The sequence below is a fragment of the Microchirus variegatus genome (assembly GCF_963457635.1).
Source record: "Microchirus variegatus genome assembly, chromosome: 1".
NCBI classification, from domain to species: Eukaryota; Metazoa; Chordata; class Actinopteri; order Pleuronectiformes; family Soleidae; genus Microchirus; species Microchirus variegatus.
Window position 1 is genome coordinate 22,468,112 of NC_139802.1, and position 288,358 is coordinate 22,756,469.

At 40.2% G+C, this 288,358-nt stretch overlaps 4 protein-coding genes across 4 annotated transcripts; 2 read left to right on the forward strand and 2 right to left on the reverse strand.

Annotated features, from left to right (window-relative positions):
* Nucleotides 1-36,341: 36,341 nt before the first annotated feature.
* efhb (EF-hand domain family, member B) lies at nt 36,342-44,021 on the reverse strand (the record flags this gene model as incomplete). Its single annotated transcript, XM_083894399.1, has 11 exons — nt 36,342-36,488; nt 37,555-37,736; nt 38,631-38,852; nt 39,594-39,801; nt 40,887-41,041; nt 41,114-41,175; nt 41,392-41,515; nt 41,603-41,713; nt 41,824-41,986; nt 42,924-43,061; nt 43,980-44,021. 11 exons carry the CDS (start codon nt 44,019-44,021, stop codon nt 36,342-36,344), a joined length of 1,554 nt encoding a protein of 517 aa, XP_083750525.1.
* Nucleotides 44,022-45,135: 1,114 nt separating this feature from the next.
* rab5ab (RAB5A, member RAS oncogene family, b) lies at nt 45,136-54,852 on the forward strand. The gene is made up of 6 exons (XM_083899698.1): nt 45,136-45,346; nt 47,355-47,589; nt 51,053-51,204; nt 51,579-51,701; nt 51,892-51,985; nt 52,767-54,852. Exons 2-6 carry the CDS (start codon nt 47,424-47,426, stop codon nt 52,880-52,882), a joined length of 651 nt encoding a protein of 216 aa, XP_083755824.1. The 5' UTR covers nt 45,136-45,346; nt 47,355-47,423; the 3' UTR covers nt 52,883-54,852.
* A 27,214-nt stretch (nt 54,853-82,066) lies between these two features.
* znf385d (zinc finger protein 385D) lies at nt 82,067-209,980 on the reverse strand (the record flags this gene model as incomplete). Its single annotated transcript, XM_083894509.1, has 8 exons — nt 82,067-82,553; nt 87,884-87,985; nt 92,543-92,724; nt 98,906-99,244; nt 120,453-120,621; nt 133,087-133,194; nt 174,368-174,510; nt 209,833-209,980. The coding sequence occupies 8 exons, from the start codon at nt 209,978-209,980 to the stop codon at nt 82,308-82,310; spliced, it is 1,437 nt and encodes a 478-aa protein (XP_083750635.1). The 3' UTR covers nt 82,067-82,307.
* LOC310930723 (tetraspanin-8-like) lies at nt 126,234-126,929 on the forward strand (the record flags this gene model as incomplete). The annotated part of the gene is made up of 1 exon (XM_083893765.1): nt 126,234-126,929. The coding sequence occupies one exon, from the start codon at nt 126,234-126,236 to the stop codon at nt 126,927-126,929; it is 696 nt and encodes a 231-aa protein (XP_083749891.1).
* Nucleotides 209,981-288,358: the final 78,378 nt, after the last annotated feature.

A 288,358-nucleotide genomic window follows, 5' to 3' on the forward strand; every position in this document is an offset into this window, starting at 1 on the left:
CTAACCCTAACCCTAACCCTAAAAGGGTCATATGTTCCCCTGTCACATACAAAGTGGACCTTTTTGGGAAAAACGGGGAACATAGGACCCGGGGAACATAGGTACGACCCCCACATGGATGTTCTTAGCTAACCGTTAAAATAACAGCTTTTTACAACTTGGCATAAAGCGCAATATATTTTATACTTACTTACTTTACTTACTTATCTTACACTTACTCAATTTTATTGGCGACTAAAAATTAGGCCGGGAGTAAAAGATAGAATATAGTAATGACTGTAGCTTTAGCTTTGTTTTTGTTATGTGACGTCACATTAAGTGAGTGCGTTCACCGAGGTTCAAAATTCACGGGTATCATTTTAAATTTTAGTGCGATACAAGCTTTAAGTGCACATCATTTAAAGACACCAATAACGTGTTTTACTAAATTACCCAGAATTCCTCAGGGGGGAGCGACAGGAGATCATGACTGGAGCTTTAAATTTGCGTGAAAAATGTTTTTGTTCAGTATTGAAATTTTTGAAAATTGTCAAGATATACAAGATATTATACAAGAAATGTGCTTTACATAGTAACAACAGAATCACCCCCAGCTGCCGCCCCCCAGGAGATCAGCTGCTCACCAAGGAGCTGCAATCCAACCTCAGGTTGGGCAAAGAGCCAAACACGGACCGCACGTCATGCAGCCACCATTTTAGATTTTTAGAAAATCTAGAATACAAAAACAAGATAAAAAATGTGATATTATAAAGCCAAGTTAAAAAGGTGGGTCTCCAGGAGACTGTTCCATAAACATGGGACATGATGCTAGAGGGCGGCCTCAACGTGGCTCTAGTCTTAGCAATGGGAGTGGTTAAAAGGCCGGTGACGGAGGACTTCAGGGTTCAAGTTTATGAAATAAGAAGGCGTAAGATCATTAAGACATTTAAGGCATTTCTCATCCAAACAACGTAAATGTTCTGGACTGCCCACACTGGTGCCGCTCCAGGTTTGAAGCCTTTAACGCGAAACGTTGGGACAGTTTTGCGATCGACAGACAGGCAGACAAACAGACAGACGGGCCTTTCCATTTATAGACAGAAGTGCGTTGAAGTGTCATGGGATCATCCATCAATCCGGAGACATCTCCATACGCTGCGATGCATCACTTCATTCCCAACAATCACTCACGTACTGTAAGGCTCTAATCCAGCTCGCGCTCTCGAGTCGTCTTTGACAGCAGCTTAGCCACGCTGCCATCCAGCGCAACACAGCGGGTGTGGAGAAGCCCTCGGGGGTGAGATCGCCTCCTCCTCCTCCTCCACCACCACCTCCCCGGTTGCCCCTGGTGACAGTGACAGAAGTCTGTAATTGCCACCTCGTCAGACGGCTTCATTAAGACAAGCATTGTCTGCACAGCTGAACGGCGGTGGATGGTGAAGAGCAGGAGAGAGAGAGAGGAACCGGCAATGCAATTACTGCGTGGCTGTGACAGGTGGGGCCTCCGATCCTCTGCGTCAGTGAGGCCCTGATGCATGCTGGGGAGCCGCGGCGGGCTCGCATCATTTTTCAACCCCCCCTGTCATTAGTTGGTAATGATTGGATTATTTCGCAGATGAATCGCAGTATATGTCTTGCTCACAAACATTTCCTGGCCATATTAATCAAAACCATCAAGGCAGAGCAGTCAGAGCGAATTAAGAAAACAACACGTCTCGATTAAAAATTACCGTAATCCTTCATCAGCGAGCCTTTAACCCTTTGATTGTGTCGGTGTGCCGTCTTTAATCAATGTCTTTGACACCGTGGCAGCCTTTAGAAAATGGAAAACTTGGATTATCGGCGATGTTTGAGGAGAAGCCACAAAGAATCTGTGCAACTCAAATGACTTGACACCAGCACAACAAAGTTTGGTTTCATGGATCTGCTTCAAAGTTTCTAACGGCATCTTCAACTCTTTGGACGTATAAAGTTCTCTATAAAGGAAGACACCTGATGGATCAGAGGAGAAACATCTTCAATGAACCTTGACCAAGATATCAACACTCTTGAAGGTACAATGACCCAGATGACTGAGGACCTTCTCACATTGAGGATTGAGTTTTTGGAGTATGGCTTTTCACTGGACAACACGGTAGTCCGATGGCTAGAACATAGCGGGTTAGGGTTACCCAAACCCAGAAGGTCGCTGGTTTGTATCAGGGTTTGGCTGAAGGCCTTCCTGTGTGGAGTTCTTGTTCCATGTTCTCGCTGGGATCTCCTGCCTACTCCCACAGTTCAAAAACATGCAGATTATGCTAAATGGACAATGAACTTTGACCTTAGCTGTGCCTTTGATGACCCGTCCGACGTCAGCTGGGATTGAACTCCACAAAGATCCTTTAGTAGAGCATAAAGCAGCAGAACATGGATGTCTTTCTAGTACTGTGGTCGGCTGGTCTGATATCATTCGTATTATAATCTTTATGATTCATTATTTTTACTGCCTTTATATTCCGAATACGTCGTTTCTACATTTAATGTTTAACAGCTTAAAACTATCGCATTTTCACGACGGGTGCCTTGTTTCTGTGACGAGGGCTCAGGCTTGATTTGTGAAATCAGCAGCAGCAGCTTGACTCCACATCTCCCAGCTCGGTCCACTCCAGCTCCAACCCCCCCCCCCCCGGTGAAAACGAATTCCTTTCATCCATCAAAAATTCCACACAGTTGAAATTGCCCTCGGTGGGAACATATCATAGCCATCCACGGCTCTTGGACCGCTCCCATCGGGGCGGTTCGGCCCATGCCAGGCGTTCTGAGTTTTGGCCCGGAGCCTCCAGGGAGGCCGCGGCTTATGTCTCTGTGGGCCAGTAAGCCTAGAGGCCGCATCGCCTCTGGGAGATGCAGCAAATCAGGGGCGCACCTTGGCACGGCTACGTACACACATACCTCCCCTCCTCCCCTTAGCCTTAGGACTGTCAAAGCTAAAAAGACGGCTAATGGTGGCCAACTGTGCAGTGAGTGGGTCTGGGGTGTTGGGGAAGCGTGTCTGTAGGTTCATCTGGATTGGCGTCGATAAGGATGTTCGCTCTTCGTCCTCTGCCTATCACTGCCATGCACAGGACAGGGAGCCGAGTGTGTGACACGTTTATGTTTCTGTGTGTGTGTGTGTGTGTGTGTGTGTGTGTGTGTGGCAGTGACACAATGATGAGAGACTGGCAGAGCCATCTTCAGAATGCCAGCAGTGACTGATGCCACACCAGACATTCCTTTCACAGGGAACGGTGGTGGTGGTCAGCGGCATGTGCCAACTTCCACAGGCCCACAGGACACACACACACACACACACACACACACACACACACACACACACACACAGACAGAGAGAGGTTTGTGCAGCTATTCTACTTGTATCGACTTCCCATTCGTTTGGACCTTCCAACCAAAGCGATATCCCCAACATTAACCAATAACCACAATTCAAATCTTAACCCTGAACTTAACCAGTTCCTCAAAGAAAACTACGTTATACCAGGTTTTACGACCAGGTTTTGGTCTCCATGACGACTACAGGTCCTGACCAGGTCAGTGTTTATGAAAATCGTCTAAAGAGGCAACAAATGCAACAAATACAAGAACACACACACACCCCTGCCTTGCTTTAAGCAAAGGCCATGGCAGTGATGGCACCAGGTTCACAAACGGGAAAACAAACAAAGTGAGAGGAACGTTTTTTGCCTTTTATTTATCTACACTTCCGTTCAAAAGTTTGGGGTCACTTAGAAATGTCCTTATTTTTTAAGAATAATCCCTTTGTTCCAATGTATATAACATTAAATGAATCATAAATACACTCTATACATTGTTAATGTGGGAAACCACTATTCTAGCTGCAATCGCTGGTTTTTAATGGAATAGGTGTATAGAGGCCCATTTCCAGTGTTCTAATGGTACATTGTGTTTGTTAATGGTGTTAGAAGACTATTGGATGATTAGAAACCCTTGTGCAATGATGTTAGCACAGCTGAAAAAAGTTTTGCTGGTTCAAAGTTTCTTATTTTGAATAAAAATCATTATTTCTAATCTTGTCAATGTCTTGACTATATGTTCTATTCATTTTGCAACTCTTTTGATGAATAAAAGTGTAATTTTTAATGACTTTTGAACGGTAATATATTTTTATGTATTAAATGAGGGGTCACATGGTTGGCGCTGTTGCCTTGCAGCAAAAACACCCAACAAGTGCATGTTCTTGCCGTGTCTGCGTGGGGTTCCTCCAGGTTCTGGCTTCTCTCCATGTTCCTCCAGATTTTGGTTCCTCCAGGTTCCTCCAGGTTCTGGTTCCTCAAGGTTCTGGGTTCACCAGGTTCCTCCAGGCCCTGGGTTCTCTGGTTTTCCTCCCATAGTCCAAAAAACATGCCGAGGTCAATTTAAACCTGCGTTTGTTTCTGTGCATTTGTCTGCATTGGCAAACCTATCCAGGTTTGTGACCCCTGCCTTTGACCCTGTGTCAGCTTGGATCATCTCCAGGGACCCTCGTTTGCAAGGTAAATGCTAAACAGAGTGTATTTATATAGCACTTGTCTCGTCTGGACGGCCTCTCAAAGTCTTCTTCATATTATTCCTTATTTTTTCCTGTTCCTAGTTGTTCTTTTATCTCTGAAGGAGCAAAAGCTCTCAGGGGATTTTTTTTTCCCCCTTCGCTTCTGTCAGACGAGCCTCTCCTCCGTCTCGTCTCTCACACTTCTCTTTCCTTTTTTTTTCTCCCACCTTCTTTTTCCAGGAGGTGAGGAGGGTATTCAATCGCCAGAGCCCCTCATGCTCCACCAAGGCTTAAGTGATGACACCGAATGATTATAGCAGCGGTTAAATACCTGGTCTAATGAGCCAATTAGCCCTATTGACATCCGTGGCCGTCTCGGAGGTGGAGTGAGTGCCACGTACATGCTCCTTAATCAGGGCCGATAACACCGTTTAGCCTTCAAACGCTAATCCTGACTGTGGGGCTCTCCACGGAATCCACTGTGATTTTACTCTGAGGAAACTTCACGCCTGATTCACTCTCAATTCCTCTGCTCTGCCACAGATGTAACGTCGTTGTGGTTTTCACAGCCGTTATGACTCGTTAGTACTGATATGATTCTGTTTTTGGTTTTTGTTAATATAAAATGTGACGATAGAGAAAAAAACAGACAATGGAAAACGTTTACTGTCGTTTGATTTCCGTTTGATTGTCTACAAAGAGTGAAACTGAAAAAAAAGGGTGTTGGTGATGAATACTTCAGGTAAATTTGGGGCATTTCATTAAAAACACACGCCACAACAAAGACACCGAAACTGAAAAGTATTTGCCGCGGGCACTCGTTGAGTCACAACGGTGTGTTTGGATATTATTCAAGTTACTGTAAAGAAATTACGCAGCCAGCGTGAGAATAATCTCACGTCCTTCATTTCAAATGTGAGACAGAGACGACGCACACACACACATACACACACACAAAAAAAAAATCCTGCATTTCCTTCCAACTCTTTTACCAAAAAGAGAGTTAAATGTCATGTTCGAGGAAACGCTCTGGTGACACAGGATGCACCGACTCTACAGAGATTGACAGAAGTGAATAAAGTCAGCATCGTCTTCTGTCAGAGTGTTTGTGGTTAAAGTGAAGCGAGGAGCGTGAAGCCTATCTGTTCATCTGCATGTTCTCTGAAACACACACAATAAGGTCAGTTACACAAATGTCCTTTCACACACGAGTACACACACACACAGGTTGGTGCAGCTATTCTTCTCAGGACTCTGCATTGACTTCCATTCATTTACACAGGCTAACCCTAACCTTAACCTGAGGTTCTGCCTCATTACAGTCTCCAGGAGGACTTCTGGTCCTGATAAGGTCAATGATTAACCCTTAACCATCACAACTAGGTGCATAGCCCTGACCCTTAACCTCAGCCAACTTTAAATTTCACAATAGCACCAAGTCTTAACCGATAAACAGGCCATTAAAGGTCATTACGTGTCCTTTCTTTCACAAAATGTCCTCACTTCCTGTGGGAATCCATTGAGACAGCATAAACTTCAACAAAACCAGTTCATGTCCAACCTTAACCTCAGGTTCTGCCTCATTACGACCAGGTTTTAGTCTCCATGAGGACTTCTGGTCCTGACAAGGTCGATGTTTTTGCCAAAACTGAAACCCAACTTTAAAACCAAGTCTTAATTGTTAAATAGGCCATTAAAGATGTGACAGAACGTGAGGACCTGCCATATCGTCCTCAATTTCACAAAATGTCCTCACTTCCTGTCGTATATCCCTGACTTTAACAATTACAAGCTAATGTCTAACCCTACATTTAACCTTATCCACAATTAAAATCTTAACCCTAACCCTAAACTTAACCAGTTCTTCAGCAACAAGGAAGTTCTGCCTCGTTAGGAAACAGATTTTGGTCTCCATGAGGACTTATGGTCCTGATAAGGTCAGTGTTTAACCCTTAACCATCACAACTAGACGCATAATCCTGACCCTTGACCTCAGCCTAACTTTAAACAGGCCATTAAAGGTGTAACAGAACGTGAGGACCTGCCATATTGTCCTCATTTTCATAAAATGTCCTCACTTCCTGTGGTTTAACAAAACCTTAACCAATACCAGCTAATGACTAACCCTTAATGTAACCTTATCCACAATTAAAATGTTAAAACCTAACCCTAAACTTAACCAGTTCCTCATAAATCAGCTTCAGCCTTGTTAGGACCCTAGTTTTTTGGTCTCCATGAGGAATTCTGGTCCTGACAAGGTCGGTGTCCTAAAGAGGTGACAAAAACAAGAACACACACACAGATTCTTGTAGTGTCTTTTTTAGTGAGGACACTTGAGGACACAAGTCTAAAAACCAAGGATTAAGCCAAATTGTCCTCTCTTTCACAAAATGTCCTCACTCTCTATGGTTTTCTTTGGTCCTCACAAAGATAAATGGACAAGTATTTACACACACACACACAGGTTTGTGCAGCTACTCTTTTTAGAACTCCATTCATTGAGACAGCTTAAACATAACCAGTTAATATCCAAGCTTAACCTACATCTTAACCCTAACCTAAACCAGAAAATACTTTAAACTAACCCTTAACTTAAACCAAGTCTTAACCTTCAGAGGGTTAGGGTGAGGACCAGACACAAATGTCCTCACTATTGGTTTAAATGGCATTTCTCACACACTCTTGTACTTCTAAACATTAAACCTAACCCTAACCTTCACCCAATTCTAACCCTGAAGCCTAAAACCACGTCTTAAAGGGATCTCTCTGGTCTTGATTGGTTCGTCAGTGAAAACCATGTCCAGATGGTATGAGAAGGAGACGTCAGACTGTCGTCTCTGAAGATATATAGAAAAAAACAAACCCAGGGATCCTCAGAGAAGCAGAGTCGGCATGAATGTCTCCTCCAGCGTTGTCCCTGAGGACCAACACGAGTGTCTACGGGGCGACGTCTGCCTGCTTCTCCAAGTGGCCACAGGGGAAGACCAATTAGCAGTTCCCATGGAGAGACGCTGCGGCCTTAATAAGAGATGGAGGGAGAAGGAGAATCAATTAAACCTGCGCTGACCCCCCACAAACAACATGGTAGCATCCGTCTATACACGGAAAATACAGGAAGCAGAATTTCACATTTAGCCTGAAACCTTCACCGTCTGCCGGTCCAATATTTATCTTTAGCACTCATTTACTCATAAATAAAGGAATTTTATTGGCTTTTATCTTTTCTGACAGTCTGATGCACTTCTATTCTTTATATTTTCAACGTTGCCCCCTAAGAATGTGCTTCCAAGAAGAAGAACAGCCAATTTAAACTCAAACATTAGTAAAAATCAAAAGCATATTCATTATTTATTAACAGAAATGTTATTTTCAGGCACTAAAATGCAAATATTTTCCAAAACTTTTCCTCTAAATCCAACGTTATTGTATCAATGTGTTTGTTTCTCAGGCAAAATCTCAATTTGTAGTGAAGTTTTTTTCATTTTTTCATGATTTAAGTACAAAAAGGAGTATAAGTGTATAATATTCTTTAAAAAGAGCCTTTTGTCCAGTTTCTACAGTAGCCCGAATGGACAAACCAGTGGAATGTTGGCGAAGAAATTTTTCAAAGAGTGATCTTTCTTGTCTGTGGAGGCCACCGTTCCCTGATACACTAGGGAAAAGGGGAGGAGTCCTGAATTTGTTGCTATCTGCAGCCTCGCCAGTAGATGTCACTAATTCTGACACTGTGAACTTTAAACATGTGTTTTTCGTTGGCCACTGTTACCATTTTTCTTAACATTGATCTAAGATATACGGTGAATTCTCATTGCTCCGAAGTTTATATTTTATATGACGTTGTTTTCTGTGCACTAAAATTTGAATTGTCCTTGGCATCTCTGACCTCCATGACTTATATCAGGTCACATGATTAACTATGGGATGAATACATGTTGCTACCAGAGATAAAATAGTGTATTTTGGTGTCTGTTTACCTGTAAACTTCATTAACTCTCGAGGAAAATAAAAATTACCTTAAAGTTGATTCTCAAAACAACTTTCCCCGCGCGTTATCAGCTGCAGACGTGACGGCAAAACTCAAAGCCTTTGGTTTGTCACAAAAAGAGAGGAGGAAGTCGATCTGTGAGAGAAAACCCATAGATACGCAGTGCATCCTCTCATTGATATTTGTAGGAGTCGTCGACAAAGACTCGGTGGCGGATCAGCGGGGAGGAGAGGATAATGTTGAAATGTTTGATTGTCTGAGTTTTGTTCTCTGTTTTTTCTTCCCCCACAATAATTCACGGCAGAAATTAAATTCTGCATACAGTTCTCTTAATTCAACTTTAATTAAACAATACTCGATAAAAAAACGCTAACTAAAATGACCAAATGTTCCCCGTGTGGAGCCACGCTGACACTCCCAAGCCGCCGCCGCCGGTGTGCCGTTTCCCAAACTCCCGCGGGAGCCGGACTGGAGTCTGATTTGTGAGACTGACAGCTGATGACTTGAAAAACTTAATTAACTTTTCAATTAGGGCTGTGTCTGACACTGCAGTTGTGTCTGCTGCTCGGGGAGAAAAAAGACTCGAGTAATAGACCGATGCACTTCAGTGTCTTTGAGTGCTTGAATAATGGCTTGTAACATGAGCGCGAGGCATCGGCGACTCTGCCGTGGGTTTGTTAGATGTTAGAATATGTGAAAACTGGTACTGCAGTCATCGTTTAAAAACACTGGAGAGTAGATCTGAAACAATTAATCGATTAGCTTTTTTCATGATGAAAACCAGATTTCTGATTGTTTTAGCTTCTTAAATGTGAATATTTTCTTCGTTTCTTTGCTCCATGTAAGAAAGAAATCATTCAAAGTGAATCATTTTGGTTTGTGGACAAAACAAAAACATTGGAGAACATCGGTTTGACAAACACTGATCAACGTTTTTGAACATTTTCTGACATTTTATGGACCATCATCGATTCATCGAGAAAATAGTCCATAATTGCAGCTCTACTGGAGAGCTTCTTTTTTATTTGGCCAGGAAGTTTTCGTAGCACGGAATCAAGGAGCGGCTTCCACAAACACACATTTAGCATTTAACCCTTTAACAGTAATAATGAAAAAGTCTCACAGAACCACCAGCCAATTTAGTGTTTTTCATTGATTAGGGTTCGAGAACGACTGTACAGAACCCTCTTGAAACTGTAGGGATTCTTATTCTTCCGCCAAATTAATCGCATTTTTCATGCCTTTCCCATGCCCCAAAACTCACACATTTTTGTGACCACGTCAGGCCTGGTGAAATTGTACGTATTTAAAAGGTTCGGTGAAAAAACGGGGAAAATTGGAAGCGGGAGGGGCTAAAGAGTGATGCAAAAAAGTGTGGAAGAGTTAGAGTGGAAGGATGTGGTCTTAGCTCGAGCATGTGCGGTATTTTCATAACTGACTAATTTGAAAATTAATCATTTTCACGATTAATCCAGGAGTTGGTTTGGTCCAGAAAATGTGGAAAAAAATGTTGAAAAGTGCTGTCAATAATGATGTTCTAAAATGTCTTGTTTTGTCCACAAACAAAAATCATCAGTCAATTTATCAATTTATCAGTTTTAAAGGATTTTCGTTAAGTGTAGCACAGAAACCAAAAAAAGTGTCAAAAATAGACATTTAAGGAGCTGAAAACTTAAAACAACACTCACTAACGCTTCATCGCTTCTTAAATATTGAATATTTCTGTCACAGTTTCAACTTAATTCAGTACATTTGTCATTATCTGTTGATCACTAACATTATCTCATGATCACTAACTCTCCTGTCACTCACCACCCCTGCCACACTCCTGTTCCATAGTATCTGCTATCATTCATCTTAAAGGTGCATTATGTAATAAATCTAAAGCAACTGACCATAAAATCCTCCTAATATGTCACAGAGACTCAGGAATAATGTTCATATAACAAACTGAACTCACCAACAACAACAGTACAGACAAAATATTTGCATTAAAAAAAATATTTTGCAGACTGCAAATCATGTTTATGTTTTGAAATCCTGTTTTGGCATGTGGCGCCACCTACCGCCGTCTACCAATCATTGCAGTCAGTAGAGTCTCAGCTGCCGAGCAACCACGGGTTGCCAGTTACGTCAGAAAACAAAACTTAAAAGACCTCTGTATTTTGAATTTGAATGTAGTCACCGTTTTTGGCCACATTCTTACATATGGCACCTTTAAATGTCTTTCTTGTACACGAGAGCTTATAATGACCTTATTTATTGTCAGCAAAGAGGTTCAATCAAGGGCTTCTTTTAAAAATGATGACTGTATCTCATGTGAACAGACATTTAATGTTGTCCTACTCCTTTTTTTGTTCATTGCTAATGTAAAAAAAAACACTTAAAGTAGTTTTAAAGAGACAAAACAAAGACTTTTAAATGGCAGTAACAGCTGTTTGTGTCTCCTTCCACGACATTAGATCGAATAGCCTCCTCCAGTGTGTTTGTCGTCCTCTCCTTGAATGCAATGTTTTCAATTAGCGAACCATTCCTCAATTTTCCAGGCTAATATTAAGGCATGTGCCTGCTGCTAATTGATGTGTGTGTGTGTGTGTGTGTGTGTGTGTGTGTGTGTGTGTGTGTGTGTGTGTGTGTGTGTGTGTGTGTGTGTGTGTGTGTGTGTGTGTGTGTGTGCTGACGTGAGGACAATGTGCTAGCGCGGGAGCTACTCATTAGCCCGACACTGGCATACACCTGGGGTTCATTCTGAGCGCGGGTCACAGGGCACGGGAATTTGTACGATAATTATTGACAAGCAGATGTTATAAAATCATTTATGCTAATGAGAAAAAGCTAATAGATGGGCTTTGTGTCGCCGGGCAGACGTTTTCATGGAAAAAAAAAGGAAGGAGAGACTCAGGAAACCACTGAGGAAATGGTAAAGAATAGGCCTTGGTGGCTTCCATGAACGACAAGGCCTAAAGAACATAGAAAAGTCTGATTCTAAGGCTATGAAAGACAAACTATATTCCTTTTACAGTCCTTTTACACAGAGTTTAAGGCAGAATTATACATTTTAAATATAAATCTTTGTTTTGTTATCCACACAGGACTGGCATTTTGGAAAATGCATCCTAAATTAAAAGAAAAAGAACTACCATCTTTGTGGGTTTTTTGGGTATACAATCAATACATAACTGTGGGGAAATGATTACGTCATAGCTCTACAGTTAGCATGTTTGTTATCGCTGTCTTCTTCCAGTGTTTGGAGTTTGTACAACTATTTATGCTATCGCTCCAAATCATCTTCACTGCCTTTATATATGTACGTATATACATACAAATATACATATACACACACGTATATACATATATATTACAGTGTTTAGAGCAGTTGTGAAGGGTTTCGTGTGAAGGACGACGATGCCATGTTCCTTATCGCTGTATTTTTCTCGAGTTTGTACACCGTTTTTTGCTCACGCTCAACATCTTCCTCTCCGATTTTGTATATTGTCGCGTTACAGCGCCACACACAGGCTTGCCGTACATACTACAGCGTTTAGAGTCGTCCTGAGGGGTTTCGCGCGTACGGAGACGACAACGCCGTGTTTACAGAACACATTTTAAGAATGAAAAAAGATTGTGTTATTTTTCACCGGATTTCTGGTTTGGCAACCGCTGCGGTCAGTATTTGTGTAGCTTTACACATGAAGGAAGTACAAAACCCGGTAATCTGATCTTACTTCTGAATTCGAAAATCAAGTCTTTAAGGAAAGTTCTGGTTCAGCGTGGACAAGGCCTACATGTGACGCACTGGACCTTTCACCAGGCAGTGAGGTTCTGCCTCATTTAGGATCAGGATTTGGTTCTCTCTGCTGGTCTACAACAAGGTCAGTGTTTACACCAAGGTCCTAAATAAGCAACACCATTACACACACAGACACACACACACACACTATAAAGCTGCTTTGACAATTTGTCGCCTGCAAATTCAGCAAACACAAAGTTAACAACCATTAAGCTCCGCCGCCGTGTTTGGATTTAGATTTATTCTGAACAGCGAGCAGGTGAGAGCTTATGTTGTAAAAATAAAAAATCCGCCTCATGCCCACAGATTTTCTCTCTTTTAGAAAAAAAAACATTATAATAATAATAACAATATTAATAAAAATAGCCTCCACGAAAAAAAATATACGAGGGAGGGGCCAGGGAGACACTAGGTGTCTTTACATATATTGTCATTTGTTATAAGACACCGTATCTGTCTCTCGAAATGTGTCAGGAATTACCGCCAATTCCAAAAACACGCATTAGCCCCCACCTCAGGTGCAGCGGTTCTTTATACGGCAAGGAGGCGGTGGCGGCGGCGTGGGGGTGCAGTGTTGGAGGTGGTGTTGGTGTTGTGGGGGTTTTTGGTGTGGAATATCGCAGCAGAACACGGCTTGTTTGTGAGGCAGCTAACCTGGCAGCTGCCGCAGAATCACCCAGCGCGGGGAAGAAAGCAGCCGTGTTATCATGCACACACATGTGGCCCGGGTAAAGATTAAGCCGTATTCATCCCTGGCGCTGCTTCCCTCTCTTTCCTCTCCTCTCTCTCTCTCTCTCTCTCCTGCCTCAGTCCATCAGCAGATATGGCAGCCGTTCAGCCAGGAGGAGCAGGAGAGGAGAGAGTGCCACGGATTTCACAGCGTTTTTTCTCCCCCCCCCCCACAAAATCGAGCGCCTTAGCGGAGGTGCTACGCACACCTCGGCTTTTCCCACACATTGTAAGCTCCGCTTTGGAATTTTTTGGAATCACAAACACACAAACTCACACACACACACACCGATACAGCAACAATCCTCTGCTGATTCATGCTTTCCTTACGACGACTTCAAAATATCAGACGATACCGTGCTAATATTTTCGGCGGGAGTTTCTTTTATTTTGAAAATGATCGCCGAGCATTAAAAAAAAAAAAAAGTGTGCAGATCAGCGTTAGTTCCCCTGCTGACGCGTGTTCTTTTCCCCTTAAATAGGGGGCGCCGGGGAGACGACAGCAGCAGTGTTTGGCCTTCACTCGGGGGAGAGGCTTACACCCCGAGAGCTACTTAGCGGCCTGTCGCTGCTAAGCTGCTAATAATTCCTGCTGTTGCCTTTTAAAAAAAAAAACACACACACAAAAGAGAGGGAAACAAAGTGATGAATGCAGCGTGTAGTGAACCTGAGTGTGTGTGTGTGTGTGTGTGTGTGTGTGTGTGGGTGTGTGTGTGTGTGTGTGTGTGTAGCAACATTAATAATAATGGAAACGGCAGGAGTTTGTTAAACAAGCTGCAAAAAACCAAGACAAATAAATCAGTATTAAAGGTTATCTGACGACTCTCTTCAAAGTAAATAAATACAGTTCATCAAAGCTTTACATTACGTCTTTAAATGACAACAAAATAGTGATTTTACCATCGTATAAATGTGAAGAAAAAGCATTTAATGTGTCACATTTGAGCCGCGGGAATCATTGAATAAGTTTTAAGAAAGTCTGTTGTTTCATTTCCTTTCTTTTTAAAAATGTATTATTATTATGTTTTATTATTAATTCTCAATTAAGAGAGCAGAGCTGCACTGTTTAAATGTTTAAGCACGTTTATAAAAGGGCAATAATAATAAATTACAAACATAGATACACTTATTTGTCCTCTGAGCTAAGAAGTCGTTATCATCAATATTATTTTATATATTTTTATTTAACCTTTACTTAACTACAAAAAGTCACCTTGAGATTAGCCTGTTATGTGACCATGTCAGCGTCAAGTGGGCGTTTGTTTTCTTTAATGGCCGTGGTTTCCTAACACCTAACAACGACTTCCCGAACAATTTCCGAAAGGGCCGTCTGTGGTTGCAGTCGGACATACTTTTAAAACCGTACCGAAACCCTGACTTTGTTCTACATTGTGGCTACTTCCTGTCTAAAAGGGGATACTTCCTTTCTAAAAGGGATACTTCCTGTCTAAAAGGGATACTTCCTTTCTAAAAGGGATACTTCCTTTCTAAAAGGGATACTTCCTGTCTAAAAGGGGATACTTCCTTTCTAAAAGGGATACTTCCTTTCTAAAACGGATATTTCCTGTCTAAAAGGACTACTTCCTGTCTAAAAGGGACTACTTCCTGTCTAAAGGGATACTTCCTGTCTAAAGGGATACTTCCTGTCCAAACAGTTTACAGCTGTTGTGGAGATTGTCAATAAAAATAATGCTATACTTGGTTTTAGTTATTCTTATAAAATAAATCCAAGTTTTTAAGTTATCTTTCATTTTCGTAGAAATAGAGCTCAGAGGTGTCAAACTGGAGGCCCGCGGACCACATGTGGCGCTTCATTCAGATCACATGTGGCCCACCACTTAATAATAATATCATGTTATAATGAAAACACGATATATTAGGGCTGCAACTAACTATTATTTTCATAATCTTGAGTAATTGAGGACTTTGTTTGTTTGTTCCGTAATATGGTCAGAAATTGTTATTTCGGTCTGTTTTTGATATTCATAGATTTATTTTTGCTTCATTGTGAAGAATACATCATTCCTTTGAAATTCATCATGAATATCTTGATATTGAGAGAATAATTGCCCACTGACTACTTCCCCCACTCTTTTACTATAGACACGCCCCCTCTTGAACAGCCTAGATGCTCATTGGCCTTTCTTTTTTGTTTGAAACCGCTGTCATTGGTTTTTAAAAAAGCGGGAGAAATAACAATGTGGTTGCTGAGTTTGACCACAGACTCTTTCTCAACTTTATTTTTTTTAATGGCGGCAAATAAAAACAAAAGAGAGAGAGCGATGCCAAAGGAGCAAGGTAATCACACTGGTGTATCCAGGCATAAACGATTAGCTTACCCATCTGAATATTCAAGGTGATGCCCGAGCCATGTGTTGTACTTCCGACATCTTTGCTTCACTACACACAGATGAGGGGGAGGCGGTGGGCGGTGGGAGGGGGGGAGTTAGGTGTCGCTGCGCTGCTGTGGTGAATCCAAAGTGTTTCTCCTGTGTCAGTAGTTTTTTATTTTATATAAAAAAAAAAAATAAATAAAAAACCCAGTGGTGCAGCGTATTAGTCATAATTTATGTTTATCATCCCTTGTACCCTGACTGACTTCAACAAACCGTTTAACGCCGCGAGCATATGGCTGCTTTAATAGCTATTCTGCATGGAGGAGCACTTTAAAGACTCTAAATCATTTCTTTGGACAAACACTAATGAATTATGTCACGGCGAGTGCTATTCAAAAGTGCAGAGGAACCCGCGGTAATTATTGGCGAGGCTCGGAGATTTTAATTATCAGGAGTGGGCTCCTTTAAGTGTAACTAACAGGACTCGCATGGGGGGGGGGGGGGGGTGTCGGTATGCATCAGAGAAGTTTCTCCTTCTCAATAATAATCAATAATAACAATGATGTTGTTTTGTCTCACCCTCAAAAGTGCCTTCAGATGCCGTATGTGGTGATTTGGCGCCTTCAAAATAAAATTTAATTCACTTGCTTTGATGATTTCATAAAGGATTGTGTGGAAAATAAAACATTTGACTAAGAAATCAAAAAAGTTAGAAAGAAACTTTTAAAAAAGGACATATATTAAAAGTCAAGTATGACATTTTAACAAATGATTTAGGGAAATACGGTGGCCTTCATATGACAAAAAAGTCCTTCACGTCGTTGACAACAAGCTCTCAGAGTTCACAAAGTTGACATAAAGTTGGTATAAGTGTTTGGTTCGTTCTTCTACATTGGTGTAGTAAGCTTAAAAAATGCAACACACCTGTTTTTATGTTTGTCCCTCTGAGGCAGCTGTAGAAACAAGATGGCACATATTTATTTTGCATAGGCTTGCTACTACTTTGCTGCTAACTTGGCGAACCTGTTTCCAAAGGTAAGCTAGCGATGCTACAATTAGCATTAGCGTAGGGCTAACATAATACAAACACAGCCTCATTAGGCACAAAGCAAAGGTTTTAATTTTCAATTGGCATTATGTTTGAAATGTTCCATGATGATGATCAGGGTTTCCTCTACATGTAATCGATTGTGACACTTTCTTCTCAAAAACAAAAAGTATTTCGGAACAAAATTTACAATCATAATAGTCGGCATCACCCTGAACTCAGATCCGTTGAAAATATTTGCAAACCTCTTAAGGAATTATTTTAATGAATTTTTGAAATTCAGGAAATTATCTATTTGCCCTGATGCACTTTGACAGTGAGCTGAATTTCTTCTCAAAAACAAAAAGTATTTCGGAATGACTTGAAATTAACCATCATAATAGTCGGCATCGCCCTGAACATGGATCTGTTGAAAATATTTGCAAACCTCTTAAGGAAAACCTTCTTATCATATATTCAAAAAGTATTTCAGAATGACTTGAAATTTACCATCATAATAGTCGGCATCACCGTGAACAAGGATCAGCTGAAAATATTTGCAAATCTCTTAAGGAATAGTTTTAATGAATCTTTGAAATTCAGGAAATTATTCATTTGCTCTGATGCACTTTGACAGTGAGCTGACTTTCTTCAAAAAAAACATTTGTGTTGTACTCTCTAAAATGTATTTTTCGCCATTTCCTGACACTTTATGACCAACTAACTAATGGATGAATTAAGGATATTGTGGACAGATTAATCTGTGATGCAGCCTCTCTCTTGTAGCCTAATCACAACCTTTAGATTCACCTGTTAATGAGAAAGATCCTCTAACTCTGTGCGATTGCTGATTTGAAGTGTCTCTTCTGAGTCGTCTATAAATAGTAACTTGTTTGTCAAGAGCAGCTCCTGATTTCTGTTTAATGCATTAAATTCTGATGTATTTTTTTTACTCTCTCATTTTAAATGTGTGTCACATAATATAGTGACATTTAAAGTTTGCTTGAGAAGCCTGTGTCACTTCTGAAGCATGTATTCACCACACACACATGGTGAGTAAGTTTACGTGAGCAGGACTGTAATGAATGTCCTGCAATCAAATTTATTCTCGTGAAGAAAAAAGGGAAAAGCATCCTTTCCAAATCATTTAAAAAAATGGAAACAAGCTGTGGCAGCGGTGGTGTTGTTGTTCGCCGCTCAGAGAAAATAGCTGAAATATGGTGTGTGAGAAACGCACAAGGTGGCCGTCTTACAGAAGGTGTAGAGGTGGGATAAATTTAATTACGGCTTCAAATATTCATTTGGCAAATATATCAAGGTTGGAAACACGGGCCCAGAAATGGCAAGCCAGTCTGGCAGGCGCTCACAACAGTGGATGGCAAATGACAGTAATCCATGAAAAGAGACCAGACATTTATAGAATTTATAGAGAAGGAGTCGGCCATTCCAGATCTCTGATGTCTGTGGGATTTGCTTTTTGGGCACATTAACTGCAGGGGGAAAATATAAAATAATCCCAAACTGTTTTTTCTTTTTCCCTTCCCTACATTTGTGGCTGAATTTTCCCAAATTAATTTGGGTTTATAACTGAGCCACGTTTGTGCATTAAACTAAGTTACTCAAACACTGTACACGGTTTTTGAAAAATCACTGGTTCAGATATTCGAAAAAGAGAAAGATTAAATCTGACTAAAGCCATTAGTTAGCTAATAGTTTGGCTCAAAACTGTCAACAGATTAGCAGTGTAAACTACAATATGTCAGGAGGGTTATCTCAAACTCTGTCCTCAAGAAGATTCATTAAATCAAGAAAACACACATTATATAAATAACTGGGGTCGTACCTATGTTCCCCGGTCACATACAAATCGGGGAACATAGGACCCGGGGAACATAGGTACGGTCCCTAAATAACTACAATAGCTATTTAAGCTAAGCTAACAATGGACAGAGGAAAATCCTTCAAATATAAAAAGATACATCTCACACTCACGCGAGGATTCATGAAGTCACAAAAACACACATTATATGAGGAAGCTAACACTTTGGCTAACTGGAAAGCTAAAAGTTGTTCACCATTGTAGAGGACAATGGACTGACTGAAATAATTCAAAAAGTAGTGCAGAACTGTCTTATAACTATACCCTCAAGATTAACTATTAAACTAATATTGTGGCTAACTGGGTTGCTAAAATACTTAAACGTAAGCTAATGATTTGTCTAAGTTGATAGCTAAAAACTGTCACCAACTTAGCATTGTAGAAGAATAATGGACAAGAGGAAAATCCTTCAAACATCAAAAGACTCCTCTCAAATTCACGGGAGGATTCATGGAGTCACAAAAACACAAATAAAATGAGGAAGCTAACACTTTGGCTAACCGGCTAGCTAAAAGTTGTTGCCAAAGTAGCGTGGTAGAGGATAATGGACATGAGAGAAATCATCCAAAAAACATCTTACACTCTAACCTCAAGAGGAACTGTTATACGAAAACCCACAATAAATGAAGAAGCAAATACTTTGGGGGACCGTACCTATGTTCCCTGGGTCCTATGTTCCCCGGCTAACCAAAGTCTGTTGCTATATTAGCATCACAGCGGACAGTGGACTGAGAGATTTAACTGAAAAAGCATCAGGAGACACTCATTTAAATCCATATTATGAAGAAGTGAATCCTTGTTATGTTATTTTTATGTTAATTGTTGTGTCACAAATTCACACATGCTAACACTTTGGCTAATTGGAGAGCGAAACACTGCATCACAGAGGACAGTGGACAGAAATGTAATTTAAAGAGCAGCAGGAGACACTTCTTACACCCTAAACCTCGAGAGGAAGTATATATGACATACATATTATGTATGTCAGGTTTGTCGCTCTAATAGGACTGGACTTCTGTGAAGTAATGACAACAAGAAACCACAATCATTTACAAAAACGGTGAATAAAAGAGAAGTTTGTAAGTTAATAAAAAGTTAATAAAAAGTAACACTAAATATCACTGTGTTATAATCACGGGAGTAACATTTGGACAATTGTTTGAATACATTGTGAATTTATCTGGTAACTGATAAATAAAGAGCATTGATCTACACGTTTTGATTGTTTAACTATGTTGTAAATGATTTTTATTGTATTTTACTTATATTTTATATTCATTTGTTAATTTATTCACATTTATTTGCTCGATCACAGGAGATAATCCATGTCTAGAATTAAAAATGCTATAAAATAAAAGAATCTTCAAATGTGCTTAATTTGTACAATAAGTGTGTGATTTAACATCCATATATAAATTGTTGCAGCTTACAGCTTAAGATTAATCCCAGCAAACTTTGGTGAATCGGTCATGTTAGTTAGCCCAAGTCATACAGGTGCAGACTAAAGAGGACAGATAGTAAATTCAGTTGAAGTGAATGCAGAAATGAGCCGTGCGTCTCTCTCTGCAGGCCTCAGACGGTCACTCAAGACAATCGCAGGAAATGCAACACGTGAGGCCTCGCGGCGCTCTGTGATCTGAACACGCTCGCGGTCGTGTCTCCAGCTGTGCACCGGGGGTTGTAGCGTCAGCGAGGTACGAAGACGAAGAAGAAGAACAAGAGAACATACACCAGGGCACTTCCTCTTCCTGTGACAGCGAGGTGATGGTGGCCTACTTTTACCTTTTTTTTGTGTGTGTGTTGTCTCGCCCTGACGCCGCGCTGGGGTTGATTTAATCAGCGGGGTTTGAGCGGGAGCGCCTGCCTCAACCTTCCAGAGTCTGGAGCTGCAGGAGATGCTTGCAGGCGGTAAACGTGGTTCTCTGAAGACCACAGAGAGAGAGAGAGAGAGTCCCAGCGCTGGTGCCAAACAACCTCCTCCTCCCTCTGACAACCTGATTAGAGCAGATCAAACCTCGCTCACCTCACCTCGGCCTCCAGGGGGCTCCTTCTCTGGCGCGGCGAAAGGCTCCGGGCAGGAGCTGCTCCCAGTGCCGGGGCGGGGGGTGCAGGGGGCGCAGGGGGGAGGGCATCAACTGCTTCGGTCGAGCTCTAATAACAAACGGATGCCAAACAGTTTTGTCAAAGGTGGAAACTGACACTGACCTACATTAGAAAAACCACAAGACAACATTTTTCAGTACACGACTGATCTCACGTGCGAGCATCATTCAGTTAGAAGAGTTAGAAGCACCTGCTCCATCACGGAACACATTGTTCTGTTACGTCTAATAAAGCAAACATTTGGTGTTTGTTATTAGGATAAAATTTATCCTAATAACAAACACCAAATGTTAAGAAAACAGGATTACACTGTTAAAAAAAGACGTTGATGCTTATTTTTTAACCACAAGTGTTACCTATGATCAATCTGAAACATCAAAGTTAGGGTTAGTAATATTTGTCGGAAACACTTGTTATTGTATTTGATTAAAAAAAATTATTTCTCTTCACATCCTGATAGCAATAAAAAAAAAGCTACAGCTCTCGCAGTACTGGAATAGTTCATTCAGGTCACATGGGATGACTGTGCATAACCGCATTGCCCGTAATCTCACAGCTCGCAATGTTGTCGTGAGAGGAAGGACTGAATCGGAAACAGTTCCTCATTGATCAGGACCAAAAACAAGAAGCATCTGGACAAACAGTGTTACCATCAATATGTATGTTGTTTCTTCCAAATAGAGCCAGAATATTGAAAGTACCTGTCCCGAAACCGATACACATTCTGTATTTTTGTCAAACCTAAACCTGACACTCTCACAGTTGACTCCAGCCATGATGGCGGACAAGTGCTCAAAATTTAGGCTCAGTTTTACGCTCCAATTTTAATAAAATGCAGTATCCTGTGTCTTACTTTACGTAAAAATTGTCGCAACTGCTAGCTAGCATTTTTAAAATGTCTTGAGGTTTGCACAAAGACCACAGAGAAGGTTCGTGGATGTGGTACAAGTATCCCGCATTTGAGTTGCTGTCAAACCAAAGCCAGCATTTCCACCGAGAGGACCAGTTCAGTTTGGTACAGAACTTAATTTTTTTTGGCATTTCTATTAGGAGCAGTAGCAAAATAATACATTTTTGGTACCCTTCCTTTGGGATACCAGAGTAAAATGGTATGGGGTATGGTCCAGGTGTTGCTAATTACCCACGAGACGCAGCTGATTGGGCAACAGAAAGAACGTGAATCCCTTGCTCAAACAACGTCTAGAGCTGCTGGATGTCCTCCTTTGTTGTCTCTTGTGTTGCGTTTCGATGCCATTGTTCGTTGTCTTTGCACCGAAATGAGGCTATGCTACGCATCTCGCTGATGCAGCCATTGGGGCACAGCCTACACCCCTACCAAGAAAATATACTTTTCTCAGTCCAGACACAAGTCTTTACCATTCCAAACCAAACTGTACTATAATGTAAACACGGCATAATGTGCTTTTCTTGCTAACATCAACGGACACATCTTCAATCCACAGAAAATTGGCAAGCTGGCAACTGAACGACGCGTCACTTCACGACAAGAGAAAGTGCAGAAGGATCGACCAGATTCAAGACTTCTTGCAAACTTTGCAGCTAAAACACTGCAACATCTGCACTTCACCTCGGCACACGAAAGACTAAGAAGAACTAAGAAGTGAGAAAACATTTGTCCACAAACAGAACAGAAGCCAAATCTTCAAACGGCCTTCTCTGCCCTCCGGAAACCAGGAGAGTGGTCCATGCCATGTGGAGGTATGGAGAGAAGCTGGCGGCGGCAGCAGCAGCTGGTGGCGGTGCTGGTGGAGGTAGGGTACTAATCGGGGGGGAGGATGGATGGATGGATGGATGGATGGATAGAGGGTGGGAGGGAGGGATGATAAAGCCTGATCTGTGCCACGGGGCATTCATGGCTGTCGGGGATGCAGGGCGGGGAGGGAGAACGGGGATATTTGGGGGCTGAACGGGTGGGAGGAGGCATTGTCTGCTGTGTCCGCGCGTTTATAGGATTGAGCTCAAGTTTCCTTTGTGTTTCCATTTTGTTGAGGGATTATGTTCTTTGAGAGAGTTGTGCAAGCAGGCAGCACACGGAGTGGAGGCGGAGAGAGAGGGAGGGAGGATGTCTTTGTTCAGAGCATTGATCATGAACAAGACAGATAGCAGAGGGTGTGTGTGTGTGTACAAGTTAGTGTATCTGTGTGTATGGCATTAATACCCGTGTGTGTGTGTGTGTAAGAGAGAGAGAGTGAGCAAAGCATGTCAGGACATGTAACCAGCCATGTAACAATTTAAAATCAATTTGCCTCCCAAGAAGGAATTGCTCTGCGAGAGAGGTTTTTTTTTTTTTCTTCGCAGGACTTTTTCCTTCCGTCTAAATAGATATAAATTACATAATCGCTTCTCTTTCTCCGCAGCCAGAGACTGCAAAAGTTTGTCATGCTGAGCGGCGCCGTAATAATCGTCCACCCAACCCCCCCCCCCGCGCCCGGCACATAATGTTTTCTGATTGCTCGTGACATTTGCAAGTGTCGTTTGATCAAACGAGGGCGAGGACGTCCGGCGGTCTGACACTTCCTGTGATCGTTGTTGTCGACTGATGTTAGAATCACACACACACAGGTTGTTGTGTGTCAGTGTGTAATGGCCAAAACTATGCGACCCAAATTACTTTACATAGATGTTTTTGTAAATTACTTACCACTTCATTTTATGTATGTTTTTTTGAGGGGCCCAAAAACAATCTCCCGTGACCCCTCTGTGGGTCCCGACCCAGTATTTGGGTGCTTTTCCCATCAGCCTGTTTTTTTAATGCATAAAAATACCAGAAATACAATAAAATAGAGGTGCAAAACTTCAGACATTCTGAGCACTTCTAGGCTGTGTAAGTTTGAACGTTTCCCACAAGTTCCAACAAATATCTGAATTTCGTATAAAACGTGATGTCCCTAGTGTGCCCTCAACAACAACAAGCCAACTTAAAATTGTGCTGCGTTCCATTCCAACATTGGAACTTCGAAGTTGGAACTGGGGGAGGCATCATCATCCGCAGTTCACCGTGTTCCAGTTGAGAAGTCGACAACGCAAACAAATCTCAGGCTAGGAGAACTGTTGCACCAAGTTTCTGAGTTGAAAATCCGAATTCGGGATTTCGGAAATTCCATGTTCCAACGACAAATGTAACGTGCAAATAGCCCAGTGATTTCCCGAACTTTTTGCGGCGCATGGACCAATTTTTAAAGAAGGAAAACTATCGTGACCCAAATCACGATATCAACTCTTGACAAACTGGCAAATTTGAGCATAATTTACAGCCATATCTTTGAATTAGTAAAAGCACAATTTAGTAAATAAAAAACTAATTGAAAACATATATACATATATATATATATACTAAAAAGTTGTGAATTTCTTTGCCCGGCAGCACAACTCTGTGAACGCAACAAAAACACTTTTCTTTCTCACTCGAAAAAATCGATTGGTGAACGGATGAAAGTTTTCCCGCCTCGTCACAACTCAATGAAAACAAATTCATAAAAGAATTTTTTTTTAAAGTCTTGAAGTGGTGAAAAATGTGAGCGCTGAAACTTTTCCAACTCCGCTCATTTAAATAAAAAAAATAAAAAAACACACCTTGTTCCAGCCCCACTGGGTCCTTACGTCGCCATTATTGTTGTTGTTTTTTTCTCCTCATCTTGTTAAAACACCACATGGTATATTTGCATAGGATAAAGCGACACACACACACACACACATATATATATATAAAATCATTTGCATGCCTGGAAAGTGCACTTGAGTAACCGTAATTACACGTGACACCAATTACTCTGTTACTTTGTATTAAATTATAATGGAAAATTCCACTAGAGAATTGGAGCCTAATTGCATCTTAATTTGCATAATTTTGCATATTAATCGCATCTCCAATGAATAATAAATTTCGGCAGATTTTTTTAATTTATGCGCAAATACAACAAAAAAAACAAGTTGAAAAATAATTTGAGAGTTAAAACTTAAATACTTTAATTGCTCTCATGTTTAAGTTAAGAGATAAGTCGACACTTAAATACTGAAGGGGAAATATTCAATTTTACATGAAACTTTGAGGCTGTTTGAAGTCGCTGCAGTGAAGCCAAATCTTTTCTACAACCATGATAATTCACGTTTCTTTCACTCTTTCCCTTCACTCTCTTTCATTCTTTCTTTTTCTTTTTTTCCCCCTGCTCGACACCTGTGCCTGCAATTGTGTGTGGCGCCCTGCCAGCACACACACACACACACACACACACACACACACACACAATCCAACACCAGTGGCCCAGATTAAATTCTAATTTACAAAAACAACATTATTTTCACATTTCACACGTACAATCCACTTCCAGCAGGAGTTAAAAAAAAAAAAGAAGAAAAGCTGACCGGAAAAATAACGGGTAATAATAAAAACAGAGAAATTCAGCTAGAGTTACAGAAAAAGTCATAAAACACGAGAATTATTTCATAAAAAGGCTGAAAATGTGCTGTTTTTTAAGGTAAAAATCATAATTTTTCCAACTGCAGCATCAATTTCAATTTTTTTTATTCTATGCCTAAAAGAATACTGAAATGTTTGACATCTTTTGTACATTATATAAAAGTTTCAATATAATTGTGCTTCATAATTGTTGCTGGTAAATCTCCATTAAATATTTTAATCTACAGCTTGAATTAATAAAAATCTATCACAAAAATTCAAATTTGTATCGATATTTGACCCCAAATTGTTTCAATTCTATATTATTTTATTATGTTAGAACATTATGCTTTTCCACACATAATTGACCTTTAAATTCAAAAAGAAACATCTGTTGTCATATTAGTGAAAGATTTAATGATTAAAAATGACATTACAAATGGCCCTTTATTCACTGTTTAGTATAAAACATACATATTTTAATTCAATGACATTTCACACACTATCAATATTAATCATAATTGTGTATTTTTCTCCTCATACACCTTCATTCATGCACTTTACTGATGGATAAATTAGACATTTCTTACACTAAAAATGGTCATTATATCATAATTGTTTTGCTATTTCTCTCTCTTTGCGCTGCTTTTATTGTGGGGTTTGTTTGTTTAAGAAGAAATGCTATTTTATTTTCATGTGTGACAGCTCATAAAAGATGATAAATAAAGAAAATTTGGAATAACAGTGAGGTTAAAAGCTTAAAGACGTTCAGTTCAGTAAATACAGTAAATATCAGAGAGTGAGTTTAGACTCAGTCTGACATGATTCTGCTTCTGAACTCTCTTTTTTAAATCTCTCACACCAACATCAAACATCTACGCCGTCTACAATTCTGATTCACATAATCCTGATTTAATCCAGAATATATATGTTCTTTAATCTTCCACATCGTGGTGAGTTCATCATCACTAACGAGGCGTATTTAACCTGCGCTCCACTCGTGACCCGACTCACACTCCAGAGACTTTCACTGAAAACACACGCACACACACGTCTTCATCCCCGTCAGTGGCTGTCCCACAGCAGCTCAAAGTGCAGACAACAGCGCCCTCCAGTGGCTCCAAGTGCAACACTACAGCTCCGACAGCCTGATCAGAGTTATTAACGTGAAGAAAATTAATCAGAAAATGCTTTTTTATTACTTTCCCCACATTATTCATAATTTCAACTGTTATTTCCTAATCTATGTACTAAAAAAAATATTAAAAATAATGTAAAATGCATAGATGCAAAAATGCACGTTTATTAGATAATTTATGTCTTTACAGACTAATAAAGTACTATCTTGTGTTTATATCAAGATGTAATCGTATATATACATAATTTCTTTGATTGTTTTACCGATTTTTCCGTCCTTAAATGTGTTTAAAACCACAATTTACAGGTTTAACAGTCTTTAATTATCCATCTATAACAAATTTATCATGATAATTATTGACAATATTCATCATGTGCTGTGGCGCCCCCTAGAGAAGGACAAGTGTAACCTTTAAGGCTACTTTAGTGGTTTTTGTCTTGGAAGAAAAGACGTCAACTTTTCAAATATATTATTCTTTTAATGTATTAATTATGCTGAAAAAGTGAATATCTAAATTGGGTTTGCAACAATTCATTTTTAAATAATCAAAACAAGTTAAAACAAGACATTTATTAAATGGAGTTTTGTTGAATGAAACTCACACTGAATATTCCTCTCTCTCTTGTAACGTCTTTCTCTTTCCTTTCTTTCTGTCCTCACTACTTCTTAAACTCCTCGTCTCCGTGACCGCGTGAACTCGCTTAAACGTCTTGATTGTGGCGTAATGAACAGCAGCCTGGACTCAGACTCTTCTTCCTCTCTCTTCCTCTCCATCCTCTCTTCACTTGTTCATCTGCACATTCTCCAACAATTAATTCCTAGCCGGCGTAGACTCGTTAATATTCTGCTCCACTCCACTCGCAGATGTAAAAAGCATTCTCAGCTGACACGCGTAATTACTATGATGCATCCCGGAAAGGTTTCCCTGTCTGAGCCCAATCTCAAATAACCCAGCTCTGTGTGTGTGTGTGTGTGCGTGCAGCTAATTATTGATAAATAAAATTAGTTGGGAGAACTTCAGGTGGGCGGGGCCGCTCGCAGGTGTCTGCCACGAGGGAGGGTGTGGAGGGGACGGGAAAATGGCTCTGACCTGTAATCACCGGGAACAGCGGGGACTTAATGATGTTTTGGTCTGATGATCAAATTTTACATTTTCCCACAATCACTTTAGACACCTGCTCTGTAAACAAAGATTTAGATATTCTCTTTGATTGTGTTAATAATACAGCACACACACACACGGACTATGTTCAAGTTTGTTTTGATGGTTTTAACACACACACGCGTTCACACAGCATTCAAAGTGAGGACCCTCATAGACATAATCCCTTACTTTAGCCTTAACCATCACAACTAAGTGCCTTATCTTAACCCTAATCCTAACCTAAACCTATTTCCAACACTAACCCTAAAACCAGGTCTTAACCCCCCAAAAAAGTGGGGTGTGGACCAGACAAAATGTCCCCACTTTGCTAAAATGTCCTCACTTGTTAGGGTTGATTCAACTTTTGGTCCTCACAAACCGATAGATACAAGAACACATATACACATTTATGTCCAACAGCCTTATCCCTTACCTTAACCTAACCACAATTCAAAATGTGAGCTCTAAACTTAACCAGTTCCTCAGAAATTCAGGTTCTGCCTCATTAGGACCAGGTTTTTGGTCTCCTTGAGGACTACACTGGTCTGTGTTTGTGACAGAAAAAGGTCCTAAAGAGGTGACAAATACAAGAATAATCATAATATTTCTACTACATTCATGTAGAGGAAACGGATAGTATATATTTATAATACAGTATAATTTGACAATTTACCCTACAAAAACTACAATAATTTGAGTTTTCTGCAGCATTTTCAACATAGGGTGTACTGCATGTTATATTTTCTTACATTAGCTCACAGATCACTTTTTGTTATATTTTGAATACATTTTGTTATATATCTAGCATTCAAGAAATTAATTTCTGCCTCATTAGGACCAGGTTTTGGTCTCTGTGAGGTCTACTGGTCTTGACCAGGACACTGTTTATGACAGAAACGAAAACAAGAACCTCACACATTCTCACGCAGCTTTCTTACTCAGGCCCTTAACCAAACCCTTAATCTAAACCCAATGATAACACTTACAATTAATCCAGGTCTTAACCCCCAATAAAGTCCTTTAAAGTTCTGAGGACCAGAAAACAAGTTTACAAGTTTTGTTTGGTCCTCACAAACATACACATACAAGAACACATACACACTCCCAGGACATGACGCAGATAAATGGGCATTTGTCTCCCTCTACTGGATTGTGTTTGTAATTACACTGTGTTGCCTTCAGGTACAGTGCTGATTGAATATTTTGGATGTGCATAAAAATCAACCAAAGAATAAAGTTTATAAATACAGTAAGTACACATGCATTTTCAAGTATATGAACAACTACCGACAAATATGAAATACTATAAATAATAAAAACTTGTATACATGAAGTGTTTAACTTGAATATTAACAACATGGAAACATACATAAATGTAACGTATGTTAAGTGTACAGTAATACGATTTAAATGTATAAATTGTAACATTTAAATATTAAATTATGTAATAGTATTTGGCTACTGTATTTATAAGCAGCAGTGTGTGTGTGTGTGTGTGGATTGTGGCTAAATCATGGAGTGAATTGCGTAAGTTTTACCTCTGGATGATGATGATGAAGGTGATGATGGTGGTTCTCCTGCTCGCCCGGAGTTCGTAGGCGGTCTGGAGGCGTGCAGCAGGCCCGGGCTCAGCGCCAGGAAGAAGGGCCAGGCCAGTGTCGGGCAGCCGGCGGCTCAACGGCGGGTGTGTGTTGGTGTCCCGCGCGTAGAAGCCCGCCGGAAGTTAGCGTTCGCCGGGCGGAAACATCAGCCCGGAGCCGACGGGGCCGCCGGCGGGCTAGCTACGGAGGTCGGCGTCCCGAACTCAATCACGTTTGTCATGGCTGTGTACTTTGATGAGTTTGACAGAGGAGTGCCAATTTATTAGGTACACATGTTACACATCAGCCAATCAGACGACAGAAGCTCCGTGCTAACGTGTTGACAAAAGACACTAGCATATCTACAACCATTTATTGTATTATTATTTTAAGTTTATGGTGTAAACGCTTATGTGGTATCATGTGGAAAGCAGGTATACCGGGCGTGACGTCACCCAGAAGAACCCGAACTCCCGTTTTGAAGCCCGGTCGCAGACGAAACCCTACTACTTCCGGTCGAAACGGGCCACTTCCTGTCAAATCAATTGACAGCAGTTTCCGGGACTTTTAGGGTGCTTTCACACCACTAGTTTGATTATTTGATCCGCACCAGGCAATACAATTGTTATTATGTAACCTATGACTCCAGTGTGGTCCGCTTTCACACCAGCAAACGAACCAAAATTGGCACGATTGACGTTTCATCAATTTGTTTATATCTTCTGGTAGAAAAGTGCCACTTTTGACTCACTATGGAGCAACACGTTCGCACATTGCTACTTGTTCTGATCTTCGTTTATTACCTTCTCTGTATTGGCCATTTTTGGCAAAATATCCAATTTGAGAATGAGTCGCGGCTGCATCTGGAGAACAATCTGCTGATGCGCTGGAGTCGGCGAAGACGTATATCACGTCATTTCAGGCAGAGGAGACGCGCTATTTTCATGAATGTGACGAAGATTGCTCCAAAGACCTACAAGGTAGGCTATGTCCATGGCATTTACTGCAGAATATGGTTTGGACCAGAGTTCGCGTTCTCACCAGATGGAGCGCACCAGAGTCTGACATTTGGTGCGGAGTCAAGCGGACCGAGACCACCTCTTTTTAGCGGTCTCGGTCCGCTTGATTTGGTGCGGACCCGAGTGCGATCGATGCTTTCACACCAACGGAAACGAAACGAACTAGAGTTTTTGGTTCGAATGGATCGTTTGGTGCGCACCAACTGCTGTTGGTGTGAAAGTAAATAAAATACTGTACAGCTACAAAGATGGATTGATCATTCATCAATAATTCAGTTGATTGCAAACTATTTTGATCACTGATTAATCGTTTGAGTATTTATTTGAATCATCAAAACAAGTAAGTCTTCAGTTGTGAATATTTTCTTTGCCTTCACACAACAAAGAAATCATTAAAACCAAATCTATTTGTGGACAAAACAAAACGTTTGAGAACATCAATATTTCCTGCTTTGATCGACATTTTATTACATTTTATGAACCAAACAAGTGCCTCAGCACCTACCTCATACATTTGGACTGGATTTGTATTCAAATGAAACACTGATGAATTAGACTACTGTGTTTTGGGACATCCTAAAGTCTTCCAGAAAACAAATAATCTTATTCAATTAAAAGTCCAACTGTCTAATAAAGCCTTTACAACTTACCAAAGATCACACACGAGTCAGAGGAACATGTGGAGAAGAGATGCAGGTCCCTCACTGAAGCTCAGAGACAGAAGCTTGCTGTCTCAATGCATGACAATATATTTGTCTTTGAATTTTCATAGAAAGTAAGGTTGCTATCCACCAAATCCTTGATCCATTCTCTTCTTCCCCTGAAGGTAGAACGTTCTGAATCATAGTCAAGAGGTTCTGGATCCTCTCAATGCACAAAGCACCCCCCCCCCCCAGAAGACCCAGAAGGCACAAACCTCTTCAAAGTTGCATCTTGGTGAAGACGGCGGCCCCGCAGAAAAAATTAGCAACTGCTGTCTACGAATAAGCGCTCGCTGTGTGTCCAAAAAGTATGGATTACAGTCCAATCTCTTTAGACTTTAAATCTATTTCATGGTACGTGTGCTGCCCTCTTTTTCCTGAACATTCAAGTTTTGATAAGTGCTCGATGTTCTGTGTCTAATTCACAGTTTTCCTTATCCCTACAAATGATGACTTTAACAAAAACAATCTAATTTAAGGCCAATCTGAGTCATAATGTTCATTAATTAGGTTTAAAAATACATTATCTCCAGTATCAAGAACTCTGTGTGAATAACAACAGATTAAGTTGTTAATGTAATGTTTTTAATGCCAGAATGTTGTTCTGATGATGTGAAATTCTGATCATTCCTCACTTTTTTGATTTTTGTTGAGAGAAAAACAACGTGATTTGCTGCTGTAAGGAAAACAAAAAACAAAAAAAAAAACAGAATAATTCCGCTCCCTGTGCATGTAACAGTTAAAGCCTCTTTGCTTCTCCAATCTGTAATCCGGTTAGTTGTTGGACCACACGGTGGGAGTCGACTCTACCTAATGCCCACCTATCGAGTTGGCCAGATTTGGCCTCCTATTGTTTCAGCTCTTAGAATCCGTCTCCTGAGGAAAGCCTGTTAAACTTCAAATGTTATCCCAGAGGCAAGCAAACACAGGCAGTTTGGCAGAACAAGGAAACGCCATTTTTAGAATCCTCACATCATTACTTTCAAGGTTCAAGGACGAGGAGAAAAACTTAGTTTGAAGTTTTGAGAGGAGTCGGTCAGGCACTGATGGCACCGTCTCCAAACAACGTGGTTTGAGAGCTGTGTGTTGTATTCATCTGGAGGGAAAAAACTTCAGCAAAACAGACCCGACAAATCATCTCATTAATTCAGAAAAAATGGAGCCAATTTGGTTTTTCAAGTGTCTGGAAGTGGAAGTGGCTCTTGAAGGAATTTCTACCAGTATCTCATGTATCTTATTCAAATGACGTCAAAGTGTCCACACACAACAAAAGCAAATAGAAAATCAACTTTGTTATAAAACCAATAATGTGTAAGTAATCATTTCATTAGTTTATACTCTAACCGCTACATTCACACATCTGTCCTTCCTCCCTTCACACGTCTCTGTTCAAGCTAGGGCTACATGTCCATTCGCACAATTTCATGATTCCAGACTCAACCGGTCTATAACCAAGTATTTGTGTGAATGTGAGTTTGTTTAATAATGATAAGTTGAAGCCACAAAAACAAAAGTATTTTCCAATATCTGCAAAACATCCCCCAACTTAGCATCAAAATGCTAATATGACAACTGACTGCATTAGCATTAAATGTAAAGTCCCTGTTTTCCATAACTGTGATACATGAAACATAAATGGAGCAAAATATATAAGTATTCTTGACAAGAAGTAAATTAAAACAAACTAATCCATAGCAGGCATGAATTGAAGTTGTTTTACACAGTTTTAAGCTAGGACTACAGTATATGCCCATTTGCACAATTTCAGGATATTGCCCAGATTCAACCTGTCTATCTTATATAACCAAGTATTTGTGTGAATGTGAGTTTGTTTAATAATGACAAGTTTAAGCCACAAAAACAAAAGTATTTCCCAATATTTAGGTCTGCAAAGCATCCCCTAACTTAGCATCAAAATAATATGACAACTGACTGCATTAGCATTAAATGTAAAGTCCCTGTTTTCCATAAATGTGATACATGAAACGCATATGGAGCAAAATACATTTGTAATCTTGACGAGAAGTAAAGCATAAAAAACTAATTCATAGCAGACAGGAGTTGAAGTTGTGTTACACGGTTGTCATATAGTCGACTGTTTTAAGCTAGGACTATATGCCCATTCGCTCAATTTCAGGATATTGTCCAGATTCAACCAGATATAACCAAATATTTGCATGAATGTGAGTTTAAGTTTAATAATGACAAGTTTAAGTCACAAAAAGTATTTTCCAATATTTAGGTCTGCAAAACAACTTAGAATCAACATGCTAATATGACAACTGACTGCATTAGCATTAAAAGTAAAGTCCCTGTTTTCCATAAGTGTGATACATGAACACACATCAGGGACAAGATATATTAGTATTCTGTTTTTTTATGATAAGCAAAGTCAAACAAGATAATCCAGTTTCCATAGCAGGCAGGAGGGGGCGTAATTTCTGGTACATGGTTGTCTTGGTTGGTTGGCGACGCGGTTCGACTTGTTCAAGCAAGTTATGTATGCGTGTATGTATACGCGTGGCTCTTCAAGAGTCTTAACACCCAGAGAAAATAGTTGTATAGCGTCGCCGCGAGCCAGAACCACTCATTCCACCTGTTAAATAAAGACGCAGCTGAATCCACGACCGCTGCCAGAAACGTGTCACTCTTCAAAGACGTCAAAATACTGCGTGTCATCCCATTCTGTTAATGATTATTAATATTGACACGATACGTGGGGGGAAAACAGAGAGGATCCGTCATTAAGCGGCCGCTAATTAATGCAGATTATTATAATTTTTCCTGCATTTGTAATAATCTGTGGAAGTTTGTGTGGGAGGTTTTATTTATTTTTTTTGGTTCCAGTTGAGCGTCTCGCAGAGTGATAACGGGATTAAATAATGAGTGCGTTTAGCTTAGCACATGTCAATATGCTCACAGACACGGTGAGAGCACATTAAACAATTTAGCACGCCTGTGCTTCACTCAATTTTATGAATATAGAACACGGAAATTATTTTTCCTTTATTATTAGTTATTTTTACCGTTTTGTTCTGCCGTGTGGACGAGTCAACGCACGCGTGCCAACATGTGTCATTAATCTGATTAGCGAAACCGATTGCACACAATTCCTTATATCATGTGTCACGGCTATAAATTAATTGTACCATCGTCTCTCTCTGACTCTCATTCTCGGGCCGATTAATAGAATTACAAACCTAATAAGCTGTCACAACAAATGATAAGGTACACAAAAAACAACACGCAAATAACTATTTTACAGGCTGTTATTATCAATTCCAAAGCAATCAATTACAGATGTAACAGGTTCAAAACAGCCAACAAAAGGCTTTCTTTCAATGGTAAAAAGCTGCAATGTTGACACAACAAATCAGCTGTTTCTAGCATGAAATCATGTTTCTCATGGGCCCCATTTGTTTACTGACGTGTTAATTTCTAGTTAATTTGTAGTAAAACTAACTAAGCCTTTTTAATTATGTTGTTTTTATAAAACTTTTTTGGGGATTCAAGAAAACTGAATTTGAGTGCAAATAAAAGCTATGAAGCTAGGATTTATACAATAGACTCAATATTAAGGCTACAAAAACAACTAAGTCAAAATAAGACCTAAAAAGTATGCTAATCTTAAGAGAATAAGGACGTCATAGAAAATAATCATGCAAATTAGCCAGACCTTCACAATTTATGCCGATTAAAGTATAAATACTTCCCAGGACCATATTCATATTTGTACATTGTTAAAATGTGAGTAAAAAAGTGAGAATAAAACTTTTACCACTAATTTTTTTATATTATGATATAAATGTTTCCGTTAAGCAAATATACTGAACGTATTTATTAATGAATTTAATACATTTAATGATTTTTATGTCTCTGTTCCTCCTTTAAAACACCTTTGGAAGCACTTTACACCACTGGAATCTTAATTTCTGTCCTATCATATAAGAATTGAACCCCATGTGTATTCAAAATTCAATATACGTACATTGTGGTGTGATTAAATTCATCTCAAGACTTCAAAAGTTTCAAGAGATTTGTCGCTCGCTCACTTTTCAATACATTGCCATGTGATGGTGTTTTCCCATATAAGCTCTTTAAAAAAAAAAAAATCCATAACAGGTGCGATTTGTCTCTTCACATTAATGGCTGCTCTGCCACAAACTGCGACGTAGCTTCCAGCTAATTTGTGAAATAAAAAGAAAATCAGGCAGCAATCCAGAAAAAGAAAAAAAATGAAAGCCTAATCCAGAAAATAGGTCAAAGCTCTTGTATGACAAAACACATTAGTTTGATGTTTGCCATTAAAATCGGTTTCATTATTTATTTATTTTAAATAAGTTCTGTGTAGTAATGCTTTCCTGTTTTTAAAGTTTCAGTGGATTCATGAGTAGAATCATGACTATTTTTCTACTTTTTTGGCCGTTAATCCAGAGTTGGACAGAATAAATTGACTAAATGACAAAGAAAAAATAAATAAATATAAAAAATATTTATATATAAATAGATAAACATCAATTCAAGTCTACTCCACTGCCAGGAAAAAAGGGATTAAAATGTAACATGTCGTGTTTCAGGTGTTAATGGATTAATGTCACTTCTTAAAACCAAACTATTCTGAAATAAAATAAGGTTAAAACTTTTTTATACTTTAAATCGGACCTAGACCGGAAGTTCCAATAAACGCTGTTTTTTAGTGTGTATCTGCATCATTACCTTGTTTAAGAATCCCTGAAGGTTCAGAACAAACAGTTCAGCCACTGCTGAAAACGCTGTGTTTTATTGTAATCTCGGGCTCAGCGAGATCTCTGAAAAAACCTGGTCTGGTTACGTAAACAGCGGTTCTCCAGAACAGCAGATCCTCCTGCTCCGGGCACTAGTCCAGGCACATCCGGTTGCGTACATTGAACCACAGAAGAAGAATAACGTCCGTTGTGGAGGTGTTTCACGAGCGACAGTGTCTTCTGACTCTAGGTCTGACTCCGGGTCAAAGTCATAAAAGGGACTGTAGTAGACCACCATAACTAACATATATGTGCAACAGGACCACTCTATGTGAGCTTTAAATATTTAAATATTTAAATGTCATATGCTGTTGTGGAGGTGTTTCACGAGCGACAGTGTCTTCTGACTCTGGGTCAAAGTCATAAAAGGGACTGCGACGGAGAGTCGTGACGAAGCTATTTTTAAACATTGTTAAAACAATGTTTTGATAATGAGTAGCAGTGCATCCACCGTTCCAGAGGGGGGAGCTGCGCTTCTGAGATCGGGTGTGCTGAATATGTCACTTCCGGGTATTGGCCAATCACAAGACAGTTGGGAAGGCTCTACGCTGGCTGGCCAATCACAACACACTCTGTCTTCTGGGTGTGAGAGTTCAGTCTGAAATATCGCGGCTGAGGAGAGCGTCAGAAAAGACAGATTTCTATCGGCTCGTTTACAGCAACTAGGAGGTTTTTGACCATAAAGTTAATGTATGTAAGTAGACCACCATAACTAACACATGTGGAACAGGACCACTCTATGTGAGCTTTAAAATGTTGAATCTGACAATAAAAGTCTTAAACTATGTTCAATTGTGCTTGATTTGTTTGTTTATTGGGAATTTTGTGAAACAACTGTTACACAATTTTTAAAAATGACATTCAAGATGGATTACCATTAAACTAAAACAATTAAGCTACACAGTTTTTAATTGTTTTTCATTACCATGGAATGAGTATTTATATCAGGAAACAGCCCTACAGAGGCGGCCATTTTGGCCCACCATGTTTTTGTTTTTACAGTAGCCCACAATGGACAAACGAAACATCTTTTTTTGAGTTTTGATGTTTGTTTGTTTTTATAGAATAAAAAACAGTTCTGTGGTTCCAGCTTGTAAAATTTGCTATTCTATGACAGTAAAGTGTTGCGTTGCTCAAAACAAGACACTAGAGGGCGTCGTCATTTAGAGGTTTGGAGGGAAACGTCCCCCAGTGTTTTCAGTGTGTCACAGTATTTTCATTTCCTTGAGTATGTTCTGGAAAGCCTCGACACAAACCTCCCCGTCTGGATGCTTCATGGACGCCAGCTGCCAGACCTCCTCGAAGGTTTCCTCAGAAACGTTCACGCCCACATTCCTGAAGATCTCTGCGATCTGGGAAGGAGACGATGAGAAGTTACGGTCAGTACATCAGAAAAACTACAGTTTGTAACAAACCTGGTGTGAATCTGGTCTGCCCAACGTGAAACAATCAAGGCGTTTTCATTGGTTTTCCTACTTCATACCGTCAGATAGGTTCACCGGCGACCGGCAAATGACAGCTAATATAGCCAATGAAAGTTAGCCTCTACAATAGCCAATGAAAATGCTACATGAAAATTTGGCTTTAACAGAACAATTGCGATTCATCTTCTGCTGTTTAAAACCGGCGCATGCTAATGACGTTACCAAACTGATGACATACTTGATGACGTGGCTAAGCTGTGTCGCAGCTAATTATGTAGCTGATGATGTCATAGCTGATTACCAAGCTGAAGACATTGCTAACTTGCAATGTAGCTGAAGACGTTGCTAATTTGCATCGTAGCTGATGGCGTTGCTAACGTTCATCGCAGCTGATTACATAGCTGCCAACCTAGCAAACTTGCATCGTAGCTGGCGACGTTGTTAACTTGCGTCACAGCTGATGATGTCGCAAAAATGCATCACAGCTGATTACATAGCGGACAATGAAGCTAACTTGTCGTCCCAGCTGACAACGTTGCTAACTTGGCACATGTGGCAAAACTCATCACTTAAATGTGAATTTTATTAATTTAATCGACTTTCACAGGGTCATTTTCTAAATAATTAACTTGATTTGATTACTCTTTTTGTTATTATTGTTGTTATTCGAAATATAGTTCATTGTTTTTTCTCGTATTGTTTTGTATGGTATTGTTGGTATTTCGTCAATAAAGTAATTTTTAAAAAGAACCTGGGTTGTTTTTCATCTGAGTCGAGATTATTCGATCCGATCGCTTAAATCTCAACAGTCTGCAGGAGGCATAAGACAAGATTATATTATTGTGTTTTTATTTGAATGCAACTCCACTGCAGCCACACTGCGCCATCGGGAGATTTCTACCTTTCACTCTGTAAAAATAAACTGAACACATATGGGAGAGGCTGATGACGGAGAGCTTTTCCTGGACCACTGATCTGATTCATTGAAGTGTACCTCCTGCTTGCTGCGAGGGTAGAAATAGTATTCCTCCAGGACACCCCGCAGGGTACGAGGTGGTGGATTCACAAGGTTCCCAGCTGTGGATGAATCGCCGTAGTTAGTTGCGTCGCCGAGGCTCTTGAGGCGTGGAGCTGGGATGTCTGTTCGCACAGTCGGGGTCCCATATGAGCGAATGCCTAGAGAGAGCGAGAGAAATCATGTGAGTATGGATACGCATCTTCATTAGAAATTAGAGATCGAGTAAATGTAAAGTGTAAGTGTGTAAGTAAAATTGAATTAGTACAATAATGCAGTAAATAAATGTCCTCAAATCGGTGAGGAAACATTAAATTTCAACTTTTAAAATATTGTCAATTGCCCAGCAACATTCCCAACAACAACATTGAGCTGGTAAAGCAAGACGACTGCATACAGTTTAGAGTTTGACTGAAAACAAAAAGAATTGTCCACAAAAAGTTTCAGAAAAACCTGACGGGATAAACTCCTCTTGCTCCCCTCATTCAGGTCTGATAGTTTTGCCAGTTTTCAGATGAAGGACGCGAACAAATAATGTGACAATTCCTGAATTGATTTGATTCAAAGGGATGAAATTAAATTACCTTTTCAATTTGATATCAATTCATTTACAGATATATTTTTGTTTCCATGCCAATTTAACTCGGTTATGAAGGAGATTTTCACAGAACTAAGGCTGCAAAATAAAGAAATTTGACCTCAAAGACATTGCATTAACGCACTTATTATTCAATACGACCACAGTGTAACTCTACGGTAAAGCTGAACCTGTTCAAGCTCAAAATGTCCATCCTATAATCACCAGCAGATATTTTAAAGTTTAGCATATGGTGCTACAGTGATGTGTCATGGTGTTTCGATGTGTGATGTATGTGGAAGTGTATCTGCTCCTACACCATAGATGGTAAATAAATAGACAAATCTGCAGACTTGGATGTTAGCTCCACTGTCACGCGAGACTATCCTACTCACACAAGACTATCGTGGTGAAGTGCCGACCAGAAACAGTAATCTAAAGATTTTATGATTCCTAAATAAAAATATATTTTCCTCACCTGCCAGTTGACAATTCGGGAGCGTCACAAAGTTGGAGGAGGAGGTGACAAACTGGTCTGGGTCCGTCTTCTTCTGCCTCAGGGTCCTGACAGTTTTCAGACAGCTGAACGGCTCCACGGGCTGCAGATCCTCAGGTTTAACTAAAGCCTGTGGAGCAGGAAGCTCCTGTGATTCTGTCTCCATCTCTACGTCGGCTGGAGCCGAGCTGGATTTCTGGATCTCTGCAGAGTTACACAAGATCTGCCCCTGAAAATGACACTTAAGGTACAGCCTCTACATCCTACCAATGTACACGACAGTTAAATTGTAGACTGTTGTGTAGAATAATAATTAATACATAACTCCCTTTTGGTCGTTCCCAAAGAGTTAAGCCAAAGAGTAAAGGTTTTGCCAAACAATTTACCAAACAACGATTGGTTTACCAGTTTCAAAATAATTACTTGGGTGTTACAGATCTGGCTGTAAATCAGTCGCTCAAATTTGATCGTGTCACAGTGAATATAGTGTTTTGGGTCAGTTTGGGGTAGTTTGCCATTTTTAAAAAGTGGGTTTCCCCCCCATGGGGAACTTTGGGGAATCAATGGTTTAAACAAATTCTATTTCCATACATGACCTGAAGCATTGAGTACATACAAGTGAAAATGAACAGCCACTGCAGGCCCCCAGTGCTAAGAACCAGCATAAGATATGCTACCAACATGGATACCAACGTGGCAGCCAACGTGGCCACCAACATGGCCGCCAACAGAAAAACCAGACTCCATCGTGCAGGCACAATAAAAATCCATGCTTGCTCAAGTCTACAGTATCTTAAGAATGAGGTTTCTACTATACCACTCACTGTTAAATAAATTTTAACGACTGAAATTTGACGTGTCTAAACCCCGTAACTCTCCTGAACCAAAGTCCATAGAGAAAAATCAATCAATTCTTAATTGATGACTAAGAAAAAGTAAACTGACCATTTGTGATGATTTGTTCCTCCTCCGGTTTGATGGGCATCATGTCTTTCCAGTTGAGGAAGTTGGCAAACTCCACAAAGCTGATCTTGCCGTCTTTGTCCATGTCGCAGTAATCCATGAGGTCATCGAGGACCTGCTCGCTGACCTGCAGCTGGAACTGTTTGACCGCGGACCCTAGATCCTCCCTGTCAATCATTCCCATGCCTTTCTACAGATTTTCAAATGAAGAGATTGATGTGAAGTGTGCAATGAAAGAAAAATAGACCGTATAAGCACTGTCACTTCATCACATTTTGTCTCACAGCAGATATTCTGACCTTTCACACACACACGCACACACACGTGCACACACACACACACACACACGCACACGCACACACGCACACACGCGCACACACACACACACACACACACACACGTAGTCAATTACGGCAATAATGGCTGCCAGGGACAAAATGGAAGCAGGATTTTTCGATGGAATGAGTTAAACCTTTAAACTAAAAAATCACAGCAAAAATGATCATGGTCTAATTTATTTGATGTACTATCAATAAAATATCTAAAAATATAAACATAATTGATGTTTAGGAAATTATGCTACGCTAACTTGGGACCAAAATCTCAGAGAAATGATAGTGAAGCCAATGTAGAAGTTCTTTTTCTAACCTTTATCACAGTGTGACAAATTGACCTTTAAACCTTAAAAAGCTGAGGGCGCTGTGAGCACAGCTACCTATTTCTTCAAATATCTTCTAGAGCGGCACATAATATCAGCACATAATATTCACTCACGTAGTTAAGGATGTTAATGTACGCGGTAAGATTTAAAAAACATGGCTATCACTTGATTCCGACAACGTTAGCCCTAGCATTAGCCTCAGGTGAGTTGTCATCAGTTGTGTTAAAAAGAAAAAGAAATAAATCACTTTTTGTTTGTCGTGAACCCATTTGTTCACATTCTTAAAAATGTTGGATTGTTGCCGAAAGTTTTCTTTTCTTTGATTGAGCCAACTGCTAAATTTGTGTCATTTATATGTTAACAGTTACGAGATGAACGCTAAAAGACAGAAAATTTAAATATTTGAACTTGAGTGAAGTTTGTGTGACCCTGTGTTGCCAGAGCGAGGAAGTTACCAAACATGGTAAGATTTTAAAGTATGGACATCCTTGGATTTAAGCTGTTGGTCACAATTTTCTAATACACAAAGTTTGCTCTAGCATTAGCTGCAGGTGAGAAGTCATCGGTTGTGTAAATCATAGTCACACGAAGCTGATTGATGAGTTAGGTCGTACCTTGTCATAATACTTGAAGGCCTCCACTAAGGAGGGGAAGTTATGAAAATTGAGCCTTTTGAGGTGATTCTGTAAGGCGTTGACCATGCTGCGCCGCTGGTCTGGACCTCTGACGAACTCCCACGGTTCTGTGTTGTGAATTATTTCTCCGACACCTGTGCGAGAAGCAAACGACATACAAATGTTGTCTCGAACAAGAAAAATCACTCACATACCGCGAGACGTACCAAATGCATCCCATGGCAAAACCTTTCCAAAGTTATGATCCGGTGACAGGTTCAAGGCATATCTTTGAAAAACACAAACAGTTTAATACAAGTATTTGTTGGTTAAATACAATCGGATCACAGGATTGGTTTAGAACTAAGTATGATTTGAACTTACAGCTTAGCCATTGCTTCAGTTTCTGAATCGATCTCTTCCCTTTTTCCAAAAAATAGATAATATGTAGGTCAGTTACAGTTAGTAATGTAAATTAAAAAACTTGAGATTTGTTCCCACTCACGTATCCTCGAGCCAGCTGAGAGTTTTCCTGATGCTACTGCCGTCCTTACAGTGAGGCGTGAAGATCCCAAACGTGCTGTCTTTGATGAAGTGACTCGTGTCGTATTTCCTATCGATCTGCTCCCCTGCAGCAAAAAATGAGACGGTTTAATGCGGCGAGAAGAACACGTAAATGTAAAAAGCTTTTTCAAGTGTCCCATTCTTCTTCTCACCGACAAAAAAGGAATTGTGGCTAAAGAGATAAAGCTTGTGTCCCTCTAGTGCCTCCTTCTCCAAGTCCTCCACTGTTTTAGCAGGGTAAACAATCTCGCGGACTTCGTAATCTGGGAAAACAAGGTCATTTGAGAAACTCAAATTAGAACCCTAGTTTCTCAAAATAGAAACTAGGGTTGTGTATTGTTCACTCCCAAACACATGCCCGTACATACATTACCTTTCTTTGTTTTAACGCCGTGTATGGTGGTGTCACCGTCGTAGGTCCGATTGCCCGTTCTGCCCAGAGGTGCACAGCGGGTGGAGTGGTACACAGCTTCATTGATTTCTTGCAACCTCTTTTGGAACACGGTCTTTTTGGGTGGATTTACCAAGCTTTGGGCCTGTTGGGGGTGGGGGGTAACATAAAAGTGAAGACTTTTACCTGGAGCATGTTCTAGTGCCCAACAGCTAAATTACTTTGGGTCTTAAACTAATATCCCAGTAAGTACCACAAGTAATGGTGCATTCCAGTTCCCTCGGAGGTTGGCAATTAAACCAATTCTACTTCCATACATGACCTGAAGCAATGAGTACATACAAGTGAAAATGAACAGCCACTGCAGGCCCCCAATGCTAAGAAGACAGGCTGCCAAAATGGCAGCAAACATGGCTGCCAACATGGCTGCCACAGCGGGTGGAGTGGTACACCGCTTCATTAATTTCTTGCAACCTCTTTTGGAACATGGTCTTTTTAGGTGGATTTACCAAGCTTTGGGCCTGTTGTTACATAAAAGTCAAGAATTTTACCAAGAGCATGTTCTAGTGCCCAACGGCTAAATTACTTTAGGTCTTAAACTAAAATCCCAGGAAGTACCACAAGTAATGGAACGTTCCAGTTCCCTTGGAGGTTGGAATTTCCATGTAGCTCCTTGAACACACCTCAGATTTCCAACGTGGAATGTCGGAGCAACCACACACAAACCCTGACGTAGATTCCGAGATGATAATAAAACATGCAGTCATACTCAAAGTATCCTAACTCAGGGTTTGGTTGTGAGGTTGCTTTGAGTCTCCGAGTTGGAAATCTGAGTTTGGGGGGTATTCCCTGGATGGAACCTGGTGCACCCCGTGACCTCCAAGTTCCGAATACAAATGGAACACAGCATCAAACACATAAATCCAATTTGTTGCTAGATTAATCTATACTGAGATCTATACTGTCATCATCCCCTAGCACAGTAATACGTCATGGCACTGATCTAAAAGAGAACATATACCTTATTATGATTGTTTTAAGACCAATAATTAATTGTGAGTGAGTGAGTGTGGGATACTGACTGAAAAATTTGTCATGGTGTTGACGCCATGAACAAGACTACTGGCAACGTCTGGATCATCTGCTTTGCCCGGGTGAATTTTGATGGCTCCCGGTTCGGGTCGGTTGCGGTATTTCTTTATCAACGGTGGTGTGGCGGACTGAAAGGGTAAAAATGTCAACACATCTTGTTAGAGAGAGTTACCATTTTCTCAAGTGTTGTACTTACATCCGCTTATATTTAAGTACTTAAGTGGTGCTTAAATGGGGGTCTGGGGACCCCTGGGGCTCAATAGTAAGCTGTTAGTGGTTCCGTAAGAAGATTTAGCCATCAAAATAATCATGGAATAAACTCTTTCAAGTAATTGTGGTCAAAACAATGCAGAACAAAACCAAAAACTCACAAATTAAGGGACTGGGAAGGGTAAGCTAAAATCTTTAAATAAATACCTACAGCTTCAGTTAAATTTTGAAAGTGTAAAACATTTAAGTTATTATTTATACACTGCATTTTTCCAAGTAGAATGGAACAATTAAAAAAAAACAGAACAGCCTTTGTGGTTTGCCAATTGTGTTGTTTTTCTTTTAATTTCAAATGATTGATTGTCCAGCCCTTTGTAACAGCGGTGAAGTAAATCAGGAAATATTGCAGAAAATGTTAAATAAGGAATACAAAGAGTATATTTCTAATAAAAAGTCCTTTATCCCCAGTGACCCATGCCCAAATCAAATAATGTGGTTGAAAAGATTCTGATAAATCGTTTTGGGACCAAAAACAAATCTCCCATGACCCACCTGTGGGTCCCCAACCCAGTCTTTGAGAACCACATTTATCTTATTTTGTGATATACTCATACAACTGCTCTAGTGAGAGTGAATACTTGGCATCTAGTGGACTGAAATGTTAATTGTTTTTTTTAATGCTAATCCACAAAAAGTATAATGTAACATATTATCACCACGCAAAATATCGCAATATTTCACTTTATCAAATGTTTCCCCCCGCTCCCTAGTGTAAAGGGATTGGAAAAATTCTGCTAAATCATTTGGGGACCAAAAACAAATCCCGCTAGACCCACCTGTCGGTCCCCGGACCCCGACCCAGTCTTTGAGAACCACATGTAGCTAATTTTACTCACCCTTGCCTCTTTCCATATCAAGCAGGTCTCAACTCCTTCTCTCACTGGTTTTCTTTTTCCGGTTTGCTATCAAAACATAAAATAACATAAATACGTGACATACTAGATAGCTAACATAGCGTTAGCCAGCTAATGTTGTGTTAAAGTTGTCTCACCATTGTTGAAGTTGTCTGTCTCACTCCTGTGTGTGTGGACGTTATTTTCTCACTACTCTGTTTTGGGGGGAAACTAACTGTTATTGCAAGCTTACTATTAGCCTATGTCGTTAGCTCGTCTATTAGCCCTGCTGTCGGCTAGGTATGCTACTTAGCTTACTTTTTGGAATGTTAGAATGCTAAATTGATGACATCACGACAAATGTATCCTTTCATCATTCCACATGCGGTGACTGACTGTTGTTGTTCTACGTGTACAATAAGTGTGTGTGTGTGTATATATATATATATATATACATACATATAAAATATATTTTGTTTTGATAATTAAAACAAAACTTGTCTTACTCGGTATGACGTAACATGAGAGTCTCACCGTCAATCGCGCTAATTCTTCAATTAACGCACAGAAGCAGCAGCAGAATAGGGAAAAGTAAGTCCAAACTTTGTTTATATGAGGAGGGGGGATATTCATAAAAAAGAATAAAAGGTTATTGCAGTTTAAAGGTTAAACTAACTGAGTAGTCCGGGGACAGGAGGACGCTGGAACTGGTCCTACTGTTGCCTCTCCGTTGCTGTGCAACAGCAGTCAAGCGGTCCAGCTGTAAACACACAAAACAAAGATGGCGCCTGAAAATGTGTATCGTCAATACATTGATAGGTTTAAAATTAAGTGATTTCGAGTAAGGGGTCCTATTGTTGTTCCAAGACAATGAGAAAATTATGTTTAAAAAAACTGTTTCTGAAATACAAATCTTTATACAGTACTCAATGTGTACTATCAGTACTCCGTTGTAGGTGGCACTAACTAACACTACCAAAAGATGGCAGTAGTGGGACTGCATGATGTGCACGTTGCCGTTGAGCTCCCGACAGAAGAAGAAGACGCGACGTCGTCGTCGGCCGATTGTCAGTTCCAGTCATACGATCTGTCATCATCGTTCGTACGATGCGAAAAGGGAAGTTGAAAGAAGTGGCAGACTGAGGGATACCGCGGAATCTTAGGAGATCCTACGTTTACAGCTGCTGACTGGGACACACACACACGTCGCAACTGTGCACACATACACACATACACGACTGGGGTGTCACCGTTATTATTGTCCCGGAGACAACACTTCTCACGGCTCGCTAGCTTCCTCCCGCTGCCCGGTAAGTCGTGATATTAGCGTTAGCTCGCTGGCTAACGGCTACAGCCAAGGGGCTCCTCCCGATGCGGCTACGGCTAAAGCGGCCGAAACTGAAAGGTGTGGGGGGGCGAACTCGCTAGCATGTAGCATGTAGCAACACAGCTTGCCCGATTCGTCACGTATAACCAGATATCACAGATTACGCGTAAAATGTCCCCGTCTAAGCCACACCGATCGATCAACCAGGTCACTGAATTAACGTCATCATGAAGCTAATGTTAGCCGTAGCTGTCAGTAGCTGTACACACCCAAACCTGTGTCATCTTGTGTTGTTGTTGGGATTTTCCTTAAAAGCGTCATATAAATAAATACAATGTCACGTCCACGTATTTGAGAATGAGTCTGAGTACATTTTTGTCTACATTGGAAGTAAAAAAAAGAGGCGCTGGTTAGGGTTTCGTGTGTTAATGCGGACAAGAGATTTGTTTTTGCTGCTAGCTGTTGCTAAGCTAACAGTGCTAATTCGAAGCCAGTCAGCAACAACAACAACATAACGCGTTATTTGTTATTCGTGGGTAAATGTGTGTCGCAACGCAACATCGACCGAGTTGTAAGCAAATAGTTGTGGCTGATTAAGACGTTTTATTGTTTTGTCCTTAATAGGAAATGACAAAAAATTTTTTATATATATTTATATATAAATATGTGTGTGTGTATGTCTAATTGAAACTTTAAATGAGTTATTACGATGATACGTACAAGCTTTAAAATAAGCTGTTACTATGATAAACACAAGGTTTATTATAAATATACACATAGGTTATTTATTGCCATGGTTCTCAAACTGTGGTGCGTGTAGCACCAGTGGTACACAAGGTTCCTCGGCTGGTACTCGTATACTGGTTAACCTGGTGTAACCATGGTGAAATTCCTGGCGTATTAGTTTAAATTACCATGGAAACCACAGTCGATAATCACAGTTGGGAAAACTCTTGAGAAACACTTCAAAATAAACTGCATTTTATGTTGATTTTGCAGTGTTTCGTTTGGTTTTTGATTCTATTTTAATACAAAAATCTACCACCTGTGAATAATCTATTTACTACTACTATATACACATAATATATAATGATAATGCTCAGTGTTCAAGCTGAAGAACTACTGGTTAGATAATTATTATCAATCATATCAGATGATTTATTTAGCAGTTGGTTAGTAGTCAATTACTTGCTGAAGCCCTTGCTTCCTTGTACCGTATGGGTACTTGAACCAGCAACCATTTGGGTACAAATCAAGTTCCCTTTCCACTTGGCCATGAGCTGGCTGTTGTTTAATATTGCATATTTTCATGCTCTTTTCTTTGTAATGTTTAATCAGACTTTATATTAACAACAGAGTTTCCAGGGCTTTTGTTCCAGTAGATCTGAAAGATTCCACAGTGTTTTTGGTGACTTTTCACCATCCGCCAAACTCCAGTGTGTGTTTGTGTCATACCTGTTCCACTTATTTGCTCAGCTTCTTTATTATGGCAAACAAACCAAGGAAACACTAAATGGAGCTCGTATTTTGTGAAACTCTTGATGACTTGACTCTGCGTTTCGTTATCTGTGCGATTTCAGAGGAAAATATTGGGATAGCAATAACTGCAGGACAACGCTACAGTGTAATTCCTCGAAATCAAACTTTTTATTACTTTTTTTGTGATTTCCTGACAAATATCTTTAATATTAAGTGTTTAAATATGGTTTGTTGTACATGTTGTATTCTCACTGTGCCACAGAGAACATACTTATCTTATTTAACTGAAGTCACATGATACGTGTTTCAGTCTCTGTGTAGCCAGAAGCTAAGCTAACTAATTGAATCTAATTAATATACTGTAACTGTAGGTAATTTAATGCTTTGTTTCTTGTAATCATAGTGATTCATACTTTGAGAGAAGTAAATGTCAAAATATGTTTAAAACATTTCTATTTTTGAACCGAAATCATCTCACTGACAGTTTTGCTTTTCTGTTTGTGTCCTTACAGGTATTTTTCTGAAGTTTTCCCGCAGCATTGCAGTCAGTGTCCCAAGAGGAAGAGAGTGGACCGCGTGACATGGCAAGTAGAGGCGGAGCCACACGGCCCAATGGGCCAAACACGGGCAACAAGATCTGTCAGTTCAAACTGGTGCTTTTAGGAGAGTCGGCGGTGGGGAAGTCCAGTCTCGTACTTCGCTTCGTCAAGGGACAGTTTCACGAATTCCAGGAGAGCACAATCGGAGGTACGTATTGTCGCACGTTCATGACCCTTTAAAGCTCACATAGAGTGGTCCTGTTGCACATATATGTTAGTTATGGAGGTCTACTTACATACACTAACTTGTTTTATGGTCAAAAACCTCCTAGTTGCTGTAAACGAGCCAATAGAAATCCTCTTTTCTGACGCTGTTCCCCAGCCGCGATATTTCAGGCTCAACTCTCACCCTGGCTTCCCAACTGTCTTGTGATTGGCCAGTACCCGGAAGTGACATATTCAGCACACCTGCTCTCAGAAGCGCAGCTCCCCCCTCTGGAATGGTGGATGCACTGCTACTCATTATCAAAAGATTGTTTTAACAATGTTTAAAAATAGCTTCTTCACGACTCCCAGCCGCAGTCCCTTTTATGACTTTGACCCGGAGTCAGACCCAGAGTCAGAAGACATTGTCGCTCGTGAAACACCTCCACAACGGACGTTATTCTTCTTCTGCGGTTCAATGTACGCACCCGGATGTGCCTGGACTAGTGCCCGGAGCAGGACGATCTGCTGTTCCGGAGAACCGTTGTTTACGTAACCAGGTTTTTTCAGAGATCTTGCTGAGCTCGAGATTACAATAAAACACAGCGTTCTCAGCAATGGCTGAACTGTTTGTTTAGAACCTTCAGGGCTTCTTTAACAAGGTAATGATGCAGATACACACTAAAATACAGCGTTAATTGGAACTTCCGGTCTAGGTCCGCTTTAATGATTCCCCACAAGCGCGGTGGGAAGGAGTGAATACTTTGTCAGGAAAATGAGGAAATACGCATTTTACTGACTGAAAAGAAAAGAAAAAAGTGGACATACTGAAGAAGAGAGGAGAGTCAGGCCTGATTACAGAGCATATTTGGCCATGTGATTTATCACTCACACAAGCAGAATTTTTTTAAGATCATTATCACAGAGCTCCAAAGAAATGACTGTAACTGAAGTCAGAATTAAATGAAATAAAAGCAGCAGGGAAATGTTAAAGACTGCAAAAACAGCACGGTGGCAAATTCAGTAGTTGTGTAATGTGTGCGTTAACACGTCTGACTTTAATTATCCCTGCAGTTCTCGAAAGTAATTTCCCAGAAAATGTCCTGGTATGAGTCGTAGCGTCATTGGCGGTCACAGCGTCAGTTCGCATCTGCCCTAATTTTAGGTTCTTTGGTAGCGTAAGCAGACAAGAAAAACGCATGATTCAATCGAATTCCAAACATCCCACTCTTTTTTCTCACCTCAGGCCAGAGAGAGGATTAAGGAAAACACCTCTACTTTGGTGAAAATGTCAGACAGCAGCACTGATCGCTGAAGGAAAAATGCAATCACACCTGTACGAACGTGAAAATCTACAGTTAAAGAGATAAATCTGGTTTAATACAATGTTAGACGGGTGTAAAGGTGTCACCTTTAAATATAAACATGTTTTTGTCGCGTTTAAATGAGGTCAAATGAGTTCACACAATCCAGATGAAATCAATCAGCTCTGTGTTTATTGGTATAGCGGTGTTTAGATCGTTGTCATATTAGTGGGGCAGATTGCTGAAACAATCTTTCACTTGGTGATACAAGCACCATATTTGGCACATAAGTGCTTCAGAACCTACTCTCTTAGAAATGTACGTTATCCACTTGAAAATACCAAACGGCGCCATTCGAAGCCGTTTTTAACGGTGTTTGAACTACATTTTGATTGAATAATCCTGTTTTGATGGTCTGTACATCAAAATATATGTTTTTGAGTGTGACAAATCCAATTTGCCCTGATGCACTGTGACAGTGAGGTGACTTTCTTCAAAAAACAAGTGTCTCGGAATGACTTGAAATTTACCATCATAATAATCAGCATCACCTTGAACAAGGATCCGTTGAAAATATTTGCAAAGCTCTTAAGGAATAATTTTAATACATTTTTGAAGCAAAGAAACCAGAAAATATTCACATTTAAGAAGCTGAAAAATCATAGAGCTTGATTTAATTAAAAGGTACAAAACAAAACAAATCGATTACTGCATTTATAAAAACACATCTCTTTACTTCACAAACATTCAGATCGTGGACTTCATGTGTCTTTTGCAGAAGTGAATTTTAGGGCTGTAATCAACCAAAGAAACTCTTGGTCGACTAAAGCCCTAACATTTCGACCAAAAATCGACTAATCGACGTGGGGTACTTTTATTTTATTTTTAAAAGAGCCACACCCGCAAAGTACCTTTGCGGCTGCGGCTCTTAATTTGAAAAGACCCGCAGCCGCGGCTGGAGTTCAACAGTCTGACGGCTGTGAAAGCGTTTTGCATTACGTTCATCTGCGCAATACCATAGCCCGTGATATCTGAAAATAACTAGTAATATCAGCACAATAACTGTTGAGGAATACAGAGCAAGACTGAACAGCGCATCGCAGCTTCGCGGCTGAAACACAAATAGACCGCGGGACGCTGCTGCTGTTACGAGCAGGTGCTTCTGCAGTTCTAAAACCAATCAACGATTATTAGACTAAAACATTGAAATATCCCAATAATTCTGATGTTCATACTCAAAACGGACGGAGCAACCTTAGCTTAGCGTTTTTAAATGATATGTCATGTTTGTAGTAGAGCTGTGAAAAGCAAACTGATGCTTGCAAAGTTTGCATTCCACTTTTTTACCGTCATCTACTATTGAAAAATGCTGCCACACTGATGATGTCTTTGACATGGATGTGACAGCAGGACTGACTGTAGTCTAACATGAAAAGTTTAAAATTCACGTCGCTAATAACCCACTGGGCTGGACTAAACCAAAATAGTGGAAAACAAGGGGGTGTGCTCTGAAGACAGGCTGTTACCTGTGAAGCACGGGTGCTGTAAAACACCCCTATTAGACTTGGTACTTTCCTCCTAATGAAATTCACCTTAAAAAAAAAAAATGTAAATAAAAAAATTTAGTCGACCAATCACAATTTTGGTCGAGCCACAGCGTGTCGACCAATTAGTCGACCAGTCGACTTTGACTTTGAAGCCCTAGAATTTTACCAGGTTTCTTGAATGCATCTCATGAGCTGCTCACTTTGAACCCTGCATTACTTTATGTTCTGGAGTTTAGAATATTTAAATTGCATTTTTGCCATAAATGCTCATCCCTAGAAGGCCACTGTTGTTCCCTGACGCATTGGGAAAGAGATTTCCCAAAGAGTCTCACCATTAGATGTCGCTAATTCCTACACAGTGGAACCTCCTTATATAAAAAAAGAGAAAAAACTCAGTTTTCCACTTTTTTGTGTATCGCCTGATTGCCCCACATAAAACCTGTTTGATATTACCAGGACTCCATTTTATGTTACTTCCCCCCCGACATGATGCAGCCAAATGTGTGTGTGTGTGTGTGTGTCGTCACGCATGGTCTTAAATTATCACCTGACAGCGGAACACTGTGTGCAGCTCTTCAGACCCATTTGTCACCGGCTCCTCTTTGTGCCCCCGCAGCTGCCTTCCTGACTCAGACGGTATGTTTGGACGACACAACAGTCAAGTTTGAAATCTGGGACACAGCTGGTCAGGAGCGTTACCACAGTCTGGCCCCCATGTACTACAGAGGTGCCCAGGCGGCCATCGTGGTCTACGACATAACAAATGAGGTGAGTCGAGGTGACAGTCTGTGACTGTTGAGTGTTGAGTGAAGCCAAAAAAGCAGAAGCTTGTTTTGGTGTCTTTGCCAAGTCAACGAATGAGTCATGACTCGGTAACACATTGTTCTTCTGCAGATACTGTGATGATTGGTTCATCTATACAAACACTCACAGATTGATTGGTTTAGTCTTGTTCTTCACTAATGATCCGTTTTCTGCCAAATTTCCACATAAAGTATTAACACAGCTTCAGCTGTGGATGCATATTTCATCAAATGTTGCTCCTCTTGACCTTCATCTTTCCATCACATGAAACTCTCCCTATCTCTGTATCTCCATCTCACCCACTCACTCACTCACTGTCTGTCTGTGTTTTTTGCCAGGAGTCATTTGTTCGGGCAAAGAATTGGGTTAAAGAGCTTCAGAGACAAGCCAGTCCAAATATTGTAATAGCTCTGGCTGGGAACAAGGCCGATCTGGCAAACAAGAGAGCGCTGGACTTCCAGGTTTGTCCTCTTTGACACAGTTTTTTTTTTTTTTTTTTACTGAGTAACGTAAACAACGAACACAGACATCGTTCTTGGACTGATTTGTGGAGCTTTGCCTCATCCGTGTTTCATGATGTTTTGAGAAATGAGTGAAACTACTGTGTGTGAATTGACGCCGCGTGGCTTGTCTTTCTCGCGTTTCCTTCAGGACGCTCAGTCGTACGCTGACGACAACAGCTTGCTCTTCATGGAGACGTCGGCGAAGACCTCGATGAACGTCAACGAGATCTTCATGGCCATTGGTAAGTGAGGCTGCAACTAAACTAATTTATCAGTCAATAGAACAAGTTTATCTGATGTTTCAGTTAAAAATGACTTGAAAATCCATTCCAACATTTAACACAGGAGTCTGGTGTATTGAGCGACAACCCGTTAAGCCGTATTTCAGTCCAGTGAACAAATCTTTTTAATCAACTGATTCTAATGATTCAGTTTTACACCGAAAAACTACTGCTTTACAAGTCACCAGTTGAAAACCACGTCGCGGCAGTTTCATGCAGCCGTGCTGTGATGACTCCGCCCACATTGAGGAGGAGCTATAGGGATGGAAAATTATACCAAATCGCGAGTAGAGTCGAGCTGGAGCTGTAAAGTGGTAGGAAAAATGACAAGACAAAAACACATATTGTGGCTTTAAACCTGCTTGTGATGTATTAGGTCATAAAGTAGTGCTGGGCACGTTAACACGGTTAACAGCATCAACGTTAACGCACATTAACGCATGGCGCGTTTCCATGACGACTGACCAGAAAAAGACACCATGTGGCGTCATGTTTTCGCGACTCCCGATTGTTACAATTGTTGTGCTGTAGGCGCGCGAAAGGAGCTAACTGGTAAACGGTGCCTGGACTCCGGTGCCGCGGCACGTAAACATGACGTCAAACGTCATGGAAACGTGTCGTTCGCTAAGGTTGACGCCGTTAACGCCGTTAACCCAGAGCTAGTCACAAATGGACGTATGGTGTGGTTTTCTTTTGGTTTAAAAATATCATAATTTTCCCGCTTTCCCGTGTGTCGTTGCAGCAAAGAAACTTCCCAAGAACGAGCCTCAGGCTGCTGGGGCAAGCACCGGACGCAACAGAGGAGTGGACCTGACGGAAACGGCTCAGCCCACCAGCCGCCCCTGCTGCAGTAACTAACCCAGCCCCTCCTGCTCATCGTCCACACACACACACACACCCTCCACTATCTCCTCCCTCTGGACATCGGGCTCCTCGACTCTCTGACGTCACCTGACCTGACCCCTCCTCATCCTCTCACTCCCTCGGTTTAGCTAAAAAAAAAAGACTCTGTAGAGCTGCGTTTCTAATACTTTTTTTTAATTTTTTTTATGTTCTTCTGTTTGTTTGTTTTTAACTTCTTTTTTTTTTTTTTTTTTAGAGAAGTGTATATCAGTATAATGGATGCATGAATCACTACAACTCCTAAACGAGAAAAAAAAACACGTCGTTTTTGTTACGTAATAAGTTGGAAGACGAGCTAACCCACGACGCGTGAGAGAGTGAGAAGCCTGTTGTTTGTTTTCCTGTAGCTTCATTTCGTCACTTCTGAATGGAAGAAAACATTTAGTTTTTTGCTCGCAATCACCAAGAAAACCCAAGTTGTTCGCTCGTGCCTCCAGAGGAAACATCTGCAGCCAAGTTTGTGAAAAGAATGCAGTGGATTTGCACAAAAATTTAGACGATGATGGAGGTGAATTAGCCTCGATGATGATATACATCAACCAATCTGATATGTTCCTTGTCGTTTACTGTAAAGAAAAAGAAGAAACAAACAGTCTACATCTGTAGAGCTTGTACGCAGGAGGAGCGTGGGAACCTGAGGAACCTGAGGAACCAGCGCCTTCAAGCTAAAACCTGGAAAACTGGTGTGACAAGATCCTGTAACTCACGCTTTTTACATCTGATCCGACCGCCGGAGCTGTGCTAGGAGGTCGTTTCAACGAACGTCAACAACCCATGTTGTCCCACAGGCCTCGGGCCGCTTGAACGCAATCCAGCCTCAGGAATGCATTAAGGACCGCCTCTCTCAGATGACGTCGACAACTTTTTTTCTTTTTGTCACACTAATCCCAAATTAATTATCGCAACCAACCAAGACGAGATCTAAACCTTCAGAATTAAACAAAATGTTTAATAATCTGTTAATCTAAGGCTCGATGTTGTTCTCACAAACGTGACGTCTGAAGGGGCGGAGTGAAGCCACGTCCATTTTTGTGTGACGTACATCGCAATATCGGACCGAGTGTGGCATCGCCTCATCTCGAGTGCCGAGTTAATGTACTGACACAGATATCAGTCCAATACTGTAAGTTAAGACCTGTTGACGACAGATTTATGCTCATTTCAAAGACATAATTCTCCAACTGTGTTGACACATATTCTTCAACATGATTCGCCTAAAAAATGCTGCGTTTGGTTTTTATTTTACATTTTTTTTACAGTTTGTGCATAGTGAATCTGACCCAGTGATTACCACACTCGGTTCTGGCGATTGTGGTATCGGTTCATCCCAAGTTAAAAACATGTGTTTTTGTTCGTTTTAAAAAGCCAGTTGTCGACCTGCGTCGCCTCAGATGATGTGAATTTATTTGGCTTTTGCACACAAACAGAAAATCGGACGATTCTGGGGTGCAATATCGTCGTTAGCACAGCTCGCTCATGCAAACTCATCATGTAAAAATTTACACAGAGATTCCGAACAATTGTACAGTTCAACACACACGAGTTTGAGCTTTGGTTTTTATTTAAGACCTTTTTTCACAAACGGGCTCTAATTTTTGAAACAATGGTGGGTTTTTCTTATTATTTTTTAATCTGTAGTGTTAACAAAAATCTCTTCCGTGGTTACTGTCGTTACTTTTTTCTCCCCAAATCGGTCCATGGTCATGTTTGAAAGGAACTTTTATTGCATTGCACAGTGTTGATCATGATGTTTTAAAGTGATGACGACCGCCCAGTGGATTTTCTATGACAGACTGTACTGGACTCGCTAACCTTACGGCTGTTACACACAGGTAGCATCATTAACCTGACCGTGGTGGTCTCTCCTGCAGCTCAATGAATTTTAATAATGTAAAGCAAAAAGACAGAAAACAGCATTACTAGTGATGGGCTGATCAGTTTTGAGTGTCTGAATACAAGTTAATAAATTCGATAAAGAGGAAACAAGTCTGGTTCTTTTTAAAAGAGACGTCATGATGTAATTTATCTGTTTTTGTTTTTTTGCTCCAGGAAATTATGTTCTCAAATGTTTTTGTCCACAAGCTCCATGTAACAAAGAAACCAGGAAATGTTCAGGAACCGTTATCCCATGAGACGTTATCAGTTTAGTGTATAAAGATCTTCTCCTGTTTATGACCTCATTAGGGAACTATGGTGGCCTTCAAATACCAGAAAAGACAAATTTATCTTTTCCGGTTTCTGTTTTTGTAAACTTTTGTTCTCACACCAAACTCCATAGAGGAAATCATTGTTTTTAGCTCATGGGGAAACAGTAGCTGGTGGTCTGCTGCTGCCTCGTGTGGTTGTTTTGTGTCACTGAGGTCAACCTGAAGGAAGGATTTTTAATGCCGAAGTCACATAATAACATATTTTAAGTTACTAATGGAGGACGCAGTGGGTCAGCAGCTGCTGTGTGCTGTGATGTGGAATTGTTGATTTTCGAGTTTGGTGTGGGGGGAAACTTAATTTTCCAGTGCAGAAAGGGAAGCAAGGACTTTTCCTATAAGTACTAATTAGACACTTAGTCTAATCCAATGAAGATTAATCACGTTATTTATGGGATTATACACTCTGAATTTTCATTTTCTGCCAATAAATCAAACTAAAAGTTACACACTGGGCTTAAAATCTGAGTAAAGTGACACAGAAGTAGGGATTATTATTCATTAATATTCTGTTTTCAGAATACCTTTTAAAGAAGAAAAACTGCAGCTTACTGTTTTAACAAATCAATGGATCTGTTAATTATTTTATTGCTTAAATTATTGAAAAAAAAAAAATGTTGTTTCCCCAAACCAAGAAATGTTCACACACTACAACCACAACTCTATGTTAGTATTAGTATTTATTTGTATTTTTTCAAGTTAAAATGTCATGTTATATACAGGATTTTCAACTGTAAGCCTCAAGTGTCACCTCATGGTGGCAGTAGAGGCACAGTCTGGATGAGTCTGGTTTTTACACTTTGTAGAAAGTATTTCTTTCAAATTATCAATGTTTTTTTTTTTAAACAAGATGCTGCCTTTAGGTCTGTCATTTTCCAGATTATTTAGTTTTCCAGTCTCTTCATTAATCGCAGATACAAACGTGAGTTTATCAGGAGGAAGAAACCATGATAGGGAAGATGAGGTCAGCAAAGGTCAAAGGACGAGCTGTAAATATGGGTCCAGGACACAGTACAACATTTATTTAGTTATTTAATCAATAATCTCATATTTTTTAACTCTTCTGTCTCGTCTGAGCTCAAAATCTGCAGTCGTGACCTCCTGCTCCACACACACACACACACATTTTAGATACTTTATTCATTAAAGTATTAAAGTAAATTTTCATTAGGAGTCAAATATTTTGAATGATCAAACTGATTAAAACAAATCAGCACATTGTTATGTATGACACAATTTCATGGGTACAGAAAACATCTCCTTTTCCAAATAAACATGCTTCCGATAATGGCTGAAATTGAGCAGTACTTTACCAACTGTTTGGCTCTTGTTTTAAATAGCGCCCCAATGCAAAGCCCCTGGATCACCAGCCTGTGTACATGCCCTAGACAACCAAACACCAGCACAATAAGCTGCCATCTGTAGCCAAGGTTTTCAATGGTGGATATTAACGATTGATATTTTACAGTCTTGGAAAGGTAAGAGTCCTCCATAAACAGATCAAATGCACATGCTACTTCAAATAGCCTAACTGCTCTGGAATGCTGAGATATGACAACAATATCTGGTGTATTTGAAATTCCTACAAAAGTGTTTGCAGGTGAGTAAAACCAATCAGACTGTACAGTAGTGTGTTTATAGAGCTTTTCATCAGCCACACAGGGAATCTGTGCAGCAATGAGGTCCACAAGTCTGTCATGTCTGGCAATATACAGTCATTTAAGTGATGGGCAAGTGTTCATAACGTGGGCTACTGACTCCATGTGTTGAGGGGGGTCATGCAGCATGCAGAGGGGTGAATGGGTGGAGGGAAACCACAGTAAAAGGTTGTATTTGGTGGGAAGAACCCACACACACACACACAATGTGTGAAAAAATACTGCAATAATACCTTTAAAAAAGATAGAAGAGAGAGAGAGAATCCACAAGTGAGTTCAAATAATGACTTTTGAGACACACGGGAACAGATAAAGTGCATTAGAAAGAAATATTCCCGTTTCTTTCCCCTGATGGAATAAATCAGATTAAGAGCGAAATTCATGGTGAAATTAGTCCAGTATGATCTTCTACGACTTCTACTTTATATAACACTGTCAAGAGACCCTGCTTTAATTGGATGTATATGTATATATACTGTACATATATACACATATATACTGATACATATATTTACACACATTATATATACATACATATCTACACATACACACACTTATATACATATATACACACACACACACACACACACACACACACACACACACACACATTGAATTTCCCTAATCTAGATTATATTTAAATCAATTGAAAACAGTTTTTTTTAATTTTATATTTATTATTCATTTATCTTCCTATAGACATCAAACCCCCACTGTAGGTTTGTGTAGACCTTAACTGGAAAATGAAGTGTGTAGTTGTTCCGTAGACCATTTTCCCTCCCCACACCAAACTCCATAGAGAAAACCAGTGATTTTACATCACAGCACACAGCAGTTGTGCGTCCACTGCTGCCTCCATTTATACGTTCAAATGTGTTATTTTGTTAATTATGTGTTAAATATTATTCACTCAGATTAATCTCAGTGGCACAAAACGACCACACGAGGCAGCAGCAGACCAGCAGCTTCTGAGTTAAAAAACGCTGATTTTCTCTATGGAGTTTGGTGTAGACGTTTGATGTTGAGAAAACCCATTTTACCCAGTTAAACATGATTTTATGGACACAAAGTGAAAGTCATTTCTGTTGCTCGTACTTTCCCACGATGTGCCCTTTCTCATGTTGACATTCAGCAGTAACCGCAGCGATGCACAAAGCAATGGTTTGAGAGAGAGAGAGAGTCGGAACGTCGGATTGGCATTTTGCTTCCATCACAGAGAAAACACTCGCCAGAAAAGCTTCACGCAAATGTTGGACATTACCGTGTCGCCGCCTGCTGCTGCTGTTTCTGCTGCTGCTTTTTGTCCAGAAAGCTAAATCACAGGCCTTTGATTTTGCGATTACAATCTTTCCACTGGGAGATTCTAACCTCTGATCTTTCCTCCTGTCACTCAAACACTCCTGAAGCCAAATCTGGAAATTTAATTTTCTGACCACTGAAGAACTGTGGAAACATATATGTCCTTTAGACTTTTCCCTCCATGGAATTAGTTACAATTTACGAACAATATGAATCATAATAATCTCAATAATTGGGATTTATAGCTGTTTTTAAAGTACTGAAGGTCACTTTACAGAGTTGGGAAAACAGCTAAAACTTAATCAAAATCCACAATAAATCATATAATAAATAAAATAATAAAATGATAAATTGCTCCAGACCAGACCTTTAAAGGAGATGAGCAAAAAATAACCCGAAATTGAGTTTATATTCCTGATTTATTTTGTTAATATCACTTCCAGGATGTGGTTATAATTGATAAATTAAAAAGTTTGGATCCGTAATTTTCATCACATCATCATTTTATTATGTCTTACTGTTTGTCAGTCATCATTTTCTTTAATAAACTGCATAAACTCAAACGGTTGACTTTTGTTTTCAGCACGTCACAGTTTTAAGTTGCCACTTAGCTGTGTTTTTATTCCGTCTTTTGCAGTAGACACAGGGGTTAAACACGTGCTGTCAAATTAAAGAAATCATCAAAACAGAAAGAGAACTCTTCTAAATGAGGGCTTAATGAAAAAGAACTGAGAAATAAAAGCCTCACGGACTCAATCTGTAGTGTTTTTAACATTAAAGAAAAACCCTCTGATAAATCTGATGAATGACCTTAAACTTTGCCTCAGAACGAGTGTCTCAGAATAAAAAGACTAACAAGTCTTTAGTAGCAAAGCAAACCAGCATCAACTATCCGTTGATCCGTATGGTCTACCAGTTAAACCAGCATCAACTAGCAAATACTCGTATGGTCTATTAGCTAAACCAGTGTCAACTAGCAAAGACCTGTATGGTCTACCAGCTAAACCAGCACCAAACCAGCATAAATAAGCAAAGACCCATATGGTCTACTAGCTAAACCAGCATTGACCAGTATGGTCTATCAGCTAAACCAGCATAAATAAGCAAAGACCCATATGGTCTACTAGCTAAACCAGCATTGACCAGTATGGTCTATCAGCTAAACCAGCATAAACTAGCATTGACCAGTTTGCAAACTATGCTGGTTTTCCATCAGGACAAGTGGACGTTAAATTATTGGTCAAAAATGTAAAGTTAAGTTAAAGTTAAAAAAGAGTAGTCAATTTAAAATTCACAGAGTAAGAAAATGGCATATGTACAACAGCCTTCAGAGTGATTGTGGGGGCGTTTCGCGTGGATTCAGACTTTTCTTGAAACGATGCTGAGTTTACGGAAAACCTTTTAAGAAGGAAAAAGGAAAAGATCGTATCGGGAAAGTTCTTGAAGTGTCAGAGTTTCTGTACTGAAACTGCACAGGATGTGACTGTTGTCCGTGGCGACCAAGGACGACAATAAAGCGGGAACCACAAACACTGGTTCTCAACGTTTGAAGGGGATTCCTGAAGTCAGACTGGGCTCCAGTTCTCCACTTCGTCTTTCTTCACCAGCGATAATGTGATTGTTTCGCGTCCAGATGGCAGTTTTTCTCTGAGTTTAAGGAAAATGGATTTTCAACATGTGCCAGAACTAAAAAAGGTGATATTCACTTTCCCTTCATGAGGATGTCAACACAAGTGAATCTCAAAGCGGTGAAGACAGGACAGCTTTTAGCACTTTACAGATTAATCATCGCTGCTGCGGTGAAGTCAAATAAAGTCTCCTCTCTGTGAGCAGATCTGGTTTTAATCCTCGGATCAGCTTCAGTTTACACTTGTTCATCAGAAGGGGAAAAAGCTTGTTGTGGCTTCAGGAGAAACCACTTCCTGGATCGAGTCATTGGAAACCCTGGTGAAAGTGTATTTGTGTGGCTGTGAAAGTTGAAAAATCCAATTATTATTCTCCGAATTCGGTCATCGCGTCTTTCAGTGAGTTCTACTTTGGTTTTGTCATCGTTTTATTAAAGATTTGTTGTCATGAAATGGACATGTTTCGAGAGGAAAACCATTCCTCTTCTTCAGATTTTTATAGTGGCTGGTAAACTAGTTGGAAGAATTCTGGGATATTACCAGGTGGATCCTCCATGGTAGATCAAGTACAGCCACATTTGAAACAAGTTCACTCATCTTAAACCGATTTATCCTCCACACAAATGGCACAAGGGTCGCTGGTGCTAATCCCAGCCGACATAGGGCGAAAGGCGGCGTACTTTCATGAGAAATGTACGTTATTTCTGTTTTAAAATACAGTAACTTGCACCCATTGCTAAACTAAAGGCCTTTAGTCTGACTAAGATCAGACTTTTAGTCTGACTTCGATCAGACTAAAGGTCTTTAGTCTGGCTCAGGTCTTTAGTCTGGCTCAGGTCTTTAGTCTGACTCAGATTAGTCTAAAATCAGACCTTTATTCTGACTAAGATTAGTCTGACTAAAATCAGACTTTTAGTCTGACTAAAATCAGACTTTTAGACTGACTAAAATCAGACTTTTAGTCTGACTAAAATCAGACTTTTAGTCTGACTAAGATCAGACCTTTAGTCTGACTAAGATCAGACCTTTAGTCTAACTAAGATCAGACTAAAGGTCTTTAGTCTGGCTCAGGTCTTTAGTCTCACTAAGATCACACTAAAGGTCTTTAGTCTGGCTAAGGCCTTCAGTCTGACTCAGATTAGTCTAAAATCAAAACTTTATTCTGACTAAGATTAGTCTGACTAAAATCAGACTTTTAGTCTAACTAAGATCAGACTAAAGGTCTTTAGTCTGGCTCAGGTATTTAGTCTGACTAAGATCACACTAAAGGTCTTTAGTCTGGCTAAGGCCTTCAGTCTGACTCAGATTAGTCTAAAATCAAAACTTTATTTTGACTAAGATTAGTCTGACTAAAATCAGACTTTTAGTCTAACTAAGATCAGACTAAAGGTCTTTAGTCTGGCTCAGGTATTTAGTCTGACTAAGATCACACTAAAGGTCTTTAGTCTGGCTAAGGCCTTCAGTCTGACTCAGATTAGTCTAAGATCAGACCTTTGTTCTGACTAAGACTAGTCTGACTAAGAGTCTGGCTAAGGTCTTTAGTCTGACTAAGATCAGACCTTAAATCTGAGTAAGATCAGACTTTTAACTGAAAACAGTTCTGACGATACAAGCTGCAGTTCACTGTGGTGATCATGTGGGGGCAGCAGTGCACCACAACTACATATTTCAAACAATTTCTAAAAAAAAGAAAGAAAAGAAAGGCACAGAAAATCACCTGACAAAACTGATGCTTTTTACATTTGATAACCACATTTTCCCCCCATGACAAATGAGTTTCATATCAAGGCTCAGGAAAGTATGACTTAGCATTAAAAAAGTTGCTATAATATTATCTTCTTTTTTTTTTATGATTTAGAAGAAACTTTGCTTTTTATTCTGAGAATTTGCACACATTTTAATTTTTGCATGAACTCAAAAGGAAAAATTGAAAAAGATTAACAATCACTCAAAGAAAAGCAACCGATAAACTGAGTCAGTTTCATCTACGAAGCAGCTTTTGTACAGAAACATTTAAAAAGCTAGAAAAATATGAAGTTATAACAAGTTACGAGAGGTCAAATGAGATTGACGTCTCAAATAAAAGAGGTAGTAGATAAGTAAATAAATCATTTTAAACACTTCAGACACTTGAGCAGAGAAACTCTGCGTCCACCTTTGTGTCTGATTCATTCAAGTATGACGTAAATACGACAAATAATAAAATTATAAATTTCTCGAAAAAAGTCCTCGAGCTTTAAATTCACTCAAACGTCGTCACGAGAGAGGACGAAGGACAAGGTTGAATCTCCATCCCCCCGTCCTCGTCCTCGTCCTCGTGCTCGTCCTCGGTCCCCGTCCTGGCTGTAAAACCCTGGGATGTTGCCATGGGGACAGCCTGGTTACACTGATTCCTCTCTGATGTGTGTGTGTGTGTTTCAACGGGGGGAGAAAACTTTTCCCTCCTGATCTGCAGCAGAGCTGTGAGATTCTTCATATATGATGGACCTGTAGGCTGAAGACACGGTTACCACGGTGACGAGCAGCAGCAGCTTTGGCTCGTTAGCTCCCGTGGTTTGTTTTTGTCTGCGAGGCTGATGCTAATCTCGTCCACTCATCGGCTCGTCACTGTCTCACTACTTCACTTCTGTAAACTTTTATTTCCACAGTTTATTTATTTCTACCTGATAACAAGACTGATGTTTTCTGCAAATGCCAGACACAGAGGCACAAAACTCAATAATTAAACATAATTTTTAACTGTTCAATGAACCAAAAATGCCTGAAAACAAACCAGGAAACACACTCAGAGACCACAGGGCTCTGGACATCAGTGGCAGAAGAATATTTGTTGCAAATGTTCTACTTACATACATTAACTTGTTTTTATGGTCAAAAACCTCCTAGTTGCTGTAAACGAGCCGATAGAAATCTCTCCTTACTAACGCTGTCCTCAGCCGCGATATTTCAGACATAAATCTCACACCCAGAAGACAGAGTGTGTTGTGATTGGCCAGCCAGCGTAGAGCCTTCCCAACTGTCTTGTGATTGGCCAATACCCGGAAGTGACATAATTACCACACTAGCTCTCAGAAGCATAGCTCCCCCCTCTGGAATGGTGGATGCACTGCTCCTCATTATCAAAACATTGTTTTAACAATGTTTAAAAATAGCTTCTTCACAACTCCCCGCCGCAGTCCCTTTTATGACTTTGACCCGGAGTCAGAAGACACTGTCGCTCGTGAAACACCTCCACAACGGACGTTATTCTTCTTCTGCGGTTCAATGTACGCAACCGGATGTGCCCGGAGCAGGAGGATCTGCTGTTCAGGAAAACGGCTGTTTACGTAACCGGACCTGGTTTTTTCAGAGATCTCGCATTACGTGGTAATGTCGCAGATACACACCAAAAAACAGCGTAAAGTGGAACTTCGCTCTCCATGTGCAATATACTGTTAATTTTCATTGGTGTAATATACTGTATATATTTTTTCATAATGTACATTTTTTTTAAGTGCAATATATTGTCATTTTTCATACTGTCAAATGTTTTATACTGTAGTTTTCTCATCAGTGCAATATCCATATCCTTATTTAATAGATCAACCTTGTTTCCTTACACTGTAAATACCATGTGCATACTGTGTATATTCTGCAGACCGGTTATAATGTACATTCTACATTCTATTTTTAAACCTATTTTTATAGTCAGTGTTAATATCTCATATATTGTACTTTATATATTCTATTTCTTTTTGGTAATGCATGTTTATTATTTATTATCCTTATCTTTATTGTCTTGCTGCTGTAACACTGGAAATTTCCCCACTGCGGGAAGAATAAAGGACTTCTTATCTTATCTTCTGGTCTATGTCTACTTTAAGGGCCTGATTTACTAAGATTCCAAATAGCGAGCGCTAAATTGCTTGCGCGAGCAGAAAGACTGCGCCCGCTACTGGATTACGTTTTGCGGGTGAACTACTAAGATTGCGGCCGCAATTGACTACAGGCGCAGAAGTGGTTAAGACCACCCTATTTAAATGAGGATTTTGCGCGAGTCAAGAGTTGTCCACATGGAGAAAGAGCAGACTCAACGGAAGCGCAGAATTAAATTTGAAGCCACTGAACAGCAAGTGACGTTCTGCGATGAGCAGATAACTGGGATCGAGGCATATATGTCATGGGGACCAATATGTTATATTATGACATATTGTTCCCCAGGTCCATAGGACCTTTTTATATTATTATTATTATTATTATAATCCTGCATCGGTATTTTGGACAGCTCCATCATTACCTGACGTATCAAACAAAGAAAAATATGGACAATGGATGTTGCCGAAAAAAAAATAAAAAAAGGTGCTGCGCTCTCCTCCTGACTCACCTGCAGCTCACTGACAGCTGCCAGGGAGCGAGTTCTGCTGTTTCTATGGATCTAATGGATGTGTGACTTTTTTGTCAATAAGTAAATAAATAAATAAAGCGGATCATCACAACGGCTTTTTAGTCTCAGTCCGTCCCTGGTTTCATCTGTGTTCATTCAGTCAGGCTGAGTTTCCATTACGCGTGCCAACAGCCTTTGATCTGACGTCAGAGGCGACGGGACAATCGATATAGATGATATATCTATAGCTGATTCAGATAGTTACATCAAATAGTGATTGTTGTGATTATTTATTGCATTTAAATGTGCCTGGAACTGGAAGGGTTAGAGTTAGGATAACCTGCCTGTGAGGTTTTGGTGACTTGTGCGCACTGTGCCGCCTGCGGTTCGCCTTGCACCGAGAGTAGACCAGGTTAGAGCTGGACCCGTTAAGGTAAAGCGGGGTTCCCCGTTCCTCCGGTCTTAACCGGGGAACATAGATACGACCCCTCCTTGAACCTCAAACTGCAGACCAAGGTAAGTCCATACCAGTACAAACACGCATTTCTCCCCTGGATATCTATATTTAATTTATTCAGATATACCAAATAAGAAATGAATGTGCGTCATCTGTGAACGTGTAGTTGAACATGCTCTCGAAAAGCGTAATTTCCTGATTTACAAATATATATAACTATAAATAACCGCAAGTCTAGTGTGCAATCCAGTTTGCACACGTTTTTGCACGCGCAAAGCTTTAGTAAATCAGGCCCTAAGTGCGCAAAATGACAACATTTTGACAACAGAAGAAGGCGCCAAGGATAGTCGTCCGAGCCTCGACCGAGGCAAACCTCGAACCGAGGGAGGTGTAGTAGCCGGTACAAATGCATCCTAGACTTGTACTGCCACACGATGGTGAAGTGGGATAAAACAGAACCCTGACACAAGAGTATACCACAGGGTTAAGACTGTTAAGACCTCACAGCAAGAAGGTCACGGCTTCGAGATGTTCTTTCCCGTGTGGAATTTTGATTTTATTGAATGTGCTAAACAAACAAAACCAAAACATGTGGAACAGTTTGTGTTTTTACGAGAGGTTACGAACAGGGCTGTTTGTGAAGTTTCTGTCATAAAAAATGTCCGATTTCAAACATCCTGTCATCTTCTAAACATCCTCATGTACACTTTAATCCACTTATAATAAAAGTATTCAATCAAAAGCAGAATAAAAGGAAGATTCTGTGTCTTATTCTGAGGAAGTGAAACTGGTTTTAATGCAGGTGAAAACCTGAGCAGATAAAGATAAAACCACTCTCTAAGCCCAGTCATTTCTCTCTATTTGTCTCTCGCTCTCTGCAGCTTCAGGAAGCGTCTATATATCTGGAGATTGTGATCTTCCAGCTGCGGCCAACAGATCTGTCATCGTCTATCTGCAGCACTTTACATTCATGTGCTCCAAATGACATGATGTCGTCTTATAGCCAGATACTTATTTAGCTCCACGAGAGAGAGAGGAATCAGAGCAGAGTAAAGTATTTATAGTTGTGACATCTCGCTGATATACGAGCGAGGCTTCGTCGTCGTTTCACTGCGTCCTTCAGATTTACAGAGCGGTCATACATGGCTGCTCGTCACACACACAGGTTCACACAGCTGTCCTTTTAAGGACTCACATTGATTCTACGTTCATTTGAACAGGCTAACAAAAGCCTTATTGCTAACTCTACTAACCACAACTTAAATAATCTGAGCCTTAACATTGTGTGTTTCAGTCGTCTTATCCGTTGTGTCGTCCTCTGTTACACCAACTGTCCCTCATGTCCTCCTTCAAAACACCCGTGAACCATCTATAGTTCTCTGGGTTTTTTATACACGTAGTTTTACGCAGTGGCTAGCAGGTCAAACATTAGCATGTCAAATGTCACAGTGTTTTAGTTTATGCTTTAAAGGGACAATGTGTAGTATTTATGGGTTTATATGACCCAAAATCCACTTTTTTATACATATTATGTGCTCCTGCATTGTCTAGTAGCTGTATAATAGTTTTTGTTTCATTTTTGTAGTGTTTCAAAAAGTCATGTTAAATAACATGGTCGCGGGCCGTGGTTGCATAGCCACTGTTAGCAGCGAGACGCCATGTTTCTACCGGAGCCTGTAAGGACAAACGCAAGAGAATAAATCAAGCGTCTCTTTACTTGTAGCAGAAGTCCCGCCTCCTCTCTCTCCGCTTCGTCTGCTACGGCCGCGGTAGCTCGCCCTCTCCCTCACAAACCTCATCTGCTGACACGGAGAAAGACGACGAGGACGACATTTGATCAGCTGAGGATACCGTATCGCTCAGGGAAGGGAGGGGGTGAGCAGAGGAGCAGTTCTTTGTTGTAAATGTCAGCCTCTCCTCTAGATGGCACTATAAACTACTTACTTCACCTTTAAGTCACATTTTAGTTTATGTCATGTTTTGGTGTTGGTTTAGGTTCACTTCCCCTTTTATTTTGGTAATCACTCGCTCTTCCTGTCATGCTGGTCTGCATCCACCTTGACACACCTCCCCTTAATTCCCTCATGCACTGCACCTGGTGATCCTCAGTAATCACACACACGCCCTTGAGTTCCTCTCCCCTTTATAATGTCCCCACTTCCTTCAGTGTCAGTGCGTCGTTTATGCTTCATGGAGAAATAATTGTTCCAAGTCTGAAGTGTTTTTGAAAGCTCAAGTGAGAATAGGTTTTGTTATTTTTGTTACGAACAAGTTCATTGATTGTTTTTCATTTTGTTAGAGGAGCAATAAAGCCTCACTGTCATTCATTCATCCTGATTCCTGTCTCTTGCATTTTGGATCCAAGCATTGCTACACCTTCCTAACACATTATCATGTCAAACATCACTAGCACTAGTTTTACGCAGCGGCTAGTAAGTCAAACATTAGCATGTCAAACATCACTGGCACTAGTTTTACATAGTGGCTAGCATGTCAAACATCACTCGCATTACTTTTATGTAGTGGCTAGCATGTCAAAAATTATCATGTCAAACATTACTAGGACTAGTTTTATGCAGTGGCTAGCATGTCAAACATTAGCTTGTCAAACATCACTAGCACTAGTTTTACATTGTGGATAGCAGGTCTAACAATAGCATGTCAAACGTCACTAGCACTAGCTTTACGTAGTGGCTAGCATATCAAACACTAGCATGTCAAACAACTAGCACTAGTTTTACGCAGTGGCTAGCATTTCAAACATCACTTGCACTAGTTTAACGTAGTGGCTAGCATGTCAAACATTATCATGTCAAGCATCACTAGCACTAGTTTTACGCAGTGGCTAGCATGTCAAACATCACTAGCACTACTTTTACGCAGTGGCTAGCATGTCTAACACTAGCATGTCAAACGTCACTAGCACTAGTTTTACGTAGTGGCTAGCGTGTCTAACACTAGCATGTCAAACAACTTCCACTAGTTTAACGTAATGGCTAGCATGTCAAACATTATAATGTCAAACGTCACTAGCACTAGTTTAACGTAGTGGCTAGCATGTCAAACATTATCTTGTCAAGCATCACTAGCACTAGTTTTACGCAGTGGCTAGCATGTCAAACACTAGCATGTCAGACATTACTAGCACTAGTTTAACGTAGTGGCTAGCATGTCAAACATTATCATGTCAAGCATCACTAGCACTAGTTTTACGCAGTGGCTAGCATGTCAAACACTAGCATGTCAAACATTACTAGCACTAGTTTAACGTAGTGGCTAGCATATCAAACATTATCATGTCAAGCATCACTAGCACTAGTTTTACGCAGTGGCTAGCATGTCTAACACTAGCATGTCAAACATCACTTGCACTAGTTTTACGCAGTGGCTAGCATGCCAAACGTCACTAGCACTAGTTTAACGTAGTGGCTAGCATGTCAAACATTATCTTGTCAAGCATCACTAGCACTAGTTTTACGCAGTGGCTAGCATGTCAAACATTACTAGCACTAGTTTTACGCAGTGGCTAGCATGTCAAACATTACTAGCACTAGTTTAACGTAGTGGCTAGCATGTCAAACATTATCATGTCAAGCATCACTAGCACTAGTTTTACGCAGTGGCTAGCATGTCAAACACTAGCATGTCAAACATTACTAGCACTAGTTTAACGTAGTGGCTAGCATATCAAACATTATCATGTCAAGCATCACTAGCACTAGTTTAACGTAGTGGCTAGCATATCAAACACTAGCACGTCAAACATAACTTGCACTAGTTTAACGTAGTGGCTAGCATGTCAAACATAATGTCAAGCATCACTAGCACTAGTTTTACGCAGTGGCTAGCATGTCAAACACTAGCATGTCAAACATCACTTGCACTAGTTTTACGCAGTGGCTAGCATGTCTAACACTAGCATGTCAAACATCACTTGCACTAGTTTTACGCAGTGGCTAGCATGCCAAACACTAGCATGTCAAACGTCACTAGCACTAGTTTAACGTAGTGGCTAGCATGTCAAACATTATCTTGTCAAGCATCACTAGCACTAGTTTTACGCAGTGGCTAGCATGTCAAACATTACTAGCACTAGTTTTACGTAGTGGCTAGCATGTCAAACAATCAGACGTGTCAGTGTCTCAGGTGTGTCGGAGTCTCCAGCGGCTGACGAGCACGCACCTGCATCAGCTGTCTCTTCTGATGAAAGGCGCAGCAGTGGTGGAATACATAACATTTGCAGTTATTTTGTTATGGTATGGATTAAAATGGGATAAGGAAATGTTCTACTCAACGTTCAAGTCCCATTTTCTTACAACAAATTAGTTCTTAACTTTATTTTGGAGAGTTTAAAACATTGTAGACTGACGTGTGTGAATGTCTTCACGTCAGCAGCTGTGTCTATTTACATAAAGAAAAGATTCATTTGTGTTAAATCAATTTCAGTCATTTGCTCAAAGTAAGACTTAAAGAAATGTGTGACTCACTCCCACACACATGCATACACACACACACACACACACACACACACACACACACACACACACACACACACACACACACACACACACACACACACACACACACACACACACACACACGTTTGAAGTGTGTTTGCAAGCGGTATTAGTTTCGTCTTCATCTGTCCTCTGATCTTATCCACACATGTTCAAACGTACGATGGTGTATCATCGTTGTTTGTCACAGAATAATTCATGTTTGTCACTATAGACACATTAATAATATTATTTTGAAACACTCTGATAAGTTTCAGAGCTTAATATTGCAGCATCTCCAACTGACAAAAGTTTGCGCAGCAATCCGCAAATTCTCACGGCTGCTCGAGAGTTTGCGCTGCAGTCCGCAAGGTTCCACGCCAAGTACATTTTTATAAATGCCATCGTGTGCGTAAAAGCAAGCGTACGCTGTCTTTTTGTGCGTACACAGTTTATACATGAGGCCCCTGATCACCAGTTTTTGTACAGAAAATGTACATAAACACTCCGATTATCGCTAAAAGTCATTGTTTTTTGTGAGCCTTTTTACGTTTATATCAGGAGTTGAGTCAGCTCTACGGGGGTGGCCATTTTGTGCCACCATGTTTTTACAGTAGCCTACAACGGACAAACTAAATCAGAGTTTTTATCCTAACTGAACATGCCACATAGGTTCTCCAGCATACAAATAAAATATTTATACACACTATACCTGAAATAAGGCTTGTTTATGTATGTTATACAAGGGCCTTGCTTTATGGAGGCGGCCATGTTGTGCCACCATGTTTTTACAGTAGCCCACAACAGACGAACTAGAACATCTTTTGACTTTTGATGGTAGCTGAACATGCTACATATGTTCTCAAGCATACAAAAAATATTTTTTTACATACTATGCCTTTAAAACAAGGCTTCTTTATGTATTTTAGAGAAGGGCCTTGCTTTACGGAGAGATTTTGACATGCTTACTGGTACGTGCAGGCCACCGTAGTTCTCCTTTTATCCATTAGATGTCACTACAGCACCTTTAACTCATTTATATTCATTCGGCATTATGTTTGTGTTTGTATACAGTTAAAAAAACAAATGTGGATAATATTCATTTTCTCACATAAATAACTCTCCGATGCAGAAATTATTAAATTATTTTCCCGTCGTCGTATTTTTTTAAACCCCTCGTTTCTTTCAAAGGCCTCGGAAATCACCAAATTATTTCCTTTAATGAAAAGTGTCAAACGGTCAGATGTGGCGTCGTCCACTCAATTATTTTCAGATTCTTCGTCTCACACACACACAGACACAAAATGACTTGGACTTAATTGGATTTAATTTGACCTCAGACTGAGACGCTTTCCTTCGTTGTCAGTGAGATTAAATTAAATTATTCTTGCAGTTGTTTGCCTTTTTTTTTTCGCAGAATAATTAAAAAAATCCAAACTGGTTTCCATGTAACGTGGATGTTTGGTCGGATGAACCCATTAACTCCTGGAGACAATCTGATGAACAGCCTGGATGCACGGATGGATTTTTATTTCTTTCCTCACTTCCCTTCCAAGAATGACTCAAGTAATAATTTATGGAAATAATGAGGCGTGTGTACAGGGATAATATCTATAAATAAGTAAAAAAAATTGGTGTGGATTTGAATAATGGATAAGGTCATAGCTCTGAATAATTGAGATTATTCCGCACTAAAATGTTTGTATTGATTCACAAAAATCTGGTTCAGCACCAAATCTAATCTGCTGTGGAAACTTTAATGAAGTCGTTTTTGGCCAAAACCCAGAAGAAAAGTGGTTCAGTATTTCTTTTTCTTCTTATTCTTATTGTGTCATGCAGAGAACAAGATGCCATTAGTCAGAGACACAGTCCAATAAAAGCGACAAAATAACATGACTTTCATATAATATTGAACAAATAAACCTTCCACGTGTGTTTAAAAAAAAAATGAAAGACATTAAACTTAAAATAATCATTCCATTGTCATCATCTGTGCATCAGAACATTACTGGATTTGTAAAAGACATTTAATTTTGCATTTTAAGGCCTTTAATAAGACAGTAAATGTGTTTTACTTCCTTATAATCAGGACAATATGAAAGAAAGTGTGATTCATTCTTAGATTTGAACAAAAATAATAACATTAAAGAAGAATTATAAGTATTTTTATACATTATTGTCCATTTTCAAATGACAAAATGTCTGTTTTTTTGCAGAAAAATTTGGAATTCATGTCATATTTAGCCACTAACTCACTTCTAATTGTATTCACAGCACACGATAAATGACTACAATGAAAAATCCTGTGACTCAAACTAGTTCACAGAGAATTCAAAGGAAAATCTTTCATATCGCCTTGATTTTCAGGCATTTTTAACCAAACGCCACATGACTGAGTCGCAGTTTTACTCGTCTGACAAACTGACAAAACAAACCTGTGCTGAAATCATGGACTCAGGTGAAAGAGTGTTTAAGGCCGACAGAAACTGGAGCAGAGGGAAATTAAAGAAGTGTTTTAGAGGAGAATCAGTGACCAGGGTGAATTTAATGAAACATGGAAAACCAACATTCAGAATCAACCTCAACATTAAAACTGGTTTGAACTGTCGTTATTTCCTCGACTCCCCACTGAAACTTAAACAACTTTAAACAAGCCAGAACCACAATAAACATTCGAAACTATGACCCCACAGACTGAAGCAGCAGAGCTGAGTTTAAGTACCATGTGCTCACATCTTTATGGCGATGAGCTGCACCTGGTGGCTCCCCCTACAGCACACCTGCAGACAGCTGCTCTGACGCTCTGAGACTGACACTGAGAGACTTTAGTGACCTTACATCATCATTATGAGTTCTTTAATCCACACGAAACCTAAACGCTGTAGGACATAATCAGCCAGGCCTGTATGTGGCGCCGTCACGTTAGATTTTCATCAATATTTTTCAAAAATTAAAATGATCCACAAAATAAAGCAAAATACACAAATTGACAATAACATATCCAAATATCCAACTTTATTTATAAAGCACATTTAAAACATGCTGACACACATCAGAGATGAATCAAGCAAATACAATATAAAAACATAAGACCTAATAAGACCCAAGAACAAATAATGACACAATAAAATACAGTTGAAAGTATAAAAACAACACAAATAAACAAGTGAGACTATAAAACCAAAAAAAAAAAAAAAAAGCCATTGTTTGCAGGAAGCGTTTTTGTGCTGCCTGGTTTTTGTTTGCAATTCTGTCCGCGGAACTCGGCCAACCCTGCTGAAAAAACCAGCTTATATTGACCAGGCTGGTCAGGCTGGTCTGCCAGCCTGACCAGCCTAAGCTGGGATGTTTGCTGGTTTAGAGGGGTTTTGGACACTTTAGCTGGTTAAGCTGGTCACAGTGGTCTAGCTGGTCACCATACCTGGTTAAGCTGGTCACAGTGGTCTAGCTGGTCACCATACCTGGTTAAGCTGGTCACAGTGGTCTAGCTGGGCACCATAGCTGCTTAAGCTGGTCACCATTGCTGGTTAAGCTGGTCACAGTGGTATAGCTGGTCACAGTGGTATAGCTGGTTAAGCTGGTCAGAGTTTGGTCACGCAAAGCATATATTATGCAATAAACACTTAAACAATACTGGATTCTTGGAAAACATTTATTGAAAATTATCTACAATATAAAATCAAATTCAGCATCTTTCAGGTCACTGGAACACAAACAATAAAATAAGTCAACCTTAAGGCAGCTCAGTGCCTACAAAATAGCAATAAAAATAGTGATAGCGTCTATGGATCACGTCCAAAATTTAATCACTTGTTTCTAGTCCCATTGCGGACATTTTCTGAAAATGTAATCCAAATCTGTCCTTAACAGACAGACAAACCAAAACATATACCTCCTTGGCGGAGGTCACTTACTACCGAGTACCTTGTTGGCTGCTGGAAAACTTGAGCTGTCGCTGCAAAAGCGCAGGAGCTAATCAGCAGGCAGCTTCCAAAGCTTCGCACACATTAAGCAACATTCCGATCATTGCAATAGAAAAGTGTGATTTAAAACAAATTTTAGTGGTTTTCAGCGTCGGCTTCTTCTCGTGACTCACGTTCTCAGCAGACGGCCGAGTCGTCCATTATTCATGAGCGCTGTGCTGCTGACACAGCTGTCACCAAGAAAAAGAAAAAGAAAAGAATAAAGGTCCTTAAATTCGTCTCAAACTTCTCAAATTCCCCCGTGTTTCTTGAGAGTCAGACTGTTGTCAGACGGTGAGACACTTTGACTTCCTGCTGCGTGTTATTAAAACTCCTCGCACTGAGGGGGAAATCATTTCTCTGCCAGTCAGGTTTGTTTTTTTCAGGAGAAACATACATAGATCATCACATCATGACTCAGGTGATGAGTCAGGCCTGGTGTTGCTGAAAAACAACCACTAATGTGTGTGCTAACAGCTTGGAAATGCAAATTAAAGATTCATTTACATGTTTTTATATTATATATTTGTAGATGTTTGTTCATAAAAAAGACTTTTACTGTACTTCAATCTTTCACATAAGGGTTTAAATGATAATACATGATAGATTTGCTAAGTGTTCTGTCTATTAATATGTGTGTTTACATTATTAATATCTCTAACAAGATTACATTTTTATAAACACATATTGGGATCATATATGTGGCCCTACATATTGTGCTCAAAGACAGAAGCTAAAGCTAACAGCTAACACCTCAAACTGCACAGAACTGTCAGTATCATTTAAAAAATTGACGACTCTTGACGGTCGCAAAATAGATTCAACTGGCTATTAAAACGAAGCAGCTATAGGCTACTATATTGTAATTAAGCTAGTTAGCAGGACAAGGTAGGCCACGAAAAAAAAGATAGGGTATTATATTGTAAATAGTTAGATTACAACAGATTAACTAATCCATTAAATACTGCTCTTGGATTTTTAAACTCGGCAAAAATAATTGGCAAACAATGGTTGCTCAAGTTTGTGTCCATGTTTTTTTTCCGGACTTCTCAACTTTCAGTTTAAATAAAAAAGCTACAACTCAACTGAACTCAATTCAAATGTATGTATAGAGCACATTTAAAAAACAAACAAACATGGGTGAACAAAGTTTCACAGAATGACGTCAAAAAAAAATTTAATCGGTACAAATAGAAAGCATAAAAACACATTTAAAAAGGGTAAAGAAGAAATAAACCAAAACAATGGGAGTCCAGCTCAAACTGTGTTAAACGCCATGGAGTAACAGTAGGTTTTAAATACTTAATTACTGAAGACAATGTAAGTGTGAGAAGTTTTAAAATAAATGTAAATTGTGTTACTGTGTGAGTCACATTTTTGCTCTGAACTTATTTTGGTCGTCAGTGACTCACTGGTCCAAAATGTCGAGGTGTTCTCAGTCGACCTCTCAGAAACACTCCGTCTTTATCTTTTGTTACCGGAACCTAAAAGCCTTCACAGCACACACACACACACACACACACACACACACACACACACACACACACACACACACACACACACACACACACACACACACACACACACACACACACACACACAGGACACTAAATCCAGTGCACTTTTAATTCTGGCGTCCTGTCAAAATCACAAGTGCGACCGTGTTTTCAAGAAACGATCCCCGCCCAGGAGCGAGGCTTTTTGGGAATAAGCACGAACGTCCAGATAAAGTAAATATGTGAAAGCATTAATGGACTGGAATGCTAATTGAGGCGTTTATCGCAATGTTGAATCAAAGCCTTTTAACACGGCGATGGAAGTGAGCTGTGCCTGGACCTGCCTGACCCTGGCAGGAATCCTGCGGGACATTGTCCGTCCAGTCAAGAGTCTCACATCTGTTGTCCTCAGGGGTTTTTAGCCTCGTCTCACCTGCATGTGAAGGAAAAACAGAAGTGAATGGAGGCTTTTACAAAGAAAAAAAGTGCCAGAAGTAAAAAACAAAATAACAAGTATTATTTATTTATTTAACTTACCATCTAAATTCAGTGATTTATTTATGAAATGACCTTAAAAGTCCTCTTAGAGTCGTAGCAGTGTCTACCAGACAAACTGTCATTGTCTTTTTAAATAATGTATTAACCTGCCCTCAGGGAGGCGCTACAGAGCTGCTACAGCGACCACAAACATTTACAAGAAACCTCAAACTAAATGCTGTAGCCATGTTTAATTCTTGAAAACCGTTGTCTCCATATTTTATACTCTGCTAGCTAAAATAATTGTATGTTTTGTTGTTGTTTTTTTTTTTAAGTAAATTGAATGTAGACGGTAGCAATGGTTCTTGACATGCTAACAAATATTTGCATGCTAAACTGGAAACTTCCTTGTGCTATCAAGCTAAACGCAGGAGCGGACCTGGACACATTTAAATTGAGTTCATTCTTGAAAACCATTCACATTAAAACTAGCTCCATATTTTATACTCTGTTAGCTTAAATAATTAAATTATATCATGAACTCATGATGTTAAATTATGATTTTTAAGCTAATTGATGGTAAGAAGAATTGCGTTTGACATGCTGGGTTCTCATCGCATGCTAAACTGGAAACGGCCTTGTGCTAACAAGCTAAAAGTGGTCATTTTGCCTCTCAGTAGAGCAGAATTTTTTTTAAGCTAATAGATGATAGGAAGACTCTAAATTGTGACATGCTAACGTCTCATTGTCTTCTTAACTGGAAAAAGCCTTTTGCAAACAAGCTAAAAGTGGACACTGCCTCAATCAATCTTGAAAACCATTCGCAATGAAACCATCTCCATTATCTACGTATTTCATGCTCTGTTAGCTAAAATAATTATTTTATTTTTTAGTTAATAGACTTCCTGAAAATTCTAAAAGGTGCTTGAGCTAGCACCTAGTTGCATGCTAAACAGGAAACAGCCTCATGCTAACAAGCTGAAATTCATGGGATGTGTTGTTTTAGAATTACTCTGTTAAACTAATGACTAGTTTCCACATCTGTGGACTCTATAAGAAAACATAAATAAAATCGTTTTTTCTCTCTGTCTCTGACTGCTGCTTCTCCTCACTGCTGTTTCCCCTGAATTCTTACAACAGGAAAATGTAAAAGGAATTTTTAAAAATGTTTTATAACCAGTAAAATGGAGCAGACAGACTAAGAGCAATGTCACTCACAAGTCGTCAGATGAACGTATGTGACGAGTGATGAAAACATGAATGTGGTTAAGTTAAGGCAAAAAAAGCACCTGCTCTGTGCCTTTTCTTTTCCACAAAAACACAACAACATCTGGTCTAAAATCAGGTGGTGACCCGTCATGACCCATCAGAGTCTGAACTCCTACTTTTTCATTATTTATATTTAAAAGTTACTGCTTTAAAAACAGAGTTCTTGAACCCGAGCTGAGGGTGTCCATGACTGTCTGACTGTGGCACCGAGCCGGACATTAAAAGTCATGAACTTCTTCCTTGTTCTTGTTCCTGTGACAGAGAAGAACAAAACCATGAATCTGAGAGAGGATTTTTGGCTAACGCTGGCATCGTCTGTGCCAAACAGGAGGCAGCGCTCACGTAATAATAATAATAATAATAATTATTATTATTTTCCAGAATGAAGACCACATGGAGGTGAACGTACGGGAAGTGAACGTGACATCATCTTCTTATCGATTCCCACATGGTGCACAGATTCGTGGTGTCCACAATGATCTACAGCTACATCAGGGGTCATCAACTCTATTTTTTTTGACAAACACTTTAGGGACCAGGCATTCACATAAAATGGAATAAAAGTTTAATTTTGGCCCAATAATATATTCATCATACTGTACATATCAAACATTGATTAATTGTTTAAGTTTTTTGTCATGATGCATCAAAAACAGTGATTTCAGTTTTTTCAATGAGGACATTTTTGGCCCTAGGGGTTTTAGTGTGAGTATTTTAGTTAACCTTGTTTATAATAGACTAAAAATTAAGAACACAGTAATGCACAACCTGGCATATATTATTAAAGATATGCATGGATTTAAAAAAAAAAAAAAAAAAAAAATATCCTAAAACGTAAAAGACAAAAGCACAAACGTGTCTCGCTGTATTTAAGAGTTAATCTGTGTTATTCTCAGCAAATGTTTTCCTCTCCCGGGGGATTAATAAAATAAATCTGATTCCAGTTCTGATTCAAACCTCTGACTGAACGTGTAATAAATAACATTAAGTTTAAATCCACTCACATTCTGCTGAGTTTTATGGATGAAACTGTTTAAAACGTTATCTGTGACTCAGTTTGTTCAAGAAACAGATGTCGTCGACGTGAGAGTTTATCACCTCAACGGCAGGCGTTAACGTAAGACACGGTCAGAATTAAGAGTATGATGAGTCTGCGAGGCATCACGCGGTTGTTTTGTGACATAAATGCAATTATTTCTCTGAAAATGTCACATAATTCCGTCTCCATGTCCGGATTCTCTTTAATATTTCACAAACGTAACGAGAGGCTTGTGTTTTTTTTCTTGCTTTCAGCCTCATTAGGTCTGATCTTATTAATATGCAGGCAAAAAATAATGAGGCTGTTGATGTTTGTCACCACATTTTCACTCACTCACTCTGTTCACATCACAGCTGCTTCGTATTTAAATATATATCTTTTTATGTCTTATTTATCTCAGCAAACTTTAGCAAAACTCTTTTTGGAAATAAAATAAAGTATAAATATTAAATGTAGTTTAAATGAGAGTGAAATCTCACCTCGTTATTCAAACAGAATCTGTTTTTATTCTCACTTAAGGTTTGAAATTCAGCAGCTGTCGTCAGGGACCTCTTTTAATATTTATTTTATTTTTTAAAAACACGATAATTTCATCTGCGTTTGTTTCCATTTGTGTGACATTTTTTCTCTCATCTCTGACAAAATATTTAAGCTTATTTACATTTTTGGAAAGACTGAGACTAAAATTATTTGCATAAATTCATGTTGTTATTGTGAATTTATGGGTTTTTAGATTTAAAACAGGGGCTTTTAAATATTCACTTCAATTAATTTTATTATTATTTATTATTACTATTTTGTGATAGACATATCAATGTTCTCGGCTCTGAATCGTTGCTGGAATCTTCACTTGTTTTCCTGTTGAACAGCAGAAACAGACACTGACACATGTTTGTGATCAGTGTCACCTTCACGAGGCCAGAACCTGCTCCTGCTCTGGTTCTGGTTCTGGACCTCAGGGACGTCGGTGGAAACATCCCTCGTCTGGACGTCCAGCTGTCGTACATCACCAGGAGTTTGTCTTTGGAAAAGTGATACAAATAAGATATGGATGGATGAGTTCATGGGTTCACGGAGAAGTTCGCAGACTGAAGCAGCCGAACATGAACGGATGAGTGATGGCGATGTGGTGAATCAGTGTCTCTGAAATGTCAGTGTTAAGACGCTGTGGATCTGTGTCTGTCACTGATGTTATTTCCTGTGTCCACCAGAAGACACCTGGACTTCAAGACCTCAGTCTCACTCTGTGTGTGTTCTTGTATTTGTCACTTTGTGAGGACCAAGGTATAAACCATACAGAGTGAGGACATTTTGGCTGGCTCACCTTTAAAGGGCTTTTTGGTGGTTAGGGTTAAGGTAAGGGGTTAGGGAATGTATTAAATCTATGGGGGTTGTACTTGTAAAACTTGTAAAACTTGTAATAGTACCAGGGGAAAAAAGTGTAAATATTCAGAGAAAAAAAACCTACTTATAATATTAAGAGAAAATAAGTGGTAATATTACCAGAAAAAACATTTTTAATATTTTTAATTAAATAATAATAGTATGCGGAGTAAGTTGTAATATTATGCGAAACAGTAGTAACAGTACAAGAAAAAAGTTTTAATACTATGCAAAAAAAAGTTGTAATACTATGCAAAAAAAAGTTGTAATACTATGCAAAAAAAAGTTGTAATACTATGCAAAAAAAGTGGTAATAATATGAGGGGTAAAAGGTGCTAATATTCTGCAAAAAAAGTGGTACTATTACAAGAAAAAAGTGGTTAAATTACAAGAAAAAACTGTGTCATGATGACAAGAATCTTGTGAAGTTGTTCTTTAGTTTGAGTTTCATAACTGAGGAAATTCTTCATAATTTTGAATTCCCTTAAAGACGATTGTATATTATATACCTTACCAACAGAACTTTTCTTATAAGGATTTTCGTCTACGTTTTGTTTTCCTCTCACTGTCCAAAATATGTAAATGTCCTCAGCAGTAACAGCAACAACAGCAGTAACACCGGGATTATAATCAGGATTATCTCCTGCATCGCAAGCAAGCAGCGTGAACATGGTGTTGTGTTCGGAATTTTGATTTTGTGACTTTCCTGATTTTAAATCACGTTCCCTGAATGTGAACGTGTGAAAAACAAACGTTGAACATCATGAGTTCCTGATATCATGCGACCCATACATTTATCTTCTGTTTTTATGGATTTCCATATGTTAACATTCATATGTTTCAACCCAGACAGACACTGTATGTGTTATGTATTTTAGTTTGGCAAAGTAGTAGGCTAATCTTGTCCCTCAGCAGTAGTTCACATATATTTTCTCTTAACCCTACAATGTTTGTTACCAGAGAGCAGTACTTCATACAAGCACACTTCAAAAAAACCTGGAAGAATCCCTTTAAAACAGCGGCACAGGTCTCCATTAGCACACAAAACAAAACAGTGCTAACAAATTAAGACTCTTTTTATTTGAAATTGTTCACCTTTTACACACTGACAGTTAATATGCACAAGCATTTGTGGTCCCTTTGGCCTGAGACACGATCTGAGACAATGTGCGGCTGGATATCCACTCACATGGCTTACAGCGCCTGGGAAGCTCTCTCTCTTTCAAACACACACTTACATGGACAAGCACGTGTTTGTTGTATGAACTCTCTCTCGCACTCTCTCTCACACACACACACACGTACACGGACACACACGTACACGGACAATGCAAGGACAATCACAAACACGCACATTACGACATGTACTCTAACCATCTAACACGGTCTAGCCATCGAATGAGGACATCAACAGAGGGAAAGATGGGCTTAAAGTGCAAACAGGAAGAGAGGAGGGTCTCGCTCTTATCATCAGTGGCAGCCTCTTTGACGCCTTTACAAGTAGCATTAAAATGTGTTTTCTGTGATCAGATTGGAATTGGATAGCGCCTGATCACTAAGTACAGGTGTAAAGACACCCACGGACGGATTGTTATCCGATCTGCCACAGCACTTCAGGAGGTGGTCCCAACGAGGCTCTGATGTGTCTCCCCCACAACAGCTACTTGGATTGTAATTGGATAGCGCCTGACCATTTGGTAGTACTGGTGTAAAGACACCCAAAGTACGGATTGTTATCCAACTGCCAAACCAAAATGGGAGGTGGTCCCAACGAGTCTCTGATGTGTCTTCGTTTTACCCACAACAAGTACTCGGCTTGTGCCTGACCACTTGTAAGTACAGGTGTAAAGACACCCAAGAATTGTTATCCGATCTGGCAAACCACTTCAGGAGTTGGTCCCAATGAGTCTCGAATGCATCTCCGCTTCACCCAAAACAACAACTCAGATTGTAATCGGATAGCGCCTGACTATTTGGTAATAGTGGTGTAAAGACACCCAAGGACGGATTGTTATCCGATCTGCCAAACCACAATGGGAGGTGGTCCCAAGAAGTGTAAAAACACTTGTAAGTACAAGTGTAAATCTGATCTACCAAACCACTTCAGGAGTTGGTCCCAATGAGTCTCTAATGCTTCACCCACAACAACTACTTGGATTGCAATTGGATAGTGCCTGATCACTTGTAAGTACAGGTGTAAAGACACCCAAGAATTGTTATCCAATCTGCCAAACCACTTTGGGAGGTGGTCCCAACAAGTCTCTGATGTGTCTCTGCTTCACCCACAACAACAACTACTCAGGATTATAATCAGATAGCGCCTGACCATTTGGTAATACTAGTGTAAAGACACCCAAGGACGGATTGTTATCCGATCTGCCAAACCACTTCTGGATGTGGTCCTAACGTCTAAACACATGTGGTGAAGCGCTGACTGGTCACAGAAAACACATTGTAATGCCAGGTGTAAAGGTGGTCGTAGTTCATGAGCGACGCTAATCCTCCACCAAAGCAATGATCTTAGTGCCGGCACTGTAGCTTTACAACAATATCGACCATACATAAAAATGGAAGCAGTCTTCTGGTTTGCCAGCAGGGGATGAGGTGACTCCATTTGCAAGGAAACCTGTTGGAAAAATTTGCTTTTTCTTACTTGACTTATGATATCATAACGTCAAACATTTTCCTGAGGAGTTAATCGTCTCAATTGGGAGTTTTTGCTCTTCTTCAAATTTTTTTAGAGTTTTGTAAATTATATTCACTTTTAGATAAATAATAGACCATTATGTACGAAAAGACAGAAAGTATCATACAATGATGGCGACTGAACGTCCGATTTCAAAAACTGACAGCATCGGTCAAATTGTGAATCATGAATCTTCAAATTGGGAGTTCTTTTTGCAACCAGAAGACTACGACCACTTTTTAGCCGTGTATCCACCAAGTGGAACGGTTCGGTTTGGTACAGTACGGTACAGATCTTTTTCCGTTTCCATTTGGAATAGGACCAAAAATAACCAGCCCCAAATGTTCCATTCTTTGGCACCCTTCCCTTGGGGTACCAGAGTAAAATGGTATGGTGCTGGACTGGATCCACCCATGACACCCTACTTGGAAGGCTAGCTACCAAGTAAGGGAACTGTTCTCGTCGTAACGCAAGCCTGACCCAGGTCTTTACCATTCCAAAATGTACCAAACTGAAGCGTACCATGATGGAAACACTGCATTATATACAATCTGCTCACAAAAAGCATGTCCCTACGGTATTTTCAGTTCAAACTGCTCCTCACATCTTGAAATAATGACACTGCATAGTTCACAGGATTAGTCTTATACATTATTGCGGTATGATGACGGTCCAACTCTGGGTTCTGAGCAGCAGGATGGCACAGGAAAAAAAACATGTACGCGTCCAGGTTTTTCAGTTGGACTGGTGGAGTAAATCCATCACGATACGTTGCTGTGGTTTAGCTTTGAATGCAGGATAATCCACATGAGAACAGGTGAAAATCTTGCGTGACGATGTTTCAGCATCCCAGATGCATAGAAGAAGCGCGGGTGCTGCCAACGTGACTCCTTGGCCTGTTTTTTTTTTGTTTGTTTGTTTGGTCCTTGATGGATGGTGGAGCAGCTCCACCCACACCCACACAGGTCAATAAGGGGCGAATAGGACCTGTGGGTGGGAGGTCCTGACAGGCCCGGGCGCCGGGCGGAGCAGCGCCGCAGGGAGGGACTGTGTCTGGAAGAGGGCGGGAGTCGGGGCGACGTTCGTGGTGGGGTTCGTGCGGTGTGCGAAAGAGTTGCTGAGGGCCGCTGCGACTGCGGCCAGGTGAGCCGGGATGATCTGAGCGCTCAGAGGCTGACACTGACGCTCCTTACCCAACGTCAGGTTTATCTGCTGAAATAACGGAGAAAAATACATTAAGTTAAACTTCATCAAAATCAACATTATAAACATATATTATATAGTAACTGCGCATGATTTGAAATGTTATGGTTCTCTACAGAGCTCCCCCTGCAGTTTTGGAGTACATATTTATTTCCTCTCCTCGCTTTTCCCCAACAATGGTTTTCTCTGCTTCTTTTTCTTCGGCTCGACCACGATGAACGTCTAAAATAACGCTATCACTGCCATGATTTTGATGCAGTGCGAGACCTCCTGACTCTGAGGACTCCAGGTAGGCGGCCCTTATATCGTAAGGCTGGTTTTCCGCTAACAGACTGTAGTAATCTCCCCGCATCAAGACATTTAACTATCACTATGAAGCTGTTAAATTAGGGTAGTTTAAAGCATAGTTCTGCTTTAAACATATCATTATTGATATTATTGTTATCTTTGGTCCATAAAATAACAATAATTACTCAAAACAACCCATATTTAAGCCAAGTGGTAAAGCCAATTCATCGTTTCCGTGTCAGTGATGGTACATGGGCATTTTCCCCTTGATTTTTGACCAGAGGGATGTCTATGCTTACTAGCTTCACAGTGTCATGGTGTCCCATAGATTGACAGATACTCTCCCTCAGGGAACCAATGGAATCCCACCGAGAGGCCTACACCCGCCTCCTGCAACTGCCAAAACCCCAGATGTGCCTGATTTGGAGGAACGTTCAATTGTAGGCTGCCAGATTTCAAGCCAGCTTGGAAAGTTTCCCTTTTTGTGACAAAATGATTCACTGATAACTGTGTTTCTGACTAGAATTTTGGGATGGAATAAGCCACGCCCATGCTGCTTTTTGTCATTAAAAAAAAAAGTTAGTTTCGATCAAAAATCCATAGTTTCTAGAGGCGGCCAGTTGCCTTTGGACACCTCCAATTGGCATAAAGTAGCTTGATTTTAACAAACGCTAATGAGCCGTGGCCAAAAATGACGCCTCGTATTCCGAAACCCAACAAAACCAGAATGCAGTGTGTGGCTGTTTACATAGGAAAACCTGGAAACCAGGACCAGGATCAGGGAAACACTGACATAGACAATAAAGCGTGGAAATCACTGAATCAGTGAACCCGTATCCATGAGTCTGCTAAAGTGCTGAAAGTGTTGTCATCCAAGAAAATTAAGCAAAAAGAAATTGCTGCTTTAACTGGAACAAAAATAATTCTTCCATAAACAAAAACTTGCTGCCAAATATTAGTGATGGATTGATGATTTGATCAGCTTCATTGAACCCTTGTAGCTCTGCATGTGACGGTGTCTTTCCGTAGCAGACAGATTTTAATCAACAGTGTAATTGATCTATCAAACATCTGGTTAGTCAGATTACTGCAGTGGAAACTTTGACTTGTCAAAGTCAAATTTTGATGCACACGATCGCCGAAGAGTGAAGTCAGGTGCATTTTCAGTGTGTAAAAGAAAAACGAATCACAGGGAAAGAAGCAACATATAACCTCTAACACCAGCCTAATCGGGTGAAAAGGTCACTGAAGTTATCCAGCTTAATCTCCTGTATCAGTAATGGAAAAGCTGCCGTCTCGCAGCAGCGGGCCGACAGCCGCTGTCACGGCTTATCAATCACCCAACTCGGGCATCGTGACCCTGTGGGAAACATTCTTTACTCTACACTCGTCAAAGAAGCTCCTCGCCGTTAACTCAGTCAATGATGGGTTTCATGAAAAGTCGTTTCCCCCCCTCGCTGGTAACTCCTGACACTCCGTCACAGCAAACAGTGTGTGTGTCTGATGATGAATGCTCTTTTCTGAAAGGATGGGAAGTCACGATTTCCTTTATCTTTCCCACATTGGTCTATACATCACTCAAAAATATGATAATTTCAAAAGTCACAAATCAAGAATTCATGTAAAGTTGCTGGTGGTCAGTTTCCATTATTGGGATCATTGTGGAACGAGGAAATCATCAATATTTGACACTATAAAAGTGTTGTTCTAACACACTTGCTACTCCTTCTAAGACACTTAGATAATACCCGACATTACTTTTGTACCAGACACACAATTTGTTCTACACAGGTGCGAAAGTGCGGGTAATTCCTGTTACGACTTTTGCTTTACGACACTTCTGGTTGCCACTTAGAACCCTTAGCCTAACTCTTATCACAAAAAATGGCTTTGTTACGACAGAGTATTAGGGTATAATACAAACTGAAGAGAATATTTCAAAAGTAAAGTCAGAATATTAAAAAGAAGTCATACTACGAGAAAAAAGTAATAATTTGATAAAAATAATGGTGTAATAATACGGGAAAATTTTTTGAATAGAATAAAGTCGTAATATTAGAGGTGAAGTAAGTAGTTTATAGTGCCATCTAGAGGAGAGGCTGAAATTTACAACAAAGAACTGCTCTTCCGCTCACCCCCTCCCTTCCCTGAGCGCTACGGTATCCTCAGCCGGTCAAATGTCGTCCTCGTCGTCTTTCTCCGTGTCAGCAGATGAGGTTCGTGAGGCGAGGGAGAGGGCGAGCTAATAAAGTCTTGAGAATAAAGTCTTAATATAATGAGATTCTTTGCTCATCTTGACGCAGGTTTTGCAGCTGGTAATCTGATATTTTGCTTGAATAATAATCACGACTATTCTCCAAATATTAAAATAACAATAATAATAATGATATTCTTCTAGTCTCATACTTTGTCCTTAGAATCTCCAAAACAATGTAGCATCCCTGTATTGTTTTTCTGAGGTCATTCAAAGTTGATTCAAACCCAAGCTGTGCTCACACTGCCCTCTGCTGGACCATGTGGCAAGCACTTTCTTTAAGTTTTTAATCGCTCCACCCCCAATTTCAAATGGAAAAACACATTTTATAGTCACAGTCCGACAACATACAGACCTAGTGATGTCATTTATAAGTGCCACCAGGGGGCAGTCATTACACAATTCTTGTTTTTCACTTGTAATGTTCACTAAAAATGATATATGATCAGCCGCCTGTTTTTGTGTCACTAGAGAATTTACAGAAGTTCAATTAAGGACACAGAGCTGCACCTGTTTTCATTTAAGTATCAAATAAAAAATGATCCTGAATCATATCCAGTATTTTGTTAATCAGCGAAGAATGTGCAGTCATTTCACGACGCTTGTCTTAATTCTTTGTTTTGACCGCTCTGATCGACAGCGTGATGAAAACTGCCCAGAGGCACATCACACTCGGCGCTGCTCAGAATTAGTTCAAACTGACATTTACAGCCACCTCTAAACGCTATTTGACCCGCGTCTGTGTCTTTATCCATGTGATTTTTGTCAATAAAATATCAAGTTTTTTCAAATTAAATCGCAGCGTTCTCTCTGCCACAGGGTTTTTTTTTCTTCCATTTGTAATAGGATCCAGGGGAAGTGGACATCTAAGTGAATTAGGTGCCATCAGCGAGATTGAATGCGACTTAAAGAGCAGAACCTATAGTGCTTTAGTGGAGGGGAGTACAATTTCTGCCAGCGGTTTGTCCATAATTGTTCTCAGCACATATCGGGTTGGACTTTTTCTGGAGTGTTGCAACAGTGAGAGGGAAAGCAAGTCCATTAGTCCACAGCACTGACACTTTTATGAGAACCCTCTTTAAATTCTATAATGGTTATGTCCAGGAGACATGGACAGAGAACCCTAACAAGGCCACATGGTACGAGGCTGCTGCCAAAACATTCACTATTTCATAATTTCCTCATCACACCGGTGACCGAGATTGAGCTACATTATCAAATTAGCATTAATGCGTCCTATTCTGCATGACAGCGTACACACATTATCTCAGAAATTACTGTAGCAATCGCCGCGGCAACGCTCCGATAAGCTCATGCCGTGTCAAGTCGTTTATTTCAATCCAGGATTGCATCAACTCTTCACTAATATATCGTGTTTGTGATGAAGACAGATCGTTGCTGTGTTGAGTCCTCGCCATGTTCACAGTGAAGTTAAGGTCTGGAGTGAATGTGTGTGAAAATGATGAGTCATGCTCCCCGAGCCATTCTTGTACTATATAAATCCAATGAATTTGGGAATTGGCATCTTGGAATACGGCCAGAAAACGTGGTCTGTGACTATATTTAGGACATACCATTATAACACTGCCCCTCACAGGCTTGTATAGTCGTCACTAAGCCAAATATTACAGTATTCAAGTACAGAATGTTGTATTTTTCTGTCCTGGTTGAGTCTGGATGTTTTTGATGTTCTTCAGACAAGGTAGATTGGAAGGTAGATGAACTGCTCTGCTATCACAGATTATAGTTGAAAAGAGGTCGTTCTTTGGCTCATATTGCCTCAGAGAGATTAATGCCAGAGAAAACGTCCAAATCAAATTGGAAACTTCAGAGACTTCAGAGGTAACCCTTCTATCATCTATAATAATGTACTAGCTTTTCTTCCGTCTTTGGCTTCTTTTTCTTTGGGTCCGAAACACGTGCTCAACTGCGGCCACCAGTGGCACTGAAGTATTCCATATTAGGCTTTTAATAATTTAGTAATAGCAGTAGAAAAAGAACAGGTAGTTCGTCATGGTTTGATGAAGGGAATCATTTCCACACACCTGGTATACTACGTATACTAAGTACGACTGTTCGCACCTATCTACTGGTTTACCCACTCTTTATTTTAATACACACTGATCATCATGTCTGTTCTCGAGATTAAAATGAGACAACACAGATGTGTCCGAATCGAAGCTCTACTCACACTGCTGTGACATGAAATAAGATTTCAGTATTAATTATTAATTATTATTATATTATATGTGTAAGATCTGATTATTATGGAAGATTTTAATGTTTTTTTTTCTTTCTGGGGGTTTTGCTTCAAAATATTCACTTGTAGGGTGGTGCGGCACCCCCAATGGCCAGAATCACTAATACAAAAACAAATCTCCTGAGAGACAGGTTAAATTTTTAAAATCTGAATCTTATATTTTCTATGTTTATTTTTCTCTTATAACGAGGGAAAGAAACTTCAGAAAATTCGCTTATTTTTCTTTTTTGCTTGCCTATTCGGGCACCCATAGATTAGCATAAAACAGTTGAAACTACATTGAAACTTCATCATCTGAGGTGTTGGTCTCTAATCTCTCATGCGTCCTTAAACTTTTGATTGGATTTGAGGACAGATTTGTCCTCAATGTCGGATCTAAATACCAAAGTCTCAACAGGGTCTAAAAATGCCTCAGAACCTAACAGCGTCACATGTGTCATCACGTCTGTGTCCTCAAACACCTTCAGAACTGCTATTTGATTGTCAACACCAGGACTTATGTTGCTGATAAGACGACTGAGGCGTTCGCTGACTCACCGGTTGTTTGATCTGGCCTTTCGGCGGCTTACTGTAAGGGCTGTATTTGGGTTTTGCAGGTTTCCCTGCCGCTCGGTCTTTATGACGCCGACTGCTGATGTGCTAAAAAAAAGAAAAAAAAACAGAAATGCATCAGTGTGGTTTTAGAGCTCTGACATGCATGTGCACTTTCAGTAAACAGGACGTAACAGATCTTTCTCCAGTTCTGTCAAACCTGTGACTTGTACATGCAGAGAATCAACACTTGTCAAAGTCAAACGACTGCGGCCCGAGACGAGGCACTGCCCGCGTTGTTTCCAGCGTAAACACAAAGACAGCCATGCCGCCATGGGTGGGCAGCAGCTGCACGGAGACAGCTAATGGTCTGGAGACTGCACGCAGCTTATTTTCTATATTTATTAAGGCTAAAGTTGAGCAATGTTGTGGAAATTCACTGCTGCTGATGAAGAATGAAATAGAGAACTTCTGCTGGCCGACAAGGTTTTTTATTTTCGTTGCAAGGAAAAGGTCAATCTTCACAGGAGGGATCCTAGCTGGAGAAAAGACCCAGAGCATTGTGAGCCCTCCACATTTATACCTGGCAACTCCCCTTTCACATTCCTCCAATAGACAAAGTCTTCCTTTCCAGGCGGTGTTTCCCCCCCCCCTCTCTTTGTCTACTGTAGGTATCGGGGAGCCGACTCCCTGTGGATATTTTGTCAGTTTAGGCTAGACACAATACACAATACACAATACACAATACACAATACACAATATACAATATACAATATACAATATACAAAAGGACCTGTTATTCTGTGTTGGGCATGTATAGGGTGATGGGCAGTTGTAGCTTCTGAGACAAAGAAATTGAATTTACCATTATGTGTGGTGCAACATCGGCTGAGTGTTGTCAAAGTGCATGAATTTTGTAAATGCAGGCGGGTACAGGGGAAGTTTAATGAAGGGAGAAAAATAAAAAGTCCTGTGTAGCAGGTTGAGGAGACACAGAGAAACTGAGAAGGTACAAGCCAAACTCAGGAACAAAAGGCGGCAGCAGCAAAACTGATGAACATCAAGAGGAAACTGAAGGGCTGAACTGAGAAGGACAAGCGAGAGCAGGCAGAATAAATACCCGAGGGTTCTTCAGTGTGATTGAACACAGGTGAAACACACCACAGGAGACAATCACAGAGGCAGGAAACGAAATGAAAAGGAAAAGAAAAGCAAAAATGTTAGGGTTGTGATGTTTTCGACCCAAATGCAGGACAACCCACGGGAGAGGGCAGATTAAAATCCAAATTAAGAGGCTGTCACTAGTAAAAAATAATCCCAGAACAAAGAAAAATAAAAACGTACAAAGATACAAAAGCATGAGAGGAGCAAAACAGACAAAAGCAGGTCATCTAATACTGTGTACCACTTTACGGCAAGTGAAGGGTGCCAAAAAATGGAACCCTTCATGGTAGGGGCTGGTTATTTTAGTACTATTCCTAATGGAAACACAAAAAAACAACAAACCAAACCAAAATGTTCAACTTGATGGGGGTCAATTTAGAACAATGGGGATACCAGCAACCCTTTCAGCAACCCCAAAACAGCATTGCTAATTATCAAAATATGTTTTTATGTAGTTTTTTTTAATGGTCAATACACCAGTATGTAGAGATATATGATAAATAAAAGTATTATCGTTAACCATGAATTTTTAAATTGTACTGTTTTACAATAAAACAGTAAAGCACATTATTATTTCTTGATTAATATGTCAACTATCTTGCATTCCTGAACAGAAATAAATTGTTTCAGTGGTTGAACGAATATTTATTTTGACTAAAAATATATGGAATACTTAAAAAAATGTCACTTAACATGATTTTAACTTTAAAGCAAAATGTGTACACATGTAAATATCCCTCATTTAAAAATAAAAAGCAAGTAATAATAGATAAAAGGTAAGAGCTGTATATTTAGCATGTAATACAGATCATAAACAATATACGTGTTATTTTAGTCCAGAGAAACAACCTGTATGCAGCTTTATATCCCTATATATCTCGTATGTTGGGATATTCACCCTTCACAGCCCTACTGTCAATATTGTGCAATAAGAGCATTGCATTCAACAATTCTGCAAAAGTGATAGCATTGATTACACATGGAACTTGTCGTAAATCAGTGGCCTAATTAACCCACTTGGGAGTAACCACAAAAAAACAACCATCACTTATTATGACAAGAAACTGGCACTAACAGAGGTTACCAACATAAAAGTTTTTGGGCCCTTTGGCTCCGTGGATATATAAAAAAAAAACAGTTTTATCGACGTCTGTCTGAGATATTGCTTCATTCAGGCGAGAGGCAGGACTACATAAACAAAACACTGAAAATTATTGGTGTTTTTTTACCCTTCTCTCGTGCTGTTGTTGTTTTAAAATATTAAAGACCGACTGCAATGCTTCACAGATGCCAGTAAGCGCTGGCTCGGAGGCGAGATGCCATTTCAGGTTAGATAGCTTATGGTTTGCTGTGGTGAGAACCTGACCGCCGAGGCTGGGAAAGAGCACGACTAAAAATACTCCTCATGTCTGAAGGCGAAAAAAGAAGTTTAAAGGTTTCATTATAGCCGGTGTTTACTAAACAATATGTTCCCTTTGATAAATGCAGTGTTGTGTTTAAATGTTGGGGGGAAATATAACATCATTAATGTAATCTGGAATAGAAGCAACAGATGGTATACTGAAATAGTGTAAATAAAATGTAAGAATCTGTTATGACATTCAAATACACTCTGTTACCTTCAGCCAATAAATAATGCAGTGTGAGTACACGTCAAGGAAAGAAAAAAAGATGTTCTTTATTGAACAATCATACGTTTCCTCTGGTTTCAAGCTGTAAGTGGAATTCGTCATGGTGGATTTCTTTCAAAGAGAAAGGCTGCTGTTCTGAAGTACTCTGTAAAAGTCCCTGCATGAAAAATTCATATTTATAGAGTTATTTGGGGAGAAGGGTGGGGTTAGTGAGAAATTTCAAGGTTAGCTCAGTGTTTTTTTATGATGAAATTCACCCCCCGTGACAAGATGATCAGTAGCTGCAAGAAAAGGAGATTTGTGCCGTGGCCTCAGAATCAACCGCTAAATACACACTGAGGTATAAACATCACATCTCGAATTTCACGCTGACCTTATTTCCTAAAACATCGCGTAAACATTTGTTTTTTGTTGCGTAAACTCAAAACCTGATTGCCGGACTATGTAGTGACCGCACTCAAAGTCGCTTTCATTGAATTTCAAGTGTAAGGCGCGAGACAAAAGAGCAGGACGAAAGAGAAACATCATTACCCACAATACTGCGTTAATTATCCAAGGTTTTTTTTTTTTTTTTTTTAAATGAAAGGAAGGCAATGAAATTCCGACATGCACACAGTAAAAAAATATGAGCTCTCTCCTGAAACAGGGCGTCACTAAAATATTACAAGAACTATTAATGCAGCAGCTTGAGATGACTGATCCACTTCAGATGTTCCAGGTTTTGCGTAGGGGGGAGAAGCTGCATGTGTGGGTTTATGGAGCATGTAAATGAGTTTTTCCTACTTTGTCCTGATTTCACCCAAAAAATCACAGCGTATGGTGCGTGAACAGGTTTAGAGCCAAAGAATTAAAACGCAAAAAAAAATCCCCCAAAACTGATACAATCATCCAGCTAATTTCAGGAATAAACATCCAACACTGTATTAAACACCAGCTCCCTAACAATATTCACTCACCGATTATAGCAGTTTAGAGGTTTCATTTGCTAAATTTCAAAATCAGAGCGATATTTAAAGGTTTCTTTTAAGCCTATGTTGCTAGCTTGTCTCGCTAACTAGCATTATTTTCATCAATTTGATCAGTTATCTAGTAAATATGTTAGTACATGCTAGTTTGTGATGTAAACTAGCTTACTTAGAATATCTTTGTAACCTAGCATTATTTTCATAGCCTTTCATTTGGCTGTAGTGACATTTCAAGCTAATTTAGACAAATATTCTGCGTGATAGTGAGGCTCTCTATTTGGTCAGGGCCTTTAGCTGTTAGCTTTAGCCTCAGTTTTTCTTCAGAACAATATGAAGGACATATGTAAGATCCTGCTGACTAGCTTTCCAACAGTGAAGTAACCTAGCATTATTTTCTTAGCCATTTGGACTTGTTTCGAACGAAACTGCAATTTAATTTAAACAAATCTACTGTTCACCCAATAATTTAACTATGGTGGACAAATAAGTATTACAGGATTGATGTCTGTAGTTAGCTAGCACAAGCTCGGATAATTATGGCTAGTGGATCCAGCTGAACAAATTCACCCTCGCTGTTAACTCAAGTCAAAGAGGTATTAGAAAAATTGCATAATTTATAAGTTTGAGTCTTAACTTTGCCACTGTTGTAAACCCAGAGTAAAAGTTGTGCAGTTAGCCTAGTTAGCAGGAGCTAGACAGTTAAAATCTCATTACATTTCAATTATACTATTTGCATTTTTAAACTAAAACAATTATCAACCATGGTCCCGATCAGACTTCAGCGACTCGTTTTAATGCATTTATTTATTTCATGTGAATTTGTTTGCAGTTTAATAAGCACTGTGTGCACAAAACCTAATGAAACAGCAATTACATCCATCATGTGGTTTCCCCGCCCGTCTCACCTGTTTTAGCTGAGTCTCCGAGTTGACGTGCACGTCGCACGTCTCACAGTGAAACGTTTTGTTCTGCAGGCCCGTCGATGACTTTGTCACCGGGACCAATTTGCTTTTGACTCCCGGCCGAGGGAAGGACTTGATGGAGCCCACGCCGCTCCTGGCCTCCAGCATCGTCTTGTGCTTCGTACCTGCGGGTTCAAAACAAGGGGATTAGAGTTTACAGATGCTGCCGTGGACAGAAAGAGGTCAGCATGAAGAATTATTCTCCAATGATGTAGTGTTTTAACTTCAATGACGAAAGCTATGAAGATCACGGACAAAAACAAGACTTTAAGACAAAAACTAAACGGAATCCACTGACACTTTTGTCAATTATTAAGAAGTGGGACGAGAATCAATCAGACTAATCTCAGCAGAAATGAGGGCATAGAAAGACGACATATGGAGGCGTCATTGGGAGGAAAGTCATTCAGAAATCCCGGCAACGGTTCAGTAAAGACACACATTAGCACTATTTTATCAGCTCGGCTGTTGATGTGCTGTTACTCCTGGCCTCTTTCTTCTGTCTCTACCTCTTTCTCCCCAACCTGTCTAGGCAGATGGTCGCGCCTGTTTGAGTGACGCCTAGTGCTTGTCCATTGTGTGAACTGTTCAACATTCAACAATTAAATTGTAATTGTTGAATGTAGTTCAACAATGTAGTTCAAACTAAAACAAACCACCAAATGCTGCTGATTTTGGATATTAAATAGGAAAATACCAATTGACCTGCTCTCGATAACTAGTCCAAGTGTAATGTATGCGCTGAAATATGTGCCACCAGAAAAATGAATTTGAATCATTTATATTTGAATTGGAATTGCTAAACTTGAATAATTGCATTAAAAAACTGAATTTGAATCACATAATTTGAATTTGTATTGTTTAATTTGAATTATTACATTGAAAAACTGAATCTGAATAGTATAATTTGAAATTGAATTTTTCAAATTCAACACTTCATATATCTTCGCATTCAGTTCTCACAATTCAAATTCAGTTCTCAAAATTCAGATTCAAATTGTTGTGACAGCCATCCGGGTAGTTCAAGGATGAAGGAAGAACAATCGAGCGCAGTTACAGGATCTGCCGGCTTGGCGTTGATAACAGCTGCCACGAACGGCTTCCTTAACCACTGGCTGTAGCTCTATCCTACCGGTAAGTTTCACTTCACGTTTGTTTACTTGACTGGGTTTGTTTACTTGAATCTCATCTCATCTCTCATTGCTAAGTTAACGTTAGCCTACATTTAAGTTACCTTAGCTGAAGCAGCCGGATAGATCTGAGTTTGTCGGCCTCTCATCTGCTAACCAGTAGCACCTAAACAAATCCAGTCAAGTAAACATAGTAACATAAAGTGAAACTTAGCGGTAGGATAGAGCTACAGTCAGTGGTTAATGAAGCCATTCGTGGCAGCTCTTGTAGGTTGAAATCAAGACGAACACATTACTAATTAATTCTTCTGTTAACCTTTTCCTGCTTTATCTCCTGATGGCACACACATGACAGGCCGTTTTTGCTGAGGAGAATTCGGCTTTATTAGCTGATTGCACAGTAACATTCAACACTCTCAATATCTGCTCCGGTCGCCGTCTCAACTATTCATTCACACATGTAAACAAAAACCCGACTTCCGCTCACGGGCTAGCGCCTCACCTTGGCTGCGCGCACGCACTCACTCACACACTCGCCGTGTCCCAAAGCTGTCTGGGTTACACATTAGAGTTAAGGCACATCCCACAACACGTCTCTTCTATTGGAACAGCAGCGTAACTTCAGTGTTGTACTTTTTGAATGGCGGGTGGCTGTGCTAAGCCTCATGCTACTCTGTGCCGGCCACTGTGGGCACTGAGCGTCCACAGACGGATCTGATCACCTCCTACAAAGTCGCTGCCAAACTATAAATACATCCCATCTTAATACACAAACCACATTATTGACTAATTTCTTGCCTCAAATGATCTTAAAACCGCGTTCTGGGACACAGAAAAATATTTATTTCAGGTTTTTATTTGTTTTCTCTGCTGCTGTGTTCTGGCGAAAAACCAAGGCGATTCTACTGTATCTGCACTCGATTGTTCTTCCTTCATCCTTGAACTACCCGGATGTCTGTCACAGTAATTTGAATCTGAATTTTGAGAACTGAATTTGAATTGTGAGAACTGAATGCGAAGGTATATGAAGTGTTGAATTTGAAAAATTCAATTTCAAATGATACTATTCAGATTCAGTTTTTCAATGCAATAATTCAAATTAAACAATACAAATTCAAATATAAATGATTCAAATTCAGTTTCTGGTGGAACATATTTCAGCAAATAGTAATGTTTCACTGTCAAAACAGTTGTATATTCAAACCTTAATAATAATAACATATTAAGAGAAACATTTAAATGATACCAACATTCGATTTAGAAATATTATATATAATATATGTATAATATTATATTTAGTTGACTAAAACTTATTTTATCATTAGACTATTATATTTGCTGTCAATATTAACACTGGAATAAAAATTTATTCAGACATTTAACTCAGAAGAGTATGGAAAATAAATTCTACACTTACAGGACATATACATTAAATTAGCTTACAAGGCTACACATAATTAACGACAGAGTTTCAGGGGAAAGATAATCACTACACCGAATATTCAAAGATGGAACCAGTGACCCATACTCACACATTAATGAGCCAGTTATAGCAAAGTCACAGCACGGTGGGTTTTAGCTGCTTTTCCTGGACATTCATTCATAGTTGGGTTCACCAAATTTCCTGAAATATGGCTGAACAATTTATGTAAAATACATTAATTTTAATTCAAGTTTTAAAGCTTCTTCTAAATATTTCCTTATGCTTTTGCTTCTCTATGATATTACATATTTTCTGAACAAAATAACTGACATTTTCCACAATTTTCTGATATTTAATGGACTAAACAACTGAGTTTCATGAATCCAAAAACAGTCGACTGATTAATTGATGGTGAAAATATCCAAGTAGATTAAACTCACACAACGTGATTGATGACCGATTGATTGATTGATATTTGCGTGCACAGAAAATACGCCTGACCCAAAGGACGGCATTATTTAGAGACGGCGGAGATGATAAATGACACTAAACTGGCACTCAACAAATACAACCCTCCTGGTGTTTTAGACACACAGGCTGCCAATTTATGGACTTTGGAATCAAACAAGCACTCCGTTCTGTCGTCGCCTGCATGTGCACAAGGACACGTGAAGGTTGTGAGTGAAGGAATTCTTTCTAATTCATCATAATGAGGGCAATGCAGGAGCAAGAGTGTGACTCACATTCACATAATTCACACACATGATTTTATTCTTGAAACTTTCAAGGCAAATTGGTAAGACTTGTGTTCTTAAATTATAAAGGATTATAATAATGATGCTGCCCACAGGGCATTTTCTTTCTTGTTCCAAATCATTAACAATGTGAATCTCTCTATTTTTAATATAGTACTTTAAGGCTGAACCTTTCTACATTTTGTCAATCCTTTGTTTTTTGATTTCATGTTATTTCTGCTACTGTGTGAGCGGAAGATCTGCACAAGAATAACAATGCACCTGTGCTTTTCTGACAATCTTGGGTGTCCAATCCAATTTTAGGCTGATTTGAAACAGATTATCTGGCCAAATTCAACAGAATTTTTTTATTGCATTGGACATCACAGACTTCCTGATTTCAAATACGACTGAACAGTGATTGGGGGGAGTGAACAGAACCCCGTAAATAACCAATGAGAGCGAGTTGACTGAGAAATGGATAAACAGCTATTAACTGACGATGCCTACAGTCCACCTCCATGTCTGAAATCATGTTTAATCACGATGTGAGTTTCTGTGAGATCCCAAATCCCTGAAATGGTTTGATTAAATGCCAAGTGTATGGCCCTCAGTCTTGACTGGATCGTCTCGTCTGTGCTTTCTCGAGATTAAAACATTGAAAATCAGATAGTTTGTTTTGTCGATGGTCTCCCAAGTAAGGAATCCCAAGAAAATCCTCTAAAAAACTAAAGCAATCTGTTTGTCTCCATACGTTTTGTATAACGTAACCTCATCAACACACCCAAAGATTGGGTTGGGTGTGTCATGGGAGATTTATTTGTGGGGGTTACCAGGTGGTTTATCTGCCAAACACTTTTCCCAGCTTTTCACAAGAGAACTACTGAATAACAAAATAAAATTGGATGCTCCCAAAACAGCGGTAAAAAATAGGGATGTTACATATGTTTTTATTTGCACACATCAATTAGTGATAAGGAATTTGACCTCGGCATCTTTTAGGTAGGAGTCGGATGGCGGGGGCTGGGCACTCCAGGCCTTGACTTGTCCCAGGATGATGATTTAAACCAGTGCGTTTCAAGTTATAAACCCTGTTCCAACTTCTCTTCCACTTTTTTATAGTCCACCGTAATGCATAGAGTGACCACGATTTTGGCTTCTCGCGATCATAAAAACATTAAAATCGAAGCAAAACGATTATTGCGCCGCGCGATGTGTATGTAAATTCCTATGCTAGAAAAAGACCCTGAACGCACCAGTGTTACTACGGCTGAAAGTGACGTGTGTGGATCAACAACACGAGGAGAGAACGTGGAAACACGACAGAAAGGCAGCCTTTGGTTGAGAAAAAATGTAGGACAACATCTACATCTTTCTGCAGTGCTTTCAAACGCGTGCTCTTCATATCACCGATCCACACATGTCACTCGCTAACCGCAGGCACGTAACTGGTGCGTTCAAGGTGTCCCTCCAGCAAAGGAATTTACACGCACGATCAACAACAAAGGAGCTACGGTGAAGCTGTGAAGTACTCTGCCTGGCGGGGTGTCAACATTCACGGTGAAATGTCCGCACTGTCGTCACTTGGTCGGGAGGTGTAAACATCGCGTGTTTTATCGCCCATATCGCCTGGTATGGCCCACTGAGTCCCAAATATAAGTACTAAAAGATTAAAAAGTTGATTTTGCACAAGGGGACCTTTAAAACATCTGTGTGAAACATTGATTCAATGTGTGATCTTTGTTTTTCAAAGAAAGCAGGCTTGCTTCATAAAAATAATGAAAAAAAAACCTAGAAATTCAAATGTGTGTTTTTCCGCCCTGACGGTGATTTATTTAGACAAAGACAACTCGACTATGATGATAAAAACACACTTCAACACTGCTGCAGGCTGATTATGTGGAAACTCAAGCAGATAACAATCTTCTCCACACAAACAAAAAAAGGCTCTGACTCACAAACAACTTCAATACGGATGCTGTCGAGTGTTTCTGAGGGAAATTATGGCTGAATTAGGGCTGCTACGATTAGCCGAAAATCTTACTGCTACCTCATATGTTATTAAATAAAGTGCACTACAAGAAGTTTTTTATTCACAAATGGAGCATTTTTTTCAAAACATGTTAGCGTGGCTACTAGCAAAGATTAGCCACTTCCTGTTAGAACAGGGTTACTTCCTGTCACACAATGTTGCACAATTTTCAATAAAATAAAGTCATATTTCATTTTAGGAGTTAATCTTATACAATAAACCAATGTTAGGGGTTAGGGTTCAGGGTTTTTTGGCAGGTGACAGCCACAACTGTCATAGAACTATAGCAGAAATGGAAAGTAGCCGCAATTTAGCAATAGTAGAACAAATCAAACAAACAAAAAAAATAGTTTCTGGTACAGATTGAGTAGTGACAGTGAGATAATAAATTAGTGAAACAAGTCAAATGCTTGTGTTAATACTAGCGCACACTGTAATATTAAATCTTAAAGTCTTAAATCTGTAAAAGCTAGTGCTGTGCTAACAGGCTAAAGCAGCAGTGAAATTACGCTAGCTTAGCAAAGGCATAAATGTTCTTCATTTGTCTTACGGCTTACAATGAGCAACCACAAATGTTTAAAACAATAGTAGTAACCGGACGTAGCCATACTTTCACACATGTATAACAAAATCTTTTTTCCAAATTTTCCCAGAATTCTTTACATAACTACCCTGTCTCCAAATTGTGCTAGTTTTTCTGTTTTATTCTTTCTTGAACTGACTTGAAGCTGAGCACCAAAACAAAAGAATGACTTGCAACCCTAGTTTATCACTACATTAGTTGTTAGATTCATGAAAATAATCAGATATTTTGGTGGATATTTGTAAAAATAAGTGTGAGATTCATCTTTTGTGAAATAATAATTACGTGTTATTGTGTTTAATGAGAAAACGCACACACACACAGGCGTGTGAATCCCTGCAGGTTAAACAACAGTCTACGGAAATATTTCTGTCTGCAGCAAATGTCAGCGAAGTGCCTCTCACCGCTGTTGTGAGCCTCCAGCTGCGACGCCGAGTTGACGGCCACTTTGCAGAGCGAGCAGTAGAGAAGACGCCGAGCTTTCTCCTCCTCTGTTTCCGTGTCTGACTCTGCCTCGGGTTCGGCCTCAGGCTCCAGGTCTGGTTCTGAGGGTGAATTGAGCTTTAATTGCTTCTCTTCCTCTCCGGTGGCTGAAGTAGACTCTGGGGCTGTCGCTGTCGTGCTGCTCAGGAATGTCGGCGAGGCCGCGGGTGCCGGCACTGCTGGCACAGTAGGGGTTGCCAGCAGTTGTGCCGCTCTGAGCACCGGGGAAAGCGGTAGGGGCGCTGGGCCGGCGTCGACATCTGTGGAGAGGAAAACATAATTTGTTTTTTGAATGACTTGGCTTCAACCGACACTCTATCGACAGGTGGCAGAAAATGTAAAGTGAAAATGTGGCCTGTTCTCCTGAGAAATACATTCCAATTTCACTTTTCTACAAACCATGTGAAACAAGAAAAATAGGTATTTTGCCAAATTATTTTATACCGGTTATTTTACAGCAGCAGCCCACAAAATGTTGATGTGCTTTCTTGGTGGTACTTTGTGTTACATCTTTTCCATTGGCAAGGATACGACTTAGATACTTTTGTATTACTGTATGTAACAATGGTATATGATATATGTTTTCGTTCAAAATATTACTGTTTTACCTGAAAACTGACTACTTCATAACAACTCTACATGAAAGTGGAAGGCAATAATTCAAACTCACAACCAATTTCAAAACGCAAGATAAATATACAGCCTCAAAGCACATCAGACAGTTTGAAGTAATTACCAAGTTGTCCAGCAGAGGGCTCTGTGAACGCAATTCTTGTGTTTGATGATGACAATTGAGGACACAAAGAAACTGTACAGTTGTTAGCTTAGCTGTTAGATAGCGAGTCAATGAGTCGTGGAAGTTTTGGGTTTTTTGGGGTCCCCAAACAATTTCTGTGAATGTGTTTGCCTGTCATCCATTTAGAATGTTTGGAAAGCAATGGTGTAGAGCAGTGCTTCTCAAACTTTTTTTCCAGTAATGTACCCCCTGTGAAATCTTTGTTCAGCCAAGCCCCCCCCCCCCCCCCCCCAAGAGGTATTTTGATAAATAGTGGTGTAGAGGATACAGGACATTTTTTTTGTCCTTTGGCTCTTTCCTCCTGAGGGGTCACTTGGGACCCAGAGCAAGGACTTCACTGGATCCCCCATGTGGCTGGGTTCAATTTACATTGTCCAATTAATAATTGGGTACCTTGCTCAGGGGTACCCCAGCCCTTGAGGGCATCCCTTTTGGTCACAAGCCAAGTCCAATTTTGGTTTTGCTGTGGGCTGCCCCAGATGTGGAGGGTTTCATGTGAAGATGTTGGATCTGTCAGGTGAAGATTGGAATTTTCTGCATCGATTCAAACAATAATCATTGAAGAGAGAGAATTACGATAAATAAAAAAAAGGTCCTAACACACGTCGACACACACATTACAATGTTACACAAATAGCTGCTGCCGTGCTCTTGATATTTTTAGGCGAGCGATGCAGCGGAGGGATCAATATATTTGATTCGTAAAGCAACATCGCACGTCGCTGTGCGGAATACAGATGGTCGAGCCAAAATGAAATTTTGCCTCGACCAGTGCAACCTGATCGATGGCGTTGCCTGTGAGTTCTCCCTACTCCAGTGTCACAAAATGAAGACCAGACAGCCAGGAGAGCAAATCAATAGTGAATTATGTCATGCTATTTTTGTGAGCCGTTATATTATATATATATATATATATATACGGTCCTTATTTATCCCGGCGTAGGCGTTGGCAGTTGGCGCCGTGAAAGTTGCATTGTCACTCTTCTGCCATAGGTAAAAACACATCAGCGGTTTGAGCAGAACTTTAATGTCTCTGCATTGACCTGTGGGTGAAAGACGTGAAGACATTCTGGAGACGGAAAAGACTCGTGGGGGGAATTTATTCAAACTGAGGATGTAAACGGCCCTGAAGGACTCAGGTTTATCGTCCCGAGGCGCCAGCTGAAGTCTGAAGATGTACAATATGTAAATTGCGTTCTTATGGAGACACGGTGTTTGTGATGATTCAATCTGGAGGCCTTTGAGATGGGTTCAAGGCACGAGGTCTGTTTCCACAGAGTCCAGCTATGATATCGACAGCACTTTCAGTGGATTTAAAAGAAACTTTGAAACAGCAAACAAGGGAAAAATGTGCCAGACGATATATTTTTGCCGCACTTTGTTAATCTACGTAATTCTTCTTCTTCTCCCTTCAGGAGTCACCACAGCCTTCACCTTGTCTTGTCCTTTATGTCGTCTTCTGTTACACCGATTGCCCTCCATGAACCTTCTCTTCCTCATCCTTACGTCCAACATATTCTCTATCTTCACTCTCTTACATGCTTATTTCTAATCCTGTGTCCATCCTGGTCACTCCCAAAGATAATCTCAGGATCTTCAGCTCTGACACCTCCCTCTCCAGCGCCTCCTGTCTTTCAGACAGTGCCGCTGTATCTAAACCATACATCATAGAAGGTCTCACCAGTCTCTTGTAGTTTAATCTTCTCTTTTACCTTTAGTACAGAATCACCTGATTTTGGGCCATTATTTTTTACCATCATGTTGTTGCAATAGATAGTTTTGACGCTAACTAAAGGCTACACAAGTTCCCACGGGTGCTTGAAATCCTTGAAAGTTTTTGAATTTGAAAAAAAAATAAAAATATTCAAGGCCCTTAAAAGTTTTTGAAAATCACCCCAAATAGACATGAGTCATTGAAAGTGCTTGAATTTTGTGCAAGACAGAAGTGAAGCTGATATTTAGGTCGATGTCTCCCTTGTTCGTTACGACGCCACCAACTGTTTCATGCCCTGCATTGCTTGATGTACGTAGACTACGCCTACACGGAGAACAAACGCTCTCGCTCTCCACCGTTGACGTGAGATTACATGCAGAACAATGAGCGAGTAAAGTTAAGCGAGATCGCAAACGACGATTTGATGCCTGTAAAATGAAAATTCCAAGATCTCTGTCTCACCAAAGACTGACAAAGGGACAATCACTTGTCCAGATGCAGAGCATGCTGCAAATCAATAAAAGTGGATGCAATAACGGACATTTTGCCCTTGAATTTGAGAGAATTGGTTCTGGAAAGTCCTTGAATTTGATGTCAACCAAGTGTAGGAACCCTGCACTCAGTAGGAACGAGTGAGTGCAGGGACATCACCAACTAAACTGACTAAACTTTTCACATTGTACCAAAAAGTCCACTGCTGTGTTACAGTCAGAAATGATAACGCAGTTATATACATTTGCATCCCGACTTGTGCTTGTTGTTTGTTGCTCTCTGACTCTCGGCCATTATACAGAACCATAACACTTGTCTGGACCGAGAGATTGTTCAGATTAAAAGTGCATCAGCGACGTTCACAGCGTGGATTTAGCTGAAATGTCAGCGACGGCGTACAAGAGTGGAAATAATGTCTGTTAATGGCAGTGTCAGCCGGTATCAAATCTCTCCCTCAAACACAAACAAGTCCATTAATATTTGGCTCATAAAAAAATAATACTTGGAATAAAAATGACAGGAAGACAAGCAGTGAAAGTTTGTTTTTTGTAAAGCTGCTGTGTTGAATATGTCAAAGTTTGGTCTGAATCAGCAAAAAAACTGCCAAAACAGACACCGCCCTATGACTCCACGTCTCGCAGCTGCGCACACTTTAAATCACGATGGCCAATGTCTTTTCTTTTCTAACTCTTGGACAAAAAGAGACTGCAGCAAACTTTGACTACATTCATCCACGTCCCAGACCACAAAACCTTCCTGTTTATGTCCATTTGTCCTCTCGTACAGTCATCTCTTACTCAAACTGAGCAAGGTCACTACTTATCTGGCCCTCCACCCCTTTCTTTATCATCAGCGGTAACCGTAGCAACTGGGGTTTGATCCACAAAGTTGTGGAGATAACGCCTGATGGAGGGAGGGGGCCCTGCATCCCCGGAGATACGCTCTCTGACGTTCATGGAGACAGATAGAGAGTTAACTGTCCAGAGGACTTACGTCTCACAGGGCGAGATAAGACGGGAGCAAATGTCCAATAGAAGAGTTCCACGTTTAATTGAACGGTAGAACATTGAGCACGGACAGAGCGCCGGTCTCCAAGGGCTCCGGTCAGTCACCTTATATGGTTCTACTTAGCACTTTTATTTCTAAGAGTGTAAAGTGTAGTTGCATGTTTGGACTTGTTTCTCTGTAAAGTCGCTTACAAACATTGGTAGTTGGGTTTTTGAGGCTTGTTGCTAAATTGTAGCTCCATGAGTTGTCAAGCACCCAATCCGTGTCCAATCCAATCCATTTTTTATTTGTAAAGCACTTTAAAACACACAACCAGAGTGGACCAAAAAGTGCCGAACAGAATAATAGATAAGAAAGGGACAATAAATAAAAGGCATAGGAGCTCAAGCGAGGCAATGAGATTCATCTAAAACAAGTAAAATAAATTAAAAGACATAAAAACGTGGATAAAAGTAACGGCGGAACACAAAAACCACAATAAAAACAGATCAAATAAAAATAAATAAGACCAAAATAATAAAAATGTATGAATTAGTGTATGGAGTGCACTGACATACGGTCATTCTCTGGATTGTTACTTTCTTTAAAAATATATGTTTTATATTGAATAAACTTGACAAACAAACAAATACATTTGTGGATTCAGGATTATTTTTATGTTTAATTATCAGTGGTTAACTGTCCTTGGTAAAACAGTATAAAATGAATATTCCCATCTGTTTTATAATGTTAAGTAAATGTTAAATAATCTGGTCTTTGGGCTTTACTTTGAGAGAGAAGTCACTTGTTTGGGCTTGTTTTCATTGGCCCCGTTGCTTGTTTTTTCTTGCGAGACCTGGCAACCCTGCTCAAGTGGAGTTCAGGTTCAAGTGCTTTTAGAGAAACTTGGAGTAAAACAGGGTCAATCTGAATGTTTTTTTGTTTTTTTAATCAATCTTGATTGGTAATATGGTGTTAATAAATAGATGTGATGATAATGATAAAACAAATATCACAGTGGTTGGAAAAATCCCAGCATCTGTTGTTGTTTTTTGCGATAAATCAACAACTCGTTTGGTCCACGACATGTCAGAAAATGTTTAAATCGACCGATCTGATCAAATCATTCAATCAAAACTGTTGACGGTCACTTTTGACATCAATTGACAAACAATCAGTGATGGATCGTTGCAGCAAAATTGTCAAGTGTTCATGTTTCAAACTGGATATTTTCTAGCATCATTTTTATTCTACAAACAATTAATGGAAGTACTATGACAAATATCAGCCATTAGACTTAGAGGGGGGAGAAGAAGAAGAAGCTATCAGTGGCCTAAGTCTTGTGTTACATTAGCATGTCCCATCAAGCCCAGGCCATTACCAGAAGAACAATAATTAATCTGCGAAGTGTTTACGATGTGGCTGACCTTGTCGCGCCGCAATGAATAATGTTCACGCCACGGGCTGAGAGGCGGCAGCCTCGTTTGCCCCCGTGCAAATAACTACTTGCAGCGTCTCCCAGTCCAGTCCTGTGTGCCAGGCATCACAACAACCTGAAATCACAGCCGGCTGTCACACCTGCTTCTATGGGCAGCTTTTCAAGGGCAGAGCGAGTGTGCCGCTCCACAAAAATGCAATGAAAGGTTCGGCGTTAACTCCGGCCAGCATCCTTCCTGTGCTTTTTTGGCTAAAGTTGCTCCCGGCTAAACTAAATGTACCATCAGAATAATCTTTAATCGGTAATCAGATGTTGCCTTGTTTTGGTTCGGTAGGTTTTTACGACTGAATCTTTCCCCATGGTTGTTTTTACAGGTGCACCTCGCAGATTGGGCCTGATTTCTTTCAACGTCATTAAGAGCCGGGAAACACAATCTGCATCAGTCACCTCTCCAGAGATTTTCTCTCTGGCAAAGACCAACCCAACTCAGAGTTGACCCATTGTATTTGGGGGCAGATATTACAACAGAATTTCCATAACAGCCATCGTACACAGTTTGCAACAGCGACAGCGGAGAGTAAACAGCGCTCATCACTCAGACAATCGGCGTATTCATGTCGAGGAACCTTGGCAGGAGCTTCTGTCAACAAATGCTCAAAGATTTTTGGCAAAGCTGCTTGTTTGCTCTGCTACCTGGAGTGTGAAGATCAATATCAATTTCATCCTTGTGAATTCACTGCCGGAGTCTGCTGCCTGATTTGTTTGGAGCAACTTTAGCACAAAGTGGTTCGAGGAAAACAATAGTTAGTTTTTCAAAAGAGGAAACACACCGAGTCCAACAAATCTCATACTGAGCATGACATTCTTTTTCTGCTGCATGACGGCAAGTCTTTATCGTAGAAAATATTTGCTGTGGCTTAAAACAGTCAACAATACCTGGAGGTGATGTGTGTACGTGTTACAGAGTTGTAAGGTTTTGCGAATCTTCAGTGTTTCATTGAAAAATAAAGTGGAGTTTAGCTGTCTCAAATGTTCATAAAAACATACAAAAAAACATAGGGGAAATTCTAAATCCCTTCACAAGATTTCTTTATTGCAACTTTTTACGTACTACGTACATTTATGGACTACGTAAAACTACATACACTACTTACACTTACAGACTACGTGAAAGTATGTATGCTTATGCATTACGTAAAACTACGTACACTTACGCACTACGTAAAACTACGTACACTTACGCACTACTTAAAACTACGTTCACTTACGTACTACATAAAACTACGTACATTCATGGACTACATAAAACTACATACACTATGTACACTTACTCACTACGTACACTTACGCACTACTTAAAACTACGTTCACTTACGCACTACGTAAAACTACGTACATTCATGGACTACATAAAACTACATACACTATGTACACTTACTACGTAAAACTACATACACTTACGCGTTACGTAAAACTAAATACACTGCATACACTTACGGACGACGTAAAACTACATACACTACGCACACTCACGGACTACGCAAAACTATACACATTATGTACACATACACACTATGTAAAACTATGTACATTTACGGACTACGTAAAACTTCACAAGGTATCACAGAAAGACGCAATTTCACAATTTTACACACAGGCACTTATTAAATATTTTTAAATACAGTTTAGTCTAAGAATGGACAATAAACATAATTAAACACGTGCTAACATAAGAGTGTACCAGTGATGGAGAGAATGCCTCTGTAGTTTTATAATCTGAGGCTAAAACTCAATAAATAAGTATTTTGCAAGTGACCCTTCCTACACAGCAGCTTTAAATGGAAAAGAAAAAAGACCCAAAACTAATAATGTAGTCGTTGGAGCCGCTCCCTGTTTTAATCATGTTTTTGGTGTAAAAAGTGAGGTAAAATGTGTAATAATCACAAAGAACAGGGAAGTGTTCTCTGCTCGGTGAGAACATTCCAGGTGAAGTCATGCGTGTGTTTGCCCTTGTGCTGGCGTGAAAAACCCATTCACCACGGTGTCATTTAGGAGCCATTTGCCGTTGGAAGGGCAGGTGATTAAAGTGTACTTTGGCTGCTCCGGGAAACCGTGCATTCTGGGAAGCCTCCAGTAATCCATATCCCCACTCAGTGTGACCTAACTGACTCTGCAAGGCCCAGTTAAGAACTCAATCCTCTCTCATTAATGGAGGTAATGACTGTGATCAATCTAAAGTTGGTATGGGCGAGCGAGGCCCTACAGTACAGCAGGGAGACAGAGGGAGAGAGAGAGAGAGAGGGAGTGAGGCCAGGTTAAAGAGAGGAGAGGATTATAAATGAGAACAGGGTGTGATATGGAAGCCGCAAAGGTTTAATGAAAGTGAAAATGGAAAAGTAAGCAAACTCTGGAGGGAGATTTCGTTTTTGAAATACTGACGCATACATGCGTTTCCATAGTGACGGGAATGTCCACGGGAAAACAGGACTGCCGGCGAGGAAACAAGCTAACAAACTTAAGAGAAACCCGAGCCTTCAAAAACCTTGTTAGCCCCTTTTTCTGGCTGGATATTAAAGTGCTTACTATGAGCTGAAATATGTGCCACCAGAAACTGCATTTGAATCATCTATATTTGAATTTGTATTGTTTAATTTGAAGTATTGCATTGAAAAACTGAATCTGAATAGTATAATTTGAAATTGAAATTTTCAAATTCAACACTCCATATCTTTCACATTCAGTTCTCACAATTCAAATACAGTTCTCAAAATTCAGATTCAAATTACTGTGACAGACATCCGGGTAGTTCAAGGATGAAGGAAGAACAATCGAGCGCAGATACAGGATAATCACTTTGGTTTGTCGCCAGAACACAGCAGCAGAGAAAACAAACCCGGAATAAATATTTTTCTGTGTACCAGAACGCGGTTTTAAGATCATTTGAGGCGAGAAATTAGTGATTTGGAATTCAAAAATGTGGTTTGTGTATTAAGATGTGATGTATTTATAGTTTGGCAGCGACTTTCAGATTCAGTTTTTCAATGTAATAATTCAAATTACACAATAGAAATTCAAATTATGTGATTCAAATTCAGTTTTTTAATGCAATTATTCAAGTTTAGCAATTCAAATTCAAATATAAATGATTCAAATTCAGTTTCTGGTAGCACATATTTCAGCCCATAGCTTACTCTCGTGCACCAAACCCCATAGAGAAAATCAGTGTTTTTAAGCTCACAGAGACTCAGGGGCTGCAGGGCTGCGATGTTTGGCGAGCTTGTGTCGCTGAGGTTAATCCTGACAAAAGACGCCAAAGTCACAAGAAAACACATTTGAAGAGAGTGAAGGAGGCTGCAGTGGATCAGCGACTCCCATGTGCCTTGACAGTTTTCTCTATGGACTTTCGGTGCAGGAGCGTGAGAGGTCAACGAACAGGTCAGGTTTCCCGCTGGAAAAAGTGGTTTAACTGTGAGGAAAAGGATAGAAAACATCCTTAAGATGTTGTAGACCAGTACCTCCCCTAACCCTAAATTTTGCGCGTTTTCGTGTCGGGGGGAGCAAGGGGGAGTGCGATTTTGCTCTTATAATCAACCCCCAAAATGGAGTGAGCTCTGAAGCGGGCTTGAAACGAAGTGGAAGATGGAATTACCCATGATGCTTTGCTAATTCAGCGGGCCGGCTGATTTTTTTCAACAAAGATGGCGGCCACATCTGCCGAGGAACAATTTCATTGTGATATATTTTTGCAAATAAGCACGTTACAATGTCTAAGTGTGTTGGAATATGTTGTTTTGATACACATCCACAGGACCGTTGAGCTTCGAACACTAATGTCAGAAAATAACTGCTAGCTAGCTAGCTAGCGGCTATTTGCACAGTGCTTCGAGAGACTATGCCCGCCATGTAGCGCTACACGACAGGCGGACTCTCTCAAAGAACTCGGCAATAGTCGCTAGCTAGCTCTGCTACATCTGGGTAGTTTTGGCAGTGTTTTGGATGTGTGTACCGGCGTTCACTTGAACACAAATACCCTGGACTTGTCAGATTTCAATCACATTTGTGCATTTACGAAGAAAAACAAACACAGGCTACACAACAGCTGGATCTGCTGGCATTTTTCCTGAATGAAAATAGTAGCACGCTCCAGCGGTGGAATTGTCAACAAGTGACGTAGGCTAGCACATTCGCTATGTTCACTACGCTAATGTGCATATAGTGGTGTCCCAATTCCATAAGGGAGCCACTTCCCTCAATGAGGGGAATTTACGGTTGAGGGCACTCTAAACCAAGTGGAAATTTTTAGGGGGAGAAATGGGACGTGGCCGTAGTCTTCAGCCATGTCTTTACTGCCACAAAGGACAAAAATGTCAAGGGCTCAGGCTGGTTTAGCGGCGCCACTGTTAATTATTTGTCAATCCTTCGTACAACTGCACTTCAAACAAAACCCAAACTGTCCCTTTAAGCATAATAAAGACATAGATGAAGGTAGAGCTGAAGTGGCCGAAAGGATGTGAGAAGGTGAGAGGAAGGAGATAACGTTGAACGTGCGGCGCACAATTAAAGCGAGAGAAATTGAGACGTGGGAGTCGTGGGCGACAACAAAGACGTAAAAGAAGGAAGGGAAAGGCCGAAGAGGAGAAGAGAGGCTCCTCTCTCCCCACTCTCCCTCTGAGACGCCGATCACAAGGTTTTCCCCCCGCAGATCTGATTACCTCTCTCTCAATGAAGCTGGATCACAGGCTTTAATTAAAATGATTGGGCTTTAATTATGCGCTGTCACAACTTAAAGGACAGAAATCCCTCAACGCTCTTGAGCTCTGTCAAATTTCATTTGATGTTCAAACTCGTACCCCCCTCCCTTCCTGTCACTGTGATCAAATGAGAAAAGAGTCACGGCTGAGGATGCTTCGACTAAAGGCCTGATAAGGTGCATTCAGAAATAAGCATGTATCGACACTTGCACTCTCGTCGCTCTTTGTGTTGAAGGGAGAAAAATATGGCGTCATTATAGTGCCATATTCCGCGAGCATAAAAACATAATCAGCGAGCAGAAAGACCACTCTCCGCGCGCTCGCGAACACTCTCCGCGCGCTCGCGAACTCTCTCCGCGCGCTCGCGATCTCTCTCCGCGCGCTCGCGATCTCTCTCCGCACGCTCGCGGTCACTCTCTACGCTCTCGCTGTTTCTCTCTGTAACTTCTGCTCGCTCGACTTTGCTGACTTTTGGCACTGGGGGGCGGGTATTGAATAGACGCCCCGTAACACCCCTCCTTTCTGATTGGTCACTTAAACGCCTGGGTCAGAGCCAATCCGAGGCAGAGTAGGGCGGGTCATCATTGCAGTTGGTGGCAGAAGAATGTGATTTAGAACGGAGAAAAAATAAGTAAGTAGAGGAACAGACAGATATTTAAATTAAGAACTTGCTTCAAGGGAGGATGGAGGCTCCTTGAAATCAAAGCACATGGGTTATCAAAACAGACTAGACTTTCATAGTTCCCATAGTTTCTGTAGTGGCCGTTTGTCAAACAAATAATGATTTCAAATCAAACTTCAAATTATGTGAATCAAAAGGCCACTGTTGCACAGAATAACCAAAACTAACTACTCAGTAAACAAAAATACTAAACTAAACAGCACTAAATAATAACAATAAATAAATAGCTCCAACAGTTTCTATGGAAGCAAAACGTGTCTAACATTTAAACTGAAATGCATTTGCATTTCATGTTAAGAATAATAAATCAATCAATCAACCTATTTTATTAAAATCTCCTTGTCTTTTTCATTTTTATTAAAATGTCCTTTTCTTTTTCATTTTAATTAAGTGAAAGAATGAGTAGTTTTGAAAAAGTCAATTTTATTTATACTACTCATTCTTTCACTTTTTTCTCTGACATCTCCGTCCGCCGTTCTAAATCACATTCTTCTGCCACCAACTGCAATGATGACCCGCCCTACTCTGCCTCGGATTGGCTCTGACCCAGGCGTTTAAGTGACCAATCAGAAAGGAGGGGTGTTACGGGGCGTCTATTCAATACCCGCCCCCCAGTGCCAAAAGTCAGCAAAGTCGAGCGAGCAGAAGTTATAGAGAGAAACAGCGAGAGCGTAGAGAGTGACCGCGAGCGTGCGGAGAGAGATCGCGAGCGCGCGGAGAGAGTTCGCGAGCGTGCGGAGAGTGTTCGCGAGCGCGCGGAGAGTGGTCTTTCTGCTCGCTGATTATGTTTTTATGCTCGCGGAATATGGCACTATAATGACGCCATAGAAAAACATTATCTCAGACGTTTAAGCGCAGCAGTCGCCATTGATCCAAACTCCCACTGATTTATCGCTTTCCAATTTTCATCTGAAAGTAAATGATCCGCACCTAATTTCTGTTAGGAAGTTTTCATCCCCGATCCAAAAAAATGAGAACATTTGTGGCCCCCGTGTGCAGGTGTGGAGCCAAACCAATCACACACTCATCAGGTTTGCTGCCTTCACTTCACTGATGTCAGTGTGTGGAGGCCTCACACACACACACACACATTTGTAATCCAGACTCTCACAAGTCAAAACCACCCAATGAATTACGTTTGGGAAGGCATTATTATTTATTTTTAGTCTGACTAAGACACTAAAACAGTAATTCGGTTTTGTATGTCATGTTAACATATTAGCCCGAATAAAATCTAGCTTAGTCGGACAAACGTACCTGGATAATGTGATTCATAGTCTGATTACTCCTGCATGTAGATGCTTAGTCGGACTGGAGTCGTACTAGAGTCGGACTAGTGTCGGACTGGAGTCATACTGGAGTCGGACTGGACTCAGACTGGACTCAGACTAGAGTTGGACTGATGTTGCACTGGAGTCGGACTGTAGTCGTATTGGAGTTGTACTGTAGTCAGACTGGAATTGTACTGGAGTCGGACTAGAATCGGCCTGGAGTTGTACTGTAGTCAGACTGTAGTCAGACATGAGTCTGACCGACTGGAGTCGGATGGGAGGCAGACTTGGCTTTCTGCAGCCAAGATAAGATTTATATTGTTTATTTTTGTATGAACTTTTTTAGCTTTATTTTTCCACAGTTTGTAGTTTATTTTTCCAGTTTAAGTTAATGCTTATGTGAAAATTGGGACTCTTACTTTGAACGCGTTTGTTCCTTTCTAGAGAGAAGAAACCACAATTCTGCTTGTTCAATTTTGTAGACTTTCAACATTTTTTTCCAGACAATGAAATTCACAGTTTGCACATGCCTAGGACTACTTTCCAAGAGTGCTTCAAGAATGACACAGATACTGGATCTGCTGCCTTTACATGTACCAAGATTCCCTCCCAGATCTTTGACCCAGAAGTAAGAATGAGACAACGTACAGTATAAACTGTTGTATTGTTGCCAGATATCATACGCCTGTGGCGGCGTCTTTCTTCGGGCAACAAGGTGATTAACATCACACAAACCACAGCACGATCCACTAGCTTATAGAGACGTTCACAGCGTCCACTGAGTGGAAACACGGCTTAAGATCTGTCTTATAATCAATCTTGCACTTGATCTGACTGATAACATAATGGTTCAACCCAAACATTCATTGTTAGCGGCCAGAAGATGGATGTCGTGCCAGACATGGCGGCGTAATTGGCGTCACAGCGGAAAATGAAGCCGATAAAAAAAGGAAATTAGGGCCATTCAATGGGATCTAATGTTCCCATTAATACCAATTGGAGTCAAAGAAAGCTGATAAAAAACCCAGAGTACGTCATTTGACCCTGGAGTGAACAGTGATCTAAGATGTTCCAATTGGTCAAAAAAACTGTTTAACCTGGCTTTAAATGGATGTTTTTGACCTGTAGGGATGTGGTATTCGTCTGAAGGAGTCCACACTGGGTTTTTTTTCCAGGAAGGCGTCAGTTAAGGACCAGAGGAAAGAGAATGTGGATTAAAAAATGCCTGAGCCGGTTTCCTGCCTCCCTGCCACCTTCTCCATTGTACAGCTGCTGTCAGTGCTGGCATGGCTCCCCCGACAATCTGCTCTTTAATAGCTAATATCAGGGTACATTTCCTCAGGCACTGGACCGGAACTGAGAGATGGCGGGCCGCGCTGTGGGCATTTCGCACCCCCCCTCTCTCCCCCCCGTTCTGCCTCCACACTCTGGTGTAAGAACTCACACAAACACACACTTGAGGTTGACAGGCAGGCGCTGAGTCATCCCTGCTAATCCATACCATCGCGCTGTGTCCAGCTGTTCATCCGTCTCTGAAACGCACACAGGTTTTCCGGGAATACTGATGCTATGTGCGCTTTTCATGAAGTCCACGCCTGCGATTACACGCTCCCCGAGCCTTTTGTCCTACATGTTGCATTTATTCTTTGCACATCAGCTTAAACCAGTCTGAGCAGATGGATTTATGGAATCTGAAGGACTCTGGAATTCATTCATCACGTTGGCTGAGCAAAGTTCCGCAGTTAGTTTTCAATTTCCGCCTCTAACACAGTAATGGCGCCATTCCGTGATACAGTGCTAGCACGACTTGGCTCGACACAACTCCATTGCTTCATAGGACCTTCTCAAAGTGGGTGTGGTCGCCAAAGCATGACTGCGCGAAAATGCCAAGACGTTGTTTACTGTCGTGCTTGTGACTCTTCCAGTGACGACACTCTCTGTTGACATCCACTTTTAGTATCCGCTCAAGAAAGCACCAGGTACTATCACTGATGGAAAGCCCCATAACCTTTGTTCACCATAATCCTTAAATCTGGAGTTTGTAACGTTTACATATAAAACAAATGTCTGTGAGACTCAAGTTATAGCCTAATGAGGTTATTAAGCCAAGCAGCTCCACATGTCTCCCTCTTAGTGCTTTCAGACAGACAAGGTTCTGGTTCTAGTTCTGGTTCTGGTGCCTGGAGCCTCAGAAACTCAGTTAAAGAGGGACCAAAGTGGGAGGACGTTACTCTGCGTTACCCAATCGGTAGTAAACACAACACCGGTAACAATCTCCGTACTTCCTCTCCATTCCACTTGTATTCACAACCAAGTATATGACACGCCCACTGATGATGTCACGTTTGGCGATGAAGAACTATCTGTACTATCTGAAGAAGGTCTATCTGTGGTTGTCAGTACAGCAGTTTTTGTTGTTTTATGTGTCCGTGGCAACATTTCCATGCTGCACAAACTGGACTGAGCAAGCAAGGCAGAGGAAGCACATCGCGAGCAAAGCAAGGAAGCTTCTAACAGCATCACTATGGTTAAAAATGCCAAGACACGGCCATGAGAAATTGATTCAACATTTTACCATATGACGTCACAATACTCACTAACTTGCCATGATGTCCCAATCTCATCTGCTGCTGTTTCCTTCACCACGCAGCTCCAATTCATTTACCACGTAACATACCATAAAGTACCATAAAAACAACATGAGAGGACAACATCTTCTCTTCCTGTGTGCGCTGCTGTGTGAGAGAGTGGGTAGCATAATGTCCAATAAATATTTTATCCACATAAATACCATATTATAATAATCCAACTTGTATTTTGCTGACTATTTCACATTTATAAGTTTGTTTCCTTTATTATTTTTCATTTGGAACCACTGAGTCAAACTAATGTACTGCTGAGAGTTCATTTACTCATTAAGTCACAGCGTAATTCCACCAACTGCTGAGCATGGCTGCACGGAGGGGGTAACAAAATAGAAGAAGAAAGAGTGAATAATAATAATATATTCTCATGTTCGCCTTTTTTTAAACTGCTTCTCTGTGAGTCTGCAGCTCGCTCGCTGTGGGAATAAAACTTTTGCTGTGATACGCCTTTTTCTGCAAATGAAAAAAAGTTCCTTTCTGTACAGAAAAATATGACTGTTTGAATGTTATGTTTAGCAAACGAGTCAAATCACCATTTCTAAAGTGACATATATTTGAGGATTGAGGCAAGCAGGCGGAGGAGAAGCTGGAGATGTTGTGCAACATAACGAGACATCAGCTAAATGTCAAACATGTTGGCTCAGACACATGAGCTCATGTAAATCTGCAGTTTGCAGAAACATACTGTACAATTGCCAACATTGCTTGATAACTTCATCCTGATGAGCATAAGCCGGAAAGGCGTATGTCCAAGTAGGGGACTTGGCTATGTAACCGCGTAAATTACAAAAGAGCAGATCGCACCAGACAGGAAGTGCGACACAGACTCAAAGTAAAACATTTCCACCCCCCTTTAGACACAATACGCAGGTCATATAGCCTGTCACAACTTCACATCAACATTACGTTGTGATCAGTGCTGCCAGGTCAACAGTCAATTAATCAGAGCGTCTCGGAGAGTCATAATGTACGACGAGAGACTGATTGTTGAAGTGGAGAAACATAAAATCATTTATGACACCAGATCAACAGTTCTTCCACGTCGGAGAATGAAAAGAAGCTGTGTTGTTGTTTCCTTTATACACACATCCGTTCAAGATTATCGCGCGATCTTCCGTGAATACCACTGGTTCCCAAGGCACCGCTGCTGTAACGCGTCCAGTGGAAATCCGTGGTAAGGGTTAGCATTTTGTATTCTCCAGGGCTTTCGGAGCTTTCATAGGTGTGTAACCGTCGCAGTAACACACACATAAAAACCAGAAGTTAGCGAGTTAGCATTCACAGAAAAACACAGAAGAAAAATGAATAATTAATAATTAATAATTCAACCCTCAACCTCATTGTGTGATAGTCTGACTTTGAGAAATTTGATTACTTCAATTTCAGTCACAGTAACGTGTTTATGTGTATTTTTAAAGTCCAGTTTTTGTCAGACTAACTCAATAATCTTATTTTCGCCTTTCCCACCCTCCAGACAACTGTTTATTGATGGCCGTATCGGGACGTGAAGAGGATCTCACCAAAAATCATTAAAAAAAATAAGTGTTTTTTTCTTCTTCTTTTTTTTTAAGAAACACAAAAGGAAGACAAATATGTTATAGAGCTAACGTTTCCACTGAAAGTCCGTTCTACGGTGGAAAAAGGCAGACACTGCCTGCGGTCACTGCTTACAACCATTACTCATCCCTGAACTCCACTTTTCATTAGAAATTAAGTTTGTTGCCGTTGATGCGCCGTCAAATATCTCAGCCTCGCAGATAATGCGGTATTTACCCGCCTCGACAATTAATTCATCTGACATCCGAGTGCATTAATATTCATTAGCCGGTGCCACTTGTGACAAACCGCCGCCTCCGTGCACTGTAGATATGATAGTGAGATGGTGTAGAAATGTGCTCCTGGGTTTCTTTTTTAATGGCACTGAAATGATTAATAGCCCCGTGTGTGTGTGTGTGTGTGTGTGTGTGTGTGTGTGTTGTTATGACAGCTTGTTGGTGAAGGTGTTTTTCAGTTCTCTGTTTGTTTTCAACACGTTTCCAATTTTCCCGAAGGCCTGAGCACATGTTTTACTGACGGAAGACTGTGTAGAACCCATTAAAGATTGGTATCTCAGTGAAGATAATAGTGGGAGGAGGTCAGTGGATGAATCTCACCTTTACAGTTTAGACTTCTTAGTTAGAGGAAGTGTGTGTGTGCGAGGGAAGGAGTAAGTACGTAGCGCTTGCAAACAAGCCCGGATTTCCTCTTAAGTAGGTTGAATAAATAACTTCATTCCTCTTCATCCCTCGCTGTCTGACAGCACCATACATTATTTAGGGAGGATGTACGTATACGCAGTGAACTAAAAACATGCTTGGTATCTTTGGTGCACAGCGGGATTTTTTGCACCGTCATCTTTGTTCCATTAAAGCCAGCGTGTGCTGCTGGAGAACATGTCCGATGTGAACGTTAGCTTTCTAAAAATAAACGCAGGATTTATGTAGATGTACCGGGATACGTCCAGGATAACCTGCATCGCATTAAAACAAAGGAAGCTATGCAGACTATACACTTAAAGCGAGGGATTTGTGGCTGTACTGAGGGTCAGTCAGTCTCACGCTATTCTGTTTTCATTTAAATTCAGCCTGCTGTCACCGCTAACGCAGCTTATGCCAAGCCGTGAAAACAAAGAAGAATGGAAAAGCTAGCCAACAACACACTACACGTTTATGACAGCTACATGCAACCCCATTAACTCTTCCATTGGCCCTCTTGTTGAAGAACCGCCCCAAAAGGGATTGTCTTTAAACTTTTTAAGCTGGTGTGTGTGTCACTAACTAGCGAACAAGCTAACTTGCAGCTACGATTCACTATTCGAGTTTTTAAGTTTGGCATGACCAGGCTAGAGTAGATAGCTTTTAACGTTTGTAAAGTACGTTATGGAACTACGGTGGCCTTCATGCACCAAAAAGAACGTTGTTTTATTTTGAGAAGTTAGCTTGCGCACAAAATGTAAAATACAAACTATATACAGTTCTACAACATTACATTTCTCTCATTAAAACCTCCTAAATGTTACACACTGGACCTTAACACACTTTGCTGCAGCACTGTGTGAAAAACTGTAACTTTTAAGAAAATGAAAGCTTAATTAAAGACTGTAGAAACATCACACTCACTTTAAATGTGAATTTCTGCTCCCAATATGTTATATTTGGAAACACGCCCAGTGTGAACAGGAGGGACAATCACACTGAGCTTAAATGCACATATGGGCTCCTGATTTTCGCTTTCAGAAAGACTCTCACTTACACTTTACCTTATGTGTGCGAGAAACTGCAGTGTGTGGATTACATAATGACAGATTATAACCAGATCGTGAAATTGTGAATTATTCCAAAATAGTTCCGTACATTTCAGGAGCCAAGATTCCCCCCCAAACCTTGACGTTCGCTGTTAGACACGATCTGGAACACCTGGTTTGGCAACTCATGCGTTAAATTGCTGCGTTTTCACCTCAAGCAACCTTTTCAAATTCAAGTGTGAATAGGTAAGGCTCTGCAAAATGGGTCACAGTCTGCGCCGCGCTCTGGAAATGTGGTCCTGATTTAGAGACTTGTGGAACATCGGAAGAAGACATGGGGAGAGGTAAAAATCAATCCCAGAGTGCAACGGTTCAATGTGTTTCCAATCCCTTTAAAAAAAAAAAAAAAAAATTATATTGTTACAGTTAACGGGGGAAGATTTTCATTGGGCCAATTTCATGACATGATAACCGGCAGCTTCAGGAATATTACAGTGGAGGAGACAGCAGCTCCTTTAGCAGCGGCTTTGGCTGCTAAAGTCTGTCTCCTCCGCAGGACCGACACGCTGCAAATCCAGATTAAATCAGTGAAAATAATCTGCACCTGGTTCCTGTCAGGCAGCCGTGGAGTTAGTTTTTGTTTACTATTTCAACATGTTTTGAAGCAGCAGCTCAGCCGAGGATGATGATCTTTCCTTTTTCTTTTTCCTTTCTTTCTTTTCTTATTTTTGTGTATGCAGACACCTGTGATGGGATTAAAACGACCACCTGGCCTCGACCTGATGAGTATGAAAGTTGCACAGACGCGCCGTGCGTAAACAAATATGTAATTAAAAACAGGATAAACGCAAAGACGTGCTGAATATAGACGTGGTGAGGCTCGGAGCATGTGGTTATATATGTTGTTTATGTTTAAAGGTAATATAGGCCTTTTTCTGTTGTTATTAATGAGTCATACCATTATTAACTTCTCGATAGATAGATAGATAGATAGATAGATAGATAGATAGATAGATAGATAGATAGATAGATAGATAGATAGATAGATAACTAGCTAAAAGAAAGAAACACAAGCTAGCTAGATGACTACAAAGATAGCTAGCTTTATAGTTAGATAGTAAGAAAGAGGTAGTTAGATAGCTGATAACTAGATAGATAGATAGATAGATAGATAGATAGATAGATAGATAGATAGATAGATAGACAGATAGATAGATAGATGAGAGGAGAGCTAGCTAGATAACTACAAAGATAGGTAGTTTAACAGCTAGCTAACTAGAAAGGAAGAAATAGCTAGTTTTGAGTATTTGGTGAGTCGACCAAGGATGGAGTTTTCTGGAGTCAGAGATGAGTTACGTTGAACAAGGCTTTATTGGAAGCAGATCAGATCTGAGGAGAACTGAGACAATGCCGAACATAAACAAGTATGTTAATAGATGGGCATCCTCTGTCAGTCTGCCTGTGAGTCCCATAGTTAGGATACTTAAAGGTGCTTTCCCTGCTGATACATGGAGCTGACCTTGGGGAGGGCTGCGCAATAGCGTCAGTCATCTGCCTCAGTCCGGTCAGGCTCAATGAAAATATGAAGAGACGAATTCTGTAGACAACATTCTGGTCCTGTAAAGTTGAGTATTTTGACCGGTTTCATGTAATTAATAAAGCTCAGCATTGTTAACCTCATGTTTTTTTTAATTCAGAAAGTTTACTGTTACTGCGTTATTATTAGACCTTTATTTGAAAAGGTGCAGGCAAAGATTGGCAACATAGAAAAACACATGTTGGTCGACTTGTAATAAATGCAGTTAAAAATAAAAAGTTACAAAGATATTGTCTCGGGTGACATCTAAAACAAGCACATCTATCTGTGCTCATCTGCTCAGCAGAGATGGCCGTGATTCCAAAATGTGAGTCCCTTAATAAACTGCGGATAAAACTCGACAATGAATGAACCATTTTTTTCCAGCCAGCTGCAGCTCTGAAATGCCACGCTGAAGAATTCAAACACACTGCTTCGCACAGCATTTTCTTCCAGCTATGTCTGAAGCACTGGAAGGTGCAGTGACATGTCTGGCACCGCTGTCTCCTCCTGGCGTCATCGCGCTGCCTCACTGATCTCTTTTCAAGAAGAGCTTGCTGCCTTTAGCGTGAATCACACAAACCCGCGATAATGGCTGCACACTTGGAGGGGCTCGGCTCAAAACGGCATTGGTGATGCTAAAACTTCTCCCTGGAGCCGTCTCTCAGCTGCCTGCAGCACACCTGGCCGTTTACCAGGACTGTGTTTCTAATGAAAATATTAAGACACTTTATTTATACGGCACTTTTAAAGGCACTCAGAGGCACTTGGCATGGTGGATAAAAGATTACGAGCCACACTCGCGTATGAAGACATCACTCACAGAGCTCAGTGTTCATTAAATGCAGAGTTTTGAGTGTTGTTATTGAGCTTAGGAGCGAGGTAAACGTTCCTGAGGGCAGAAACTGTGATGCTGGATTCTGTGTCACTTCAGGTGGTGAAGCCTGGATTTTTATGAAGGTCAACCCATCATTTTATTCCTGTGCCCCTGCTTTGGGTTCCATTGCTGAGATGTTTATACCCACGGCATTCAAACCATGACAGATTCAGTGGCTAGACAGAAAGATTTTTGTGTCTGTGGCTCATGGAGGCAAAGTGGAACATCTCCACTTCTCAATATCAAATTATAATGAAGCATTTTTGGATGTTTTTATAGTGAAATATATACACTCTTAGAAATAAAAGTGCTAAGTAGAACCATATAAGATTCTTTGGCTTGTCCTCATAGGAGAACCTGTTTTGGCTCCGGGTAGAACCTTTTTATAAAGGTTCCACCTGGAACCCTCCAAAAGGGAACAGGTTCTTACTGGAACCATTAGTGTTACCAAGAACCCTTGAAAAACCCTTTCTTTGGGAAAGGGTTTTTCAGAAGCAAATGGTTCCAGGTAGAACTTCAGCGCTTGTAGAAGGACCCTTTTGGAACCCTTATTTCTAAGGGCTCCATTTAAACTTTTGCGTTGACTTGTTGTCCGCCTGATAGCGACCCAACATCTCAACAAAACACTTTGTTTGAAACCCACCGACGCCTAAACTCATCGCTCATACCTGACTCTCCGGCCTCTTCTGCAAAGATCTCCTGTCTCTGAAAATTCAATAAACGATTACTGAGTCAGCAGCCAGCCTTTGGCAGATGAGCCACAGAGTTGATGTAATCAACAGCGAGACTCGTCCAACTCCTTAAACAACCTCACGCTGTGTGCAGAAAAAGCGCCAGAACTGTGGGATTTTTTTTTCATTGATTGTGAACTGAAAGAAAAAGCAGCAGCTACAACGAAAGCCAACAAACAAAGAAACGTGTGTAGAGGAATGTGCGACGAGCTGGAAAACACAAACCTTTCCTGTCGGTGCCGTTAGACACCTGGGAGGTGGTGACTGCCTTGGCGATCTCCTGATTGGTGGTTTCCTTGGTGACCACTGAGCCTTTGAGCTTAGTCTTCGGAGCGTCCAGGGATTTTAGCTTCTTGGCATGTTTGGTCCCCTTGTAGTGGGCCAAGGCCTGGCTCTGTGAGGGAGAGAGAGCAAATAGCAGGATCAATTTAAAGCTGGAAGTAGCAAATGAACACTGCAGGGCGCGGGTGAAACCAAGTATGAAGATTAAGGGAACACGAGCAGAGTCAATGAAGCAGAGTAAATCTTATTAACGGGGGGAAGCTGGTGTTGTAGAGTCCTGCGACAAAAAATAAAAGTAAATATTTGATTCAGTTTCTGTTAAATTACAGGGGGGAAATATAAACGACTTTTATGATTAATGCACCAACGCTCTCATAAGTAAGTGAAGTGCTCTTTCTAAAATTATTTATTGAAAAACTGCTTCAGAGTGATTTATTGAGCTCCGAAAATGAGCCACTTTAGAAAAACCTGGAGGTAAAAATCCCTTTTTTCATGTAAATAGAATAAAGAGTTTTGCCAAACCAACCAATTTTTCTTGGTTTTGGCACCTGAACGGCTGTCGACGTTTCAAATTATACATGAGTGGAAATGAAGCAAACCCATTATTACACTCATTTCTTTTCCCAGAGTCACCTGTGTGTGTGTGTGTGTGTGTGTGTGTGTGTGTGTGTGTGTGTGTGTGTGTGTGTGTGTGATCTAAAGTCTGAACACGTCGACGCACAGGGCCGTGCAGACACACAGGAGCAGGACATATGCAGAGACTTTGACTTGTCCTTGTTTACCTCTGCACACGTCCCTGCATTCATTGCCTGTGGCAAGAGCGAGGGATGCAGTCGCCTCCTGGAATAAATAAACGTGCCAAACACACGACCCCCGCCCACCAGATATTTGTAAGGGTCATGGACGAAGATGTCATTCAACGCAGTTTCTCTACAAAACAATGAAAAACAGTTTCATTTCCATTACAATATATTTTTTTTTTTTTTGAATGAAGTCACCTTACTGTCAAAGTGCATAATAATTTCCTGAATTTCAAATATGCATTAAAATAATTCCTTAAGAGGTTTGCAAATATTTTCAACATATCCTTATTCAGGGCGATGCCGACAATTATGGTGGAACATTCCAAGTCATTCCGGAATACTTTTTTTTTGTTTTTTTGAAAATAGTCAGCTCACTGTCAGAGTGCATCAGGGCAAAAAGGACCATTTCCTGAATTTCAAAAATTCATTAAAGAGGACCTAGACCGGAAGTTCCAATTAACGCTGTTTTTCAGTGTGTATCTGCGTCATTACCTTGTTTACGAAGCCCTGAAGTTTCGAAACAAACAGTTCAGCCTTTGCTGAGAACGTTTTATTGTAATCTCGGGCTCAGCGAGATCTCTGAAAAAACCCTGTCTGGTTACGTAAACACCGGTTCTCCGGAGCAGCAGATCATCCTGGTCCGGGCACTAGTCCGGGTACATCCGGTTGCGTACATTGAACCGCAGAAGAAGAATAACGTCCGTTGTGGAGGTGTTTCACGAGCGACAGTGTCTTCTGACTCTGGGTCTGACTCCGGGTCAAAGTCATAAAAGGGACTGCGGTGGGGAGTCGTGAGGTTAAAACAATGTTTTGATAATGAGTAGCAGTGCATCCAGAGGGGGGCGCTGCGCTTCTGAGAGCGGGTGTGCTGATTATGTCACTCCCGGGTATCACAACACACTCTGTCTTCTGGGTGTGAGATTTATGTCTGAAATATCGCGCATGAGGAGAGCGTCAGAAAAGACAGATTTCTATCGGCTCACTTACAGCAACTACAGCAAGGTTTTTGACCATAAAAACAAGTTCATGTATGTAAGTAGACCTCCATAACTAACATATATGTGCAACAGGACCACTCTATGTGAGCTTTATTCCTAACGAGGTTTGCAAATATTTTTATGAATACTTGTGCTGGTGTCACTGCATTAAAATATTATAGATAAATAGATTACAGAACAGCTTTATTTAAAAGAAACCGCCGTCATCTCATCTTTGCTCAGTAACAGAGAAATATAACATTTTAAATCATTTTAAATGACTTGTCGCATTTATAAATCGAGGAATGGACTGTGGGGTGATTTTTTTTTAATCAAACAGCTAAATAGTTCAACGAACAGCAGGTCAGCCTCCACTTTTGGACAGAATGTTTTATTGATCAAAGGATGCACGAGCTGGAATATGTTTGCCTGTGGCTGTTAGTGAAATCACCACTTACATATAACTCTATATCCGCTGTGAACATTAGAAAAATGATTAAGAAAAAGAAAGACACTGCTTTGCCTGGTAAGCACTTTATAAACAGCACTGTTTTAATTTAACTCTCATTTCAGCTGCATTGTTTATTGTATTACACTGTTTTAATGCCCGCGACTACGAATGGAAATTAACTGCAAAGGAAACTTTGCCATATCCTGTCATTAATGTGAGACATCAAACATACACATGGGTGATTTTCTTCTCTTCTCTGCAGAGCTGTAACACATTCTGTTGTTCCTAAAGAACACAAATTTCATTTAATTTCTTTCTTTCTTGCCCTTAAACATGTCATTGCAGAGATTAAAGATAAAGGATCATACTCGAGGAGACGTTAAGGAAACAGTAAAAAAAAAGGTTTATTTACTCCCAAAGCTGAAACTACCTGATGGTTGTTTTATTCATATGCAAACGTCTCATTCACACCACAGAGACTAAGGTCAGTGGGGATCAGGTATCAGAAGAATTCTTGGTATCTGTTTCTTTCTTTCTTTCTTTCTTTTACGAAAAATCTTTGATCCTTTGTTGGATTTCGCATTCACTGAATTCCAGTGTTTGGCAGGAATTAGTGATGAAAGTGTGAGGTTGAGGTGTTGCCATGGCAGGACTGCTGGGTGACCTGAGCTGAGATTAGGTGTAGTAATAAAGTAAAGTTGACCCCGTTAAAGGTTAACAGTGAAATATAAACGTTGTGTTTGAACGTAAACAATGACTACAGCTAATAATAATAATACATTTTATTGATATAAGCTTTGACATGTCATCTTTTTATACACACAATACGAAAAGCCAATTATTTTTTTAGACATTTAATTTACTTTTATGGTCGTTTGAGAGTCTAAACTGGGCTTTTTAAATGTCACTGGGTCACTTTAAGCACTTACTTCATCCATTGAAACTGAAATGAGTTGTCAACAGTTTCTCTGGAGGTTTGTGTCATTGTTTCTGTTCTCGTGGTATTTATAGTCATTATAATCTTTATTATTGTCATCAGTACCTGCGACAGATTAGAGGAAGGAGCTGCAGATTAGCTCACACTTCACCACAGTGCGACCTGTAATCAAATGCAAAGCATTAATAATAACTGGTTAAATGAGGTGCACGAACGAGCAGATGGGGTTTGTTTTGGTCCTCGCGTCTCGTCTCGTGTGTGCAGACGCAGAGTTGTCACTCTTTCATTAAAGGAGTAATCAGTCCACTTTTTAAGAATGAATTTGTGCCTGATTTTCTCATCACAAGGTTTATTATTGTCTGTCCTTTAGAGGAGGGGGAGAGAATCGCAGCTGTTTTATTACAGACATCGAAAGTTTACGCCGCGGCAAATGTGCGGAAAAACACTAACCCTGGATTTCCACCGGGCGCGTTACAGCTGCGGCATGTCAGCGGTGCGATCGCCGTTGCAAATCGCTTACGTTCTAATCAACGTGAGCATTTCCACCAGATGCGCTGCGGCACGTCTCAGCAGCGTCCCAGAAGCGACTCGCCGCGCCACAGCGCTATCGATAGGTAGCAGTTCTAGTTTTGCCATTGCCGCTGCTGTGCGACACAGACTCAAAGTAAAACATTTCCGCCCCCCTTTCAAAATAAAACACTATATATCGCTATACTTCACTTCAACATTAAGTTGTGACTGGTGCTGCCAAGTCAACAGTCAATTAATCAGAGCGTCTCAGAGAGTCATAATGTACGACCAGAGACTGATTGTTGAAGTGGAGAAACATAAAATCATTTATGACACCAGATCAACAGTTCTTCCATGTCGGAGAATGAAAAGAACCTGTGTTGTTGTTGTTTCCTTTATACACACAGTCTATCACAGGATCTCGCAAACTCGCATCCGTTCGAGATTATCGCACGATCTTCCGTGAATACCGCTTGTTCCCAAGGCTCAGCGCCGATGACGTGCCGCGGCTGTAACGCGTCCAGTGGAAATCCGGGGTTATTGTTTTTTAATTAAATGGAACCTTTATTTAAACACAGAATAAAGAATATAATAGATGTTTATCTAAATAGGGACAACGCAGTGAACATTTATTTTAAGCTCAAAAAATCCCAGTTTAAATTTCTTGTGACCTGCCTGTGACGCTAAATAAACTAAAATGTACCAAATAACCAGAATAAACCTCGCTGCTCTGTGGGAGAGCAGCTTGTAAACATGAAACCTGGAAGGTAAAAACTCCCCAGGTTTAAATGGTTTTAAGATGGTTCTGGTTTTAATGTGTGTATGAGTCAGGATCATAAACCTGGACTCCGGTTTATAATCTGTTGATCTGCTGCTTTATTACCTATTTACACGTCGTGCACACGTGCACTTCTGAATTCATGCCTTCATCTCCACTCGTGGTAAATTTATCTCATTTCTTTTTTAAAGCCTCCTGTTTTTTTGTGTTTTTTTTACAAGCTCTTAATCCTAAATGGGATTTTTCCCCCCGAGTGTAGAAAAAATACAACGTCACGTCTAATTTAAAGCTGCCTTTGGCAGGATATCTGTGAAAAAAAAACATGTAGATGTTTCTTCATCTAATCTTCACGCTTGTTATCTTTTCAACCTGCTTTAGGCAGAGTTTCATCTCTGCTGCCTGAAATAAAAGCGGCAGTTTGTTGTTCCTCATGAAGACACTTCCTGTACTTAAAGAAAGGTCTTTAAGAACAAAACAGTCAAAGATTCTAGAAGGAGAGTTTCTGTGTGGTTAAGACTTTCATTCATTTGCTGGATCTTCTCACGATTAGAAATAGGTTTATATCCAGGCAAAACTTTCATAAGAGGAGTGATTTGCTGAGCACAAAGTGGGATTATGACATCATCGTTTTCCCCACGTGGTGTATTTCTGCCCAAAAACACCAGGTCAGCGTTTTCAGGTCTCACATGGATGAATTAATTCAGACTTATTTCCTCAGAATTCTGACTTTAATCTTGATTTTTTTCTTCTGAGAATTCTGACTTTAATTTCAGAATTCTGACTTTAACTTCAGAATTCTTACTTTTTTTTAGAATTCTGACTTTAATCTCAGAATTCGGACTTGAATCGCAACTTTTTTCTCAGAATTCTGACTTTAATCTCAATTGTTTTTTCTCAGAATTCAGACTTTTTTCTCAGAATGCGGACTTTAATCTCAGAATTCGGACTTTAATCTTGATTTCTTTTCTGAGAATTCTGACTTTAATGTCAGAATTCGGACTTAAATCTCAGAATTCTGACCTTTTTCTCTTAATTATGACTTTTTCCTCAGAATTCTGACTTGATTCTCAACTTTTTTCTCCGAATGCAGGCTTTAATCATAGAATTCGGACTTTTTTCTTTTTTCAAGATGACCCCTAACCCCATCCCCCGCTGTTCCTCACTCAGTGTCACACCCACATGGTTCAAAGGTTCCCACCCCTCCTGATATTCAAGTCCCTAAAGGGTCCAGGTTTCAGTTGCTGTGTCTCCATCGTCGAGTCAAAACCATGGCGGTCAACAAGTTCATTAAGTACTCCCTCTTCACCTTCAACTTCCTGTTCTTCCTGGGCGGAATCATCATCTTCGGGCTGGTGCTGAACGCCAGGGCCAACAGAGAACGCCACCAGATCACGGACGAACATCTGCCGGCCATCGACCTGCTGTTGTTTGTCGGTGCGGCCACGGTGATCCTGGGCTTCCTGGGCTGCTGTGGAGCCGTGAGAGAGAACCGCTGCCTGTTGGCGCTCTTCTTCCTGGGTCTGCTCAGTGTGCTGCTCATGATGCTGGCAGTGGGAGTGATGGGAGCCGTCTCCAGGACGACGGCTGCTCAGGAGAAGATGAGGCTACACATGACGCAGCTGCTGCCGCTGAGCAGGCTAACGGCAAGCGACCAGGTGGCGTTCCAGCAGATCGAGAGGAACGGCTACTGCTGTGGTCTCTTTAAAGGACACGTGGACTGGGGCGAGTCGGAGCTGGTCCCACGCTCCTGTAACTGCACGGATACGTCCAGGGATTGCACGTCTGTGGAAGGACGCGAGGTCTACTCCACGCCATGCATGGTCTTCCTCATGACGTGGATGGACAGGGTGTCGGGCTCGCTCGTGGGCATCGCGTTCGGCTTCGGCGCCGTGATGGTTCTGGGCATGATCTTCTCGTCGGTCCTGTGTTGTCAGGTCGCGGCGAACAAGGGAAGCATTGTTTGACCACACGAGAGTAAAGACTCTGAGAGGTTTCTGTTCCTTTGTGTTGATGTTTATACAGTCTGTAGTTTTTTTTAACATTGTGTGTTTATATTTATGATAATAAAACTCTTTTCTTGTACTTTTTTTGGGGACATTTTGACTAATTTTTTATGATTTTCACCATAGAGTGTATAGTAAGAAGAGGAGGCTGTTCGGTAATCAATAGGACAGTAAATAGATACTCACTTAAATCCACATTCACCCACTGAATTAAATAGAATATGAACTATAATTGTAGCAGCAGCCGAGATAAAAACATGAAAACAAACACGATTACAACTGTATTATATTAAATATACATTATAAACAGGGTGACTGTCATTGCAAGTGCTTGAATTTTAACATTGTGTTGTCAAGTTGTAAAAAAGGTGCTTGAATTTTGGATAAAGTGCTTGAAACCTGACGTGACTGCATTTATCTCACAATCAAAGGTTTTCTGACTGAATAGTTGAGCGTAGAAGCCTCTCAAAAAACAAATGGAGGACAATAAGAAGATGAGGTCTGTCAGTTTTGTTTTTTGAAATTCGCCTTTTTTTCATCTTCTTGTATTAGATGGAGGAATAAAAAGTGGTCACAGTCACACATGCAGGCAACCACTAAAAAAACAACATCATTTTAGTTGTATAACACCAATAACACCTATTTTAAGGTGATAAAAGGTGAAATAATGAATTTGTATGAATATATGATGGACAGCAGCTGTAAAGTACAAACATCGACTGTGAGATTGTTTGAATTTGACAGTGGAAAAGGTGCATCAAGAGGATTAAAGCTAATTTAAAGCTGAAAATTGCCTCAAAGATGTTAAATATGTAATATGGAAACATGTACATTCAAGTACTTTTACCTCTTTTAGTCATTTTTACTGTGAAAAAACTAACTGAAAGTGAACTGTGTGTTTACAAAACACTTCATGCTTCGTTTTTGTCGTTTTCTCTGCCGGCAATTTTGAAAACAGTTGAATTTGATTATTCATGAGTAATAAGATGTTTTTTAATTTGTTTTTGTTTACAGTGTGTGGGACATAAATAAGGCGACGCAAGCTAAATGCAACATTCGTTATGCAGCTAATTGGGTCGAGTTGGTTCATGTAAGTGAATCAGACCTCTCGCCTTTTATTGGGTTTTTTAAATTTTGCTCATGTTTTTTTCCCTCAGATTGGGCTTCTGAGACTCCTGACTCTCAAATAATGTGATGTGTTATTTATTATTATTTATTTACTGTATATTATGTTCAAGTGTGTTTTTAGTCTGTTGGCTATTTTTACCTGTCACACTTAACTGCATCCAACCTTAGAGCTTGTTCATCTGCCAAAATGCATTTTTAAAATGGCATCTACTCCATGTTACAAAACGATTAACGTTAAACTAATCAAAACCGGAATAAAAACTGGTAAACTTGCTCTTAAAACTAATCAAAGCTTATACATTTTCTATCTATCTATCTATCTATCTATCTATCTATCTATCTATCTATCTATCTATCTATCTATCTATCTATCTATCTATCTATCTATCTATCTATCTATCTATCTATCTATCTATCTATTCTCGCCATCTTCTATCTAGCTAATAAACTTATATAAAACTAAGGAAAAATCCCCAACTATTCTAACCTTGGTTGTTGTTAGAGTCAGACTCATTTTGTTGTCACCCGTCGTCATGACATCATTGTGTGTTTGAATAAAAAGGCGGGGGAAGGTGTGAACATTCCCACTTGACTCGTTCCACTTCAGACTGGACCGTGTCGATCACAGGTCTGGACTGGGACAAAGACGCCATGGTAATCAAAGTGATTAGTTTAGGGAGAGAAACAAAGAACGCGTGCACTACAATCACAGAAGACAGAAGAGTCTGAAGCTCCAGACGACTCGTCTCCGTCTGCCACTGTGGATTCGTCATTGTTGACATAATGACACCTTATTTCATCACATCGGCAGAGACAACAAAAGGTTGTTTAATGCGTCTCTCAGCGACCAAACTCTGTCGTAACCTTTAGAGACTGTGACTCCATTCAAGTCCAGTGTTTCATTATCGCCCCCCACTGTGATGTGATCGTTCAAATCAAACACAGAGTCCCTGCTTTTAAACACGTCAGTCTCTCAAAGGATTGATTGGTCTGATTAAAACAGCTCGGCTTCTTAAATGTCAATATTTTCTGGTTTCTATCTATCTATCTGTCTGCAAGCTAGCTCGCTATCCATCTATCTTTGTAGTTATGTAGCTATCTCTCTAGTTAGCTAACTAGCTGCCTGTCTTTCTTTCTTCTATTCTAGCCATCTTGCTATCTTTTTTGTCATCTATATAGCTCTCTAGAATTGTCTATGTTTCTTTGACGGTTAATACACGAGTATGTAGAAGCTTTTTAACCCGAAAATATAATTATTTATTGTGAGAAGTTCCTTGGCTACAAAAAAAACTCCTGGATGCTTCCGGGAAAAAGCAGAAATATTGCGAATTGACGTTCAACTATGCATTTACTTGATATGATCAAGCTTTATTTATTTATCTGTTAGCTATAAGTTAAGACTGTGGGCTTTGCAAGGTATTGTTCTCAGATATCAGTTTGAAATAAATACAAATACTGTATTTAAATATGTTTTTTTGTGTTATACGTAAATCATTATCATCTTATTGAGTACTTGTTGCTCTATAAAATACCAACAAATGTTGAAAAATGTCGATCCGTGTTTCCCAAACCTGTAAATGCTGACATTCTCAAATGTCTGTTTTGTCCACAAACCAAAATGAAACAGTTTTAATATGTGATGTCAAACGTTAAAGTGTCAACGGCGTTTAATAGGGATGTGAATCTTTGGGTGACTCACAATTCGATTCGATTCCGATCCTAAGGGTCACGAATCGATTCAAAATCGATTCTCGATTCAACCGATTCGATTCATAGGATTTTTGAAGTTTATGAATCAGAGTTGTGGATGATTAGAATTGCGATTCCTATGTGAATCGATTTTTTTCACCCACCCCTAGCTTTTAACAACATCAACGTTAACGCGCGCTAACGCACGACACGTTTCCATGACGACTGACCAGAAAAAGACACGCGTGTCGTCATGGAAACGTGACTCCCGATTGTTAAAATGAGTTTCTAAAGTAACACTAAACTTTAAAAACAGAGGCACACATAACACAGTACACAGGTACGCTGGTTATTTGTAGTGCTGCTCTTTTCATTTTATAAACAGACCACTCCAGTTCCACTATAGGCGTGCTAACCGGCGCTAAAAGGAGCTAATGCAGCTAACAGAGCTAACATTGTGAACGGTGCCTGGACTCCTGTGTTGCGGCACGTAAACATGACATCATTTGCGTCTTTTTCCGGTCAGTCATCATGGAAACATGTCGTGTGTTAACGCACGTTAACCCTTTGCACAGCTCTAGTTTGGATGATTTTTTGTGTTACATGGGGCAAATAAACCAGAAAATGTTCACATTTAAGAAGCTAAAAACTAGTTTTAATTTATTTAAAAACCCTAATTTACCCTACAAAATTGATCATAAATTAAATAGCCTTGCAATGAATAGAGAATCTCAGAATCATCATACCATCATTATCATGTATAACATTTTGTAGTGTAGTCAAAATCTCTACACATATTAGTAATTTATATAAAAAATTGTTCCAGGTTTACACGTCTGCTGCTCTGGCTTTACTTTAGCCAGGTTCAAGATTCAAGAAATCTATAGTCAAGTAAAACAAAACAAAACAAAACAAAACCCACCAGAGAGGGGGAAAAACACTTGACTGATGACACACGTCCCCTCCTCGACCTCCCAATCCATCCCAATAGTCCAACTGTCACACTTGTGGAGCAGCAAATCACAAAGAACAACATGAGGATTCAGAGCAGGGAGAAGAACTGAAACAATAACAACAGTGTAAAAATAAAACAAAGCCTGATTTTATCAATTTAATTACATTTTTTTCTTTGGAACACGAGTGTCTTAAATCACGCTGTGTTCTGTGTAAGTTCACATATAAGATACTGTCTTACTTTACAAAGCTTATAAGGCCCTTCCTCACATCTGCGTCTCCGTTTGATGAATCACATTCTCACAGTGATATTAAATTGAAGCCCACGGTGTATGATTTCTATCAGCCTTTTGTCTGATTCGCAGTGTTAAAAAAAGAAAAGAAAAGAAAAAAGAAAGAACTCTGTATTTCAGCTCTCTCCTGGATCAGAATCCTCGCGCAGCTCGACGGTTTTTCTGTTCCGTTCTCAGCCTCAGAAGAAATCAAATTAAACTCTCCACAGCCTGTCGCTAATGAAGGGGAGAATTTTAATGTCGTATCAATATTCCTCATGCATCATGCCTTTCATTATCGCAGCGTGCTGCTATGTTCATTTGCATACTCTACTTGGAAACTGGTTTCCTTCTATCACATGTATTTATATTCCCGCAATATACATCACAGCGGTTCTGAAAACGTTTTATACCAAGCAGCACCTGAGAAAAACGTTCAAATACAGTGGCGGTAAATCGGTCGAGCAAAGTCAAGCTACATCAACCATCAACCATCAACAAAAGCACTGTTGCACTCTATGTTGTGGAAACGTCTGCAGAGAAGAAACCGTGCATTGTCAATTTGCTTGTTTATCTAGTTGTCATCTAATCTATCTAGTTATTTAGTTATCTATCTATCTATCTATCTATCTATCTATCTATCTATCTATCTATCTATCTATCTATCTATCTATCTATCTATCTATCTATCTAGTTACACAGCTATATAGCTATCTTTCTTGCTAGCTAGCTACCTACACTCTTAGAAATAAAAGTGCTAAGTACTTTCTTCTATTCTTTCAGTTTCACTGTTAACTTCATGTACTTCATGTATGCGGCTGGAAGTGGATCTCATCCATCCTTGGACCTCCCAAATTGTGTCAGGCTCCATATGGTTTCTTCTCTGCAGATGTTTCCACAAGAGATAAAGTGTCACACAAGTGTCCACACACAAAAATAATACTGGCCGCTGGCGAGTATTTGACGTAATTTGGAGAATCTCAATTGATTAGCCATGTCGTCAGCGCATGACCCGGCCAACCCAAATATCACGTCGGCATTCAGCATTCCTCTCCTCCACAAGTTTGTAGATCTGGTCCTCTTTGATGACAGCTTCACTACTTTGCTGTCCACGGAGATCCGCAACTTGGGTGACATTATGGACTCTACTCTATCATTTGACACACGCATCAAATCTGCCTTCTTTCCATCTCAGAAATATCTCCCCCGACTCCGGCCGTCACTCCCTGATTCTGTCGCTGAGACCCTCGTCCATGCATTCATAACATCACGTCTAGACTAACTGCAACACCGTCCTGTTTTGGGGTCACCAAGAAGATGCTGGGCAGGCTCCACCATGTTCAGAACTCTGCTGAAAGGGGTTCTCACTCGGACCAGACCTTGGCCAAACATCTACATCCCCCACGCTGAATCTGCACTGGCTCTGTGTGAAGTTCTGGATCTTCAAGCCTCTCCTCCTCCTCTGCTACAAGGCTTGCTCCACATTGTCTTTCAGACCTCCATTATGTGAACCTGTGGTCTGCTGACCTCGGCCTCATTTCCACACCCTTTAGTGTCGCTCGTCCAACCCTCTGGAATTCACTCCCTCTGGCTATTTTCCAGGCACCAACTCTGGAGTTTTTCAAAACTATTTTGAAGCCGCACTTGTTCCTGCAGGTTTTTATTTTGCTACTGTTCCTTGTACAGCAACCTTGGGATTCATGAAAGGTGCTACAGAACTTGAAGTTATTATTAAGGCAGATTTACTCTCTCATCGTCCTCCTCTTGCGAGAGATAATTTGACTCTAATTATTTAGTTAGAGGCCGAGCACAGCAATGAGGGAAACTCTGGGAACTTGCGAAAATGGCATAGTGCATTGACCCGTGCATTGGCATTATGGCTCAATAGTGCCCCCAATTTTGAATGATTCACCTAAATCTGCAGGATTTGTCCTCTGGAGGACATGAATACCTGGATAACAGTCCACCAGAAAGAGACAGAACCATCCATAAATGTAGACTCTTTCCATTTTGGGGGTGCCTTTCCTGTTTTGGCCAGGATGACTTGTGATTCCCTTGCAAGAAAACCCACTCACCTGTGAGTTAAACCTCAGCTGGCAGACGCTGCAGGAGACATGCTTCCTCTTGATGGTGGGAGGGAGACCGAGGGTGTGATGGAGGACGGCCTTCTGCACCGGGTCCATCTGGAGACACACACACACACACACACAGACGGAGAGAGGCCAATTAAAACAGTGCTAAAGCTGATCCGTAAATCAGCTTCACTCCTCCATTACTCACTGGGCTGTAAAGAGAAAACATGTTGCTTGGAGGTTTTCTTTTTTTATGAAGCCAAAGACATTCATCTCTCACAGCTCACACATTAACGCAGACTTTTAAGGATTGATGTGCTTTCACCACGATGCACAGCCCCCTTTTTCAACATGGGGATATTACGATAGTGATCGTAGGTAACAAACAAGTCTCCAAAAGTGACGACAACTGCTTCAATTTAGCCTCGAAATGAGCGTTGTCTGTGTCGCCACAGTCTCATATGAAGTCATAAAACTGCCATTGTTCTTGTTATGTTGGTTTGCACAAACCTCCAGTGTGGTGTAACTTCTGAGTTATTAACTAAACACCACAAGAATTTATTCAGTCAAACGACTAAAGGCTCTTTTTTTCCGGCAGTAGAATCCACTTCTGAAACTTTTCATTGGCGCTTCTTGGCATTTTCAGGCAAACACTTGTAGTTTCAGTCTTATTTTTCTCGTCATGATGTAAAACAAATCACTTCCTGTGCACGGCGTAGAAGAACAAATATCTGTGCTAACTCGTTTCACTAAAACTTGACTGACGAGTCAAAACAGAGATGGTCCATCAACAAATGATATATATATATATATATATATACATATATATATATACATACATACTTATATATATATATATATATATACATACATATATATATATATATCTCCTTGCGTGCACTTCAATCGCAGGAATGCAGGATTCTGCATGATATCAAAATTGTTCTTCGGACAACACTCCATCCTCCGAGTTCCAGTTAAATCATTTAGTGTCAACATTTGATTACGTTGATCTAAGAAAAGAGACTAACATGATCTCCAAGTGAGAATCACTAACCGAATAACTCTAGAATTAGCCCGAGGAGGGTAATTGCTGCATGGCTGTTGGTTAATTAGCTGTTGGTTAGCTGGATAGCATAATTGGAGAAATTGCTTCTTGGCTGTTTGGAAAAGTCGCTGAGTTACCTCTCGCCTTAGCTCTTAGACAAGTAATCACTACTTAGCTGTTGGTTAGTTAGTTAGCTCTGGCACTGGCCTCAGGTGAGTAATCGCTATATTGCTGTTGGTTAGCTCTAGAATTAGCCTCAGGTGAGTAACTGCTACTTGGCTTTTGGTTAGCTCTAGCAGTGTGTTCACCTGCCTCCCAGAGAAACGACTCAATAGGAACCACTTGTGCGAGAGAAGGTGGAGGAAAAGTGCAGCGTCTGTGTTGGAGATTAATCTGCTTCGACGACAACAACTGTGCTGCAGAGGGTCATCGCAACTACACTCCACTGACAACTTCCTCCCCTGGAATTCTGCTCATTCATTGTTTTGCAGTTTGCAGTGGAAGCAGAGGTTAAAAGTGTCTTATATTCACATTAGAAAAGACCGTGCTACCAAACTACTACTCAAATGAGGAATTATGTAGAATTTTCACTTTTCTAGCCTTTTTCCACAGTCATACACATGTATTATTACATAAATTGTAATACATATACTGACAATCGATTTTCACAATTTAGCCCATAGAAAAAGCAAATACTTGTTTTGTTTTTTGTTTCAGTTTTTTAAATGTCGAGATTTTCTGGTTTCTTTGCTCCAAATAACATATTCATCCGTAAAACGGAATCATTTTGGTTTATGAAACATTTTCACAGACATTTCATGGTCCAAACAACTAATCAGTAAATAGTGGAGAAGATATCTATTTATCTTTTATGTATCTAGCTAGCCCTCTAGTTAGCTAGCAATCTATCTAGCTAGCTCTCTATTTAGCTAGCTCTCTATCTTTCTAACTCTCTATCTAGCTAGCTACCTATTTTAACTTAATGTGAGTTCAAAGTTTAGGTACACACATGTTTTGCAGTTGATAAAACTGCATCATGGAGTTGTTTTTGTGTCATTTTGATGCAGGAAAATTAGGCAAAAGGACAGATGTGAATAATTTATTCACTACTATTAATCATTTATTGGTTGTATAGTCCACAAAATGTCATAAAATATCAGGAAATGTTGATCGGTGTTTTACAAAACCTCAAAATGATGATTTTTTAAAATGATTTCTCTGTTACATGAAGCAAAGAAACCAGAAAATATTCACATTTATGACGCTGTTACGTCAGGAAAAACCTGTTATACGCAGTGTCCTAATAACTAAATTATATCATGGAGATGCTGTCATGACAGAAACCTCGTCCAAGGCTTGGCCACAGATGTCAGACCTAGTCTTTCGCCACAAAGTTGGACACAGTCTGACCACGGACTGAAGAGGAAATAATACAAAAAAAAAAAACACAAATGTGACAGAGGAGCAGTGAGAGGCAGACTTAAGTAAAGATCTGAGCGAGGAAAAAACTGGAACTAAAGCTAAGTGAATGGAGTCTGAACAGAGAGAGACTGTTAAAGAGGAAGTGGAGACAGGTCGTGGTAAGAGAAGCATGACAGGTGAAAACAAGAGGAGAGGACAGAAGATGAAACCTCACACTGATGGACTCTGACACACAGAAGAGGAGAATGAAAAACCTGATACTGCTTCTGACTCAGAGGTCACGGCAAGGCTGATGTCCAGGTTCAGATTCAAAGATGGAGACAAACTGTTCAAATTGATTTGGGCTCAAACGGGGGAAAGAGACAAGCTCAGGTTTGGACACACAGAGGAGTCAAGGCCCGGGAAAGCAGAGGCTGGTTCTGGAAAGATCCGACTCTAACTTCAGATTAACACTGATGCCAGAAAATATCCAGAACTTTGATGCATGTATGGAAAATTATCAGCATTTGCTTTTCACATATGAACAGATGCTTTCAAAAACAGCAGGGACATTTATGTGAGGACGTAGAAGACGCTGTGGATTTTCCTGCTCTATTCTCACAATCTGACCAAAGGGCTAACAAGAAAACATATGGATCATTCTTCGTGGGTAAGATATGCACGATACTATCAGCACAATATCGGCACCGGCCAATATTGGCTTCAAAATATACAGTATTATCAGTTAATCAGCAAGCACGCCAATATCTGCCGATATGAAACAGTAGAACATGTTTATACACATCTGCTGTGACATGAGTATACAAAATGTTCTGTTAATTTCACTAAAGAACAGACTTAATAACTCAAATCTCAAGTTTAGCACAATGAAAAATATCGGTATTGGTACCAGTTGTCGTCCCAGATATCGGAATATCGGATATCGAGCGAAAAGTCCAATATCATGTATCACATATTCGTGGATGTTCATATTCTCACAAAACAGCCAACAACTCCAAATCGTCTAATATCTTGAGAATCTTGAGTCAAACTCATAAAAACACAGTTTTTGATTTATACCTTATAGAAAATATTAAGATATAAATAAATTTGGAAAAAGCACCAAATTCCTAATACATATACTATGCATACACCGACTTTAATATATATAATTAAAACAAGCTTTCTGACTTTGCAGCTTTTTAATATGTGCAGTTGTCCTTGTTTCATTGGTCCGTTTGAAAAAGAAATAATTAAAACTGAAATATACTTGGTTTGTGGAAAATTTTTCAACATTTAATGGACCAGACAAATATAAAATAATCAACAGATTAATCTAGGAGCTGTAGTTGAATAAGTTAATCGATGACAGTTGGTTTCTCTGTATAAAACCACATTTTTTTCATGGTTTGAAATGGTTATGTTAGCCTGATAAAATAACAAGGCTGTTACTGACAAAGGGAGTGAGTCACTCTGTACCAAATGTACCAAAATCATTGAGGTTTTAGCATTTTTTGGGTGGCGTCTGTCAATGAACAAAACAAGGTTTTTGGGCCACTGAATTCCTGAAACTACGTTTTCGTAGAATCTGACAACACTGTGTCATAATCACACACTCATACGCTCCATTTACGTGTTCATCTCCTGAATAAAAACCAATGATGACTGTCGCCATTAGAGAGAGGGAGTCTCTCACAGCAACACGTTATATCACTTAGTCGTCCTTGGTGGGTGTTTGCAGACGCTGAGGAACCCCACTGTGGAGCGAGCGCGCCACATAAAAGAGTCTGAAGAATGACATTTGTGCCGCAGCACATTCAGTGAAGGAAAGTCACAGCATGTGTGTGAGTTTGCTGATGCAGAAAATGTTAAAAAAATACATTGAAAAATCTAAAACAGAAAAAGAAGAAGAAAAGCTCACTTATGCACAGTTTCTCATCAAGCTAAGGGCTTAGTCTGACTAAGACGGGCAATCCGACAACTTGCCAAGTCCGAGTTACTGGCCACACTCGTCTGACTCCGCCCTCTGTAGATGGCGCTGTATCACTCTATAAGTTAGTACGAGTTGAATCAGTTTCCTGTTAAACCTTTACGGCCCAGAAAACCAAACATCAAATGGCGAGATCCGTCATTCTGTATGTTTTGTACCTGCTGTACATGCTAATCCGTCTGAAGATGTACGATTTTTCGCAACAGTACTGCATTTTATACGTCATCTCTTTCTACTTCCGGGTCAAAGACCGGGGAGGGATGTTTTGGTGCATGTGCAGAATGCCAAGCCCAAATCTAGTCCGACTTAGCGTCTACATGCAGGGGTAATCGGACTATGAATTGCATTATCCAGGTATGTTAGTCCGACTAAGACTTGCTCGATTTTAGTCGGACTAACATGTTTATATGACATTAAGGGAGCATTCACACCAGGATAGTCCAGGGTACTCGGTTGGATTCGGCGATCAAACCAACTGGACACGCAGTTACAACAGCTGCTGACCAGGAAGCAAAAATAATGAGGAAGAAGAAAACTCGGCTGTAATCTGTAATCTATCCCCTTCAGCTGGCTGAACAAAATGGAGCAACACCAAATTCATGCCATCTTGGGGTTTCTGTTTTTACTTTGGCGTTGAAATGTAGTTTTTCACGAGAAGCTGTCCAGTATGAGCAGCAGGCGAGGCGGCGAGCTATCCTCACTTCCTCTCTTTGGTTCGCTGGATATTCTGTTTGCTTTTCCCACTGTAAGCCAACCAAGACTGAAGCGGACTATGTGAGGAAACAAACTCTGGTCCTTGTTAAGCAGAGCAAACAGCTCTGGTGTGAAAGCCTCCTGAGAAAATCGAATTATTGTCTTGGTCAGACAAAAATTGGACTTGTAACATGCATGTAAATGCACTGACAGTCTCCTGCCTTCTATCCCCCACATGAGCGACCTTCTTGCTATGAGGCAACAATGCTGCATCGCACAAGTCCAAACCTTCTATGTATCAATTAAACATGTAGAGACTGTTTGCTTCTGGAGATGAGCTGACTCATTGTTTTGTCTTTACACGCCTTTCGGACACTTCCTCCAATCGCCACGCAGAAGCCCAGTGTCCGTCGACACCCTGCATGCCCACTGCTCCATTGACTCCCAGAGAAGCCGAGCTTCTGCGGAAGTGATGTTTTTGCACTGCATTTGTCCAATTAGCTTGAGGTGGTTTTAACGCGGAGGCTGCTACTGGAGATGAGCTGACTCAGCTTTTTCCGTGTCTTTTTTAACTTATTGTTTTGTCTTTTATACGGCAAAGGAGAGGCCAATATATTTGAACGGCAAAGGAAATCCAAGGTTTCTTGACATAAATCATAGAAAACGTCATGAGATAATGCAAGAGCGACATAAGACGACACAAAGAACGATGCATTCAAAAAGAAATCAAAGGGTTGAATTGAGAAATGTAATTAAGGAAATGTGCAGAGCAGAACAAAAAGAAGAAGTGGTAAGAAGGCTGGGGTAAGAAAAAGAAAAGGAAAGTCTTCAATAAGAGAGTTCTAGAGTCTTCATTCTTACTCATATATTTTAGTTTTAAATCAAAGATAATCTTTGTCTATTCTTCTATCTGTGTCAACCTTTGACACGTTTGTGTCTTCAGAGGCGGTCGTCTTTGTTCTGCCGTTGTGACAAGTAGATGTTTGTGTTACTGTTTCCTTTCAATCATTTCAAACCAGTCTGGTCGTTCTCCTCTGACCTCTGGCAATAACAAGGCACTTGTTTTCCCACAGAACCGCTGCTCACTCACTGGGTATTTTCTCTCCACTTTCTCTCCACCCTGGAGACGGTTGTGAGTGAACATCCCACCGGATTCGGCAGTTTGTGAAACACTCAGATCAAAAAAAAGTCGCTTAAATCACTTTTCTTCCTCCTCTGCTGGAATTTCAGCAGCTCATCTTGACCGTGTCGACTAAACGCTTTGAACTGCTGCCATGATTAGACATTTGTGTTGTAGTCGACGTTGAAGAGTGTGTGAAGTGCCAGTACTCCCCTTGTCCTTGTGAGGCATGTATGTCTGTCAGTGTGTCGGTTTTTACGAAGTCATTAAACACATTTCAGTAAATTAAAGACTCCAGAAGATGTTGTGTTCACAAGACATGACACGTATTTTGCCAGCTTGTCTGTTTAGATTATCCTTCACATTTCCAACAATAACAATAACTACAACAGTCCGTTTTGTTTGGTCTCCAGGACACAGATGTGGCCAGAAGTCAGCAAATGTAACTAAACATTAGGGACAAATGTGTAATATTGTTCCTGATTAACAATAAAAATGAAACATCGAGACAATAAAAACAAACACTAGTCATGTGGTGCTGGTGCACCCTGGGAAATGATTATACTGGACAGATAAACCAAAACAGATAGTAAAATTTGTTTTGAAAGTTGGAACTGGGAGCGATGTCATCTCCGAATTGACCACGTTCCAGTTGAGAGGTCGGAAAAAACACAAAGAATCCAAACATATCGTAGTTGCTGGTCTTTGAAACAGAGGAAGCTCATTCCAGGCCCATGTATTTGTACATAAATTCTCACAAAACTAACAACTAGTACAAGGAAATGTGATCATTTACAGTGTATATATATATATATATATATATGTATATTAGGGCTGTCAAAAGATTAACATTTTTAATCAGATTAATCACAGGGTAGCTGTGGATTAATCACGATTAATCACGATTAATTACCATTTCGTAAATATGCCAGAGAAATTCTAATTTTCTCTTTATATTGTTGTAGGAACGGAGAGATAAATAAAGTATGTGAAAATATAAATGTAAAGAACAATAAAATACTGTAAATAACTTGTAAAAACCTATACAAACTTAGTAAAAAATAAACATTACGTTGTAAAGAACCCACATTATAAGACAATATAAATATGTAGAAAAAATAAAATACTGTAAATAACTTAATTTTAAACTTAACATTTTTATTTTTCTTATTATACATTGCACTGTAAATAACTCACATTATAAACAAAATATAAAGTATAGAAGTTAAATAGTTTTCTACAGCAGGAAATTTCTCATCAGCACTTTGAAGCACTGCTTCTACTAGTTAGCGTTAGCGTCAGCTAGCATTCTGACGCTAATGTTAGCTGCTGTCTGTGTCCCCGTTAGTTAGACAGTGACTGTTAATATTATGATTATAACATTATCTGCGCCAGTAGCGCCACTTACAACTGTGTCTTTCTTTCTTTTTCTTCCTCCTCTTTTTTTCTTCCTCTTCTAACTTCCTGATTGATAACTCCTCTTCATTTTCCTTCAGCTTCACACAGGTTAACGTGAGGAGACGTGGGGCCCCTTTAGGGGGGTTTCCTACTGAGATGTCATTGCAAATCAACCATTGTTGTTTAAGGGAGACGGGGATGCGGCTGCTCACTGATGCATTCAGGCTCCGAGTATCGGGAGCCCCCCTATCGGCTCGGGGCCCCAAGCAGTTGCCCGCCGCCTTGCCTGTTCATAAACTGCACGTCTACTCGTAGCGCGATGAAAGTGAGAAAGTGCGTTAATGCGATAAAAAAATTTTACTTTTCCAATTCCACAAATTAATCATCCTGCGTTAACGCGTTAATTTTGACAGCCCTAATATATATACATATATATATACATATATGTATATATATATGCATATATACCACTGCTCCATTGACTCCCAGAGAAGCCGAGCTTCTGCGGAAGTGACATTTTTGCCCCTCATTTGTTTCCATAATTTGCTTCAGGTGGTTTTTAATGTGGATGCTGCTACGGGAATGCGAAAATCACGTAAATAGATCTGTCATCCGTGATAAACCGTGAAGAAACTAGTGACAGTTTGTAATTTGTGTCTAGTAAACGTCTACTATTGACGCAATCACCACAGATCTGAGGCTAGCTATTGTTAGCTATGGCTAGCAATGCCAGTCAATTTCAACGCTAAACATTATGTATTTTGTACGTTTACAAACAGTGTAGCAACAAGTTCACATATATAATCTGAACAGTACTACATGTACGACTGATTTACTAGCATGTTTACACAAGTGGGAGTTATCTTGGAATCCTAGGTTTGTGCGGTTGCTACGACTTTTCATGTGGGAAACTGGAACTGGAACGCAGCAAAAGTTAGTGACTAAAGCCCAATTTATACTCCTGTGTAAAGTGCTCTGCGTAGCTACGCAGAGTCCTCTGCGTCGACGCAGAACCTGTCGAAGAGCCTCTGCGTCGTCTCCGGGTGCACGGAATATTTTTTAAGTGTCCGTCACTCCGTCAAGGGACTACGGAGACGGCAAGAGCTGCGATTGGTCCTCAGGACAGGCCGAGCGAAGCTGCTCTGTGCCGGCTCACAGTGAGCGCCGAGCGCTACAGAGGGCGGAGCTCATCCCCGCCGATTTCGTCGCTGCCAAACTATAAATACGTCATATCTTAACACACACAGCACATGTTTAGACTCTAAATGACCAATTTCTCGCCTCAAATTATCTTAAAACTGCGTTGCGGGACACAGAAAAGTGAGAAGCGGCCGCTGTTTCAACAACAACAGTCTTTCTCCCTCGGACGCCATTGCTCACTGTAGCCAAAAGCACAAGACCTTGCGCAGCGACCCCTACTGATCGGGCGGGAAATTGCAGCGCCTATCCGTCACCACGACGCAGAAGTATAAATGCTCGAGTGGTCTACGTGGTGACGCAGACGGATAACGCATACGCAGTCGGAGAAGTATAATGTGGCCTTAATTGCTAAACATACAGTTTAAGATAAAAAAAGCTAAAGAGAGTGAACATTAAACGTATGCTCATCATGTCACCATAAGCACAGCAGTAAAGGAGCGCTGTTATTGCTGGCTGCACGTCTGCCGGATGTGTAATTAAGGTAGTGTGAGCTAATAAATTCACGAGATTAAATTTACGAGGCGATAATGTTGTCATTGCAGTGTTTACGGCTGCGTTAAGATAAAAAGTGATGATTTGAATTGAGTCGGTAGCTTGAAAAGTACTAGAAGTTCTGAAAAGAGGCAGCAAGAAAACACTCAACGTCAACAGAATGACGCAAACGGGCCACGGACATGAAGCCTAATCATCTTATGTTCACGCCTACACGAATATTTGCATATTTTCCCTGAGGGGTACGATGTGTTAATGTACACGGAGATGATCACTGAGCTCATATAAAAGCTTTTACAGCTTTGGCGGTTTGACCTTTTTACACCTACACCCAAAAAAAGAAAGAAAAACAAGACACATTATCAGGTTTTAACAGAGAACGCATTCAGCGCTGTGAGTGGGTGATATCAGGTGGGAACCGTCAGAATAACAGAGTAGCTGTTATCAGACACTCGGTATTAAGCACATCTGTTTTCATTTAACTGATATATGCACAATCAGCATTACATAAGACTCTGTAACACGGCCGAACAAATGAGGCACAAGTTAAAATACGTCCTTCAAGCGAGATCTTTGACGATGTGCAGTAAAAATGTGCAGCAGCTCTGTCACTTCTCTATTTTTTTTAAATCAGGAATTCTGGTTTGTGTTCAAACTTGGAGGTGGAAAGGTCAAAGACACAAACCTTGAAAAACCTTTTCAACAGTTCAACATTTACAGCCAAGAAGTACAGCAGACCATTTGAAGCATGTGGTCCAGCAGAGATTGCTCAACCTTTGATCCAGGATGACCTTGTAGCTACTTCCTGTCTAAAGAGGCTACTTCCTGTCTTTACTGCAGTTTCAGGTGATGGTTGTCGCCATCCAATCCGTACCATAAATTTGATTTATTCTACGCATGATTTTGAGTTTGGCTACTTCCTGTAACTGCTATTGTTGTGCGCGGAATCACGACTTTAACCCCTAAGGTTAAAGGTTTTATCATATCATTAATTTATACAAAATCCCTTACACCTTAGATATAAACCAAAGCAAAGTTTGCGTATCTTTGATCTGACTCTTTTTAAAACCAAATTTATTCATTTAGAGTAGCTAGCAACACCTTGTAGCACAGCTAGGTGTAGCTGTTAGCTAGTTACACCATTATACAGTTTTGGAACGACTTGGCTCGGCTCTTTTTTTTGTTTGTTTTTTTTGCTTTTCGTTCAGTGATAGTACCTGGTACCTGGTATTTTTGGTAGTACATGTTCTGATGAGGTTACAAGCTCACTGAGCCGATACTAAAATGTGAGGCTAACAGACTGCCAGGCCACTGATTGGTCATGAGCGCGACTTCCGACACAAGAATCTAAACCGAACAATGCCGAACTGTAGATTAAAGCTAAAAAAGACTTAAAGGTACAATATGTAGTATTTATGGGTTTATATAACCCAAAATCCACTTTTTTATACATATTATGTGCTCCTGCATTGTCTAGTCGCTGTATAATAGTTTTTGTTTCATTTTCGTAGTGTTTCAAAAAGTCATGTAAAATAACATGACCCCGGACCGCGGTTGCATAGCCACTGTTAGCAGCGAGACGCCATGTTTCTACCGGAGCCTGTAAGGACAAACGCGAGAGAACAAAACAATCGTCTCTTTACTTGTAGCTGAAGTCCCGCCTCCTCTCTCTCCGCTTCGTCTGCTACGACCGCGGTAGCTAGCCCTCTCCCTCGCCTCACAAACCTCATCTGCTGACACGGAGAAAGACAACGAGGACGACATTTGACCAGCTGCGGATACCGTAGCGCTCAGGGAAGGGAGGGGGTGAGCAGAGGAGCAGGTCTTTGTTGTAAATTTCAGCCTCTCCTCTAGATGGCACTATAAACTACTTATTTCCCCTTTAAATATCCCTGAAAACATGACGTTAAAGGGGAAATAAGTAGTTTAGCAGATGAGATTCGTGAGGCGAGGGAGAGGGCGAGCTACCGCGGCCGTAGCAGATGAAGCTGAGAGAGTGGAGGCGGGACTTACGCTACAAGTAAAGAGACGCTTGTTTTGTTCTCTCGCGTTTGTCCTTACAGGCTCCGGTAGAAACATGGCGTCTCGCTGCTAACAGTGGCTATGCAACCGCGGTCCGCGGTCATGTTATTTTACATGACTTTTTGAAACACTGCGAAAATGAAACAAAAACTATTATACAGCGACTAGACAATGCAGGAGCACATAATATGTATAAAAGAGTGGATTTTGGGTTATATAAACCCATAAATACTACACATTGTACCTTTAAGCTCCAACATTTATTAGCAAAGGAAATGTCAATCTTTAACAAGAGGAGTCTGGCGTATTTAGCGACAGAACTGCTGAAAAACGGCAATAAATTGTGACGCGGAATCAGGACCCAAAGTTCAGTGGAAGTACTGAACGATTCTGTGAACAAACCTTTTAAATCGACCGATTCTAATGATTCAGTAAAAAGTTTTGCTTTTTAAGGCAACGTCGTAGCAGTTTTCACACAGCCGTTATTAATGACGACTCCGAGCTAGCTACTATGAATACCAAACCGAGTAGATCTGAGTCGTGCTAGAAGTGTATCATGGAAAAGCAACGACTGATAAACCTCATGTGACTAATCGTAACACAAGTGTGTGTGTGTGTGTGTGTGTGTGTGAGGGGGGAATCCCAGTATCTTAATAGAATGTCATATAATATTCATATGGACTTGATTTCTGGAAAAAGTGACAGCTCCATGAATGTGCAGCCTGAAAAGATCAGCCTTTCATCCTGATAAAATATTAGCATAATGTTAGCAGAGCTGCCTTTGGCCTGGTACACTGTGCTGATGGAGTGTAAAGAAAGACAGAAAGAACGAAAGAAAGAAAGGGAAGGACTGTTATGCAACACTCTTCTTTTGTACTGTAAATCTCACCCAGGTTTTTTGGACGCGAGCTCAGGATGACACATTGGAGTTGGCGTGGCTCGCTGGCAGCGGTGAAACGCTCCAGCCAGAGGAGCAGACGCACTGCAGCCTGCTGGGAAAACTGCTGCGGCCTCAGCTCTGGAAAGCTCACGCCAGTTAAAAAACATCTGGGCCAACGAGAAGAGAAACCCATGACCTCTTCCCTGAAACACGCAGCTGGGCTCAGAAACATGTTATTTCTCCCTCCGAAAACGCTGCCGAGTGAAAAGGCCGCGAGAAGACGCAACACCTTATCCTGCAAAAAGCGTCCCTTATACTCGTGGAAACATCATTAATCACTGCATGAATTTACTCCGCTGTGCTATTTTTGGCCGTGTTTCTAATTTACCCACAATTCCAACACCAGAAAATTCCACCCCCTCCTCCTGTGCGTCTTTAAGAAATCCCCGCGTCGTTTAGCATTTCTCTGCCTCACTGCACAGAGAGCGCGATGTGTTTAGGTCGACGAGAGCAGCTGCGATATTCCCCCGAGCTCGGCTTCCATCAGCCACCCACTGAGCCACACACTCCACCTCAAATGTACCGCAACACACACACACACACACACACACACACACACACACGCAACTGCAAACGCAAAGAAGCGAATTCTACTGCTAAAAAAAAAATGCTATCAGCGCCCACCTCTGCTGTGCTGCTGCATACACACAAACAGGGTCTGATAGTTTTGCTTGACAGAGCCCATTGCCACATGTCGTAGGCAGCAAGGAATATTTCTCTATTTCATTCTTCACCAGCAGCAGAGAATTTCCACAACACTGGACTCAATCAGAGCTTTAATTGCACCCATATACAGAACCTTACAGAACCTCAGGACTTCTGCTAATGTCCAATCACAGACGAGATTCACTAGCGCGTCACATGTTTGTGACGTCAGCGTCTCAGAAAACGGTTGAATAACTGCCAGATATTGAAAGTGAAAGTTATGTTAGATAAAAAGAAGCTGATGAACTCAGTCATTTAAACATTTTTTTGACATTTCTAAAGCCATATGATCAAAAACAAATCAGATTATCATGGCAATCATACACTTTTAGAAATAAAAGTGCAAAGTAGACCCATACAAGGTTCTTTGGCTTGTCCTCATAGGAGAACCCTTTTTGGCTCCAGGTGGAACCTTTTTATAAAAGTTCCACCTAGAACCCTTTTAAAACCCTTTATTCAGGAAAGGGGTTTTAAAGGGTTCTCTGGATCAAAATGGTTCTTACTGGAACCATTAGTGTTACTAAGAATCCTTGAAAAACCCTTTCTTCGGGAAATAACCATTGAAGAAGGACCCTTTTGGAACCCTTATTTCTAAGAATGTAGGTGCTTTAAACAGAAAAAACATGAGACATGAGAACTGTTTTTGTTTCCACTGACATCACGTTTGTCCACCTGAGTCTCACCCGAGCTGCTCTGCAAACATATTGTCTCTTTTTCCTCCCTGTGCTCCGTCGACCTCGGCGGCGGCAGCAGCAGCAGCAGCCAACAGCTCATCACGGTGATTGACAGCTGGAGCTCGACCGTCACACACACACAGAAAAAAAAATTGCATATCACAGCTTCAGAAGGTGATTTGAAAGATGACACCGAATTTGCCGCAGCGTGAGACGACGAAGACGATGCTGCTGCTGTGGCCGTCGCCATGGGAACGTGGATTGTATGAATAAAAAATAATAATAATCATGATAATAATAATAGTAATGTGCCACCAGGCAACATATGGAAACACTTCTATAAACATGAGGGATTTTATAGTTTTAAACAAAAAGAAACTGTTTGTGAATTTGAACTCTGTATTTAACCTCTTTAACTTCTCTCTTTGGTGCTCGGGGATTGAGTGCCTTGCTCCAGGGGGATATGAACCAGCGACCAAGTATCACCTTTAAGGTACTTTATACAAGACTGACACAAGACTAAGAGTTACTGTAATGAGAAAAACAAATACCAAAATAATACTGCAATACTACTAATACTACTGAAATACTGCAAAACAACACATACTGTATATACCATACCAAAAAGCCCATAAACAATCTTTCACAACAGTCTCCTGCTTCTTTGTGTGGATCAGGCTTATGTGGGAGGAGCTACTGTAGAAACATGGTGGCACAAAATGGCTGCCCCCATAAAGAGTACTTAATTTAAGATCCACGAAAACCAAACAAATATTATTTTAAAGCATGTCTACACTTGAGCAAACATATTATTTATGACTGGTTTGTTCCTCAATGTTACACACTGGACCTTTAATGCTGATATCTTAGGGAAAATCAACATGAGGGAATACTTTCACATTTGGCTCAATCGCTGACTCAACAGCAACAGATTTACTGCTCAGATCTGAGCATGTTTGTCTCATGAAACATGCTTTTGGCCTCTTGAACATTTATTTTCCCTTTAACCGATTCCCATAGGTGAGCTTTTTTTTCCTTGGCGTGAGCAAATTTTCAATCTTAGATAAGTAAAATATTATGATTTAATGATTCGTTTTAGGTCGTCAACGTTGGTATCTTAAGGGATGATTTAGTCGGTTTTGCAGGTGGAGGTTCAGAGGTTCAGAGGTTCAGAGGAGTCACCTGCAACCAGACTCTTATCACACTGGTGTCCATTTACATTTTCCTCAAAACAGGACCATAATAAACAAATTTAACATCACGTACAATTGAAGAAAACCCGAAAACAAAAGTGATTAAGCATATTAACTCCTTGTCAGTACGTGGGAAATAGACTTCCATTAAAATTGACTAAAAACTGATTAAAACCCAGCAGAGTTTAAATTCCTACTTTGAAGAAATGGCCTGTGTGTTTGAAAAAGTAATGCAATTTACAAGGCTCAATGAATGCATCTCTGAGCTCTGAGCTCCTTTTCTCATTTACCTGTGATTTTGAAAAACCTTGGCACATTTCCACCAAAATTACCCAAGCAAAAACTTTCCCTCAACCCCAAACTTTCCCTGAAACAAGCACCGACTCGGGACTAGGGACCTTTTAGATTACCAGGAACTCTTGAGGGACTGGTATAGCAAGTATTCAGAACCCTCTAGCGAATCTGCTTTCCTTTTGCTCTCGCGTCTCACATCTGCTTTCATTCGCCCTTGTGTCTTTGTCTCCCCTGTGGACGCGTCGCTGTCAGGCAGGAGACGAAGATGCAGGTCGTCCAGGCGGACGCTGCTATCTGACAGCACGCAGAAGGCCCACCTGTCAGGGAGTTCAGCGCCAGCAGCCACTGCCGCCGCTCAGCGTTGGTCGGGATAATGAGACGAGACATGACAGTGATGAGCTGAGATCAGAGTCGCTCTTTTATTTTGTTGTTTTTATACAGCAAACTCGAACACGCGGTGAGCTGTGTTTTTTAGCTTGTCAGAAGAAGTTAGTGTCAGACAAACAAAAAGCTTCAGATAATCAATGATGTGACATTTTGGGTTAAATTCAGCCGTCTAAAAGTCTCGTCTGCGAGCCCGCGCTCCGATAGTGTTCGGTCGCCTTGTGTGGCTCCACAGCCACGGATGCAACGGGCTAATCGCAAATAAAAAGGCGGCGTACATTGTCCGACTTCCGTTAACATTTTTCAGGGCCCCGAGCACCGACTGGGCCATTAAATTGTATCCACCCTGCTTTTTTTGAGGGCCTTTTCATGCATGGAAACATACCAAACTTGGTGTTCACATGAGGACCAAGGAGAAAGTCAATCTGACCAAGTTCTACGGCAGGAATTGTAACCCATTTTCACATTTTGGGTTCCCACTAGCCAAGCAGCAGGTTTTCACCTGTTTATTTGCTCATTTATGAGCCATTTTTTTGATGGTGTCTGTATGAGGGCATTAAAAAACTCAAACACACGGCGAGCTGTGTTTTTTAGCGTGTCAGAAGAAGTTAGTGTCAGACAAACAAAAAGGTAAAGCTTCAGATAATCAATGACGTGACATTTGGGTTTAATTCAGCCGTCTAAGCGTCTCGTCAAGGGGATAACAATCGCTCTGGAGGAGCGGTGAGTCCAACGTTTGACTGCATAAAAGGAGCGTCGCACACCTTCAGGTTTTGACTGATCGATAACAATGACTTCATGTGAAGGTGACGGATCGGGCATTGTTTTGTTTTTTTGTTTTGTTGTCGTTAGAAAACACACCTTGTGACGATCTGTTATTTCTCCACCAGTCATTCGCTTTTCAAATGAAATGAACTGCTCTTCACAGAGTGCAAAGACATCTGTGGTTAGGAACAACAAGGTAAACAGAAAAATGATCAATGATCAATCGTCTCTTAACCTCCACTCCCCTGAAGAATATGGAAAAAAATCTAAGTCAATATCACAATATTCCAACAATATTGATTACAATATTAAAAAGACTGAACAACTTAAGTATATTTCCATACTTGCAGCAGCGGCAAATGTTAGGTTCAAGTTACAACTGAACGCGGTGTCACAATTCATGATTTAAACAAAAACCAAAGTGATTAAGACTATTAAGTCCTCGTCAGTACGTGGGAAATAGACTTCCATTCAAACCAAATTATTTTTTAAACCAGCAGAGTTTACATTTCTTCTTGGAGGAAACTGCCTGCGTGAAGAGGTCATGCTATTTACAAGTTCAATGAATGCACCTCGTAGCTCTGACTTGTCTAGACCCTTTTTTCCACCACAGGAACTTTTATTACATTTACCTGTGATTTTAAAAACTTTTGTACATTTACACCTGTGCAAAAACTTTCCCTCAAACCCAAACTTTCACCGAAAGAAGCACATACTTGCAACTCAGGACCCTTTAGATTACCAGGAACTCTAGAGGGACGGGTATAGCAAGTATTCAGAACCCTCTAGCGACTAGCTGCAAATCTAGCAAACTTCTTTGGTGTTTTTAGAGACTTTTGGAGACTCTGATGTGAAAGCACGTATCATTCTAAAGGTCTTTGCACACAAGAAGGAACGAAAGATGTTGGTGGAAAAGGGGGGCTATTAGCTCTCATGCCCTGGAGTTTGTTTTTGGGTTTGTTTCCCCTGCATCCAACAAAATGTTGTTTAATGTAGAAATGTAGTTTAAGATGCTTTATTTTAACTCCCTCATACAGACATGATCAAAAAAAGGGCTCATAAATGAGCAAATAAACAGGTGAAAACCTGCTGCTTGGCTAGTGGGAACCCAAAATGTGAAAATGGCTTACAATTTGTGCAAATTTCATCAGATCGCCGTAGAACTTGGTCAGATTGCCATTCTTCCCGGTCTTCATGTGAACACCAATAAAGTGTTCACATTTGGTATGTTTTCATGCACAACAAGGCCCTCAAAAAGAGCAGAACGGATACCCAGTCGGTGCTCAAGGGCCCTGAAAGATGTTAACGCAAATCGGAAAACGTATGTGGTCTTTTTAATTGCGATAAGCCCGTAGCATCTATGGCTGTGGAGCCAGACGGAGGCGCCGAACCCTATCAGAGCGTGGCTCGCAGACGCAGATAAGCCGTAAAACGTCCAATCAGAGCGTAATAATAAGCTAAAGTGATGGATCTGTTGCCGTGTAGTCTGTATTCACAGTGATGTGCTTTAACTGTACATCCATACGTATTAAAGCACATATATGTGACACAGACAGAGGGCTCCACCACTGTGATATAAAGGCTTTCTTCGCAGCCCGGGCCTCGTTTACTATTAACTAAAGTGGGATGAATGACCTGTCAAATGCAATCCCTCCTCCGATGCGTCTCCTGGTTACCTCTGTCACATGACCCACTCCGTTAGTTCATCATCCACAGACATCGGGGGGGAAAAAATCCTCCGAAATTAGCGAGTGGAATGAGCGGAAACAGGTTCTGCAGGTGTTCATGATCATGACAACAGTGTTAGAGAGAGAGAGAGAGAGAGAGAGAGAGAAGGACTGGGTTCTGTCCACATTTAAATTGGTTCTGTTTTATTTTGGGCGGTAGTTTACTACTTTTGGAATCACAAATATGAAGTTAAATTTGGGCGGTAGTTTACTACTTTTGGAATCACAAAGATGAAGTTAAATTTGTACAAAAAAATGAGTCCAAACCTCTTTGAGTCCAAAACCTTTTTTAAATTGGGAACATTTATTTGGACCCAGGAGAATAAAGTGACTGGCAGATGTTAAACTGAGGAGCTGTGATTGGTTTTACTATTGCACATAAGAAGAATTACAGGACATATATATATATAGAGAGAGAGAGTCAAGTCTTATGATGGTATTCATTATTCTTATTTCAACTAGAAATGTTTCATATTGTGTGATAGTTTTGACAAAAAAAATAAACCTTTGAATGACCTTTGAAAATATAAGGATAATTTAAGATAAGATAATATAATGAAATGAAATAAAATAAGATGAGATGAGAACACAAGATAAATTATAATAAATAGTAAGTACACTCAGAAATAAAAGTGCTAACCATATAAGGTTCTTCGGCTTGTGAGAACCCTTTTGGAGAACCCTTTTAAAACCCTTTATTCAGGAAAGGGGTTTTAAAGGGTTCTCTGGATCAAAATGATTCTTACTGGAACCATAAGTGTTTCCAAAAACCCTTGAAAAACCCTTTCTTCGGGAAAGGGTTTTTTAGAAGCAAATGGTTCCAGATAGAACCTCAGCCCTTGTAGGAGCCTCTTGGAACCCTTATTTCTAAGAGTAACCAGAGAATATTCACTTTCTCCACAAACAACAAAAAACCCAGAGACCAAGATCAAGAGATAATAAAAAAACAGTTCCAGAAACACTTCAGACCCACTTCTATGAGTGAAGACCTGGTCCAAGATAAGAGACGGATCCATGTGTGAACGGATCAGGATCCTGCCAACGCTGCCACAAAATATAAGTAAAAAGACACTTTTTTTTCCTGCACCAAATTCCATAGAGAAAATAGGCGTTTTTAGCTCACAGGAACACAGGAGCTGCTGGTCCACTGCTGCCTTGTGTGGTCACTTTGTGTCACTAAGGTTAGCTCAAATAAAAGATTTAAAACACTGAAGTTATAGAAAAATTCATGTGAACATGTGTTTGGAGGCAGACGTGGATCAACATCAACTGTGTGCTGTGATGTAAAATCCATGGTTTTCTTAATGGACTTTGGTGCAGGAGAGTAAATGGTTTACAAAGCTACAAAAACTAGCTTTAATTCACTTTAATGTTGCTTCAATTTCTCTCCCTTTTCTGCTGTCTTCAGTGTTCAGTCGTGTGAATTATTTAGATTATATGACTCGATGCAAAATTAACACGGTAACACTTTTTTTTTTTTACGAGTTTGGATAAAAACGTTTCCCAGAACGTGCATTTGGTGAGCGACGCGGGTAATAAATGGCGTGATTAGTTGGTGCAATCACCTCGTTATTTGCAAAGAAGAAAAAAACCCGGCGGGGACCACCTGTGAGACATTTATTCCGGGGGCGCAGCAGGTGAGCTAAACATGCTAAATGACTCTGACAATTTGGTGTAAACGCAAAAAAAGGTCTCCAGCGTTGAAAGTAAACGAGTAGCTAAATCCACTCAGGCTCAATTTGAGCACATGGAAATTCATCTCATCTGGAAGTCTCCGAAAGTTTTGCCTCTGTTTTTCCTGTAATTACACCAAAGGGGCGTCGTTCTTTCCAGGAAACATTCAAGAAATTAATGAGTGAGTGAATGAGGCGTCGCCACGGTGAATTCTGGCGAGAATTTCACCGTCTATTGTGCTTTTGTGTCGAATCAATGCAGCCTCTATGTCCTGTACCACATGACTGTGTTCATATCATAAAACTTTTGCCGCTGTCAATAAAGATCCAGGTGTAATTGAATGTTACAGATTGAAGTTATCCTGTAGTCGGTGTAATTATTCCTGGCTGCTGCAGCGCGTACTTGACACTGTGTTTATTTGAAAATCGTATTCTATAGTGGATCTAAAACGCAGGTGAAATAAAGAACGTGAAGTTTGGATTCACACGCCACTTAGAGAGTGAAATTCGCAAAAAAATCCGCTTTTAATCCCCCCCCCCCTCCCTTTCATTTTCTAGTGGTTTTAAATAAGTTATTATGAAGATCGTCTTCCTCAAAAAAACCGCATCCATTTGGCAGATGCTTTTTATCCAGAGTGGCTTAGAGCTGGAGTACAGTCAGAGGCCTGGAAGTGAGCACTAAGTGCTAAATCTGTTCTCTCTTTTTAAAGCCTGTGGGGAATTGTCTGTTTCCACTCCGTGATTACACTTGTTTATCTGCTTTTCCTTTGAGTGGAGGCTTTTAAGACTCGGAGAAAAATGCTTCAGAGCGCTTCAGACTTTATAAAAAAAAGACAGTGTACTCTTGGCTTTTTGGTGTTTTCAGTTTATTCCAGTGAACAATAAGAGAAATAAAACAGACACCGGTTGCAAGAAAAATGGCCAAAAGGTTGAAGAAACAAGTTAATTGTGGATTTTCAAAATGTCAAATCTCAACGTGTGTTTGCAAAATACACACCATGGAGTAATTATTGGTGCATAAAAGGATCCTGTGTTTCTTACTTTGAAATAATGCTCTTGTTTCTAATCAGTTTCTTTATGATATGGAGCAAAGAAACCAAGAGAACACTCATAATTAAGAAGCTGTAACTTCATTGACTGTCAAAATCGTTGACATTTAATTGAGTAATGATTTAATAATCCATGATTTACTGCAGCCCCAGCTCCAACTAACAATTATTTTTCTTAATGGTTTAATCTGTGGATGGTTTTGTTTGGTTTTGGTCCATAAATTGCAGAAAATAGCGGGAAAATATTAATCTGTGTTTCTCAAAACCAAAGATATTCTGTTTAAGGAAACTGCCCATAAAATATTCACATTAAATAATATGTTATAAAGGTATGATCAATAAAATAATAGAGATCAAATGTATGATATGATGATATGAGGTAATTCAAAACATAAGCAAGACATTTAAATATCAGTAAGAGAGAGCAAAAATTTTGGATACAAATAATTTGTTTTTAATTTGAAGAAAATCAAACTCAAACCAATAAGTTAAATATTAAAGTTGTTATTATCTACTATTAATCAATTGATCATCTATATCTCACTCTGCTGTATATTTGACGCAAAGGAAAACGACCACGTATTGAAATTATTACTGATACTGAATAGCTGCCCAGCACCTTCTAAGATGTCTCATTATTTTTAAAGAATTATGGTCTTATTTGGAAAATGGAAAGAACATTTTTTTTTACTTTCTCTTGCTTATGTCATTTCTGCCTTTGTCTTTATTCCTCCGTGAATATGTTTTCCACTTTCCAATTTCTCCCTCCCTTTTCTGTTCCAGACACATTTCACTTCCTCTCACTGCCTTCCCGTCCATTTGTCTCTCACCTAGACCTTTATATTTCAACACCTCCTTTTCTTTCTGCCCCTCTCTCTATCACAGTGTTTTCTTTTCAGCCTCTGACCCCTCTCACACCACTGGGCCCTATCAGGATGAAATATTGAACTGAGGGCGTCTGTCAGCCCTGCTCTCTGTCCCCCCCGTCCAGCTAAGATGAAAGATAAAAATGGAACACCATTACCCCCCTTCACACCAGGTCCTCCTGCGAACCTGAAAGTATCGCAGCTAGCGTCGTAGCGGTCCAACATCGGGCTCCTGGTGAGCGGCCAGAGAAAGAAATGGGATCTGAGCAACAAATCTCGAAGCTCAAGTCTTATTTATGATTAATTTTGCAAAGCTTTAGTCTGACAGGAACCTTCAAACCACATTTCTGGCCACAATGATCCTGTTTTATTATGCTGTGGTTCTGAAAACATGACTGTATTTTACAGTATATTGGCCTGGACTGGCTCAGAGCTGAACACCATGAAAAAGTCGGTGTGTCAAACTCAGAGTCAGGTTCCAACAAAATGTTTCACTTCACTGAGGAAGCGCTGAATTTGATGCATTTTCTCTTCATGCTACAAAGCATTTACGTACAAAAACGGCTGTGTCATCGGTAAAGGTGAGGACCAGGACCACCCAAACTTTACAACTTTACACTTGATCAAGATGCAAACTGGTACTGGGATCCCAGGTTCTACGATTAAACCATCCATCCATCCATCCATCATTTAAAGTCATTTGAACAATCAGAACCTGAAGTTCACATGAAAATTCACTGCTTATTCTCTACCTTCCACTAAATGACCATATATGGCCATAAATGTTTCTATCACAAACAGTGATAATATAGAGATAGTATGTATAAATATGTTCATAACCCTTTGGCGGGCCAATGCTGGCCCACGGCCCCCCACTTTGATTGCGATGTAAAACTGAAAAACAGCCAATGGGAGCCATCCAAGGCAAGGGCTGCCAATTACACTTCAGTATAACAGCTGTCAAACATGCACTGAAGAACTGACATGTGCCTCAAAGCGTCCAAAGAGGACGTTACGTGCAAATGTGAGTGTTCCTTTTACTCCAGAACGATCAGAACTATTTCTTCTGCCAGATCCCTCGTCTAAAAATCTCAAAGTGTGTGAGCAAAGGTGGACATTATCCTACTGCTGTGAATGTGTCTGACCCAGACATTCTTCTCATGTTAGCCAAAAAAACCCTTGAGAATGTTCAGACGCAATTTTCCGAGCAATAATCTGGATTTAATTTCCAGGTGAAGAGGAAGAAAGAGAGTAAGAAACTATCCCAAACTGCACCAGAAAACCTGAAACATGAAGTTTGGGCTGAACAATTAACTGGTTTCAGATAAATAGAAAATCTCAAAGTCAAACAGCAGAATTAGCAATTTGCAAAGAATTCGTTTCAATTGTTCTGTTTTTGATTGTTTACGTTATTCATAAGTGTAAGGTGTGAGGTTAATGCTCCATTATGTAAATCTATATCACAGTAATTATTGTCTGATCATCACCTCTGAAATCGGAGGCAATGAATCTCAGTAGGAAACACATTGGATTGAGTCTTTATCCAAAGGAGTTTAAGTATCTCGAGGGCTTGTTCCCTCGTTCACGAACGAGGGAACAATGGAGCGTGAGATTGGCCGGAGAATCAGAGCAGTGAGAGCGTTATTGCGTTTGCTCTGCCGCACGATCTCCGTTCCTTCCCTCATTTATGTTCATGAGTGATGGGTCATGACCGAAAGAACAAGATTGCGGGTACAAGAGGCCAAAATGGGGTCTCCCTTAGAAATGGAGTGAGAACCTCAGTCATCCGGGAGTGGCTCGAGGAGTAGAGCCACTGCTGCAGTTGAGGTGGTTCAGGCCACCAGGGTGCTTCTCTCAGGAGGAAGGTGTTCCTGGCGCATCCAACTTGGAGGAGACCTAAGGGCAGACCAAGGACTAGGTGGCCTGGGACCTGAGGATTCCCCAGGAGATCTGGAGCTCTCTGCTTGAGCTGCTACCCCTGCAATCCGAACTCGTTCTTTCGGAACAAAAGACCTATCGCTCATGAACATATGTAAGAGAAAGAACGGAGATCAACCGGTAGACCCCTTTCGCCACGATACTCCCCACCCGGAGTAAGCAATCCGTTGGTTTCCTACACTCTTAGAAATAAAAGTGCTAAGTAGAACCATATAAGGTTCTTTGGGTAGTCCTCATAGGAGAACACTTTTTAGCTCCAGGTAGAACCTTTTTATGAAGAACCCTTTTAAAACCCTTCATTCAGGAAAGAGGTTTTAAAGGGTTCTCTGGATCAAAATGGTTTTTACTGGAACCATTAGTGTTACCAAGAACCCTTGAAAAACCCTTTCTTGGGGAAAGGGTTTTTCAGAAGCAAATGGTTCCAGGTAGAACCTCAGCCCTTGTAGAAGAACCCTTTTGGAACCCTTATTTCTTAGAGTGTTCTGAGAACCATGGCCTCTGATTTGGAGGTGCTGAACAATCTTCAAACCACAAAAGTCAGCCCTAAAAGTTATGAACACAGCTCAGTCGTCAGCAAAACGAATGACCTTCACGTAGGTAAATTGTCCTTGTGATACTTTAACATTTGCATAAGCGCGTCCACATATTTCACGAAGCTAAATAAAGCTTAAGCTTAGCAAATGTGCACTGATCGGACTCTTAATGTCCTTTTTTGCATATAAAGGACCAGTTGTCCGTGCGGCCAAACTCGAGCGGCTGGAGTTCGATCGTGTTTTCTGAACAAAAAAAATAAAATCCCTCTCTGGCTAATTTCTAATCCATCATTCTATCAAAGTGCGTCAGCTACGCCCACAGGAAGGATAGGAGGGTCTCTCTCATGACAGGGTTCAATAAAATCTGAGTTTAAACGATTTATCTTCCCATAATATTCCACCATGAATATCAAACAAGCCTGATACCACGGTAATGAGAGAGGAGCCTGAGGTGCACGGCCAACTATTGGATTTCCAAAATCAATGTGCTCAGTTAGGGGAAAAAAATGTATGAGCCACCTGCTTACGCTGAATCTTAACAATGCAAAGAATGCGCCGTTTTCCCTGTAACGTTCCACACAGGCCCCCGTGGGGCTTCAAATTCCTAAGTCTGCATTCACTGATTCTTTAGTTTCACGTAATGCAAAGGTTTGCTGAGCAAGCCGCTTCTCATTTATACATATTTATACACATGATTTGCTGCAGCGACTGCCTCGTACAGTTAAATATGCACTGCATACACATTAATGAGTGGGGGCCCTCATTTGGTTCTGTGCTCTCCTTAAACTGCAGCACACTGACAGTTATTGCATTTCCTCCACTTGAGGTTTCCGCATGCACGGCAGGAATTCAGACCACAAACTTTCAGCCCAGTTTCTTCGACACCCGACTTGACTGCCGTCATTCAGCGAAGGCCGTGCCATAAATGATTTATGGCTGACCCTTGTTTGAGTTCTCCTCTCACACAGGGGACACATTAATGTGAGATCACGGGAAGGAAAAAATACTGCTCATGAGAAAAATACAAATGAGAGAGCTTGACAGAAAGGGGAAGTGTGACTGGAGACAAACAAGGTGTGTCCGGCGACCTCGCGCCACTGGCACGCGGCTTTGTCGCCCCAGGCTTCCTCATCATCACCATGATTTAGTCCTGCGAGTCACCCTCGCTCATAAATCCACAGGTCAACCTCGTCTCTGTGCAAAAAAGACAGCGTTAAATTCTCCCTCTGGGACCGGTGTGATTTTCATTATGGGAACAATGGTGATGCAGGTGCAAACTGCTCGCGCTCGAGGTCCAGCTGGTTCTGCTTTGAGAGTAAAACATGGAAAAGCATGAGGCCAAACCAGAGGCACGCAGACGGGGGAGAGAGGTTACTCAGGGACGGACGGCAGAGACGGAGCATGTTTCACTCTGGGAAACTCCACAACAGCTGTCATTAAGGGTAATCACACTCCATTTACCAGAGCAGACAGCTACAGTTTCACATGTTATGAACATTTCTTGGAGGCAGAAACACCCTCACGTTGGGTTTCTGAGCCTCTGTGGGAAAAGACAAAACCACCACGGTTTTATGGATAAGTAACAGAGTCTCCAGTGAGATATATAGCTATAACGTGAGAGAGGAAGACACTGGAAAATACACATAAGCACAAACATCTGGGGTTTGGTGTTCAGTGTCAAAGGTGACAATATGCGAATCCTTGAGTTGCATGGTTTAAATTTAGCTACTTGTCTAGAAAATGTCTAAATGTTCTGTACTTGCTTTAGGGTAATCTGTACCAACAACAGCACATCATAACAAACCTACCACTTACAGTCTGTGAGTGTGAAAATGTCCAAATCCCAGTTGTTGCTCCCACACAAAGGAAAATGTTACATATTTCCCTGCGAACAACAACTGTTTAGCGCTATGTGTTTATTTTTAAGGGAAGTGCATATCTGTTAGCACTTGAACAGCTTGAGGAGTTTGAAAAACAGCAAATGCACAACTTATTTAAAGGTAATGCTGGGTGTTTCCTTGAACACTAGCACATCTCTAACTAGCTAGGATTGTTTGAGAATCTCCATCTCTGAAATCTCCTCTTCGGTATATGATGCGTGTAATAGCGGCCGTATTGTGCGTTTATTTTACAGAGAGAAGCAGAACTGAGATGGAAAGAGATTAGCCATCACTGCTAAGATCATTTCTCAGTACATGGAAATGTGATCTGGAGCTGACTGCCAAGATGGCTGCCACATGCGTCAACAGTCAAAACATTCGCACTTGTGTCTCATTTGTCTCACAGTAAATCAGTCTTTTTTCAACCAATTTTCAACCATAGACAAGTTTCTACACTGTGTGTGTGCTTGTAAAACACCACATATAGCATTGTTAGCTAACAACAGTTAGCCCAAGATACATTAGCACTTTATTCCGACTTCTAAACTGGAATGCGGTCAACTCGGAGGTGACGTAACTCCCAGTTCTGACGTAAATGGAACACGCGGTAGGCGAGAAAAACAACCATTATGTAGATGTAACGTTAAAGAAAGTGCGTTAGCGAGAGTGTCGCTAACAAAGGGTGAACGCTATTGTCAAGTGAATCGGGACGAGACACAAGCAATAATCCACACATCCCACCACCTTTTATTTATAATAAACTTTGTTTTTTTTTTACAATATATATTTTGGTTGTCATGTATTGCAGAAATGCTGGTCGTTAAAATTCTGTTATGACAACATTACACTGCAGTAGGTGCAGGTGTTTTATTTCCTCAGCCGTGTTTTGACAGCAACAGAATGGTGTCCCGTCTGTAATGTGTAAAAACACATTAAGATTTCTGGCGTGAAGCCTTCACAAACATTACAGACGCGCTGAATGACAGCAGTTTATCCCCGTCAGGAACTGCCGTCTTCCCCCGGAATCAACCACAAACTCAACCCCCCCTCCCCTTTTAATTAAAGTCCAGCACATTTCAAATGTGTCTGACAGTGAATTGTAATCCAGTTTAATTAATCTACTTTAATTGCATCCTGTGGATAATGTGGCAGACTGCATTGAAATCCAATAATTGGCCCAAACTCTGACGTGGATCGTCACCACTTATGCTGAGCTTTGTCAGCGTCATTAGGGTCTTCTCAATTATTTGTGGGAAAAAGACTGTATATTTCCAAACATGGATTAGTTTGAGTGAACAGCGAGGCGACACATTCACTGACCCCCAAACCTCGTACCTATGATCAGGCTCCAGTTCTTTCATCTCTGTTTTTCAGAGATCCGGTGACGTCCCGCGACCACAGTCACACTGAAATCTGAAACACTCTCAAACACATTCTCAAATTGAGCAGTAATCCCCTGGTTTTAAGATGACCAGATGGGCAGTTAAAGTTGACATATTTTTGTTATCACCTCAAAGAACCCCGCAGCACATGGCAACGCCGTCAAATAAGCAAAAACAGATTGGCCCAGTCTCTCATTTCCCCTTCCCAAGTTACAACCGAGGCCTCTCCTGTTTTTGCAGCACAGCAGAGAAGATAAAATATATCACTGTCCTTCGATTCAAACCCCGGCGCTCATCACTTATCACACGGAGGCTGACATTTCACTTAATTTAAACACCCAGAGGAGCTTTAAGAGTTGTTAGCCCGACTGTACCGACAGGTTACTCAGGACTCGTGGTATCAGCTCGGGCTTGAAAAGCTGGCACTACGCACCTACACTGAAAAAAAACCTCCATACTATATTATCTCTGCATTCCAGTGGAGAGGCAGCGCTGAGCTGGCAGCCGGCCAGAGAGTGAAATATTATTGTGGGAGAACACAGCGCCAGATGAGCTCCGCCGACATAAAGCTTCCACTCAAGTTCAGGGGGTTAAAAAGCCCCAGAGCACAAGCGCAATGATAAGAGCCGCGGCTTCAGACACAAATGCACTGCACTCGCTGCAGCAGCAGGTGTGACTGTAAGGCATCTGGCAGCGCGGTGGGCCAGCGTGCTCGCCGGCTTTGATCATTACCCGTCGTTTTGTGGGCTCTGTGTGCCTGACTCTCCCTCTCTCTCTCTCTCTCTCTCTCTCTCTCTCTCAGGAATACAATTTATAGTCCATTATATGTTTATTGAACATGTGTAAATCAAATAGCAGCCGTGACTCACCCTTTGTTCTTTTGTTTTTACCATCATACTCAGCGTGCTTTGAGCCATTACGAGTCAGCGATAAAAGGAAGAAAGGGTTAGAGTAACCACAGGTTCTCCACATGCTTTTCTATTTTTACAATTTGTTTGTGTTTCTGTTTAAGCCTTCATTGAAATACTGAGAAATTCAAAATTTCAACCCCAGAGCAAAGGTGTCAAACATGTGAGCAGCAAGTTGTATCTATCTATCTATCTATCTATCTATCTATCTATCTATCTATCTATCTATCTATCTATCTATCTATCTATCTATCTATCTATCTATCTATCTATCTATCTATCTATCTATCTATCTATCTATCTATGATGTCGCCTGACCTTTGCTGATTGGCTAAGAGTATCCAGATAAAGGGTTAAAGGAGATCAGATACGGGGAATCAACAAATGTAGAATTTTCCCACACCTGGGTTTCTCATTCCTGGTCGTGGAGACACACACTGTCCTGCATGTTTTTCACTGTTTTCCCTGCTCTGACCATGACCGATTCATCTGAATCAGGTGTGCTGGAGCTGCGAAAACATCTCAAACATGCAGGGCAGTGTGGCTCCCAGCTATGCAATCTTCTTCTGTTTTCCATAATCACGGCATCGTTTAAAGAAATCCACACACGGAGACAAATCTGGATGCTGTTGTATATATGCCACGGAGATATGGACGACGACGACAACAAAGATTAGGGACAGCAAACGGCAAGAGGCAGGACTATGACATCATTGCGTATTGGTTGTGTACACGAAAAAAGTAAGGGTGGCAATTTGTCATTTTGTCACACAAGCACCCGTTTTTCCAAAATTAGGTTTCAGGGCTCTGAATTCGCAAATGTTCAATCCAAGCCAATCCATTTTATTTGTAGAGCACATTTTTATAAACAACAACGTTACCAAAGTGCTGCACAACAGATACCAAATGGTAAAATAAAGAAAGTTAAAATAAAATAAATTAAAAGCATATAAAAGGCAAAAACCACAATCCAAAAATGTCAACAATGTCAACAACATCCAAAATGTCTGAAGGAGCGTTATCGCAGGTCGTTCCTCCCTGCAGCTGTTAGACTGTACAACAAGTACTGCTCTAAGTAGACCACACACACACACACACACACACACACACACACACACACACACACACACACACACACACACACACACACTCCACTCTCCATGTGCAATATACTGTTCATTTTTCATTGCTGTAATATACTGTATATATTTTTTTCATAATGTAATTTTTTTTTTTTTTTTAAGTGCAATATATTGTCATTTTTCATACTGTCAAATTTGTTATACTGTAGTTTTCTCATCAGTACAATATCCATATCCTTATTTAATATCCTTTAATAGATCAGCCTTGTTTCCTTACACTGTAAATACCATGTGCATACTGTGTATATTCTGCAGACCGGTTATAATGTACATTCTAAATTCTATTTTTAAACCTATTTTTAAAGTCAGTGTTAATATCTTTATATATTGTACTTTATATATTCTATTTCTTTTTGGTAATGCATGTTTATTATTTATTATCCTTATCTTTATTGTCTTGCTGCTGTAACACTGGAAATTTCCCCACTGCAGGATGAATAAAGGACTATCTTATCTTATCTTATCTTATCATAAGATCAGATAAAACACTAAGAAATATAAAATACAGTAAAAGACATAGAGACCATACAACTCTCACGCTGTATTAAAAGCCAAGGTGTAAAAATTAGTTTTTAGGCGAGATTTAAAGGTATCCAGGGTGGGGGCCATTTTGACATGGGTGGGTAGCTCATTCCATAACTTAAGAGCTACCACTGAAAAATCACGGTCCCCCCTGGTTTTTTGCCTGCTTTTTGGCACAACAAGGCGCAGCTGATCAGCAGATCTCAATGCTCTCGGGGGGGGTATAGACATGGGGTGCCAAATCATTAAGTGACTTAAAAACAAACAATAACATTTTAAAATGTATTCTAAAATGGACAGGGAGCCAGTGGAGGGAGGCGAGAATGGGGGTAATGTGGTCATGCTTACGAGTTCCTGTTAAAAGACGAGCAGCCGCGTTTTGGACTAACTGCAAGCGAGCGAGAGAGGCCTGGTTAATGCCAGTGTAAAGTGCATTACAGTCCAAACAGGTCGAGATAAAAGCATGAATCAAGCACTCAAAATCATCAAAAGATACAACAGATGTTGTGTCCAGAGAGTGACGCTAACTTAGTTCTGTCCATAAATGCAAGATATTGGTAAAAACAGACACATGCAGCGGCCACCAGGGGGGCTACATAGTTTCTGCAGCGTACTTATTTGGAAGGGGGGGAATGATGTGAGGGAGATTCAGATGCAACATGAAACTTCACCAATACACAAATGCTAAATTTAAACACACTTTATGAGTTCAGCTTTATAATGTGGATAATGTGCTGAACCCCCGCTGTACAAAACAACAACCGTTGCTCGTTTTTCAGTGTGCTTTGTCAAAGAGCCCATTTCCATTTGGTATCCGTCGATGCAAACATTGACTTAGCAAGGCCCGGGTACACACTGAAATGGGCCGTGATGCCGCGTCGACATCAGGCCAAGGCCAGCGTGTCACCGCCGCTGTGGGACTCGCGAGGCAATTTCCCAGCGTTCGGATCTGTGCGCGGAATCAATACATCACATTCCTGATTACTGTGGGGGGGGGGGGGGGGATGGAGTTTGGATTGTTTCTTCAAGATGAAATGTGGACTCTGGGGGAAAGATATATCTTATTTTCAGGGGCCAAAGACACACACACACACACACACATGCACATCCTTGACTGGAGCCGCTGCTCTGTTAAACTGAAACCTCCACCTTTCACTTTTCTCTTTCATTACGCTCCAAAACTCAGCCGTCCCTGTAGAGCTCAGGCCTTCCTTGTTGGTATTTGCTCCTTTTCTTTCAGGGAGGCAATTTCAATAACTCCTCTCTGTCTAAATCCATTCAAAGTTTGAAGAACAATCTCAAAACTTTTTTTTTGTTTCACAGCTCACTTTGTCTTTAGTATATAAAGTATATAAAACATTATTTCAGTTTTAGGATCAATATTTTGTCCTTTTTTTTAAAAATCTATCCTGTTTTAATTGAGTGATGACACCCATACTTTATATGGAGAGACATTAGAATTGTGTCTCACAGAGAATGGCTTTGCAAACAAAACTATGACGATTATATAAGTCTGGAATATGCTAATCCAGAACATTGTTTGCCTCCTCAAATTCTGAGAGTTTTTTTTTTTGGAAAACAATTTTTTTTTTTTTTTTTTTTTTAAACAAATCTTTTTTTTGTGTGTGCATGAATCCAATATTTTTTTAAGAATCCTTAAGTTTTTTTTTGTTTTTCTTAAGAATCCTTATTTTTGTATATATTTTTTTTAACAAAGGTTGAGCTTGCAAATAATGTTTCCTTGTGAATCCTGTAATTTGCTAATCCTACAGTTTTGTTTGTTTGCAAGTTTGTTTTAGTCTTGTTCATGCTAATCCCAAAGTTATCTTTGCGTCACATCTTCAGTCTTATGGCCTGAACATCTACATCCTCGTTGTTCAGTCTCTCTAAAAGAGATGGCAACAACATTTGTTGAATTTCAAAGATATAGTTCATTTATTATTATTGTGCCAATCATAATGTTGTCTGCAAATCTTTAAAACTAAAAGAAAACATTCCATTTGATTGCATAATAAAGACGCTCATTTCTCTCAATAATATTTCAGTCTCAGTGAAAACTTCCACAATTTATCTTCAGTTAAAAGATTAAACTTTTCATGAGGGGAAATTCCCGAAATTACCAAGTGGCCACGAGAGGATGCAATTAACGGCGGCATGTTGTTCATCACCGTCAACGCTTCGCAACAAAAACTAAACAGAAAAATTCCCCTCATTGATTTTAACAAAACACGCGGCCAGAAACTCTGATTACATGTTCTGATCAATGTCATCCAGATTATGTCACTGAAACATTTTAGAAAAAGAAGAGAAATACTTATATTTGAAATAAAGTATTAAATAAAACCAAAGCATGCGTCGTCCAGATATTTCCAGGTTTTAAAAAATGGCCTGGATTAAAGTCAGATTTTATTCTCTGACATTAAAAATGTTGGGATTATTTAAACATCATGAAATGAAATCATGCAAAAATGTGATTTTTAGACTTTAGACACAGATGCTGATGGGAATGTTAATAATTGAACAAAATATTTGATAAAGTTAAATGTTAGTCTGATTTTTTTTTTTCATCGTAAATAGTTGCATTTAAATTAATCAGATTACTTTTTTAATCTGGTTAATATTTATGTTGATAGAGAGAAATGTTCGGTGAAACAAACAGAGTTGTGTAAATTTTAAAGTGTTCATCTGACGGCTCACCAAAGTTTTATTTAATTCAGGTTAAAGTTTTTTTTTGTTTGTTTTATTCAGATAACGGTTTTAATCTGATTCATATTGAAATAGAAAAACACTTTACAGTGATGAAACGTCTCCAAGAATAGTAGTTATAATTTAATTTCAAGAAAACCTTTTGAAACAATTAGAACAAAATGTTTAAAAAGTTAAAATAAAACATACACTGAAGGGTTATAATAAGAAAAATAAAATAGTTGTAACAGCTACTGTTATTCTTTATTAAACAAAGGCTTGATTGAATAAAAGATATTGTATTGTTAAGTAACCCCTTATGTCATCATACTGTGTCGAAATTTGGTGAAACACTTAAAACAAAACAAAACTACGAAAAGAGCATATAGATTAGAGTAGAATAATAAATAAAGACGAAGAAAATTATGATTGTGAGAAAAGAAACTCTTTTGGGGTTCAATTGTTTTTGGGAAATTTAAAATAATTCACAGCTTACAATAAGAGTTTACATTTAGTACTATAATTTTAGGTGAAATGTTTTATAAATTATGATTTTCTGTTTGTTTTTTTTAACTTGTATTGTACAGGAAAATAATATAAAATAAAGCTATTCGTTCATTCATTCAAAGCTGGAAAGATACAGTTAAAACATGTTTTCAGGGTCAGCCATGCTGTCACACACTGTTTGCTTTTCTAGAGAAATCACAAGATGAAATCAGCGACATCAGTCAGGACTTGTTCAAAAACAACGACAATAAAAAACGTCTTTGTCCTGGAAACTCCTTCAGGAAAAGACCTTTTTTTTATACCCAGACTCTCAGAACATGTAGCCGCATGCACTAACGTCAATGTTTTATGTCTGCAGGTCACATTTTTCCTGCCACATTATCCTGTCGTGAGGCGTCAGACTGGAGGGATAAATAAAGAAAGACAGAGAGAAATAAAAGAGAGTGAGAGTCAAAGAAAGATGACAAACATCTTTTTCTTTCCCTCCAGCGACGGAGGGAGCGTCCCACTTTCATCCGTCACCCGCGCCATAATCAGACTCCACAAAGACTGAATGAGCCGTTTTGTATCGTAAGATACAGGTGTGGACATGCACACACACACACACACTAGTTTTTATATCCCAGTCAGGACACATCATAGACAAAAATGCACTCCCTAAACCCCCTGACCCTAACCTTAACCATCACAACTAAGTGCAAAAACCAGGTCATAACCCTGAAAAAGCACCTTAAAGTTGTAATATGTTGTAAAATGTCCCAACAAAGAAGGACAAAAACACACGAGTGTGTTTTGTCCTCCATAAGAAAAACACCTCCTGTAACGTGGAAAATTACCAGGAATAACGTGTGTTCATACGTCTGCAGTGCATTTATGGAAGAGTTACTGCACTTCTGGTATTACAATACACTACAGTATGTTTTAAAGAATATGCATTAAGCTACATTTTGATTAATGATATCAGGTTTTACAGATGTGGCTGTAAATAAGTTGCTCAATTACACATTAATTTTCTCTTGATTACAAAAGTTTGCCATTTTCAAAAAGTGGGAAACAACTGTTTTTAATTAACTGTTTTTGAGGAAATGTTGATTCCACCATGTTGTCAGAATTTAGTTGCCCAAAAGGATATTTTATGGAACTCGATTGGGTTTAAACGGACAGTTGACAGCAGTTGTCATTGGCATACAGATGGTATGAGACATGACAACGATCTGTCCCAGAGGGAGAAGGTGTAAAAAGAACATCATCGGCCCCAGGACAGAACCCTGTGGTACGCCACTAGATAGAATTATTATTTTCACAGCTGAATAATCTGTTGATTATATTCTCGATTTAATAGATTGATTGTTTGGGCCAAAACATGTCATAAAATGTTGACTGATTTTAATGATTTCTTTGGAAAAAAATGTTCACATTTGAAGTGTTTCAAATAGAAAAAACTCAAACAGATTGATTATCAAAATAGTTAATTGGAATAAGTGTTTGTTTGTGATTATTTATTTGACAATTTGTTGTTTTAGGTCCAGTGAGAGTTTACAAATGTATACATATTTAAGGCCAGGAGTCACGTAAGCAAACCTGACCTCATCTCAGCAGACAGACGAGTGTGTGTGTGTGTGTGTGTGTGTGTGTTGAGCACAGATGGAAAATAGCTTCAGACTGATCTGTAAATCACAACGTCTGCCACTCTCAATCGAACAGCTGTTTGGTTTCTGTGCACAATTATTCTCAGATCTGCTGCAGCCTCTAATAAACTGCATGAGTGAAGCCACATCGCTCATGTGTAAAGGTGGGAATACTTTATTTAACGCGTTTGTTTGTTTTTACATGCCTTACATCAAACACACGTCCTATTGAATATTTCATATTTGTGCAGCTTCATATTTGGACTCCTTTGTATTCATATAGATTTTCCCTCTGTTTTTTGTCATTTCCTTTCTTCATCAGCAAAACTTGAATGAAATAAAAATGAATAGCTTCTGTACAAAGTGCTAAAAGTGATTTACTGAAGTACTGATTTGGAATAACTTCAGTTGTGTATGTGTACCTACCTGCGAGTCTTTGCAGTGACTTTGGTGTGATCATACAATAAGCATGTAATAGCGTCATATCCAGCTAGCATAAGGCTGCCACTGTGCAGGAACAAACAAGCAAAACACTCAAGCTTCAACACTATAATTAGCAAATACTCAAGATCTTTTACCTCAGGTTAACCTGCTAAAAAGATGATTAATATCATTCACATAGTTAGTGGTTGTTCTACGCTGCTGTTTTTTTTTACTCATGTATCACCTGTACAACAAAAATGGAGCTCAGAGACAATGTTAGATTGATTATTACTGTCTACTTGCATCCCTCAACTCAACAGCAAGTGAACAGAAAAAAAAATACTGAATGCTGTCCCAAGTTGTTAAAACTTTTGCCAGAAACATTTCTGGCAAAATTTCATGCTAACAGCCGGAAGATGTACGTGCATTTTTCAGTGTTGCCAGAATTAACATCACTGGAAAACATTCATGCTAAAAGCTTTGCTAATGTTCAGAAGGATTTGAGAAATGTGATATGACTGGATGAAACATCTCGTTTCTTCATCATGTGCCAGGGATAATGACGGAATTAGCATCACTGCAAAATATGAAGCTAAAAACATTGATAGCTAGTAGCTACTGTATGCTAAAAGCCAAAAGATGTATTGTTTCTTTTCACCTGAAAAAACGAAGCTAGGAGCATTCATGGATAACAGCTATGAAACAAGAGTAAACACGAACTAAAGACCTTATTATTCTGTGTGTTTTTAGTGTCATATATTTTTGTTTCATGAAATTTATGAAACTACGACAGGACAAACTCGATCGCGGCAGAACGCTACGGTTTAGATAATTGATAGGAATCACTTCATCTTTCCCCTCTGTCTCTCTCCGTGAGACACCTTCATAAAAAGAAAATTCCTGATAAGTTCTACAAACAAACCCCTAAAAAAGTCTCCTTCATCGCTGCCTCTGACTTTGACAACCCGACTTGGAAAAAATCTAGTGCTCGCTGTCGTCGGCTCGGCAGAACGAAGCAAGCTCACTTCTCTGTGAACTCCTTTTTTTTGTGAAGCCTCTGGTATCGACTGTGCCCGAGATGAAGGAAATCAGAGGCTGTTAGGAAAGTTTGAGATTGAGTGAGAAAAGGTGCGTTAAAAAAGTTTCAGCCTCCCGTCGTTGGGAGGATTCGGAGAGTTTATTACTCATTATCTGCAGTCGAGTCACTTAAATGGAGATTATACGAGGCGAGAAAAGTGACGCACTTTTAATGAAAAGCCTGAATGTTATCGTTCAGCTTTACCCTTTCATGTGCATACATCTTTTCTTATCCAGCTGCGCTCCATATTTCAAGGTCTGGTTCCAGATTTTAAATTGAGCTATCCCCCGTAATTCAAAATAAGACACTGCGATTTAAAAAAAAAGAAAACATAAAACTTTTAGGCTTTCATTCGCCTGGCTCTCCCTTTTGTATTTCCACCGCCATCCTGCTTTTTTGATGACCTCGCTGATTCGATATGTGCGGGGCCCACATATTTCCTCATAATTACTCTGCACTTTCAAAAAGAGAAAGAGGGGAAAAAAAAATCAATAGATCCATACGAGAGCACACATGAGCCGTGGAGAGTGCACGCGGTGTGAGTGGCTGCGTTTGAAAAAGCTACTGCAGAAATCCAATAAGCGCCGTCTGTCCGTGGAGCCACGTTCTACTGTTGCACTCCAGAGAAGCTGTTAACAGCCGATTAAAGAGTTTGTCCTCTGAAACGCGACACCACATCATCGCAAAGGGGAATTACGCCGAGTTTGAACGCACGACTAAGGCTTTTTTATAAATAACTGTGAATAAATAACACAAGAAAAAGGTAGAGTTTAACCCTTCTCGTTTACCAGATCATTACTACATGATTACATAACTCCTACACTCTTAGAAATAAAAGTGCTAACCATAAAAGTAGAACCATAGAAGGTTCTTCGGCTTGTCCTCATAGGAGAACCCTTTTTGGCTCCAGGTAGAAGGTTCTACCAAGAACCCTTTATTCAGGAAAGGGGTTTTAAAGGGTTCTCTGGATCAAAATGTTTTTTACTGGAACCATTAGTGTTACCAAGAACCCTTGAAAAACCCTTTCTTCGGGAAAGGGTTTTTCAGAAGCAAATGGTTCTAGGTAGTTTTTCCTTACCCTGGTCGAAGGTCTAAGGACAGAGGATGTAACCAACCCTGTGAAGTCCCGTGAGACAAACTATGTTTTGTAAACTGTGGGCTATACAAATAAAGATTGATTGATTGATTGATTGATTGATTGATTGATTGATTGGTTGATTGATTGATTGATTGATTGGTTGATTGATTGATAGGTAGAACCTCAGACATGTAGAAGGACCGTTTTGGAATCCTTATTTCTAAGAGTGTAGACTGTTTGTGATATCAAGAAAATTAAAAAACGATGGACTTGCGATCTTATCTTTCGCCTCTCAACCCTCATGTGGAGGATATGGACGGCGGGATAACAGAGAAACAGAGCTTTAATTTTGCCCATTGACTTGTCATTACGGTAGAACCCCAGGACTTCCGCAGAACGACCAACGTCCTATGACAGACGAGATTCACCAGCGCGTCACACTTTTGAGACGTCAGTTTCTCAGTACCGTAATTCCTAAACGGTTTAATAACTGCCAGATATAGAAAGTGAGAGTTATCTTTGCAGAAGAAAATTTTTGGGACAATTTTACACCCATAAAATCTAACTAAATTCTGGCGGAACTGAGTATCATGATGTTCATAAAGTTATAGACGTATCTACTATCTGTTATTTTAATTTTTTACCAACACATCAATACTAATTTATGCTTTCAGTTCTAATATGATGACATGGGGAACAGCAAGAGGAAGGGCAGTAGATGAATGAAAGAATTAATAATTTCAAACATGAAAATAACACAATAACAATAACAACTCAGGAATGAATTATCATCATCCGGTGACTTCCTATTTTTTCACATTATTTTAAAATCTCAGCCAAAGACAAATATCACATAAATGTTGTAAAGAGGTAAATAAATCATCTTCATCCTCCCTGAACTTTGTGAAAACTGTATTTTTGTGACTATTTTCCTTCTTTTGTTGTCTGCTTTCCTTCAGACAAACTCGATCCGGACCCTGAATTTCTCCAGTTTCCACTTTTACAACTCAACACGTCTGTGCTTGTTGTTATGACGAGGAAATTATTCAGACATTACAGAGGTTGTTTACCACATGATTGTTACCACATATCACACCTCCAGTGTTGGTTATTGTGGTTAAAAAAAAAAGGTTACATATCATTCATCACTTTATTGTGTTACCCACTAAGTGGCGGTGAAGAACAAACGCGTATATAACATTGCTCACATGTGCTGTGACCTGTGCACTACACCTGGAGTTAGTGTTGGACCTGTCAACAGAAGAACTTCCTCCTGGCATTTTAGAGATTTATATCGAAGACGAGGCCTCGCTTTCAAGCGAGATGATGAAGATCTCAGGAAGCTTTGGAAGAGGACCCTCAAAGAGCCTGAACTCGACATGTTTGAGAAAGGTGACGTTCGCTGAGCTTTGAAGAACTGACATCTTCACGAGCAAAAACAGAAGGTCGCTACAATAAATTCACGACCACTCACGCTTCTCCATAATGAGCTTGAGGAGCCTCGGCCTCTGACACCAACCCAACACATGTCCTCTTGTCCACAAAAACCACAACTGACCTCACTAAAGGAAGGTGACCAGACTCAACGCCATGATCAAGGAACTGTGTTCACCAGAAGAGATGGAATCGTGACAATATTCAGAAGACCAGTTCAACTCTGATGTCCTGATGATCTTTATGAGATTAAATATGTTCAGGAAGGAAGAAAGGAAGCATCTCAAGTTGTGTAAACCACTTGTTATTTAGTTCTGTTTTGTTCGTTATTGATTCAGTAATCAATAGCAAGAAAGTCATAGCAGACACAATGAATGTGTAATGTCAATACTACAGCAATTATTTTTATAGTTGTTGTATTACTATTGTTGTTATTCCATGGTTTTGCAGTCATTTTTGAGGGGGTTAACATGGGGTGTAGCTAACTGTTGACAAGACCATCTAAGATTCTATCTATCTATCTATCTATCTATCTATCTATCTATCTATCTATCTATCTATCTATCTATCTATCTATCTATCTATCTATCTATCTATCTATCTATCTATCTATCTAACTATCTATCTATCTATCTATCTATCTATCTATCTATCTTTGAAGTTATCTCGCTATCTAGCTAGGTACCTAGCTAGCTTTCTTTCGTTTTCTAACTTGCTCTCTTTGTTGTCATCTAGCTAGCTCTCTAGCCTCGTTTATATTTCTGCGATGGTTAATACACGAGTATGTAGAAGCTCTTTAACCCAAAATGAAACTGAATATCATTTACATTGAAATTAGAAATATATCTATCTGCAGGAGAACGAAAACAGCAAAATGCCAGAGAAACATTTTAAAATCATTCATAGCTGCAGCAGCTCTTTGTCAACAACACATATATTACACAGTATTCCTGCAGCTCGTACTGAAATTATGATTTCAGTGTCGTACAAAGAGACAGAGCGATTCACGAGCTCGCAGTCAAGCTGAATCTCCACTGCGGGACGTCGGGATGACACATTTAAAGCCCTGCCTCATCTGAGGAGGCAGAAGATCCCACAGAGAATTTGCTCTGTCTGAGTTTTTGTCGCTGCAAATGTTCAACGTTCGCTCTGCGCCTTTATTCACACTGAGCGCTCTGATATTTGACCTGGTTTTATTTGTATTTTTTTCGCACAACAGTATCTCTGTATCTCTGTGGAAGCAGGAATTAATCACAGGACAACAAGTGCGAGTTACACACTGTTGTGTGCGTACAACACTGAACATTTTCTATGGTAACTATGTTTGAGTTTAAAAAGGAAACAGATGTGAATGTGAACAAGGACATGGATTGTGCTCCGCGGCCAAATTCCTCAAACGAGAAATAACCTGCTCCGGGTTTATGAGTTTTGCTTTTTCAGAGCCTAAAGACAGAGCTGTCAGTAAATCACCGACACAAAACTGAATACACCATCGATCTTGAAAATTCTGCAAAACTAAAAACACACACACCGCAAACACCGCCACTCAAATTATAAATGATGTGGTTGTGACGAACCAAATACGCTCAATCTGTCACAGATTTGGCAAAAGGAACGTTGGAAAATTCACGTTTGCATTAGAAGACAAACATATATGCTCATCACAGCCTCTGCAATTCCTTTATAAAGCATTTAAAACATAAAGGTTTCATCTGTAATTACAATATAATAAATCTGCATGACAATAATTGAATGTATTAATATCATGACATAATAAAATATTATGATATCAAATATTGATGTAAAATACACGTAATTGGTGTAAAATAATATCAGGAGACTTGGTTTCTAAATTTCTAGTTGAATTTTAGCGCCTGATTATTTGTGTTACAGCAAATTGTTATGCAATTTATTTCAAATATTCTCCATAGAAAGACATAAAAAGCCAAACAAATACACCAGGTATCGTTGACAATAAAAGGAAACAGGGTTTTAAAAATGGACTGCAGATCATAAACAGGTAGAAAACAGAAATACGTTTTTCTTTATTAGATTGTATCTATATAAGAGAACATTTAACATTTAAAGGGAAAACGTAAAGGGGAAAAAAGTGATGCAAATTATTTAATTATAAAAAAATAAGTAAAAGACAACCTAAACAGATGTAATAACCAACAAAAAAGTAAAACCAACAAATCAATAAATAACCGTAACATTATAGAAACACAGCAGTGCTAGATTATCAATCCATTACAAATTAATTGTCTGAACTGTGAACTGTATGAAAAACAACAAATAACATTTACTGATATTTTACAGACCAATCAAAGTGCTAGATTAATCATGATGACTTCAGAGAAAATGTATGTCTTGTATAGATACGTAAACATATCAAAATTAGCATTGCATTGACCAAATGAAGCAGAAAAAAAGGTTGAATACTGTCTCACGTCTCCTCAGAAAGACTTAAGTCAAACAGCGTTGTTACAAACACAAGGAGGACGGGACTCACCGCGTTGAATCCTGGAAAGAGGCTGATGGTCGACGCCGTGTCCAGGGGAAACGGGAGGAACTGCTTCAGGCCCAGAGACGTCTGGACGGCGGGCAGAGTGGGACGCACCAGAGTAGGCAGGAGGCCATTCTGACATGTGGTCCCTGCAGGAGGGAGACAGAAAAACAGAGACAGAGTGAGACGACGTCATCAACCCAACAACAACAACGATGCTGCCAAAATCCTCCATTTTATGTGCAAGTACAGGATTTTTTGTTGTTTCTGTCTGGCATAAACACTGACCTTGTCAGGAGCAGTCGTCCAAATAAAGACCAAAGCCTGGTCCTAATGAGGCAGAACCTCATTTTCTGAGGAACTTGTTTAGTTTAGATAAGCTAAAATTTGAATTGTTGTTAGAAATTAGAAATCTCAAATTTCTTCTATCTATCTATCTATCTATCTATCTATCTATCTATCTATCTATCTATCTATCTATCTATCTATCTATCTATCTATCTATCTATCTATCTATCTATCTATCTATCTATCTATCTATCTATCTATCTATCTAGTGAGCTCTCTAGCCAACTAGCTTTCTTTCTTTGCAGCTATCTTGCTATCGAACTAGGTACGTAGCTAGGGCTCTAGCTTTCTTTCTTCTGCTTTCTATTTGCTTTCTATCTAGCTATCTTTGTTATCATCTATCTAGCTCTCTAGCCTCTCTATGCATTAACTAGTTATGTTCTTCTGTTTACACAATCTATCTATCTATCTATCTATCTATCTATCTATCTATCTATCTATCTATCTATCTATCTATCTATCTATCTATCTATCTATCTATCTATCTATCTATCAGGTACCTAGCTAGGAACCCCATGTTAACAGCCTTTATTCTGATTGATTATTTGAAATTTTGAACAATGATTTGTCAATAATCCTCTCTCTAAAGAAGAATCAGCTCACACAGTTCTGTCCTGCATGTTTTTAGATGTTTTCCTGGTTCCATCACAGCTGAGTCAAATAAAGAGGTCGTTATCATCAGGCCTATGCAGAGCTTGTTAATGATCTGACCGTTTGTTTGGATCAGCTGTGACGGAGCAGGGAAAACATGTAAAAACATGCAGGACCAGGATTGAGAAACAGTGGCTCTGAGGTTAAATTTATATAAAAACATGAATTTGGTGACCTGAACCATGTCTGTGTACAGAGAAAATAAACTGTAACCATGTCATGTTTTTGTGTCTGGGATGGATTTGTTAAGCCAGAGCTTCTATATTAGTGCCAGTGTTTAAAGAAGTGCCTGCAGACACACTTTCTTTCACCCAAGTGCAACACAAATGTTAACAATATGAAGCAACATGAACCTCAAATAAAGGAAAATAACCCTGATTAACAGATTCAATATTAGAAGAAGAAAAAGACGATCAGGCTGCATGTGACCTTTTTTCTGTTACAAAATTACAAAACGTTGAGGAAAAAGCTAGAATTCTGGGAAACAAAAGTCAGAATTCTGAGGGAAAACATTTTAATCATAAGGAAACAAAGTTCTGAGATTAAAGTTCTATCGAAACAAGGTTGGAATTCTGAGATTAAAGTGAATTCTGTGAAAAATCTGAGATTAGAATTCTGAAAGAAAATTGCCTGAATGCTTTAAGCCTAAAATCAGAATTCTGAGAAAAAGTTGTAAGATCAAAGTCAGAATTCTGACAATTCTGAGCGTGGAAGCAACCCTTTTAGCGATCTCTCTCTCTCTCTCTCTCTCTCTCTCTCTCTCTCTCTCTCTCTCTCTCTCTCTCTCTCTCTCTCTCTCTCACTTCCAATATCTCCAGCATTTCTTAACCAAACAACATCAGAGTCGGCACAGCACACACTGGCATCCTGAGTGAGTCACCTGTTGGATAGTTATGCAAAGAAAAGCCGGACAGACAGACAGACGTTCCTTGCATTTATAGATAATCTGAGATTTGATAATGAAATCCTCATGATTTAATCTTTATTTTTAGCCTCACAGTTCCACCATTCCAACGTCGTTTTGGACACTCGGGAAGTGTGTCGAGAACTAGGTGCATAACGCGCAGACGACCGCTGTAGTGACGTCGCAGACGACCGCCGTAGTGACGTCCGCTCGCTCCAAACACATGATGCTCTCACGCGCCCTGAAAAATTGCCGTCACAAACAGCAGGAACAGCAGGAACTGGAACCATCACATGAACACAGCACCTTGTGAGATGTTGAGTCACCGTCCATGCAGAGCGTGGTCTGGCCCACACATTTCCACGAAAAACTACAGTAAATACTTGAGTTTTATTGTCATGTGAGTGAGCCACGCCAACACAGCGCTTCATAAACCACAGCACAAGGCCGTTTTCCACACACACACACACATACACACACACACACACACACACACACACACAAAATATAATCTCAGTCTTCCAAAACATTAGGACTTAAAGAAGCCATTTTGCAAAAGCTATAATGAAAACCAGAGGGATGTTATATCCTTTTTCACTCGCTGCATTTTTAACAACAGTGGAAGTGTGAGCCAGCGCTGAAGAGCTGGCAAAGACACAGCATCAACTCAAGCCCACTGTACGGAGTCACAGAAAATATATGGTTTTTGCCACGTTTCAGTCCCCAGGCAGCAGCGAGGGCTAAATAAAAAGAAGAAGAAGTCATGAAGACCGGAGGAGAAAGAGGGGGAAAACCACAGATACATCATCCTCCTCCTCCCCCTCTGTTTCTCTTTGCTCTGTCTTCTCCCTCCAGTCACCGGAGCGCTGCCATCTGTTGGAAAAAGAACACATGCCGTGTCTTGTGTGGAGATGCGTCCTGGTCCTGACTTAGACAAAGCCGTGTCCTCTCTGTCGGCGTCGTCCGCCCGAGCCCATCAGCTGACGTCAGCGCTCGCTTCAAATTCGCCACTTTCGTCGCTGCGTCATGTTCAGTAAAGACGGGCGAGTTTCTCGCCGAGAAGTGACAAAAAACATTGCGGATTTGTTTGATATGGTCGCGATTGTTCCCGCTGACAGGACAGGAGATGAAATGTGACTCGTTGGTGCTTGACGTCTGCGAGGGATCTTTTTTTGCACATGCACATAATTTGTTCCATCACTGAACACCAAAAATCAGTTCGATGTTTGGGTGAATAAGGAATGAAAACGTCAGGATTCTAGCGCCTTATTAAAGCAGAAACAACACTGTGATGAACACGTCGTGACGACTGGACTCTGTGACCCTTAAGATTCGTCTTAGGAGCCTCATTATAACGTTTCAACGCAGCTGAAGACAAATTAAAATGACAATGAATTAGAGGTGGACGACACAAGAATCGGAACAGAACAATGCTGAACTGTGGATTCAATTTAAGAAGACTTAGAAATTCACGTCACATTAAACATTACCAACATTTAGCAAAGAAAATTTCTCAGGCCACGCCCACACGAAACGTAAACAAGCTGCTCCTTCACCATTTTCAAAAATATCCCTGTAAAGACGGCGTCATTTCAGGAAATATCCCTGTCCACATGGAAAGTGACTCAAACCACTGTAGTACATATGCCCGGACTGTAGGTGGTGCTGTAACGTTAGACCTGTCAAATTTGACAGGTGTCTTGCTACGAGCACGAGTAAGTGCAGTGCCAAGTTTGATGTTGTTTGGATAAGTAATGCAAAAGATATTGTTAAATATGTCGGTAAAAGAAGCACACATTGGCTTCCGCGGCTCTACTGTAGCCACTCCCCCTCTCACTCACACAGCACTGTGGGCCTTTTGGCAGTGGCTACTCAAAACTATGTAAAACATGATGTGCAATAAACTGACACTTCAAACCCAGCCTACTTTCTACAGTCTTTGGACTTTGAATAAAAGAAAATTAAAATGACTCTAAACACATCTAACCCACACCTATAAAGACAAAGTTAATCAGAATCCTTGTGAATAAACAGATAAAAACAAAGTTAACAAAGTGAAGAAAAACTAAGGTGAAGAGGCTTATTAGGACAGTTCATTAAATTGCCAAGATGGCGTCGCGTCAGTCAAATATTTGTAAGTGTTGCCGCGTCGACGTGTTGTGACACAAAAAAGGAACCGTGTGCAATTATTCCCTCATTACAGAAATATTCAGTGTCCTTCCTTCCTTTTGCGTCTTTAATGACAGCAACAATAACGATATATGACTCGCTGTGACCTGTGTTTGTTGTTTGCTTGTTTTGGATTTTCCCCGAGAAGATTATGGTTTCTACAGCCATCATTTAAAAAAAGAAATAAATAAGATAAAATACAAAAAAACAACAAGAAGAGATGAGATCTGACATTTGACCACAGCTGGAGTCTGTGAGGTTTCTCTTCTCAGTTAATTTGTTCCATCGCTGGATGAGGAATCACAATAAAAGCTTGTTGTGCAGAAGGAAACAGAAAAAAGAAAGAAAGAAGAAGAAGAAGAAGAAGCCTTCTGGTCTCCTCACTGTCGCAGAAATAACAATGTGATTAAAAAACATGCAGATGTACTCTGTGACCTTGTTTGGTACTCGACTATTTTAAATGTATTCTTATGAATCAGCATCACTGTGTCACAATGTGTTTTACAGCCAAATATAAAGGAAATTTGACAAAGTTATTAAAGACACAACAGGAAAAATGAAAGCAAATTAAGTTGAGAAAAAAAAACATTATGAATATATAATAAAGAAAAGATAAGAAAATGGTGTATTTAATATAATTTTTGCTGGTAACGATGATGCTGTTGTGGTTTTATCGTTGTAAAAAAGTCTATATAAATACAATACAATTAAAAATGTACTGTAAAATAGAATCAACTAATCAAATACAGGACATTTGACTGTGTTTTGGCACAAAACAAGTGGCATAAAATAAACAATAAGAATTTAAGCAAATTAATTAATTTGTTTATATATATAGATAGATAGATATATATTTTAAAACTATATAATACTATAATATGCAATAAAATTATATATTATAACAATAATAATAATAATAATAATACACGTTGAAGCTTGTGTTCTTCTATTGTTGTGTAAAAAAAAGTCTCATGAAATTGAAAGAAAAATGTACAATTAAAAAGTCCTATAAATTAGAATTAAAGGTGCATTATGTAATACATCTAAAGCATCTTGCCATAAAATCCTCCTAATATGTCACAGAGACTCAGGAATAATGTTCATATAACAAACTGAACTCACCAACAACAACAGTACAGACAAAATATTTGCATTAAAAAAACATTTTGCAGACTGCAAATCATGTTTATGTTTTGAAATCATGTTTTGGCATGTGGCGCCACCTACCGCCGTCTACCAATCATTACAGTCAATAGAGTCTCAGCTGCCGAGCAACCACGGGTTGCCAGTTACGTCAAAAAACAAAACCTAAAAGACCTCGGTATTTTGAATTTGAATGTAGTAACCATTTATGGCCACAATCTTCTGTATAGACACACGCGAGAGAACAAATCAAGCGTCTCTTTACTTGTAGCAGGAAGTCCCGCCTCCACTCTCTCCGCTTCGTCTGCTACGGCCGCGGTAGCTCGCCCTCTCCCTCACCTCACAAACCTCATCTGCTGACACGGAGAAAGACGACGAGGACGACATTTGACCGGCTGAGGATATAGTAGCGCTCAGGGAAGGGAGGGGAGGGGGTGAGCAGAGGAGCAGTTCTTTGTTGTAAATTTCAGCCTCTCCTCTAGATGGCACTATAAACTACTTACTTCACCTTTAAGTAATGTTTTATTACTGAGTAAGTTGTAAACATACGGGACATTAATTTAATTAATGTGCAAATCAAGATGTTATTAAATACATAAATGGAACAAGAAGAAGAAAAACAATTATCATACTTATTTTTTTAAAAACTATAAAATACTGAAATGTGCAAAAAAATGGATGTGAATAAATATGAACATATATCATCATAAATATACACAAAATAGTGTGTTTTAATATAGTTTCACTGGTCCTGTTGAAGCTCATTTAAATATGTGTACTGTAAAAAATAAAATAACAACAAACCGGAGATGAAGTGTGAGTCATCGTCTGCACACGCACATCATTTGTTCCATCACTGGACACATTAAAAAAATAAAAAATAATGACAATAAAAGCTTGTTGTCTGGCACAGAGACGCAGTGTGGAAACAACACTATGCAAATTCTCCATTAGATGTAAAAAAGGTCAGAAACAGACGGAGACTCGTCTAACGCAGAGTGACGCCATTGTCCCTGCAGCTTCTGCTTAAGCTCGTGTAAATATGTGCTTTTAGGATAATAGAATACTAATGAAAACATCAACATAAGCTTCCAGGAAATCATTTTATAACTCTCCTTCTCAGTGACCTGTACCAGGAACTTCAACCATTGGCCCTCAGGTTACAAGCCCAATTCCATGACACTTGGCCATTAGATTCCCCCGTCAAGTATCTCTAGAGTTGAACTTCGACATAGAAGATTTGAAGGTCTTCAAATATTATGAGGTAAAAACTGGAAACTAGAAAGGGAACTTAGCTTGTAAGGGAAAGGTTGTCAGGTTGGGGTGACATTAAGAAAGGTACTGTGACACTGCTCCTCATTCTAGAAAGGTTCCGAGTAGAAGATGAGTTAAATAGAGAGAGGACTTTCTCTTTGACGACTAATAACATCAACATTCAGTTTTAATTACGAGTAACAAGCTAAAAAAACAACAACAGCGGTTTGCATCCAATTCCATTCATAAACACACTTTAGGTTCATTATTTCAAGAGTTAGATCAAATACACATACGAATTCAATTCAAATTGAAATTCAAGCATGACCTTTACTTGTGGTATAAACAGTACTGTGTCATCAACAAAGAACTATCAGGAGCCTCTGAGTTAGGCTTGGGAATCCCAGAATACCTCACCATGGTCCACGATACCAATGATATCACGATATATCAATGTATCGTGAGACAATTATACAGCGAAATACATGACGATGTCTGTTTAACTGAAGAAAACAAAAAGAAGTCAATGTGAGAAGTTAAAAGTGCAGGATTTCTTTATTTATTCTCCACCATTATCAAGCTGTAAACTCTTTAGAACGTCTTAATTTACAAATTAAAATATCAAGTATCGTATTGTGCGAAGAGGGAAGAAGGACAATGATATGTCACCAAATCGATATTTTCAAGTTATAGTAGTAGTTGTTGTCTTCAAGGAATCACTGATCGTCTTATATTCAACTTGTAAAATTCTAGTAAAGGTGTCTAATTTTACAAAAAATTTACAATTTCTCAAGTTTAGTCTAATAAAACTGGGTTTAATTCTGAGGTGCTAATTTGTTGCTAATCTGCTAATTTTTCTTCAAGTCAACCTCTTAATTATTTGGGAAAAACAAAACTTTCTTAAATTGTAGCCTGTTTTGTCTACTGTAGTTTCTGGCTCATTACAGCCTTAAACTTGTTGGCTTTACGAGCTTATTTTCAGAATTCTAGCCCAAGCTAAATTTACTCCAGTGGCAGAAAATCTAGATCACTTCGATAACAGATATTTCTACCAGTCCTGTTTTTGCAGTGAAGAGGGCGGATAGTGGATCTCCTATGTGAGCACATCTGTAAAAGCTGAATAACGTTAGGTTCTGACAGGATTTTTGACAAGCTAACAATGTGTTGTTAGCTTACAAGATAACTGACTTTAGCCTGGCTGAGGAAATAAATGTGTCTAACTTGGGTCTGGTTTGAATATAAAACCCAAAATGCCTGTCACGTCGGGCTGGGCTCGGTTTTGGTTTTGCTTTGGACAGAAAAATATAAGGCACCAAGTCTAAATCCATCTGGATCCATCTACTCTGTGGGTCCATGACGCTAATTCAGCTAAATCTGAACCTGATTTTTTAAAAAGGAAATGAGTAGAGTTAAAAATACTTTGCGGTCAGCGACTTCTTCGTATACCAGGAACATAGAATTCATGTTGCACACCACATGTTGCACGTACATGTTTTTAATTACTGATGGACTTGTGTTTTGGGTTTTTTGTCTTTCTGTCTTTGGGTCTGTTTGCTGTTTTTCTTTTTCTGAGGTTACGTACGTGTGTCTTTGGTTTTGAAAAACTTCCCAAAATGGTCCAGTTTTCCTGCTCCTGTGATCGTCTGATGGCTTTCACCTGTGTCCCATTAACCCTCGTCTCTTCCTGGACGTTTACATCACATTAGAAAAATTAGACTAACACAGCCAGACAATACGGGTGGGGGTTAAATACTACTGCATGTACAGTACACGCCGAGTGGGACGCTAATTGTCCTATAAACTCTGCTCATAGTCCACAGTTTTTCTTGTTTAGCTTTGACCAAGTGGCAGCCAGTCATGACATCAACCATAAGAGTCTGAGCACTGGTTCTGTAGCCTCGAGATCCACAAGAATGGCCAGAACCACGTTTAATCTTTGCTAATTGAAGTCCAGATTCTCCAGGCTCCTATTGGACAACACCAGGTGTCTATCAAACTGGTGTCCACTCATATGTTCTTCTTAACAAGAACTCAAACTGAGAGAATTTAGCCCTCAAATAAGACATTTACTGATGATGTACACTACCATTCAAAAGTTTGCGGTCACCTATTCAATTTTTGTGTGTTTTCCATTAAAATTCACACTTTTATTCATCAAAAGAGTTGCACAATGAATAGAAAATGTTAGCTTATTATTAGCCATATTATTATTAGCCATATTAGCCATTAGCTTCAAGGAGGAAACCAGAAATCTACGTCCATTTTTTGGCCATATCGTCCATCCAGTGCACAGTAAAAGAAGACAAGAGGAGGACAAACATGGTACAATCCAGACTGGTGCATTTTGGACTGAGGGATGGACCGATTTTATTACTTTGGGAAGGTAAAGAATTAAATATTTTTGGAGTTCGTGAACAGTCGGAAGACGTAGAACGGCGCTGGACATGGTACCAAACAGCCGTCGATTGATTCCCCACGAGTGTTTGTATACTGATACATGGACAGTGGTAGACGGCTAAGTCAAGCTATAACTTGACTTAATGGAAAATCTACGACGTTCCCAGTCTCTGTTGTTTTCCTTCTGTCCCCAGTGTGTCAGTCTGTCTTTGCCCTGTTCTGCTCGGCTGAACTAAAATGTTTTTTTGTCAATTAATACCGTGTCGAGGCTCTGTGCTCTCTCTCTCTCTGAGTCCTCGTTTTTGTTTTTTTTTGCACTTTGACAATTACAAAATGACTCGTAATTACTTGTAAGAATGAAAACTTCGAGGAAACCTGCCGAGGATAACTTTAAGGACTAATGACGATGAACTCTGCAACGTGAGGAATGGTCTTTCCACAGATCTGCCAATGAACTGGTACATAAATGAAAATAAAGTGTCCCGTATTAGTTCTTCTACAGGATTTAACCTCCTCGTGCCTTCGAGCTCTTCCTAAACCTCACAATGATTGAGGTGTAAATAAAAAAGGGGTACATTCATTGTGGTTTGCCCCGTCGATGTGAAAGGAAACGCAGCGATCCTAATCTTGCCAACATGCCCAAACACAAAAAGACACATTCCAGCCCAGAGCAGCGCAGCAGAGGTTAGTGTTTCAACTCTCCTGAGTCTGATCATCTGTCACCGGCAGCAACCCAACAAAATAAAAGGCAGAGCTAGAAAATGAGTTGCTAAAGCTGAGGCTAAACTCCAGCCCCACGACTCTCACACTCTAAAATGACAGCAGGATCAGGCAGAGAATCCGTAATTATCAAGTGTCAATATTTAACTTGACTTTGGTTTGGTCGTCAGCTTCTAATTTCTGACTGCAGCGGCAGAACCTCGGGTGAACAGAGCGTCAACACGGTTGTCTCTGAATCCAGGAGTGTCACGCCACATCGAAAGGTCAGCGGAGATAGTCATTAAAATAACGAGTGGGACTCTGAGGACAGTCTGGGGGAAAGTGTACAGAAAAGGGAGAATTTACAGTTTTGTCCTCAGCGGTCAGGGTCAAATTTAATCAGTTCTATTTAAGAAGATGATTAAAACAAAAGCAAATAATGAAGGAAGGAAAGTTAGAGCCAAAAAAATCAATAGAACACCATTGAATGGGCCTCTTTTATACAATCTCCCCAGTGTCAGTTTGCTAATGTGGTGAATGAAGCCTTGTGGCCAAATCTGGACTCTCACACTGAGCTTGTCACATACCCACTGACAGCAACGATGTGGCTGCTGAATGTCAGATATGGAAGTGTCTGCGGTTATAAAATGTTGATCTATGTAAAAACTGAACCACCGTGTGGTTTTTTTTCTCCCCTCTCTTCTTTTTATAACTCGAGGCCACACAGAAACTATTCATTTGGGTCTTTAAGAACAACAAACACAAAACTGCTAACACTTTAAAAATAATTAAATGTTCTCAAAATGAACAGATTAATCTGTGCACTTCATTTAAAATATTTACGAGAAGAAGAAGCCACTACTTAATGCTGCATTCCATATGTATTCAGAACTCGGAATTTTCTTGCAAAGGGAACGCCACATGAGCTCTGATTTTTAACTTGGAGACCTCACATAGTTTGAGTTCAGGATTTTGTTTAGCAGTAAATTAGTCATAGTACACGTAGTATTGTTTTATTTTTAACTGTAGACAAGTTGCTCCGCCATGTAAAGCTTTGTTATTGACCAGCACTGCTAACAATGGCTAGCCTGAGGTTGACGTCAATCTCCATTCAACTACATACACTGGACGCCACAAATGTGGCTAAAGATGGATGCTAACAATAATATCTATATAAAGCAAGTTGCGTCTGTGTGTCTTAAGGAATAATTTTAATAAATTTTTGAAATTCAGGAAATGACACTTTGACACTGATCTGATTTCTTAAAAAAGAAAAAAAAAGAGTATCTCAGAATGACTTGAAATTCACCATCATAATAGTCGGCATCACCCTGTACAAGCATCCGTCAAAAATATTTGCAAACCTCTTAACCCTGTAAGACCCAAATTAAGAAAAACCTTTAAAAAAATTATTTGACCTTTCAGATGTTGTTATAGGAGGCATTTGATGTAGAAATCAAAGAGATTTTTGAAAAAAAATGTTTATGTACGTTTTTAGAGAAACTTCTTTGAATTTCTGTATTTGTACTCACTTTGTCTGAACAACAATTCAGAACAACTAAGGGTTTATTTGCAGGGTTGATTGCTTACTTAGCTCCATAAATGTATATAACATTAAAAATAATCACACATTAGTCATATTTTTATGAAATCATTTATTAAAAATAAATAACTAAATAAACAGGATAAAACTTTAGTTTTTCTGAGCAACTTCTTCATTCCTTTTTTCTTTTCATGACAAACTTTCATTGTTAGTGAAAGTCCTAAAAACAGTTCTTGTCCTCTGAAAAGCAAAGGTGAACATTACACTTGCTGCATTGTGTGTTGGTGAATCCTTTATTGCAGCATCCTCTCCCTGTCTTCATGTCCTTGTGTTCATCCAATAGCAGGTGTTCACATCTCTTGGATGGTCTCTTCTGAGCATTCAGAGCTTCATGATGTCACTGTCTGTGTTGCTGGACTCTCTTTGCCTGAAGATGAAATCCAGACCAGAAAAATCAGTGTTGTGACTGATGAAATATTTCTTCGGCCAGCGACACCTGTCACTGTGCATGATGTGTTTGTGTGTTTTTGGCTCGATGTCCACGTAATGATCAGCTGGACAGTCCATTGGTGGTTGGTTTTCTTTGTCCACTTGTTGACAGACATCTTCATCTGAGTCTTCATCACTCTCATCAGTGTCATTGCGTTCCATCTCAACTTCACTCTCTCCAGTTTGGATGATATCAATCACATCCTGCACACTGTATCGTGGCTCTCTCCTTGCTGGTGGCATTCTGGGAAAAAAAGCAATGAATTAACATGTATAAATATGCTTTTTATATTGTAGTACATAACCTGAAGGAATAGATAGGGTGGTGGACCAAGTGCTCTGGGTAGAAATGTTTTCAAGGCAGACAATACTGTCTGCTGATTGTAAGTCACTTTGGACTAAAGCATCTGCTAAATGCCCTAAATGTAAATGTAATTGTCTGAGCCTATGGTCTCTACTTATCATACTAAAAGAAAAACATGCAAACCCCCACTTACATCCACACCCCACATTCAGGAAAATTTACACCTTTCCCAGAACTGAATTGTCTGTTGATATCCTCTTACTGGACAAAGACATGGGATTTTAGCTCAGTCTGATCAAATTAAAGCAGACCTAGACCAGAAGTTCAAATTAATGCTGTTTTTTTTGTGTGTATCTGCGTCCTTACCTTGTTTAAGAAGCCCTCAAGTTTAGAAACAAACAGTTCAGCCACTGCTGAGAACGCTGTGTTTTATTGTAATCTCGGGCTCAGCGAGATCTCTGAAAAAACCCGGTCCGGTTACGTAAACACCGGTTCTCCTGAACAGCAGATCGTCCTGCTCCGGGCACTAGTCCGGGCACATCCGGTTGCGTACATTGAACCGCAGAAGAAGATGTATGTAAGTAGACCTCCATAACTAACATATACGTGCAACAGGACCACTCTCCGCTTTAACTATATATTTTTTTAGACATAAAACTTTTAAATCAGTCAGATTTGACCAGAACACAACACAAGGGTATAATGTATGTAATGTATACTGTTCATGTATAAAGAAAATCCTCTGTTTCAGACAGTGGTGTTGTGGAGTGAATACAACCTGTTTGTGTCCACTGCAACAAACCTTTTATTTTGACTACCATGAAGACCCAGTGTTGTAAAATTACAACAAATATGTAACAAGCTCTAATTGAAATTTGATGCATCTATTCCACAATAACTAAATATGTACATGCTCTACACATTGTAATAACAACCCCCAAAAAATATAAAAGACATTTTACTTACTTTAATCTGATGAATCCAGTCCAATGAAATTCAGGAAATGATCCATTTGCCCTGATGCACTTTGACAGTGAGCTGACTTTAGTCTCAAAAACAAAAAGTATCTCGGAATGACTAGAAATTTACCAGCATCATAGTCGGCATCGCCCTGAACAAGGATATCTTCAACATATTTGCAAAACCCCTAAGGAATAATTTTAATGAATTTTTGAAATTCAGGAAATGATCCATTTGCCCTGATGCACGTTGACAGAATCATATTTCCATTTAGTGGTAGAAATGTAATATACTACACATATACATGTTTGTATGCTTACTGTGTAGTACTGTAGGCAAGGGCCTTGCTTTAAAGAGGCAGCCATCTTGCACTGTATCTACGGCAACCCTAATGGACAAACCTGTCCGGAACATGTGTTTATGTTTTGAATAAGAAGCGTCGCAAACCTACATCCTTTCTGGTACGTGAAGGCCACCGTAGTTTAGCGTTCACAGTCTCACCATTAGATGTCACTAATTCTTACACACTGAACCGACATTAATTCACTGATTTTACATTTAACTTCAATTGTTACAAGCTTGAGATTTAAAGATGAAAAGCTATATGATAATGCATGATTAATCATGGTAAATTGTCTGATTAATTAGTTAAATCTTGATAATTGATGTCATAAAATTACATGTGATTATGGATTATTATCAGCGGCTGTGAACTTGTGCTCTGTTTGCAGTGTTTCTATGGTAATGTAGACTTTTTTGCGCCTTGATAGATGTCTTACAGTGAAATTAAAACCAAACACGGCCTCAAAATGAGGCAATAAAAGTGCAATAATCAATATTTTTATATTACTGACAAAATGAAAGTATTTGATGTGAGAGGTTGTTATGTTGAACCCAGTGGAAGGAAAAAAGAAAGAAAAATCACCCGACTGCAGGAAACAGCAGCAGGCATTGGTTTTCAACTACAAAGGGTTGCGAGGGGAAACAAAACTGCAACTGCAAACATCAAATGAAAAGAAACCAGGGAAAATATCACATTTTCATTCAAGATGTCAGCGGTGACACGACTCCCATTCATGCTAATGTGTTCAAGATGTGAGAACAGTTTATGTCACGTGTCAAAAATCTGTCATATCGTCTTCATGAGGTTGTAAATATTCTCAGCTTCTTCTACTTCTCTTTTAATTTAACGAGGTTAAAATTAAAAAGGTATTAATGCAGTTTTAAACATAATCAGTTTGCAGTTTTCCTTAAGGCTCATTTTTTTTCTAAACTAAATTTTAATTAATCAAATTAACACGAGTCAGTTGACATGTTGAACCCGGGGTGTTTTCTTCCCGCCTTTACAAGAAATTTAATGAAGTGGAACTGAGACGAGATGTGAATTCTGGGAACATTTAAAACATGTTCTTTTCTTCTTCTTTTTTTAACCCACCGTTTTGTTTCATTCCCACTGGTCAAAAAACATTTTAATACCAAATTTCAACTGGTTATTTTCAACTATAAACCGCATTCACTCGTATTAGCAAGTGAACAGCTTATGTGTCTCATTTTTGGCCCTAATGCAATAATCATCATCCAGCTATTAGCCTAGCCGTTAGCCATGAACCTACATTTAATATAATTTGGGACAGCACTTGGTGCTTGGTGTTGAAATTAGCTATCAGGGGTTAGCAGAGCAGAGTGTGTGATGCTAACTCCACTGTTGCTACTCCTACAGTTGCTAATGTGATGCTAATGTGATTGTTGGGTACATTTTGTCCACCAAAAAAAACACATTGGGGAGATAGTGTAGGGTTCCGGATAAGTGAATAAAGGTGATTTGGATAGTGCCTGTCAGTGAATTTGTATATAACGTGATTTGACAAGTGACGCTTGGCTAGCTCGACATTTCTCAACTTGTGATGCACACAACATGAAGGAAGACTTCACGCTGCGACATTTAAAGTGTTAAAACCTTTGATTCGCTATCAAATTTGAAAGATGTGATATGTTAAATATGTACACGGGATCAATTAAAAGATAATATATCAGATTAAAAAGAGACAACCATTATTTTACGTATTGTGGGGGGATCAGGAAGCAACCAGTGTCTCGTAATGTTTTTTTTTGCAAGCAGTGATCAAGATACCAAACAAGTATTTATCTGAAAGTCAACCTTTTCTAAGAAATAGTCATAAAGTGCAAGGGCAAGGTTCTAAAATTGTCTGCAGTCCAAGAACTAAATAAAAAATGTCCCCAAGTAAAAGATTCGTAAACAACAGTGTAGACCAGGGGTCTCAAACTGGCGGCCTAGGTTCGGCCATGTAATCGATTACATGCGGCTCCCCACTTGATATCATTTTATAATGAAAACATGGCCCACGACCTCATCGCCTTTCACAATGTGTAGCTGAGGCACAGCTGCCAGCGAGGTGATAGACTATAATATATGTTTGCTAGCAATGTTTTTTATATCAGTAATAATAAGACATTTTGTCATAATTATCCCATTATTAAATGTATCACATACAACATTCAATTACATATATAAATACACTTGTTAGGGCCTAAGCCACGAATGGCAGTGGCCGAAACGGCTCCTGGTACGAATTTTAATAACAATTGTCCACACTATTATTTATGTAATATAAAAATAAATGTCTGTTTTTGATATTAATACATTAATTTTTGCATCATAAATAGTATTATTAAGTAGACGTGTGATATCATGATGCAATATTGTGAACAGTTGTGAGTTTGAGACCCCTGGTGTAGACAAACCACAAACAATGACAACGGTGTCAATCGCTGCTTTTACTGGGTTCATACGAGTCAATATTTGTTTAGAAAATGCATAAATGCTGCCGTTTTCCACTTTATTACAATGTCTTAGAATTTAAAAACTGTAGAAGTTTAAAACGCTGTTGGCTTTAGGGCGGTGTTTAAGTCTGGACTGCAGCTTGTATGCGAACCATCAAAATCAAGCTGTTGGTCTCGTAAGTTGACTTTTAACGGTTGTCGTTTCTTTTAAGCAGTCTATTATTACTAAACTATAACAGAAGGAGAGAATCAGCTTCCTGAACAATAATATTATGGTTACATATTTATGCATATTAGCATCGACACAGCTGACACAGACCTAAAATGTTCGCCCGGTCTCAGATCATCTTTATCCGAAAACGTTGTTTTTAAATAAAAACACAGTTTAGTGGACGTGAGAGAGGCTGTAAAAAGATACGAGGAGCTGCTCGCTGGACAGGATGTGTGCCAACAGTATCGCGGCGAGCTTTAGTCTCTGCTGCTCTGCCCTTCCTGACAAATTCACTTATCTGGTCTCTAGTGTTTTTACTCCTGCGGCTCTGCGTCCAGAGAGGGGTGGGAGAGTTAAAATGATGTCTGGAGAACTGGTATTAATAATGAATCATCCTGTGCTGCTCGCTCCTCCACCTTCCACCTCCTCTAAGCGTCCTGAACCTGCTGCTGCTGCTGCTCTGATACCATCTGTCCAGAGGAGCCGCAGGGCCTCAGAAAATGAAAAGATCACCGTCCATTTCCTTCAGCAAATACAGAATCCAATTATGAGATAAATCTAAAATCCAGTGAAATGCATACACTCGTGATTAACACCTGCATTTTCATGCAGTCCCTGGCCATTGTGTTCCGTGACCCTTTAACGTGCTCCCAGTTCAGTTCAGAGGATAAAATAATTTAATAAGTCCTATTAAGAACAAAGGCTGCGTTTAAATCATTCTCCTGCTTTTCAAAGTCACACTTCCACTGATTTTCCACTTAACCTTTCTCAGATTACTCCTGTATTCTTATGAAATTACCAGAGATGGCGGTAATGATGTGTTCAGACCTTTTTATTCTGAAAAAACATGAACTTATTCAACTAGATTATGTTGCTAGAATTGATAGTTAACCGAAACTTAACAAAAAATCACTGCTGTTGTTATTGGGGAGTAAATGTAAAATAATTACTCAAAGAAGAATAAGCAGTAATTGTTCAAATTGAAGTGATGCACAATAAAATATTAACAGTAGGAGTTTTCTTTGTCTTTGTAACAAGCTGCTGATTAAAGACATTATTGTCCACATTATTGTTAATTTAAGAAACATTTGTCTGATGAAGAGACAACGTTTTGGCCCAAATATTCAATTGCTTACAAACAAAATGTCCCTCGATCACATTTACTTGCACTTTTGACCTAAAATCACAATATAAAACATGACGTCCATAATTAGCTACTAATTTACGTCATATCAGTAATTGGTTTTCCGAGAGATGTTGATGAAATTTACAACTTCATTTTTACACATGTTATTTAAAACATACATCAACATAAATCAAATTACAAATAAATGATAGGGCAAAATTCTGCTCGGAGGACCTAAAAAAGATCTCCTGCAACTCATCTGTGGGTCCCGACCCACTTTTTGAGAACCTATCCTAACCTAACCTAAACTTAACCTAACCCCAGCCAGTGCCACTTTTTTTTTCTCTAAAGAGATTGAATGCAAGAATAATAATAATAATAATAGTCATTTAAATATTTTAAACTTCTCCCAATTTTAAATAACATGGGGGTTTTAATCATTTAGCCCCCTGGAAACACTCAACAACACACCTAACTACCCATTCATTTGAATCAGGTGTGGTGGAGCAGGGTGGACATCTAAGACATGGAGGACAGTGGGTCCTAAGGACACTGATCTAAGCCCAAACCTTAACCCAAGTCAAACCCTAACCTTAAAACCTGGCGTCAACCCTTAAAACACCTTTAAAATTGTGAGAACCAGACATAAATGACCAGTTTATGCCTAAAGCCAATCTTAACCAAACCACAATCCAAATCCTAAACTTAACCACTTCTTCAGACATGAGGTTCTGCCTCACGAGGAACAGGTTTTGGTCTCCGTGTGGACAACTGGTCCTGACAAGTTCAGAAAAAGGTCCTAAAGAGGCGACATCCCCTACACATTAGCGTACAGCGGACAGTGTTTCTCGCCGCCGCTGTGAGTGTGTGTGAGTGTGTGTCTCGCCGATAAACACAGCTGTTGCTGAATCTGATCCAACAATCACTTCCTGTGTGCTCTGTAATCTGAGGTTAACCAAAAAGAGGTCCACGTGCTGCTAAACGTCGACCGCAGAGCCAGGCGATGAAAGGTCAGGGTGGATTATTTTTCTTTTTTAACTCAACAAGCTTGTTAGTCGTTAGTCTGCAGCACACACACACACACACACACACACACACACACAGCCGATTAGCCTGCGACGTTACCGTTAATTTTACTGCCTTTAAATCTGGAGGGACACTCCTTTCATGTTAGTTTATTTAGATTTTTCTACCACACTATTTCATCGCCTTTTTTTCCCGAGAGGTCAGAGAGTCCTCGCGGGTTATTCATCACCATATGTCACCTGCTATAAATCATTTAAACAGAAAGCATGTTGTGGTTAAATCGCAGCAACGCAGAGCAAACAGTGTTATTAATCTTTCAACAGATACCATCGGGTTTTCCCCGGCGCCAGAGAAACGCTGCAAACATAAAAGTGACAATAATGCACATCCTGTGCACTAACGGTGACCTTTACTCCTCGCGTGTTTGATGCTTTTTTTACGTTAAACAGTGGAGACAAAAGGGTTTCATGGTATTTTTCATCAAACAAAAACAGATAAAAAAACGAGGGAAACAGACGAGCATTCAACTGAAATATGACATTGTTATTATCAGTTGTTTATGTTCTACATTGATGTATAAGAGTTTTATTCAAGGCACATCACAAAAATAAAAATTCTAACTTTAATCTCAGAATTCTGACTTTTGTGTATTATGTATTAAGATTTTTGTTCAAGGCACATGACGAAAAGTCAGAATGCTAACTTTAATGTCATAATTCTGACTTTTTTCTCAGAATTCTGACTTTTTCTTTAATCTCAGAATTCGGACTTTTATGTATTATGTGCTAAGAGTTTTGTTCAAGGCACATCACAAAAACAAAAAGGGACTTACTGTTAAATGACATATAGTCGCTGTAGTCTACAGTATCTACAGTAATGATTCTGGAAGAGTTTACACTCACACATAACCACAACAGACAAGTTTACAACAGTTACTGAGATTACATTATCTTAATCAAAGAAAACAAATTAAATAATTTAAAAATAAAAACTTAATCCAGCTTGTCATTAAAGACGATTCTGACATGGATTCATTTTGGTTAAAAGTAACTTTGATAACTGTTCACCATTTATTTTGTCACGGTTTGTGGTTAAATTAAACACGAGCAACTTTACAAATGATGCCTCATAACTTTTCTTTTGCACCATAAAACTAATTGCAATATCCCCCCCCCCCCCCCAAAAAAAAACACGTTTTGGTGGCCAAGAGAAAAAAAAACATGAGTGTTTCCCATTAATGAATGGTGAAAAAGTGTGGCGTCCAGCCACAGTCCAACAGTTTCATAATGAACCAGAAACATTTTCACCAGTTCCAATAACAAACACAGGAGATCACGTGTTAGCGTCTCACCCCATTGATCCGTGTGAAAACATCGCTGTATTTTGCCGTGTGCTCGTTTGAGCGTTGCGCTTGCAACGATCTTAATGTGCTATCGTCAATAAAGTCATTAAATATTCAGCGGCAGCTGTGCTTGAGTGGCACTTCTCTCTCATAACTAAGTGATTCTGTGGAAAACACTGCAACAACAAACGGATAACAAAGCATGAGGGGATCAATAGTGTTGTTTCTCTGTCTCCAGAGCAACTGTAAAAAAAACGTTTATTTTTAATATGAGAGTCAGTCTATTTCATACAGAAGAGCATTAGAAAAAAAAAACAGCATGAATTCTGAGATTAGTCAGAATTTCCTCACTTTTTTCCTCAGAATTCTCACTTTAAACTCAGAAATCTGACTTTAACCCCAGAATACTGACTGTAATCCTAGAATTTCGACTTTATTCTCAGAAATCTGACTTTAATCCCAGAATTCTGACTTTAATCTCAGAAATCTGACTTTAATCCCAGAATTCTGACTTTAATCTCAGAAATATGACTTTAATCCCAGAATTCTGACTTTAATCTCAGAAATCTGACTGTAATCCTAGAATTTCGACTTTAATCTCAGAAATCTGACTTTAATCTCAGAATTCATATTTTTTCTTTAATCTCATAATTTTGACTCTATACACGATGACGTCATGTTGAAATCGCAGTGTCTTGTCTTGTCCTCCTCTGCGATAGCCGCAGCTCATACCGCGATACTGTTTATTTTTGCGATTACCACAAACCGCAAATCATAAAGTTGTGAAATGACTAGAACAATGCTGGTTAGCTCCCCCTTGTGGCTCTTTAAGAATAAATCAATGCTTTTATCAAGATGTACGATAAAAACGTAAAAAAAGTGTTCCGTTCCGTGCTGACACATTTTTTGTGCAGGTGAAATTGAGGCCAAATTCTAAAACCATGCGGACCTGAAAAACCCTTTAGCTTCCTCTTCACACTTGACCCACATCAGCTGCTCTGAAGCCGCCGCTCCACATCTGACAGCTTATTCATTTAAGAAGCTCACATCTCCCTTTTCCTCCCTCTCTCTCTCTCGTTCCACGTCCTCGCACCCCTGCATGGCATCACAGGACAAAATCGGTCTCGCCTTTTACAAGCCACGGTCCGTAACTCCACATCGCTTTAATCCTCCCACATGAAAAAATAAAGTCTTTCAATTTAGCGAATCAGCCGCTCATGAGTCCAGATCCCTGTGTAATTCTTCCTGTGATGTGACTGAAGCCGGCCGTGAGGAGAACACTTGACGAGCAGCCGCTCAAGCATTAAGTCTTCTTAAGCCTCCTCCAGTCTTTATCGGAGGAACTAATGACTGGAGCTGTTTCCCTGGAGTCTCTACATGATGTATCAAGTGGCTCCTGAGGAGGGCAACTCCACGTTTTACTGGGATTCCAGCAGACGGCCAAAGAAATCCAGGATCAAATCCAGGACTTGGATTCTCACCTGGGTTTTTAATCCATCAAAAGGAGGTTAATTCAACATTTTTAGAATGCCACGCTGAGAGACTTCACGCTCTCTTCTTACATTTCTGTCTGTTTCACATTAGCTTCTGCTGCAACAACAGTAACCAGGTCGTCTTTAGTTAGCACGACAAGAAACAGGCGGGAATGGATGATTCAGCTTCAGGAGAGAGGGAGGAAAACGTGTCTTTCTTTTACACTGGATTACACTGCGATGAAGCACATGAACACACACACACCTCATCATTTCAGGGCTCTGCATTCACTTACATTTATCCCTTACCTTAACCTCAACACAAATATCAGCCCTAAACTTTAACCAGTTCCCTCAGAAATGAAGTTCTACCTCATTAGGACCAGGTTTTAGTCTCCATGAAGACTCACAAAGTCAGCATTTATGCCAGGAAAGGTCTTAATGAGCTACACACACAGTCTGGTGTTGGTGACTTCAGAGGACATTATATTCAATTTCTGGAGACTCTAACCCAACATGTCTTCACTGTTATTGACATTAATAGGACTTTTTGCTTTTCGTCCCCATGAGGAAGATAAGTCCCCTTAACGTGAGTGTGTAACACACATGTAGGTCCCCACAATATGAGTAACAACAGGAACAGTCCACTATCTCTTACCTTAACATCATCACAATTCAAATCTCAGCCTCATTAGGACCACAAGGACTGACCTCAAGTACAAACACACACTCACACACAGAGTCTGGTTTTGGCTGCTTCAGAGGACATCACATCTAACACACAACATGTCTTCACCTGCGACATGCGTCCCCGTAACGTGAGTGTGTAACACAAAAGCCGGTCCCCACAACGTGAGTCACATCTGGACCAGGCTGAAACAAGGGAAGTCCAATGTGTGTGTGTGTGTGTAACTTCTTGCTCTCTCGTCACACACACACACACACACACACACACACACACACACACACACACACATGAATAAACTCACCAAAGAACATGCTGCTCTCCATCTCTGCTGCTGTTTCTCAGGTTCGTGTCTCTGTTGCTGCTGTTGTATTTCCTCTCTGGTGTTCTGCCAGTGTGTGTATGTGTGTGTCCATGGACAGCAGCATGAGCATGTCTCACACACTCCTCATACAGTGTGTGTGTGTGTGTGTGTGTGTGTGTGTGTGTGTGTGTGTTCAGTCTAACAGCAGTGTCAGTGTCTGGTGTGCATGCTCTGCTCTCAGCTCACTGCTGCTGTCTGTGGACCTCTGGATCTGACTCTCTCTCTCCCTCGCCTCCCTCGTTCCCTCCCCTCCTCTTTAGTTCTTTCCCTCCCTCCACCCCTCTCTCTCTCTCTCTCTCTCTCTCTCTCTCCCTCCTCCTCTCAGACCCCTTCACACACTGAATCCTCTGCTTCTTACTCTTCTCTCTGAGGTATCTGTCTACATTTTCCAGCAACAGCCTCCTCTCTCTCTCTCTCTCACTCTCACACACACACACACACATCTTGTGTTCCCCTACTGTCTGTCTTTCATTTTTGATCTTCCATCTCCCACTCCCTTCTTCTTTATTCTGACTGTTCCCTCGCTCTGTCTCTTCCTCTCCACCTCTGTACATATACATTTTTATCGTATCATTTTCTCACCACACATTGAAATGCAAAGTGAATATCTGGGTGAAATCAGGCTACGCTCCAAAAATGAGCAGCTGAATCCACGACAAACACAGTGTAAAGCTGTAGTACGTGACTCTTAGGGCACTTTCACACCTATAGTTCCATTGCTTCAGTCTGCACAAGTTAGAAAAATTGTAAATGTACAATGTAGCAAACAGACGTGGGTACGGTTATCTTTCACATGTGCACAGTTCTAAACAAACATAAAATAGACAGCGAAGACCATCGGCACCGGAACCAGACTAGCCCCCGATTTCCACCGGGCGCCTTCCCTGTTGCGTAACGCTGGCTTGCTGAATATGGCTGGCTCGCAAGGCAGTGCTCATGGCCGCGGAGAGGATGGCGCAAAACCGATGTGCCTCGTGGAAATTCGGGGTAATCCCGTATCTCATCTCATACCCAAATATACCCTTTCAGCCCATTTGGTTTGATTGCTTTCACACGAGAGGAACCCTAACAAAGTAGGGCAGATTCAGGCAGGTCTCAGACCAGTTGATTTGGTGCACACCAAAGTACGGAGATTACATTCACACCTAAGCACCAAATGCTGTCCGTGTGAAAGCACCCTTAAATATACATCAACAAGCGTCTGTTATATTCAAAGCAGTCTCCAAATGAGTTCACACAATCCTGATTAAGTGAGACGAGTGCAAACGCTAATGTAATCTTTAATCAAAAACTGTAGGATGAGATTTTGTAGCATTGGTGGAAATTTGCCAAAAACACCAATTAGTGAATGTTCAATCCAAGATAGCGGCTTCCCTGTTCATTTAGCATAGGTCTTCTCTAGATTTTTTGACCGTCCTGACCTAATGAACACGTGCACCAAGTTTTGTGCATGTACGTTAAAGCTAATGTTCTGGCCAAACTCTTTTGTGGGGCTGAGTAGTTATTTGCCCCTCCCACTTCCAACTGTCCATGCTTTTTCACCGAACCTTTTAAATACGTTTATTTAAAATTTTAATTAGTTTTGGGGTATGGTTAGGCCCTCAAAAATGCAATTCATTCGGTGTAATAATAATAATAATAATAACCCCTTGCATTTCAATAGGTTTCTTGCACAGTCATGCTCAAACCCTAATTAAAGTGATGTATAAATGACATTGTGGTACTATATGTCATAACTGATTCAGAAATGTCCTCAGCTTGTTATATATATGTATATGTCTCTATCTCACTGCCCTCTTTCTCTCCTCTGTTTCCTATTTGTCCTTTCACCACAACCGGCCTCGGCAGATGGCCTTGTTCTGTCGGAGATTTCTTTCTGTTAAAAGTCGTGTTTTTCTCTGCCTACTGTTTGCTCATTGTGTGAACTCTTGGCGTTCTCTTCTGCTCTCTATAATATTGTTAAGGTTTTCTGTCTTACTATGTACAGATCATGTATGTTGGGATTTGGCGCCATATAAATAAAATGAAATTGAAAAACTGGAGTGTAAAACATCAAGACGAGAAAAGCGCTGTATAAATTTACCTGATTACAGGATTAACATTTCTTGTCCTTAAACCTCATTCACTGCCAGCCATTTTCAAAGCAGTGTCCCATACTGCCAGCCGTTTCTGAGCATTTTGACCCATCTACCATCTTTCGAGACCCACAGAATATTGTGTTCTATGGATATATGTACGGTGAAATTAGAAAAATAGGCTGATTTCACCAAAAACACAGTTTTTGACCAAAAAAAAAAGTGTTTTGTGAAAAGAAGCTTTTCAAGCAGATCAGTGACTTTGGCGCTAATATGTCTTGCTTTAGTGACACCTCAAACATCTGAACAGTTTTCCTTCCAACAAATACAACACTCATGAAGCGCTTTTGATGGCAAACCATAAAATTACAACAATTTATTTACAAATGTTCTTTATATCAACAACTTTTACATCTGACAAAAAACCTTTTTACTATGTATGTATGCTCGTGTGTTTGTGTGTGTGTGAGTGTTCTCAACACTCAGGAAGGGTTTTTGATGGCAAAATAATAACTTATTTACAAGATTTGTCAGTTGAGACTACGCGTGAATACATGCAACGGAGAAATGCGGTTCTCACCGCATCATCCCGGGTCCTTTTTTGAGTCCGCACAGGCTCCGTAACTCCCTCCTTTCCACAACACATGCTCTGTTCAAGCGTGAGCTGCCTCAGCTTTTCCCTCTTCTCTTCCGCCGTTTTCTCAGTCCTCATCTCTGGTCTTCTTCTTATGATCTATGCTAAACACTCATCCAAAAAGAGCAGTACTGCCATCTACAGTTTCAATGTAGATGGCAGACGTTAACTCATTCACAGTGAAGGAGTTAACGTCATGACTCCCATTGCTAGTGGTTTTTTCTGTTCTGTAAATTGTGACAAAAATGAGTTTGGGGAAGAAATAAACAACATCACACCACTCAGTGTTATTGTGACTCATGTTACTATTTTACCTCAGTCTCTATTTAAATTAACAGTTTAGCTGATGTGAATCAGGAAATCAATGATGTTGGACACTGTTTCCGAGTTCTAAAAGTGAACAAACGCTAATGCCAATGCCTATGCTAACGAGCAAAAGAGGGATAATGTTGTTGTCTCTGGAAAAATTGGAGCTGATAAAGAAGAAATGAACATGTTTTTACACGCAGATCTAAGGCTGTGTTCCATTTACATCGGTACTTGGAGTAACATCATTACCTCTAGCCGTTGTTAGCAAAGTCAGCAAAGACACAAAAACACATAGCAATAATTCAACAGTTAAAAATTAAAGAACTTAAATTAAGTTGCATTGTTTGTGACTTGGAAACCTGAAATTACGCGGTTGCTCCAAATTCTGACTACAAATGGAATGGTAGCATAACATTCCCATTGATGCTGATCGGTCAACGCGATAAAAACCTGCGTTCTTCGCAGGGTGATTCGTCCTGAGAATGACTGACGATTAAAACACATTCCTAAAAGTGAAAAGAAAAAAAAAGTTTAAGCCCTGGATTAAATGTTTTTACTTCACCAGTGATAATGTGGTACATGTGTGAACGCCACAGGGTTGTTATTTTTTTTATTTGACCGAAAAACAAAACGTCATCCGATATCTCAAACCTCACTCTCTAACTTGTAGTTTATTTTACTTTTTTTCGAGTTTGTGCTGTTTAGTTTTCTGTGTGGGAGTGTGTTTGTGGGAGGATTAGGACTGATCTCACACACACACACACACACAGTTTGTCCTTTGCTTTTTCACAAATAATCAACTGTCAAACTGAGTCATTCATTTCTGAAAAAAAAAAAAGAGGCTACTTTGCACTTTGGTGTCGCTTTAATTCAAACGAGGACAAATCTCTGCTGCCGCCCGCGATGCCTTCACTGTCCGAGGTCGCGTTTATCGCCGGGTAATCAGGTTTTTCTCGCTTCTAATCATTGAAACCAGGTTTGCTGTTTGCATGACATCAGAGAAACCAGATTACTGCAGAAATCTGATGGTAACACAGTTACTTAAGTGCAGGTAAGTGCTGTGAGTGATGCTGTCTTTGTGTGTTGGTGTCCTTTTGTTTGACACTTTCTTCTCCCTCTCCCTTTGATAATTAAGCTCGCTCTTTCTTTTCTTGTGTGTTCACACACACAGACCGTGTTGCTGTTTCACTCCCTCCTGTCTTGTTTTGTTTTCACTTAATATCTCTCGCTCCCTTCATGCTGCTCCTCTCTTTTCTCTGTGGATGGTTGTAATCAGAGTCAACAGGAGCTGATATCAGGCTGCTGCTCTGCAGCCCCTCTCTATCTGGGGTACACACACACACACACACACACACCATATGTTTAGAAACCTAACACAAACCATATGTCGTCGACACACACAGATACAGACGCAAACACACACAAAAAGAGATCGGCACACAAGCTGCTCACCACTCTGTTAAAAGTCTGATTTTTAGTCAGATTAAGATAATAATTTGGTTTTCTTGTCACGTAAACACTAGGGCTGCAATGATTAGTCGACTAGTCACGATTATGTCGACTTGTCACGATTATGTCGACTATTAAAATCGTAGACAACTAATTTAATAGTCGACGCATCGTTTTTTGTTTTTGTAAACTTAGTTTTCTCTCTCAAAACTGCTGCGGCACCTTCCACTGCCGCGTCTGCCTCTCTGTTCGCCTCTCTGTCCTCGACACACATGCGCAGTAGTGGTAATCTGAGTCAGCCGTGATGTCACCAGAAGTTATACCAGACGGGCTCTCTGGTATCATGGCTACCCGGCAGCAACGGAGCTCAAAAATGTGGGAGCATTTTAAGAAAAAGGAAAAAAAAGGTGTGCAATGCGATATCTGCAAGAGAGAGCTTGCCTTTCATGGCAGAACAAGTGCGATGCACGAGCACCTGAAAAGGAACGACGATGAAGAGGGACCGGCAAGCTAAGCTACTGGCTAATTAGCTGCTAACATTAGCGTAAACAGAGCGCTAACTTGTGGCCCTGCAATGGACTGGCGAATTGTCCGGGGTGTACCCCGCCTATCGCTCAGCCCCCGTCAGCTGAAATAGGCACAGCACCCCCTGTGACCCTCTGGTGGAGGATAAATCGGTAGATAATGGAGAGCGCTAACTTACTACTTACTCATATTGATAGCTGTAAACGTTTACATTAGCAATGACAATTTGATTCATTAGCCTTAACACACATATTTAATGTGTTTTAAGTAATGTTATAACAGTGCCTGATCTGTTTACTCAGCTGTTTGCACTTTATGTTTGTTGCTACAAGAATATTTCATTAAAGCTTTAAATAACATCATTATTAACATCATTTTAATTGTCTTCGTTTTCAGTTAGCATATACTTTAAAAACTTCAACCTGAAAGCTAATGATTGTTATATAAGAGCAGCTGCATGCAGGTGCGATAAACTGTATGTTATACATTCAATTTACATATGATCCGATTAGTTGACTAATCGAAAAAAATAGTCGGTGATTAGCAGACTATCAAAATAATCGTTTGTGGCAGCCCTAGTAAACATGTTAGTCTGACTAAAATTGAGCTAGTCTTTATCTGGATAATGCAATTCATAGTCTGATGTATACGCTTAGTCGTACTGGAGTCAGACTTGGTGCTCTGCACACGCACCAAAATGTCCTTCCTGGTCTTTGACCCAGAAGTCGAAGGAGACGACGTATAAACTGCACGAAACACAAAGCACCGCAACACCGTCCATCTTGCCGTTCACCGTTTGTTTTTCTGTGACATAAAGGTCAACAGGAAACAGATTCACTAGCTTATAGAGAGATACAGAGCCACCTACGGAGGCGTAGTCAAACATACACACGCTGATAGATCAAGTTTTTCAGGCAAGATGTCCGATTGCCTAACTTAATCAGACTTCTAAAACTTCCATGAAAGCTCAGCTTCTCTGGGAGTCAATGGAGCAGTGGGCGGGGGCACGGATGCTGGGCTTCTGCATGATGATTGGACGAACTGTTGAAATGCGGAGCCATATTTTTTTTTATTATTGACAACATTGCGGAAACAAACACAACAACGGAACCTTTTGTGCCTCAGTCCTGTGTGGATTTTGTGATGGAGTCTGTCGACAAACGGCTGCTCGTTGCGTGTTATTTACTTACTATTTTCATTTGTACATATACACGGTAAATAACATGTTTTCTTGTTCCAGTTGTTTGTTACGTTCGTGATTTATGTATAACTAATTGGACCTGTGTCAAAGACTGGTTGTTAGCTCCTGATTTTGTGGCGTGAGGCGTGACCAACAGATGTAGACAAAAATACCTCTGCACGCAATTGAAAAGATCTACAACCAATCAAGGCAATGTTCAGGATGACGCATGCAGAGCAACGTAAACTTGTCAACAAATAGTTTTCCCCGAGGCGAAGGTTATCACGTAAGCGAGTAAGTCGCTTGAAAGAGAAGCAACAGTCCAAGATTGGTACGAGTTCACCTAGGCTAGCTCTAAATGTTAGAAGACACAAGAATTTTAGGCTTTAAAGAAATCTGTAAAAGTCACTCAGAACAGAATTTGTTCTGCTAGTTCAAACCTTTGGGAACCCATGTGAGAATACGGACCCAAATAGCTGAGTGAATAGGTGAATGTCCTCCTCAAAACTCTTCACTGAATGTTCCAGTGATATCACAGTTATGAACCAGGGTTATTATAGTTGACGAATGAAAGAAACTATTTTAGTAAAGAGATGTCTGGGCGTTCTCACTTTTGGCACAGCTTGGCACCATCTGTGCCATTTGAGATTTCTTAGGTACCAAATTATTAAAAACCCATTTAATTTTATTCATATGTCACTACAGATCTAAAAAAAAGATCTGATTAAGTTTTAGAAGTCTGATTAAGTATGATAACTCGCTGTAAATCGATGCTTCCTGTGCGGTGCGTATTAACAACTCTGTGACTCTGCAGCGTCTACAGTTACGCAGCACCATAGCTCTGGCTTACCTTGGTCAATTAGGATGATTGACAGCTCGTTTTAAAACTCTAAACCGGTAGAATCAGACCCCGGTCTCCAAATGCGTGTCAATCACTTCATTAGCGAGTCAAAAGGACATAAATGCATATGACGCATTCGTGCGGACATTTGCCCTTCTTTAATCAGAACAATCTAATGTTGCTCTGTAATGATCAATCAGACCAGGATTTGTTCCCAAAGCATGCTGGAAAGTGTAGTTCTTCATTAGAAATGGTTTTGTTCTGGTGGAAATAACTTGTTTTGATAAACAGCAAAGGTAAGACAACATTTCTGCTTGTATTTCTTGAAAGTCAGTTGTTGTTTTGCTCTTATTTTGGGGCTGGATCCGTGAATCTTGGTCGTAGAGTGATAAATATGGTACAGCTGGAATTTGTAGATTCTCCGCTGTCCAGTCGACGCATGTTTTTTTTGTTTACATAATCACGCTGACGCTCCGGTGCCGCTTTTCAATGTGTGCGCTGTGATGGTTTTTCCCGCTCCTGCTGTTTGATCCATCTGTGTTTTAACTGTGTTTCGTGAACATAAGAATGGTTTATATGAGCTTTTATATGAGTTTCTTACCTTTCTGTGGGTATGCAGCATGTCTGTGTTTGTTAAAGTTAGATATGGTTTTATGACGCTTTTGTCGCTGCGTCTGATGCTGCCCCCGATCCCGGGGGCAAACGTGAAGAAGAGTTTACTACCCGAAAAGCTAAGACTAAAACTGAATAAAAACTAAACTGAAACTACTAAATCATTTATTGACTTAACTAAAACTAAACTGAAAAGAAAGTTTCAGAACTATAGTCGTCTTCATACATAACAGGCAAACAGGATCACACTGACACAAATGCATTTCCATGAACTCAAACTCACACACACACATTTACATTTATCACAAACTGTTCATCATCTTTCCAAAAAAGTTGGTCCCCACACCAAACATTTGGGGGGAAACACACAGTGTGTGGTGTGTATTTCCCCTGCACATCCACTGGTTTCCAAACAGCACAGCAGATGTGCAAACAGAGCCCCCGCTTTCCAATCCCAGATTAACCAACAGCGGCGAATCTGGACGCAGCAGAGCAGAGCAGAGCGGCCGATTGTTGACAAAGTATTAAAGGTGCAGACTCGGATCCAACCAACTAGCTACAGAGTCACAGGAGAATCTGCAAAAGTTTTGACTCTTATGAAATGGAACCAGTGTTTAAGGAGAATGTCATTACCCCACCTTGCGTTGTCTCCATCTTCATCCTCATTGCTGTCATTTTTTGGGCGCTTTTTAGAGTCCGGGTATGAATAAATCTGTCGAAACTTTGCTGGGGTTACGGAAAACAAAGACAAAAAAGATCATTTTAGGAAAGTCCTGGGTTTTGTTTTGTTGTTTGTTTGTCCTGAGAGCAGAAGCAGAGGAGCAGGAGTCAGGTGGCTTTGATCAGGGTTCGTTTGCTGCATCAGGTCAGGTCAGATTGATTAGCAGATGATGAATTTCAGGTGTGAAGGTGAGATGATCTCACACACACACACACACACACACAGAGAGAGAGAGAGAGAGAGAGAGAGAGAGAGAGAGAGAGAGAGGACAGGAACAACTAAGGCAATAATAACAGCTTTTTAAAGCACTTTTCAGGTCACTCAAAGATGCTTTCACCAGGAAACAAAACAAAGATGATTAGTAATAAATCAATCAATTAAATTAAGTAATGAGTGTTAAATATACAGTTTGAACACATGGGTCTTGAGTTGTGTTTTGAAAGGGTGTCGTGAAAGTGAGACAGGGACCTTATGTGTGTTTGAGGTGGAAAACGTCCTCACGTGTCCTCACAAGAAAGACACGTCCCCATAATGACTGAAAAAAGATTAGATGCCCATAAGGTCCTTAATACCTAACACAACACAAACACACACAGGCTGATAAAGAACTGATCCTTTAAATATTTAAATATGCTCATGATGCACTCTGAAAGGAACACGATCAGCAGATTCTCAAAACACACACACACACACACACACACACACACACACACACACACACACACACACACACACACACACACACACACACAGGCTTGTTTTTGTACCTTAGTGAGGACACATCATAGACATAACCCTATATATATAAACCTGGTATTAAAGCCCCAGACAAAATGTCCGCACAAAGATAGGTTTGTGTATGGACCTCACAAAGGTATAAATACAAGGTCAGTGTTTTAAAATGTGTCCTCCATGTGTGCAATATGTAGAAAATATTAAATGTATCACACTTTTTTAAAGTATATATATGTATAAACAAATGGTGAGGCTGAATAATTGATGGGGGTAGTGCGTCAGTGATCTGCAGATGTGCAACGAACAAGAAAACATAGAACAACCCACGCAAATACAACTCTTTTATGTGGAGAACAAAGGCGATTTTTCTGCATCACATCAACATGAAAACATGTTTGTTTGTTTCTAAAAAAAATTATAATAATAATAAATCATTAAATGGTGCAAAAAAAGTGTTTTTTTTATTATTTTACAGGATGTTTGTGAGATTTGTCACTTAATGAATTAGTTAATGAAAACTGTCCATCAACATTTATTGTTATTGTACAAACACATTTCTTCTTACACATGTAAACAGAAACAGACATTTAAATCACAAACACGTTAATGACGACACAAACTCAGCTCTGGGTAAATGATGTTAGTGAGGTTGGGCGGTTTTTATGTTTTTCTCAGCTGCCCTTTCCTTTCTGCTCGACTGAAGACGTAAAACGCACAGACTCAAAGGTCATATTTACACCTGCTGTGTGGTTATACACTATTCACATAATGGCTTCTCATTCACAGACGTTAGCAGATGCTAACAGTGTAGCTTCACCAGTTAGCAATCCACTCTGAACATACAGTATTCTGATCGGATTATGATCAGTGAGGATTTACACCTGCCAACAAAACAAAACAGCCGTCATTCATTTATAAATCATGAATGCTGCTGCTGCTGCTGCTGCTGCTGCTGCGTCTGCTGTTGCTGGTGGTTCTGCTAGTTCTGGTTCTGCTGGTGTTACTGCTGTTTCCTCAGAAGAACAGTCACTATCTTTAAGTTTAAAATGAGATGAGAAACATGGCATTCCAACACGTTCCACTAATAAAGGAACACAGTCATTTTTAGCATGAAGGTGCTTTAAGGAACCTTTGAACATGCTTTTATTTTGGTAAATGGTGAAACAATGATACTTTATTTATTGCAGTTCATTTTCAGTCAACAGAATAAAGTGTGTGAGTACAAGCTAACTCAATCCTGGTCCTCAGGACACCAACACACCTGATTCAAATGAAAGCCTCGTAATCAGGCTTCTGTAGAGCTCGTTGACGAGCAGGGAAACTAAGGGTGAATTCCAATTCCTTGCTTAATCCTCAATCTTAACCCTCAATCTTAACCCTCTATCTCAAAAATGTGCGCTCCCTCTAGTGCAAGTGCTGTCCCAATTCTCAGAAAAATTAAGTTGAGGGGTGAGTTTAAGGGCTGTATCGCCCTCAATATTGAGATTTTCCGAGACCACCCTTGGGAGCAAGGGCTACCCAGAATGCATTGCGTGTTTTCACATAAGAAAGATGGCGTCGAAAGCAGCGAAGCGAGTGCGATACAAATTAAGTATTTTCTTTGTTAATAGAGATATAAAAATGATGAAAACCATTGTATTATCTTAGTTTAGGCCCATATTATGGATTACTGACGTCATTGTTGCATAACATTTATTTTTATTTTACGATCTTTTGTCAATAGCCGGCCGGTGCGCACACGCGATCGTTCGCTATCGTTTACCCTTCAATAAGCCGTGGTGTGTGGTAACTGTCAGCTGAATATGTCCGTGGTTGTGGTATTTGTATGAGTATCATCTTATAACTAACTGACAACCTAATAACTAGACTGAAATAAAATAATAAATAAATAATCGTGACGTAAATGTGTTCTTCTTCTTCTTTTTTGGAGTTGACAGCAGATATCGCGTTATTCTGCCCCCTACAGTCTGAAGACGTATCTGCATTTAAGGGGTGTCCCATTTCTAAGTGACAAAATAACCCTCAACACTTGGTTTTGAGGCCAGTTAAGATTAAGGGTTGAGATTGAGGGTTAAGATAGGAATTGGAATTGGCCCTAAATCTAAAACATAAAGGGCCGAGGACCAGGATTGAGAAACACTGATCTAACTGTTAGTCCACTCCTTTTATTATTATTATATTTAAAATATGCTTATTATCAGGTTTTTGTCTTTTTGAGTAAAGTTGTTTGTGATCATAGAGGTTGAACTGTTCCTGGGAGTTTGAGCAGGAACGTCCCTGTGTGTGTGTGTGTGTGATCATCACACACACACACACACACACACACACACACACACACACACACACACACACACACACACACACACACACACACACACACACACACACACACACTCTGTCTGATTGGCCCACTGTAACACAGCTGCTGAAGGTCAGACAGAATTGACCGTTCCCGAGCTTCACTCGATCGACTGCAGATGAGACGATTTCTCCATCAAAGCAGCGTCTGCGTCTCACACACAAACACACACACAAACACACACACACACACACACACACACACACACACACACACACACACACACACACACACACACACACACACACACACACACACACACAGAGATATCTTGTTAGCAGTGACATCACCAGTGGGACATAAACAAACAAAAACAAATATGGAATCGAACGTAATAAATGTGCTGCAGATCCCTCTCTGCTCTCACCTTCTTCAGCCTCGTCTGCTGCTGCAGTCATTTTCACACAGCACAGATGTTTTCAATTAATCGTGAATCCCTCGTCTCCCTGTCTGCCTCCCCTCCCCCCACCATCACTCCCCCACTGAGCCAGGGTTTGAGTAAATAAGTTTATTCTACATCAGAAAATGGCAGCTCAACTTTCCTCCCTTCCTTCACTCCTTCATTCCTTCAGCCCCGGGCTTCCTGTCGTCTGTGGTGGATGTGTTTTTTAACCTTGACTTGCAGGTGTCACTGTCAGGACAGGACAGTGTTTGTCATTATAAATGGAGGCTTAAGCAGCAGCAGTAGTCGTAGCATCGTGGTCGTCGTCTTCTGGCAAATCCCCGCTGTGCCACGTGCGACTGCAGCCCGGGATACTTCATTAATCCGGCTGTCACTTCCGTGACGCTTTTCATTAGTTATGGGGGGGAGTTATCTGATCAACAGGCCCCACTCTGGACTTTCTTCAAACGAGAGGAGAGGAGCTGCAGTGCCGAGATTTCGGAGAGGAATCAAAGGCTGTCTGCTCGGCCTCTGACGAATCAAAGTCTTGTGGGAGGTCGACTCATGCGGCGCCGTCGAGGAGAAGCAGCAGCAGCAACATCACGTGACTCCGTGTTTTTAGTTAATTTAAAATTCTTTATTATTCTCCTCTAAGGACCAGTAAAAATCTATATATGCTCTTGTGCTGTTGTTGCTGCTCAAAGTATAGAACAGAGGCATTCAATAAAAAACTCCAGATAGGTCCAGATAGAGAACGCTTCCCCCCTCGAGCAAACAGCGGATTTAAATATGTGAACCAGCATCTGTGTTTGCGTCTAAAATAAAGAGGGGAAGGATTATAAATAAGTCCTGTAATATGGAACATATGTGCTCTTTTATTTCATATCGAGACAAAAATAAAACAGAGAGACTTAATGAAAAATATTTAAAATGAGACACGTGTTATTACTGTGTTCAAGATGGAATGAATGTGTTTGTTGAGTGTGTGTGAGTGAGCTCTGTTAAAGGTGTAGCAGCGAGTGCTGAAGTAGCATGTTAGCATCAAAAATTCATTGTGGGCTACTGCGAAAACATGGTGGTCCTAAAACCTCTGATGTAAATAGAAAAGGCTCATTAAAGGCTAAAAAAAAAATTTGTGAATTATCCAGGTATGTTAGTCTGACTAAGACTAGCTCGATCTTAGTTGGACTCACATCTTTACATGGAATTAAGAAAACTGAACTATTTTCTTAGTTCGACTAAGATTGGACTTTTAACATACATGTAAACTCACTACAGTCTGTGTAAGTGGACACACTGGAGTGATCGGACTATGAATCAAATTATCCAGGTATGTTAGTCTGACTAAGACTAGTTTTGTTTTTTTTAACATGCATGTTAACGCAGTGAATGACGACATATCTGTAAAATGAGGGTAAAAATAGTTCTGCTTTAAATGAGAACAAGATAATTTTGAATCCAGAGAGATCAAAATTTCTGTCAGCTGAATATTGGTCTGAGCTTGTCCACACACAAACACACACACACACACACACACACACACACACCCCGACATGTTGGGTGTAATGAAATATGCTGTAATACCCTGTAACTTCGATTCCCACTGAAACCGCACACAGAGCTGATGAACTGAAATGTTATGACATCAGAGGTGGAATGAAAGAAAAAAGCTGAAGTGTTTCCACTCATGTTTGTTGCAAACTATGGAGCGACAATGACGACGACAAAGATGACGCTGATGATGGTGATGAGTCACTCACAGGCAGAGGAAACTCGACCAGATGGGAGAACGCTGGCCCACGTCGCCTCCACCACAAGCTTTGCTAAGTAGAGCTTTACGCTGATGACCGACGACTGTGATGGACGCTTTATGACCGGCACCCAGTACTTAAAGGAAAACGACGCCATGTCCAATGCTGTGGCTTGTGTGTAACCCACCTACACTGCGGGTCTGCATCCTTCTCCACTAAGCCCTCAGGGATTGACTCTGGTTTCCCACCATTTCCTTTCCATGTGTTTTAAATCATCGGGGTGAGCCTCGAGCAGGAGATAACCGCGTCTACCTTCGGGGGGGGGGGGGGCTTTCATTGTGAAATCTGATACAAACCCTCTGACACAAATGACACGCCAGTAACTGTTTCCAGTTATTCGAGAACCTCTGCTGTGAATAACTTTTTAAAATTATTTTTCATGTACTGAAATCATTGAGCTGCCTCTTTCTTGTGTGTATGTTTCAGACCATCATGAATTGCAGCCCGCAGCAGTTAAGAAATAAAATGACACATAAAAACCACTCCTCCAAACTCCTCCAGTTGCTGTTTGATTGAAAATGAGAACAGAAATGGGGTTTCAGGTAATCAGCCTGGAAATGCTGCAGCAGCGTTCTGTGAAACGCTCGACCGCTCGACCGCTCGCCAAACTGTTGATCCATCTCCTCTATCCCTTTCTTCTTCCTCTTCTTCTTCTTCTTTTGCCTTCGAGTCTCCCGAGCAGAGAGGATCAAAGCGTCCCTGCAAAAGCACTGCTTTTACCCAATGAAGTAATTGGAAGCAGAGGGTGAAGTTATGTCACCCAGGATGATGACTGTGATCATCTGCGGGGGGAAGAGCTTGGTGCAGAACCAGTGACACCAAAGGAACAATGACTGCAAAGTGGTTTAAAACGGGTCAAGTGCTAAAGTAGATTTTCACCCAGTCTTAACTCAGGATAAAGAACAAAGTAAAAGTGAGTGGAGAAAAGTGTGAAGCAAATGGCACTCCAGTACTTTAAGTGATAGTTATACCTATGTGTTATGACAGGAACAGATTTTAGCTCACTACATAAACGAGAGACACCAAAGGAACAATGACTAAAGTGGTTTCAATTAATAGTAACACCAGAATTGTAATAATTCGACTAATGTATTCTTGATATTTACCATATACAGTACATAGTACATTATGAAATGGTGGACATTATAACATATATATAATATATATATATTATACAGCACTATTATATGTATATATATATATGTATATATATATAAATAATGAATAGTGCTGGGCGTGTTAACGCGCTAACGTTAACGCATGTTAACACATGACGTGTTTCCATGACGGCTGACCGGAAAAAGACGCGCATGACGTCATGTTCACGTCACTCCAAAATGAGTCTGAAATAACGCTTAACTTTAAAAACAGAGGCACACATACACAGTACACAGGTACACAGATTATTTGTAGCGCAGCTCTTTCCCTTTAATAAACAGACCGCTCCAGTTTGACTGTAGGCTCGCTAACGGCGCTAAACGAGCTAATGCAGCTAACGGAGCTAAATGATAAACGGTTCCTGGACTCTGGTGTCTTGGCACGTAAACATGATGTCACGTGCGTGTTTTTCCCGTCAGTCGTCATGGAAATGCGTCATGCGTTAACCTAGTGATTAATTATATTTATAAAATATTTTTCATCAAATATGTATTTGACTAATATTAAAGTAATAATTTTAACAACACTAACCCTTTTTTCCCCTAATTTTAACAACATTAGCGAGCTTCTCTACCTTTACCATAAAATGACAACTCAACCGTTTGGTAGAGCATATTTAGAGAAAAAGATTTGACCCTTATAAGATTTATTTTTGTTGAATTAAGTTACACAATTCTGTATAACAACTCTTCTGAAACGATAATATGTCAGCAAACTGGTCTTTGTTGGGAAAGGACAAAGTAAAAGTACATGGAGAAGAGTGTGAAACAAATGGCACTCAACTATTTTAAGTGATAGTTATGACATGGAACATATTTTAGCTCCCTACATAAAGGTTACACCTGTTTGACTCCAGACTATCTTAAAAACATGTTCGCAAACCTTTCTGGTCGGAAACTCAACATTTTTGTAAACCTGCACCAAACTCCTTGAAGAAAATCTGCATTTTTTTAGCTCACGGGGAAACAGGAGCAGCTGTTCTACCGCTGCCTCATTTACTAAGTTTGTGACACTTGCATAAATCTGAAGAAAGGATTTCAAGCACAGACATCGCAAAAATAGCACATTTGAATGTAATGATTGACGAAGCAGTGAATCAACAAGTCCTGAGTGCTGTGGTGTAAAATCTCTGATTTTCTCAATGGGCTTTGGTGTGGGAAACAGTCGTCAGAAACACATGTTTCACAGCAAGGAAAACCCCAGTAAATGTATTTTTAAGATATTGTAGAGTTAAGCAGGTGCAGATTTTATGAGGTGAGTCTTTTGCTAAATGGCTTAAATGTGGTTTTACTGACAGCCATGTTTTCAGTTAGCTACAGACTTTGCTAAAGAAAAAAAAATGCTGTTTAACAACAAACAAGCTAATGTTTATATTCCTAAGTAAGTATTTGGTTAAGTGGCTAGAATCTCCAAGTTTCCTTGTGTCCCCACTGGCGCATTTTGAATTGTTTCACATGTTAGTGATGCTGAAGAAAAGAAAAGACGTTTTATGCTGATGACACAACTACACACATGATATTTCTCCCTCCCCCCTAAAGCTTGGCAGGAGGGATTAAAATCCCCAAACATTAGGCTTATATTAAAGATGGCTTTAGTTAAACGTTAATACGCCCTTTGTTACACCAATGTTGATGTTTACAGCGTTTAATATTTTCCAAACTTTTGGGGTTCCCTTCTTCATAAGAATATAAACATTTGTCGATGATGTACGTGAAGCTACGTCATCTACGTGTGTGATAATAGTGTAAATATGACGCGTGGATGAACAGTGGTTTAAATCCACGGTGATAAACTTGCCGTGACTGAGATCTGAGATCTGCAGCTGCTGACCTCTGAGTCGGGACTGAGAGCACATTTTTCCATTACATCTTTTTAAAGAAGAAAGAAAAAAAACAAAAGGAACTGGGAATTGCAACTCAAAACATCTGATTTCCAGTTTATTATTTCCTCAAAGGGACAGTTCTGCGTTTGACATCAACAGCGTGTCGCCAGAAGAAAGGATTTTAGCCTCTTAACAAAAATAAATCTATTTCAGCCTAAGTCTATGGTATTAAAAGAATATGTTTACATTTTTATTTCATATGATAAAAAATAACTTTGTTTCCTTTTCCTTTTCTGCACCAAATTCCATTGAGAAAAACCATAGTTTTTTTACATCATTATCTGTAAGTTAAAATATATTATTTTATGAGGTCAGTGTTTGAAATCCCTCATTTCAGTGGACCTAAGTGGCACAAACCTAGCAATCAAGGCAGCAGCAGACCAGCAGCTACTGTGTCCCCATGACCTAAAAACGACCATTTTCTCAATGGAGTTTGGTGTGGACCAGTGAAAACTCTGTTCCCAGTAGGAAAACATGCTGCAAACATGTTCTCAAGATTCTTTAACAGGTATAAATTATAGTATAGGCTAAATATCAGGTTTCCCTTCTGTGCCCATTTTTCAGGTTCCAACTGTCCCTTTAAGTGACATGATTTCTGTGTCTTTTTACCACCTGCAGAGCTTCACTTTTAGCTCAGTATATCTGTGTCGTGTCAGCGGCTCACACACACACACACACACACACACACACACACACACACACACACACACACACACACACACACACACACACGTCTGTCAGTTTAACTTGAACTAACACCAGCAAGATGGAAATAATGTGTCTGTATTAGTCACTCATCGGCACGTCATGTGTGACTCTGTAGTCTCATTTCCTTCATTTGTGTGTAAACTGCTCATCGATATTCGAGAGCATGAATCTTTGAGACTAAAATAGTGGAATGAAGAAGGAGCTGAGTGCCTTCATCAGACTCTGGGAAATGTTCATTATCTTAAATGTTTTGTAAGGGAATACTGGAGATTAAGGCCCAATCTGCACTACAGATTCCTGGCTGTAAGTGTTGGTAATAAAAAAAAAAACAAGGCTCAGACAAATCATCCTGCTACATCATAAATTATGAATTTGTTGAATTATAAGAGCCGTAAATGACCTCAAAAACTGTAATAAACTATCGTCGGGTTTTATTCTGCACTGTACATATGCATGCTCTCAAATACGCTTTTTATTTAATGTCTTAAATAAAGTAATGTGTGGAATATACCAGAAAAAATAATATCCTAAAGACTGGGTCGGGACACCCAAATGGGTCGCAGGAGATATTTTTTTGGGCTCATAACTCATGCACAAAATAAAGATGTGTTTCATTTTTGAATTCTAATTCTAATAATTTTTGAATTATATCTTAAATAAGTGGTTCAGAGTCAATTGTTGCAATAAAATGTGCTTGTGTCGTGACAGTCCGCTTGTCATAATAACAATCACTCAGTCAAAGTGTTTCCATCGCTGCAGATGAACTCCAGAGAAACCATTATCCAAGTTTTCTCTACGGGGAACCATTTTTTAAATAAATCACATTATATTATTGTGACAAGAGCAAATTTGACAAATTTAAAGCTCTGTCTGAATCGAGGCGAGACAATAATACAGACGTGTGTTACTTTCTCAAAGTGCTGCTTTGACAGACTGTGTTTTACCTTTGTTATTAGCAAAGCTGGACTTCATTGCTGCAACCAATTTTTACGGTCCAATTTTAAATCACTGTCCCAAATTTCTCCTGTTGTTCACCCAAAAAACAGACTTTTCTCTGGCGATCTTGTGTCTGGCTCCTCCCCCTATAGTACACCCCAAAAAGTGGACCCAAACAGATCAGTTATCCTGGTACCATTCGTCAAAACATAACTAATTACACAACAAAACAAACTCTACCATGATACTTGTCTTCAGAGAACAGTTTACATAAACACGCATGCTAATAATGGAATAATATTCTTTCTTTCTTTCTTCTCCCTCTCTAGGGGTCGCCACAGCGGATGATCTCCATGTTTTCCTGGGCTGAGATTTTCACACCGGATGCTCTTCAGTGGTCTACAAGCCCACAAGTTACACCCTAACTCTGTCATATTTGTTGAGTGACATTTGTTGCATCTCATAGCCAGGCAAATTAAAAAGCTGCTAATGTGAGAAAAAAGGATTATATGTGACACTTTCAAATCAAGGATCCAAAGCACATAACAAAAGTATAAATAATAACAATTAAACAAGTATAGCATGTCAGGAAACCCCATTAAAAAACAGTCTTGAAGGCTTTATTTGGTGTAATTACAATAGTACAGAAAGTTTGTTATCAGGGAATGTCACAGTGCCCAAACTGAAGACGTCTGTGGAGACATGCTCCAGCAATAAAACCAATTCCAGATTCACTCTGCAGCTTTGACTCTCGTGGCTTCCTTGCACTTCTCTTCTCCCTGCCTCTTTGCAATCTCTCCGTCCCACTTTCTCTCCACTTTATCTGTCTTTACAGCTTGTAAAGCCGGAGAGAGACGAGCGGAGGTATTGATCCCAGGGAGGAGGAGGAGGAGGAGGAGGAGGAGGAGGAGGATCTCTGCAGTTTAACGAACACTAAATTGGTGTCAAAAACCCGTCACTTGACTAAAAGACAAGTTTGTCTCAGGGCGAATGTTTTTACCGTCACTCAAAGAGTTCTTAGCCGAGAAAGACGAGATTAAGTAAAGTGCTCAGACAAAAGAGGCATCACATTGATTAGATCGTTAAACGGCAAAGAGCCTTCAGAGCTTTCAGAGCACAGCTGAGCTCAGTCCTGAGCGTCGTCTTCATCTCACTTTGGACCGTTTTACGTGCGTCCTCTGCATCACAACGCTTCAGTTAAATTGAGCCAATTAAGCGGATGACAAAAAAGCAAAAGAGATCACAGAGTTGGCAAACGAGCTAACGCTAACACTGGAGTTCGGTTTGATGTCAGAGACTTTGTCAACCGTCCAAGTCTCTGATGGAGGAGGACGTTCTAGGTCTATTATAGGTTCACAATCACGTCAATGGGATTACTTTTGAGAAATTTGCTGATTAGCGATGCATTGCGTTGTGACAAATCGTTCATTTAACCACTTTAAGGCTTAGGGTCACATGAGGTCTTGTTTAGGGTCCCCTCAATGAAATATATAAAAATTTTCCCAAACTTTTATTTAAAAAATGTGTCTATATGGCTTAAATACCACTTCAACAATAATTTTAGGTGCAACCCAACCACTAGGGTTAGGGTTGTCAAAGTTCTGGTCCCATTACCCAGTGATGCGTATCACTAAAGATGATTCTGCCATACTGGATCTGTCGACTGGAAATTGGGGCGACCATTGGCCCGAAGACAAAGGGTTGTTAAGGATGACGTGAGAAGCAGAAGAGGACACAAGGGGGACAGGGCGAAATGGAGGCCAACGGTCCGCTGTGGCGCCCCCTACAGTGAGAAGCTAAAAGAAAAAGAAGTTACAGATATGGCTGTAATTAAGTTACTACCTTATTTCACAGGTGTTTATGTATTTTTAAAAGTCTGGTCAAAGTCAGACAAACACAACAAACGAGTGGTTTCTTACGTTACTGAGAGCACAGACAGGAACCAGCTGAGTCTGTAGAGCGGAGGGAAAAACATGGGCTTCGTCATTTTCTGTCAAAACAGGGTACGTCTGGTAGACACTGGAACAAGATGATCTAAGACAACAGGCGTCCAGAATTCATTTAGTTTTAGTCTGCGCTGCTCCGATACTTCAGTGGAGGATTATTCGACCTCCGCTTCGAGGGCAAACAAATCAAAGAAGGGGAGGGAGTTGAAAGTCCTCGCACAAGTTTCACAGCCTCTAATTGGATTCTGATGTGTTTTTGACGACCTTCTTCCGTGCGCTCGTCTCTTTTTAAAGGCCATCACCGGTCCTAAATCAGGGAAGATGGTAACTTTATAAACATCTGCCTTTACAAGGGAGAGAGAGGGGGACGGCAAGGGGAATATGTAAACTGTGGCTTCTTCGTTACCCGCGGAGACGCAAACAGGAAATGACAAGGACGTTGACACGTTGTGTTAAGACTGATCCAACTTGTGCTTGTGATGAAACATCAAAATCATCTGACTCTTGTTATCTTGAAAGCGAAGGAGGTTAAGTATTAGCGCTGGAATGTTATTTAGCCGTGCACCAGAGACGGTGAACGTTAGCCCCAAGTGTTCAAACTGGAACTGTGTCTTCACTGCTGTTGGCCCGCGACTCGCGGCTTAATTAAACCTGCCAGGAACGGAGGGGGGGAGTGGGCGTTTCTGTAGGGATAAATCAGAGCTCTTGCTAACAGTAACACACACACAGAGAGAGCAGTGCGGCGGCGGTGCTACCGGGGTCTGGTGTGGTCGTATTGATTGCAGCAGCCTCCAGGATGTCGGGTCAATGCAGATCTGATTTGCATCAACGTCTGGGAAAAGTGACTTGGAAGTTTCTGCTGTTGTGCTGTTGTGTTGTGTTATGTTGTGTTGAGGTCAGAATCAGAACGTCCATTTTATTGCCCTTGAACATTCACATTTATTAATGATGGAGGCTAAAGACGAGACATGACAGCAGAGGTAAATCACGGCTTCTCTCTGCACTGCACTCACTCCATCTGAATCCTAAGTGAGCGTCTGAGCGTCGGCCAGTTACCTGGACCACGAGCTTGTGTTTTGGGGGTTGTTTTTATTGACACCAGGCGTGTTGCCCACAGACAGGTTTATCCCCCTGGTTTGTATGCTTTGTTGGGGAAAAAAGCTGCTTACAACGACAAGGCAATGAAGTGTTGTCAAGTTCACAACGACCAACATTTAACTCAGATGTGTTTTTCAGGTCCGTTCTCTCTTATCCCCATTGTTCATCTATTAATTGCACTTTCACGCTTGATTAGATATAAAACTGTCTGCCTAAAAGGTTTAAACTTTAAAGTGAGGTGCTAGCACAGCGTCAGCATGTTAAGAATATGTTTTTCTGTTTGTTTGTTTGTTTGTTTGTTTGTTTTTCTCTGCCATTTCCAACCGGAAACTGAAGTCTGTGCCGTTTTGTCATCAATACCAAACCCCATAGAGAAAATCAGCGATTTTACATCACAGCACACAGGAGTTGTTGATCCACTGTCGCCTCCACAAGTAACTTCAAATATGTTGCTTTGTGACTTCTGTGTTCGAAAAATCCATCATTCCAGTCACATCAGTGACACAAATTTACCAAACAACGCAGTGGTAGAACAGCAGCTCCTGTTTCCCCCATGAGCTAAAAACGCCAATTTTCTCTATGGACTTTGGTGTGGGAGAGTAAGCGGCTTTAAAACCTCACTTTACAGTCAGAAATTGTTGTATGACAGTGAGATAAAGTAGACTTAAGGAAGTGTAGACAGTGTGGTAATAGTAAAAGTACAAATACTTCTAATTACATTACCTTACTGTACAAAATTCACACATCTGTACTTCATTTTATTATTTATATTTCTAGCAACATATTACTTTTACTCTACACTACATTTCCTAACTCTCTTTGTTTCTCATTACTACCAAATAAAATCAGAATAAGAAGAGTTGGTATTATGGTCTGTATTTACACTTTTAGAAATAAGGGTTCCAAAAGGGTTCTTCTACAAGGGCTGAGGTTCTACCTGGAACCATTTGCTTCAGAAAAACCCTTTACCAAATAAAGGGTTTTTCAAGGGTTCTTGGTAACACTAATGGTTCCATTAAGAACCATTTTGATCCAGAGAACCCTTTAAAACCCCTTTCCTGAATAAAGGGTTTTAAAAGGGTTCTTGGTGGAACCCTCCAAAAGGGTTCCAGGAGCCAAAAAAGGGTCTCCTATGAGGACAAGTCAAAGAACCTTATATGGTTCTACTTAGCACTTTTATTTCAAAGAGAGCTTTTCTAGTCCTTACACTACAGTTTTCACCCATTCACACGCTGCAACATAGGATTAAGTGTATTTGCTCAAGGATTTGAACCCACAACTGACAACTGCTCATTTTTTTAATACTTTTACTTTCTAAAACCTATACTTTTAGTACTTTTAGGTACTTTATACAAGACTGGGTGTTAGATTATATGAGGTAAGCTGGTTCACAAGTGGCTAAAATCTGCTTTTTTCCCTGTGTCTCCTCTGGCAAAAATGGTTTAAATAATGGCAACCACCTGAACTATCACTTTTAACTTATCGTGTGTGGAGAAACAACGTCGTACCCTGAAATAATAATCAGTAATAACACAATTAAAACATCCAGTCTTTCCTTCCAGGCCTGAGTAAGCACTTTCCTCTGCCCAAACAAGCGCGTCACACATGCAGCGCTTTGAAAACGCACTAGCGATCCAATCCAGAATCCTTTTCTTTGGCCGCTCAACAAAGGATGCCTTTGTAAACCATGCGAGGACATGTTTGCAGAAGAGAAGAGAAGCTGCAGGACATGCACGCTGCGGCGCTGCTAACCCTCGCCCAGCTAACGTTTTCAGCGAGACTTGGATTAATGACTAATTTATTTATTTCCCAAACAAAGGACACGTGGGATCGATCTCGGTTTGTTGTGATGCAGCATTCGTGTCCTCCTCGTCTTGTGTCTCTTTGCCAAGTGCTGCTACTTTATTTACAACCGTTGTTCATCGTGTCATTAACACGATCGTTGGATTTGTAAGAATGGTATAAACCCTTGTTCATCAAGAGTCAAGATCGGACGACAAAAGTGTTTTCCCAGTTATATCTATAACACCTAATAACATCATACAATAAAATTAATTACAATTTACAAAACAATTTAAAACATATATATATAAATCTTACATATAAAAAGTTAGGATAATGACAATATATTTTTTTGTATGTCTATATATCAATCCATATCAACACAGAGGCTTTTATTTTGAAATGATGCTGAACCAAAGCTTCTGAACATGAACTGTTGCTTTTTCCAGAATATTATTCTATCATTATTTAGTTGACCATGAAAAACAATATTTCTCTTTGTATTAATGTAAAAACTGTTCTTAAAATGTAATTTAGCATTATTTATAGTTTTCATATTCTGTTTTCTCATCATACTCTGGTTATAATTGCACTTGTTTTAGCTTTATTTTTGTTTCCTTTAACATTCTACTGTGTTTAATCAGAATTTTTATAGATTGTTTTTATTCGCCTTTATTAAAATATTCATGTTTTATTCATATTCATTCATTGTATTCTTCTATCTGTGTTCTTTTTTTAGTGTGGTTTTTAGCTCACTGGGTTTTAAACTTTTTAGTTATGTTAATATTAATATTATTTCCTGGAGTTGATGTAATCTTCTCTTCCAAGTTTGTTTGAGCTTTCAGTTACCATCAAAATAAAAATAAAACACCTAAAAAGTGTTAATTTAAGTGTCAAAGACTCATAGTTTCCCCTTTAGTTGCACTAAAATGGGTAATTAATAGGCTAAAGTTGCCTATTATCTACAGTAATGTGTGATTTTCCTGCTCCCTTTTGCTCTGACTGCGGTTTCCACTCGTAAACTCTCATATTCTCTTCTCGTTCATGGGCTTCAGTCATAAATCCGACATGACGTGTAACTCAATAAAAAACATAACCTCCAGGTTATTTACAGGGAAACCTCCAGCCGCTATCATCCAGGCCCATAATGCACCAGGAAGAATGTGCGCCTTGTCAGAGGATGACACCCAAATCCTCATAAATCCCAGCGATGCGAGACGAATGGACACCGACGCCATCGTCGCCACCGCGGACCCTCGCTCCCCCACCATCATCATCATCGTCCACTCGTCATTGTCAAGGTCGCTCTGCGCGATGGATCAGAAACTTCTTTATTTTCCATCATCATCGTCGGCATCGTCCTGAGTCTCGCAAAGCTGAAGGAGAGAAGGATTGTGGTGATGACGACAGCTGGACGACAGCAGATGAAATCAAGAGACGCTATTTATTCACGGAAGCTGCAGTGGGACCAGGAATCATCGCTCGGTGGCTGCAGAGTCAACAAACTTAACGACACTAACGGCGTCAACGTTAGCGTATGACATTTTCCCATGATGACTGACAGTAAAAAGACATGTGTGACGTCATGTACCAGAGTTCAGGCTAACAGTTTACCAGTTAGCTCCTTTAGCGATGTTAGCGCGTCTACAGGCGAACTGGAGCAGTCTGGAAAAGAGCAGCGCTACAAATAACCAGCGTTTTTAAACTTTAGCGTTACTTTAGAGACTCATTTTAACAATCGGGAGTCAGGTAAACATCTTTTCCCGGTCAGTCATCATGGAAACGCCCACTGTTCACTTACACGCCCACATTTATAAACATATAACATAAGACCCAGGTAGAAAAATACCAGAATTCCCGCTTCAGAGGGGTGTTCCAGTTGAAACCTCCAGTGAGAAACGGGTAGCTTCTTAGCTACTAGCAGCTAGCTTATTAACAATGTTTAATGTTTATTCTATACTCTAATACTTATTTTCCCCCATTTAACTTTTCTTAATGTTAACTTTAGTGTGTGTCATTAGCAGTGTTGGGGGTACGAGTTACAAAGTAACGGATTACAGTAACGATATTACTTTTTTGGGTAACGCAGTAAAGTAACGTATTACTCTAAAAATATCCGTAACTACACTATTTTACTTGACTATAGTAACGCACTTTTCTGCGTTACTCATGCTGTGTTTGCCTATATGTAAAGTTCTGATCCGTTTAAGTGATGTGTGTGCATGTGTGTTGCTTATGTGTGTGCTTGCCTGGGCACTGTTGTCATGGAGATCGATTTGTGTGACGTAGTTGCTGGTGCGAAGGAGGGAAATGGAGACGCCGGAGAACAGGCTTTTAGCCAGCAGGGCGTCCGGGCGTCCTGGGGCCTGTACTGAAAATAATAAGAAATTAGGTGCCCTAATTTTACCCCTTAATTTACCTCCCGTTTCCCCAGTAACCACCGAAACGATGTTGCGATGACACACGCAAAAACTGTGGCCAGCACACGCCTGTCTATACCCACTTAGAGTCTGTCCAAGATCAGTTTGGAACACCAATAAAATTATTCCAACAAGATGTGAGTACACAGTGGAACAGCACCTATTAAATGCTGGAAAGATTCTTTGCGCAAAAGCGAAACTTGGCTGCAGCTAAAGAGATCAGCTCATCTGATGCATCTGTTATTCCCTTAATTACAGGGCTAAAGAGACCACGGAGTGAAAACAATGAAAAGTGTGCTCTTGAGAATCTGTCAACACGTTTTACTAAGATCTACTCTGATCTCCTGTATTTCATCGCGACTGTACTCAATCCTCATCATAAAGGTCATTATGTATGTGTCATATATGGATGTGGGGATAAAACTGCGCATAGAGAAATGATCCAGTCTGCGTTGGATCATATAGTTTTACATGCCATTATGTACACATTATACAATAAACACTATGTGGGCAGGCTAAGTGATGTTTGTCCACATATCTACATGGTAAATTAAGAAACGGGAAAGTAAAGTAATAAGTAGTGAAGTTACTTTTCAAATCCAGTAACAAGTAAAGTAATCTCATTATAATTTACAGCAGTAACTAGTAACTTTTTACTAGTTTTTGAGTAACTACCCCAACACTGGTCATTAGTTATGTTGTAATATTCCTTGTTCCAAGTTCAAGTTCCTTTGAGCTAAGCTAAACTAAGCTAGGCTAACTATCTGAGGCCTATTTCTCGTCTCTGTCAGGGAAACAAATAAGCACATTAACTCAACATGTCAAACATTGTAAAGATTACACGTGCTGCTGTATGTGCAATGTGTCATTATTAATAATAATAAGTGTGTCTGTTTAGTTTGTGATTTCTGGATTTCTGCCCCTGTGTTGGCTCTGGTCAGCGCTGACCATAAACCTGACGCTCACTTGTGTTTTTTCACTCTCATTATGCGTTTAATAATTTGCCGTCGACTCCTGCATTGTGGTGGTGTGTGTTTGTGTGTGTCTGTGTGTTTTTGAATTGTGCTGCGTTGGTCTTGGCTGCTGGTGAACAACTTTACACCTTCAGTTGCAGTTTGTGGTCAGAGTTTCTCAGGGTGAGCGGCCAAGTGTTGGTGGGGAAGTAAAACAGTTAGAGTAAACAAACGGTATCACACACAAACACACGCACACACAAGTGTGTCTATAAGAACCATTATATACATCTTAAATGGGTAAAAACTGCAGAAGCAACTGATGTGTGGTGTTTTAAATATATTATATTATTAGTGTGTGCAGATTGGACGTGAACACACACACACACACGCACGTTAATCTATCGTGCTGTGGATCGTAATCACACCGCAATCCGTTTCTCTCAATGTTTATTTGATTTGATTAATTAACCCTTAGTGCTTGTGAAATACCACACAACTCCTTAAATATCGGATTACTAATAATAGATGATAAAGATGAATGCATAGATTATAAAGATAACTGCATCGATTACAAACATGAATGCACAGATTATAAAGATGAATGCACAGACTATAGCATGAATGCATAGATTGGAAACATGAATGCACAGATTATAAAGATAAATGCACAGATTATTAATATGAATGTAGAGATTACAAACATGAATGCACAGATTATAAAGATGAATGCACAGATTATGAACAGGAATTCATAGATTATAAACATGAATAGGTTTGTATCCTGCAGAACATTCAGTAAAATACTGACATTTTTAGGACGATGGAGAAAACTGCATCGAGATCACACACATAAAAAAAAAGCTAATTTCACAGAATGAGCCCAGCAGACGAGGGAAGAAGAAAAAAATCACAACTTTAATGGAAAAAAATAAATGTAACCTCATCTCCCTTTTGCCAATTAATCCATGGGGATGATGAGAAAATGACTCTCTCAAAGAAAATATACCCAGAAACAGAAAGCACCTCCTCTCTTGCGTCTCCAGCTGCTGTTTCACGTTTTTTTTTAAAGACGAGTCGTCTAAGATTAGCTCCTGATCCCGTGTGCATTAATGTGGCGAGGCAATAAACACCTTATTTTAAAAAAAAAAAAAAAAAAAAAAGATGTTCTTTGCTGAAGCAAATGAAAACCTTCACATTCAGTTTCCCCTCGAGACTCCGACAACTTCTCACCTCAAAAACTTCACAAAAACAGAACAACCCTCATCACATCTGTAAGAAGTTACAACATGAAAACATTACGCTGTGCTTTTAAAACTCCACTTTTCCAGCAAATTTTTAAAGCACATTTCTTAATTTTGTGCATTAACAAGAACGGAGATCATGATCCTGGAAGAGATTATAGTCCGTTATATTTACAGTGGTTGCTATGGCAACCTGACGCCAACCAATGTATATACATTTGGACCTAGTATTATCAAGGTGAAGTCACTAAGGCCTAGTCCAAATCAGATTTGTAAGAACATCTGATCAGAATCTGATCTTCCTGACCAACTGTTCACATTATAGTGTCCATGTTGACATTGTTCTATCTCGTCTTCCACACGGATTTCTATAGTTACTGATATCTGATCCACTGATTTTGACCAGTATCGAACCAATACCGATTCACATCTGTAGTAAACACTGGGAGGGCTTTTATTCTGAAAGATACTGGGACGCTTAATGTGTCACAGCAGTTTCCCACTCACCTGACTCCGCCCCACTCTACCTCCTCATCAAGCCAACACGACTCACCTGTGATCACAGCTCCTCACTCACTCCTTTGCCGGACTGTTCTTCGCCCTCACCTGAGACTCTCCAGAGTTTATTTCTGTTTATTTAACCCTGGATCTCGTCTCCGCCTTCTGTTCTGAACCACGTTTCTGCCTCAGTATCTCTGGTTTCTGTCTGGTGAGCTTTGCCCTTTGCCATTTCTTCTGCTGTGGTTCTAATAGAGACTGTTACCGACTGTCCTGCACTGCATTTGGGTCCGTTCTACTACACCTGGTTTGTATGGAAATGTACAAAAATGTTGGTACCCTGTTTTTTTCGTGTATTATCCTACGGAAATCCAATGATACGAATTTTTCCGGTCTATAGGTCGCGTTACGGTTACTGTTATGGTTATGGGTTAGGGTTAGGGATATTATAACGTGACCCCGGATCCGTGGCATTTCGTAGCTTTCAGTACGAACCTTTCAATGACCTGTTAGGTGTTTGACTTCCTGTTCCGCTCTTCCTGTTCTGCTCGCGTTGTGTTTTCCATCATCCGGCAAAATTAGAAAACTGCAACATAATGGATTGACGTCACAAAGACGGTAACAGAGTTAAGTGAAATCACGGGAGAAACCTTATCTCAGTGATTGGAGTCGTTCAGATCTATAAAAATACAATCAGAATTGCATTTGAAATCACAAAAAAAAACAAGTACACTGTAAAAAAAAATTGTCGAGAAAACTCTGCAACTTGATGCAATCAATTTTTGAGTTTGCAGCCAACTTGTAAGTTAGAGTTGTGCCAACTCAAAATACAACATTTTATATTGTAAAACGTTTTTTAAATTATCTGACAAAGATTAGTTAGCCAAACTGTTTGAAAAGAGAATTTTGAGTTGGCACAATTTGAACTTACAAGTTTGTCTAACAAAATGATTTTAGTTGATGGAACTTTTTTTAAAACTCGAGATCTTTAGTTGCCTTGAAATTTTGACTTTTTTTCACAGTTTACGATATAATTTGTATAGGTTTAAAAAATAAGATTTGGGGATTTCAGTCTAAACAAAGCCTTAGTGATCTAATGAGTCCAATTTCTTTCTTTTGGTTTAAGAAACCAAACAAACCAATATGCTGTTGCCAAACTGGAAAGTGTAAAAATAATTGATAATTGATAAAATATTATTAAATTAAATTAAATAGCAGCAGAACACCGATGTAACCGGCGGTCGACCACAAACAGCCATTTCCTCCTCCACAAAAATGATGATTTCTGCCAAACAGACTCAGTTTCTTTCTCAATTTTTTCAAACTCCTGTTGTTAATAATAATAATGTGATGGGCCAAAAAGATTAAGTATTTCTTTATTATCTATTTATTCTCCATTAAATTCTCTCAATCATCAATGAATCTACCGTAAAACATTTATTAATAGACGTCAATGTGATTATCATGGGTTTCCATCAGATTCTTTTGTGCCTATTTTTAAATTAATTGTCGTAGTTATCGTCATTGACAGAGGAGAACGATCCGAGGTCGACCGGAGAAAAGACAACGAACTCAATAACAAGAGCGCCAAAGAAAACTAACCGATGTCAAACAAAAAGCCTTGTTTGTTGCGGTCCTTTGAGAGACAGCGGTCTCATTAGCGAGGCCTCGAGTGGAGTACGATTGGATCAAAAACGCTGGGCGGGAATACAAATAAAAAGAAAGAGAGAGGAGCCCTGCTGCTGCTGCTGTTGTCACTGAATCACAGAAAGTTGTGGTGAAAGGACAAAATGGGGGACAGAGGAGAGCTGGGGGAAAGAAAGAGGGGAGACAAAGGGAAAGAGGGACTTGATTAAAAGTCAAGTTTTGGGCCATAAAAGCCCAGATTTGGGCTTTTCTTTCCAGTCCAGTAGGTGGCGATAATGCACCTTTCAGCTGGTTTGTCAATAGCTACAGTGTTATACGTACAAAATTCACGGATCTGTACTTTATTTATATTTCAAGCAACTTTTACGTTTACTCCACTACATTTACCTCTGACTATCTTCATTACGAGTTACTACCATGTAAAATCAGAAGAAATAATCCACAACCTTCCAGTTGAAAGACAACGCCTCAATGTTTTAATCCTTTTTCATACATTACTTTTGATACTCAGTAAATGTCATAGACTTTAAGATTTTTACTACTTTTACAACAGAGGAAATGGTCGCCAAAAAGATAGTCATTCGAGCCTCGAACCACCTGACGGACCTCGCAGCTGATGAACCGCTCGAACAAGACGTGTCCGAGGGAGCTGTAGCATCGTTTCACTTCTTCTTTGGGACTAATGTGGCCTATTCCCTGCGTCCAGACTTGTACCGCCACCCGATGGTGAAGTTATACATACTACATGACCCTGATGCGCGAACATACCAGGGTCCTTGGGCTCGCACCGGACGTATACCATGACACACGAGGCTAGGTTTTCTCACACAGAAATACACTGTAAATGTCATAAACGCAACAAACGGAACGGTATTCATACCGGCTGAAGAAACAGGGGGATGATAGGCTTGCAAAGATTCTTTCTGTGATCTGCGTATACCGGATTTTTTATTTTAAGCACAAATAAATCGTTAATAATAAAGCGTAATACATACGCTTACTTAACAACAGCATAGCTAACTTAATTTGATCACTTACAGTCTGTGTGGTTGGGACATTGGGACATGACGTGTCCACATTTCTGAGCTTTATCAACGCAATCCATCCTCAGGACTGATTAGACACCTCCTCCTCAAGTGACAGTCCTTAATCTGCGGCAGATTCAGGTGTTGTTTTTCTACTAATCCGTGATTGTGCATTGGCTTATTTGCAGCGATTTCCTTTTTTGGACTTATTTCATGTTACAGCGGCGTGAGTAGTTTGTTTCACTCGATCTTCTCTCGTTGTCCGTCTCACACACGTTAGATAATTTTTCTTTTTTTCTTTTCCAAGTAGGTCAGGGAATGACTTTTATTTTCTTACGTCCTCTCCCGCTCACGCTGAATTTGACACGCAACCTTTTTACGCGGACGTTTGCAAACTTTGACACGTCGTTGACTGGAATTGATGCGTATCACCAACGCAACTGTTCTGTAACCGGTTTTATTTTGGTGGTGACAGGGTTTTATCTGCACGGTAACAACACGGCAACCGCATCATCACGCTCCATTTCCGTATCTGCGACTGTACAAGCAGAGAAATAATGTGACAGTGCTCGCAGACTCGGCTGCATATATCAGACGATATACATCTCACACGTGGCGCGTAACGTGTTTAAACGTGACTAATGTTGCTGCTGCTGTGTTGATGCCTTCCTCCTCAATCAGACAAACACGTCATCAGACTTCACCTCTCAGATATGAGCTGATAACTCAACGGAGGCTCATTTTATTTATCATGTGAAGAAGAAAAAAAGTGATATCCTTCTGCACACAGATTGCAAATCCATATGGAAAAGCCACTCACTCACTCGCCTCCGATTGTGAAATAAATCAAATCAAACCTTGGTGGTGGTGCAGTCGACACGTTTCAGGCCCGGGTTTATTTCGACATCATTGAATGCAGATGTAGGAGTCGACTCCACATATTTTGAATTCTTTGTACATGACAAACCGGTGCAGCTCTGTTTCCAATTTGTCCCTTATTGGATTGAACATAATCTGTTCTGGGAGCTGTATATTACTGTCCTGATCGATGTAGTCTCACAAAACATCTCTGCACAATTGTTTCTCAGGGGAACGTCAACCAAACACTGCGTCAGCCCCTGTTCGCTCGTTTACCTCCTTTTCCTTTTTTCTGTCCAACACTCTGCTCTTTGCTGCTACTGCGAGGACGCCGCCGCTCGTCCCGGCAGTGTGTGTTTGTGAGGGGGGGAAGCATTATTCATTTATGTTCCACGAACCACTTTTTCCCCAGACAGTCCGGGAACTGGTGACTTTCCAATCATAGGCCTGATCTCTAACCTCTGCAGAGGGCAGCTCATTCTCTGTGGACTCTGATGGAATAAAAAGCTTAACAGGTTAATGTTAATGTGTTTCCACTGGAACCTTTTCTGCAAAATATACATGTGTGTGTTTGTGAACTTGTGCTCCTGAATAACAATGTCGTTACTTATTCACATGTCTTAAAACAAGGGGAGGTTTTTTGGTTTTTGGAGATGATCCCAAATGTTCTCCGCATTCGGAAAATGGCGACGTTTCCTCTTCCTCGTTTCCTCCGACAACGGTTTTCTCTGGTTGTTTTTCGCCAACTCTGCCATAATGACCCAAGACCTCCTTTGAGAGACCTCCTGATTCTGAGGAATCTGGAGGTTTATGAGCTTGGAAGGCTGGTTTTTCCTGCTAAAAGACAGTAGGGGGCAGTGGAGACAGCCTCCAAATCTCCCCAAAACAAGACTTTTAACCATCGCAATGACTCTGACGCTGTGAATTAGGGTAAAAATCCTGCATAGTTCTGCTTTAAAGGTCTGTCCTAAATGCGTCCTCATATGCAAGGGGCATAACTTTGGTTACAAGACTGGTGGAATGAAGCCAACATTAGGTTAGGTTTATTTTCCTGATTGAAAACTAGCAAACACGATGAACTAACATGAGTTAATTAGTGTGCAAGTTTTCACTAAATCAACAGAGCTAACTTAATTTGATCACCTACAGTCTGGGTGATTGGGACATTATTTTAGCTTTATCAACGCAGTCGCTCCTCAGGACAGATTACGCACCTCCTCCTCAACTGACGTCCCCTAATCTGTGGCAAATTTAAGTGTTGTTTTTATGGTAATTTGTGATCGTACATTGGCTTATTTGCAGCGGTTTCCCTTTTCAGACTTATTTCATGCTACAGCGGTGGGAGTAGGGCTTTTGATTCTCTCCTCTCGTCTTCCGTCTCACACACGTTAAAATAAACATTAAACCTTTTAATACAATACCACTTCTAATTCGGGCCCTAGTGACATCTAATGGTGAGAATGCAGATTGCAGGGAACGGAGGAGTCTTCTGCTGAACCCTCTCGTCAGCGAACTGCACTCATAGAAATAAAAGTGCTAAGTAGAACCATATAACGTTCTTCAGCTTGTCCTCATAGGAGAACCCTTTTTGGCTCCATGTAGAACCTTTTTTATAAAGGTTCCACCTGGAACCCTTTTGGAGGGTTGAACCCTTTACAACCCTTTATTCAGGAAAGGGGTTTTACTGGAACCAAGAACCCTTGAAAAACTCTTTCTTCGGTAAAAGGTTTTTCAGAAGCAAATGGTTAGAGGTAGAACCTCAGCCCGAGTGTACGGTGGCCTTCACGTACCCTGAAATTATGTTGTTCATCTTCGTTTGAGTAGGATACTCATGCTTCTAAGTGCAAAATGCACATTATGGCTAATTTGTCCATCCGGGCTTCTGTAGAAACAAGTTGGCAGCTGCCGTGGAAGCAGACCCTTCCTTGAAAAGATTTATTCTAATGAAAACAAGCTCATTTTCTAGCGATTAAGCACTCACGCACTTACACAAACACAGTGGAGGGTAATATATTTAACATCCGCCAACAAACCCTCCCGATTGTCACACACTGGACCTTCAGCAGTCGTTTAACCACTTGAGGCAGTTTTGGAAGATGCAAGGATGATGTAACCGTTTCCTTGTCGTGAATGCAGCACGATTTAGAAACAGTGAGTAATCTGTGGTTTAGGTTTAGGCACACAGAGCACGTGGCTCGGGGGCTAAGAAAAGATCATGGTTTTTTCCCCTCACAGTGTCGCAATGTCCTCTCCACAAAAACACACCATAATGTTACCATAACACCGCAACACATTTTTCCGAGGTTTGGTCTCGGAACTGTCCTCTGCTGCTTTGGCCAACGTCTCGCCATATTTCACTCCACCGACCAAAGCCCTTTTTCTCTGTGCTTCAAATACGTGTGAAATACATGACTTTGTGAATTAAATTAAATCTGATTTGTTTGTATTGATATCCCTTTCCCTTGTATGCAAACATCAGATCAGCAAAAATACATCGTACACAGTTGTGTAATTCTGTATTTGATGATGTATTACAGTACACAGCTAATAATAGTAGTAGCACAGTCCCACATGAGATCTTGTTCTGTATTCACTTACTTTTACACAGTCGCTGGTTTCTCCATCTGTGAAATTTGCATATTCATATTTAACATCTGCACAGCTGTCCGTCTGTCTGTCTGTGTGCAGCAACCACCAAATGTTCACTCTTAATTTGATCCCTTAATTCCAAATTATTAGATGCAAACTCAAATTCAAATGTTTAACATCGATTGTATGTGACGGATTATTGGGAATTAAACTGTGCAAGATTTGGGTCTTCTGTCGTTCAAATTCAATTCAACTTTATTTATATAGTACCAAATCACAACATATGTATGTATATATATATATATACATACATATGTTGTGATGTATATATATATATATATATGTAATAGTGATGGGCATGTTCCGTAACGTTAACGCACATTAACACAGGCCGCGTTTCCATGTCAACTGACCCAGAAAAATACATGCGTGATGTCATGTTTACATGCCCGCGAGTTCAGGCACCGTTAGCTTACCAGTTAGCGTTAGCTCCTTTAACGCCATTAGCACGCCTACACTGGAACTGAAGCGGACTGTTTATTAAAGGAAAACAGCAGTGCTACAAATAACCAGCGTACCTGTGTACTGTGTATGTGTGTATATATAGATATATAGATCTATATACAGTATATATATATATAGATAGATATATAGATATCTATATATATACTGTATATATTATCTCAAGGAACTGTACATAGTAAGGCTGAAACCTTACACTATTACAGAGAGAAGAGAAAACCAACAGTTCCAGAATCAGAAAATATGCAGCAAATTTCGGAGGCCGGTTGTGGTGAAAGGACAAATGGGGTACAGAGGACAGCTGGGAGACAGAAAGAGGGGGAGACAAAGGGGAAAGTGAGGTGAGGTCGAGACAGAAGAGAGAGACCAGAAGCAGATAATATATAACAGTTGCACTACTTAAGTTTAGGGTTAGCTTAGCTTTAGTTAGCTGTCGGTGACTTGGACTTGCTTAAAAGTGAAGTTCTGGGTCATAAAAGCAGTGGTAATGCACCTTTTAGCTGGTTTGCCAGCAGCTATATGACAGCCTAAAAGTAGGACAAACTTTCAGATCTGAAGAAGCCTCTTGGCTTCACACACACACACACACACACACACACACACACACACACACCGCGCTGGAGACAAGTTTGTTGTGTTCGCCCGCCCGAGCTGAATATTGAAAGGACAATACAGAGAAGTGGACAGCTCAATCCATTACAGCAGCTCCTAGAATTACATTTTCCCTCACATACAGCGGAGCCTCGTGAGACCTGATGCTTCTGGAGCTGGAAACAATTTGGCAACCGTTGGCTAATTTTCTCTGCTCTCTCTCAGCAAAGACGCTGGTGTTTAAAGGTGGAACAAAAAAAAGAAGATGACATTTTTGCGACTTACAGGTATTGGACATAACTCAAGAGTGATGTACACCCCCCCTCCAGTGACAGCGCAGACTCAAAACATCTGCTCGTATAACCTCTAAGCCTGAGTGATGAGCGAGCTGTTAGCCCGGAGTCTGTGTCTTGTGCTGACTTGTGTAATCTCAGTGTCAGCAGATTAAGCAGCTAAAGCCAGAACTGTGCATCTTTTTTTTTTGTTCAGATTGAAAGTGAGGAGAGAGGCAGAACTGAGCCTGGGAGCAGATGGTTTCTCTTGAGGAGTGTGATTCCAATTAATACTAAGTTAATTATATAAAAGGCTTTTTATATAGTGACAATAATTATCAAGGGACCGGAGTGAAAAATGATCACGGCTGTGAAATGAAGAGCTCTGGTGTCCATTTTTATAATTTCTTTGGATGCCGTGGGATTTATCCTCTACAGTATTTCAGCGGCGATGACAACGTCGCAGCAGCAGCAGCTGTTTCACTTCAGTGACGTCACCTCGAAGAAGGAGTCACGGTGGTCCAGAGCTGGGTCGTACCAACACAAACTCCGGAACAACAACAACCAAAAACTCATGCAGGGACCGTCTCAGGGTGACATAAAGCAACAAACACATTCATGACATATCGCAGACGTAAGCTGGCATTGGTTTTAGAGGACAAAATCTGCTTTTTCCCTTGTGGCTACGATGTCTGTCAACGTGAAGTCAGTGCTATCATCTTGCAGCCGTAGCAAGATTCTACATCCTCACAATCAATGGCGGCTCCTGAAGAAAATGGGGGGGGGGGGGGGGGTGCATAAAGCAAGACAGTATCAATTTGTTTTTAGGTGATTAACAGTCCTCCTTGTGTCCACTAGATGGCAACTTGATAAACAAATATTATTTGAATGAATCTAATGTATGATGTAAAATAGCTAAACAGGACACAATATGTGTCCAGCAACCACATAAAGACAGGGGCAGCATATTAAGTCAAGTATTTATTTACTGACCAAGGATCAAGAGCTTTTACAACCTTTACCAGATACATACAACAAACATATGACAAGATAGTGACGTCAAATTATTCATTAAGTGTAAAGGAAAGTGCAGAATTGGATCTTTACATGTGTTGCTAAAGGCATCTTAGAATACTTTCTTACACAAAACAGTCCGATTGTCTGATTTGCGTGAAGTTTAACCTGCAGTTAAACTCTGAGCGATACAAGCAATGTTAGCAAACAAGCTAACGAACGTAGCTTCAAATGACTGCTGTCCGCTGCTACGAGCCGTAAACAGCTAACACGTATGAAAGCGTGAACTCTGTGGCACTGGTCAAACTATGTGTACTTATCAGTTCGTGCTGGGACTGATTAAAAGAGTACAATCGTCGGTGTATTTTTAAAAACCGTGAGCTTCGCTTCGCTCAGAGCACCGCTATCAGAGAGACGAAAAACTTATCGAGAGACGTGGAGTGAAGAGAAGTTATCCCCTCCTCTCTTTACTCAATTTACATATGACGCGAGCACGTTAGTGCATGCACATAAATCGTGATTAAAAATGCATTTTTCAAAAAAAAAAAATTTAATATGAAAGTCAAAGGGAGAATTTTCTGCCGATTCTCCACGTCAGTCAAATCGCCCCAGAAGAGGCGGGACCATAAAACGTCACTTGAATCTGACGATTCTGATTGGACAATGACAGATAATATGTCTAGAACACTGATAATAACTACCTTTGCTGGCAGAGACGACTGAAAGGAATATTAGTACTAATGATCTTTGGAATTGCTGAGGAAAAAAAATTCTCTTTCTCCTCCTAGTTGGTTGAGCTTCGCCCAAATCGTCCCTATACACCGTCCACCCCTGCTCACAATGCTAACAAAGCTAAGAGACAACGTTCTGTCTCAGCACTATATAGGGACACTCATTTCAAGTTAGCATGTGTCATAATTAGGGGTGTGCCAAAAAAAAATTGATTCACATAAGAATCACGATTCTCATTTACTACGACTCAGAATCTATTTTTTTTTTTTTTTTTTTTTAAAGCGGACCTAGACAGGATATTCAAATTAACGCTGTTTTTTAGTGTGTATCTGCGTCCTTACCTTGTTTAAAGGCCACATTATACTTCTCCGACTGCGTATGTGTTATCCGACTGACGGATACGCACTCCCCAATCAGTAGGGGTCGCTGCGCAAGGTTGTTGCTTCTGGCTACAGTGAGCAATGGTGTCCGAGAGAGAAAGACTGTTGTTGTTGAAACAGTGGCCGTTTCTCACTTTTCTGTGTCACGAAACGCAGTTTTAAGATAATTTGAGACGAGAAATTGGCCATTTAGAGTCTAAACATGTGCTGTGTGTGTTAAGATATGACGTATATTATAGTTTGGCAGCGACGTTCTCGGCGGTGATCAGCTCCGCCTCTCTGGACGCTGGGTGTGCACAGTGAGCCAGCACAGAGCAGCGCTATCTCGGCCTGTCCTGAGGACCAATCGCAGCTCTTGCCATCTCCGTTGTCCCTTGACGGAGAATATTTTATATATTATAATGTATATTTTGTGCAGTCGGAGACGACGCAGAGGCTCTTTGACAGTCTCTGCGCCGACGCAGAGTCTCTGAGTAACCTACGCAGAGCACTTTACGCAGGAGTATAAATTGGGCTTAACAAACAGTTCAGCCATTGCTGAGAACGCTGTGTTTTATTGTAATCTCTGACTCAGCGAGATCTCTGAAAAAACCTGGTCCGATTACGTAAACACCGGTTCTCCGGAACAGCAGATCCTCCTGCTCCGGGCACTAGTTTGGGCACATCCTGTTGCGTACATTGCACAGCAGAAGAAGAATAACGTCCGTTGTGGAGGTGTTTCACGAGCGACAGTGTATTCTGACTCTGGGTCAAAGTCATAAAAGGGACTGCGGCGGGGAGTCGTGAAGAAGCTATTTTTAAACTTTGTTAAAACAATGTTTTGATAATGAGTAGCAGTGCATCCACCATTCCAGAGGGGGGGGGGGGGGGTGTGCTGAATATGTCACTTCCGAGTACTGGCCAATCACAAGACTCTGTCTTCTGGGGGTGAGAGTTGAGTCTCAAATCTCGCAGCTGGGAAACAGCGTCAGAAAAGAGGATTTCTATCGGCTCGTTTACAGCAACTAGGAGGTTTTTGACCATAAAAACAAGTTAATATATGTAAGTAGACCTCCATAACTAAGATATATGTGCAACAGGACCACTCTATGTGAGCTTTAAATAAAGAGTAGTGCTGGGCATGTTAACGGCCTAACGGCGTCAATGTTAGCAAACGTTAAAGCATGGCACGTTACCATGGCGACTGACCAGAAAAGACGTGCATGATGTTTATGTGTCGTGGCACCAGAGTCCAGGCACCGTTTACCAGTTAGCTGTGTTAGCTCCTTTAGCGCTGTTAGCACGCCTACAGTCGAACTGGAGCGGTCTGTTTATCACAGGAAAAGAGCAGCGCTACAAATAACCAGCGTACTTGTGTACTGTGTATGTGTGCCTCTGTTTTTAAAGGTTAGTGTTACTTTAGAGACTCATTTTACGAGTCGTCAGGTGCGTCTTTTTTCCGGTCAGTCGTCATGGAAACGCGCCATGCGTTTATGTGCATTAACGTTGATGCCATTAACACTGTTAACATGCCCAGGTACATGCATGCACTAATAAAGAGGCACTTTTATTTTTGTTGCTTATGCAATATGTGATATTGCGTTTATGAAACAGTTACAAAAATTCCTTTGTCACAAACAAGCAAGCACAAAAGACAGAAACAGTACTTATAAAGGTTTAACATTTATTAAAGTATTAAAGTGAACAACAAACATCAATCCTCTAACTACTGATAAAGGTGTTCAAATGTGCAGGAAAGGGGCATGGACATGAGTGCAGAAATGTGTGTGTGTGTGTGTGTGTGGGGGGGGGGGGGGGGGCGGTCTTGTTACCAAAAGTTAACAAGAAGGAGGGGTCTCTGACGTGACAGTTGTCACGGCGACGCTCCTCGGCGATGACCGACTTAACTGTGGTTCTAACAGATCACGGAAGTTTCCTCTCAATAAGTGATCGCGGGCTGTGTTGAAGACACAGGATCGTGATACACGGGAACAAAATCACAACAATAAAGGGGAGACACGTGGGAGGAATAGAAGCCTAATTCAACCACACAGATTTAGCTGGAGTTTGTCCAGTAAATCTGCAGTTTTACCGGTCGAATGGGGACTTCTATTACAATCGCGCTGTCGGTGCGCGCGAAGCGAAAGGCACAGAGAACAGTAAACAATTAAACAGCTGTGCGGGCAGCGCCGCAGTTTAACATCAGTGATTAGCTTTTCAGTCAATTGTCCAATTACTTTTGGTCCCCTAAAAAGTGGGAGGCACATATAGAAAGTGTTGTAATTCCTACACCGTTCACTTGATTTGGATGTAAATGCCCTCAAATTAAAGCTGAAAGTGTGCAGTTAAATCACATCTTGTTCGTTTCATTTCAAATCCACTGTAGTGGTGTATAGAGCCAAAATAAAGAGAACTGTGTCGATGTCCAAATATTTATGGGCCTAACTGTACGTCCGCTCATGCTAAGAAATATGGTGGAAGAGGCAGAGGAGGAGCCGGTTTGAGCTTTTAAAGGCTTCTCCTGGGGGGTACGACCCCCAAGAATCCCACCAATGGGTAAACGGCTGCCTGCCGTGGACGTCATATGCCGCAATGGTTTGTGGGGAGTGAGTCCATCACAGACGGGAACCCCTGGTGGTGTGGGCTCTTTTCTTTGTTCTCAACCATGTGGCTCTTGGTTTTTTTATGACCGCCATTTTAAGTCCAGGCTGCATTCAGGCTTCCCAAAAGGACAGTGAGGCTTCACAGTCATGCTGGGCCCAACATTAGTTTCCTCTTTTATTGTGGAATTCTTCCCAGTGTGTGTACCTTGTTAGGTTTTCACTTCCTGTGCTGTTTTTCTCATCCTCTGATTGTATCCATTAAATACGTGCCCTTGTTTTTCTATCTTTGTTGGGTTTGTTGGGTATTTTTTGGTGTGGCATTCCTTGCATTTGTCGTCAATAAATTCACCTACCAAGTTTAAAGCCTGTCAAGCAAACCATTGGACAGTTATGATTCACAGACAGAGACAAAAGTTATTTTTTATTAAGACACAGTTTTTTGTTCAAAAAGCTGTTCTAAATGTTGGTTCCAAAGTTTTTTTGTTACCGCAGCTAAGATAAGAAGGTTGTGTTTTCATCGCCGTCGGTTTATCTGCACGATCAAACGCTCAAGAGTTTCCATCATCGGGCTTGATCTGGATCTGATCCAGATTATGGATTTGCCGACAATTTAAATTTAACATGGTTCGGGTCCCTTTGAATCTGAAGTTCACGCGAGTTTATCTCAGCGATATCTCAACGTAAGATGGTCACAGCTATAAGCAGCTAAAGTTCGACATCTTTAAGCAAATATGACAGTGTTTTATCGTTTATTTTCCCTCTAAACGTGAACAGAATTGACAAAATCTGCCTCCTATTCTGTTAAAGAAGAACAGAAAATAGTGATGTATAAAATGTTTACTGATGTTTGAAATCAAGTGAGAAGTCGAAGTTTCTAATTTTCCCATAAACTTCCACTAAAATTCTAAAATTCCTCTGGCAATCAATGAAGTCGCCCCCTGGTGGCTGACTACTCTACTTCCCTTTTTATAACCACAGTTTATGGTTATAAAAAAAAACATCTGCATGTCTTTGTTCTGTTGAAGGAAACTGGATTCAAACATGGGAACCGTCTTGCCGCGAGGCAGCAGTGCCAGCCGCCGCACCACCGTATGTACAGCTTTTAGCCGCTGACTCAGCGTTATTCATCTCGATTAGTGAGGACTTTAAACTGCTGATTACACTCATCAAAGGATCGTAAAAGTCGTTGGGATTACTCTCCCGGGTTCCATGAACATCTGGGCCAAATTTCACGGTCATCCATCCCATGATGCCCAAAGTGGTCGACAGCACAAAGTAACATCTCTGCTCTTTTTACTGCTTCTTACTTAAATTCTAACACTTTCTACTCACCACCACTTGTTGTTGTTCTTGTTCTTGTCGTTTTCCGTGGCTTTTAATTGGTCACCACTGTCTCTGGAGTCTAAAATGTGGAACGTCTGTCGTGTTTTTGTGACCATGTACGATGTTTTACTTTGGTAACTTACATGTTTTCATATGACTGTTCGACCTCGTCTACAGCCTCTACCAAAACCTTTTAAAATAACCAGTTCCTTAAAGGTGATACTTGAGTAAAAGTACCAGTATGTTACCAGAAAATGACTTTAGTAGAAGTTAAAGTCACCTTTTTTATAATGTTAGTTAAAGTTAAAATCTTAAAGTTTATGGCATTTACTGTATTTAAGTAAGTAAAATCAGTGGTAGAGCGAGTAAAAGTATAACATTTATTCAGTAAATGTATTAAAAGTACACCATTTATTTAGTAAAAGTATACCTTTTATTTAGTAAATGTCATCAAAGTACACAATATATTTAGTAAATGAAGTAAAAGTACACAATTATTTGTGAAAGTACACAATTAGTTCAGTAAATGCAGTAAAAGTATACAATTTATTTGTAAAAGTCACAATTTATTTTGTAAATGTAGTAAAAGTACACAATTTTTTGTAAAAGTAAAGTACACAATTTATTCAGTAAAAGTAATAAAAGTCACAATTTTTTCAATAAATGTACACAAGTTTTTAGGAAATGTAGTAGAAATGTAGAAGTAAAAAGTAAAAGTTGCTAGAAATATAAATAACAAACTAAAGTACAGAAACGCGAAAGTATGTGTAGTAAAGTGCAGTAACAAAGTATTGGTACTTAAGTACAATAACAAAGTATTTGTGTGTCCTGCGCGTGAATAACCAGTGGTTTGTTACAAAGTGCTCGTAACCACATGAGATCTCATAAAGCTTGTGTAGCATGAAACTACATTCACAGATTGGAAAGCGTGACAAATTAACTTGATGCTCTAAAATATTCCATGCTCATAAAAACCCTCCCATCATGGGAGTTTTGTGGCGTTCCTTAAAGAATACTTTCTTCTGCCGTCACTTTGCCTCATATATGAGTTTTCCCACTGATGTTTGACCTCGACAGGACAGATAGAAGAAGAAGAAGCTTCCCAAACAGACGTCTCTGCTGTGTTTTGTTGGCGGAAAACTTTTTCTCTGACTCATACGACCTGAAGATGAACAGGAGAGAGGATCCCACTGGACTTGTCTGGCCACCTGTTGAATGTCAGAGCAGTTGTCGGTCGGGGTTGACGCAGCTCTGGGGTTGTAAATATCTCGGTCGGGGTTTCCCATATATGTGGAACTCTGGGAATACATCTGTGGTTCGACAGCAACAACAAAAACAGATTCTGTGGTTTGAAAACAGGGGAAACTCAACAGAAAACCTCATTGTTATAACTGTGAAAGAAAGGCTTTTTAAACTGTGTATAATCTTTAAAAACAAGCAAATCTCGTGTTGCATTGAAATCCTGCTGTCCTCTAACATTTGGAATCCATGCACTGCAAAAGTGTTTACTATACTGGAGTAAACAGTGTCTAACTTTGGACTAACGTTGTCTAAATCAAATATTACAACATTCAACTTGCTTTAAATTTGTGTTAAATACCGAAAAGTTAAGGAAGACTCAGTTAAATTCAACATTTCTTACACAACAGGAAGGTTTTGCTTTTGATGAATACAACTTTCTTTTATTTCAGCCAGTTTGTCCTTTTTTTAAGGATCATTAGAGAGATTAGAGAGTAGTAAAAGTACACCATTTCTTCAGTAAAAGTACACCATTTATTTAGTAAAAGTAGACCATTCATTTAGTAAAAGTACACCATTTATTTTATACACAAACTATTTAGTAAAAGTACATTTTATGTCCGAAATGTACAATTTTTTTTTTTGTAAATGTTGTAAAATTACACAATTGATTTCATAAATGTAGTAAAAGTATACAATTTATTTCTTAAAAGTTAGTTTTTTGGGGGGAAATTTTGTAAAAGTACACAATTTATTTTGTAAATGTAGTAAAAGTATACAATTTATTTAGTAAATGCAGTCAAAGTACACAATTTATTGAGAAGAAGTACACAATTTATGTCAGAAATGTACACATTTTTTTTTGTAAATGTAAAATTACACAATTGATTTCGTTAATGTAGTGAAAGTACACAATTTATTTCGTAAAAGTTAGCCTTTTTATGGGAAATTTTGTAAAAGTACACAATTTATTTTGTAAATGTAGTAAAACTATACAATTGATTTAGTAAATGCAGTCAAAGTACACAATTTATTGAGTAGAAGTACACAATTTATTTGGTGAAAGTACAGCATTATTTTAGTAAATGTTGTAAAAGTACACAATTTATTTTGGAAATGTATTAAAAAGTACACTATTTAGTAAAAGTATACAATTTATTTAGTAAATGTATTTGAGTAAAAGTACACAATTTCTATATAAATACAGACCATAATACCAACACTTTATTTGGTAGGCTCACATAGAGTGGTCCTGTTGCACAAAGATGTTAGTTATGGAGGTCTACTAACATACATTAACTTGTTTTTATGGTCAAAAACCTCCTAGTTGCTGTAAACGAGCCGATAGAAATCTGTCTTTTCTGACGCTGTGCTGAGCCGCGATATTTCAGACATAAATCTCACACCCAGAAGACAGACTGTGTTGTGATTGGCCAGCCAGCGTAGAGCCTTCCCAACTGACTTGTGATTGGCCAATACCCGGAAGTGACATATTCAGCACACCAGCTCTCAGAAGCGCAGCTCCCCCCTCTAGAACGGTGGATGCACTGCTACTCATTATCAAAACATTGTTTTAACAATGTTTAAAAATAGTTTTGTCATGACTCCCCGCGGCAGTCCCTTTTATGACTATGACCCAGAGTCAGAAGACACTGTTGCTCGTGAAACACCTCCACAACGGACGTTATTCTTCTTCTGCGGTTCAATGTACTCAACCGGATGTACCCGGACTAGTGCCCGGAGCAGGAGGATCTGCTGTTCAGGAGAACCGCTGTTTACGTAACCAGACCAGGTTTTTTCAGAGATTTCACTGAGCCCGAGATTACAATAAAACACAGTGTTCTCAGCAATGGCTGAACTGTTTGTTTCGAAACTTCAGGGCTTCTTAAACGAGGTAATGACGCAGATACACACTAAAAAACAGCGTTAATTGGAACTTCTGGTCTAGGTCCGATTTAAGTTCAAACTTACCTCTCCTCTCGTTTCATTTCCTGTGTTTTCCCTCCAGTCTTTGATTGTGGGCTCCGCCCCCTCGTTAGACTCACCTGTGCCTCGTTGTTTCTGTCCACCTCAGTTGGTCTTTGTACGTCAGAGTCCACCTTTGCCCTTTTGGATTTGTTTGACTGAATGAAGCAGCCTTTTGTGACAGGTAGAGTGATTTTGTTTGAAATCTGCACAGTTTTTGGAGTCCTGCTTTTTGTGGAGTACCAGTCTTAAGTTAGTTTTCGTTAAAAATATATATAACAACCTTGTTCCTAATGCTTAAAAATTCAGTGAAAACCTCATGACATTTGAGAATGAAGGGAGGAGGAGGAAAGAGGATATGACTGATAAAAGTGTGACACCACTTCAGCATTCCTTTTCAAAATTCCTGCAGATTCCAAGTCTACTTAACCCAGACAGACACATGAAGCTGTGAGACAAATGTACTGTTTGATCCCAATAATTCAATCATCTCAAATGTGCTTCTCAAAGAACAAAATAAGAAGAAGTAGCACAAGACGAATGGAGCTGGAATCAAATCAGGGATTTGAAAGATGTGTCTGTGAAGCAGGATGAAAGTTTTTCATCACTTGTCACCGTGTGGACGATCTGACCTTGATTTAGCCAAGAGATTCTTTTTTTCCTCATGAAGTCAGCACATGGACAACTTTTGAGAAAGTTGGACTTTTCAAAGTGTCATCCATCAAATTGAACTTTTAAAGTGTCTGTTGTGGCATTGAAGGAGTTTGATCCACTGGATCCAGAAGAACTTTCTGGATTTATTTATTTTTTAGAACTTTACCTGCTTATTGAGTGCTTAATATTATATACTCTGTATAATCTATTACATAAACACGACAAAATATCATCCTGATCAGTTTGGTGAGATTCACACAGCTGAACCATGTTAAAGGTGCCATATGTAAGAATGTGGCAAAAAACAGTTACTACATTCAAATTCAAAATATGATACCAAGGTCTTTTAGGTTTCGTTTTCTGACGTAACTGGCAACCTGTGGTTGCTCGGCAGCTGAGACGCTACTGACTGCAATGATTGGTAGATGGTGGTAGGTGGCGCCACATGCTAAAACATGATTTCAAAACATAAACATGATTTGCAGTCTGAAAAATATTTTTTTTAATGCAAATATTTTGTCTGTAGTGTTGTTGTTGGTGAGTTCAGTTTGTTATATGAACATTATTCCTGAGACTGTGACATGTTAGGAGGATTTTAAGGCCAGTTTCTTTAAATTTATTACATAATGCACCTTTAAATTTAAATTCCCAGCAAATCTATAATGTGAATCAGATCCAGATCAGTGTGCGCCTGATCCTGCAGACGAATACCGAATTTCATTGAAATACGATAAGTTTTGACAGAGATATGATTTGTTTTACAGTTTGGCCTGTTCCATTTATAAGGATTGCTCTGAAATATGATTTTTGTGATTCCATCAGTCGGTAGATTATTGTCAAAATGTTATGGAAACATGCTTGAGTGATGACCAAGCCATCACAAAGAAATTTGGATTGATCCGTCAAAAATTGTTGACAGGATGTTACTAACAGAAGCACAAACTTGTGTTTTGTGTTTGACATTTTGATCCACTGGATCCAGAAGAACATTCTGGATTTGTTTTTTAGAACTTCACCTGCTTGTTCAGTAGTTAATCTACCAAGATGGCGGCATGTGAACAATGCGAGGCTCAGCATCTTTTCAGAATCTGCTATTTAGCGATTTTTTACCTGCTCCTGACCGGATTATTTGCCGAGAAATGCTCTGCGTTGCTGTCCTACAGCAGACAGGAGCTTCTAGACATCTGGACTCAAAACTCCGATGGTTTTATCGCCGATCTCCGACTCATCCCAGAGATCTCCAGAACACCGGAGGCTGCTCACCCTTCCTGGCCGGGCGGAAGTGCATGCAGGCGGCGGAGAGAATGTAAACAAAGGCGGGGTAAGCGCGGAGGACTACAAGCTAAGCTAAAGCTAACACCGCACCGGCTCCCTTTACCCAGCATTTTCCTTGCCAATGTCCATTCCCTGGCGAACAAACTGGATGAAATACGGCTCTACATCACCAACAACAGACGGATTATGGACTCAAATGTCATGATTTTCACGGAAACATGGCTTAATGACAACTACCCGGACAATGCTATTGAGTTAGCAGGACGTCACACACACCGTGCCGACAGGGTAGCAGACGACTCCGGCAAGACCCAAGGTGGAGGTTTGTGCATCTACATTAACAAAGCTTGGTGCATGGACTCTACTACTACCGAGAGACACTGCTCACCTAATGGGGAGTATTTAATGGTCAAATGCAGACCTTATTATCTCCCAAGAGAACTCACTGCCGTCATACTCACTGCAGTGTATATCCCCCCGGACGCTAATGCTAAGCTAGCAATGAAAGAACTTTATGCTGCCATTAGCAAACAACAGACCAAACACCCTGAGGCTGCTTTTATTGTTGCGGGTGATTTCAACCACTCCAACTTGAAGACAGTCCTCCCCAAATTCCACCAACATGTCTCCTGCCACACCAGAGAGGATAAGACTCTGGACCATGTTTATTCCAACCTGGCTGGAGCCTACAAAGCAACACCCCTCCCCCACATTGGACTCCTTGTTCCTCAACTCTCGGTATTCACCACTCATCCAACGTGTGAAACCCACTGTGAGGACAATAAAAGTGTGGCCAGAGGGGACAGACGCTGTGCTCCAGGATCGGTTCAAGAACACAGACTGGAACAGGCTCAACCGCACAAACTTGGATCAGTACGCCTCATCTGTACTGGACCACATCTCCACCACGGTAAACAGCGTCACCACCCAGAAACAAATAACCATGTACCCCAACCAGAAGCCTTGGATGAACCGGGACGTCCGTCTCCTGCTGAAGGCCCGTGACACCACCTTCAGGTCAGGGGATGCACAGGCCTAAAAAAACAGCCAGGGCTGAGCTGAAAAGGGGCATCAAGAAGGCCAAGCACCACTACAAAGGGAAGGTAGAAGAACACTTCTCCAACTCAAACCCCGACGTATGTGGCAAGGGCTCCAGATCATCACAGACTACAGGACCACCAACCCCTCCCCCACCTCCTCTGATGTCTCCTTCCTTAATGAGCTTAACAACTTCTATGCTCGTTTTGAGAGGGGGAACCCAACAACTGCAACCAAGGCAGATTTGACTCCAGGCCACCAACCACTGACTCTCTCCCCCACTGACGTGCAAGCGGTGCTGAGCAAGATCAACATCCACAAGGCTGCAGGTCCTGATGGCATCCCTGGACGTGTTCTCAGAGCGTGTTCTGGGGAGCTGGCAGGAGTTCTGACGGACATATTCAACCTGTCCTTGGTGCATGCTGTGGTACCGGCTTGCTTCAAAACCACCTCCATCGTCCCCATACCCAAAAACTCCAAGCCATCAAGCCTCAATGACTACCGCCCGGTAGCCCTCACCCCCATCTTTACAAAGTGCTTCGAGCGGCTGGTCCTAGCACACCTCAAATCCTGTCTCCCCCCCACCCTGGACCCCCACCAATTTGCATATCGTCAGAACAGGAGTACAGAGGATGCAGTCTCCATATCGCTGCAGTCTGTCCTCCCACATCTGGACAATAAAAACACATACGCCAGAATACTGTTCATAGACTTCAGTTCAGCATTCAACACAGTCATCCCCCTTCAACTCATCAGGAAACTCACCGACCTCGGCATCAGTTCCCACATGTGCAACTGGTTACTGGACTTCCTGACCCAGCATGTCCGGCTGGACAACAGCAGCTCATCCATCATCACCATGAACACCGGTGTACCACAAGGCTGCGTGATGAGTCCCTTCCTCTACTCCCTCTTCACCCATGACGTAGACCTGTCGACGGTTCCAATACCATCATCAAGTTTGCAGATGACACCACGGTGATCGGTCTCATCAGAGACAACGAGGAGACCGCCTACAGGGAGGAGGTGGATCGTCTGGCTGAGTGGTGCGACACCAATAACCTGCTGCTCAACACCGAGAAGGATTGCTGAACCACATTCACCCATCCACATCAACGGGGCGGTGGTGGAGCATGTGAACAGCTTCAAGTTCCTGGGAGTCTCTGAGGATCTCACCTGGACGTCCGGCTGCTCCAAGCTGGTCAAGAAGGCTCACCAGCGCCTCTTCTTCCTGAGGACCCTAAGGAAGAACCATCTGTCCTCAGACATCCTGGTGAACTTCTACCGCTGCACCATCGAGAGCATCCTGACCAACTGCATCACAGTCTGGCACGGGAACTGCTCTGCCTTGGACCGGAAGGCGCTGCAGAGGGTGGTGAAAGCCGCCCAGCGCATCACCGGAGCACCACTTCCTGCCATAGAGGACATCTACAGGAAGCGGTGTCTGAAAAGGGCTGGGAAAATAATCAAAGACCCCAGTCACCCAGCTCATGGACTGTTTACCCTCCTGCCCTCTGGGAGGCGCTACAGGAGCCTCCGGACTAAGACCACCAGGTACCGGAACAGCTTCTTTCCAACAGCTGTCACACTCCTGAACGCTTCCTCTGGACATACATGACAATAACACTTGGACTGAACCAGTCACAACCACCCGCACCTTATCATATTCTGTGCAATACTGTAAATACTGCAAATATAATCACATGTACAAAATAATTATTCCCCGGCTGTAAATAAATGCTTACCACCCATAACTATAATCAACCGCCATATATACCATATTTATCTTTTATATATATATATATGTATACTGTATATTTTATATTGTGTATATATATTTATATTTGTATACATTGTACATTTGTAATATACATATTTAATTGCTAACAGCACTTCTGAATGGATGCAAACTGCATTTTGTTGCTCTGTACTGGTGACATGTGCAATGACAATAAAGTTGAATTCTATTCTATTCTATTCTAATACTATATATATTATGGATTACATGAAAATGGCAAAATTTCATCCTGATCTGTTCAGATATCACTGAGATTCACACAGCTGCATACTAAATGGGACTCAAGCATATTAAATCTAAATTCCCACCAAATCCATAATGTGAATCAGATCCAGATCAAATGTGTAACTTTGTCCATGCGTCTGATTCTGCACATGAATACCGAATTTTATTATACGATAAGTTTTGACAGAAATATGATTTTGTTTCTACAGATTGGCCCATTTATTAGAGATGCCTGAGATACAAGTTTTGTTACTTTTGTGCGTTCCATGGCATCTCGAGTTTAGAGTAGCAGCAACGAGATGCATTCATCGACCCAGGTAACTGTCATTACTTCTGTGGCTCTCACTGCATGTTGAGGTTAGCAGAACATCTATGAGATGCATTCAAGGACCCTGGTAACTTCTATGAGGTCCACAACATTATGAGGTTTGAGAAACAGCTATGAGATGCATTCAGTGACCCTGATACATTTTACTTTGAGAATATTCTGAAAAATATTCTGGACAATAATTGTTTCTCATTGTTTCGAAAAGTAACAACAGGAACAATAAACATATTTGCATATTTATCAACTCGCATGTTAATGAGAGCTAGAAACAACTTATAACTTTAATATATTTATTTTATTATATTATTATTATATTTTATATATTATATAAAATATGTAAATATTTTATAAAAATTTATATTTTCAGCCCTAGTTTAGACGTTTTCTTGCTACTATTTTGTTCTGTATTTTTTTCTATTCTGTTTCACTGAACCCTGACATTAATAGACATGAACTTTTTTTTTTTAATTTAACAAAAATGACAACAATGGAATAGAAGTGCAGAACAGATTTAGATCAGGTTATTGCTCGCCGTTCTCTCGCACTCGCAGCATCCACAGACGTAATTGCTCCCATGTCTCTCACCCTGTTATTTTCCTCTGAATTTTAATGGCATTGCTGACAAAAGACGACTGGGGGGCAGCCGAGTTTTTTTTCGCTCTCTACCGTTCTCTCCCCATTACGTTTTTTTTCCAGTTTGCGTCTCTATTATGCGCTTCGGTTCAACGTGTCTCCAGCGTGCTGTCAATGGAGCTGTCACTTTGACAAGGCGGCGGTGGCTTTGCTGAATAGCGAGCTGGTTGGAAATACAGGAAATGGTGTTTTCTTCTCGATGCTCCCCCACAGGCTGTCACATTCACTCTCTGAACATGTGATCACCAAAACACAGCACGACACGAGACAAACATTGACACTCTGGCAACCACAAACACAGTTAGTGATGTGTGTGTATATTTATATTTGAAGTTTGTAATGAGAGCTTTATTTTGAAATTTTTTTTAATTTTCGGTGCAGAAACGTAGAGGACAGGGGCCTCAAATTTAAGATCACTTCTTCTAACTGTAGTGATTAGGAATTAAAAATGATATCTCGATAGTCCATCATAATGTTTGCAATTAAAAATATTTAGGATATTGCACACACTTTCAATATACTGTATACCGTTTGCACATTTTTTTGACAGCTATGCATGTGTATATATATATATGTATATATGTATGTATATATATGTATATATGTATGTATGTATATACATATATATATTAGGGCTGTCAAAATTAACACGTTCATGCAGGATGATTAATTTGTGGAATTAATACGTTAATTTTTTTTAACGCATTAACACACTTTCTCACTTTCATTGCGCTACGGGTAGACGTGCAGTTTATGAACAGGCAAGGCGGCGGGCAACTGCTTGGGGCCCCGAGCCGATAGGGGGGCTCCCGACACTCGGAGCCTAAATTCCCCAGTGAGCAGCTGCATCCCCGTCCCCCTTAAACAACAATGACATCTCAGTCGGAAACCCCCTAACGGGGCCCCACGTCACCTCACATTAATCTGTGTGAAGCTGAAGGAAAATGAAGAGGAGTTATCAATCAGGAAGTTAGAAGAGGAAGAAAAAAAAGAGGATGAAGAAAGAAGAAAGAAAGACACAGTTGTAAGTGGCGCTACTGGTGCAGATACTGATATAATCATAACATTAACAGTCACTGTCTAACGAACGGGGACACAGACAGCAGCTAACATTAGCGTCAGAATACTAGCTGACGCTAACGCTAACGCTAACTAGTAGAAGCAGTGCTTCTCCTGCTGTGGGTTTAGTTCCCCCAAGAAACAGTGCAATGTGTAGGTTTTTTTAAAGTTATTGACAGTATTTTATTTTTTTGTATTTATTTATATTGTCTTATAATGTGCGTTCTTAACAATGTTTGTATAGGTTTTTACAAGTTATTTACAGTATTTTATTGTTCTTTACATTTATATTTTCACATACTTTATTTATCTCTCCGTTCCTACAACAATATAAAGAGAAAATTCGATTTTTTTGGGGCATATTTACGAATGGTAATTAATCGTGATTAATCGTGATTAATCCACAGCTACCCTGTGATTAATCTGATTAAAAATGTTAATCTTTTGACAGCCCTAATATATATATATATATATGTATATATATATATATATATATGTATGTATATATATATGTATGTATATACATATATATGTGTATATATACACACATATACACTGGTCCCAGCAGCAGCTGATTAGTAGACTGTAAATGTGTTTGAAAAGTATCTGAGGGTCACTGAATGCATCTCGTAGCTGTTCTTGTGGACCTCACAGAAGTGATAAAAAACTTACCAGGGTCCTTGAATGCATCTTGCAGATGTTCTGCTAACCTCAACATGCAGTGAGAGCCACAGAGGTAATGACATAATTATTATATATAGTTCACAAAAATATTGGATGCAAAATGAATCTGTAAATAACAAAAAAACAGGCAGAAAAAATAAAGTAGAATGAAAACATTGAATTCTAAATAACATGTAGGCAGCTATAACTAAATCTTATGTATGATTAAATTTTGAATTTATATTTTAATGTGATAGATACATATAGCCCAATGTATAATAATTATTATAAAACTATTGTTCACTCTTGGTCAGTTTGAGCCACTTTTCATCAAGTGTAGGCGGGCCACACGTTTGAGACTCTTGCTCTTGTATGTTTTATATATACATATATATATATATACATATATATATATACATATATGTATATATATATATATATATATATGTATATATATGTATATTATGGCATGCCGTTCAGGAAATTAATCTTTGTATATATTGAATGAAACCTTGAATATATATAATGAAACCTTGAATATATTGAATGAAACCTTGAATATATATAATGAAACCTTGAATATATTGAATGAAACTCGAATATATTGAATGAAACCTTGAATATATATAATGAAACTTGAATATATTGAATGAAACTCGAATATATTGAATGAAACCTTGAATATATTGAATGAAACCTTGAATATATATAATGAAACCTTGAATATATATAATGAAACTTGAATATATTGAATGAAACTCGAATATATATAATGAAACCTTGAATATATTGAATGAAACCTTGAATATATTGAATGAAACCTTGAATATATATAATGAAATCTTTACTGACGTCAGACTTCACGGAAGTGCCTGCGGCCATATTGTGTAACGAGTGGATGCTGCAGCAAAAAGTGACAATGAGTCAGGCCGCTCGCAATCTCGTTGCAGCAATATTAAACAATGAGGACATCATTAAGACACTGGCGAATGCGTGTGAAAATCCTCCCGATACACCTGCTCAATATGCTGCCCGTTCTTCTGACGAAGAAGTTCGCTCCCTCTTTAACTGTGGCAGACCGACTACAACAGCTGTTTATCAGGCCAATCTCCGCCGTTACCAGGGCTCATCATAGCTCCATCGAGATATAGAATATGATGTATATCTTTATATGTAATCTACTGAGAGCCCTCATCTAGTTTTAAATAAAGCCTAGCTATTCTTACCGCTTGTGTCTTGGGCTACGGCCGGAGATTGTACACAGGGGCTGTTTTGGGGCACTTTTGTGAGGTTGAAGGCATGCTGAGATTGGCCTGATAAACAGCTGTTGTAGTCGGTCTGCCACAGTTAAAGAGGGAGCGAACTTCTTCGTCAGAAGAACGGGCAGCATATTGAGCAGGTGTATCGGGAGGATTTTCACACGCATTCGCCAGTGTCTTAATGATGTCCTCATTGTTTAATATTGCTGCAACAAGATTGCGAGCGGCCTGACTCATTGTCACTTTTTGCTGCAGCATCCACTCGTTACACAATATGGCCGCAAGCACTTCCGTGAAGTCTGACGTCAGTCAAGATTTCATTATATATATTCAAGGTTTCATTCAATATATTCAAGATTTCATTATATATATTCAAGGTTTCATTCAATATATTCAAAATTTCATTATATATATTCAAGGTTTCATTCAATATATTCAAGGTTTCATATATATATTCGAGTTTCATTCAATATATTCAAGTTTCATTCAATATATTCAAGTTTCATTATATATATTCGAGTTTCATTCAATATATTCAAGTTTCATTATATATATTCAAGGTTTCATTCAATATATTCAAGTTTCATTATATATATTCAAGGTTTCATTCAATATATTCGAGTTTCATTCAATATATTCAAGTTTCATTATATATATTCAAGGTTTCATTATATATATTCAAGTTTCATTATATATATTCAAAGATTAATTTCCTGAACGGCATGCCATAATATATGTATATATATATATATATATATATATATATATATGTATATATATATATATATGTATATATGTATATATATATACATATATGTATATATGTATATATATATACATATATATATATATATGTATATATATATATATGTATATATGTATATATATATACATATATATATATATATGTATATATGTATATATATATACATATATATATATATGTATATATATATAAATAGTATCATCACAGCGGTTAAATTCCAGCTGACTGGAGCTGCAGCTTATTTGTCATCCCTCATTTCTCTCTTTGATCCCACCGCTCTGTGTTCTCAGCACCCTTTTCTAATTAATAACAGGCTTCTTTCTGGGGATTTCGACTCATTTGTTTTCATTTTTCCCCTCCTCTAACCATCCAGCTGAGTCCCACAATAATAATTTTTTGGCCGTGGCTGCTGCAGACTAAAGGAACATGCCTAATTTTGGGGGTTTTTTTGTCTTTACAATTGAGAGGGAAAGAGGCAGGAGAAGAGTGCGTTCTTGTTTCGTGCCAGTGGGCAGCGATGCGGACGATTGTTCTCCCGCTTTACTGGCCCACCATGGATCTCAACTGATGTAATTTCCTATTAAAATAATTGGTCTTGATAGGAAACAGGCTCGGCTTTGATATTCTCTTCATCCAAAAATATGAAACTGATTAATATTTGGGATTAAGCGATGGCTTGTTGGATGGATATTTTGCCTTGTATCTTGTTTCGGTTCATTCACCTCGGCTGCTTGTGACGGAGGAGGAGCAGCGTAGTTTCTGTACGAATATACGGATATCACGAAAAAAAAAACATGAACGAGGACACGGCATGTGGTGCTCACTCCAGTGTTTGGTTCACATGAGGTCAGCAACAGGGGGGGAAAAACTATAGCTATACAGCCGTCGCACAAAACACTGCAGGCTCTGATTTACAGTATGAACCACTTCTAAAACTGACCTGTGTCAAAAGGATCTTTGAAGTGTGAACGGGTCAAACAGCTTCAGAGACTTCAAGATCATGGGCAATCCATAAAAGCTCAGAGTTAAAGGGATAGTTTCGGAATTTTGGACATAAGACCTATTTTCCAACTCAGCCGGTGTGATGGAGACGTCTGGAGATGTTTTCAAGAAATTTCATTCAGTTCTTCTAGTTGCCGAGTTCGCTGATGCTATGGCTAGCGCAAGTCAATGATACAAGTTAGCATGGCATTAAAAACACTCATACCGACTCCACAGTGCACTCGAGGCAAATCGATTGTAACGGCAGACTATCGATGTACATATCTGTGTTGATAGAATAATATTTGAAACAAAACTAACGTTGCATCGCATTATATTTAGCACTTTGGCACTGCCAAATCTTCTAAAAGAATTACATAAACATGTTTCTTATACATATTTAGTCGAGCAAACAGTGAGTTTCTGTGGCGTGGCCAAGAATTATTATATTGCCAGTGGATGTTATATCATACAAGGATTCTGCTTTGGTATATTGGTGCAGAACAAATACAGCAGTGGGGAAATAGAATAAAGATTTAAAAAGAGAGAATCCGTAAGGATCAATAAAGATAGCGATAAATGAGATCATACACCACACTTTTAAAAATAACTTTCGGTAGTGGATTATTGTTATTATTTAAATGGCAAACACAAGAAACTCGAGGAGTAACTGCTGCAGATCATCTACGGTTGAAGAACCGCTCGTTATGGGACATGTAAGTGGTCCATGGCCAGTGGAGCTACGTTTCAGCAATTGTTCCACCAAAGTTTTTCCACATCTGGATACTCAGGCCACATTTACCATTTCACATGTGGACAACTTTAGGGTCACTAATTAAAGCCAGCAGTGCCACATTGTCGCCAGAAGCGGCGCTCATCCGGATGCTGGCCTGGGAATGTGCCAACAATGTTCCAGATCCAGAACTCACTTTAAGATCAACACAAACCACAGGCTACCAGATGGTTGTGCCTTACAGCAAGAAGGTCACCAGCTTGGATCCAGCTTTGACCGAGGTCCTTTCTGTGTGGTTTCCATGTTCTCCCCATGTACGCATGGATTCTCTACGAGATCTCTGGCTTCTTCTGAAAACTCTTTCAAAAACATGTACAAATTGGGGATTAAGTAGAAACTCACAGCAAGTAGGTCCCTTGTTTGGATCCTGGTTTAACTGAGGTCCTTTCTTTGTGGAATGTGCAAGTTCTCCCTATATGCCCATGGGTTCTCTACAGGATCTCCAGCCTTCTCCTCTATGGGCGACCACACAGCTGTGCCTCACAGCAGGATGGTCATCGGTTCAGATCCCAATTTGACAAAGGTCCTTTCTGTGTGGATGTTCCATGTTCTCCCCATGTGCACATGGATTCTCTGCGAGGTCATTGGTTCAGATCCTGTCCTGGATTAGGTTAATTGGACACTAAATTGGATTGGATTGGATGTCCGTCCAGGTTGTACCCTGCAGTTCGCCCTAGGTCAGCTGGGATTAGCCCCCCCTGCAACCCTAAATTGGAGGATGAAGCTTTAGATAAGATGAACACAAATGGGCGACAAGTGCATTTACTTCCTCCACAACGTAGTGAAAATGGCAGCTGTGTCACTTGAGCTGTGCTGTGTGCCGCTTTGTGATGGATGTAAATGTGTTCACCAGTCGCCATCGATCACTCCAAGAGTCAAACAAGCTCCAGTGATTTCTCCTGTGTGTATCCTCCTTCCCTTCCTTACTTCCTTCCTTCCTCCACCTGTGGTACCAAACAAGTAATATCCAAACACCACATTGCACCGCGCAGGCTTCATTACCACTGGTTTCCCTACATGTTTTATAACTCATTTTATTGCTTGTTTTTAAAGCCTTGAATGTTCAGGCTCTGCTTCATGTGCCAGCTCCCTGTGAGTCTGCTTGTCTGGCAGGCCTCGATCTCTGCTTTTCACGTTCACAATATCCACTTCTACACTCGGCTTTGTACCTGTTTCACAGTGTGCCATCTGTCATTGAGCGGGGTGTGACATGGTGAACGGAGCGGTTGGAGTCGAGGGCGTTGATATTATCAAACACAGCCTCTCCTTTTTCTTCATGTTCGTGCACTCAGATGTTACGATGATGACTCTAACAGCTGAGAGGTGAGAGTGAAAATTTAAAACCTGACTCATTTCTCCCGGCTGTGCAGCCGAGCAGCGGACCTTCTTCACAGCAGGTAATCTGACATGTCGGTGATCAAGTGTTCCAGTGAGAAGAGCTGTTAGAACGAGTTAGAACACAAACTCAGAGATGAGAAACTTTAAAAGACAACATATTTTTCAGTTTCACTTTGCTCAGTATTAAAATTCGCCTCATGTCAGGGTCTGAAATGAAATTTATCTGAATATTTTCTACCATAAACATGGGCCTTGTCAGGAACAGTAGTCCTCATGGAAACCAAAACCTGGTCTTGATGAAGCAGAACCTAATTTCTTTGGAATATTCCACACAGAGTTTCTGCCTCATTACTTCGTTTAACGGTTAACTGCTATGTTTAGCTGCTATGGCTAATGCTAAAATAAATATAATCAGGCCAGGTAGAAAATAGTCTTTTTTTAGTTTTGCCAACTCAGTGTTAGTTCACTTTTTATCTAAAAGTTCACACTTGAACCTTAAAAACCTGTTAAAATATAAATATATATTTTAAATGACAAAGCTTAGAAGTGCATCAGATTATCTGAAGTAATTTCCCTGTTGTCCAGCAGAGGGCACAGTGAGTGCAGCTTGGCCAGACCGTGATGTAATGTTCCGAAAACCAGGTTTAAGATCATAACTTAAAATGTTACACAAACTAATTCAGGAAATAGATCCGCTGACTCACCTGTTAGCTTAGCTGTTAGCTCCACCAGAGTGGCCCAGGAGAAGAGGCGTCATAACAAGTGCTCAACTTTGCTAATGTGGCTAATAGTAAGTGCCAACATAAATAATGTCGACACATATGTGTGCACAGGTGAGTGTGGTTCATTTCTGACACGTAAAATATTCTGATACGTAAATATATTTGCTAGCTCGCTAGGGCTGTAAGAAAAGAAAAGAAAGTAAAAGACAAGAAAATGCCAATATGAATAGAGCCTCTCAAAACATGACACAGCACAAAATGTGAGCCTTCAAATCAAACTGAATCACAGAACACAATTAGCTACCAGGTAAAATAGCAATGCTACTTTTTAATTCTGACTATTTTAAAATGTCAATTCTTGATAAATCTCAATTTATCTATCTTTTTACACATATTTAATATATTATCAATCTTCCAATGCTTACGTATGTCTTATAATAAATAAATAAACCTTACCAAAGCTATTTTTGGACATGAAATGGTCAAACAAAGATTCCAGGCCATGTTTAAAAGAGCCAAAGTGCTGCTATTATTCATTATTTTTATACAGCATATTGTAGATATCTTTTTCAATTTCTACTGACATTTTAAATCCAAGCTGTGAGTCCGAGCTGAAAGCAACCAGGGAGATTAAAAAAACTACCAAATTAGGATATTCAATGTTATATTTTCACAAATTAGATTTTTGGGATTCATTTCCAGCGTTTGGCCACCGAGTGACGTTACATATACGAGTGCTGATGTAAAATCAAGAGCAGCCGTCAAACAATAGCTAAACAACACGGCAAGAATTCGAGCCTGGCGTCCAATAAAAACGCTGTTGATCACTGATGTCAGGAGGTTGGAGTTTCCCACAGCACTGAAACGCACGGCGGCACGAAAACAAATGTCAACAGCTCCGCAATCACAGAGCCGCCTGCAGCAGACTTTTCAAATCAAACTAACGAGTGAAAGCATGGAAAGAGAGACGAAGGCTAGAAGGGAATACATGGAGAAGGGCACACACGCTGTTGATCTTTTACTGTGCAGCGAAAAAAGGGGGAGGCAAACGTGATGAGGAAAATATTCATGTTCTTTTCCCTCAGACTTCAGTACTCTGTACAATTCCTGCAATTTGCTGTAACATTTTCTGCTTTTGGTAAATTGTGATACGTTTTAGAGATGCTATGGTCATAAATCGTAACCCCAAACATGTTTATGTAAAAATTTGAAATTTGGCTTTGTAATCCAAAGATAGAAAAGGTGATTCAGAAAGAAGATTCTCAACCAATGCCTCACCCAATACTTTCTACACCTATAAACTTTTCATGGCCCACACCAAACTCCGTTGAGATAATCAGCAATTTTACAACACAGCACACGGGAGTTGTTAATCCACTGCTGCCTCCAACACTGAGCTTAAATACATTATTTTATGACTTCAGTGTTCAAACTTCTTAATTCAGACCAACCTAAGTGACACAAAGTGACCACATGAGGCAGCAGCAGACCAGTACCTCCTGTGTCCCCACAACCTAAAATCACTGATTTTCTCTATGGGGTTTGGTGTGGGGGAGTGAGCAGATTATTGACGTCAGTTTGAGCCTGGAAAAGGCTGTCAAACCATGAACCAAAGCTTATATATACTGTTTATTCTTAATATTTCATAGACTTGAGTGGCTCAAATCTGTTTGTCCTTGAGTGCTGATGATGTCATGTTTACGTGCCACGACACCAGAGTCCAGGCACCGTTTACCAGTTATCAATCAATCAATCAATCTTTATTTATATAGCCCACAGTTTACAAAACATAGTTTGTCTCACAGGACTTCACAGGGTTGGTAACATCCTCTGTCCTTAGACCTTCGACCAGGGTAAGGAAAAACTGCCAGGGAAAAAACCCTTATAACAGGGAAAAGGGTAGAAACCTTAGGGAGAACCACAGGTGAGGGATCCACTCCCTGGACGGACAGACGTGCAGTAGATTTTACCCAAAACATACAATACATAATGACAAGAATGAAAAGTGAAAAAGTCTTTAAATGCCAGGATCATCTGGATAACTGGGTTTATCACAGCCTGTAGTGAAGGCTGTTGTGGTCAGAGACTTGAAGATAACAGAGTCTTCTTTCCTGTCCTGACCTCATGTCGTTCACTGGTGTCAGCAGAACTGTAAGAGATTAAAATCAGTTAGAGATGTGCTACATGTGGATTTATGTGCTACATCTCATGGGGGAACATAGGTTAAGTGGTGAGGGATTAAAAATCGAGGACGGGGTAGAGAAAGTGTGGCTCATGCAAAGTATGTGTGCTCATTCTAAGTGCATGATGGGAAATTCCCCCAGCAGTCTAAGCCTATGGCAGCATAAGATAGACTATTCTAATCAGGACATACCTGATCTAGCTTCGACTATAGGCTATGTTAAAAAGGTAGGTTTTCAGTCTCACCTTAAAGGCAGAGACCGAGTCAGACTGTCTGAAAGCGGAAGTTGGTTCCACAGGAGAGGAGCCTGGTAGATAAATGTTCTACCACCGATTCTACTTCTAGTTATTTTAGGAATAACCAGTAGACCTGAGTTCAGGCACCTTCTCACAAATGTAAGAAGGTGCCTGATTGTTCAGGGCCTTGTATGTAAGTAGAAGTATTTTAAAATCGATTCTACTTTTCACTGGGAGTCAGTGAAGAGAAGCCGACAGGAGTTATATGATCACGTCGTCTGGTTCCAGTCAGTATCCGTGCTGCTGCATTCTGGACAAGTTGAAGGCTTCTCAAGGACTTACTAGGACATCCAGACAGTAAGGAGTTACAGGAATCCAGCCTAGAGGTTATAAAGGCGTGGATAAGTTTCTCAGAGTCTTGTCGCGATATAATATTTCTAATTGTCTTGATGTTGCGAAGGTGGTAGAAGGCTGTTCTACATATATGCTTAATGTGTTCATCCAGTGATAAATCCTGGTCAAACAGGACTCCTAGGTTCCTTGCTGTAGTGCAAGGGACTGAAGTGTTACTGCCTAGGTTTAGAGCTCCACTTAAAAGTGCTGCTCTTATATCTTTTGGCGCGAGGTCCATGACCTCAGTTTTTTCTCTGTTAAGCATCAGAAAGTTCCGAGTCATCCACGTCTGTATGTCTATGAGACAGTCCTGGAGTTTAATAGATGGGTTTGGGTCGTCCGGTCGTACAGATACATATAGCTGGGTGTCGTCTGCATAACAATGAAAATCTATGTTGTGTTTCCTGATAATGTTGCCTAATGGCAGCATGTACAGGGTAAAAAGAATAGGTCCGAGCACGGAACCCTGAGGAACTCCGTAGTTAATCTTAGTGAATATGGAGGATTCCTCGTTTACACTAACAAACTGAAATCTGTCCGATAAATAGGACTTGAACCAGACAAGTGCCGATCCTCTAATCCCAACATCTTGTTCTAGTCTATGTAGCAGGATCTCATGATCTATCGTATCAAATGCTGCACTGAGATCCAGCAGGACCAGTATAGAAGCCAGTCCTTTTTCAGAGGCCATAAGAATATCATCTTTTACTCTAAGTAGTGCAGTCTCTGTACTGTGGTGGGTTCTAAACCCAGAATGGAACTTTTCAAATACATTATTGCTACGCAGGTGATCACACAACTGGATGGCTACAGCTTTTTCTAAAATCTTTGAAATAAAAGGGAGGTTCGAGATCGGTCTATAGTTACTCAGAATGCTGCTGTCGAGAGAAGGCTTTTTAAGTAATGGCTTAATTACTGCCATCTTAAAGGCCTTTGGGACGCAGCCGCTCAGTAAAGACATATTTACTTGATCTAGTAAAATATTACCAACTTGTGGTAGAGCTTCTCTAAGGAGTCTAGCTGGTATAGGGTCCAACTGACATGTCAAAATCAATTAAAAAATCAGAGTAGGAGTTCGGTGGTCGGTATACAACAATAAACTGGAGTCTGTTATTCTGTTTAATACTTGAGTCTAACAGACTTAGAGTAAGGTGCTCAAATGATTCATAAGTACCCGTGGGTCGAGCGGTAAGCGAAAGTATACAGTCAAATATTGCTGCGACCCCTCCACCTCTGCCATTCCCTCTTAGCTTAGCTCCGTTAGCTGCATTAGCTCCTTTTAGCGCCCATTAGCGTTAGCCTACAGTGGAACTGGAGCGGTCTGTTTATTTAAGGAAAAGAGCAGCGCTACAAATAACCAGCGTACCTGTGTAATGCGTACGTGTGCCTCTGTTTTTAAAGTTTAGCATTACTTTAGAGACTCATGTTAACAATCGGGAGTCACATTTTTCCGGTCAGTAGTCATGGAAACGTGTCATGCGTTAAAGTTTGACAGCACTAGTTAATTCCAATCTGCATGATTTTTTGGCGGGATTTTCTGTGGTCAAAACAAGAATCCTTCCTTTCTCAGTGTGCGGCTCCACTGTTGTCCACCACACCCCCGCGTTGCCCTGACATTAACATCATGTAAAAATGTAACAAGTAATTATCTCAAAAATGAGGCGCAGATGTCTCCACACAGAGACTCTGACTCAGATGGAGACATGAATTTGGGGGAAAAGAAATAAGGAGATGGAAAAATCAGCAAGTGGATATTGTTTGTTTTGAAGGGTGTGGAACATTTACCGTCAACTCTGCTCAATCAACTTCAACTTGTGCATCTCCCTCTGTTTTCATTTAACCACTTTAACCTTTTACCGTTGGCGTGTGACCTCGTCTCGAGCAGAGCTGGAGAGCTCGTCGAAAAACCCAATGAGGAACCAGCGCCGCGATGTGCTTATCGCTCTCTGTTTCACTCACACCTTCCCACTGACCTTCGTTGAACAATGGATCCCGCGTAGTTAAAGGTTCCTCTGTCCTTTCCGCGTGGATGATGGACGCCCCACCCGTCGCCGCTCTTTCACCCAGCGTGAGGCACCGCGGCGAGGCAGATGTCTGGAGACCACGGGATCGGTCACCGCCACACAGTCCCTCGCTCGTCTCCTTTTTTTTCTGGGGAACAACAGACAACAGCAGACTTTTCAATTATTCACGCCGTTGAATCCTGTCACTCTGTCTTTATCTGACTTTGTCCTGATCACTGATCCTTATCTGAAGGTTGAGTAAAGTCAGAGTCAATGGAAGGAGGCAGGACTTCGATAGGTGGCTTTTTCACTGTCGTTGTGCATTTTTAAGGTGAATTGGGCTTTTAATGGGAACAAAGGTCATTTGTTTACATGGAGATGTAAGAGGAGACCACTGTGACGCAAACAATGAAGAACAATCAGCAAGGTGCTGTGGCTTAGTAGGTCAGAGTGTCATCTAGCAAACAGGAGATCCTGGGTTGGAATCCCAGCCGTGCCTTTAAAAAATGACATTGTTCTTAGGAATGGATCATTTCAACTGAAAGCTTCACACAAAACAAACCACCTCCACTTTACAGAAAACCCTTTTTCAACACAAAATTATTACATTCCCTAAACAATATCTTTCTTTTTCTTTCTCAAAGACGGCATCATTTCAACAAATGTCTTCATCCACACAACACCACTCCAGAAACTATAATATATATATATATTAATTATACAATCTTTAAAAAATGATACAGAATGAACCAAAAACTAACTCCAAACAGACGACATCAAAACGTTTCTGTGTCTGTATTCATATTTTCCAGTCAGTTTATTCTGGAAAACATCGTCTCATTTCAACTCAAATAATTTAAAATAATAACAATAAATCTGAACCATCTTTGAACAAGATGGATCGAAAAAAAAACAGACAACAACAATGATGGAGCTTTGACATCATTCTTTTCCGGCCTTGTGTTGGTTTTATACAAGAAAACACAAGCGTGAAGAGTTTTAGGACTCCCAAATTGGTCGTTCCATGTGGATAAAAAGCCCAAAAAGATACAAAACTTTTGCAGATTCAACTAAACTGACTAAAATTTGTAGTTGATGACATGACAAGAAAAGTCCTCACCCTCTCATTTGTCCTGTTCCGCAGCACATTCCTGTGCTGTCATGAGCACTGACACACACAAACACATCATCTCCATATAATCGGACACACACAAAATGTTTATGTCTGTATTCGTATTTTCGCCAGTTTGTTCTGGAAAACATCTCTTCATTTTCTCCTTCTACTATTAACTCAAATCATTTAATTACAAAACTACAATAAATCTTTTTTTTGTGATCAAATTTTATTTTATTTTAAGGAGCAACATAACAAAATATACACATATATATATATACATACAAAGGTATATAAATCCACAAAAGTAGAGCAACTACAATAAATCTTAACCATCTTTGAACAACATGGATCCAAGTAGTGAACAGACCAAACAAACTCCATACACAAGAAAAGAAGATTATTGGTTTCCAGAACTTGTGTTGGTCTTAAACGCATGGGTGAAGGGTCCAAAAGTAGAATTAGGACTCCCAAAATTGGTGGTTCCATGTGCATAAAAAGCCCCAAAAAGAGACATACAATAAATCTTAACTGTCTTGCACAAGATGGATCCAAAAAAAAAAGAACAGCAAACAACAGACAACAACAATGGTGGGGCTATGACATCATTGTTTTCCAGAATTTGTGTTGGTTTAATACAAGAAAACGCAAGGGTGAAGGGTGCAAAAGTAGAATTTTAGGACTCCCAAATTGGCGGTTCCATGTGGATAAAAAGCCCTAAAAATAAGGACATCATCTGCATCAGATCAGATATATTATCCCCCCCCCCCCCCCAAACACACAAACGTTTTAATGTCTGTATTCATATTTTCCAGCCAGTTTGTTCTGGAAACATAAACTCGCAATCATTTAATTAAACCTACAGCTACAAAACAATCAATCTTAACCGTCATTGAACAAGACGGATACAAAACAGGCGACGGGAACTCCTCCCACTGGGCGATGTGTGACTCATCGTGATTGAATTTGATGGAAAACAACAAAAAGATATCAAAAGTCTTCCCAGAAGCCGCGGCAATTACCCGTTAGATTGGGATTAGATTCTGCTCTGCGATGCTGGCGATGCCCCGAGTCGGTGAGAGGGAAACACAGACCCAGAGCTCATGACTAATCTCCGACAATGATCTGCTCTTTGTCAAGATCACATGATGTGCCATCATTAGTCATGTTCCATGAGCCACAAGTCGAGCTAATTGACAATAATGGCAACAATCAGGTTGAAGTGGAAAACCTGTGTTAAAGCGGCGCGGCGACCGGAGCAGATGGTTTTTGTTTTTGCTTCTGTTCGCTTTGCGTCTTTTACTCCCAACAAAGGGAAATCACCTTGACAGTGTCTGTTTGTTTTTAAACTGCCGATGATTGCGGCACCTCCTGGGACCGCGAGGGTTTTAATCCGCTCCGGCTCAGGCCGGACGGATCGTGACGCAGCAGCAGGAGATCGTCCTCCTGTTTTCCACTGCCGTCCGCTCTGATGAGGCAGAAATGTTTAGACAATCAGTCAGTGTCGGGGAAACTTGGTGCAGACAGAGTTCTGATAGAAACCATACACAGACATGTCCACACACCGGACTGAATAAATAATATTATTCCAAAACTGTCACATTGCTGTTGAGTTACACAAGAGTAATTGTTGATGCTGCGAGCGTAGAAAATGGATTGATCCACGCAGATCAGTGTTTCTCTAATGTTGTTTTAAATGGAAACCAAACCTTTTTTATAAAAAAAGATAACAGACTGTGACACGGCATATTAGTACTTTCAACATAAAGAAACAGACATTTGTTTCATAAATCAATCAAAACCATATTTCATACTATTTTCACACTATCGCCCAATGTCTGCTGAGATAGGCACAGCACCCCCTGCGACCCTCTGGTGGAGGATAAAGCGGTAGATAATGGATGGATGGATGGATGGATTTTCAACAGGAGATCCTCAGTTCAAATCCCAGCAATGCCTTGTTCTTTTAATACACCTAACATGTATTTAATCAAAATATAACTGTTCATCCTTAAGAAAACGGCTAAAAAAAACTACAATGCTCAGGTGATTTGGCTTAGTTGGTCAAAGAGCCTGTTTAGTAAACAGGAGATCCTGGGTTCAAATCCCAGCAGTGCCTTGTGTTTGCTTTAACCTGTCTGAAAAGAAAACAGTTCCTTACACACAAGCCCAACAGGGAATTGATCAAATATATATACATAATCAAAATATAATAGTTCTTCTTTAATATATGTATGTATATGTATGTATATGTATGTATATGTATATGTATATGTATATGTATATGTATATGTATATGTATATGCATGTGTTCTTAAATGTTAATTAAGAAAAGTACTAAATTGCTAAAACTACATTTTACAGCATGGCGCTGTGGCTTAGTTGGTCAAAGTGCCTGTCTCTAAAACAGGAGATCCTCGGGTCATATCCCAGCAGTGCCTTTGTGTTTGGTTGAAACTCAGTCTAAAAGAAGAGAAAATATTGTGCTGCTCACCTCAAAGTTTCACAAAATAATAGACGTTAATGCTGCTACAGGACAAAATAAACTCTTCACCTCCACAAAGTTCCACACAAATCAAACCAACGTGACAATTTTTTTTGTTGTTTCAATACACCTAATATACAGTATATATAATCAAAATACTTTCATGCATTAAATATTAATTAAGAAAACTGCTAAAAGGAAACTGTGAGAGAAGACGCTGTGCCTTAGTGCCTGTCTAGTGAACAGCAGATCATGGGTCCAAATCCCAGCAGTTCCCTTGTATTTGATGGAAACAACAGCTCACTTCAATGTAGGCAGGTCTATTGAAACAATGATATAGATTGCATTTCACCTTTTGTTGGAGCCAAGTTGGTCTAACTTTTTGTTTTTGCTTCGTTTAGACATTGTTTTAATCAACAACAAGGCACTGCTGGGATTCAAACCCAGGCTCTCCTCTGTGCTGCAAGGTGCTGTGGCTTAGTTGGTCAAAGTGCCTGTCTAGTAAACAGTAGATCCTGGGTTCAAATCTCAGCAGTGCCTTCTTGTTGGTTGGAAATAAGAACTAAAAAAAGCTGTGAAATTCTCCTGCAACCAGAACTAAATCTCCAGTGACACATGACCTGGGGCCTCATTTATAAACGTTGCGTACGCACAAAAGAAGGCGTACGCCACTCTCTACGCAAACCGTGGGATTTATAAAAAGAGAACTTGACGGGAAAATGTGCGGTCCTCCACGCCAACTCTGACCCATGCGTACGTACATACCTGGGGTAAAGCGAAACTGCGCCACTGATGGCAGAAGAAAGAAACGGGAGAAATGTGTGAAACTGATCGTGTAAAATAAATTATAAGTTATATTACCTCTCATATATGAACAGTTTATTTGCAAGAAATGGATAAAAACAACTACATTTCTACAACGAACAAACAAACTAACTCCCTGGAGTGCACACGGGAAACATATGATTTAGGACAATAGTAAGACAACAGTAGGGCAAATTATGTATTCACTGATATCAGGGTAATTCTAACACGTGTAGCAGATACCTAATCGATGGGCATATAAAGGCAGGTACTCACAATGCGTCATGGCGCCCAATGCTTTGGCACAGTTAGAGGATGTGGCAAACGGAAGGATACGGAGGGAGCGGAACTTCCGAGACGAGCTAGATCCACTGGCCAACAGTGATGAGTGGCTGATGAGCCGTTTCCGACTCCCACGAGCTGTCCTCTTGGGTCTGTGTGCGGCATTGGGCTCAGCCTTAGAGAGGAGCACCCGCAGAAACCACGCCGTGCCAGTCCCTGCTCTAAGTGCACACGACACTCGGGTTTCTGGCGACAGGTGTTGTGCCAATGTAGGTATCCCCGACAGAAAGTGTTCACCCTGGCCACGGAGGCGGAGGCGGAGAAACAGTGGTGCGCTTGCTTTCACCCAAGTAAATTAAAACTAAAAATTGCATTGTTTAATGATTTATTTTATGTATACTTCACATACTAGTCTATAACCTCTGGCATTATGAACAGCTTTCTTCTATTAGCCGAAAATATGGGGGGATACAAATTATGGCAGACAGGTAAACAGTCTGAAACAATGTGTTTCCCCCATATCTTTGCCAGACGTTATAGAGTAGTATGTGAAGTATACATAAAATACATCATTAAACAATGCAATTGTTTTACTTTACTTGGGTGAAAGCAAGCGCACCACTGTTTCTCCGCCTCCGCGGCAACACTTTCTGTCGGGGATACCTACATTGGCGCGACACCTGCATGGGTGTCCCCCTAAACCTCCGTCACCACTTCACTCAGGAGGGATTCCCCGATGATCCCCACCAGTTTTTCATCCAGCGGGGTGAGCTCCGGTTGGCCCGTTCCTCGCCCGTGGCACAGACGCTCTGCCTGTGTGACTCCAGGCGCTTTTTTGCGTCTACTTTAATGTCTGATCACTTTTTTTTCACCTCGGCCACATTCCGAACTTCTGATGAAACAGCATTGACATTATCCGCCACATGCTGCCACTCTAGAACACCAAACAACAAAGCCTTCCTCTTCTCCACCTCCCCGACAAGTACTTCCACCTCGTGAAATTACGTTATTTGGCCTTTCTCTCCGATGTCTGCATGATTTCAGTCATGAATCAATATTTATGAGGGGCGTTTCTCTGAATATTTATCGGCAAATATGGGCGTGGTATGACCCACAAACAGGTGCGCCACATTTAGAGTGGATTGTGATTTATAAAGGGAAATCGGCGTAGGACGTGCGTGCGCACTGTTTTATAAATCAGGATATTTTTGTGCGTAAGCACTTTCTGTGCTTCGTGCGTACGCCAATTTTGACGTCGGTCCTACGCACAGTTTTATAAATGAGGCCCCTGGTTCACGTGCAACGACTGGGATAAATTTGCTTTTCTGAAATGATAATAATAATAATACTAATAATAATAAAAACAACACTGAAAAAAGCTGACATTTAAAAAAAAAAAATTTGTCTTATGTGTTTCTTTTGCAGTTTGTGTTTTATTTTGGTAACTCTCACTCCATGTTTACTGCTCTTTGTTGAGTTTTCCCACCATTTTCCTGACCACGCCTACTTCCTGCCCCTGCTCTTTTCACTGAGTCCACCTGTGTCTCTGTGTGTGTCCGTATAAACTCCGGTCCTCAGCACGTTGCCAGAATGTCTTAGCTGCTCTTTTGCTTGTTTACTCTGGGATGTTTTTGGGATGGTTTTTGGGGTTATTTTGGGGTTATTTTTGTCTCGTCTTTGTCTGGTTTAATTGTTTGGCTTGGAAAGTTTGGCTGAGTCTGATTTAAACGTCTCAAGTGTTTGGATTTTTGAGGGGAAATTTTTCTTTTTGACTTGACTTGATCATTGTAAATGAAAACAACCATCAGTCACACGGTCTTAACGCCTTCAAATATAAACAGATTTATCGTCTATTTGGATCCATGTAGGACTATAATTTACAAAATGGACGTCATGCTGTGTTGAAGAAGGCCTTAAATTCATGATTGTGATTATAAACCACTCAGAAAATTGTTGACTGGTGTAATTAGGCAATTTCAAGAACTTCATACACTTTCTACAACTTATTTTGGAGTTTTTTAATTTAATTTAATTAAAAGAAATGTTCCAGGGTCATAACGTACGTGTTTTGACCTAAGAGGGGATTAAAATGTTTGATGTTTGATGATGATGATGATTCGGTCTTTACTTTGTTTGTATAATTCATAGTAAAATAATTTTTGATCTTTTTCTATCTTTGGTAAACTAAAATGGTGGCTTTTTATTTATTTTTTTATATATTTAATTCAAAGTTATGTGTATGTATTTAATAAAAAAACATTAAGGGAAATAAATCACAACAGTGACTTTTTCCCTTAGAATAAAAACCATATCTTCTTCTTCCTCCTGTAGGAAAATCCACATCATCTCTGTCTCGCAGCGTATCTCAGATCTGACGCCAGAGCCTTTGCAGCACAAAAAATGGGCAAAGACTGATTTGAATGATGGAGGTAAAAGATAATTGACGCAGATGTAGTCACCCCCCCCCCCCCTAGAGGACACGCCTCCCTCCACCCGCAGCACCATCCCTCACCGTCCACAGCCCAATGTTTCCAGCGCCGCCGCTGCTTGGAAAGCACTCAGCGTCGTCCTATCTGTTTTGATCATCAGATTTTCTGACAGCGCGACTGATTGTGGATCACGTAGCATGTTTGCAGCTCGAGCACCTCCTCCTCCTCCTCCTTCACTCTTGATTTGCCTGCTTTGCAGATTTTTTCCTCCACATACAGCACTTTGTTAGATGCCATGCGTTGGCTGATGAATGACGAGGACCTTTGGCCCCTGTGGCAGCGTTGGAAAACAAGTGCAGAGCCATGAAAGTCGAGTGAGGCCTGGAGGCAGAGCGTGCTCTGTAATAAGTCACCGCTGACATCACATGCATTCCCAACAAAAGAAAATAATAATAATAACGCAATGATTCTGAGCAGCACTGTAACAGAACAGCTGTAAAAAAAAAATACACTACATTCAGATTATCAGGCTTAAATCAGATTTGCCTTATTTTACTCTGTCAGTTTTAGGTGTATTGAAACAATGAGAAGTCAGTTTTCACCATGGTCAAGTTCGTCTCATTTGTGTGAAACTTTGTTGTTTTTGACTTAGTTTCCATCAAACTCAAGGCACTGCTGGGATTTGAACCCACAATCTCCTGTTTACTACTTATTCATGTATTGAAACCATAAGGAAGAATTAGTTTTCACTTTTTGTTAGAATTACGTTGGTCTGATTTGTGTGAAACTCTTCTTTATGAGACAGACACTTTGACCAACTAAGCCACATCGCCTACCTTTACTGTGGGAAACAAAATTTTGTTTGAATTATGAATACACATATGTTGGTTTATGTATGTAAACAGTTATATAAATGACTGTAAACATGTTCACAGTCAAAGGCAGTGCTGGGATTTAAACACACAACCTCCTATTTACTACTTATCAGTGTATTGAAACCATAAGGAAGAGTCAGTTCTCATCTTTTGTTAGAGTCAAGTTGGTCTGATTTGTGTGAAACTTTGTTGTTTTTGACTGAGTTTAAATCAAACTCTCAAAATCTCCTGTTTACTACTTATAAGGTGACCTTGAGTATCATGAAAGGCGCCTACAGATATAATGCATTATTATTATTATTGAAATGATAAGGAAATGCCTAACTTCCGTTAAAGTCAAGTTTCTTGTTTTCAACATAGTTTCCATCAAACCGAAGGCACTGCTGGGATTCAAACCCAGTATCTCCTGTTTACGAGACAGACACTTTGACCGAGTGAGTCACAGCGCCTGTTTACCCTGACAGAAACATCATTTTTGATTGATTTATGAAACACACATCTGTTGGTTTATGAAAATAGTTTCAGGTGCTATACATATGACTGTAAGCATGTTCAAAAGCAAAGGCAGTGCTGGGATTTGAACCCCCATTGAGTGTTGTTACTTTTTCAAGCTAAAAGTGCTGATTTTCTTTGCAAAGTTCCATATCTCTCCTTAAAAAAAAGCATTGATTTTCTACACAACAATCTCAGTGAAGAGTGTGTCAGTATGTCATATATCCACATTTAAAAAATCTAAACTACTACTTTAAAATAAAGCAACAAAAAAACCTGGATATCACATTTAAAATGCAAAGAAAAACAAGAAAGTAAAGAGAATGGTTCCAGGTTTTTGCCCCACGGCTATAAAAAAGAATCTGGACCATTTTCTCTTTAGTACGCTTTAAGCTACCAAAGCTATGCCAGATTCGCTCAACCCAAACAATTAGAGCTGACCTGCAGTCAGAGCATGAAAATGCTCAACCCTGAACGGGTTAACGTTCGTCATGCCTGAGAGGGCGTGGACGCTTTGATGGAGAACCTCACTTTAATGACACAGTCGGCAGGAAACTTCAGAAGTATGAAAGGTGATGAAGCGGTTTTTGTGTTTCGTTCTTAGCCAAACGTCCTTGTGGAGCTCGTGGAAGAATAAAAAAGTCCTTCAGGTCCAGTTCTGGGGCTTGGTTCAGATGAGCTTTATGCTACAGAAGTGGACAACAAAGGAGCACAATTCTGTCTGAAGGCGTTTCATGAAAACATGGACTGTTCTTTTTTCAGTATAATATGATGTCAATTTGGTAAATGACGCTCCCGTTTAGGGGCCACACGGTGGTGAAGTGGCTAGCACAGCACACAAGAAGGTCACCAGTTCTGATCTTGGTTCAACCAAGAACGTTACGTGTGCTCTCCAGGTTCTCCTGCAGTCCAAGAACATGGAGATAAAGTCAACTGGACACTCTTAAACAACGTCGTCAGGTGCAGGTCTTAAGGTTTAAGTTCTTTTTTTTTAAAACTCCAGACCTGAGTTTTAATATGAGAGACTATGTGTTACGATATTCCCGTACGGGAAAAAAGTCAGTGGAGGACGGGAAGGTCCATGGAGGACAGCGGCTGCTGTGTGGCGAGGAGGCGACGAGAAGAAGAAGCGGAAGGCGGAAGTGACCTCAGGAGCGTTGAGATCGGCTGGAACCTCCGTGTCTTCTCGGCCAGCAGGAGACGTGGTGACCGGCGGTAGCGAAACTACGATCTGACGCTTAAGAGCACTCCTGATTGCAGATCCGGAGCAGCTGGGTGGAGCCGCGCAGGTGGAGTGATCACCAGCGTCATTCGAAAAGTAGGTCAACCACGCCTCTTGCAGGGAGAGAGCAAAGACACGGAGGAGCAGGGAAAAATACAGGAACTTGCAAAGGTGAAAATGGATGTGAGTGAGTGTGGATCGTGACACTATGAGAGGTTTGTCCAGAACTCTCTGCACTTTTAGGTGAATTTAAGAAGTCATACGAAAATGAAAAGAACACAGGGTTGACAACCACAGCAACCTTTTAATGTAAGAATTTTAGTAGGTTTGAAACTGAGGGCAGAAAAGGAGATTTTTGTGATTATTGTCATGGAAGCAAAACACAAAAGTATAAAACTTAAACTGTGATTGTGTTAAAAAAAAAAAAAAAAGGTTAATAGGTATCAAAACCTTGGTGTACACTCTTAAGCTGGATTTCCACTTGACGCGGAACGGCATCAGCGCGGTCGCCGTTGTAAATCGCTTCCATTCCAATCAATGAGAGCATTTCCATCAGATGCGCTGCGGCGCGTCTCAGCAGCGGCCCAGAAGCAAAATAAAACACAATACACAGGTCATACAGCCTGTCACAACTTCACATCAACATTACGTCGTGACCGGTGCTACCAGGTTAACAGTCAATTAATCAGAGCGTCTCAGAGAGTCATAATGTACGACGAGAGACTGATTGTTGAAGTGGAGAAACATAAAATCATTTATGACACCAGATCAACAGTTCTTCCACGTCGGAGAATGAAAGAAGCTGTGTTGTTGTTGTTTCCTTTATACACACAGTCTATCGCTGGATCTCGCGAACTCGCGTCCGTTCAAGATTATCGCGCGATCTTCCGTGAATACCGCTAGCTCCCAAGGCTCCGCGCCGCTGCCGTAACGCGCCCGGTGGGGATTGACGCTGGGGAGAGGACGAAGCAGAACCACGCCGCTGCCGTTTCCAGCCGTTCCGCTTCCAATCCGGAACTCCGGGGTTAGAAATAAAAGTGCTAATCAGAACCATATAAGTTTCTTCAGCTTGTCCTCATAGGAGAACCCTTTTGGAGGGTTCCACCAAGAACCCTTTTAAAACCCTTTATTCAGGAAGGGTTTTAAAGGGTTCTCTGGATCAAAATGGTTCTTACTGGAACCATTAGTGTTACCAAGAACCCTTGAAAAACCCTTTTTTCGGGAAAGGGTTTTTCAGAGGCAAATGGTTCCAGGTAGAAGGACCCTATTTGTAAGAGTGAAAATGGGGCCCACTGTGGGTGTAGTGGTTAGCACTCATGCCTTTGCAGCAGCCGGGTTCGAGCCCTGGTTGCAACAAGGGCCTTCCTGCAAGGAGTTTGCATGTTCTAAACGTGTGTGTATGTAGGTTATCTAAGGGTTCTTCGGATTCCTCCCACAGTCCAAATACATGCAGATTTGCGGATTAGGTGAATTGGTCACTCTAAATTGACCATAGGTGTGAGAGTGTGGGTGAATGGTTGTTTGTCTCTATATGTGGCCCTGTGATGGACTGTCAACTGAGATAGGCACTGCATCCCCCGCGACCCTCCTGTGGAGGATAAAGTGGTAGATAATGGATGGATGAGGAAATGCCCAAGTTTTGTGACCCGTTTAAAGTTCCAACCACGTTTCTACGTTAAAGTTTGATGACACTGTGAGGCTCCAAAGTGATTGTTTTTTCGACCATAGTTACTTGGAAAAGTCATAGCACACCATTCCCAATCAAACCGCACGTTTAGTAGTTTAGTAGTTTAGTATGTATGGCACATAATGTGGACACCCGTGTCCAACAGGAGCCTGGTTGCAGGTGACACTCGTCACCTGATAACGACTCATTTGTTTGAATCAGGTGTGTTCGGAACAGCGAAACTAAAACTTCCTTGACCATTTCTTTGGCAAATAAAATATCCAGTTTGTTTTTTCCACCTCGAAGCGCGAGGGCTTTTTAAATCTTTCAAAAGACCTCAAGCACAGAAGATTCAACTAACTGGGTGGAAACGTGTCGTCCATTAACAGCAGAACAATACGAACTGAGTCGTTTGCGCCATCTAGACGACGAATCAGAGGAACCTCCGCCTGAGTGAAGACCAAAATGTCTCTGGTGAAAGTCTTTGCATTTAGAGAAGACACGGTGAAGTCAAGCCGGAGCCTGGTGTGATGTTAGCTTTGGTTGATCGCACAAGTGTGAGGATTTATTCCCTCCGTCACTAACAATAGAATCACCTCAGCAGAAGATCTGCAATTTGGACAGGAGGAGCAATTACAGTGAGTATTGTTTTATTGTTTATCACACATTATATTGTTCCCACACAAGGTTTCATTTCAGAGGGAAGCTCCAGACAACAGTGTTCACTCAACAATCAATAATTTCAGCTTCGTAAAGCCTCTGTAAATGTGGCTTGTCATATTAAAAATGCTTATATTATATCAAAGTGTCTCATTAAGCATCCACAAAAGTCTGAGTGAAAATAACTATTCATAACTATTTAAAAAAAAACTGGTTTGAAAACCCACATTTCAACAGATAAAAAGACAAATATTTCGAAAATTTGGATGAAAACTGATTTCTAATATTTTTACATGTTAAATATTAAGACCCCAAATTACATAGTTAGAAGACTTTTGTGGATTTGGGTTTACAGAGGCTTTAAAGTCACATTTACCCATCTCTTCTCTTTAAAGGCTGGACAGGCTGATTAAAAAAGCCAGCTCTGTCCTTGGATGTCCCCTGGAACCAGTGGAGGTGGTGGGAGAGAGGAGAATGGCTAACAAGCTATCATCTCTGATGGACAATCTCTCCCACCCCCTGCAGAACACCATCGCAGCACTGGGCAGCTCCTTCAGTCTCAGACTGAAACATCCAAAATGTCTGAAGGAGCGTTATCACAGGTCGTTCCTCCCTGCAGCTGTTAGACTGTACAAGTACTGCTCTAAGTAGACCACACACACACACACACACACACACACACACACACACACACACACACACACACACACACACACACACACACTCTCTCTCTCCACTCTCCATATGCAATATACTGTTCTTTTTTCATTGCTGTAATATACTGTATATATTTTTTCATAATGTAAAAAAAAAACTTAAGTGCAATATATTGTAATTTTTCATACTGTCAAATTTTTTATACTGTAGTTTTTCTCATCAGTACAATATCCATATCCTTATTTAATATCCTTATTTTATAGCTCAGCCTTGTTTCCTTACACTGTAAATACCATGTGCATACTGTGTATATTCTGCAGACCGGTTATAATGTACATTCTACATTCTATTTTTAAACCTATTTTTATAGTCAGTGTTAATATCTTTATATATTGTACTTTATATATTCTATTTCTTTTTGGTTATGCATGTTTATTATTTATTATCCTTATCTTTATTGTCTTGCTGCTGTAACACTGGAAATGTCCCCACTGCAGGACGAATAAAGGACTATCTTATCTTATCTTATCTTAAAACAGATCTAGGAGATGTAACACGAGGCAGAACTTGATTTTCAGTTTGCTTACTAAAATCACACTTACTGAAGTCTTCAGATGTCACCGTTTCTGTCTCTCTGGAAACCACTCACTCTCCCGCACCAAACTCCATAGAGAAAAGCAGCGATTTTACATCACAGCACACAGGAACAGTTGATCCAGTGCTGCCTCCATCAAAAAATTCAAATGTGTTATTTTCACACTTGTTTGTCAGAAATCCTTTGTTCGGAATCACGTCAGTGACACAAACTGACCACACGAGGCAGCAGTAGACCAGCAGCTACTGTGTCCTGGTGAGCTAAACACGTTGATTTTCTCTATGGGCTTTGGAATGGAGAAAGTTAACCATTGACAAACTTCAATGTCCAGTCACAAGGGCTGTCTTAGTCTTTAAATATCATAGATTTTAGTATATGAACCTTTTGTAAAGTTGCTGTTTAAAATCTGTTTTTTTCCCTTGTGTCCCCACTGGCAGCCATGTTTTTAGTGGAAAATCCAAAAAAAATACAGTAGAAGCCTCGTCATCTCTCTGCATCTAAAAGCTGTTCCGGTTTCAAAGCCTCACATAAATCTCTCATCTCTGCACACATTGTTCTTCTTCTTCTTCAGCAGCAGCATCATCTCCTGCTCTCCACATCTGTTCCTGTCCGCTCTTCTTTTACTGCACACTGCCCTTGGATGCTCTGATAGGTTCTTAAAATGTCATTTGTCATTATTATGTGTTTCTGGAAACGGCCTCCAGCCGTGATTTAAATGACGGGCAGAAGAATTGCTTTGTCCAGGAGTCAGGTTTTTGAGGAACCGTGTGCTTGATTTTTCCTAAATCTCAAAGAAGAAATGATGAGAGGGGAAATAAGGGAGATAATATCAGTGTGTTTGTTTGTGTGTGTGGGAGTGGTCGTGTACTGGGTGGGTGATATTATGGGTTAGCAGGAGGAGGAGGAAGTGGAGCTGAAGGTGACGTTCATTACATGCTCTGGTGCACACACACATATAACCCTGGTTCAGACACACAGCCCATCAATTACACACACACACACACACAGACTGGTTTCCACGACTTCAGAGGACATTACATTGACTTGCATTCCTCTAAGGTCAGATGATCAGCTGATCTTGGAGGTTCTGTGAAGGTCAAAGGATTTCAGGCCTCCATGGCTCTGGAATGAGGCAGAGAACGTCACTCAGTGTGTTTATGTGTTTACGTGCATGTTAAAATGACAATAATTCAGTTTTCTTAATGTCATTTACACACTTTAATACTTTAAATCCGACTAAAATTGAGCTAGTCTTAGTTGGACTAACACACTTGGATAATACTCCTGTATGTACACGTTTAGTCAGACTAGAGTCGAACTGGATTTGTACTGGTTTGACTGGATTCGAACGAGTTGGACTGGAGTCGGATTAGAGTCAGACTAGAGTCAGACTAAAGTCGGACTAGAGTCGGACTGATTCAATATGCACTAGCTTACAGAGAGCTACTTTGGCACCTATGGGGGCAGAGTCAGGCATTATGCGGCCATTTCTACTTATTTAGATTGGGCAAGTTGTCCGATTGCCTGTCTTAGTCGGACTACAACTCGATTAGCTCAATTAAAGACACACTTGTTTCCCTTTGCATTTGACACAGTTTGAGTTAATCTCAAAGCGATAGACAATGATTTAATGAATGAATGAATGAATGAATCTCCAGCTTTGACCAAAATGCCAAAATCTGAACCATAACCATTCTGCCTCATTAGGTCCAGGTTTTGGTCTCCATAAGGACTACGCGTCCTGACAATGTCAGAGCTTATACCATAGATCGTAACTACATCAGAAATGGGTATAGTCTTTCATTTTTGAAAATACCAAAGTAGCAGTTAGCCACCAGGAGGCGACTATGCTGGTGAAGTCAATGGGAAAATGGTTTTAATCACTAGTTTCAACTCTTCTTCAATAAATTTGGAAATCAACAATAAGGCACGACACGATGTATGGGCTTCCAAAATGTCAACATGGCCCATTCCACGGCTTGTTTTGCAAGTGGATGACGACGTCCACTTTTATATGCAGGCTATTGTTTATGCCAGAAGTGGTCCTACACACACACACACACACACTCTCTCTATCTCACACACACACTCTCTCTCTCTCTCTCTCTCTCTCTCTCTCTCTCTCTCACACTCACTCACACACAAACACACACACACTCTCTCTCTCTCTCCCTCTCACACACACACTCTCACAAACCTAATTTCCACTGCATAGTAAAATCTGCACTAAACTCAAAAGTCACCTCACCCCAAAACAGACAAATAAAAAGGAAGTTTGGAGCACAGTTACTCTGTCAGTCACTTTTAGCAGCTTGTAAAACCTTTTAGAACACACGCACACACACACACTCACACACACACACACTCACACACACACACACACACACACACACACACACACACACACACTCACACACACACACACACACACACACACACACACACACACACACACACACACACACTCTGCAAGTTTATTACTAACCCTTACACAGAGTCAGGTTTGGTGGTTTTGTTCCACTGCCATAAAAGTCTCTAAAAGCAAACAGAACCAGAGCAGTAAATGGACTTGAGTGCATGAACTCAAACGTAATTTAATTTAAAATAAAGCATATGCTGTACACACAGAGAGTGAGAGAGAGAGAGACAATACTGTACTGTGTATCATGCAAAAATATTAAATAGTAAACAAGAAAATATACAAACAACTCCCATATTTGTAGACGTTTCAACTTTTATTAACTGAAAAAATACAGATTTATCAGTGTTTTTGTTGACTGTTAAACAAAAAGAATATGTAAAACACAAATTCAAAGGCAAACTATCGAAATAAAATTGAAATATCCAAAGTCCAAATATCAAATGTACAAAAAATTTCTAAAATACAACCATCTCAGGGAAAATAATTATTTGGAATGTCTGTAACTTGTTCTCTAAGCCACATGCATACAATATTCAACATGTAGAACTATTTAAAATTCAAATTCTGTGAAAGTAATAGGATTAAAATATAGCCCAAAGCCAAAGAATCCAATCCAATCCAAAGTCCAAACATAAAATGGACAAAAATAGACAAAATTAACAAAATACAAAAATCTTAGTGGGAATAATCCCAAATATTCAAAATAAAAGTCTCAAATGTTCAAAAATAAATGCAGAAACTAACGGAACAGTTATATTTTATTTTGTTAAGAATCCTGTTTGAAAATATTATTCATCATTAAAATATATTAGTATATTTATTTATCTCATAACTACAGTCCTAATTTTGAATCCATTTTGAAATATACACACTGGGAGGAAAATAGTTTATGATTAATTTCTTCATTCAGGCCTGCTGCGATGAATCACATGATCCATTCTGTGCAAAGGAAACCATTGAGTGCAGGAGACGGTGGTCGCTCTCCATCAGCGCTCGCCTCATTTCAAACGCGCTCAGGTCGCAGACGTTGACGAATGATTGGCCGTGTCCCGGTGACCCGGGCGGTCCAATCGGCTCAGGACATGTGGATGAAATTGCGGCGCAGATAATGTGTCTCATCATTAATTACCTGCCCCTTCTATCAATATCTCATTACAGTGGCTGTCTGCCGGAGCGAGGAGGAAGATGAAGCTCCTACTGGAAGTCTTTATATCGACGACAGAGCCGCTGAGCTGCGACGCCGCCGCTCCGAGAAGGCAGACATTTCTGCTGCCCAGAGCTGTTTAATTTCATCTGTTTAATCAGAGGCTATTTTATTCTGGGGATGTAAAGTGAAGGCGATTCATTTTCATTAACCACTAGGGAGGAAAGAAAAAAAAGCTGCAACAGCAGTAGTAGCAGTAGCATTAGCAGCAATAGCAGCAGTTTTATTATTAGCAGTAGTATTAACAGAAGCAGCATCCTTTGCATTAGCAGTAGTAATAACAGTAGCAGCACCATTTGTATTAGCAATAACATTACTGTACAGTCCCATATGGTCTAGTGGTTAGGATACCGGTTTGACTCCCGGTATGGGAACTCTTGCTCCACATGTAGTAGCATTAGCAGCAATAGCAGCAGTTTTATTAGAAGCAGTAGCATTAACAGTAGGATTAGCATTAGCAGTAGGTGTACCCCACAGTCGCATATGGTCTAGGTCTGGTTTTCACCCAGGTGGCCCTGGTTCAACGCCCGGTATGGGAACTCTGGCATGATAACCGGAAGGTTATTGGTTCAACCTCAAGATGGGCTGCCCCTGAGTAAGGCACCACCCATTCCCCTCATTGCACCACAGGTGCAGGTAAGTGCTGTGTTTACTACTGGATGGGTTAAATGCTGAAGGAAAAAACTCACTATTACCATTGGTGTGCAAATATTACCATTTGTAATTACAGTAGTTGCAGTGGAAACAGCAGCAGTTATAGTAGTAGCATTAGCAGCAGTAACAGTGGCAGAGGTAGCAGCAGCAGTAGTAGCGGTAGCAGTTGTAGTGGTAGCAACAGTAGCAGTAGTAGCAGCAGTAGCATTAGCTGCAGTAGCAGCCAATCCATCCACAGTCCATTGCTGAGTTTGACTGCTCTCCAGCCGAGTGTTTACAGAGGCAATAGCGTTTAAGTGCTTTACTCAAGGACAGCTGCACTGTCCTCTTGAGAGAAACACATTAATGCAACAATGATCTAACTGCCAGAATAACCAGGGTGCTTTGTGCTTCGTACCACAGCGGCTAATGCACTGTCTCTTCCTCCTGCTCGCTGATTAAAACCCTAATGGTGTTTTTGTGTCCGGTCCAAACTTTTGTCTCGCAGAAGGCAGATTCCCTCCCAGCGCTTTTATTGATGTGCAAGTTCTCCGGGGTTTTACTTAGATATTAAATAACCAATAATTGTTTTTTCATAAAACCAATCATGTGACAGCACATAATAAAAGGACTGAGCGTCAGCAAACGATAGATTAAAAGATTAGCTTGTCAGTCAGTTCCTACAAGACATGATGATAATGTGATCATGTTTCAATGATGCAATTTGTTTTTGTCCTCTAGACCTTACTTTGAGAAGAAACAAGTCAGTAGACAGAGGTAAAAACAGGTGAAAAAACATTGTGTGTGCAGTCAGGGGTTCATATAACAGTTAGATTAAGCGGAAATGCCTCATTGGAGCGGGAATGTTTTGATCATTGAGAAGACGGAATGAACTTGTCTTGTACAAGTTAAGATTCTACACACAAAAAAACATCCGTTTCCCAGTCAGCTCTCGAAGCTGGACAGAGACTTTAGTTCGTACATGTCGTACCTTGCAGGGGAACTTATCATGACGGACCAAACAGAGCAATACCACCAGAAATCGTGGGGGTAGTATAGTACAAATAGTCCAATCAGTCAGGAAAATGACAACGAAGAGTATATATGGGCATTTATGTATACAAAATTATTGCAAATGGGAAATAATACAAGTATTATCACTATAACACAATTAACTGTTGTTAAAGCTAGGGCTGTAAAGTCATAGTCGACTGGTGGACTTATTGGTCGACACGCTCTGGCTCGACCAAAATTGTGGCTCATGAGCGACAGACAGTTTAGCGCTACCATTAATTAGATGTGAATTTTGAGCTTTTCATTTGAGGCTACAGTCAGTCCTCCTGTCACATCCATATCAAAGACATCATCAGTGTGGCAGCATTTTCCAAAAGTAGATGACAGTAAAAAAGTGGAATAAAAACTTTGCAAGCAACAGTTTGCTTTTCACAGCTCTACTACAAACATGACATATCATTTAAAAACGCTAAGCTAAGGTTGCTCCGTCCGTTTTGAGTATGAACATATCAGAATTATTAGCATATTTCAATGTTTTAGTCTAATAATCGTTGATTGGTTTTATAACTGCAGACGCACCTCCCCGCAACAGCAGCAGCGTCCAGCGGTCTATTTGTGTCTCAGCCGCGAAGCTGCGCTGTTCAGTCTCGCTCTGTATTACTCAACAGTTATTGTGCTGATATTACTAGTTATTTTCGGATATCACGGGCTATGGTATTGCACAGATGAACGTAATGCAAAACGCTGTCAGAGCCGTCAGACTCTGTTGAACTCCAGCCGCGGCTGCGGGTCTTTTCAAAATAAAAGAGCCGCACCCGCAAAGTACCCCCGTCGATTAGTCGATTTTTGGTCGAAATTTCAGGGCTTTAGTCGACCAAGAGTTTCTTTGGTTGATTACAGCCCTAGTTAAAGCTCACATAGAGTGGTCCTGTTGCACATATATGTGAGTCATGGAGGTCTACTTACATACATGAACTTGTTTTTATGGTCAAAAACCTCCTAGTTGCTGTAAATGAGCTAGTAGAAATCTCTCCTTACTGACGCTTTCCTAAGCAGTTGTGTTTCAGACTGAAATCTCACACCCAGAAGATAGAGTGTGTTGTGATTGGCCAGCCAGCGTAGAGCCTTCCCAACTGTCTTGTGATTGGCCAATACCCGGAAGTGACATATTCAGCACACCAGCTCTCAAAACCGCAGCTCCCCCCTCTGGAACGGTGGATGCACTGCTACTCATTATCAAAATAGTATAAAAAATAGTTTTGTCACGACTCCCCGCCGCAGTCCCTTTTATGACTTTGACCCGGAGTCAGACCCAGAGTCAGAAGACACTGTCGCTCGTGAAACACCTCCATAACGGACGTTATTCTTCTTCTGCGGTTCAATGTACGCAACCGGATGTGCCCGGACTAGTGCCCGGAGCAGGAGGAGACAGCAGCTGTTCAGGAGAACTGCTGTTTACGTAACCAGAAGGGAGATCCCGCTGAGCCTGAGATTACAATAAAACACAGCGTTCTCAGCAATGGCTGAACTGTTTGTTTTGAAACTTCATGGCTTCTTAAACAAGGTAATGACGCAGATACACACTAAAAAACAGCATTAATTGGAACGTCCGGTCTAGGTCCGCATTATTACGAGCATATTGTTGATTGTTGATGCCTGCAACTTGGTACTCAGCTCTGACCTCTAGAGGAAGTATTGCATAAACGTCCATACCAATGGAGGTAGTGACAGAGATAACAGCAGTAACAGTAGCAGCAGTAATTGCAGTAGTTGTAGCAGTACTACGGTGGCCCAGAGGTGTCAGGACAAATACAAAAGCCACAACACAAATGCAAAAGCCACAACACAAATACAAAAGCCACAACACAAATGCAAAAGCCACAACACAAATACAAAGGCCACAACACAAATACAAAAGCCACAACACAAATGCAAAAGCCACAACACAAATACAAAAGCCACAACACAAATACAAAAGCCACAACACAAATTCAAAAGCCACAACACACATACAAAAGCCACAACACAAATACAAAAGCCACAACACAAATTCAAAAGCCACAACACACATACAAAAGCCACAACACAAATGCAAAAGCCACGGGACTGAACACAGTGATAAAGTGCACCATGTCTCCTCTCCTCAATGATTCCACACAACAGCTCGTTAATACATCGATAATACGATTGAAAATAAATGTTAATGAGCAACGAATAAACAACTAAAACCTGCTTTGTCATAATATTAAAAAAAAAATGTAAACGAAACCCCCTCATTGTCTTCATTTATTCACATTTCTCATAAAGTTTTCATGTCGTAACTTTATGAGAAATGACTGATTCCCGGGGAGAATGTTTGTCTTATCGTCACTATCGGTTCATGAAGTTACTGTTAAATGTGATGAACACATGAATTAGTGTTGAATATTGTAGTGACGGGAGCAGACCCGGCTGCGGACAGTGAGCGCTGATGGCGCAGAGACTCATGGGAGTGGGTTCTTATGTGTTGACAGAAGTGTTATTGTTGTGATGTGTTGCAGTTTGATGTTTGCTCTGCATGTTCTGAGTGTTGTTGTTCTGTCCTGCTGTGTTCTCGGGATGTTTGCTGTTGAATTGGTGGAGACAGTGATTTTGTGGTGTGGCACCATGACTGAGTGTGAGGTGGCGGGGAATCATATCCATCAAATGTTCAGTTCCTAGATGTCAGTAAAGTTACGGGTTTACTCGCTGCTGAGATCCGTGATGAACTACTTCTTCCGCTTGAGGAAACATAGTGAAAGAATCGGGAGTTATAAATCTACTTCAACGCGTTGATATTATTCCTAATAACAATTAGTATTTTAATTAGTATATAATTAATAATTTAACTAATAATCACGGTCCTTACCGCCGCATTATCAACATCCATAAAAAAAAAAAGCCACACTCCCATTGTGGCTTTTGCTTTTGTATTTGTGTTGTGGCTTTTGCATTCGTGTTGTGGCTTTTGTATTTGTGTTGTGGCTTTTGTATTTGTGTTGTGGCTTTTGCATTCGTGTTGTGGCTTTTGTATTTGTGTTGTGGCCTTTGTATTTGTGTTGTGGCTTTTGCATTCGTGTTGTGGCTTTTGCACTTGTGTTGTGGCTTTTGTATTTGTGTTGTGGCTTTTGCATTTGTGTTGTGGCTTTTGTATTTGTGTTGTGGCTTTTGCATTTGTGTTGTGGCTTTTGTATTTGTGTTGTGGCCTTTGTATTTGTGTTGTGGCTTTTGTATTTGTGTTGTGGCCTTTGTATTTGTGTTGTGGCTTGTGCATTCGTGTTGTGGCTTTTGTATTTGTCCTGACACCTCTAGGCCACCGTAAGTAGCAGTAGTAAATGTAAATGTAAATGTACTTTATTTATACAGCCCTTTACAACAATCCTTTCGGTGATCCAAAGTGCTTTACAAGAAATAAATAAATAAAGAGGAAAACACATAAAAGTAATTAAAAACAATAAAAACAATAAAATAGTGCAAAATAAAATAAGATAGAATCAGATAAAAGATAAGAAGACAAAAGATAAAGTAGTAGTAGTAGCAGTTATATTAGTAGCAGAAGTAGCAGTAGCAGTACTTGTAGCAGTAGCAGCAGCAGTAGCAGTAGTAGTAGCAGTAATATTAGTAGCAGTACTTGTAGTAGCAGTAGTAGCAGCAGTTATATTACAAGCAGAAGTGGCGGTACTAGTAGTAGCAGTAATAGTAGCGGTAGTAATAGCAGTAGTAGTAGTAGTAGCAGTTATATTACTAGCAGAACTAGCAGTACTAGTAGTAGCAGTAGAAATAGCAGTAGTAGTAGCAGTAGCAGTTATATTACTAGCAGAACTAGCAGTACTAGTAGTAGCAGTAGAAATAGCAGTAGTAGTAGCAGTAGTAGCAATAGTAGCAGTAGTAGTAGCAGCAGCAGTTATATTAGTAGCAGAAGTAGCAGTAGTAGTAGTAGTAGCAGCAGCAGTAGTAGTATCAGCAGTTATATTAGTAGCAGAAGTAGCAGTACTAGTATTAGCAGTAGTAAAAGCAGCAGCAGCAGAAGTAGTAGTAGCAGTATCAGCAGTTAAATTAGTAACACAAGTAGCAGTACTAGTAGTAGCAGAAGTAGCAGTATTGGCAAAGTTGTTGGACTAAGTTCTTCACAAACTGCTGATGTGCTGGGATTTCCACGCACAGCCATCTCCAGTGTTTGTAGAGAGTGGTCTGAAAAAGAGAAAATATCCAGTGAGCAGCACTTTCTCTTGGAGAAAATTGCTGAGATTGTCGGTGCCAGAGGTCAAGAGGAGAATGACCAGAGTGTTTCAGAATGATAGGAAGACAACAGTAACTCAAACAAACACTCGATACAACCAAGGTATGGAGAAGATCATCTGTGAACACACAACAGAAGACCACACAGGCTGCTCAGTCCTGTCAGTGACTGTACAGAACATTAAATAAAGAGGGGAAAAGAGAATAAAAACCATGGGAGTCCACAGGTCAATGGTCTCAAGTGAGTCCCTGAGAAGAGAATATCTGTCAGGCGACTTCTGGGGAAGGATAATCAATTTTCCAGGTTGTCACCAGGAGCAACTTTGAATTATTTAAAGAACCAGAAAAGAAACGGTTTGACATTTTCTTGCGTTGTTCAAACCTTTTACGCTGCCACGTCAAATTATTCTCTCTACCACAGACACACACACGTTCTTGAACAGCAGCTGTAGTGAGGACACTCTTATGGCACTTTTCCACTACACAGTTCCAGTACGACTCAGTTTCTTTTTGCTTTTCCATCAGTGATAGGTTCTGGTACCTGGTGCTTTCATTTTCGTACCTGCTCTGCTCACTGCCGGCCACTGATTGGTCCGAGAGTGTCATCACTGGAAGAGTCATGAGCGCGATGTCGGACACAAGAATCAAAGCAAACATTGTCCAAGGAAATGTCTAAAATGTCCTTATTTAACAGAGGAGCCCGGTGTCTTTAGCGACAGCACTGCCGAAAGCCGGCGATCGTGAGCCGAATCACAACAAGTAACGGCAAACGGTACCAAACGGAGTAGAGTCGAGCCATGCCAAGCCGAGCCATCTGACGCTTCAGATTGTTTCAATCACTGAATGAAGCCTGTCATATTTGGGACAAGAGTCAGGACCTTAAATCACTTGCACAAAACGTTTGATCAGCACAAACCATTTGTTTCTTGGTCATTTAAACCAGAGTGCGCAGAGAGCGCGAGGGGCGGGCGAGAGAGAGTGAGCGAGTGAGGTCTGCGCTCTTGGTCATTAGTTAATTTACTTATATGTTGTGAAATAGGTTTAAACTTAAATAAACTACATATACAGGTAGTTATGTCTCGTTGTATTAGTTTGTCCTGTTTTTGACGTCATGCTGTCATCACCTGACAGTCTGGCTGATTGAAATCCCCCAGATGCAGCGGATGAAACGCACCCCAGATGCGCGATGCAAATACTATGCAAATATATTTTAAAGGTCACATAGAGTGGTCCTGTTGCACATATATGTTAGTTATGGAGGTCTACTTACATATATTAAGTTGTTTTTATGGTCAAAAACCAGATGTGCCCGGACTACCGCCCGGAGCAGGACGATCGGTTGTTCAGGAGAACCGCTGCTTACGTAACTATAACGGGATTTTCAGTGATCTCGTTGAGCCCCGAGATTACAATAAAACACAACGTTCTCAGCAATGGCTGAACTGTTTGTTTCGAACCGTCAGGCTTCATAAACAAGGTAATGACGCAGATACACACCAAAAAAAACAGCGATAATAGGAACTTCCGGTCTAGTTCCGCTTTAATATCTGTGTTTTTTTCTGTGTATTCATGACAGTAAAATAGACCAAAGTTAATCTACTGCAGGTGTTCAAATGCTTTGAACACCTGATTATGCATGAAAAAAAAAATACAGTAAAACCGTCCAAATTTTGAAAAATACCGTGATATATATTTTTGGTCATACCGCCCGGACTGTACTGTACTGAAAATAATAAGAAATTAGAAGCCCTTTTTCTAGGCAGGACGCCCCATAGACGCCCTATTTTTTCTTCCCGTTTTACCCCGGTAACCACCGAAACGATGTTTTGCGATGACGCACGCAAAAACTGCGGCCAGCACCTACTAAATGCTAGAAAGTCTCTTTGCGCAAAAGCGAAACTTGGCTGCAGCGCAGCACAGATTATGAACTCCCCGCTACAGAACTCTCTTCTCTCTCTTTGAGCAGTTAACTAAAGAGATCAGCTCATCTGATGCATCTGTTATTCCTTAATTACAGGGCTAAAGGTCTTCTAGATTGAGACTTGAGTGAAAACAATAAAAAGTGCGCTCTTGAGAATCTGTCAACATGTTTTACTAAGATCTACTCGGATCTCCTGTAATTCATCGCGACTGTACTCGATCCTCGTCACAAAGATCATTATGTTGGTGTCATATAATAGATGTGTGGATATAACTGTACATAGAGAAATGATCCATTCTGCGTTGGATATGCAGAGCCCCCTTGTAGCTGCGCACAATGCAGGAGAGAGAGAAGAGCAGAGTCAGCAGGGCCGATGTGGAGAAAAAAAGGCCCGCACCAGATGAGGGGCACCCTCTATAGTTGCAATGCCTTGACTTGAGTGATGTCAGTACACACAGTCCCAGCCATAACAACAAAATTAGATTAAAATACAATGTTACAGAATTGGCATAACAATTAATTTAGTTTTTTTCCATTTTGAGTTACTTACCCTCACTTCATGAGTCACCATGATGGTCTTTCAAAAAGCCTCAGAATGCCCCATTTTTACCTCAAATTTTCAAAAGCTCTGAAACTGTGATTGCCGACTTCAAAATGTGATCTGGAACTGGGAAATTAGGAAAATCTCAAAACGCCACCCTTGCACTACACTCTTAGAAATAAAAGTTCTAAGTAGAACCATATAAGGTTTTTCGGCTTGTCCTCATAGGAGAACCGTTTTTGGTTCCAGGCAGAACCTTTTAATAAAGGTTCTACCTGGAACCCTTTTGGAGGGTTCCACCAAGAACCCTTTTAAAACCTTTTATTCAGGAAAAGGGGTTTAAAGGGTTCTCTGGATCAAAATGGTTCTTACTGTAACCATTAGTGTTACCAAGAACCCTTAAAAAAAACCTGTTTTTCAGAAACAAACAGTTCAAGGTAGAACCTCAGCCCTTGCAGAAGAACACTTTTGGAACCCTTATTTCTAAGAGTGTACCATACTGTACCAACCCAAACCAAAACACGCCACTCTAGCACGTAACGCTTGATGACGGACTTGACCATTTGAATCAGGTGTCTTGGAGCAGGTAACCATCTAAAACATGAAGGGCAGTGCGTCCACAAGGAACCAGGATTGAAGAAACCCTACCTTAGCTTAATTGGAACCTAATCTAAATTCTAAACCTGCCCCTAAAACCAAGCCTTAACCTTCAATCATTTGAGCTGTGTTGAAGGACAATTTTGAAACTGTGATTGCAGACTTCAAAATGTGATCTGGAACTTTATGCATAGGTTTGTAAATGGCATTTTTGGGAGCCTTGAATTGAAACAGGTCCCAACATTGGGAAAATCTCAAAACGCCACCCTTGCAGTACCGTACTGTACCAAACAAACCACAACACGCCAATGTAGTACGTAACGCTTGATAATGGACTTCACCATTTGAATCAGGTGTCTTGGAGGAGGGAACCATCTAAAACATGGAGGGCAGCGGATACACAGGGACCAGGATTAAGGAAACCCTGCCTTAACTTAACTGGAACCTAATCTAAATTTTAAGCCTCACCCTAAAACCAAGCCTTAACCTTCAAACCTTTGAGCTGCGTTGAAAGACAATTTTGAAACTGTGATTGCAGACTTCAAAATGTGATCTGGAACTTTACGCATAGATTTGTAAACGGTATTTTGGGATCCCTGAAATGAAACGGGTCCCAACATTGGGAAAATCTCAAAACGCCACCCTTGCATTTTCTCGTAGAAAAAACACTAACCTACTTTGGGGAAATGCGTGTTACAGCATCACGTAGAGTTCTGGAATATGTACTACAGCATTGTTTCCTGAAACGATGCTGCAAAGAAGAATATGATGAAAAAGAAGAAGAGTGAATTTGCTTGACAGGATCTTTCAGGGACCTGCTTAGCATTAGAATGCCTTTATTTACATTATAGAAGCGTAATGAAATTTGCATATTCTAGTGTTGTGATGATAAATGACAAGCGACAGCATCGCCGTAGTTGTTGCATATTAAGTTTCATTGTTGGCCTCCAGGGTCAGCCTTGGTTTACAACAAGTCATTTTCTTATGACAATTAGTTGAATAAGCAAAATGAAGTCTTTCACTGGATTAAAAATCGTGGAGGAGGACGAGGAAGATTCTGTGAAAATGAAACCAGCATCTCTTAATCCCTCTCAAATCCTCTACATGTACACTTACTGTATCAATGTGGCCTCTGTTTCTCCACGTCCAAGTATCCAAATGACAGAATGTGAGGGAGGGAAACAGAGCGCTGTCGCTGCGGGCGACTGAGCAGAGGATTAGGCTTCATTGTAGTGAAGGAAAAGTGAGAAATGAGGAGCAGGAGGACAGCGTCTGCAGGATTATCTCTCTCAGACCTGCAACACACACTTCATCTCAGCACGGCTTTGTCGTCTTTGTCAGCCGCCGATCTGAGAGGAATTAAAACAAGTTCCACACTTAACTGTATCTGCGTCTCCAGTGAGTTCATTAGTGTAATTAACACTCGTTCTGAGCACAACAGAGATCTTTCTCTCCGTTCATCAGGCAGTCAGCGGCGGCGTTGACTTAACGAATTTCATTTACTCAAAAAGAAATGTTCTCTTAATATTCATTTGAGTTCAAGAAGAAACGAGGCCATCAAAAGAATTCCTCTTGAATTAATAAATAAAAAAAACGCTGTTTCGTTTGGTTGAAATTAGTCTTTTTATGTGAAGTAATCATTACATGTTAGCTTGTTTCCATGAGATTCTTTGAAGCAGGAGGTCATGGCCCTTCCTTTCTCTTTTACATCTGGCCCTAATACTCTTCCGCATGTAGGTGATTGTATGAGTTTATAGCAAGATTTTTTCCAATGATAACTATAAAAAAACATGATATACTCTATACTTCCTATGGTGGTCATTTTTGACCGTGAACTTAAATTATTATATCTATCTATAAAACAAGTTGCGTTCTGTGTGTCTGTGACAGGCATATCTCTATCTATTTATTTTGCATAAGCATGCTACTACTTTGCGGCTAACTTGGCGAGCCTCCAAAGGTAAGCTAGCGAGGCTACGATCAGCATTAGCATAGGTCTAACATAATACAAACACTGTGCAACCTCATTAAGCTGCGAGTTGTTCTGTGTCAACATGTTCTACTAGTAGTTCCATTTCAGAACTTTCCATGTATTTCCTATCCATCTTCACGTAACACCAGAGTGCTTTAAACCTCAAACCTCGCAGTATCACCATGCGTGTTTAGATGCGCAACATTAAAAAGGGCTCCGTCTGAAACAGTGTCGCTCAGCACAGAGTTCCGAACATTGTAATTTATTTTCGATTAGCATTAGCATAGCTAGCTGTCTCGTGACGGGGTCGTACCTATGTTCCCCGGGTCCTATGTTCCCCGTTTTCCAAAAAAGGTCCTATGTTCCCCACTTTGTATGTGATAGGGGAACATGGGACCCTTTTTTTGAAAAAGGGTAGGGTTAGGGTTAGGGTAAGAGAAAGGGTCCTATGTTCCCCGGTCACATACAACGGGGGGAACATAGGACCCAGGGAACATAGGTACGGTCCCCTCGTGACTGTCAGCCACTAAAGGAATACATACTTCCTACGGGCACTGCACTAGTTATATTTAAACCACAGTATTTACCACAGCTTTGGGAAATGGCTGAAATCAGTCCGATTTGACCAAACGCTGGATCAAAGTTAACATAAACGATCGATTATTAGTCAAACAAATTATGAAAATTATCATAATAGTCGAGGTTGGAGGCGACGGATGACTTTTACACACATGCTTTGACTTGTCTTTCTATTTTCTCACTGTTAGCGAAGAACGAGGTCAAAGAAATTATGATGAATTCATTATTCTGGGGGTTTGTTCATGTAGAAACTGTGTATTTCATGTACAGTAGACGTGCACAGAATCAGTAAAAGTGTTTTATATATACATAAACACAGACTGTGTGAATTGGGACTTCCAAAC

What these genes read in the sequence shown, in the direction of transcription:
- rab5ab (XM_083899698.1), top strand. Translation starts at nt 47,424, where the DNA reads ATGGCAAGTAGAGGCGGAGCCACACGGCCCAATGGGCCAAACACGGGC. An exon ending in TCTACGACATAACAAATGAG is followed by an intron (nt 51,205 to 51,578) that starts GTGAGTCGAGGT and finishes GTTTTTTGCCAG; the next exon opens with GAGTCATTTGTTCGGGCAAA. An exon ending in AGAGAGCGCTGGACTTCCAG is followed by an intron (nt 51,702 to 51,891) that starts GTTTGTCCTCTT and finishes CGTTTCCTTCAG; the next exon opens with GACGCTCAGTCGTACGCTGA.